This window comes from Haemorhous mexicanus, chromosome 17, assembly GCF_027477595.1.
Source record: "Haemorhous mexicanus isolate bHaeMex1 chromosome 17, bHaeMex1.pri, whole genome shotgun sequence".
Taxonomy (NCBI): Eukaryota; Metazoa; Chordata; class Aves; order Passeriformes; family Fringillidae; genus Haemorhous; species Haemorhous mexicanus.
Window position 1 is genome coordinate 1873810 of NC_082357.1, and position 278094 is coordinate 2151903.

At 52.2% G+C, this 278094-nt stretch overlaps 9 protein-coding genes across 16 annotated transcripts in view; 5 read left to right on the forward strand and 4 right to left on the reverse strand.

Moving 5' to 3' along the window:
- Positions 1-1316: 1316 nt before the first annotated feature.
- Positions 1317-17486, forward strand: SBK1 (SH3 domain binding kinase 1). 2 transcript variants are annotated; one of them, XM_059861831.1, is made up of 4 exons: positions 1317-1582; positions 13926-14128; positions 14216-14418; positions 14907-17486. In XM_059861831.1, exons 1-4 carry the CDS (start codon positions 1521-1523, stop codon positions 15687-15689), a joined length of 1251 nt encoding a protein of 416 aa, XP_059717814.1. In that variant the 5' UTR covers positions 1317-1520; the 3' UTR covers positions 15690-17486. The 2 variants fall into 2 exon arrangements, with proteins under 2 accessions (XP_059717814.1, XP_059717815.1); XM_059861832.1 differs by lacking the exon at positions 1317-1582 and adding an exon at positions 7175-7234.
- Positions 17487-30484: 12998 nt separating this feature from the next.
- DNAAF8 (dynein axonemal assembly factor 8) lies at positions 30485-123013 on the reverse strand. The gene is made up of 31 exons (XM_059862051.1): positions 122860-123013; positions 119614-119727; positions 118460-118933; positions 115719-115815; positions 115240-115378; positions 114211-114357; positions 113770-113844; positions 111362-111715; positions 109368-109527; positions 95390-95581; positions 92777-92932; positions 87542-87736; positions 79111-79227; positions 76641-76785; positions 73593-73812; positions 71652-71758; positions 68564-68694; positions 67133-67277; positions 64285-64413; positions 61583-61777; positions 60060-60386; positions 58334-58408; positions 56358-56411; positions 54302-54471; positions 47831-48026; positions 44405-44499; positions 43375-43495; positions 40820-41040; positions 38900-38985; positions 34710-34779; positions 30485-30659 (listed from the first exon to the last, which is right to left on the reverse strand). Exons 1-31 carry the CDS (start codon positions 123004-123006, stop codon positions 30582-30584), a joined length of 4932 nt encoding a protein of 1643 aa, XP_059718034.1. The 5' UTR covers positions 123007-123013; the 3' UTR covers positions 30485-30581.
- Positions 123014-125042: 2029 nt separating this feature from the next.
- Positions 125043-143474, forward strand: ANKS3 (ankyrin repeat and sterile alpha motif domain containing 3). 2 transcript variants are annotated; one of them, XM_059861464.1, is made up of 18 exons: positions 125043-125088; positions 129867-129967; positions 130094-130269; positions 131241-131439; positions 131651-131772; positions 132546-132627; positions 133310-133445; positions 133772-133930; positions 134992-135117; positions 135545-135663; positions 135956-136123; positions 136571-136695; positions 136953-137094; positions 137613-137785; positions 138945-139060; positions 139955-140038; positions 140474-140569; positions 140948-143474. In XM_059861464.1, exons 3-17 carry the CDS (start codon positions 130100-130102, stop codon positions 140554-140556), a joined length of 2004 nt encoding a protein of 667 aa, XP_059717447.1. In that variant the 5' UTR covers positions 125043-125088; positions 129867-129967; positions 130094-130099; the 3' UTR covers positions 140557-140569; positions 140948-143474. The 2 variants fall into 2 exon arrangements, with proteins under 2 accessions (XP_059717447.1, XP_059717446.1); XM_059861463.1 differs by lacking the exon at positions 125043-125088 and adding an exon at positions 125120-125372.
- Positions 143475-144170: 696 nt separating this feature from the next.
- LOC132335185 (glucagon receptor-like) lies at positions 144171-150439 on the reverse strand. The gene is made up of 13 exons (XM_059861465.1): positions 149964-150439; positions 149695-149791; positions 149259-149366; positions 148868-148989; positions 148666-148772; positions 148443-148599; positions 147766-147925; positions 147515-147575; positions 146734-146803; positions 146270-146358; positions 145986-146124; positions 145666-145707; positions 144171-145540 (listed from the first exon to the last, which is right to left on the reverse strand). The coding sequence occupies exons 1-13, from the start codon at positions 150039-150041 to the stop codon at positions 145469-145471; spliced, it is 1302 nt and encodes a 433-aa protein (XP_059717448.1). The 5' UTR covers positions 150042-150439; the 3' UTR covers positions 144171-145468.
- Positions 150440-165180: 14741 nt separating this feature from the next.
- Positions 165181-229913, forward strand: CLUAP1 (clusterin associated protein 1). Of its 3 annotated transcripts, XM_059862070.1 has the most exons (13): positions 165181-165279; positions 165743-165854; positions 167021-167105; positions 171945-172124; positions 173890-173985; positions 185190-185273; positions 186827-186960; positions 188322-188463; positions 204703-204780; positions 206896-206968; positions 219496-219600; positions 227329-227384; positions 229408-229913. In XM_059862070.1, exons 1-13 carry the CDS (start codon positions 165258-165260, stop codon positions 229561-229563), a joined length of 1323 nt encoding a protein of 440 aa, XP_059718053.1. In that variant the 5' UTR covers positions 165181-165257; the 3' UTR covers positions 229564-229913. The 3 variants fall into 3 exon arrangements, with proteins under 3 accessions (XP_059718053.1, XP_059718054.1, XP_059718055.1); XM_059862071.1 differs by lacking the exon at positions 204703-204780; XM_059862072.1 differs by lacking the exon at positions 227329-227384 and having other exon boundaries at positions 229408-229492.
- NLRC3 (NLR family CARD domain containing 3) lies at positions 226646-247174 on the reverse strand. Of its 4 annotated transcripts, none has more exons than XM_059862066.1 (18): positions 246840-247174; positions 241745-241884; positions 238807-240550; positions 238087-238173; positions 237332-237415; positions 237001-237084; positions 236479-236562; positions 236289-236372; positions 235796-235879; positions 234960-235043; positions 234478-234561; positions 234291-234374; positions 233960-234043; positions 233244-233327; positions 233052-233135; positions 232602-232685; positions 232346-232429; positions 226646-227322 (listed from the first exon to the last, which is right to left on the reverse strand). In XM_059862066.1, the coding sequence occupies exons 2-18, from the start codon at positions 241749-241751 to the stop codon at positions 227262-227264; spliced, it is 2991 nt and encodes a 996-aa protein (XP_059718049.1). In that variant the 5' UTR covers positions 241752-241884; positions 246840-247174; the 3' UTR covers positions 226646-227261. The 4 variants fall into 4 exon arrangements, with proteins under 4 accessions (XP_059718049.1, XP_059718048.1, XP_059718051.1 ...); XM_059862065.1 differs by lacking the exon at positions 226646-227322 and adding an exon at positions 230690-231882; XM_059862068.1 differs by lacking the exons at positions 226646-227322; positions 234478-234561 and adding an exon at positions 230690-231882.
- Positions 247175-247295: 121 nt separating this feature from the next.
- On the forward strand, positions 247296-253113 carry NMRAL1 (NmrA like redox sensor 1). The gene is given in 9 exon segments (XM_059862074.1): positions 247296-248919; positions 249064-249129; positions 249319-249519; positions 249522-249556; positions 250292-250373; positions 250376-250543; positions 250953-251143; positions 251712-251763; positions 251766-253113. Coding segments are annotated over 8 exon segments (858 nt in total). The 5' UTR covers positions 247296-248919; positions 249064-249089; the 3' UTR covers positions 251855-253113.
- DNAJA3 (DnaJ heat shock protein family (Hsp40) member A3) lies at positions 252757-262838 on the reverse strand. The gene is made up of 11 exons (XM_059862069.1): positions 262665-262838; positions 262402-262535; positions 261916-261999; positions 261165-261377; positions 260298-260450; positions 259302-259449; positions 258553-258617; positions 257566-257694; positions 257022-257137; positions 256632-256729; positions 252757-253809 (listed from the first exon to the last, which is right to left on the reverse strand). The coding sequence occupies exons 1-11, from the start codon at positions 262822-262824 to the stop codon at positions 253787-253789; spliced, it is 1323 nt and encodes a 440-aa protein (XP_059718052.1). The 5' UTR covers positions 262825-262838; the 3' UTR covers positions 252757-253786.
- Positions 262839-263975: 1137 nt separating this feature from the next.
- Positions 263976-278094, forward strand: part of CORO7 (coronin 7) — a 34779-nt gene continuing 20660 nt past the window's right edge. The window contains exons 1-7 of the mRNA XM_059862090.1: positions 263976-264099; positions 267053-267149; positions 267397-267471; positions 268869-268939; positions 269300-269483; positions 270084-270160; positions 271329-271379. Coding sequence (XP_059718073.1) covers positions 264040-264099; positions 267053-267149; positions 267397-267471; positions 268869-268939; positions 269300-269483; positions 270084-270160; positions 271329-271379 — 615 coding nt within the window. The 5' untranslated portion in view covers positions 263976-264039. The remainder of the gene's footprint in view (positions 264100-267052; positions 267150-267396; positions 267472-268868; positions 268940-269299; positions 269484-270083; positions 270161-271328; positions 271380-278094) is intronic.

The window sequence follows — 278094 nt, forward strand, 5'->3', positions numbered from 1 at the left end:
CCAACCCAAACCATTCTGAGATTCCAAGAGTCTGTGAGACAAAATTGGGATCATCAGAGTCTCCTGAGGAACAGGGCCCAGAGCAGCACAGGCAGGAGCTTTCTGGCCATGAGGAATTAAAAAGACATCGATTTCTGCCATTAGCAGGGGTGTGGCCGGAGCAGGCAGAGCCACTCACTGAATAATGCAGGGAGAGATGACGAAGCCCAGGGCCAGGCTGGGGAACCTCTCCCTGTTCTCCTGCTCACCTTCCCAAGGACGTGGCTTTTGCTCCTGGCCCAGGACACTGGGTGGGAACAGGATTTGGTACCAAGGACCTGTTTGTCCCTGAGCCAGTCCCAAAGGATGGGGAACAGTGACACGTCAGGGCCGTGTGGCTTTGGGGGCTCCTGACCCAGCCTGGCCTGGTATATCCCCGTGGAGCAGCTGGACACTGCCTGCAGCAATGTCCATTTTGGGACAGGGACACTCATCTAGGGACAAAGGGACACTGCAGTGGGGCAAGGACACCCCTCAGCAGGCACCGTGGGGCTCCTTGCTGTGCCCTGTCCCACCGTGCCCGTGCAAGGGGAACACCCAGGGGTGGCACCTCTGCCACCCCCAGCAGGCATGGGCCCCCTACGAGCACCCGGGCTAAGAGATTTCCCCCTGATTGTGCCACGTCCCCTGTGCCAAGGCTGCCCAGAGCCTGGGGGTGTCTGGGGGACACAGCGCGGGCTCTCGGTGCCTCGCGGTGCCCCGGGCTGGGTCTGCCTGCTCTCAGCCCGTGCTGGCGAGCCCGGAGGCAGCAGCGGGCACCGGGAGAGGGCGGCTGGAGCCCGGGCAGGCGGCATTCGAGGAGTTAATTTCCAGCCTCGCCGCGGGAGTCGGGAGCTATTAATACTCGCACGCTGCTTTAGCTGTCAGAGCGAGCGGCTGCTCTGCCGGTGAGACGGGCCCCGCGGAGCCGCCGCTCCACGACGGCACAACTTTCCCCCTCCGTCGGTGTGTCCGGCTGCCGGGCCCTGCCGGACCCTTCCAGACCGCGCTGGACCCTGTCAGAGCCCGCCGGACCCCACCTGCTGCAGGGGACCCTTCCCACCCCCGCCGCTGCCCGGTGCCAAGGGGCAGCCGCTTCCCGCGGCCTCTGAACCCGCAGGGCTTGGCCGGTGCCTCGGCCCACCCTGCCGGAGCCCCGGTGCCGCTGATGCCACCGCAGGTCCCTGCTGGCAGCCCCTGAGGGCTAGCAGTGCCCCGGCCGGGCAGCGCCATGGGTGCCGCGGTGGCGCTGGCCATCACCGGCCCCGGCCTGAGGGCGACGCGGGACGGGGCACGGCCCGGAGCCGCCTCCATGCCCGGGGAGCGGCGGATCCCGGCTCTCAGCCCGGCACTGTGACGGGCTCCCCGGCACCATGGCCCCGGGAGGGCCAGCGTGAGCCTCCGGCCAGCGCCGGCACCGGGAGGAAGATGCCAGCAGCCCTCCGGCACTGCCTGCCCTGCGGTCACCCTCGCCCGGGCGCGGTGGCCACCGGAGCTGAGCGATGGATTCCTTCTGCTTCGTCTGCTTCCAGAAAGAGGAGCTGCAGCCCCTGCACCTGCGCAGGTGAGTGCCCGGGACGGCCCCAGCGGGGTCACGGCGCTGCTGTGAACGCAGGGAGGGCACGGCACGGAGCGGGCACCGAGCCTGACCGGGGGGCAGCGCCCGGCGCGGGCCGTGCCAAAGTTTCCTCGGGACCGGGAGCATCCTCTCCCGAAAGAGGAGCCCGGAGCCGGTGCTGTGTGCACGTCTGTCCGCCCGGGATGTGCTTCCCTGGCAGCAGGGAACCGGTGGGCATCCCGTGCCGTGCCGTGCCGTGCCGTGCCGTGCCGTGCCAGCTCAGCGCTGCTGCAGTGCCCATGGGAGCAGTGGGGTTCTGGGCAGCAGCGTGTGCACCCAGGGCCTCCCGGAGCCATCCCAGAACCATCCCCAGTTCATCCTGGAGCCGTCCCAGCCATCCCCGCTCCCCCGGGCAGGGGCCCTGGGCAGTCTCTGCTCCTCCCTGCCTGGCTGGGCCGGGCCCAGGGCACTTGGGGGGCCCACAAGGAGAGCCACAGGCTCCCCGAGGCCCGTCCCTCTGTGCAGCAGCCCCGGCGCTCGCCTCCCCCTTTCCCGAAATCTCCTTTGCCATCGGCGCTGCTGAGCCACAGCCAAGGAGAGTGAGCGGAGCCGGAACGAGCCGGGCAGGCGGCAGGATGCGAGGGGCGAGTGCTGGCACACGTTGTGCCCAACTGCTCCTCGGTGGCACTGAGCCACTGCCAGCTCCTGTCCCACGCTGCCAGCCCCGAGCAGAGCCCCTGGCTGCTCCCTCCACGCACTGGCTGTCCCCAGCGAGGTCTGGGGGGCCTCAGAGCCACCAGCTGGATCAACCCAGGCAGTCTGGCCTTCCTCACGGGTAGCAGGAAGCTGTGGGGTTTGTTTTGGTGCAAATCATGAGGTTTTGGAGCCTCAGTTCCTGTGAGTCAGTGCCCAGGTGGGGAACAGGGGCACCAGGGACCGGGAGGGCCGCGCCGTGGGTGCTGCTGGCCGAGGGTGTGCACGGCGGTCCCAGGGCTCCTGTCCCACAGGCCAGCCCGGGCTCGGAGCTGACCAGGGGCACCCAGCCTGTGTCAGACCGCAGGTGGCATGAGCCCGGCACCCTCAGCCAGGCAGGGAGCAGCCGGGGGGACAGTGTGGTGGCCCAAGGTCCCCGGGGTGACAGTCCCTGCTTGGGGACGGCGAGGGACGGACACCCATGGCTTGTGCCCAGAGGCTTCTCCCTGTCCTGCCCTGCTTCAAGGTGTGCTGCACTGGGGGTGGGGGTGTGTCTGGTCCCTGAACCCCCCCACCCCGGCTGTCACCAGCTTGTCCCTGAGTCTGTCTCCATCCCGTGGGGTCACAGCAGCCATCGCCTGTCACCTCCAGCACAGCCCCGCCGGGGGGGCTCCCCGGGGTGACAGGAGGTGCTGCCAGAGGTGCTCCCCGCTCTGTCACCACCCCTGACCCTGTCACCACCACCCTCTGTCACCACCAGCACTGGCCCTGACCTTGTCCCCTGTGCCAGGGGCAGTGCGTGGGCCCTACGCGTGGGTGTTGTGGCAGTGTGTCTGTCCCCCATGTCTGTCCCCGCGTGTTTGCCGCGTCATGTTTGTCCCACCGTATCTGTCCCCCCGTATCTGTCCTCATGTCTTTTCACCTATGTCAGCCCGTGTCTGTCTCCCTGTTCCCGTCCCCCACCGTGTCCGTCCCCCCGTGTCTGTTCCCCATCCCCCGTGTGTCCGTCCCTCCGTGCCCGTTCCCGCAGCCTCTAGATGGTGCCAGGAGAACGGGCAGCGAGCGGAGGCGGCGGGCGGGCGGTGCCGGGTGCTCTGGGGGTAGCGAGGTACCACCGGGGTGCCAGGGCGGGCCCCGTGGCTCTTCCCGTGCCCCCAGTTCAGCCCCTCCTTCCCCTCGAAGAAACCCATTGTGCTTCTTTCCCCGGGCAGCCCATCCCAAAGAGCCCCTCCGGTCCCGTTCCGTCCCGGTGGCTGAGCAGCCGTCACCGTGCTCCGGGCTCAGCGGCATTCCCAAGGTCCCGACTGCGGCCGGTGCTACCCCGGCCCGGCCCGGGATCCATCCCCTGGGGCGCTGTGCCCGCCCCGTCCCGCTCGGTCCCTCGCAGCCCCGGGAGCACGGCACGGGCTCCGGACCGGGGCAGCCCCCCGAGGGTCGGACCCCCTGGCAGGAGCTCGGCGTGTGCCTGTCACCGGCGGGGCTGTCCCACGGCCCCTCCCTGGCCTCGAGAGCAGCCCCGGGAGTCCCCCTCGGCTGTCCCCGCCTGGGGTGGCAGCTCGCGCCCGGGGGGACGCCGAGCTGGGGGCTCCGAGCCCTCGCCCCGGCTGCGGGAACCAGCCCCACCGCCCCCTTCCCCTGGGAGTCCCCGAGGGTGGACTTTGTCCCCAGGGACAGAGGGGGCACAGAGGGGACACAGGTGGTGCCCCCGGGCTGGGGCGGGGGGTGCTGGCCCCGCGGGCGGGACACGCCGGAGCCCCCCGGGATGAGCGGGTCCCCCCGCCCGGGCTGCGGCTCCCGGCGTGCTCCGCTCCCGCCTTCCCTCCCTCCCTCCCTCCCTCTTTCCCTCCGCTGCTCCTTCCCAGCATCCCCGTAGCATCCCCGGCAGCTTTGGCTCCTGTCACCGGAGCGCGACAGGCGCGGGTGGCCGTGGGACCCCGGCCCGCGGCCGGTGGGGCTCAGCCCCTTGGCTCCCGCTGTGGCCGAGCGATGGCGAAGGGACAAGCGACCTTCTCCCTGAATTCCGAGGGGATTCGGCACGCTGGGAATATTTTGGGCTTTCTAGGTCATTTCCCACTGCCCACCCTGTCCAAGCGCATCCCACGATGTACACGAGCCGGATATTCCCTTTCCGAGCACAAATCCCAGGAGCACTCGTGGTCCCTCGGGGAGGCGGGGGCTCTTTGCACGGTTTGGGATTGCACGAGGTGATAAACATGTTTGATCTGGCTCCTTTCATCTCGTTAATCTTAATTAGTTATTAATATTCCGGGAGTGCTTTGAAGACCACGAGCTCAGTGCGGGCGCTCCCTGGTACAACTGGTGTTACTATGGCTCAGTGTGCGTGTCACTCACGTGCCACCGAGGGACAGAGACGCCCCAGAGGGACCTGGCGGCCCCCACGGAGCCCCGTGGAACCGCCTGGAGTCATATGGAGCCCTGCGGAGCCCCGCTGAACCCCATGGAGGCCACAGAGCTCCACAGAGCCCCATGGCATCCCAAAGAGCCCCGCTGAGCCCTACAAAGTCCCATGAGGACCTGCTGAACGCTGTGGGGTCCCACAGAGCCCCACAAAACCCTGCTAAGCCCCACAGAGCCCCACGGAATGCCACGAAGCCCTGCCAGGCCCAGCTGGTCCCGCTGCCAGCTCAGCCCCTGTGTACCCAGGGCACAGCACCAGGATGGTGACACTGGGAGCTGACATACGTGTGGGGCGTGTGACAGTGTCCCTGCAGCCCCGCCATGGTCCCTGGGCTGGCTCCCCGGGCACCGGCACCTCCCGCCTGACCTAGAAACAGCCCCGAGCTATAAATAGGGAGAGAGCTGACAGAGAGCTCGGAGGAGCCGCGAGCGGGAGGCTGCGGGAGCCAGGACAGCACCGCAAGGACAGGCAGGGGACACGGCGGGAGAGGGACCTCGGGAAGGGGCGAGCCTGGAGGCACCCCCTCCCTAGCGGCCCATGGAGCGGGCTGTGCCTTTCCCTGGCCCGTGTGCGCTGCTGCGGTGACACCGAGCGCAGCCCAGCCCTGCCCGTGTCCCCCGTTTTCCTCTTTCGCGCACCTCCACTGCTCAGAGGCCCTCCTGCCCCGTGCCAGCCCCATGCCAGCCCCCTGCCAGCCCCGCAGCCGCCGCCCCGGGAAGCGCCAGCCCCCACCCAGCCCAGCCCGGCTGGCCGGGGCACTGCGCTCCAGCATTTCTCCTCCCAGCGCCATTCCCATGCCTCCATCCCGCTGGGAATCGCCACCCTTGGAGCGTCCCAGCCGCAGGAGCCGGGAGCTGTGGCAGGACCCGAGCGGAGGGGATGGAGGGGCCGCAGCCGCCCCCCTGCCCGGGGCTGGCCGTGCCCCGTGCGCAGCTGCCGGGCGGGAAGAGGGTGACAGTGGCACAGCCGGCACAAATTAAAGCGGAGTGTCGGAGTGTGATTCAGCCTCTTGCCTTAAAGTCATTCATGAAAAGCCTTAATTGCTCTGCATCCTCAGCGCGAGCGGAGCGGAGCCATCCGTGAGTCAGAGCCGGTGGCTCCCGGCCCTCCCCGCGTTGTGCGGGCTCGGGGGCAGTGGCACGGCTCGGTCCAGCGGGGCGGGCACGGCCGGTGTGTGGGAACAGTCCGCAGTCCCCCTCGGAGGGTGGGGCAGCCCCACCACTGTGGGGCTTTAAAGCCTTTATAGTGACACCGCGGGAGCCAAGGGACCTGGCGCCCAGCTGAGAGACAAGGAAGTGCCAAAGCAAATCCTGGCCAGTGTTAAACCTCCCTGCTTGGCCTTGGTGGGCACAGAAGGAAACCTCGGAAGACGAGGTGTGTCCAGGGATGCTCCAAGAGGGAGCACAGTGCCACCCCCTCGCCTTCCTCCTGGAGAGCTGTCACTGTCCCCCAGGCTGGGGGTGCCTGGGAGCTCCTGGTGCCCAGCTCTGGCATCACTTGCTGAAAGTGTTGCCAAATTTAAGGCACCTGAAGGGAAGCCCCCGTGATGTCTTTGCCTCATCTGGCATTCCCTGGCTTAGCCTGAACGTTCCCACTATTCATGAGCCACAGGGGAAGCCATATGTCCTGCACACATTGAGGAACAGCATTTTGGGGGGCTGTCTGTGCCATGGTGGGCATCACCTGTGCCATGGTGGCTCAGGTTGCCCAGAGAAGCTGTGGCCACCCCATCCCTGGAACTGTCCAAGGCCGTGTTGGATGGGGCCTGGAGCAGCCTGGAAGGTGTCCCACGGCAGGGGTTGGAACGAGATGAACCTGAAGGTCCCTTCTAACCCAAACCATTCCCTGACCCAGGGTGGGCATCACCCACACCACGAGGGCATCACCTGTGCCAAAGGAGAGGGAACAGAGTCTGGGAGGGCTCAAGGACAGCAGGGCCCAGGACACGGTGCTGTGCTTGGGCACTCCGGCTGCACAGTGCTGGCGACCCCCGGATCAGCCTCGGGGGGGGGTCGGGTGTGAAGCCGCCCCCTGCGGAGCGCCGCTCCCATCCCTATTGTCCCCAGCGCCGTGCTCTGCTCCCATCCGAGCCCGCGGTAACGGAGCTCCGCGCCCGGCGGGGAGGGGGCGGCTCAGCCCCGACCCCCCTTTCCTGGGCTGCTCCCGCACCCACTCCCCCCGGCTACACCGGGAGGCGGGGACAAGCAGCGCCCCGCATCGCGCATCGCTCATTCCGCATCCCCCCATCCCCGCGGGGCCGGCGGCGGAGCCCCCCCGCGCCTCCCGCTCCTCCCGCTCCGCGCTCCCTCCCCGGGGCGGCGCCGGTGCCGGTGCGGGCGGAGCGCGGCGCGGGGCGGGCGCTGCCGGGGCTTGCGGGGGGCGCCGCGCTCCGCTCCCTCCGCTCCCTCGGCTCCGCTCCGCTCCTCCGGCGGCGGCGGGGCCGCGGCATGAGGAGCCCGGCGGGGCGGGCGGAGCGCGGCGGCGGCGGCGGCGGCGGCGGCTCCTCTCCCGCCGGGGAAGGGGCGCGGCGGCGGCTCGCCCCTCCGGTAAGGCGGCGGTGCGGGGATGGGGCACGGGCATGGGAGTGCGGGGATGAGGATACGGAGATGGGGGTGCGGGGGGCGCTGCCCGCCCGGTACCGAGGCCGCCCTTTGTTTGCCCGCACGGCGCGGGGAGGGGACAAAACCCCCATCCCGGTACAACCGGCGCTCCGGGATGAATGGAGCGGGGTGGGCACCGCGCGGTGCGGGCGCTGCCCCCGAGATCGGTCGCCCCCCCCGCCCCAGGTCCCTCCTGCGGCCGGTGGCACCTGCGCCCCGGGCGGCCCCAGTACGGCGGAGGGGGCGAGGGGGAGGGACGGGGACGGAGGGGCGTGAGTGACACCGAGCGGTGCTGGGGCCGCGGGGCTGGTCCCCGGGGGCTGCCGGCGGGTTTGGGGGTGTCTGGAAGGGTGCACTGAGCTGGAAGGGGGCTGGGAGCAGGGGAAGGGGAGAGCAGGGAGAGGCGGCCTCGGGGGCAGCTCAGGCCGTGTCCCCTCATGTCCCCTCATTGTGTCCCCTTGTGTCCCCTCACCACCTCCCCATCTCATCTCCCCTTGTTTCCCTTCATGCTCCCTCACCTCCCCTTGTCTTCCCTCACCAGCTTCCTGTCTTCCCTATTACCTCCCCTCATGTCCCCTCATGTCCTCTTGCCATCTCCCCTCATGCCCCGTCCATCATCTCCCCTCGTTTCCCCTCATTGTCTCTCCTCATTGTGTCCTCTTTTGTCCCCTCATCATCTCCCCGTGTCATCTCGTCATCTCTCCTTGTCTCCCCTCGCATCCCTTCACCACGTCCCCTGCTGTCTCCTTGTGTCCCCTCGCCACCTGCCCTAGCTCCCCTTTCACCTCCCCTGCTGTCCCCCGCTGTCCCCGCTGTCCCCGGGCCGCGGGGCCGGCCTCCGTCCCACCCCGGCGCTCCCCGGCCGCAGCGGGGAAGGGGGAGCGTGACCCACTTTCCTCCCGGTCCGGCCTCGCTGCCGCCGTGGCCGCGGGCAGGTGACGCCAGCCGGGAGCCCCAGCGCAGCTCGGGGACCGGGGACGGGGCGGCCCGGCCTCGGCACCCCTCTGTCCGGGACCCACGGGGCGGCAGAGGTCGGGGCTGGCTGTCCGTGTGCCGATCCCCCGACCTGCCCGGTGTCACCGTGTCACCGTGCCCTGCCCGGGCTGCTGCGGGAGGAGAGCCCGGCGGAGGTGGGAGCATCTCCTTCACGGGAGCATCCCAGCCGGCGGCAGGCTGAGCCGGGGGCACACAAAGCGCCTTGGAGCGGAGTCAGGCCGGGGTTTGTGGCAGAGGGACGTGTCCCTGTTGTCGCCAGAAGCGAGCGGGGCCGAGGGCCCGCTGGCCCTGCCGCGGGGTCGGGCAGGTGCCGCTCGGGGCGTTTGTCTTTGCAGATACCAACCGTGCGGTGCTGTCGGCGCTGGCGGAAGAGTTTTTGGGAGGGAGATGATGACAGGCTGATGAAACCAATCAAACAATGAAGTAATCATAAGTCCCCGGTGCTGGCGGCGAAGGCGGGAGGAGCTGCAGGCTGGAGGAGCTGAGGTCCTAAGGAAGCCATCCTGCTCGGCAGCAAAAACCCCGGGAGGCCAGAAGCGCTGAAAGGCAGCCAAGGTCCTGTCATCGGGGCCGATGGACAGAGACAGCCCCGTGTGCATGAGGGCAGGGAAAATCCTGCTGGCAGCTCCGGGAGAGCAGAGCGGAGGGCACAGGGGACGGTGGCAGGAAGGAGGAGCGGCGGCTCCCCGGGGAGCCGGCGGAGGAGAGAGTCCCGGCGCTGCTTTGTTTGCTCTTCCCGAATCGGTGTGTGAAACCTGAATCCTGGCACCAAAGGCTCAGGAAGCTTGTCACAGGCTGCTGGCCAGGACGGGAGATGGTTCCTGCAGCGGGGGACGCCACGGATGGGTGTGACAGGGCCTGACCCTGCCCTGCATCTGGAACATCTGCACTGGGAGAGCAGCTCCTGCCCGTGCCCGGCTGGGCGTTCATTGGCTTTGCCGAAGAGAATCCTGCTGCCAGGCAGGCTGCTCTGCTCTGGGCAAGGAGCTGGTATGAGAATTGCTGGATACCCTGGAGTTCAGTGCCAGCTCAGCCCTGCGCTGGGGGCACTAGGGAGTGCCAGGCGCTGCGGGTGCCTCGCTGGAGCTTTGGTGCTGGTTCTGGTGTGTCCGTGGTGCTCCAGCCTTTCCCGCTGCTCTGGAGTCAGCTGCACATGGAGAACTGCCCCACCCATGGCCTCTGCCCCTCCTGGGCTGCTGGATGCTGGCAGAAGGGCTGTCCCCAAACCACTGCCAGCAGCCAATGTCCCTGGGCCATGTGTGACCTCCCAGACATGCTCGCCTTGTCCTGAGAGGCTTTGGATGGCCCTGGGGTGGCACATGGATGCAGGAACCCTTTCCCTGTGCCCGTTTTGCTGCTCTGGGTGAGGTGGGAGGTGGTGGCCGGCCTGGCTGGAGGCTGCCTGGCCATGGTGGTGCCGGTGGCTCCAGGCCCCGGTGAGATTCCTGTCCTGCCCCCACAGCCACGCTGTCCCCGTTAGGCCAAGGTGCCTTTGTGAGCCCTCCCTGGGCTCCAGCGTGCCACAGCCCCGGGAAGCACAGCTCAAATCTGCTGTGCGGGTCCCAGGGGCACGGAGGAGAGGACAGGATGTCCCTGGAACGGGGTCAGGCAGGAATGGAGGTGGCAGGGGCTGGGAATGCAGTGGGGCACCGGGAGGCAGCAGCTCAGCGTGGGGCACGGCCAAAGCACCGCTGGCCCCTCGTTCCAGTGACACCAGAGTGGTGCTGGCATCTGGAGAACTGGGAGAGGGGATGGCTCTGGCAGGGCCCAGGGCATGACTTTGCTGGCTCAGTGTGTTGTTCAGGGGAAACAGGGCAGGTTTGGAAGCTGGTTGGGTGTGGAGGGAGGGAGGTCCCTCCTGAGGGATGCCCTGGCCTCCAGCCTGCTGGGCTTGGATGGGAATTGGTGTTACGTGCTCATAACTGAGGGTTTGGGAATGGGAAACGGGGAAATCAAATCTCTGCCAAGTGCAGAGACAGAGCAGCGTGGGCCTGTGCCCATCCCACTGCTGCATTTCACATTTCTCCCCTCTTCAAAGAGGAATCCGGGTTTTGCAGAACCCCTGCCCTGCATAGATTTTCCCTTCATCGAGTCCCAGCCCCCAGTGCTCAACCGTGCATCAGGCTCAGCCCAAACCCTTTTCCTGTAACCTCCCTCAATAACTGGGTTGTTTTTCTGTCAGTCTCTGATGTGGCCAGAGGGATTTTTTTCCCCCTTTCCCTCTTAATTTCCAAGCAGCCGCGGCTCCAGCAGCCTTCTCTGCGGGAGCCTGGGGCAACTCTCCCGGGCGGCCTCTGCTCCTCTCAATGAGCTCCTAATGAGTTTGCAATTAGTTATCGGCAGAGCCGATGTGCCCAGTGCTGGGCGTGCGGCGGAGCTGGATGCGGAGCGGGATCCAGAGCAGGGCAAAGCATCCCCCGGCAGGGACCAGCGCTGGGGCAGGGCTGTCGGTGCCAGCCTCGGCTGCTGGGCTGTGGCTATGGGATAATGTCCTTCCGGGATGTGCTCCACGGTGCTGGGGATGGAGCCGGGAGGTTGGGGAAGAGGAGCGGCAGCTGCCGACGGGAGACGAGTGGCTGCCTATAAATACCTGCCAGGGAGCAAGGAAGAGGTGGGTGGATTATCCTCCTCACTCAATGAGATAAACGGTTCTGAAGCTTAAACACAGAACAATTTTAGTCTGAATAGTAGGAGAAATGGTTCAGGATGCAGAGATGACGGCAGGAACCGCCTGTGGTGAGCGGCAGGTCCCGGGGCCACGCGGCAGCAGCTTCGCTGCCTTTGTCACTCTGGGACCGTGAGCGTGGGGAGCTCGGCCGCGATGCTCCTCCCTCCTCGGGCAAGCTCCTTCAGGAGCACCTGGAACTGAGCTGGAGAGGTGTGTTTGTCCTCCTTCGGACGTGGTGCTGCCTCCTCTTCCAGGGTTTTGGGGTGGGAGAGGAGCTGGGCTGCCGGGAAAGGCCCCGTTGTGGCTCTGGAGTGACCCGATCTGGTGTGTGGCCACATAGGTGCTCCTTGGTGGGACTGGCCTGGCTGCAGAAGGATATGCGACCTCAACCCCGGCATCTCCTGCCACACTGGCACTGCCATCCCTGTGTGCCCTGCTAGTCGCGCATCCCCGCTGCCCCTGGGAATGCACGGCGCTGGGACCGAGCCCTCTCTGCCTCCTGCTGCCGCCCCGCTTCGCTGCTCACATCAAACCCAACGTGTTTCCAAAAGCTTTCAATTTTTAATGGCAACTTCTGTGTTTGTGCTTTCCGAGGCCTCGGCGTGCCGGCGTTTTGGTCACCGCCGCTGTTTGGCTCCTCCTGGGGTCGGTGCTGGCCCCGGGTTCCCGTTAGCCCCGGCCAGGCGGGGTTGTTGTTCGGAGCTGGCCGTGCAGGATCCCGGCCCGTCCCCATCCCTGGCAGCACATCCCGGTGCCAGCTGTGCCAGCCCACGCCGCAGCACGGGACCAGACTCGGCGGGATCCCCGCTTCCCGTGGATGCTCCTCGGTTTCTGCCTGGGAAGGAGACACCTGGAAACCCCAACAGGCTGAGCCAAGGGGAAAAGCAAACAGCCCTTGACTTGGAGAGCACTTCCACAAGCTGCCAGCCCTCCCTCTCCTCTCTCCCATCCAACCAGCAGGGTTTTTTCCCAAACCCAACCTTCCCGACTTGAATAATTGCATTCCAATGCCGGTTAATTAAGGGACATTGATGAGAGCAGCCGTAAATCCGAGCGTAGCCGGAATTCTTCGTGCAGGATGCTGGGGGCTGTTCTCAGTCCTGCCTCCAGCGAGCTGCTGCTGATCCACCTCCACCTCCAGCACCCAGACGCTGAGATGGTGCTCCTCTGCCAGGGGGCCAATGAAACACTATGGAGATGAGCTGCTTCGGAGATCTTATGAGTCAAACTGTTACATTTTTGGAACATCATGATGTTGAAGTTCCTTTTCTATTTTTTCCCCAACTTCCCAGGGAAAAAATATAACTATAATAAGTGAAGAAGCTGAGCTTTGGTTTGGGATGACAGGCAGCACGGTGGGGGGAAGGAAGGAAGGAAGAAAGGAAGGAGGGAGAAGCTGGAGATCCGACTCAGCCTTTTTGGGAAAGGGCTGGGAGGATCCTTGTGTGTGAGCCCGACCGTGGGGTGCTGCAGGTGCTTTGTGGGGTGTCTGGCACAATTTGGGGTGGCTGTCACAGCCCCTGCATGGGGCTGAGCCCGTGAGCACCACCTGGGCTCCCTCTGCCCATCCTCACCCACCTGCAGCCACCGAGTGCCCTCCCCACATCCCTGGCTGCCTAGGGTTTGGGCTTGTGCAGTGATGGAGTGCCCTGAAGACATCAGAGGAGATGCTGGGGTGGTTTCACTGCTCTGGTGGTGTGGTGGGTGACTCTGAGCTTGGATCTTCTTGTGGGAATGGTCAGAGTGAGGAGAAAACCATTCCTGGTTTGTTGGGAGTGAGGGATGTTGGTTCTGTTGCCCATGTGCTGCTGGCTGGGCCGGCCTCTGCTCAGCTTTGGTGAGATCCCACTAGGAATGTGCATCCAGCTGTTGGTCCCCAGCACAGAAAAGATGTGGATATGTTGGAGCAGGTCCAGAGGAGCTACAATGATGATTATTGGGATGGAACACCTCCACTATGTATGAGGAAAAGCTGAGAGAATTTGGATTGTTCAGCCTGAAAAAGAGAAGACTCTGGGAAAACCTTAAAGCCCATTTCAGTGCCTCAAGGGACTTCAGGAGAGCTGCAGAGGGATTTGGGACAAGGGCCTGGAATGAGATGACAAGGGGAATGGTTTCCCACTGCCAGAGGGCTGGAATGAATGGGATATTGGGAAGGAATTTTTCCCTGGCAGGGGGGGCAGGCCCTGGCCCAGGGTGCCCAGAGCAGCTGTGGCTGCCCCTGGATCCCTGGCAGTGCCCAAGGCCAGGCTGGGCAGGGCTTGGAGAAAGGTCCCTTCCAACCCCAAAGCAGTCTGGGATTTTGGGATTCTCCACACCAGACACTCTGGCACCCTGGCCAGCGAAGGGCAGGAGTTGGTGCTGGTGGATGGTCAGAGAGATGTGAGGGAGGAATTTGCTGCAGAGCCATTGTGTCCCCTTGGTGCCAGGGCATGGCCCTGCTTCCAGCCTGGAGCTCCCCCAGCTGGGGTGAGGCTCAGCTCTGGAGGGGGCTCAGTGCTGGAGCACACAGGGCTGGCTCTTGGGGTCCCCGCTGGGGACACGGCAGGAGAGGGGACCCCCAAAGGGCGTTTGCTCCTGTCCTGCAGCAAGGCTAGGAACACACTAGGCCTGAGAAAATGTGTCCATGTGTGTGTCCCTGTTTGTACCCATGTGTGTCCTCGTCCCTGTCTCTGCCCTGCCTGGACCCCTCCCTTTGCCTTCAAACATCCACATGACTGCAGCCCCCATGGAGGTTGGAGCATCCCCTCCAGAGCCATTGGGTTGCTGGCCCCTGGGGACAGAGGGATGGCACCCAGTCGGGGCTGCTCAGCACCACCCTGGCATGGCTGGAGCCCTGGGGAAGGGACAGCATGGGACAGGATGGGGTGGGGTGGGATGGGATGGAGTAGGATGGAATGGGATGGGATGGGACGGGATGGGACACAATGGCCCTGCAGCCCCCACGGAAGCAGTGCCACCTGTGCCTTGCAGCGCAACCATGAGCGCGGGCTCGATTGAGCAGGAGCCGTCGCGCAAGCTGGGCTGCTGCGGGGTGCCCCTGATCACCGAGGACATGCAGTCCCTGGCCATCCGCACGCTCTCGGGCACCGACATCACCAAGCACTACGACCTCATCCGCGAGCTCGGCAAGGGCACCTATGGCAAGGTGGACCTGGTGTCCCACAAAAGCACAGGTGAGGGGAGCGGGGCGTCTGCTGGGAGCGGGGGCCCCGTCTGTCTGTCCCAGCCAAGGGCTCACTCCTGTCCCCTGCCCTCCACAGGCACCAAGATGGCCCTGAAGTTTGTCAACAAGAGCAAGACGAAGCTGAAGAACTTCCTGCGGGAATTCAGCATCACCAACACGCTCTCCTCCAGCCCCTTCATCATCAAGGTCTTCGACGTGGTCTTCGAGACCGAGGACTGCTACGTCTTTGCTCAGGAGTACGCCCCCGGCGGGGACCTCTTCGACATCATCCCGCCTCAGGTGGGACCCCAGCACCTCCCGTAGGAGCCTCTGTGGGATGTGGGGGCTCAGGGGGTGCTGAGCAAAGTTGCCCCTGTGCTTGACCTCAAGTACCTACAAACAAGTGTGGGACCCATCACCCATCCCTAGGATGGCCTGAGACCCATCACCGTTCTCCTGGGGAAGCTGTGGTTGCCCCATCCCCAGAAGTGTCCAGGGCCAGGTTGGATGGGGCTTGAAGCAACCTGGGACAGTGGAAACGGTCCCTGCCCAGGGGAGGGGGTGGAACTGGATGATCCTTAAGGTCCCTTCCAACCCAAACCATCCTATGGGGGGCCTGAGATCCACCACCCATCTCTTGGGTGGCCCATGACCCACCACCATCCCCTGCCGCAGAGCACCCAGATAAAAGTACCCACGACCATCAGACCACGCAGATGTGGGTGCCCAGGTTGGGTGGGTCCCCCTGGGGCTCGGTGGGGGTGGCTGACGCCGTGTCCCCCCCGCAGGTGGGGCTCCCCGAGGAGCTGGTGAAGCGCTGCGTGCAGCAGCTGGGCCTGGCCCTCGACTACATGCACAGCAAGAGCCTGGTGCACCGGGACATCAAACCGGAGAACGTGCTGCTCTTCGACCGCGACTGCCGCCGCGTCAAGCTGGCCGACTTCGGCATGACGCGCAAGGTGGGCTGCCGCGTCAAGCGCATCAGCGGCACCATCCCTTACACGGCGCCCGAGGTGTGCCAGGCCGGCCGGGCCGAGGGCTTCGCCGTGGACACCAGCATCGACGTCTGGGCTTTCGGGGTGCTCATCTTCTGCGTGCTCACCGGGAATTTCCCCTGGGAGGCGGCGGTGGCGTCCGACGCCTTCTTCGAGGAGTTTGTGCGGTGGCAGAAGGGGCGGCTGGCGGGGCTGCCCTCGCAGTGGCGGCGCTTCACGGACAGCGCCCTGCGCATGTTCCAGCGCCTGCTGGCCCTCGACCCCGAGAAGCGCTGCCCCGTCAAGGAGGTTTTCTACTTCATCAAGTGCGACCTCATGGCCGAGGTGCGGTGCCGGCCCTCGTACCGCTCTCGCAAGCACGCCAGGGACAAGCTCCCGGCCGGGCCCCACTGCCACGAGGCCGGCGGCTCCTGCACCCCCGCCCCGCTCAAGAGGACCGTCCTGACCGAGGGGAGCGGAGCGCCCCGCCCCGAGCCCGGCGCAGCCGCCCCGGGCACGGCGAGCAGGACAGACGGACGGCAGGACAAGGGCAAGGGGCAGATGGTCCTGGCCACAGCAATAGAGATCTGCGTGTGACGGCGGCGCCTGGCGGCTGCGCGACCCGCCCGTCCCCCCGCCCCGGGGACAGGGACGGGGGGAGCGCGTCGTGGTGGTGGCACGAGCCGGGACCGGGCTCTGGGTTTCCCAAAGGAAAAAAAAGAAAAAAAAAAAAAAAAAAGGAAAAGAAACACGATGGAACAGGAAAAGGACAGAACTGGTTGCGCTCTGTAGCGCCGAGGATGCCGATCCCCCCCGCCCCGCCTGGGCGAGGCCAGTGGCCGGAGCGCAGCCGAGGGCACCGCTCACTGCTGGGGAGGCTGGGGGCACCCACAGCCACGGCTGTGCTGCCCCCTCCAAGGCTCTCCCGTGCATGGGGAGGGGTCTCCCCGGGCGGGGAGGAAGAGTCGGGAGCAGCGGGCGGCGCGCTGGCTCTGCCCCACCCCTGCTCGACCCCGCCGGGGAGCGGGAAGGCCGATGACCCTGCACCGTGGAGGAGGCCTTTGGGGAGGTGTGGGTGGGTGGTGATTTGCCCTCTTCCACTGGTCCCTGCCGCACAGCTGGGGACCGGGAGGGGGTGGGGAGGTGGGTGATGGGGAGCCGGGGGGTTGCCAGCAGCCCCGGACTCCCGGCAGCCCCGGTTGCCTCCCTGCCGTGGGAGGTGCTGGCAGCCATTGATGTAGCAAGTGTCCCTGTCTGTGTGTCGTTGTGTGTCCCAGCCACTGCCACTGGCAGCCCGTGCCCCCTGCCCTGCCCCACTCGGCTCGGGCCCTGCCGGAGGGATGGGTCCCCTCTGGCTGGTGCCGGCCATCCAGCAGGTTGGATACTCGGGCCGGGCTGGCTCTGCCGTGCCGATGTCCCCGCGGCCCCTCTGCAGACCCTTTGTACCCAGGGACGGGGGGAGATGGCAGCGGTGCCCCCCAGGCTGGCCTGCACAGCCCGGGAGCAGGGCAAGGAGCTCCGAGCGGCCTCCCGTGGGCCCACCTGCTTCTCTGTGCTGTCCCCATCACCCCTCCTTGCTGTCACCCCTTCCCCAACCTGTCACCCTCCCCTGGGGCTGGCGGGGAAGCGGCAGCGGGATAGACCTGCCGTGGCTGGCTGCAGCGAGGCAGGGCGTGGTGGCAGCAGCCACTGGTGGCCCCTTAGTGACAAGGTCCTGGGGTGTGCGTGGAGGTCACACCTTCCCTCCTGGATTTGAGCACCCAGCAGAGCGGGGAGCTCACCCCACCGCCGCGGTGGGTAAGCTGTGGGGGCACCCCAAGGCGAGAGCACCCTGCTGTGGTTCGGGCTTCCCTCCCACGGGGTGGGTGCCGTGGGGCGGCCCCGGTGCCCCAATTCCCCACAAAGGGCTATAACGCTTTCCAGCAGCAGCAGCAGCAGTTTACAGAGCAGGGGCCGCCCCCGCCCCCGCCGTGCCCCGTCCCCGGCACCCCCCGGGCCCGGCGTTAGACGTAGCATTGCCCCACGTAGAGAGCTAGGCACCGGTTTTACTCCTCTTTGCCTTAGGTCCCTCGATGTCCTCGATCTTTCGTGCAATAATGTAGATAAGGGATCCCGGCCACCCCGGGAGGGCTCGGTGGCACCGCCCGGGTGTGCCCCAGGGGGTGCCCGGTGTGATTTCTGTCCCCGTCGAGGTCGCTGTGTCCGTAGGTTGTCAGGTTTTTATTTCCAGTTCCCTCAGCTGTCGGGTTTCGGACTTTCTTCCCGTAGGAGAGGCTGTAGTGTCACAGACGTTACCTCAGTTTGTCACTGTTGAAAAGGATTTAAAAAAACCACAACTGAAACCATAAAAAAAGACAAAATACATAGTTATAAAAGCAACAAACAATTTCTCAATGGCGGTGAAACTTCTTTTTTTACTAACTAAAGGAAAGGTGATGCAGCCTCTGCGGGGGTGGAGGGCACGGCCTCTGCCCTGCCGTGGCCTCAGCACTGGCTGTCCCTCCACTTCCACCCTGTCACCACCGGGAAGGGAGGGAAGGGATGTGGGGAGCAGCACCGTGGGGCACCTACGGATGGGGGGCACCTACGGGTGGGGGGCACCTACGGGTGGGGGGCACCCAGCAGCCCTCCGTGCAGCCCCCTCCAAACAGCCAGGGCTGCCAGATGCCAAATGTATTCCAGCCACGTCCGCAGGCTAATTTCAATTTCCTGGTAATTATGCAAATGATGTGGATTTAATTAAGGGCAGATTTCATTAAAGTCTTCTTGGGGAAATGAGAACAGGGTTGGGGAGAGCGAGGAGGAGGGGGCGGTGGCAGGGAAGCAGAGATGAAGGCAGCGCCTGCCCCGGAAGCTAAACGGCCACGGGGGATGCGGAGGGGACGGACGGGATGCCGTGGGAGTGGGGACCGCCCTGCAGGAGGCCAGAGCTGTGCGGGGCATGGCTGGGGCAGTGCCGGGGATGGATGCTCGGAGCATCCCCAGCCCCACTCCGGGGACCGGGCAGCGACTCCTGCCCATTCCCTGCTCCAGCAGCGACGGCTCCTGGCTCCTTCCCTCCCACCAGGGCACCGAAAGCAATGCTCTGACACGTGATTCGTATTTTTCTCTTCCCCGGCTAAAAATACAGATTTGGCCACGCTGAGAGGTCTAGGAAATCAATGCCATTGTCACCAGGCTGGCTGGCAGGACTCTCCCCTCCCCTATCCAGACAAAAAAGGGATCGCTGCCGTTTGACGTCTCGGAGCCCAAGCGCTCGGAGCGGAGCTGCCTTTAATCCAAAGGGGAACGGGGCTAATTTTATCCCGGCAAGGTCGGGGTGCTGCGAGCCCGGCAGCGCCCGCGGGGCAGGAGCTGCTCGTCTCCAGGCAAAAGCTCCAGCCACAAAAAACAGAGCTAAAGTTTGCCAAGGCACCGCCCGCGCGGCAGAGGTGTCGCCTGGCCGGCAGGGCCACAACCTTCCCGCGTCCCCTCCGGGTTTGCTGCCCGGGGGCACGGCCGCTGACCTTGGCCAGTCCCCGGGGGAAGGATGAGCAACACAATCACTGCTCTGAAAGGAAAACAGTCCTCGATTTGGGCAGGTCCTGGAGGAGCGGAGGGAAGGGGATGGGGTGCCAGGTGTGGAATGGTGTGGGTGTGGGTGCAGCATCCCGTAAAACCAGATCCTTCCGAGCTGGGAAGGCCAGGAGGGCCCGGCTGTGACATTCAGCTGCTGCTCCCGCCTCGGATTTCATCCACCCCTCGATTCCGGAGCTGGATTGTGCCCGGTTTTCCTCACAGACGCTTTGTGAGGTACTGCAGGCCCAGCTAAAACATTGGGGGTTGGGAGTAAAAATAACCGGGAGTGATCCGCTCCTTGGGAGCACGGCGATCAACGCCAAGCTGGCATCGCACGAAGTCCCACCCCAATCGCAAACAAGCCCTTTAAAAGGTAATATTTTGCCGCTAGGATGGTGCTTCAGCTCGCTGCTGACTCAGGAGGGGCCGTGGGATGAGGAGGGAGTTCCCACGCAGCCCGAGCAGGGAGCAGAGCGCAGGGTCCGGGCTGCCGGGGGCTTCCCCAGCGCGGCTCAGGGACACGGGGGGACGCCAGCCCGGCCTGGGGAGCATCCACGAGCTGCTCTTCTCGGGGCTGATCCGCTTTCAAAAACTTCCAAAAATAGCGGCGGCATCGCGCTGGAACGGGCGTAGGGAGGAAGTGTGACTCATGTGCCACCCGGTGCCCCGGCGGAACCGGGCGGGCGCCCGGGCAGGAATGCGGGAATGCGGGAATGCGGGAATGCGGCAGGAGGGGAGCGGGCACGGGGGCATCCCGATGCTCTTTCTGTGGCAGCAGACTGCCCACGGAGGGGACGCAGCTCGGGCTCGTCCCTGCCTGTCCTTCCCGCGGGGACCCGCTGCTGTCTGCGGTTCCAGCTGCCAGGGATGATGGACAGATGTCAGTCAAGGCCTGGCAGCGGCCGAGGGCCCCAGCGGGAATGAGCTGCCGGAGACAGACGGCAAAAACTGTCCCGAGGTGGGGAAAAAAGCAGCCTGCGCCGCCTGGCAAGGTCAGCAGGCTGGGAGGGAGAGGTGACCTTGTGTGACGAGCCAGCCACCTTTGGGAGGAGGGAGAGCAGAGCTGGCTGCACCTCCAGCCCCGTCCCAGCCCAGCTCCCAGCACAGCCCTGCCTGCTGGATAGCGCTGGAGCATCCCACGGGGAAGAGCTGCTGGCCAGACCCTGCCGGGGGCTGCCTGCCCTTGCTCCAGCCTCGGCCCCCGGCGGTCTCGGCTCGGGGCCGAGGGAAGCAGGAAAATGCGGCGGGAGTCTCCGCCGGCATCTCCCGCCCGGCGCTGGCTCCCCACAGCGGCTCTGGGCACGTTCCCCGCCCAAAGGTGTTTGTTTTCCCCGTGGAACCGGCAGGGTTTGCAGCGGGTGTTTTCCCTGTTTTCCCCGTGGAACCGGCAGGGTTTGCAGCGGGTGTTTTCCCTGTTTTCCCCATGGAACAGGCAGGGTTTGCAGCGGGTGTTTTCCCTGTTTTCCCCGTGGAACAGGCAGGGTTTGCAGCGGGTGCTTTTAGCTGAGGGATGGGTCGCGGTGCCAGCTTTGGGAGGAGGGGGTTTAGGGCAGTTTTGGGTGCAGGGAGGTGCCCGTGCTCAGAGTGGGGCCGGGAGCACCAGCCCTGAACACCCCCAGAGGGGTGGGCTGTGGGCTCCAGCTCGCAGGCCTCCCACGTTGCCATGGCAACTGCAGCATCCCAGCTTGGCAGGGATGGGAAATCTCCTCCATCCCCTCAGCGCCTCGCTCGGCCGTGGCTCTGGATCTGGCACAGGCAGCATCCCAAACCCACGGAGGAGCACGAGGTGCAATTCCTGCTGGCTCTGGGGGCTGGGCCACGCTCCTCCTTCCTGCACAGCCCTCCCCGAGCCACACGGTTGCCAGGGCAGGGGCAGGAGAGATTTCTGCTTTTCAGATGTGGATCTTCCCATTCCAAACCCTTCCACCTGCTCCGGATTTGTGGGGTCCTGGCAAGCAGAGCATCCATCCTCCAGGCTGCCCCCAAACCTTCCTGTCTTCTCTGGGGAGTGGGCTCCCAGATCACGGACCCTGTTCCCCCAGTTGATTTGGGGGCAGCAGAGCCAGGGGTGTCTCTGGGCTGGTATTAATCAGAGCATCCTCACGAGCATCCTCATCATTGCTCTCTGCAGCCTCCCAAACCCTCAGCTCCGAGCCTGGAGAGATCCCGAGCTAATTCCTCGCTGACAGCAGTGGCACAGGGCTGGAGAGAAGCTTAGCTCCTCTCAGAGGCTGCTGCACCTCCACAAAAGTCGCATTTGAAGAGCATTAATACAAGATTAATCGAGATTTTAATAAACAGCGAATCGAGCGCTAATGGAGCCCAACTTGTAAGCCATGTGTAACCCCCCTGGGGCTTAAAGGCATCCAGAACGTGGCTGGAACACGCTGAAAGGGGATGTTAATCACCCTGAAAGGGGATGTTAATCACCTTGTAGCCCTGAAGACACCGCAGGGGAAGGAAATCTTAGGGGGAAGGCTGCAGGTGAGCCTGGGTTACGACCTCACCCCTCCCACTGCTTCAGCACACGGGGATTTATTTACAAGCGTTTCCCTCAGCCCTGGCACGAAGGCAGGTGGAGGAATTTGGGACACCTGAGTACCCCCGGGGCCACAATGAAGCAAAGCCAGTTTGTAAGGGAAGGCCAGATGTGCCCCCCCAGGGCAGCTGTTCCCAGGCACGAAGTAGGGGGTGGTAACTGGGGACCATTTGGAGGGGGCAAACCCTGCAGCTGGCCTGGGGTCCCTCTGCTGGGGCTGCCCCACCCTCCTGGGCAGGAGCCCATCGGCACCTCCCTGGCTGAGGCTGCTCCCAGATCTGACAATCCCAGACAGGGATTTCCATTCCCTCCATCCCGAGGAAGCTCCAGCTCCCTCAGCCTCTGCTGGCCTCACTCCAGTTTGTGGCACCTCTGCAGCCACTCGAGGGCCAGGCCTGGCTGGAGGAGCAGTGCCAGGAGCCATTTCCAAGGACCAAGGTCCAAAGTCCCCCTGGACCCCATGAGCGTGGCTGGCTCTGCAGAGCTCCTGGGTCCCGTCTGCCCCACAAGGCTGGCCAGGAGAACTGGTGTGTGCCAGGCCTGGCTGGCTGCCCCCAGCCTGCCCAGACAGCTGCCTTGGCTTCAGGGCCAGGGGCACTCCCATGTTTGGAGGCTGCCAGCTGTGCTGGCCGTGGCTGTGGGCTGGACATGGACTCTGGCTGTGGCTGGGTGGGAGCTCAGCAGCTCAGGATGGATGGACTGTGGTGGTTTAGTGGTCAGGAGCTTCTCAGGGGTGTTCAGTTTTCTCCAGAGCACCCCAATCACTTCCATGTGTTTGGATAGCCCCTGTGGGGGAAGGAGCAGCTCTGCAGGACCCCAGGGCACCTGGCTGGCAGCAGGGTTGAATCCGCCCAGGATTCTCTGTCAGGAGCTGAACACCATCCAGGCTTCCCAAGGAGGCTGGATCCTGGGGAAGGACATGCCTGGGGACCAGCACCAATCCCATTTGTGTCACAGTGACCTCCCTGCAGGACGAGGGCTCCGGGTCACTGCCCAGCTGTCCCACCATTCCTGGGAGACACTTGCTCCTGCTGCTCCACAGCCCCAGGGGGGATTCACTGGCCAGTCTGCTGTGAGAGGGAATCAGGCACCACCAGCTCAAGATCTTGTGCCAGAGCTCAGGAGAGGATGAGCCCCACAGCCAGAGTCTGGGATTGCAGCTGTGGGACTTGCGGGCTCCAGAGCCCCACGAGTTCCTGTGAGCTCTGTGAGTTCCTGTGAGCCAAAAGCACTCTCCAGTCTCCCAGCAGTGGCTGCCAGCTGAGGGACCATGGCCAGGAGGAGCAGGGACATCCTATCCCACCCTGCTCCCTCCTTCCCTCTGTCACTTGAAGTGCCAGGCATGACAGCTGGTACATCACAGCATCCAGGTCACAGAATTCCAGGATAGTTCCTCTTGGAAGTGACCATTGGAGCTCACCTGGTCCCACCCTGCTCCAGCAGGGTACCTCAGAGCAAGTTGGTCAGGACTGTGGACAGATGGCTCTGGAATCTCTCCAGGGAAGGAGCCTCAAGAGCCCCTCTGGGCAGCCTGGGCCATGCTCAGTCACTGGAAGTTCTTCCTCGTGTTGGTGGTTTCTGGGAATGGTCAGAGCTTGGCCTCACTGATCTTGGAGGTCTTTTCCATCCCTAATGATTCCATGTCCAAACAGAACTTCTGGGATCAGTTCCTGCCGATGCCTGGGCCTTGCCCTGAGCCCTCACTGCACACAGGGACACCCAGGGACACCCAGGGCTGAGGTCCCTCTCAGCTGGAGTTCCTCTCTGGGCTGACCAGCCCCAGCTCCCTCAGCCTTTCCTCACAAGGAGATGCTCCAGGCCCTCACCACTGTCTTGGGCAAACCAGCCACAAACAGGCCCGTTGGAGCCTCCTGGGGGCCTTGAGCACCTGCAGCACCCTGGTGATCCTGCTGGACACGTTTTCATCTTCAGAATCATCTCTGAAAACTCACAAAGATGTCAGGGGGCTCCTGATGGCCAGGAAATGGCCAACATCCCACAGGCGTGCAAGGAGGAGACTCCAGGGGTCAGAACCATTGGGTCACCTGGCAGAGCAGCCAAGCACAGCCTCAGGACAGAGCTCAGCAAAGCCCCAGGTGAGGCTTAAACATCCCCACAGGGATGGATGGATGGATGGATGGATGGATGGATGGATGGATGGATGGATGGATGGATGGATGGATGACGGATGGATGATGGATGGATGGATGGATGGATGGATGGATGGATGATGGATGGATGGATGGATGGATGATGGATGGATGGATGGATGGATGGATGATGGATGGATGGATGGATGGATGGATGGATGGATGATGGATGGATGATGGATGGATGGATGGATGGATGATGGATGGATGGATGGACGGATGGATGATGGATGGATGGATGGATGGATGGATGGATGGATGGATGGATGGGGGATGGATGGATGATGGATGGATGATGGATGGATGGATGGATGATGGATGGATGGATGGATGGATGATGGATGGATGGATGATGGATGGATGATGGATGGATGGATGGATGGATGGATGATGGATGGATGATGGATGGATGGATGGATGATGGATGGATGGGTGGATGGATGGATGGATGATGGATGGATGGATGGATGATGGATGGATGGATGGATGGATGGATGGAGGGATGGATGGATAATGGATGGATGGATAGATGGATGGATGATGGATGGATGGATGGATGGATGGATGATGGATGGATGGATGGATGGATGGATGGATGGATGATGGATGGATGGATGATGGATGGATGATGGATGGATGGATGGATGATGGGTGGATGGATGATGGATGGATGGATGGATGGATGGATGATGGATGGATGGATGGATGGATGGATGAGGGATGGATGGATGGATGGATGAGGGATGGATGGATGGATGGATGATGGATGGATGGATGGATGGATGGATGGACGGATGGATGATGGATGGATGGATGGATGGATGGATGGATGGATGGGGGATGGATGGATGGATGGATGGATGGATGGATGGACGGATGGATGGATGGATGGATGGATGATGGATGGATGGATGGATGGATGATGGATGGATGGATGGATGGATGGATGGATGGATGATGGATGGATGATGGATGGATGGATGGATGGATGGATGGATGGATGGATGGATGATGGATGGAGGGATGGATGGATGGATGGATGGATGGATGGATGGATGGATGATGGATGGATGGATGGATGGATGGATGGATGATGGATGGATGGATGGATGGATGGATGATGGATGGATGGATGGATGATGGATGGATGATGGATGGATGGATGGATGATGGGTGGATGGATGATGGATGGATGGATGGATGGATGATGGATGGATGGATGGATGGATGGATGAGGGATGGATGGATGGATGGATGAGGGATGGATGGATGGATGGATGGATGGATGGATGGATGGATGATGGATGGATGGATGGATGGATGGATGGACGGATGGATGATGGATGGATGGATGGATGGATGGATGGATGGGGGATGGATGGATGGATGGATGGATGGATGGATGGATGGACGGATGGATGGATGGATGGATGGATGATGGATGGATGGATGGATGGATGGATGGATGATGGATGGATGATGGATGGATGGATGGATGGATGGATGGATGGATGATGGATGGAGGGATGGATGGATGGATGGATGGATGGATGATGGATGGATGGATGGATGGATGGATGGATGATGGATGGATGGATGGATGGATGATGGATGGATGATGGATGGATGGATGGATGGATGGATGGATGATGGATGGATGGATGGATGATGGATGGATGATGGATGGATGGATGGATGATGGGTGGATGGATGATGGATGGATGGATGGATGGATGATGGATGGATGGATGGATGGATGGATGAGGGATGGATGGATGGATGGATGAGGGATGGATGGATGGATGGATGATGGATGGATGGATGGATGGATGGATGGATGGATGGATGAGGGATGGATGGATGGATGGATGGATGGATGGATGGATGGATGGAGGGATAGATGATGGATGGATGATGGATGGATGGATGATGGATGGATGGATGGATGGATGGATGGATGGATGGATGGATGGATGGATGGATGGATGGATGGATGGAGACAGACCCTACAGCCCCTCAGCTGAGTTCCCCGGAGTTTCTGTAGGCCCAGCAGCCCCAGCTGACCCCACGCTGTGTGAAACTGTCCTGACAGAGCTTCTGCCTTGGTTTACTGGATCAAAGTGGTCACTTTTGGGGACAGGCAGTGGTGTTGCTGCTGAGCATGGCTGTGCCAGGGCCAGGAGGGCCCAGACAAGGCCTTGCCAGCCCTGGTCCCCCGTGTGACCCAGTGAGAGCCTGCAGGGAGCTCCTGTGCCTGTTCTGGCTGAGCATTCCCCATTCCCTGGGTTAATTCCCCCGAGTGACTCATCCCGGCCCCTTGAACACACAAAGAGCCCTTTGTGCTCCTCCAGCCCTGCCGGGGGAGTGCCAGGGACCAATTAATCACCAGCTCCTGCTGCCTGGAGATGGTGCCCTGGGAAGGGGGGGATCAGGGATTGGAGAAGGGCCACTGCCCTCATGGGACAGATCTGGGACTGGAGCCCAGTCCTGGTCCCACCCCGGGGAGGGAGTGGTGGGGCAAGGACCAGCTACCACCCTGTGGTATCACAGCCATGGAAGGAGAGTTGGGTTGGGTATGAAGGGACCTTAAAGATCACCCAAATCCCCTGCCATGGGCAGGGACACTCCCACTGTCCCAGGCTGCTCCAAGCCCCAGGGTCCAACCTGGCCTTGGGCACTGCCAGAGATGCAGGGGCAGCCACAGCTGCTCTGGGCACCCTGTGCCAGGGCCTGCCCACCCTCACAGGGAGCAATTCCTGCCCAATATCCCATCCAGCCCTGCCCTCTGGCAGTGGGAGCCATTCCTTGTGTCCTGTCCCTCCATGCCTTGTCCCCAGTCCCTCTGCAGCTCTCCTGGAGCCCCTTTAGGCCCTGGCAGGGGCTCTGAGCTCTCCCTGGAGATCAGCAGTGGCTCTTGGCCAAGAGAGGTGCTTTTGGCTCTGTCAGCCAGAGCAAGGCAGATATTTGTGGCCATGGGAGGTGCCTGGCACAGGATGATCGAGTTTGGTGAGTGTGGATGATCCAAGGACAGCTGCAGCAGTTCCATCAACTCCTCCTGCTCCTGAGCCAGCCATGGACCTCAGGAGATGAAACCCAAGTGCCCGATTTTGAGTTTGCTGTGAGGGCAGCAAATCCTGCTGGCTGTGCAGTCATTCCCAGGCTGGTGGCTCTGGGAAGTGACACGGGACAGTCCCAGGGCTCAGCGGGCTCCTGTGTGCAGGGCTGAAGCAGAACCTTTTTTGGGGTGAAAGAGTCAGTTTGGCCAGGCTGAGGGTGCTCAGCAGTCCATGTGGCTGCAGAGGGTCAGCAGAGCTGGCACCCAGCTCCCCCAGCACTGCCTGGGTGCTGGCCCTGGGTCACAGCCACCCAGAGAGGATGAGCTGCTCCTGCAGCTCCTGCCAGCTCAGCCCTGCTCTGCTCAGGCTGGCAAGGGCAGTGATCTGGTCCCCTCCATCACCTGTTGGGGTGTCAGTGTCCCACTGCTGCTGGGGACAGCCAGGCAGCAATTACCAGGGTGCTAATTAGCTAAATCTGTCCTCAGCACAGTGGAACTACAAAGCTACATCAGGAGTGAGGCTCTGCCTGTGCCCTGATGGGGGAGAGCATCCAGCACCTGCACATCCCTGGGGACACCAATCCTTCCTGGAGGGACAAAGGGCTCACCTGAGAGCTCCCAGAGTGTGAATGAACACAATGTGCCCACCCAGGGCACAGCAGGAGCTGCTCTGCCCCCAACACCCACCCCTAAAGGCAGCTGGGAGAATGGGATTTCAGCACCAGGCACTGTGTTCCCATTCCTGCCAGGGCAGGACCCTAAGGAGTTAACAGCAAATGCCACCTCCTGGATTTTATCTATCCTCCATTGAGGCAGCTCTGACAGTGGCAGCAGAACAATGCAAAATTCTGATTAGCCCTGGTTTTCCAGCAAGAGGGGAGGCACAAGAGGGTGGGGATTTAATACTATTCTGCATAATTTTTAATCTAAATTCCATTCCTTTTCTTTTCTTTCTCCAGGAAGCAAACAATCTAGGGGGTTTTATACTCAATTTCTTGCTTTCATAATCTAAATGAATTGTTTGCAAGTAGGAGCCAGCTGCAAAGCTGGCAATCTTGGATCAAATCTGCCTTTCTCCTCGTTCTTTCAATCATTAATTGGCTCCTCAGCTCTGATTAGCTAATCCTGGCTGCCTTGTGGCAGTTTCCAGGGAAAAACGGTGCAAGAGCTGCAGCTCCCATGGATGGAAGGATGGATTCCTGGTGGTGCTCCTGGATGTCACTTCTCCAGAGACAAGTGGGGTATTCTCTAGGAGAAAAGGCTGGCAGGGTTATTTCTGGCATGCTGGCATTTTGGAAATACCAGAGGATGATGCTTCCCCCTGCTCTGCACAGGGTGTGCGAGTTTGTTACGCCGAGATTAATTAGCTGGGCTTTAAAATAGGAACCCAAAGCACTGCAGCAGCTCCTTGCTTGGAGATATCTGGGTGCTGCCCCATTTTTGGGATGGTGCTGCTGTGCCTGGGGGATGTGGCAGAGCTGCCACCTTCATTTCCTAGATGGGAAACTGAGGCACAGGGCTTTGCCTGCTGGTGGATGGAGCTCACAGGGCTCAAGCCTCAACAGGGATGTCTGCAAGGGGATGGGAAATGGGATGTGCCAGGCCCTGGTTTGTGACACAGCGAATTGATCTCTGCTCAGAGGGTGGGCAGGCCCTGGCACAGGGTGCCCAGAGCAGCTGGGGCTGCCCCTGGATCCCTGGCAGTGCCCAAGGCCAGGCTGGACAGGGCTGGGAGCAGCCTGGGACAGTGGGAGGTGTCCCTGCCCATGGCTGGTGGGGGATGGGATGGGCTTTAAGATCCCTTCACACCCAAACCATTCATAATTCTCTGATTTTATTAATTAAATCTATGAATTAATGAATTAATTGGTCTCAGCTCCTGGGAGTGCTCCTGCCAAGCCCAGGTGGGCTGGGGGTGTCCCAGTGGGATGTCACTTCCCAGGCTGACAGCTGGCACTCACCAGACCTGTCACAATGCCCAGCTCCAGTCCCACAGGTCTGAGGGCCCAGGTGAGAGGGACAGGGCTCTGTGACCCTTGTGGCACCAGGCTGGCAGGGTCAGGGCTGTTGCTGGCCCCTCCTCACGTGCAGCTCCACAGGGCTGCTCCCTCAGCTGCTCTCTTTATTCCATTCCTTTTCCAGATAAATTCTCCGAGTGCTGGGGGTGGATCCTTTTCATTTCCATTTGTTTCAAAGCCATACAGGGCTCCCAAGCATGACAGAAATGTGCCTGGAGTGCAGGAAATGGCCTACTTAGCTGCAGGAGCAGAGCACACTCCTCCAGCACCATGACTCCAAGGACCTCGTCCTCCCCAGGGATCAGGGCAGCTGCCTGCTCCCCTCTCCAGCTTCTGTCTGAAGATGTTTGGTCCCACCACAGAGCCCAGAGAGCCCATCCAGGCAGAACAGGGCTGGGGAGCAGAGGTTGGGAGAAACTTCCAGGGTTGGACAGGGCTTGGGAGCAGCCTGGGATAGTGGAAGGTGTCTGTGCCCACAGCAGGGGGTGGGACTGAAGGAGTTTTAAGGTCTCTTCCAACACAAACCAGCCTGGGTTTCTGTGATTGTGGCACTGAAATGCTGTGTGAGGTCAGGCCAGGTCACTGTGTCCCCCTCACACCTGGCTGGCTGGGACAATCTCTGCTGGCTGTGACAATCCCTGTTGCTGTTCCGGGATTAGGGAAGGGCAGGGCTGTGTTAGGACTGGTACCTGCTGAGGAAGCAGAGTTTGCAGGGCCCCACCACTGACAGCTCTGGGACTCACTGGGCACTTCTGTCTCGTCTGCAAAGGGACAGATCTCAGAGGTGTCACCTTCTCACAGCTGGTGAGAGCTGGGAGGGAGGAGGGCTCACCCCAGGCCCAGCCCCAGCACCCAGAGCTGGGCTGGCCCCACTGCTCTGCCCTCTGTCCCTCTGGGACACTCACAGGGACTGTCCCTGCCACCTCTGCCATGGCTGGAACCAAAAGCAGGCACAGAATGACAGAATGTCCTGAGCTGGAAGGCTCCCCCAAGGATCAGGATCCAACTCCTGGCCCTGCCCAGACCCCCCCACAGCCCCACCCTGTGCCTGAGCATTCTCCAAGCACTCCTGGAGCTCTGGCAGCCTCGGGGCTGTGCCCATTCTCTGGGGAGCCTGGGCAGTGCCAGCACCCTCTGGGGGAAGAGCCTTTCCCAAAATCCAGCCTGAGCCTGCCCTGCCCAGCTCCAGCCATTCCCTGTCCCAGAGATCAGAGCTGCCCCTCGGGAGGAGCTGCAGCCCCCCCTGAGCTCTGCCCTCACTCTCCTTCTCCAGCTGAACAATCCAAGTGCTCTCAGCTGCTCCTCAGACCCCTCCCCATGCCCAGCTCCCTCCTCTGGACACTCCAATAGCTTTAGATCCTTCTGATATTGTGGCACCCACACCTGCCCCAGACCTGAGGTGAGGCTGCACCAGGGCAGAGTCTGTGCCTTAGCAGGGCAGGTGGGAACAGGAGGCTTCCTGGGCTGAGAAGAGTCTTTCCCAAAGGAAAAGGAGCCCAGAGTGTCCCAGGAAGGCTGTGGGTTTGTATCAACAGCAGCTGCCTTTCCTCTGGGCTCCTAGAAAGGATGACAGGACCAGCAGCTGCTGCAGGAGGAGGAAGAGGAGGCAGGGCTGTGTGCCCATGGCAGGGAGAAGGATGGGGCTGGCACAGCCCATGACAGGGCTGCTGGAGCAGCATCAGGTGAACATTGAGCTGTCCAGCCTTTCATCTTATCAAACAGCTCAGCCTGGTGTTCTGAACCTCCAGGGATGCAGCTTCCCCTCTATTTCCATTTCATTTGCTGGGGTTTTGTCTTTGGCTCAGAGGAACAGCAGCAGAGTCTCTCCATGAAGTCTCTGAGGCCTGGGGCAGGTGGAGTCCCCAGGCACCTGAGACACACAGCAGTGAGCACCTGGCCCTGTGTTTGCCTCCTGAGGTTTTCCCAGCCAGGGGAACGCTCCAAGCCTTGCTCCAGGCTCACAAGCAGATTGTCTCTGGATGGACTCCACTGGGAAGCACAGCCACAGTTCACAGGGGTTTGTTTTGGGGCACTGAGCCCTCCTCCACCACTCTCATTTCTCTGAGCCATGCTAACACCTCAGACTGTGTTTAATTCCAAACAAACAGTGCTCTTAGAGCTGCTAGTGCCATGTCCATCCAAGGCTGCCTGGGGCCTTGCCCCTCTCTGCTAGCAATCCTGGGCCTCAAGTCGGTGGATGCTCTCTGATGTCAGGGAGTCAAAAAAGCAGCAGAGCAGCTCCTGGGCCTGGGGAGAAACCAAGGAAAGGGTTGGAGGAGAGCTGTGAGTTCTGTGAGTGGCAAAAAAACTTTTTCCAGAGGCAGGTTTCCTGTGCAGAGGCTGTTTCTGGGCTGGGTTAATCCCAGCACAGAGTGGCTGTGAGTGTCCCCCAGCAGGGGACACTGCTCCTTGTGATGCCCAGGAGTTATGTTTGCAAGGAACTGAAGGCAAGCAACAACAAGCAAGATGCTAAGTGGGAAATCCCCTCCCTCCCTGGCTGCTCTGCCTGTCCTTCCCAAGCCCAGCCCTGGCACAGCTGTTTGTGAGCTGGAGAGGCTGATGGGGTGCCAGGGGCTGCAGCCCAGCCTGCAATCCTGGCTGTGCTGATGGGCCCCAAAGCACTGGGGATGCTGTGCTGCCACCCACCCCACACAGCCCTCGGGCCCTCCTGCCTCTCCTCACAGCTTTTGAGTCTCTTCCATGGGACTGCAGCCCCTCTGCCTGCTGCTCAGGGGAGAGGGTCACACCAGGAGGGGCTGGGAGGTTTTCCCTGTGTTGCTGTGCTCAGTTCCACATTTCAGGTGTCTGCAGGGAGGGTGGCTCCAGGCAGAATGGAGGGATTGCTGCTGCCAGGGGAGGCTGGGCTGCTTCCCTTGGGCTGTCACAGTGGGACAGAGCCTGTGTCACCCCACTGCTCTGATGGTGGCAGGTCAGTGATGTCACCAAGGGACAGCCACTCTGTCCCCACAGCCCCACCCCAGCCACAGTCACTGCTGCAGGGGAGGGGCAGTGTCCAGCCCCAGGACATCCCAGTGCCCAGGCTGGGCACAGCACTCCCTGACCACTCCCTCATCACTGGAGACATCCCAGTCTGGGCATGGACCAGCTGCAGGGACATCTGGGACAGCCCTGAGGAAGGTCACCGGCCCCTGACGGTGGCACCGCCAAGCCATGGCTCTGGCACTTCCAAATGGGAGCTGTGCTGAGTGTGCAGGGTCACTGGGGGGAACAAGGAACTCCCAAAGCCTGGATTTGTCTGCTCCTCAGGCAGGTGTTTCACCCAGGGCAGCTGGAGGTGCTCCAGGAATGCAGGAGAAGCAGGCACAGATGTCAGCACTGCACCAGGCCACGTTTGAAAGCTGATTTCTCATCCTGCTGCCTAATCCCAAATCACACTGGGAGCAAGGATGATATTCCATTTCACTTCCATGGCTTGACTCCACCAGCAAAGGCTGCAGCTCTGCTCAGACCATGAGGATTTGAAACCCATGTTCATTTAACCCTCCTGAACTTTGCCTGATACCGTCTTGTTGCTCATTAGCTTTGCCCTGCAAAGCCTGGCTGACATTTTGCAAACTCATTAGCAGGAGATCAGAGGCTCAAACATCATTCCTGGGGCCATCCTTTGAGGAACAGATTCCCCGGTGGATTTGCTCCTCAGATCTCACTGTGGTTCCTGAACCTGCCCCGAACTTGGGAGAAAAAAGCCCAGTGGAGACCCAGCAGGAGCTGCTGCTGTGCTGTTTGTGCCCCCAGGGGGATGTGCCGCTGCCTCGGGACCGCATTCCTGCTGGAAACTCTCAGCTCCCTGCTTCCAGGGGGATTAGACTGCACATCCCAGGCTGCCAGGAGCAGGGAGAAGGGCTGGGCACATTTGCTTTTCCTCCTCCCGAGCACAAAAAGCCCTCTAAGCCTCGCCCTGATAGGCGCGTTCCCCAGCGCCGGCAAGCAGAAGGGATTTTCTGTCAGGCACAGAGATGTAATGTCCTTTCAAAGCAAATCAGGAGACAGCCTGGACTCGCTGGCCTGTCACATTCCTTGGCAACAGCCTGGCACCCTGGCAGCAGCCAGGGCTGGGCTGGCAGAGCCCTGCAGAGGCGTGCCCCGGGCACTGCAGCGCCAGGATCTGCTCGGGAAAGGGCTGGGAACCCAGCTCAGGGATCCTCTGTGCCCTCGGGAACAGGGAACCCAGCTCAGGGATCCTCTGTGCCCTCGGGACTGGGAACCCAGCTCAGGGATCCTCTGTGCCCTTGGAACAGGGAACCCAGCTCAGGGATCCTCTGTGCCCTTGGAACAGGGAACCCAGCTCAGGGATCCTCTGTGCCCTTGGAACAGGGAACCCAGCTCAGGGATCCTCTGTGCCCTCGGGAACAGGGAACCCAGCTCAGGGATCCTCTGTGCCCTTGGAACAGGGAACCCAGCTCAGGGACCCTCTGTGCCCTTGGAACAGGGAACCCAGCTCAGGGACCCTCTGTGCCATTGGAACAGGGAACCCAGCTCAGGGATCCTCTGTGCCCTCGGGAACAGGGAACCCAGCTCAGGGATCCTCTGTGCCCTCGGGACAGGGAACCCAGCTCAGGGATCCTCTGTGCCATTGGAACAGGGAACCCAGCTCAGGGATCCTCTGTGCCCTCGGGAACAGGGAACCCAGCTCAGGGATCCTCTGTGCCCTTGGAACAGGGAACCCAGCTCAGGGATCCTCTGTGCCCTCAGGAACAGGGAACCCAGCTCAGGGACCCTCTGTGCCCTTGGGACAGGGAACCCAGCTCAGGGACCCTCTGTGCCCTCAGGAACAGGGAACCCAGCTCAGGGACCCTCTGTGCCATTGGAACAGGGAACCCAGCTCAGGGACCCTCTGTGCCCTCGGGACTGGGAACCCAGCTCAGGGACCCTCTGTGCCCTCGGGACAGGGCTGGGAGCTCAGCTCAGGGATCCTCTGTGCCCTCAGGAACAGGGAACCCAGCTCAGGGACCCTCTGTGCCCTTGGAACAGGGAGCCCAGCTCAGGGACCCTCTGTGCCCTCGGGACAGGTCTGAGAGCTCAGCTCAGGGACCCTCTGTGCCCTCGGGACAGGGCTGGGAGCTCAGCTCAGCCTCCTGGGGAACTCGGGGTGGTTCTGTCGGCGCTAAAAGCAGGAATGCACACTTCAAAGAGGGCTCGGTGTCTTTTAAGGCTCAGTCCTTAGAGCACTGGTGCTTGAAGGCAGCAGCTCTGATGTGTTAGATGAGGTTACAAACACATCTCACTCCCTGCTGGGCTTTTCTTGGGGGAAAAAAGGGATCCAGAGGAGAGGTTTGTCCACTTGCTATCGTTTCTCACTCTCCACAAGTCTTTTATCACAGAACCACAGAATGGTTGGGGCTGGAAGGGACCTTAAAGCTCGTGTCACTCCACCCCCCTGGCATGGGCAGGGACAGCTCCACCAGGACTTCCCATCCCCTGATCCCAAGTGCTCAGGCTCTGCCTCCTCTCTCCAAACCTCTCATTTGTTTGAGCTAAACTTTGATGGTTACAGCCCGAATTTTGAATGCATTTATGCAGTTTATTCCCATTAGCTGCCCACATGTCTGGAGCTCAGTGTTTCCTTTCTTGGGCTGAATTACTGAGAAAATATTCAGCTAGACCATCCCTGGAATGGCTAATGGCTTCACTCCTCCTCTTCCACTTGGATTTGGGCTTCTGAAATGCAACTTCCAGAACACAGGACTTGTGCCAGCTTGGCCATAGGGCTGAATGAACATTTCTTGTCACTGTTTTTGACAGATATCACAGACACTTGAAATTCTGCCCTGGCAGGGTGGGTAGGCCCTGGCACAGGGTGCCCAGAGCAGCTGGGGCTGCCCCTGGATCCCTGGCAGTGCCCAAGGCCAGGCTGGACAGGACTTGGAGCAGCCTGGGACAGTGGAAGGTGTCCCTGCCATGGCAGGGGTGGCACTGGATGGGCTTTAAGGTCCTTTCAACCCAAACCATTGCACAATTCTGTGATATTTTTCTCAGTGTTGATTTTTCACAAAAAGTAACAGAATTTCTATGGAAAATATAGAAGCTTTATCAATATCTCCAAATGTTTTGATTCAAAGTTGTGTCACCACTGTAATGTGGGAGACAGTTTGACAGGATTTTGGTCCCACCTTCCCCATGTTCTGGGCTCTCAGCCTAAGCCAAGGCTTGGGGCTGTCACCACCTCTGACTCACAAAAGTTATCATTTCCTTTGAAATTTCAACCAATATTAACAAGTTTCCTACATCACAGGAGCACAAAGAACACATCTCCATACCACAAACTTCTCTACTTGCCTGATTCTCATTCTGGGGATAAAGGAGATGCTCTGCAGTGTCCAGGACTGACTGGTTCTGCCAGCAGGCACTGGGGGCAAAGAGAAAGGGAAACAGGGTGAGTTTGCCATGTCAGCTGAGAGGGAGGGAGGGAGCTGACCCAGCCCTGGGGAGGTCTGAGCTCTGTGCCAGCAGCTCCAGCCACAGGCATCTGCTGCTGCTCCTCTTTACACAGCTAAATCCTGGCTTTTACAAAGCTTTGTGTAAATGGCTTTGCACTGTTTAAATACAAACCTTCGAACAAACTTCAAATACAAACTGGACAAGCCGTGTGCAGTTGTGTAAGGGTGGTTCTGGGGCAGTGGAGATGCACATCAACGTGGCTGCCTGGCCCTGGGCAAGGGCCTTTATCCCTGAGATCAGCTGGGTGTTTTCCCCCAGGGCCAGGGTGACTGAACTGCCTGGAGCAGCAGGCACTGCCTCACCAGCCCTGGCTCTGCTCTGGCCCTCCTCAAGCCACACACGACCTGACCTCAAAATGTATTCCAGGGAAATGGAAAGGCAAGGTACCAAGCTCAGAAGTGCCTTTTAAAGGGACTCTGTGCACACTCGGAGCCTCAGGCTTGAGAACTCCCCCGAGGCTTCGGAAACCACTCCCTGCTCCCTGCCCCCACAGCCAGGTATTGTGCTTGGCAACAGTTTTCCCTTCACTGCTTTTCAACAGCTCGGAGATTTTACAACCCATGTGTTCATTTTTTTTTTTCTTTTTCTTTTTTTTTTTTTTAATTTCTACACCTCCTTCCCCTCCAAAGCTCCCCGGGATGAGTTTCCTATAGGGATAACATTGCTCCCTGCTAGCAGCAATTAGCACTTGGTAAGAATCTTTCATCAGAGAGAAAAACATCCAGCTAGGTTCCTCAGCTCTTGGCTTCTGCTCTGATTGCAGTCCCTCGTTTCAAGGCTGGAAGGCACAAAGCCTGGCCTAAACTCTAATTTTTTCCCGTTGCAGCTCAGTTTTGGGGGTGCTTTAGCCAAACCTTGCCTCTTGAGCTGAGTTAACCAGGTGAGCTGCTAAGTCTGTGCACAACACGGGTCCTGACAATCTTAAAGTGCTTTTTAAATGCTTAAACCATAGAGGAGTAATCACTGTGGAACCAGCATCACCTCTTAAGGCAGCTAAATCTGGTTTGTCATGCATAAAAAGCAGAGCATGCCTTCCTTCCAGGAGTTGCTTTGAATCTATTGCTGTAAATTCTTGCCTCTGCCACCCTGCAGCCAGGAAATGTGGCTGTGAAAACAAGTTATGACAGGGAAAATTCAGATGCTTCATCCTGAGCCATCCAGATGCTGCCAGAACAAGAAAGGTGAGTCCCACATGGTTTTGCCTTGGCTGTGGATAGGATGGGGTCACTTCCCTCTCTGGGGTCCCCACTGCCCCCTCACCTGTTCCAAACACCCCTTGTGCCCTGGGAGCTGCCCTTGGCACACTCCCAGATTCCAGCCAAACTGCCAGGTGCTTTTGTGCCCACAGCTGCATTGCTCTGTCCCCTTCTGTGTGCTCAGTGGGTTTTGGTGCAGAAGTGATGCCCTGGATGTCCAGAGAGCAGCCAGAGTGGGCCCTGCTGCTGAACAAGCACAGCAAGGAGGGGCTGGGGCTGCCTCCAAACCCCCCAGATCTGGATGTCTGTCCTTGACAGAGCTGGCTCAGGAAAGCTTTAACAGGCTCAGGACTAGGAGCAGCTTCACTGGCAGAGCCCACATTGTTCCTCTCAACACCTGATTCCTCTTTATCCCAGCCCATCTCTGACATCACAGATGGGAACGTCCCTCCCTCCCAGTGGCACAAAGCCAGAGAAATGTGGCTCAGCTGGGACTCGAGGGCTGGAAAATAATCCCTTCTTACCGCGGAGAGGCTCCAGCAGTGCAGCTGGAGCCGGGCAGGTATTGCAACCCTGGGTCCTGGCAGAGACAGGAGATAAATATCCCGTGATTTATCCGGGACAGAAAGGGCTGACGGAGCTGTGAGAGTAATTAACCTCTGGTGTCATTTAAATGGAAGATGTCTTGGCATGAAGTGTCCTTGGGAGGCGCCAGTGAAGTCAGGCTCATTTGAAAAAGTTCGACAGCTTGACAGACAAAAAAGGTGTGAGCTCCTGATCTCCCTGAGGATCGGAGCCCTCCCTCCTCCCACCCCCGGGCACACCTTGCTGCCCCTCCCTTCCACAGGCATTTTCCATCATGAAGGCAAAAGTGATGGGTTTGTTTTTTTTTTCCTTTTTTTTGTGTGTGTGTTTTTTTTTGTAGAGCTGGTTTGAAAAGGCTCTGTGATCACTGGTTCTGGCACTGGGGGGAGAGGCAGAGTGAACCCTGCTGTTGGGGCTGGTCCTGCCCTTTGGAAGTGCCTCCTGACCCCCATGAGGTATTCTGGAGCTCAGCACAGAGGTTCATCCTCAGGACAGAGCAGGAGGGGGGTGAAGGTGCAGACGCTGGCAGCGATTCCTGCTCAGCCCCTGGGGGCTCTGCAAGCCAGGAGAAGCCACAGGAGGTGTCTCTGGAGGGGCTGCCTCGGGCCTGGCCCCTGCAATCCCAGCCAGCCTGAAGGACAGGGGACTGCTGGGCCCCCCAGCACCCAGTGGTGCTGGGGAAAATAGAGATATGGGGATCTTGAGTGACTCTCCCAAAACTACCTCCAGTAGTGACCTCCAGGCTACCAAAAGTTCACTTTTCTTTCATTGTAAAGCAGTGAAAGCTGGGAGAAATCTCACCACAAAGGCCTTGGCTAACTGGCTTTGTCTCCCCTTGCAGAGAGGAAGGGTTGGGATGTGGCTCCCGAGAGTGTGATTCTAAATGAATGGAAGCAAAGTCAAAATGGTGTCAGTAGCTTAAAAACATTTTTGAAAAGTTACCAATGGGATCTGTTCCAACCATCCCTCCCAGGTGTGGCCCTGGGAACATTTCTGCAGAGTGAGAACTCTGAGGTGCAGCCACGTGGATGCTCAGCTTTGATCCCCTGGAGCCTGCAAACTCCAGCAGCCCTGAATCCACTGACAGCACTTTCTGGAAGTGCTCCAGAGGGCACAGCCAAAGCCAGGATGGGGTTTTTGGCATGGCTGCTGGGCTGCTCCACATGGGATGTGGCACAGCCCTGACTCCTGGTTCCTGTGCCAGAGGAGCCATGTGTGAGAGCTGCACATGGCAGTGCCAAATACCAGCCCCGTGCAGGGAGCCCTTCCCTCTGGGGAACACAGGGTTAATTGCCCTGCTAATCACTCTGTTTCACTAATCAGTCCCTGCAGAGGGGTTCTGTTTGTTTTTCCAGGCTTATACATCCTCTACCCAGCGTTTCTGGTGATTTATTTAAGAGGCTAATTTTTGATTTTCCTTTCTGGTGTTTATTTTAAGGTTTGGTTTTCTGTTTGGTTTTTTTTTTCCCCTTTTCCTTCACAGCAAACATAAAATCTGCTAAGATATTTCTCCTAGGAATTTTATTGATTCAGCAGGTCTATTCCCAATGTGAGTCCTAATTCCAGAGAATTCCCTGTATTCATGGAACCATGCTGCTGAGCCTTATGCAGGTCCTTAAAAAAGGACACAACTTAGTTTTTAAAGGTCCTGAGTAGAGGACACATGACTTGGAAACGGGGGGACACTCTCAGGTATTGGGCCACTCATGGCAAGAGACACTCGGGGGGGCATGTGCAGGGAAGGGGACAGAGCTGGGAAGGGGCTGGAGCACCAGGAGGGGCTGAGGGAGCTGGGAAGGGGCTCAGCCTGGAGAAAAGGAGGTTCAGGGGGGACCTTGTGGCTCTGCACAACTCCTGACAGGAGGGGACAGCCGGGGGGGTCGGGCTCTGCTCCCAGGGAACAGGGACAGGACAAGGGGAAATGGCCTCAAGCTGTACCTGGGGAGGTTTAGGTTGGATATTGGGGAAATTCCTTCATGGAAGGATGGTCAGGCACTGGCACAGCTGCCCAGGGCAGTGGGGGGGTCCCCATCCCTGAAGAGTTCAAATGTGTGCATGTGGCACTTGAGGGCCTGGATGGATTAATGGTGAATGTGCTGGTTCCTGGCTGGACTTGGTCCTTCCCAACCTTAACAATTCCATGAGCAGTGACTGACCATGAACAGGGTGACTGTGCAGCACAGGCTGCCCTTGAGTGACAAGCACAGCAGAGAGGTGCCCTCCCTCAGGGCAGCAGCTCCTCCTTACCTGTCCAGCATGGAGCCCAGAGAGGTGACAGAGCTGTCCCACTGTGCTGCCAGCACCAGGCACAGGCCATCCTTCAGCAGGGAGCACTGCAAGAGAGGGAGGAACAGAGCTGTGGTGCTGCTCTGCACCTGAACAAGTGTCTAAGTGTGGCTGATGGGAGAGGAACAGGAGCCACAGGGCAAGGGATCCCCCCAGGCAGAGGCAGGGCCGTGTCTGAGGTGTCTGTGATCCCCACAGCCCTCTGAGTGAAAACCAGCAGAGTGTCTGGGTGTGTTATTCACCTCTGCTGGAAGCAGGAACACCAAGACAGGTAAACATTGAGATATTGTAGCAGAAACACTGATGACTGGAAGCAGCTCATCTCCCTCCTAGAGCGGGAGAGCAAAGGCTGTGACATTCACCTTTGGCTCAGCAGTGCCAGATCCTTCTGGAAACACACCAGCTCTGCCCAGGGCCATTTATCTCTGACAGGAGGAGGGAGGGATGGCTCTGCTCCCCCAGTGCTGATGTGTCCTTCCTAGAGAGCTGTGCACATTCCCTGTGCAGGGGGATGGATCCTCAGGGGACTCGGGGCACAGGCAAGCAGTGCTTACACTAATTGGCTGCTAGATGTAATTGCTGTTCCATACAGATGCACTTCAAAGGGATGCTGTCAGTTTTAAAAAGCACAACCTGAAAAGATCTTACATGCTCCTATTACAGATAACACCCAAGACTTAGACCTGAGAGCTGGAAGCTCAAATGTTTGTGTTTTGTGAAGGGGCTGCTGTGGTCTGAGAGCCCTTGGGTGATTGTTGGTTTGCTACTGGCACTGTCATTACTGTCCCCCCTTGCTTACTCTCTGCTGCTGACAGCACTTTCCTGCACATTCCACCTTCCAGCTCTGCCCAGGCAAGGTTCCTGACTGAGTGGGCTTCTCCTACACCAAGAGGAAAACAGCCTGGGCCTGGTATTCTGCTGCTGTGGAGCAATGTCAGCTCAGCCAGCAGCACATCCTGTGCCCAAACCCAGGGCTGCACCTACTGAGAGCCACAGAATGGCCTGGGCTGGAAGGGACCTCCAAGCCCATCCAGTCCCACCCCCTGCCATGGGCAGGGACACCTTCCACTGTCCCAGGTTCCCCATCCAACCTGGCCTTGGGCACTGCCAGGGATCCAGGAGCAGCCACAGCTGCTCTGGCACCCTGTGCCAGGGCCTGCCCACCCTGCCAGGGAACAATTCCTTCCCAGTCTCCCATCCAGCCCTGCCCTCTGGCAGTGGGAAGCCATTCCCTGTGTCCTGTCCCTCCAGGCCCTTGCAAATTGTCTCTCTCCATCTTTCCTGTAGCTCCTTCACACACTGGAAGGCCACAGTTAGGTCACCCCAAAGCCTTTTCTTCTCCAGGTGAACAATCCCAATTCCCTCAGCCTTTCCTCCCAGCAGAGCTGCTCCATCCCTCTGACCATCCTGGTGCCTCCCCTGCACTGGCTCCAGCAGCTCCAGGTCCTCTCTGTGCTGCAACACTCCAGGAGGGAAAACCTCTGGCTCAGGCTCCAGGGCACAGTCCAAGAAGAAAAAGGGGTTTTAGTATTGTAGAGGAGGATTAATGGGGTGTGATTAGAGAGAGGGAAATAGAAACTGTGTTTCTATGGAGAAACAAGAGAGGAGACAGCAGCAGAGCACACACAAGAGGGTGATGGCTGACTGGAAGGAAACATTCAGTAAATGACTGGTGGATGGGCCATTCCCATGAGGGCTCCCAGGGATGCAGGACCGTCAGGAAGTGCCCCCAGTGCCCACATTACTCACCAGAGGTGCCAGGGCTCAGAGGCAGTGCTGCAACAGTGCCACCAAAGCCTCGGGGCAGCACACCACAGCAAGGCATTACAAGGCTCTTCTTTAGTGCCAAGGAAGCAAAGCCCAGCTCCAGCTGTTCCATACCTTTGCTGCAACACTGCCCTTGGCCCTGCTGAGCATCTGGGAGATGCAGAGAGCCTGGGCTGAGTCCAGCACAGCCAGGCGAGCTGCAGTCACCACGAAGCCCCTGCCCACGAGCTCCTCCAGCAGCGCCACGTACGGGGGCGGCTCCGAGCCCCGCAGGATCAGCCCGGGCAGCAGCAGGCAGGTGCTGGGCCACAGCTGCTCCAGCAGAGCCTCACCTGCTGGGAGAAGAGCAGGACATTTGTTTGGTCTCTCCCCCCAGCACCTCTAAGCCCTCTCAGTGCCTCTGCCCTGGCACAGATGTGTCCGTGGCAGTCGGGGGCACCGCGGTGTTGGGATGTCCTGGGAGGTGCCCTGGGAGGTGCCCTGGGATGAGCCTGGGGATGTGCCTTGGGATGTGCCCTGGAATGAGCCCTGGGATATCCTGGGATGTGCCCTGGGAGGAGCACTGGGATGAGCCCAGGGAGTGCCCTGGGATGTGCCCAGGGATGTGACCTGAGATATCCTGGGATGTGCCAGAGGATGAGCCTGGGGATGTGCCCTGGGATATGCCCGGGGAGGTGCCCGGGGATGTGCCCAGGGATAAACCTAGGGATGTGCCCAGGGAGGTGCCCGGGGAGGTGCCCAGGGATAAACCTAGGGATGTGCCCAGGAAGGTGCCCTGGGATATGCCCAGGGAGGTGCCCGGGGAGGTGCCCAGGGATAAACCTAGGGATGTGCCCAGGGAGGTGCCCTGGGATGCCCATCCCGAGCTGCTGCACGCCTTTGTGTCCCTGTCTGGAGATCACAAGACAACAGGAGTGACCCCATTTCAGGAGTCAGACAAGGACAACTGCTGGTTTGCTACAGGAGCTACTCTTCCATTTCCATTTTTGCCAAGCAGAGAAAGCTGCTAATCCAGCTGCTTTTATAATCCCAAATGTAATTCTGCTCAGCATACGTGAGGCTTAATGTATTTAATATTTTCCTCCTGATAAATCTGGCTGTCCATTAGGCAGCAGCTTGGTGATAATTATTTGCTGGAAGGAGCTTTCCTTGTGTGCAAGAGCTTCCTCTAGTGTCCAAGATGAGCCCAGAACGTGAGTGATGCTTTGCTGGAGGCACTTATGAGATCGTGCCTGACAGTTCAGAGATCACGTGGACTTGCTTTTCCAGGGCAGTAACTCTTTGAAATACATTTTCTGAGACACAAACACATCAGAGCTGTACACTGCTTTCCTTTTTACTCTGCTTAGGCATCTTCAAAGCTGAGATATCCTCGTGTAGCAGGAAATTAGGGGCATGTATTTTGAGATTAGCTCCTGACACCGAGCTGTGCAAAGCCTGCAGAATACCTGTGCTCTCTCTACAACAAGCTGGTTTATTATTTTATTTTGTTTTATGGAATCTCTTCTACAAATCAAGTGATTTGGTCACAGCAAGCCTGCACTAAGATGATGTAAGATGATGGGCAAAACACTCTTCCCAAATACCTTGGGACAAATCCTCCTTCAGAGGCCCCTTGCACAAAAGTGACTTGGTGTTCACCCCAGGAGCAGAGGACTTGATTTACCTCCCCCCCTTGCACTTCTGCACCTGCTGCTAAGTAACCAATGCCCCCCAAAGTCCTGTGTCAGGCAGGGCTGGGCTGTGATTCTGTCCCTTTTTTCCCCTGCTCCTCTCCCATCCACAGCAATCCCGATGTTCCACTGCTGGGATTAAGGACTGCAGTGATCAGCAACATTTTCTGAACTGCCCACATCAGTCCTGAAGCTGCAGGAATGGGAATAATTGTTCTAAACAATTCTGTTCCCCAGGGACCACAGGGATGCTTTCACCTGGTCCCTGCTTGTTTATAAAGGCTTGGGATCAATCCACAGCAGCCCAAGGTGGGAGCATCCCCTCGTGCCAGAGCCATCTCCTGCCCTGCAGCACAGCTGTGTTTACACATGTCTATCAAATCAAATCAGCAGGAGAGGCCCTGAGGAGCTGCTGCATCCCAGGAAGTGTCAGCCTGGCTGAGGCTTCAGCTCCCAATCAAAGTCAGCCTGGCCATAGCTGGGAGTCATCTGGAGCTGGCAGCTGCTCAGCAGCAGTGGGAGCTGAATGAGCTCTCAGCTCAGCTCAGGAGAGGCCTCTGGCCACGCTGCCAGCAGCACTCCCTGCACCAACTGATATTTATCCACTCTCAGCACAGAACAGCTCACCCTGCCCAGCCCTGCTGCCTCTCCAGGGCAGGCTCTGAACGGACACAAACCACCAGGGTTGTGCTGAGACACCTGGGAAGGGCTCAGAGAGGAACAAGTGCTGCTCTGGCTCCAGCTGTGCTGTCAGTGCTTGTTCTGCTGCTGCTTTTAAGGTCAGCCCTCGTGGACAGCTCTGTCTGTAAACCCTGAAGTGCTGGCAGGTGAACAGTTAAAGGCTGGACTCCCCTGGAGCTGTTCTCTGCAGCTCAGAGCTGTCTCTCCCTTCTGAAAGCACATCAATAGCCAATCTTGCTGCCACCAGATGGTTTGTCTTGCTGTCCAACTAATCAATAGCAGTCCCAATCTATAAGAGGAGTTGCATTTCCTTACCAGGACTGCCTGGCTGCTCAGAGCCTAGGACACTGGGATGTCTTCCTGGGTCATGGGTTAGGCTCTTGTGCTGCTTCCTGATTCCCAGGCTGAGGATGGGGTCTTGTTTCAGGTTATGGATCTGCAGGAGGGAAGGCAGGCAGGGAGAGAGAAGCAAGTCATGTGAACACATTACCTAATGAGGAGGGATAACACTCCTCAAGTATTGATTCAGGCAAGCTGTGAAGCTTTTGTTGTTGTGGTGTACTTCTGTAATTGCCAGCCTAGAAAACACCTGCTTGTCTGGAAATACAACAACATTTTGCATGCATTCTTCTTTTTAATTGAGGTTTAATTCAGTGCAGCATCTCATCATCCTTTTCAAGGTCCCATATCCAGCCATCATTCTAAAGTCTCCACTCCCAGGTTTTCAAGGCCAAAAGCTCAAACAAAGCCTGGGAGAGTCTGACAGCTTTCCCCAGTGCCACTCTGGGGTGCAGCAGCTCCCTCTGTCCCTGAATGAACTGGCACAGGCAGGATGCCCTGCCCTGAGCTGCACACCCACACCAGTGAGGCTTGTTACAGATGTGGCCATTTCCAGAGGACCATCTCAGCTGGAATCACCTCTGAGCCACAGCAAAGCTCAAACCTTTCCATCCCTTGGCTGAGCACATCCCAATCATTTTCACATCATCAGCCATCCCATCTCTGAATGATCCAAAGCTGGTAAAAGACAGCTCCTGAGTCAAGTGTGCTCAGCACTCAGGGTGAGGCTGCTGTCCCTGCTTCCAAAGCAGTGTTGATCTGAGCCCTCCCAAATTCACAGCAGAGCTTGCTGAACAAACACATCTGCAGCAGCTCCTCCCCACCGAGGCTGCTGGGGTCAGTGCAGAGGCAGGAACATCCCTGGGACCAGGAGAGCCTGGCAGCTCAGGAAACACACCCAGAGCTGCATTATCTGCAGCCTAATGGCAGAGAGGGCAGGGGACAGCAGGGCCAGGGCTGCTGCTCTGGCATAGCAGGGTAAGCTCAGGAAGGGGCAGATTCCTACCTCTTGCTCCTGCACTGGCTGATCCTGGGCACAGCACAGCCCTTCTGGGAAAAACAGCTTCACATCCTGGACTGCCATTGCATAGGATCTGGAGCCTGAGAGAGAAATACAATGAGAAGATTCTCTCAGGCCATGAATTAAACATTCTCTAGACTCACACTCATCTTTTGGAGAGATTGATGATGTGCAACTCACTGCAGTAATTGCTTTAAAGGCCAGCTGTTCTGTACAGTAATAGCAAACATTTTAAACCATTATATTTAGAATAGTTCCATTGCCTCCTTGGTATTTTGATTGTGTCCTACTATCACTCAGCAGCTTCCTCGTGTAAACAAGACTCCTTCTATTTCCTAACACTGGAGCTGAGGGAATCATGTAAAGGAGGCTGTGAAACCTTTCAATTCCAGCTCTAATTCCTGTTGTTCCCTTCTTCTGGATCACACCAGGCTGCCCTTACTGAAGGGGAAGAGCTGCTGGTTAGTAACACAAATGTACTTAGTAACAATAATGGAGGCCCCAAATACACTGGCAGCTCTGACTGACCAAGGAAATCAGAATAAGCACGAGGCACTGCTGATGGAAGAACATTTTTCTGTTCACCTCTGGTCAAGAAAGGTAAACTGAGCCTGGAACAGTCAGAGGAATGACATGAGCATGACTGGGGAAATGGAGAATCCTCTCAAGAGTTAAACCAGACCTTGGCTCGTTTGACCCACCACGACCCAAAGCTGAGAAACAAATCTGATTTCTGATAAACACTTCAGGGTAGGAAAGGTCAGAGGTGTAAAAGAGCTACTTAAAATAAAATCCAGATAATGGCACAGGAACAAATGGGCACAAAGTGTATGTGGCTATATTTAAGCTTGAAAATGTAAGAAGATTTTTAGCTCTCAAGGCTCTGTGACATTCATCCAGTTGGGGTGGGTGCTCATGGAAGGGCAAACGTGATGGGGCTGTCTGTGAGGGAATTAACTGAACTCAGTGACTCGAGAGGTCCCTCCAGGCTTAGCAGCTGAATATTTCCCTATAAAGCAACAGAGTTATAAAGCATTACTCAGAATGTTTGGAGATTTGTGGATGGAAAATATTAGAGGGGGAAAAGCTATTTCTATTGGAGTTTAGCTAGATTGTCAACGTGCTGGCACAGATCCGTGCTCCTGGGATACAAATACCCTCTGAAATATTCCCACCTTGGAGGCTGCCCATTCAAGGATCCCATCTGAGAGCACTCAGCCCTGTTGGAGCACCATAATTCCAGGGTTTGTATAGCCAGAGCCCTGAGGTTGTGTTAAATCCCAGTGTATGAGCTGGGCTGGATCCTTTCCATAGCTCCACACCAAACCTCCTGTGCTGCCAGCATGGGTGGCATTACAGAGAACACAAATGCTCAAAATGAGCCTTTTACTCTCACTTTGCTCAAGGTACAAGACAGTGTAGGGTGCACATGTAAGAGCTCTTTGGATGCAAGCAAAAGCACAAAAAGCACAGTCCAATGACTTCCCAAGCCCAGAGGAGATGGGAGGGTGCAGGTTCACCTCTGCAGCTGAGCCCTGCAGGATTAAAGCTGCATTTCTTGGTTCACCAGTCTCCCTGGAACCCCCTCTTCATCTAAATTGCATTTCCTTTCTCACTTTGGGAGGAAAGAGTAGGAGTTTTCTCTGCTTCAGGCATTAACTGACGTTCTTCCTCAGCTGGAGCAAAACCAGGAAAGCCTAGTATTGCCTGCTAGGAAAGGAGGATGGGCTTGCACAGTGCCCCAGTTACTCACTGAAGGTTCTTCCAGCCTAACTGTGTTGGAGGAAAAGCTCTGGGAGATGCAGGGGGTTAGGAGCACTCCTTTGCTCATGGATGGATGGCTCCAGGGCAGAGCAGCTGGGCAGATCCATCAGAGTTAGCTCCAGCTGCATCCCTGTTCCTGGAATGAGTGCAGGGGGGGCTCTGTGGGCCAGCCCTGCAGCTGGGTCCTGCTCAGGGCACAGAGGGCAGGGCCAGCTCTGAGCTCAGCTCAAAGCAACTTCAGATCCCAGCCTAGGGGTGTGAAAGGGGTCAGAACACCCAAGGATCTCTCTCCCACAGGGAGCTCCCTGTAACTCCCAGCAGAAACGGGATGAGACTCAGCTCCCCTTGCTTGTTTGCACTGAGTTATGCTGGGGATGCTCCAGCTGTGCCAAACATCTGAAATTTGGGTTGTATATTACCCATTCTTAGCCATGCCTGAGGAGTTTCAGAGCAATTGGATACACAATCCATCCATTCATCTCAAGAGCAAGAGAAGCAGGGGCTGGTAATGGAAAATTGTTGGCTGGAGAGCCCTGATCACTTTTTTTTGCATAAGTAAATCCTGCTCTTCAATCATGCCCACAAATCCTGTGGGATCTCTCCTGAGATCCCAAGTCCTCAGGTTCTGCAGCAAGGGCTTGGCTCTCTTGCCCAAGCTGTGGCTCCTTCACTCCCTGCCAGGTCTCAGCAGCCCACCTGACATGGATGAGAAGAGGGAGTGACTTCACAGACCAGGCACAATGGGAAAAGCCAAACAATCCAATGGATCTTGTCAGGAAAGTTCCTCTGGGACTCCGGGCACACAGTGCCTGCCAGCTCACCTGAGTTTACAGAAATTGCTTTATTATTGCTTTATTAATTTTTTTATATTCCTTTAAGTATTAGAGCAAAATCAGTGCAGTACTGAGGAGAAACACAGGCAGGGAGCTAACCACCCCAAATTCCATGTGAATTTTGGAACGACATCCTTCCCTCCTTGTGGCAATGATGTTTGCCTCTCCACAGGCTGCTCTCTCCAGGGATATTTCCCATTTTCCCATCCTTTACCACCCCACACATCCCAGTGCCTCCCTGCTGGCAGAGGAGCTGGCATGGGGCAGCATTCCAAGGAGGCTGACTTGCCCTGTGCCTCTGCCCATGTGCCAGCTGGGAAGAGCCTTTCCAGATGAGAAGCAGCTGAGTTGCCCTGCTTGCCTCAGCAGCTTTGGGTCACCTCTCTCCTGCCAGCCATCAGCACTGTGAGATGTTACAGGGTGTCCTGGAGTCTTTGTGAAATCTTGGAGTTGGCCAATGGGTAATGGAGACATCAGGAAGGGACACACAGGCAGGGAAGACAGATGGGTTCTTGGGAATAATTCCAAAATAACCAGCTAAAAGTACAAAATGACCAAGCAAGGAAGAGATCAAAGGAAATCTGTTCTGATAAAGCCAGAGCTGGGGCTGCTCTGGGAGGAAGCCTTTTGGAATATATCTTCTGAGACACACTCAGCTCAGCCACCAAGAACACAGGGAAAGTTTCCTGGGGAATAATGTCCTGCAGTGCCTGCCAAGGCTGGATCTGTAGTGACAGATCTGGTGACAGGAAGGAACAGACATAACATTATCTATTTGTGTGTCTGAGCCTTTGTAGTTTTTACAAAAACCTACCATAAAATCCATTCTGGACTGTGCTGGTGCCATACTGAGCCCTCCAGAGGCATGGATCCAGTGCTTGGGCCAGCTGAGGATCCTCTGGTCCCAGGAGGTCCATCAGCTTCTTCACAGCATTGGGCCTCTGCAGGCACAGCACGAGGGCAGTGCCCGAGGTCAGGTAGGCACAGTGAGCTTCTACAGCAGCTGCATCCTGAGAAGAAATCAGAGATGAACAGATCATGAGGAGCTGGTGAGCACTGGGAACAGCCCAGCTTCCCTTTGGCTAGGAGGGAAAGTTGTGAGTAAGCAAATCTGCTGTTGCTCCTTGTTGTCTCTCCTCTTTAATACGCTGCTGGTGTATAAAGATTCCAAAATGCAGAGCTCAGACACCAAGCAGTGCCCATTTTGTGCCCATTTGTTCCTGTGCCATTATCTGGACTTTATTTTAAGTAGCTCTTTTACACCTCTGACCTTTCCTACCCTGAAGTGTTTATCAGAAATCAGATTTGTTTCTCAGCTTTGGGTCGTGGTGGGTCAAACGAGCCAAGGTCTGGTTTAACTCTTGAGAGGATTCTCCATTTCCCCAGTCATGCTCATGTCATTCCTCTGACTGTTCCAGGCTCAGTTTACCTTTCTTGACCAGAGGTGAACAGAAAAATGTTCTTCCATCAGCAGTGCCTTGTGCTTATTCTGATTTCCTTGGTCAGTCAGAGCTGCCAGTGTATTTGGGACCTCCATTATTGTTACTAAGTACATTTGTGTTACTAACCAGCAGCTCTTCCTGTGACATCCAGCAGGTCACAGGAGGGCTGTTCCTTCATGGAGACATCTGGATCAGGAGGAAACACAGGCACAAGTAAGAACATCAGGGTCATAAATACCCTGGGATGAGGAGCCACGTTTGAATTCTTCAGCTGATGTAAAGGGATGGATCACAAACACCAGAGCTTTGCTTTTTGAACTCACAAATGGCAAGACCTCCCCCCACCCCACCCTGCTTCTCCTGAAGAGTGAACTCCAGACACTAGTTGGGATTAGGACTGCAGAACTTAAAATAGGAGGGTCAGACCAGGGGCTGCAAGAAATCAGTTTGTTCTCCTGGCCTTGTCTGATGCCCTTTGCTCCACAGGAAATTCCTCCACCTTTGCTTCTTTCCTAAGCACAGTCAGTGCAGGCCATGCCCACCCTGAGCAGAGCTGCAGGGGTCACAACACCCTGGGACTCTACACTGAGGAAGGGTGAGAGGGAATGACAAGAAGCAACCTCTGCATGGGTGAGGAGAGGCTGCTCTGAGGGCTGGGGACAGACAGACTGACAGCTCTGGGACAGGCAGCAGAGCTGGCTGGGCCAGCTGGGTGGCAGAGCTCTCTGGCCTTGCTGCCTGCTTTAATCAAGGAAAACCTTGGGAAGGCAGGCTGGCTGCAGATGGCTGGGCTGGGCACAAGGTCAGGGTGCCCACAGCAGCTGCAGCTCTGCCTCCTCCTGCTCCTCCATCTGAATTACAGGGCAGGAGCATCCAGTTCTGCCTCTTCCTGCCCTTCCAGCTGAATAATGTGACAGGAACATCCAGCTGTGCCTCCTCCTGCTCCCCCATCCGAACAAGGTGGCAGGAACATCCAGCTGTGCCTCCCTGCACCCCACAGAGCAGCAGCCAGGGCTGGATGTTCTCTCCAGTTTAGAAAACAAGGGCATTTCCAGCTCCCTGCCAGAATCAACCCATGGCTATTTGGTTTTTTTTTTCCCAGTTTTTGAGGAAACAAAAACAAGAGGGGGGAAAAACACCATTTGATTCAGCTGAATCACGTCATTCACAGAGGTTTTAATTCCTCTATTTTTTAATCTTCTAAAAGCAGCAGAGGATAGCAATTCTCTACATAAAACATTTCCAAAAGCAAATCCTATCATTTCATTTAAAAATATGGAGATAAACCACTTCAAGGCCTCTCTGCTTTTCTATCACGTGAAACCATTCAGTGCCTTTGACCCAAATCTTCTCTCACTCCCTGCCTCCTAAATTGCATCTCTGAGAAGTAGGTTATGAATTGACAACCACGGGCTCAAGCCTGATATTCCCTCCTCCATTTGCAAAGGCAAAATATTTCATGATAAAATCCCTCTGTGCTTCAATTGGTGAGGTATTTAGGGGTTGGGTGTGTTTGCCAGTGCTCCTGCCCCCTGGCACAGGGTCACAGCTGTCACTCAGGAGCTCTCTGGTGACAGCAGCTCTGCTTGCAGGAGGATGAGGAATTTCAGCTTGTCACAGTGCACTGAGAAATGGTGACATTCATTCAATTCTGTATAATACAAAATAATCCCTTCCTGCTTGAAAATTTTTGTTAGTTAAAAAAATGGATTTAATCCACTTTTCTATGGGTTTTCTCTTTGGCAATGAAAAACTAGTGATATTTTTCATGACAACTTTCAAAAGGACTCATAAAACATATCAATATTCATCCAGGTTGGAAACAGCTGCAAAGAAAACATTCAGTTTCTGTCAAACAGACCAGAATAAATGAAAGTATTTTGTTCCAGAGCTTCTAACCAGTGATTTTAGATCTAAATAACAAAACTCTTTTGGTTGCTCCCCAGGAAATCCACGGACTTGTGGTTGAAGATGATGTTGTTTCTAATGGTCACTGATGGTGCCAGGGAGCTTCTGGCAGCTCCTCTCACTCCTCACACCGCTCCAGACTCTGCCAGCCCAGCACTGCCTTCACTCCCTCCATTCCCATCCTGCTCCACATCCCTGTGCAGCTGCCTGGAATTCAGGGAGCAGTTTCCTTGACAGGAGGAAGTTCCAGCTGTGCCCTGGCTCAGGAGGAGTGAGGGGATGAAAGTGCAGAGGAATTACCTGGCTGCATTTACTGCTGGAAGCACAGGGTGGGGCTGGAGGGAACCCTGGAGTTCCTGAGTCCAGTCCCTGCTGCTGCAGGCAAGCACACCAGGGAATCCCCTGGGGTTGCTGAAAGTCTGGTCAGAGAGAGAGTCAGATAAACTTGCAAGGCCTTGTCCTGGGGGAGCTTGAGAAAGCTCAGAGAAAGAATTAAAATAATCCTCAATCTTTGCAGCTGGTGTTTTGAACGTGTTGTTTCTTGTAAGATGTTTACAGGGAGGGTGCTGTTGCTAATTAGCCAATGATGCAGAGGTGTTGATTAGGACCAGTCAGGTCCAGCTGTATCCTAACTGTCTATAAAAATAATGTGGTGTATAATAAACTGGGCATTTGCCTTCTGAGACCTTGGAGTCTGTATGTTGCTTTATTCACCTGTCCTCAATACAACAGCAATGATCTCCCACAGCAAGATCAGGCCCCAGTGGGAAAATAAAGCCCAAACTGCCAATGTGCAGAGGCTGGATCTGCTGGATGAGCCCTGAAGGGAGGGAGATCCAGCAGAACCCCCTGGGAACAGGCACTCCTCACTGGCTGAGCACCACCAGGTCAAGCTGAGAGCTGGGGAGACAATGTCAGCTCTATTTACATGACCTTTATTTTCTATAATCATTATTCAACTGCAGATAAAACATCTTGTTGTGGCTCCTGTGACTTGATAACCTCAGCAAAGAGCAGAGCAGGTGTTTTCTCTCATGCTCCAAAGGCCACATGCCTCTCTGAGCTCAGGGGGACTGTTTCAGTTGGAAAAGCAATCACGGAGCTGAGCTGGTGCTGCCAAGGATATTTGTCAAGTGTATGTAAATAATACATTAGAAAGGAAAAGGAGATGTGAGGTTGTCTTGCTTGCAATGAATAAACCCAGATTTGCTCTCAAAACACAACAAACCAGCACTTGGGTGTTCTCTAGAGATGGATTTTGGAGCATGCTCCAGGGGAAGTGAGAACAAGCCCTGGACAGAACTTCTAGCAGGGACAGACACTGGCTCCATCTTCTTCAGCAGCACATTTCATCATTTCATCAGTCCATATCAAACTCTCCAAGGGTGTCAGGGGATAGTGCCAGGCTCTTTCCAGCAGTGCCCAGTGACAGGATGAGCAGTAATGGCCAGAAACTGAAAGAGGAGAAAATCCACCTCCACCTGAGGAAGAGCTTCCTTCCATGGAGGGTGGCAGAGCTGTGGACCAATCACCCAGGGAGGGCTTGGAGTCTCCCTCTCTGGAGACATCCCAAACCACTGGATATATCCCTGTGGATCCAGGGATCCTGTCCTGGCAGGGGGTGGGACTGGGTGATCTCCAGAGGTCACATCCAAACCCAGCTGGGATTATCCCACCTGGGATTCTGTGACCTGCTAAATGTCAGCAATTTGCCCCCATTTTAGGAGCCTCATTTGAAGCCCACCACTGCACCCCTCTGTGCCACAGGCTGAGGAGCAGATCCATCATGAACATTCCTCCCATCCAAAAGCTGCACATGGAATTTAGCTGAGAAAAACAGCCCTGCCCCCATGGCTGCCATTGAGCCACTTACCCACTGGATTTGCAAATAACCCAGTCCCTGGAGCCTGCTGAGACTTTTTCCAAATCTCCCTACTTATCCTGGGAGCTCAGCATTTCCCAGCCCTCCCCAGTGTGAGCCATTCCTGCTGCTCTGAAAAGGAGCAGGGGCCCCTGGACAGCAGAAAGCATTTCCCACTGTCTGCTCCCCTTCAGCAAAGGCAGACTGCTCTCTCTGCTTCCTCACTTTCAAACCCTGCTTTTGTCCTCATGAACAGTCTGTAATTTTTATCCTCATTAGTCACCAGCTCTTCAAGGCAACTGAATCAATGCTCAACAGCTGCTCTGGTGTGTTGGAGAAATCCAAAAACAAGGAAATTTTCAGGAAACAACCTCTCCTCACATTTACCCCTCAGGCATCTGCATTGCTTCCTGAGGATATTTGAGGTTTTTAAGATGTTTTCTGTTTCAGATGATCAAAAAGGCATTTTGTCTTTAGCTCTGTGATTAAATAACACTGGGAAGCACATGCCCATCAACCCTAATGGCCACTGTATCCCTCTTGCCAGTGCAAATATTTCAAACCCAGATGCCTGTGCTCACTGCTACCATGCAGAAGGTATTAATTGTTCCAGAGCACTGCCTTGGCATGTGCTTGTTTTCTTCTGGAAGTCTCTACCAGGAGTTTCTAGGAGACAATGTTATAAATTTTCCAAACTTAACCCAAGTGCAATATCAATTATAAATGTTTGTTTTTTATAAAGTCAAGTGGTTAAAGGTCTTCAGGAAAGCAATCAAATAACACAGATTGTTTTTCCCTAAGGGAAGTAAAAAAATAATAATCCAACTCCTCTTAAATGGCCGGAGTTCAGTTCCCTGGCTGTCACAGTATCCTTACAATCAGGACACATCAGGTTGAGGAAAGAGAAGATTTAATGCTATGAAAGAGCAGAAACAAACATCTATTTTTAGCTAATCAACCCCACAATGCCCTAAGATTTAAGAACCCTCTTTATTGCCTATTAGACACGAGCAAGGGCAATTTCCTCTCCTGGCAGGGGATTTTTACAGTCTGGCTCCCAGGTTCAGCTGTGTCTGCAATGCAATCTCAGGTAACAGCACCCCAGAGATGTGCATTCCCCGGCAGGCAGGAGGCTGTCCCAGCTTCAACCACATGGAATAAAGCCAGGCACACGTGCTCCCTGGATGTGCCCTACCTGCAATGACCTGGGGCAAGGAACAGAGTGTTGGGAAGGATAAAAGTTTGACAAGAAAGTCTCACAGATATGTATGCTTGGCAGAAAGATTTTTGAATGTAGAATCTGAAGAAGGAGTAGAGATGGAAGAGAGTTTTGATGTAGAAGAAAAGAATTGCTAAGCCAGTCTTACTGGATAACCAAAGAGGCAAAGGGTGTGTTAGTTAGAAGGGGTTCTTATGACTTAGAGCAAAGGATAAACCCTCCCCAAACAAGAAGATGTTTACCAAGCAGGAAGAGAGCACAGACAAACAAGGCAGCAAAGCTGCAAGTAGAAAAAAAATCTTAGAAATTTCGACTGTAAGAAAACTGAAAAACAACTTCTAGCTTAAACTGTAATGTACTGACTTTTAGTGATTGGAGAACAGTACCATGAATATGGTAATTACAGTAGTTATGATAGGCTAGAGATAATAGTTAAGGGATAGATTGGTTCTACTGTATGAAGATGCTCAGCAAAGAAAAGTAAATATTGCATTGTAACCAAAACCAAAGGGTCTCCAGGCCTGCCTGCAGCTGGAGCTGACATGGGCACAGCTCTGTCACCCACGGCCCTGGACTGCTGCAACATCTTGGATGCAATAAACTGCATTCTGGAGAGTCCTGCATCTCTCACTCAGGCTCTTACAACAGAGGACACCTGTTTGGCAGAGCTGAACAGACTCCTGAGAGGTCTGTACTGCCCACATCCTCCCCAAAGTTTCGTCTGGGAGAAACCAGGGCTGTCTTTATGGCCTGTGATAAAAGCAGCCCTCAGCTCTCTCTGTGCTGATGAGGTGCAGATCTGATTACAGCTCATCCCTTTCCTCCCCACGCAGAGGTGCCATTCCCTTCACCCACCTGCTGCAGCTCGCGGGGCAGGAGAGAGGCAGCAGCAGCCGCTCCCAGCTCCAGGTGCTTCATCCCGACCACGCAGAACTTCTCCAGGTGCAGATCCCGGAGGATCCCGGGCAGCCCCCGGCTCCACACCCCAGGTTTGATGAGCAGCACCGTGCAGAGAACCTGTGCCCCTGCAACAAACACAGAGGGGTTTGTTCATTGCCCTGGGCACGGGAAACCCGGCAGGAAGTTCACAAAAATGCCAAAAAACGAGTTCATAAAAACCCTGGGCATATAGGATCGTTTATTGATTTGAGTTCACTTTGTTGGGTTTTCAGATTAAAAATCTATCTGAAACACTCCAAGCTTGGAGGTTTCTCTGTCAAGGAAATCTGCTCCAGGTCCTAAAAGTTCTTGTGGCAGCTCTGTCGGATAAGACTCAAACCTTTATATTACAGATTAATGTTTTAAGAGAGATAAAATATTCGCTTTTGCATTTTTCATGTGAACTGTGGTGATTATGTGATGTGATCCTTGAGCAGCTCTTACATTCTTACTCTGGTGTTCTGTAGATTTTAGAGCTCTGTTTCAGAGAGGCACTGACAACCCTGACAGGTCCCAATTAATGTCATAAACCAATAATTAATTGAATTGTCTTTAAGAAAATTGACATTCCAGAAAAAACTTTCTGCTTCTAATGCAGCTCTCCCAGCAGAGCTGCCAGGAAGGTGCAGCACTACGAGGAGCAGAAAACAAACCAGACAAGGAAGCTTTGCTGTCTGATGAAAATGGATTTAAAGGCAGAAAATACATAAATTCCGTTTTTAAATGACAGCATTTTCAAATTTTTAGTCTTGCTAAAATACTTGCTACCAAGAGTATAGTTAATATTTTATCCTTATAACATCTTTTGGAGATTTATTGGCAAGTGCAGTGTCAGAACCAGCCTGTGAGGCCCAGGAACTGCTGGTGCTGAACCACATCAATCAGCACGAGCACAGGGGAACATCCTACAGGCTGCTAAAACTGATCCAAGCTGATCTGTTTGGGGACAAAACATGTCATTTTCTGTTTCTGTACACCCCAGTACTAATTACACAGCTGTCAATGCAGCAAAGCATCAACAAGGCTAGCTCCAACTCAATGCTGTTATTTCCAGGTGACAAGCAGGACATGGCACAGAAACACAGGATCAAAAATAAAAACCAAGGTGATTTCCTCCCGACTTGATACAGAAATTTAACCCTTGTGCTGCAGGGAGCCCTCCTGTTACAGATGTGCTGTTTTCCTCCCATCATTCCTGAACAGAAAGGTTCCATAGCAACAGCCCAGAAGTGCAGGGAGCTGCTGGGCTCCACCTCAGCAACCTCAGCCCTGTGTCTTATGTAAGCACTCAGTGGCCTCCAGATGTTTTTCTCACCATCTGCTCTGTTTTTGGGCAGATATTCTCATTCTTCTGCTGTGTGAGTCACTACCTGCTGCATATTTAGGGACTTTAGACACTTCAGGAGGATTGCCAGCTTGGTTTGGTCAGACACCTTGCCACCCAGAGCTGGCTTTCTCTCCTCAGCAATTACAAGTAACAAGAACTAGAGAAAATACCACTAATTACCAATGGAACAATCTCTGCTGATCATGAATTAGCAGAGGGACCTGTTTGGCAACGTTCAAACCTGCCTGATTTCCAGTTCTGGCTGGCAGAGCCTTTCCTGGTCTTTATTACATTTCTCTACTTTGTAATATTTTTAGATCCATTCCTCCCAATCCTTTCCTTTTTGCTTCCCCCCAAAAATTATTACATAGGTTTTGATTTCATAGTCTAACAGTGAAAATAGAGTTTAGTTAAATGCTGTTTATAGATAATAGTTCAGATAGGGGTGACTTCAAATAAGTAGGAACTCAAGACAAGCAGGTAGCACATCTCCTGGCATGCTCAGAGTGCATCAGGCTGGATTCCAGCCTAAGGAAAATGTTGGTATCATCCTTTTTTTTTTCTTATTTTGGGTTAGTACATCCAGATGATTTAGTTCCACCAAGTCCTTGTTAAAGAACATCTTTCCATTTGCTCTTCTCTCACCTGCTTGCAGGAAGGAAAACAGGGATTCTGCTCGGCACCTCCAGCTCTCACCCACTACAGGAGAGAAGCAGATTTGAGTGAGTTTGGTGTGTTCTGAGACAATCTGAGAATTGTTCTATCATTTCTACATAAAGCAGCCAATATCACACACTGATATTTCAGGGTGTTACACTGGGACATGGATGGATTGATTTCAGATGTCCTGGGACACCCTGGGAGGGGTCACACTTCCCCCTTCTCTGGTAATCCCAGGAGCACAGGCTGAGCAGGACTGCAGGTCCTAAATTGTTGAGCTTGCAGGGGTCCCTGGGATGAGGTGAGAGATGATGAATCTGACTCCATGTTCTCAGAAGGCTGATTTATTGTTTTATGTACTTATATTATAATAAAGAATGCTATACTAAAACTATACTAAAGAAAGAGGAAGGATACAGACAGAAAGTTAAACAAGAATGATCATGAAAAACCCATGACTGACTCCTCAGAGTCCAACACAGCTGGCTGTGATTGGTCATTAAGTAAAAACAATTCACATGAAACCAATCAAACAATGAAAAGTTGGTAAACAATGTCCAGGCCACATTCCAAAGCAGCAAACACAGGAGAAGCAATCAGATAATTATTGTTTTCATTTTTCTCTGAGGCTTCTCAGCTTCCCAGGAGAAGAAATCCTGGCCAAGGGGTGTTACAGAAAATATGACAGTGACACTAAATCATGTTGGCCCTTGGTTACCTTTTCTGGGATTTCAGGGAGTGGTTAACAGTGGTTTTAAACCTATCTGTGCTCCTAATATTCCACAGTCAGGTCAGATGCTGCCCTGTGCTCCTAATATTCCACAGTCAGGTCAGATGCTGTTTCTGTGTTTTGTTTATGTTCTCTCAGAAACAAAGAGGTGCTGTGGATCCTGAGTGCTGCTGATAAAACCTCCCTGGCACTTCCCCAGCCAGCCAGGAGTGGCTGCTCCAGGGGCTCTCCAGGAGAGCAGAGCAGGATGAAAGGAGTCTGGGGAATCAGAACTTAGGACAAAAGTCAGCAGAGAAATGTTCCCTTCAGTCTAATGGAAAACCTGCAGTGACCTGGAGATGAGCAAAATCAAGGCACTTCAGGCACATCAGAATTGAGAGGTTATCAAGATCTAGGGCACAGTGAGGGGAATCCTGCATCAGATTGATAAAAGGACTTTCTTCTCCAGTGACTGGCAAGTTCAGCCACTGTGACATGCAAGGTAGAGAAGAAAAAACTAAAATCTGTTTGTCAAAACAGAATTACCTTTTTTTTTTTCTTTTTTGGTATTACTGTCCAAAATCCATGTCTATCTGCTTTCCACAGTTATGTATCTGGAAGGTATTTAGCCAAAGAGGTTTTTTCTTTTTCTAATGAGCCCTCTTTCTCTTTCCACATGTTTGTTGCAATAACAAGAGCACAAATAACAGGTGGAGCCAGCCCTAGGGTCCTTGCCTTGTCTCATAACTTTTAAGTTTATCCTCCCAGCACCAGCTTTTTTCCTTAGTGCTGGGGTTATCTGAAAGGACTTTCAGGAACTGTGAATCCCATGGTGACCTGGGCAGCACTGGGATGTAAGTGACAGAGACATAGGAAATGCACCTTCTGCTCTGATTTCATCTCTCTAAAACATCATGAAAATCATCATTTCTGGGATCTACACCTGAAAAAGGCTACTAAAGAGCTGACATTAATTACTTTTCCAGCTGACTTCGCACACCATCCCTCAGCAGGTGGTTCTCAGGACTGTGGAGAGGAAATGATGTGACAACACTCACACCTTCCCCCAGCACCAGGGGGACCCAGCTGGCCTTTCCTCCCCAGCTGCCTGGGATTAGGATGTCTAACCAAAGGTTTACTAATCCCATTTCAATGGCTCTGACAGAGGACACACAGTTCTCTTCAATCTATTTAAGAGTCTAAAATAACTTGGTTTTTTTTTTTTTTTTTTGAAGAGGCAGCTGGTGCTTACCTGTGGTCTTCCCTTCAGTCCTGGAGCTCCTGCCAGGTGGTGGCAGAAATTTCCCAGCAGGGCGGTGTTCTGCATCTGGAGAAGGAAGGACTGGTATTTTTATGGATTCAGGAAGGGAAACCTTCAATGTCTGGGGCAGGAGGGTGACAAAAGTAATTTTATTTAGCAGGGCAGATATTCAACCTGCTACAAAATATTGAAGAGCTGTTCTTGAGCATGGAGGTCTCTCCATTTCTCCCACAACAATAAAAACACAAGGAAAAAATGGAATTACCTTATAAAAGACACAGTGCAGGATGCTGAAGTTTGGCCTCAGCTGTGCTCCTTTGTTCCTCACAGTGGCTTTGGTGCCAAAGGCTGGCACTGCCATTACAACCTCCCTCAATAAAGTGAGCTCACAGCTCTGCTTTCCTCTTGTCCTGCCTTTCCATCTCAAGATAACTTTAATTGAGGGCTGCAGTGCATGAACTCTTTAGAGTTTTAGACACCACTTTGGGATGTCTGATGCCTTCTCTTCTGAAGGCTCCTCTTCTTGCTCACCAGTCTCACAGAGGACACCCCCATAGTTCACTGACAAATCAAACTTGCTGTGAGCCTAAACCCAGGATCTTTTCCCAGACAAATCCTTCTTCATGGCATTCAGCAAAGCAAATTTGTTACTGCACACTACACAGGCACAGTGGGTTTGACACAAGTGGCTGAGTTTGTGTTGATGACAAAGGACTTTTCTTCCCCAAGGAAAGATAAAGGAAGGGCTGTAAATTCAAAGCACGAATGCACTTATGGGACTGCATCACTCCCCTTCAGCTGAAACATGGTGTTACCACAATCTTTGATTTCTATCTGCCTCTGAGTAATCATAAAATCCCACAATGGCTTGGGTTGGAAGGGACCATCTTGTTCCAGCTCTCTGCCAGAAACTGTCAGGGCTCAGAACTGTTTCTCTCTGGGTGAGAGGAGTCAGGCAACCCCAATTCTTCTCTGAATATTTCACATGAAAAGAAAACAGTGGGAGCTTGTAGTCTGCTGCTCTAAACCATCCAGTATCAATAACCCCACAGTCTGCACAGTGATTTAGTTTTAAGAGGCATGGCTATACATTTCCTGCTACAGGAGGAAACTATCAAATTTACTGTGCTGAAAGATCGATGCTGGCACACATCACTGAACTCTGAGAAGCTTTTGACAGCAAAGGTCTCCATTCCTCTCTTCATTCTCCTCCAGGATAAAAAGAAATTCTCAAGAAATCTGTTTTCTTACAGACTGGTCACACCTTCAATCTCCTTGAGCACAGGGCAAGGCTGAGGCATCAAGCTGAAAGTCTGGCACCACAATTAGGGACCCCCATTTGGGTGTGAGAGCTCTTGGGCTCTGTTCTTCAGTTTCTCTCACAGAAAGGGTTTAAAATGCATGGTATTATTTACTGATCTTGCCAATTGCTCTGATATCTTATTAGTACTTATGGAGTACCTCAAGATCATCAGAAAGGGCACCAGGCCAAGCACAGCCACATTAATTAAATAAGCCACCTTGTAGGTGACCTCGGCTGGCTCCTGCTGGGTTCATTGCCTCATCTTAATTCAGCCAAGCACAGAATTTACCCCCACATTATTACATTTTCCTGGGCCTGAGAAAACCCCCAGCACTGGATTCCTTTGTCCAAGCTCAATCAATTCCCACACCCCCTATAGCTGAGGAGAACACAACCACTAAAAACGTGCCTTACCAGTTACCAAATCTGCCTCTGTGAAGAAGAGGATGGCTTGTCTGAAGGTCACCTCTGGGGTCAGGGCCATGATTGCCTGTGGGAGGCTGTCACCCGTGCTGGGGCTGTCCCTGCCCCGTGTCCATCCCTGCAGGGCAGCTCCCAGGGCGTGGAAGGCGTCGATGCCGCGGAGCGCGCACACCAGGACGGGGCTGGACATCAGCGTGCCCAGGCTGCTGTGCCAGTGAGTGTCCCCAGCCTCAAAAGGGGTCATCTCCCTGGCCTGGCACCCACTCAGATGGGGCAGCCACTTCAGGCCCAGCAGCTCAAGTCCTGAATCAGGCTCTGCTGCAAGTCAAGAAAAATGTTTTTAGCACCAGGCGGCAGCTTGTGTTTTGTACAAGTTGTGCTTTTTTTCAGACACAAATGTTTTATTTCACATGGATTTTTTTTCCCTGCACAAGTTTCAATGCTGTTCTGACTTCTGTTTCATCCAGAATGGACTGTAATGCAAATATAGGAATATACTGGGAAAACCCACGAGATGCAAATTCTAAGAAATGCCATTACAGTGAAGAACAAAAAAAGGGCTATCTGGGAAATCAACAGGGAGCCACAGGGAGCAAGTGCCATGATTTGATTAGAGAGCACAGCTAATGGAGGAGAGTTGAAAGGGAATCACTGAGAGTACACTGATAACAATGTGGCTTGGCACAGCATAATCCATAATTATGGATCCTTTAGCACCTCTTATAAGACTTTAAGCAATGTTTAGCAGAATAACAAACTACAGCAGAATGCTGACTTGTCTCTAAAGTAGTTTCAAAGTTGTCAGGGTTGTAAAGTTGTCTTCTGACTATGTAGGAAGGTATTTAGGGCACAGTCCACAAGTGCTGGAAGTTTCTGTTGGCTCAGATCTCGGATACAGAACTTCACAGGATTTTAAGCAGTATTTCAACACAGTTTTGGGAGAGTCAGATACGACACAGTGTAAGACAGGCAGACTTGAGCCCTTTGTGCCTACAGCTCCTGTGTTATCACACTTCAGTGCAACCTGCACATGAAATTACATAAATCCCTGTCCTGCCTAGGGCCTGACAGCCCTTTTCATGCACATGTGAGCAGCCAGTGTGGGGACAGCCTCGCTGCTCCTCCCGCGGGGGAACCGGAGCGTGAGGCCAAGAGGGGCCTTGGTTCTGCTCACCAGGGCTGTCACTGCACAGAACAGAGCCTGGGACTGCCAAATTCCTGTCCCACTTCCAGCCCAGCCTTACCTCCCCGTGCTCAGGGAGGGACACAATGCTCTGTGTTACATAAAAGCTCTGCAAGCCCAAGCACTACTTGGAACTCATTTGATGCTCTCTGTAGCAAATTATGCCCACCTGAGCTGTTTGTGATTGCCCATAACAAACCAAGAGAAATTCTTCAGCTCTCTGGGGGGGGTAACAAAGAAACCCATTCTTCCTGAGGCCCCTTCACCACGTTTTCCTGCTGTGCTAAAAAGAGCTGCTCAGGATAGCCCAAGGTCTGCAGAGCTGGGTTACCTGCACTCTGAGACTGATCCCTGAGGGGGGGCAGCAGGATCTGCTGGAGGAGCTCTCCAGCACTCTTCAGAGCCTGCATCCCCACCAGTGTCAGCATCACCACTTGCTCCATGCCGGGCTCAGCAGCGAAAGCTCGGTGGCCCAGGAAATCCAGAGGGATGGGATGGGGCTCGGGCACCGCGCTGAGGTTTCCTCCTGCCCAGGGAGAGCACCAAAACAAAACTGTTACCCCGTGAAAACACAGCTCAGGCTTTCTGCTGTGGAGGAATTGTATAAATCCCAACCAGCATTTCACTGTCTCCTCACACTTCAGCTCAGGAAAATCCTCCTGAAGGAGGAATATTAACACAGCAAAGCCTCTCTAATTAGTCCCAGTCCTTCCCTGGAATTACATTTTGCCATGTAAAGCAAATCCATTCCTTGTAGTTTTGATATCCTTATTCACACCATTAGGCAGAGCTGATAGATCTATACCAAAATGATTTAAGGCACCAGTTTTGGGTTGATAACTAATGAGTGACTTCACATTAAATCAATAGCTCATTTTGCTTTCTGGGACATTGCAGGGCACACAATTGGGAGCTAATTTGGGGACTGCTGTAACTCTGTGCTTCTGTCCACAGTCCTGTTGGGAATAGCAGAGCCTGGAGAATCCCTGGCCCATCAGAAATCCCTTTTTGTTCCATACTGATTCACTACATGATTATGTAAGCAATTGTATCAATAAACATTTATTTACTTACTTATTCCTACATCATAACATTTCATAATGCTAGAGAATGGTGAATGACATGCATTTAATTTTCTTTTTTCCTTAGGATTTAGAGTCACTTTTGTTTTAGAGAGCAATATGTTTTAACTCAAAGTCCTGGCATCCATATTTTGAAATAATTAAATTAAATTAAATTAAATTAATTTTAACTTGCTGAACACATGAAAACCCCAACATGTAGTTAGTGAAATAAACATGGGATTATTTTTTTACTCCAAGTGTATAGAACTAGGAGATTTAAGACTCACCCATGTGAGTCATAGATTAAGAACAGAAAACCCATTTCCTTGCTGTTTGAAATCCTATCAATCTCCCAGCTTTGAATGAATGAGTTACCAAAGTGAATACAACTGTACAAACTGAAATTTAGAATATCTGAGTAAAATGAAATTGGAAAGTGCCTGTTCTGCACCCACAGAACTATAGCTGCCAGCATTTATCCCTTCAGCACATTCCAGTTCTACACACAACCAACAATTTATCTCATTTTAATATTTTGACTTGAAATGATGACAATAAAAACGTATTGATTGGCTATTAATCTTCTAATTATCTTAATTCAGGCTTAATTAAATGCTACCATGTCATGTTTCAATAACTTCTTTTTGCATGTATCTTTTAACTTACTTTGAAAAGGTATTTTCACTTTGATTTCCATTGATTCTTCCATGAGAGTTACTGTGATTGACTGGCAGCAGAACTGTCACTGTGATATTTTATGAAAATCCTTTTGCTAGGATTTTTCTCCTGAGAAGCCTCAGGAAGGAAATGTAAACAATAACTATCTGATGGCTGTGGAATGTGGTCTGGAGATGGTTTACCAACAGGTGCAACTTTGATTGGTCTCATGTGGATTGTTTTTACTTGATGACCAATCACAGGTCCAGCTGTGTCGAGGCTGTGAGCAGTCACAAGATTTTATAACCATTCTTTTCTAGCCTTCTGATGTCTCCTCTCTCTCTCTTTAGTATAGTTTTAATATAGCATTTTTAATATAATAGATATCATAAAATAATAAATCAGCCTTCTGAAACATGGAGTCAAGACTCTCAACACTTCCCTCATCTTGGGGACCCTCAAACACCACCACACAGAACAGTAAATGAGATCCTGCAGACAAACAGCATATTCCTAATGGTTTTATCCAGGAAAATCCCTTGCTAGTGTGGCTGCTCCATCCCTGCAAGTGTCCAAGGCCAGGCTGGACAGGGCTTGGAGCAACCTGGGGTAGTGGCAGGTGTCCCTGCCTGTGGACTGAAATCACACAATCATTGAATAATGAGGTTGGAAGAGACCTCTAAGATCATCGAGTCCAACCTGTGCCCTCACACCTCAGCCAGACTATAGCACCCAGGGCCATGTCCAGTCTTTTTTTAAACACATCCGGAGATGGTGATTCTACCACCTCCCTGGGAAGGGCATTCCAGTCCTTTATTATTCTTTCGGTGAAAAATTTCTTCCTAATATCCAACCTATCCCTTCCCTGCCATAGCTGGAGACTGTGTCCTCTGCTTCTGTCAGAGACCGACCCCACCTGGCTGCAGCCTCCCTTCCAGAAGGTGTAGAGAGCAATAAGGGCACCTCTGAGCCTCCTCTTCTCCAGGCTGAACACCCCAAGCTCCTTCAAACGTTCCTCTCAGGGTTTGTGTTCCCAGCCCCTCAGCAGCCTCGTTGCCCCCTCTGGATGTGCTCAAGCATCTCAACATCCTTCCCAAACTGAGGGGCCAGAACTGGGCACAGCACTCGAGGTGTGGCCTCACCAGTGCCGAGTACAGGGGCAGAATGACCTCCCTGCTCCTGCTGGCCACACCATTCCTAATGCAGGCCAGGATGCCCTTGGCCTTCTTGGCCACCAAGCAGATGAGGTGTGAGGTCCCTCCCAGCCCAGAGCAGTCCCAGTCCCTGAGTGCCCCTGGAGCCCCTGACGTACCCAGGCTGAGCAGCGCGGCCGCGGCGTACGGAGCCCCGTGGAAGCAGAGCGACGGCTCCTGTCCAGCAGCTGCAGGGGGGAGGCTGTGCCCGCTGCCAGGGCCTGCCTCTGCCAGCTCCTCCATCAGCCCTGTGCTCAGAACAGCAGCAAATGTGAGCAATGCTGAGCTCTGCTCAGCCTGACATGAAAACACTCTGCTGTCAAAGGTTTGAGTCACTGGTCACAGCTCCCCTACAGACTGAGCTTACCTGAGACACCAAACTCAACTGAACCACCCCCTCTCCCCAAAATCACATGGACCCCTTAAACAGGGGCAAGGAGCTCCTGAAAACAGAGGCTGGCCCACAGCTTTCTCTGGCTTTTTCAGCAGCACCCAGTTGTTTCTATCCCCTTCTAACTCTGCTGGGAACTGAAACGTGGAACAAGTGCACAGATGCTGCCACAGAGCTCCTGAATTTGAATAAATATCTTAAATAAGGTGGTGTCCACTGGGAAGAGTCCCAAATCTGAGCCCAGTGCTCCTGTGGAGGCCCTCAAGGTGTCTCACACTTCCAGGCATGAGGCCAAAGTCCTGCATCCCACAGGGCCCTCGTGGGCAGGCAGGTCTTGCTGGGGTGACAGACCTGAACAGAGACATCAAGTTCTGCTCCTGTGATTTCCAGCCTGGAAAATATCCCATTCCACACCACTTTTACAGACACTAAGTGCTTAAAGCCACAAACTCTCAACTCCCATTCTCCCTCTAAAGAGCTGGGCTGTGCACAGGCAGTGCATTAAGGTGTTGCATACAGTACATTTCCACAACAATTAGTTCAGCCTTCTGTAATAATGTTTCAGGCCACAGTTTTAAAGGCTTGTTATTTTTTAAATTACTTTGTACACATTTGATTGCTTCCTACCGCACAAGCCTGTCAAAAATTCACTGTAGTGGAGCATGGGAAATGGATTATTGGTGTTAGGGGCTGATGGCAAAGCTTGGATGTCAAATGTACCACTGACAATCACCTGCTCCTCAAAATTCAAAAGGCGTGAGGCACCAAAAATGGGTCATCACTGTCCCAGCAGTATTGCCTGTTGTTTATTTAAACTCAGAAAGTAAAGCTTGGACAAAAATGTCTGGTGTTTGGACCTCAGGACAGAGATCCCACCGATTTATCTGCTCTGTTTCAGGAGTATTTGTCAAATTTTAACTTGCTTTGAAAATTGAACAGCATTCGAGACCCTGAAGGGGAAACTGCTTTTCATATTGATTGCAAATGCAGAATTTCCTAGTGAGGTATTTACCCTACTCCAATCTCAGTGAAATTCTGCACTTCCCAGAGGCCAATCCAAAGCTTGTGGGGAAAGAATGTCAGCTTCCCCTCTCCAGGGCTCTGGAATATGGACTAAGGTGTCTTTCTGCAGTACAGGACTGATGAAAATAGCACAGAACACATGGAAAGAGGCATTTGCAAAATCTGTCACAAACAAAGGGAAAAACCCTGAGTTCTCAAGCATGAGGGAAAATATTTTACCTTTCCAGACTACTCTTCATTCCAGCCCCCCCATGTATTTCCAGTGGAAATTTCCCCGTGCAAAACATGAACACAAAACATCATCTGTGGCACTGAGGGAAGCTGCAGAAACTGCACTTTTTAATGAGCAACTTTCCCTGGGTGCAGAGGCAGCAGGTGACACGGGGCTGTAATTACTGTGCCATGATTAATCCTCTGTGTCTGCACATGTTTTCAGAACATTCTGTGATAGTCTCAAGAGAAAAAGCCCAGGACTATTTGAATTGTCATTGTTTCCCCCCCTCCCAAACCTCTAAATGTTCCTTCCTATTGTGGATAAATTAAAGGAAGCAATTGGGCTGGGGATGAATGTCTCCATCACGGGCTGTGGGGGATGGTATTAATGGAAGGGTCACCCACAGTGACCCCTTCTTGGGAAGGGGCAGGGCAGGATTTCTCTTCCCTCCTGACCACTGCTGTTGTCTCTGATCTTCCCCACTTGAGGTCCATGTCAATTGTTAAACAAACAGAAACTCAAGTAAGAAGATTTTAGGCAGCAACTTGGCTGGGTTTTGGCAGTCCCTCCATAGAAAAGGAGTTACTCTGGGGTGCTTGGAAACCACAAGGATGCAGGACTCGAAGCTGAGGCTGATAGGATCAGATGCTGCCCTCAGGCTCAGTGGCACAGCTGGATTTTGGCCACCCTACCTCTCTGGGCAAAAAGAATTTCTGAGAGGAGGTGACTGAGGCTATAAAATCCCAGCAAGAGCTGGGAGGGACCCACAAAGATCCTTGAAGTCCAACTGCTGGCCGTGAGCAGGACAGCCCCAACAACACCTCCACGTGTTGGGTGTGAGATGCCAAAGTCAGGCCCAGCTTTGAAGTGTCCAGGGACAAGGCTCACAAATCCAAACAGGAGGTTATAACTTCCCATAAAGGAAAAATATTTCCCATAATGATGGAACAAAGGCCCAGGGAGGCAGGAGAATCTCTGTCCTTGCAGATTTTCAAGACCTGACAGAAAAAAAGCCCTGAGCATCCTGAGGGAATTCATTGCTGATGCTCTTCTGAGCAGGATGTTGGATGAGAGACCTTCTGAGGCCCCTTCCACCAGGAAATACTCAGTGATTTTGAGTTCAAGAGGACTCCAGAGCTAAAGATCAAACAACTGGCAAAGGCCAGGCAGCTCTCTTGGGTGTGTGGTAGTGACTGATTCATACCTTGGTCTGGAGATTCCTACAGCAACATGAGGTCTTGATATTCCCAATAAATATTCCCTGCACTGTACAGCTGGGGTTGGACTGCTGATGTGGAACACCCTGCAATGCAAACCCTCCCTGGCAGGGCAGCATTACCTGCCAGCAGGGCAGGGATGTGATGTGTGGCATTCTCCTTCCTCAGCAGCAGCACCAGGCAGTGCCTGCGGGGCTCACCAGGGACTTCTCCTCCTGCAGCACCAGCAGGTGAGCCTGAACTCTTGCCAGGGCAAAAGACAGCAATCTGAAATCATGAAGGGCAGATTAGACTGCTAAATCCAGATGTAATTACTACAGGGCTCAAGCAAATAGATAAATTACAATGGCATAACAAGATCCAGCTCACCACTGAGCCAGAGGAACTCCAATATCTGGGTGCTCTGCGTCATCTTTTCCTGAGACAGAGAAACTTAATTTAAACTCAGGGAAGATGCTTAACACAAAATCATTCTGCCCTGCAGCTGGGCTGGGCTAAAACCACAGCAGTTGTAACTCAGCTGATAGGTGGTACCATCCACCCTAAGTGGATGTACCATAAGTCACTCTAAGATTATCTGGAGTCTCAAATGAAGGGATGATTTTCACATTGGAGCAGTGGTTGCTGCTGTTAACTCCTTAATGGTCACTTAGCAACATGCTCCAAATATCTGGCTATTTGGGCTGTAGTATTCCATAAATAGGTTTTATTCATTCTATAAAATATTATGGGCAGGGACGTTGTTATTTCTTAGGCTTGATCACAGAACAAGCAGAAAAGAGGGAATTTGTAGAGTTTGATTTGCAAAATTATGCATTTCCTGACTGACATAGCAAAGAACCCTCAGCATGATGATTTGAAGTGTGGGGTCCACTCCTTTGTGAGAGAAGGTGTCATATAATTCCTGTGGTATTTATAATAAAACAAGGGCAGCACTGGACTTCTTGCATATGTTAAGTTTGACTGCAACCTTGCATTTGTGATTATTGCTGTTTCCTCAGGCTGACTTGTCAAAATGCCAAGTGCACTTTACATCAAACCTATCACCATGTTAGGCAGAGCTTCAAAGAAAAAATAAAAGTTATTTTTGAAAGCTCTTTTTGAAACCCATCTGGAATGCACTGAAGTAGGGGACTTCATGCTGAAGGGCCCAGAGGGACTGTGAAGTACATCACCAAATATCAGTCTGTTAGTGAAGACTCTGCTCCTGAACCACCCTTGCCCATCAGTATTTTGGTTCATGGGGCTACTGCCAGCTCTTGCTTATTCTGACATCAATGGCAAAATTCACATTTGTTTTAGTAGGAGCAGGATGATGAATTTACACTCCTGTTCTCCATGAGAGGCCAAGGCTTTGTGGGGTTTTCCTGCTAGGGAAAAAGCCAGCACTGAAAGCAGCCAGAGCTCCACTCACAGGAACACGGAGAGCTGGGAAAGAGAGAGTGGCTGTCCTCCAGCACTCACTGGAGGAGTGCTGGCACCATCAGCTGCAGGGCAAGGGGTAAGGCAGGGCACAAAGGGCACAGTACCTGCCCTGCTGCCATGCCCAGCACAAGGCCCTGCTGTGCTGAGAGCTGCAGCTGCCGCAGTCCTTGCAGCACAAAGCCCCGGCGGGCACAGGCAGAAAGCACAGCCCCGTAGGCACGTGGAGACACCACCGGTGACACCAGCAGAATGATGTCCCCTAGATCAAAGAAAGGGCAAGAAAAACAGCATATTATTGTCACAGGAGCTGCGGTATCAGTGCAAGGCAGCTCTCAGAGCAGCTGCCTCCACCTTGAAGCAAACAGCTGCATCCCGAGCAGGGCCTTGTGTTTTATGGTTTGTTTGCTGCATCCAGCTCATCATGACTGCAATCTAAGGCCAGCCCAGAGTGGGAAAGCTTCTGGAATCATCAGTAATATCTTTGTGAATCACCAGATGAGACGAGCCAGGCTGTCTCCCCAGGTCTGGGAGCTGCTCACAGGCAGTGTGTTGGTGCTGGCTGGGCCGTGGGAGCTGTCCCCAGGCACCCCCAGCACTCAGGGCAGGACTGAGCCTTGCAGGCCTGACCACACTCTGAGTGACCAAACAGGGCAACAAGAACTACTTGTTCTTGCTCAGTTTGTCCACTCCAAAGAGCATGAAGCAGCTCTGGCCATTCCTCTCTGCTCTCATTGCTCTTTGCTTTACTGGTGGTCCCAGCAATCCTGCTCAGCACTTCCTTCTGCTCCCTGTTGTCCTCCTTTGTTCCTGCCTTTAACCTTCACCCCAGACCTCTACTGTGGCACAAGCTCCTGAAGCTCTGGACCACCTGTGAACTCACCTTTGGTTTGGCACCCTCTGAGGTTTGGCACCCTCTGAGGTTTGGCCTCACAGGTTCCTTGGACATCATGGTAATGGTACCAGTCTGCCCTGTCCTACCTGATCCTCTTCCAGCAGCTCTGGCTGCTCGAGCTCTCCTTGAGTCCCTCATCCCAGTACAAACAATTGTAGACACAACTGGAATTCACCTTGGCTTAGAACTTTGGGTTTTTAGACTCCTGTTCTCCAAGTTCAATCCCAGGCTCCCTGCCAACCTTGAAGCAAGCTCTGGAGGAGCCTCCAAGGCCTCCTGAGCAGCCCCCCACATCTTAAACAGTGTGAGAGAAACTCAAAACTTTTCCCTGAAGCCTCTGACCTGCCTGAGCTCCCTGTATTTACCATGACCTCCACTATTACACTTTCTCAGTTCTAACACAGCTTTTTTATCCCTCACAATGTATATTCAGGTCTCCATAAGCTGCCAAGAGTGAGCTCTGAAGACAAATTCTCAGTACCACTTCTACATGGGTTTCCTCTATGCCACCTCAGTAATTTCTTAGCTTTAACCAATAGATTTAATGAGATTGGAGGGTTTTTCATGGTGTCCCAGTTGATTCTGAAGGTAGGACAGTGAATATTTATTTTTATTCTAGACTTTGTGATATGGATAGCTGTCCTGCCAAGGCTCAGCCTGGTTGTTCAAGCAACAGCACCAAAACAAGGGAAACCTTGTATTTATCACTAAGGATGGGACAGGCAGGATGGTTCTTTGCTTAAAATCTCTGTTTGGTTTTATGGCTTTAACACTGGATTTTAGCCATATTCATGAAACAGGAACAGTCAAATCTAAGATTGTTGGTGGGAAGATTTTGATTCCACTCCAGTTGATAACACTTTAAAAACCATTTTTTTGCACACACATATCCCAAATCTACGAGAATATCTGCTTGGGTCACCAAAACTCTGATTACTGAGAAGGGGCAGGTCTACCTAGCTGCAGTTCCTCTGCTCTGCATGGGTAAATATTCCTGTCTCCAAAAGGAGCTGCTGGAGACCAGAGGGAAGGAGGCAGTGAATGTTTCTTTTCCTGAAAACCCCAAGGGTGTCTGCTCCCAGAGCAGAGTTTCAGCTCCTCTTGCCAGAGCAAAGTTATCTGAGGAGCAGAGCTTGACAGTGACTTCTGAGGCTCCATGCAGATGGAACGTGGTGTGGTGGAACTCAGCAGCCCACAGCAAATGTGAATCATTAAGGGCCATAAAAGGAAGGGGAGGCAGCAAATGTGACTCATTCCATCAGTAGCCACCAGCTGCCATCAATCCCAATCCCAAATAACAGAGCCAAGGGCTGCCTGCCAAACTACCTGAGTTAACACGAGCCAAAAGATGAAAAACTGTCTCAAAATTGGTTTTTTCCTTTCTCCCTTCTCTATTTTCCTTCCCTTCTACTCCTTTTTCATCTTTTTGCCTTATGCTTCCATCCTTTTCTCATGGATTCTTTTCTTTGGCAATGTAATTCCCCATGCCTTCTTTCTCTGTCACTCCAATCCTGCTTTCCTTCTGCCATCTCCTCCCTGACAGCTGCTGAACTTCTGCTCCCCTCTGCTCTCCCTTCATTCCTGTGAATGAAATTCCCACCTTCAACTGGGCCAGCAGAAACCAGCCAGGAGCATTGTCCAAAAGCCCCCTGCACCCCAGATGTGCTGTGCCAGTCCCACTCCAGGGGATGTTGGCCTTCACAGCAGGAGCCCAACACCTTTTAGCCAGGCAGAGCCTTGGCAGGTGTCCCCTGGGTATTGCTGGTTAGGTTTGCTGCTGGTTAGGTACAAACTCAGGGGCTGAACACTGCTCCTACAAAGGGAAAATGGGGATGTGAGTGATAACCCTTTGATATTAGTCCCATAAAATGCTCTCCTTTCTGACTGAGGTCAGTCCTGCCCTAAACAAAGCCTTAACCTTTTAATTCCCTTGATTATAATAATCACTCTCCAGCAGGAGAGGCAGATGATCTCTGATCAATGAACCAGCAGTTTAAGGACTCTGTTAGCTCTTCATGTGACTGTTTCTTTGTGCAGAGATTTCCTGTGAAGTGTTTTTGTTTCTCTTTCCCCCCTTCAGTGACATCCAAGCAGCCCCCAGGACTCCAGCAGCTGCTCCCATGAGGAGGATGAGGTGGTGCCACTTCTCTGCTGCTTCATTTCAGGCAACAGTGTCCCACTAGAAATTCATTCCTGCCTCCAGAACTGGCCAGGTCACAGCCCTGAGCAATCAGAGGCAGAATTGCCTATGCTGGGCTGGAGTAAAGTGATGTTATCAGTGAAGGAGAACTGTAAACCCTCAAATTTCATTTCCTAGCACTGACCTTTGGTAGTTGAGACAAGCATGGCTGGAGGTCGAGGCAGCATCAAGCCCTGGAAGTCAACTTTTTCTTCATCTGCTCCTGCCCCAGCTGATGAAGGTCTCTGAGAGCTGCAGAAAAATGATAAATATTAAATGAAAAATATTAAAAGGTTCTGACTCAAACCTACTTTCTATGACAAATCCAAGGCCACAGAAGCTTCTCTGGTAAAACTGCTTTACTGGAAAAGCCATTTCAATCCCTTGTCCGTGACATGAGCTGCATCAAGGTCTCTCTGACTGAACATCTTTTCATATTACTCCCCCTGAGGCTCTCTGTGTTCAATTAAAAGTAGCTAATGCAAAGTAGTCAGCTTGGCAAAGAAATCTGGGAATCAAGAAATATGTCAGGCTGCACTGGCAGAGCTTTTCCCACCCACAGACACATCCTAGTTGCTATTCACTTTGGGTTCTTTAGGCTGAGTTTAACCAGTTTGAAGGGTTCGTGTTAGGCAACAAGCACGACCCAGTCTGGCAGGGATGTTCCACAACATTCCTGCACATCCAAAAGGACCCAATCAGGGCAGGGTGAACAGAAGGTGTGCTTGAAAGCCAGGGACTGTCTGGGAACAGTTTTGGCTGGGACTGTGAGCTCAGGCTGCTCAGGCAAACCTGCCTCATCCCTTGCCACCACCACGGAGCTGGCTGGAACACATCCTGCTTGCTCACTCCCAGGAGCCTGTAGCATTTGCAAGTCTAATCTGCAAAGGGCAATCTGAGCTGCAGTTTGTATTCCTGTCTCCCAACAGACCAAATTACCAGCATTAGGAGAAAGACAAGTGCATTATTTAGGAGGTAGCACCGCTCCTCCTGACTTAGGAGTTATACCCGAGGAGCAGAATTTATCATCTTTGTAAGAGGAAAAATGCATCCCTGAGGAAAATAAACAAATAAAGTGAATGAAACTCGACCAAATTGATTTTTTTTCTGACATCTGAAACATAAAAATGGTGAGAGTCACTGGTTGTGGCTGCGAGCAGAGCTGAACTCTGACACATAATCCTGCACAGTTAATTCCACATGGCTCAGCTTTGCCACTCACAGAAAGCACTGACAGCAGTGCAGAGGATCTCACCTCCAGCCTGCTCCTCTAACTGTGCCACCCTGCCCCCAGAATCAGGCAGGATCCCTAAAAACCTCTTCAGAACCTGCAGGTCTGAGCCTTCTGCAGCAGTTTCTCATGCAGTTCAAGGTTTGTAAGCCACCCTTCATTTTCACACACTTCTCTCATCATCCTCCAAAGAACCTTTTCCTACTGAATCCCTTTATCAGTTGATAAACAGGGCAAAGCCAGAGGTGTCCTAGGAGAGGATCACTCACTGGCACACAGCCTTGCAGCTCTTCTCCTGCACCAGGTGTCCAAATCTTGCAGCAAGAGTATGAATTGGAGGTCTGGATACCAGGGAACAGGGAATGAATGGGAAGCAACTGCAACTGTCCCACACCTGACACATCCAGGAGCTGAGAGAACAGGAGCTGGACCTGTGCCAGGGCAGGTTTAGGTTGGATATCAGGAAAGGTTCATCCCCAAAAGTGCTGAGCACTGCCCAGGCTCCCTAGGGAATGGTCCCAGCCCTGAGGCTACCAGAGCTCCAGGAGAGCTTGGACAATGGTCTCAGGGAAGCCCAGGGTGGCATTGCTGGGTGAATGTGCAAGGCCAGGAGCCGCCCTGGACGATCCCTGTGGGACCCTCAGGATATTCCATGGTTCTATGATCTGCTGCAGAAGAGAGAAGGATTTCTGCAGACTGCACAAGTGGCTTGGAAATGCACAAGTAGAGGAATTGCCCTCCCTGCACTCCCGTTCTGCAGGACCCTTGGAGGGCTGACACAGAGATCTCCGAGTGCCTGCCTGCCTCCAGGGCTCACTGCCTGTGCAAGAGCTCCAAACCGTCCGGGGCCATCACCTGGAGGGCGGGGGCAGGATTCCAGCAGCTCTCCCTCCGAACCAGAGGCACAGCTCCCGGTGCACCCGGCTGGCCAGGGGCAGGGACACGACAGGCTCCGCCCTGCCCCAGCCTCGAGTGATGTCCTGCAGGATGCCACGGGCTCTGGGCCCTCTCACACCTAATGCCAGCACTGGGGGCACCCTGCCAGGCTCTGAAGTGTAGGTGGAAGGCAGCTTTTCTGTGGAAACAAACACATGTGTGAGAAAAACATGGAACAACCCACCCCAAAGTCATTCACTCCATTCAAGGGCTCTCTTCAGATCTGTCAGAGGCAGACTTCAACAGAGGAACCACCTGGTTACCTGCCCTGGGGATCCATCCCCTGGTCACCTGCCCTGGGGATCCATCCCCTGGTCACCTGCCCTGGGAATCCATCTCCTGGTCACCTGCTCTGGGAATCCATCCCCTGGTCACCTGCTCTGGGAATCCATCTCCTGGTCACCTGCTCTGGGAATCCATCTCCTGGTCACCTGCCCTGGGGATCCATCCCCTGGTGACCTGCCCTGGGGATCCATCTCCTGGTCACCTGCCCTGGGGATCCATCCCCTGGTGACCTGCCCTGGGGATCCATCTCCTGGTCACCTGCCCTGGGGATCCATCCCCTGGTCACCTGCCCTGGGGATCCATCTCCTGGTCACCTGCTCTGGGAATCCATCCCCTGGTCACCTGCTCTGGGAATCCATCCCCTGGTCACCTGCCCTGGGGATCCACCCCCTGGTTACCTGCCCTGGGGATCCATCCCCTGGTTACCTGCCCTGGGGATCCACCCCCTGGTCACCTGTCCTGGGGATCCATCCCCTGGTCACCTGCCCTGGGGATCCATCCCTTGGTTACCTGCCCTGGGGATCCATCTCCTGGTGACCTGCCCTGGGGATCCATCCCCTGGTCACCTGCCCTGGGGATCCATCTCCTGGTCACCTGTCCTGGGAATCCATCTCCTGGTTACCTGCCCTGGGGATCCATCTCTTGGTCACCTGCCCTGGGGATCCATTCCCTGGTCACCTGCCCTGGGAATCCATCCCCTGGTTACCTGTCCTGGGGGAGAGATGCTGGCAGCACCTGCACGTGTTTACCCAATAGCAAACCTGAGGTTATTCAAGGCAATCTCTTGGACAGAGGAATTGGTTGCCTCATATTTGCTGTGAAAAGTTATTACAGAGCAGGTGATGCACTGGAAGTGTCCCTGCCTGTGGCAGGAGCTGGAACTTGGTGGTCTTTAGGGTCTTTTCAGCCCAAACTGTGACTCTAAGGCAGCACTTCAAGTTCCTCTTGTTCATCACCACAAGCAAGGCTGGGGGACTGAAGTACAGGACAAGAACAGGGGCCTGAGGAAAGGGATGGTTTTGAAGGGCATCACAAAATGGAAATCTGGAGACTTCTTTTTTACCTTATTTCCTTCTGGATTAAATACAGATTTTGTACAATGCTCTAAGGTCCAGGCAAATATTTGATTTGCCACCTTTAATTTTCTGCCAGGATGTGAACCCTGACTTCCCTTATATCTTTCCACAGCTCTTCCCTATGACTCTGGCAAACCTTTCTCCAGCACAAGTGGGGCCCAGGAAGTAACCCCAGAAAAAGCAAATTGCCTCCTTTCCAATTCTCACTGCAGATGTCAGAAAATGCAGCAAAGTGTGTGATTTTCTTCCCTTAGGTTTAAAAACATATTCAAATGTATCATTTCTTGCATGAGAATCAGAAGGCAGAACACAAATCTCCAGAGCAGGTAGATAATGGAGCAACTGGCTGTAAATATTTAAAATAATAATTTTAGTGTTATCAAGCTAAGGGTAAAAATCTAATTTACAAACTTGCACAGCAGGTCTCAGCTCAAATGAATTGTCTCTTCATATGAAATGTTCTTAAATAATGGTGCATGGCACAGAGCATTGAAGCAGATCTGCTGCCTGTCAGCTCCTAATGACTGCAGGTTTTATGGTTTTCTTATTCATTTCTGGAGCCCTCTCCATTTCTCCAGCTCTCACAGGAATGTGTTCTGTGCACAGCACCCAGACAGCTGCAACTGCAATCCCATTCCTAGGGCAGCCTGCTCCTACTGCTTTCAAATGCAAAAAAGGAGTGAGGAGACTGGGGAATTTTCTCTGCTTAAGCTGGTCTTCATTCCCCCCCTGCCAGAGGAGAAGGAAGCCCATTTCTCTCCCTCTCAGCCTGCCTGTGCCTTTCCCAAGAGAAATGGATTGTCTGTGGCACATCTGAACCTTCCAGAAGAACTCTGTGGCGTAAAAAGATGCACAAGCCACAAGCAATCTCTAAACTCTGCAGCTAAGGGCACACCTGTTGCTCTGGAATATCTGAATATTGTTGTGCTGCAGCAGCAACCAATAATGTTCCATAATGCTTTAAGGCAGGCTTCATCATCTCTGTTTCTCAAAGGGGAGAAAATAAAGATTTGAGTGGTACATGCCAGTATTTGATACATTGGTGTCTGATGTTCAAGACTTTGTGATTTGAGTTCAGAGCCCTAGATTGTGTTTATTTACTTTATCCTGCTGGTTTGCCACCTCAGATGGGATTCTATTAAATAATGTGGTATTTTGGTGATGGTTGATCAGCCAATGCATCACAGGCCAGATAAATCAGTACTCCTGAAGTCCCACAGGCAATGAGATGGGGGAATTGTGGAAAAGGGAGGCTGGATTTTCTGCAGCTAAAACCTTCAGGAGTATTAATGGGAAATTAAATTATTTTATTTAATTCATATGAGCCTATCCCTGGAGCTCAAGGCACTGAAATGTGTGAAAGCTCACTGCAAAGGAACAACAGCTAAAGTTTGAGACCCAAAAATGTATGAAGAGTTAAAAATTCAGCTTGTGGATATTCAATACCAGGAACAGAAAGAAAGAAACAGACAAAGCTATTCTATCATTTCTTTTGGGAAAGATACAGGAACTGATAAAGCAACCCTCATGCAAATCTGACTCTGATCACCCTTCACCTCAGTGCAGTTACAGCTCTGGGAAGCTCTGGAGGAGAAGCAGAGCCCACCTGAGCTGGAGAGCAGCAGGTCCTGGCTGGGGTAGAGCAGGCGGAGGCCACAGACATCCAGCCCAGAGCCCAGCAGCAGCCTCAGAGTGTGATGGGTCTCCAGGGGGTTTTGGAAGAGAGCCTCAAACAGCAGCACCATGGCAACCTGGACAGCCAGAGAAAAACATGGAAAAAGCAGGGAAATGCTCCCAAGCCCAGCAGAAGCTCAGAGCTGCAGCCCTGCTGCTCACCTGTAGTTCCCAGGATGGATCTGCACTGCCAGAGCTACAGAGAGGCTTGGGTTTGGTTTGTGTTTATGTGCAGCTCACACACAAGGCTCTTGGCTTTGGGCTAAATCACAGCTATCAGTAATTATCATTTAATCTATTTCTGCTGATATAACTTTGCCTTTTGTCACATAAACTTACTAGTGGAAAACTGCAAGGCCTCTGGGGCAGAGCTCACAGTGCATCCCTTCTGCTGTTCACTTTGTGCAGCACCATTTGCCCAGCTTTGGATGATTAAATAATAATAGACCAACTGGTTGTGTCTCTACACCTTTAACAGCACCAAAATCAACACTAAAAAACATCAAAAGGCAAACACATCACTGGTGCTGTCCCAGATTTACATTTCTGAGTCTTCTGTACCATCCTAATCCACTTCAGCCCATCCTGGCATGTAGGAAGACTCACACCAATATGTTCTGAATGTTTATACCCAAAAGGGAAACAAATTATTATTATTTTCCCCATCAGAGAAACAAATTGTTTTAAAAAGCAAGTCCTTTACAACAGGGAGTTGTGCAGTTCTGTGGATAATAAATTGTCTAGCTGGGGATCAGACAAGGTGATTTTCTGGCCCAATTTTGGTCATGGTTCTCCTGGATGTTGAACAGCTCAAGGATTTCCCCAGCTCCAGGTTTATGGCTGCAGCAAACACCAAATGAATCCATCACTACTGGACACTTGAAATGAAATGCTACTGCCCCATAAAGACATTATGAGGCTTTACCATCATGATAAATGAAGACAGAAATTTACTCAAATCATATAAAAGTGGCCTAATTAGGAATAAAAGCTCCATTTCTTTATGTTTGTCTAGCTGAAGCTCTCCTGCTATTAACCCAGTACTCACAGCAGCCAGTAAGGAAGAATTTTCCTGTGGCTGCTCTGAGTCCCTGGTGCTGCCTGGGCTTGGGGCCAGCTGTGATAACAGAGCCATCTAGCACAGGGAAGCCTCAGCAAGTGCCAGTGTCCCCTTTCCTCAGGAGCCTGGCACTTGGCCTGGCTCTCCATTGCAGATTGGTTCAGTTGTGCCTGCCCTGGTCTCAGACATCACCAGTGCTGGCCACTGAACCCTGGGCTTCCTGCCTGGGCCTTGTCACTGGGGGCTCCCACCTGAGGGCTGTGCCCAGTTCTGGGGCCACCAACACAAGAGAGATGTTGGGCTCTTGGAGCAAGTCCAGGGCAGCCCATGGAGATGCCCCAAGGGCTGGAGCCCCTCTGCTCTGGAGCCAGGCTGGCAGAGCTGGGGGTGCTCACCTGGAGAGGAGAAGGCTCCAGGGACACCTCAGAGCCCCTGCCAGGGCCTAAAGGGGCTCCAGGAGAGCTGCAGAGGGACTGGGGACAAGGGATGGAGGGACAGGACACAGGGACTGGCTCTCACTGCCAGAGGGCAGGGCTGGATGGGATATTGGGAATTAGGAATTGTTCCCTGGCAGGGTGGGCAGGCCCTGGCACAGGGTGCCCAGAGAAGCTGTGGCTGCCCCTGGATCCCTGGCAGTGCCCAAGGCCAGGCTGGACGGGGCTTGGAGCAGCCTGGGACAGTGGGAGGTGTCCCTGCCATGGCAGGGGTGGCACTGGTGGCTTTGAGGTCCCTCCAACCCAAAGCAGTCCTTGGCTTTGTGACCCTGGGCTAATCCCTGTTTCTGCTGCTGGCCCTGCCCTGCTCTTCTCAATAACAACTCATTTCACAAGGGTGAGGTCCTGAACATTTTGTGCTGCACTCCTCACCAAGAGCTAATTGAAATCACTTTAACCTTCTCTTCTCCTGGGGCAGAGTCAGTACAAATACTCCCTACATGTTCATACAACACACAGTTACTCAAGGTCAGGCAGAACCAGAACCTTCAGAAATTTCTTGGAATGTTTCTGAGTTTAATCAAAGTTGTGCTGTTTACTGACTTCCACTCAAGTGGTTTCAGGTTATCAAAATTTTGTCTACTCTTACAAATTTGCACCTGGTTGGTAGCAATTTCTCCAACCCACACATTTCAAAGTTTAATCTTCTGTGGCTCAGAGCAATCAGCACATCAATACTGATGACATAAAATACTCAGCTGATATATTTAGGTTCTGAGTGAAAAATACTTCAACACCAGTATTTGTAACAAAGCTCTAGATTGAAATATTCCAGGGCACTTAATTGTCTCTCAGTGTCCCCCCTGACCCCCAGGGGAGGAAGGAGGGGGTTGTTTGTTGTTCTTTACCTCGATGTCTGTGTCTCTGCAAGCCTCCATGGCACTGCTGTCAGGGAAGTGTTTGTCATCACTCTCAACTGTCTGCCAGTAAAATCCATTTGGCACTGCAAACACTTTCTCCACATCCTGAAATGCACAAAGGACAGCTCTCACTTCCATGTTACCTTGGTCCCTTAAAATAAAGCAGGAAAAGCAGGATCTTGTGGCCACAGAGCACATGAGGATGCAGCTGGTGGATTAAACCCAGCCCAGTGTTGTTAATTTATGTAATTTGCTTTCTTCCAATATTCCACTAGCTCCATTTAATTGATATCCCAAGAATATGAATCTGCAACTGCTTCCCAAGAGCCTGAGCATTCCCAGGGTCCAACCCAGTGACTCCCCAACACACAGAGCACCCACAGACATCACCAGGAGCTGCATCCATCAGCTGAGACCTCAATTCTCCAGGACTGTGCAGAGCACTCAGCAGAAAAGACCTTTGTGAAAGCAATGCTCTAATTAACCAATCAAATGGAAGGGTAGAGAAGGGATTGCATGAATTTCTACATGCCTGTAGCCAAACTAGCACATTTCTCCTGTGCTCATGTCACCACAAGTGACACATATCTGTTAGCCTCATCGTGCCACATCCTCATGGATAGGCAAAAAACTGGCATTTGGGTCACAGCTCCACACAAGCACAGCATTTCCCAGCCTCAGCACCTTATTTTGTTTTTCATCCATTTTCTGGGCAGCCAAGCAAGCAACTTGTACAAGTGCAAGGGTAAGGATGTGTCACTCAGGAGAGGAGAATGTGCTGTGACTGCACGCTCTGTAAGCAAGGCCACAGTCCAGGGACAAAGGCAACCCTTGAAAGTCACATTTGTCAGCTTCTGGTTAGAACATTCCAGAAATACAGATGCATTTAGGCAGAGTTCACAGTGGGCAGCAACCATTCCAGGGATGAAGAAAAAAAAAATAGTCACTTTTAAAACACAGGCTCAGGTGTAACTCAAAGAAACTTCACTACTTTTAAAGGTTCTGCTTTGATTTACTGCAGGTATTAATTTGTCCTCAGCTTATGTGGACTGGCCTTTTCAAAAACAGAAAAAAGAAATTAATTTTCAACATGGTCTCATCAGGACTTTTATGATGGAGAGAAAAGGGGCTAACCCTGCATGAAGAAGCATCCACTCTGCATGATGAGCTCCATATAATGCTGTTTAATTGTGTCATCACCTGAGAGATTTCGGGTGAGCTGCTTGGCAAATGATAGGCACTTCAGAGCATTCCACAAATGTTTCAAAGTAACAACCAGAAAATGAAATTCATTTGAATATTAAAGCCCCTCTGACAACTGCCTTTCCACTTCAGTAACTTTTTGTGTTGTCTCCTTCCTCTGTTTTCTGTGCTTCATGAGGTATTTGCCTGAAATCAGAACTGGAGATTTCACTTTTCACCCTGTTTCAGTCAAATCAACTGCACCAAACCAAGGGCTTTGGTATCTCCCAGTGGATCTGTGCATTCTGTCCTGCAATCCGTCAATCCCCAGCCCCCACTGCTGATATTACACTTGGTTGTTGTGGAAAATATCATCAGAGGAAAAGGAGACTTAAGGAAAGGGATCTTCCCCATTCCCAGTGCATGATGCCAGCTCCTATCTGCAGCAGTGGCACAGTGCAGTGAGCTCAGACAAGCTCTACAGAGTGGGGATGCAGCAAAATCCCAGTTTCCTATTTCTTTCAGCTGTTCCTTGAGCAAACCTCCTGCCTGTGAATGTTCCAGAAGGAAAAGAAGGAACAAATGTGCTCAAACCAGCATCAGCTTCTATTTCCACAGAAACGTTCAGGATAATCATCCAGCTCCAGGGCACAGGGTGGAAAATCCAAGGGGGAAATCCAAGGGGATTCCAGGTGGAAATCCAGGCTGGAAAATCCAAGGGGAGCCCCTTGGTGTAAGCTGTGCATTCACGGGGATCCCAGGATCCTGTGGCCACACCTGGGAAGCCAGGCCTGTGGGAATTGTTCCTGCCATCTGTCAGATCTGTTTTCCAACAGCCAACCTGAATGGGAGTTCACAAACAAATAAAAAACAGAGCTTGAAAAGTCTTATTTCTCCCAGAAAATCCTTCTCCTTAGAATTAGAAAGCAGACAGGTGGCTGCAGGATGAGCACTCTGCTTTGTCCAGCCTGGCTGTAATGTCCAGTGGAGGGCTCCTGACACAGCCTTCCTGTGCCATCAACAGGAAAAAACAGGCAGAAAACCACTTTCCCTGTGATGTAGAAGAGAATTGCATGGAGCCATTTGTTCTAATACTGAGCTGAGCCCTCTTGGACACAAAAAGAGAAAGGGACCCTCTGCAGGCAGCTGCAGGAGCCTTCTGCTACTGCAAGAACTTGGACACTGCTTTCTGTTTATGGTACCTCAGTGCTACTTTTAATGTTCCGCAAGAGGGAGGGTGTGAGAATTGTGTTGGTTTCACCCTAGGGCTGGTTCCTGTCACTCCTCCAATGTCACAGGAGCTGTAAATCTTTTCCCAAGCCTGTGGAAGCATCAGCTCTGAGTGCTGACCTGTCCCCTGGTGGGAGGAGAGGAGACTCCCCAAACTCTCAGAATGGTGAAGAAGCAGCCCAGCCTTTGATCCCTACCTGAAAACACCTCTCCAGTGAGGCTCTGAGCTCTGTACCAACCTCCCATCTCCTGGGAAAAGCCTCCTCCCAGGGAGGAAGGCTCCCTGCACTCAGCAGCAGCTGCACAGCCCCAGGGATACTCTGACTTCTGCTGTGACAGGTTTCAAAGCCCAGACCCATGGACCCATACCCATCCCCATGTGTGTTTCCAGGGCTTCTTACAGCACTGACATCCTCTCCATCCACACTGCCATGATCAGGATGAGCAGGGAGGGAGGGCACATCCATAAACTCCTGCTTTTAGTTATTCCTTTTTGCCAATTTATCCTTATTTGGTTTGGGTGACAAATTCCAGCTTCTGCCACCTTAAGACACTGGGAAAGACCACTTTGTGCCACAGCTAGGATTGAACACACACCAGTTTTTCCAAAAGCATTTCAAAGAACGCCCAAGCTCCTGCTTTGGTTCAGATAATATTACCCAGATGAAGGCAGACAGTTCTGGGAAGGAAATTCACAGGAGAACAAAAACGTGCTATAAAATCCTCAGCAGAAAGAAGAATAAGCACATTTCAGAGGAGACTGGAGCTGCAGCAAAGCCATGAATATTTAACTGTCACACAGAAATATGACCAAGCCCATGATCCTCTCTTTGTACTTCCAGTGTTTTCTGTTCCCATCTCTGACAACAAAGGAAGAGCTTTTGCTGTCAGGTGATCTGAGAGAGTCTTCTGAGTTGCAAGGAGTCTTCCAAGCTGTTCCCAGTCCCAGCAGGAAAACAGAAACTGCAGGAAGCATCCCCATGTACTCCACAATCTCATCTCACACACAAGGCAAAGTTCTGCTCAGTCATTATCTCTGTGAGACAACAGCAAACCCCTCAGAGAAGGATGCTGCACTTGCAGTCCCTGCAGAGCCAGGGGGGTGTTCTGAGCTCAGGTAACCTCTCCCTGCCAGCCCTGCTGAGCACATCAGGGCCAGCAGAGAAAGCACTTCCCTCTCTCTCTCACTCAGCAAGGCTCATGTCTGATGGGATTCACCAAATCCTGCCCCTGAATGAGCACATCATCTCAAACTCTCTCCTCTCCCTGCTGCCCTGTGCAGGAGCAGAATTTTCCTGATAGAATCCAGATGAACACAATGCTGAGTGTGTCCCCTGCACATCTTCCCTCCCCACTGTGCATGTTCTCTTCAGATGGCTGCAGAATTTAGTACAGGAAAGTGGAGGCACCACAGGAAGGGCCCAGGCAGCAAAAAGTCTGGGATAGAGAAGGCTCAGCAAGGAAGACATGCAGTTCTGGTGACTGTAGTTCAGGCAGTTTGAAATGGAACTCACCTCCCCTTGTTCCCCTTCTGGATTGGGAAGGGGAGACAGAATGAGAGAGCAGCCTCCAGCCTTTGTGCCCAGCAGCACCAATGGCAAAGCACAGCAGCCTGAGAGTTCTTTAGAGCTGCTCTTTTCAGGAGTAATGAGTGATGGACACAATCTAAATGTGAGCTGTCAAATTTTAGGAAGACTGAAAACCTCTAATGTTTTATTCCTCTCCAAGCTGTGCCTTCATCTTTGTGCCAGCTCTGGTAGACATCAGTGTAGTCCTTCCTTCTTCTAAAGGTTAGGGGGTTTTATTTACAAATGCCAGTGGCTGCCTGAACTCCTGGCTCCATGAAAATAAATGCCAGACTCCAGAGGGATTCAGCCAGGGCCAGGATGTCACCTTCTGCCTCCTGAAGATACAGCCATGCAGCTATTCAGGGCTGCAGCTATGGATTGTTTTCTATAAATGAAAATAGATGAAGTCCCAGGACAAACATTTCTCCCCAGACAAGCCTTATCCATGTGGAATCTCCAGCCAGATGTGCTCTCACCCAAGCTGCTGGTACAATGTGAGCTGCCTGCACTGCACACTCAGGCTGCCAGTGCCTTTCCACTGATACAGAGAAGCCACAGGCAAGGTTTGAAAGCAAAGGCCAGGGTGAACCTGTCCTTTTGAAGCTCCTGCTTTACATCTTCAGCCTGGATGTCCCAGAGCTGAGTGCTGGCTCCATGGTTGGCACTGCCAGTGCTGCAGGACTCACCCTGTCACATCTGCTTTGGGTGAGCCCATGTGGAGGAGCTGTCCTGGGTGTTTTATCCCTCCCTAATGCCCAGTTCAGCTGCACAACAATCAGATCTTTCAAGCTTTGGAGGAGGAAAGCACAACCCTGGGCTGTGAACTGAAGCTGGGAGCTCACAGCAATGTGGGGAACTAAATCTGGGAGCTGAGCAAATTCTCCAGGGAGCTCAGGTAGCATTTCCATCCCCAAACATGGCCCAGCTTGGGTGCTGCTCACACAGCATGAAATGAGGGAGAACACATGGGGGCAATAACCCCAAATCAAACCATAACTGCCCCAGCACAGGCACTGAAGCACAGCAAAGCCCAGGTGCTGCAGCTGGGGATGTGTGAAAGGCAGTGCCCACACAGCCACTGCAGGGTTGGGTGAAAGGCTGGTGTGCTGATGAGCAGCAGCTCCCTGAGCATGCCTCCCTCAGCACTGGAATTAAAATTTGTTACAGCAAAAGACAGTGGAAGATGCTGAAGGCAACTCAGCAGGGCCAAGGCCATGGTGCTTGTCAATGAAATAATGTCACAGCACTCAGAGCCCAGAGAGCTCAGTGTTCTCACTGAGTTCATCTCAAACACAGACTCACAGAGCTGAAAGATCCTCTGCAAGTGCCTCCCACTGCCTCTTCAGAGGCTGCACACAGAGCTTGGGAATCTCAGCTCTAAATCTGTGCCTCAAGTGCACAGAGCAACAAGTGCTGCATCTGGGGCTGCTTTCTTTTCTTTGGGGATTTCAAACTCCAGCTCTTCATGTATCCAACATGGTTATTTCAGGATGTGAAATAAAGTATGCAACTTTCAAAGCTTCTGTGTGAGAGAGCTCCTATGGCAACACAGTTAACATCAACTCCAGCAGGGAAAGCCCAGAAATCTGAAATTCCACATGAAAGAACTGCTCTACTTTCTGCCAGCCCCCTGCCACACATCAGCCTTGCTGTTAGGTCAGTCTTGTGCTGCTGGGTATTTTCAGCAGGCCTAGGTTACAATACTGGGGCAAATTCAAACCCCCTGGATCCAGTTCTGGGATTCTTATCTACAATTAGCCAGAAAAAAATTAAAAAAAAAAATGAGCTTTGTCTAAGCAAAAAGTAAGGAGGAAACTTTGTGTAGACCTGCCCTTAATCACTGCTACTTGAAATACCAACACAAACTTTGTGTCAGAGCAGGGAAGCTACTAAAGGAACAGCACAAGGCAAACTCATCAACAGGAGGTACAACAAAATCAGTTTTCTGGGACTTAAAGTAAAAAATCTCCTTCACCTTGACTTAGGGATGTCTGTGGACAGAGGAGGAGGGATGGAGGTTCCCCTTCTTCCTTAAAAGCTCCCTGAAATGCTGCTGTGCCCTGACTCTGTCCTGGCAGGCACCTGCACAGGCTGGGAGTTCAAGGAGATGCTCTGGAAGATGACCATCAAACCTGAACCTTTTGGGCAAATGTCCCAATGTCCAGAAAAACTCAGGGAGAGGAAAAGAACTCCAGGATGGAGCAAAGAGGCTGGGGAAAAGCAGCATCAACGCTTGCTCTGTGTGTGCAGTCTGTATCCCTAAGTTGAATGTTTGCATCCTGAGGCTTAGCAACAGAAGTACTTTTATTTTATGCTAAAATGAAGAAATCCTCTTTCTGCTGACAGGGGACCTTGCAGTTAGCAGCTTCCACAGGGATGTTGTCACTCCCAGCCCAAGCTGGGCTTTAATGACTGCACTGTGAGCTGCTGCTCCTATCAGCAGTGAATTGCTGCAGGTTAATAGGCTCATTGCACAGCACTCATAAAAATGCCTCCAAAAACCAGCACAGGCAAAGCAATCTGTTTGAGGTCCAGAACAGGCAGAAAATCCAGCAGACAAATTGACTGAAAACAAGACATTGGCTCATGCACTAACAAACAAAAAGCATAAAGGTTATTACAATTACTGCTGGCAATTGCTCCCCAGATCACACACAGAGCTGCTCAGTACACAACAGCTTCCCTCTCCCTGCATTTCGACCCATTTTTTTTTTCCACCATCCTGCCAGGATTTCTCTCTCAGGCTCTGATCTACCTGGAGCAAAAGCAGGGATTCACTCACTGCATGCTCCTCCACCACGTGGGCAGAGCTTCTTTGGGCTGCTTAGTTTTGTACACACTGCCTCAAAACAAATACAAATGTACAAAAAGCAAAGCATGGATCACTGGCCTTGCACCAAACCTTCAGACCAAAGAAGTTAAAAGAAGATGATACTGAGTTTTCTATGCAGCACTTTTTGGTTGTATTTTAATGACACTTGGGAACATTCTCAGTTGGTGGCACTTTGCAAAGCTCCAGGGCAGACATCAGGGTGAGCTGCTGCCTGCTGAGAGAGTGGCTCATTGAGCCCAGCTTTGGAAATCAGCACTGCTGCCTAACCAGCCATGAGAATGTGACTGTTCCACCCTGGCAGTGTCCAAGGCTAGGCTGGACAGGGCTTGGAGCAGCCTGGGACAGTGGGAGGTGACCCTGCCCATGGCTGGGGTGGAACAGGATGGGCTTTAAGGTCCCTCCCAACCCAAGCCATGCTGTGATTCCATAGCTCTGTGAAAAAGCCACAACACACAGTGGTCTCAGCCTCACTCAGGCCTGGGGGGCACAGAGCACTTGAACTTGGGAAGAGAATGCAGTTTTTAAACTGACATCATGTTTTCCATGGCATGAAGGCAAAGATCCACCCCCAGAAAGTGCCTGCTATCTTGCTGTTCAATTCCTAATGATTTATAATTCCTCTAATATGGGATTTGCATAAAAGCCCTGGCTGTTTTAAATGCTGCCTTATTTTATGCCTTAAAAGCATAGAGCAGATTTATCTTTTACGAGTAGTCAGACTCTTTATGGCTCTTGCTTCTGCTTGAAAGCCACAGTGACTGCAAATCAACAACACTAAGCCTCCTTTTCCTGCACACAAGTGGGATAAACCTTTAGGCAAATTGCTAAGTGCACTGCTAAACCCCTAAGCTTTCATGGCATTGATTCTCACAGAGTCATAGTAATCCCCAAATCTGGTTGAAATGGCAGAAAAGTTCTCATGTTACATCATTTTTAAAATTAAAACTTCATTGTGAACAAGAATTGCAGGCTTTGCCATTCCCTGGAATTGTGTCTCAAGGGTTTTGTTCATCTACAAATATTGGGAAAAGACCACAATTGTCCAAAGGCTGGTGCTGCTGTGGGAAAGAAATAAACAAAAGATTCCCTCAAAAGGTACAGAAACCAGGTGATATTCAGTGCTGCTTTGAAAACCCACTCCAAGTATTTACACCGAGGTAGGAAAGGGTGATAAAGGCCTAGAAGCAGCATTGAGTGCCCTTAAGGAATTAATTCCTCCAATTAGAATAAGGAATTCTTGTAACATTTCATTGGTGGAATATTTGTAATGGAGCACTTGCTAATCTGACAGAAGTGAAAGGTTAATTATTATTCTGCTTCTGGACAGCAGTGAGTGCTCCTGCAGACATTTCAAGGCAGGCAAGAGATTGGAAGCACTTGGTTTGGAGAGGTGCTGTGTCCTTGGAGCTCACACTTCCCTGGAAATCCACAGATATTAAAATCACAGAACTGAATCACAGAATATTCTAATATTAGAAGCATTTGTTTTCAAACTCTGTTTAAATCCTTTGCTAAAGCAAATGAGAATATCTGTTAACACTGGAAAAACAACTTTTACTGGACCTGATAAAAAATTACCAGAAGTCCAAGCACCTGTGTACAGTACCTGAGGGTCAGGATTAACAGCAGTGATGTTACTGAGCAGGACAGAGGGAATTGCAGGAACAAGTGGGCAGAGCTGCTTTTGGAAGTGACTGGCCAGTTCATCTCTCCACCAGATAAGATCTGGAAGCCATGTAGAGGTCAGAAAAGCAGAAATCTTCTGGTAAAAGCTGGATGTTCCCTGGAGATGTTGTGCAGTCTGCAAAGAGCCAGTGGTTAAAAAGCTTTGGTGATGGTTTCAGAAACTCTGTCTGTACCTTGCACCTGCAGCAGCTCCTCCTCTGCCCACCCCAGACCCCAGTTCCACCCAGCTGCCCTCAGATGCTCCAAACCAACCCCTGGTGTGACACCCTGCACCTCCCAAACCACTGCACCCTTCATCCCATCTCATGCCATCCATCAGCTCACAAACCCTGCTCCAAAGCAGATCCCACCACCCTCAGATGGGGAGAAAAGTCCATAAACAGGACCATGAGCCAGCCCAACACAATGAGACATTAACTTCCAAAGACTTTCTCAGGGATATAAATGCAAACAGGGGTTAGTGCCCCATCCCTGGAAGTGCTCAGTGCCAGGGTGCAGAGAGCACTGAGCAGTCTGGTCCAGTTCAAGCTGTCTCTGCCCATGGCAGAGGCTTGGAATTAGATGACCTTTAAGGTCCCCTCCAACCCAAACCATTCTGGTTTTTTTAAATATCAAGGCTAATGTTAATACTGATACATTAATATTGAATACTGCACTGCTGAACTACAGTTTTCCATCATTTAACCTCCCCTCTAAGCCTCATTGTTCCTCAGGTTGATTCTTAATTAGCAGAACTTTCAGAGAATAAAACCAGTGACCTCAAGGAGACCCAATTAGAAATTAAAAGACTCAACAACTGTGCAGAACATCTTCTCTCCAGCAGTTACTCAGAGGGAAGGGAAGGAACTGGTGTGGCCTCACCTCAGGTCTGGGGCAGGTGTGGGTGCCACAATATCAGAAGGATCTAAAGCTGTTGGAGTGTCCAGAGGAGGGAGCTGGGCATGGGGACGGGTCTGAGGAGCAGCTGAGGCACTTGGATGGTTCAGCTGGAGAAGGAGACTGAGGGCAGAGCTCAGGGGGGGCTGCAGCTCCTCCCGAGGGGCAGCTCTGATCTCTGGGACAGGGAATGGCTGGAGCTGGGCAGGGCAGGCTCAGACTGGATTTTGGGAAAGGCTCTTCCCCCAGAGGGTGCTGGCACTGCCCAGGCTCCCCAGGGAATGGGCACAGCCCCGAGGCTGCCAGAGCTCCAGGAGTGCTTGGGCAGCACTGCCAGGGACGTCCGGGGGGGATTATTGGGGGTCTGTGCAGGGCCAGGAGCTGGGCTGGATGATCCCTGGGGGTTCTTCCCCACTCAGGATATTCCATCACTCTGTGATTATTGCACCTAAAAAGTGAGGCTCAAAGAGGAAACCCCCAAATCAAAGGACAGAGATTGGGAGCTCCTCTGAGCCACTGGAGAATGAAGTGATGGAGGGGCACAGAGAGGAGCCCCAGAGCTGCACACAGCTCTGCCAGTGGGATAACTGGGAATGCCTGGCAAAGAGCAGAGGCTGCACAAATCTAATTCCCATGTAAAAATCAAATTCCCATCAGACATGGAACTGCAGCCTGCCCATCAGCACACAGGGATTGCTGGAGGTGAGTGTTTTGACATTTCTTTTGACAACAAGAAACCAAGACCAGGCAGGGATGCTGAAATCTGCCTCACTTCTAGCAGCTGTTTGGAGGAGGACAGAAATAAAATCACCCCCAAAAAAGCTGATAAAAATGAGAGGAAACATAGCAGAACCACTGGATATAGGACTTGATGCCATCCCAGTTGAATAAGCCAAAAGACTTCTTGATGTGCAAAGACCAGGAGCTTTTGCCTGGAGAAGCCACTATTATAATTCTATTTATAACTATTAGACCTTGGGGCAGAGAACCAGAATGTGATAAATAATCAAAGATACACAGATGACAGTGAAGTGGCCAGTAATTAAGAAATTGATGGTTCAGAGCCCCTTTTTGGGGCTGGAAATGGACTCTGGGCTCTACACATTACTATTAAAATATCATTTGTCATCATGGTTAATATTTACAGATATTGGGTCTTTTTTGTATAATCCAAAAAAAGTAGCTTAAGGTCTCCCTAGATTCTTATAGCAAACAGATGCAACAAAGTACCTGGAAATGCAATCATATTTTAAAGGTGAGGCCTGAAAAGTGTTTTTTTGTGCCCACAGGAGACAAATGGAACAAGAACCAGTAAGTGCCCCAACAGGATATTGTTTTTCAATTCAGCCACTGAAACTTGCACATTGACAGGACAGTGAGAGACTGAGGGCTGCAGTGTGAAGAGTAAAGTCCACATTTCTCTCCACAGCAGCTGAAGCTGCCCAAGGGCAGGAACAGAGAGACTTGCTGTCATTTTCCTCGTCTCTGCTGGGGCTGACATCCCAACTTGTGTTGTTCCTCCCAGCTCTGATCTCTGCTGGGGAAAGCAGCAGCTCTACAAATGCCTCGGGAAAGAAAGATTGACACAAGTCAGTGCTACCACAAAGAGCCTCTAATGAGGCACAGGAAATCTAAGTCCTGCTTGGAAGAGCTGCCCAGCCCCTGAAATGTCACTGCTGTGCAACAGAGCTGAGCTCAGAAGTTTTTCATGATCAGGGTGGGCAGGCCCTGGCACAGGGTGCCCACAGCAGCTGTGGCTGCCCCTGGATCCCTGGAAGTGTCCAAGGCCAGGCTGGACAGAGCTTGGAGCAGCCTGGGATGGTGGAAGGTTGTTGTTCACAGTGTGAACTAGCAACTTCCAAATTAATACATTTTGTAAAAGACTTTTACCATGAATGCATTTCCACAAGAGTTACTAACACTTTACAACAAAGACAAGACTTTCTAAGTAGAGACCACGACAGTAAGAGAATTCTTACTTTCAGTTTTACCAACTATCATCTCAGCAAATTGTAATGAAGAGCTGATGATTTCAGCTCTTACTTACAATCCTCCAATGGTAATTCAACCAAAACCAACAAGGGCTATTGCTATTGCATTACCAATGAGTATAAATAAGCAAGTTGTATACTGAGAAATGCCTGTTAAGAGTTTTAGCCCAGTGCCTAATGTCCTTTAGATAAAACATGTCCTTTAGATAAAATATTCTTCAAGAATTCTTTACGAGTTCATTTCTCACATTAGGTGTCCCAGCTTCTTGCAGGGATTTGGAGTGGATGGCCTTGAATGGCTCCTTCCAATCCACACCATTCTGTGATTCCATGAGAAGGACTGGAAAAACTGCACAGTTTGTTCCACCAGGATGTGATTTAACCCTTCCCAGCCCCAACCAAACACTCAGGGCAGCCTGAGCCCAGAGCTCCAAAGTTCATTCTGTTCTGTAACCCTGGGGAAATATTTTGAGCATAATCAGTGCTCAATAATTTTGGTGCTTTGGCCAAGCCCTCAGCTGGAATCAGCAGAGAGCAGATCAGGCTCTGTCCCTCCATTCTCTTTGCTCCACAGAGGAAACACCTTGAATTCATATAAGAATTTAGGGAGAATATATAAGAATCTAGGGAGAACTTAAGCTACTTTTTTTGAATTATACAAAAAAGACCAAGCATCTGTAAATGTTAACCATGATGACAAATGGTATTTTAAGAGTAATGTGTAGAGCCCAGAGTCCATTTCCAGCCCCAAAAGGGGGCTCTGAACTATCAATTTCTTAATCACTGGCCACTTCACTGTCATCTGTGTATCTTTGATTATTTATCACATTCTGGTTGAATTCAGTTGCCAACACCAAGTCCTTGTCCAGCCCAGCAGAGCCTGGTCTCATCAGCCTCTGCCCAGGGCTGCTCAATCACTAGTGGAAAAGCTGCTCATTGTTTTGGGCTGGGCTTTTTTTAATCATGACATTTGCTGCCAGCATCCATTATTTATTTTCAGGAGCACTGGAACCACAGTTGTGAAACTCCAGGTTTTGTGATACAACCTGGGAAATTCAATTTTTGCTGCTCCCAGGCAGCAGCTGCAAGTAAAGGGGATGCTGAAGTGTGTTTTAAAACCATGTTCACACATCCTGATCCATTTAGGCTCCCCATGGTGTGGCCAGCAGGTATAATACAACCTGGGGATGAAGCAGGCAAAACCAGAGTAGAAAATCCACTACCAGCTCACTGAAGCCACAAAAGTTGCTTTGAGCCACCTGAGAGGAGCTCAGCAGTCTCAGCAGAGCACAGGGCAGCACCTCCAGGGTTCCTCAGCCACAGGACAGAAATTCAAGCAAGTGGCTCTCAGAAGGTCTGGGGGACACAGGGATTGCTGCTCCCCACATCCACCTGGCCACAGTGCTCAGGTAAATCAGGTATTTACACCAGGCAAGAGTGGCAATACTACCTAAAAAGCTGTCTCCAAAAAAGAAATAGGTACAAGATGCTTGAGCCTGTATCAAATCAGCTCTGTGAAAGACAGAACCAACACAGCAAAGCCCAGAGCTGCAGTTTCACAGCTCTGTGCTCAGGACAGGAGTTCATATCATGTCTTACATCACATGTGCCAACCCCAGCCTGTGTGCAGGACCTGCCAGCTTTATTGCACAGCTCAGGCTCTGGGGCCCACCAAAATTGAGGGCACAGGTTCCTGTCCTGCTTCCAGGCCTCAGCTCCTGGCACTCAAATAAAAATAATTCCTCCTCCTGTGCCACACTCTTCACATGGTTAAAATAAAGGAGGAAAAACCAGAATAGATGCCAAAAGACGTGTCTCCTCCAATGCAGATCAATATCTGCAGTGTGAAGTTACAGCTAATGAGCAATTGACAAAAAGTGATGCCACACAGAGCTGGTTTCTGGTCTGCACATAACCTAAATGCAGCATTGCTGGATGATGCTCTTTTCTGACTCAGAGATGGGGCAACTGAGAGGCATTTCAAAAACTTTGATTCTATTTTCAGTCTCATGTGAAGGGTGAGCCAATGCAGATGTGAACATTCCCTCCATCACAGTTAGATGCCATAACCTAACTGCAGCAGTGAGGACAGCTTGGCTTGGCAATCAGCTGGAAAAGCAATCCCTCAGTTCCACAGCACTGGGCTGCTCCCCCATCCCAGTCTGGGCAGCTCTTCCACTGCTCTGTCCTGCCCTGCTGGGATCTGAGCTTGAGCTGGCACATCCAGGCCTGGTGCTCAGTGCAGAGCAGTGCCTGCACAACTACCAGGTGTAAATGCTGCTACTCACTCCTGCCTCGTGGCTCTGGGGGCAGCTCTGGGCTGAAGGTTCCTCTGGTGCCACCAGGCAGGCGTAGAGGGCCAAGCCTTCCTCTCTCCAGGCCTGCTGCAGCCCCACCACCTCAAATGGAGCTTTGGGGCCATCCTTCCTCTTCACAGGAGGCACCTGGAAATCCATTGGAACACAATTCCATTTTTAGATGGACTGAAAAAAAAACCCCTTTATCTCGCTCTGTTGCTTTTGAGTAGAGCCCCACAACATCCCAGGGAGAACTCTGCTTTGATTAGTAGATTAGCTGTGGTTTAGCCAGTAGAAAAATCAATAAAGACCAAATTAAATTGGAATAACACATTGCTTTTGATAAGCCATAGGATTTATTTTCACAATGAGGACTTGCAAGCTCTGACTTCCACCAGTTTCACTGTGTGGAAGCAGGAATTCATATTATTTCCCTGCTCCAGCAGGGGTGGGCACAGAGCTCCTGCCAAGGCTGCTCAGAATGTTTCTGTCACAGCAGCACTGTGTGTGCCCTGATCAGTGACACTGAGATCAATCCAATCCCAGCTCCAAATCAATGCAAAGGGATGATGCCATGCCAAGGGGCTGCTGCAGGCTTCCCTAAGAACCCAAACTAAACCTCAGCAATCCCTAGACTGTGAATCTCCTTTTAGTCAGGCTGAGGTGATTTCTTTTTCATTGATTTTTTTTTTTTTTTTTTTTTTTTTTTTTTTTTTTTTTGGTGTGTACATGTATGTGGGAGGCAAACATTCTATTTTCCAGTTCATAGATCTGATTTAAACCAGAAAGGGTAAAAAGTGACTTCTGCAACCCCAAGACATAAATTATTATTGTGAATATAAGTTTAGATCCAGGGAGAAGGTTCCAGTAGGACAGACTGTGCCCTGGCTCTTTAGCTTGGTCAAAGTCATATAAAACATAATCCACTTTAACATGCAGAATACATGAAAATCTTGATCATAAGTTAGAAAAGAGAGAGAAGAGACACTTGAAACAACCTGGGAAGGCACTGGGATGCTGCAAACTGTCCAGGGCAGCTGGTGAAAAGGGGCAGAAAACTCTGGGAAAGCCAGACATAGGGAATCAGCAAAGCCAGGAGAAAGGAAAAGCAGAGGTTCCAGATCTGGAACATGCTCTGGATGGAGAGAAAGGCAAGTCTGAGCTACAGGACTGTAATGCCCTGCCAGGACTCTGGTGGATACAGAAGCTCCAAGTCTTGTTCTCCTGGTTTGTACCATCACCAGTCTCTAGGAGCACTATCAGCTCTATTTACTGCATTTACAGGGAGACAAAGGCCTTTAAAAACATGTTTTTAACACAGGGCCAGGCTGGATTTTCAAACTGCTGCACAGCTCAGCTGGATCACTCAAAACACCAGCACCAAGTCCTCCACTGGATTCCCATGGGGAATTCTGCACCATCCAGGGGACCACTGCTCCCAGCTGGCAGCATCCAGCACATCTCCAATGGAATCAGCAAGGAAATGCTGATTTACACAAGCCAGTCCATGGAATTGCATGGATTTCCAGATGAGAATTTGGTCTAAAATTACCTCAACATTTCCTCAGCTCTTTCAGTGAAAGAAATGCAAATTCCTTCATTGCTATCCAACAGCCATTTCAGAGCCTGTGTAGAATAAACTGGTGGATTTTACCCCAGTTTTCCTTGGGCATAAAATCCATCTGAACATCTGAGCCTATACCCAGCAGAGTGACACAGCCCTGGGAGCTGAGGAACCCTTTCAGGCTCAGAGAGAACTGCTACCAGTCAGAGCTCAGTTGGGTTTTTTTAAATGGTAATAACACAAGGGAAGAGAGCTCACAGTGCAGCTGGTCACAAGCTAACGAGTCTGAAAGGAAAATTCAGGATGCAGGGCTGTTCCAGTGGCAATTTTCATTAGCACTGAACTAACACTAAAGAATGTTAGCAATGTTTTAATGCAAGCATGAACATCATTAACAATTAATTGTGTTTAAGTGGAGTTTAAGTGATTTAAAAGCCTGGCTGCTCAGGGTGAAATCTACCTTGACTGTGTGGATCAGTATTGGTATCCCAGAGTCTTCCCCAGGGAAAGGAATAAGGCCACTGAGCAGGGTGGGAAGGAAAAATAAACATTGAGGAGGAAAAATACTCTCTTTACCCAAGAGAATAAAGGGTAATATGGATTGGAAGGAGGATGGGGTGGTTTCTTTAGAGGAAAACATGTGAACCAAAGGACAATTAAGGAGCCCCTCATTTGTTCACAGCACTCCTGACCATCAGGAAGGGTCTGTTCTTATCTAGAGCAGTGAAAACCAGGAACCTGTGTCCACTGCCAAGGACAAAGCCTAACAGCCAGCAGTCACTTTCAGCAACTGAAAATCTGGCTCAACAATCTTTCACTTCCTCAGAAACTCCAGACACAGCCCAGCTCCAACCACCTCCGGCGAGACTTTTATTTACGGAGTCTGAGGTGAATTAAAACATAATTTCCACTTTGTTCTGCCACTGTTTTGTAGCTTTTTTGGGGAAAAAAGGAGATTTCAAGAGTGATTATGTATTCACTGCAGGTCCAAACACAGCCCTCATCACCCAGAGTCTTTAGTGGCAGGTCACTGCACTCACCAGGGACAGCAGCCACGTCACGAGGGCCTGGTAGATGTTGGCTGCTCCCAGCACCTTGTCAGGCACCTGCCCCTCACACTGATCCATGGCCACTTGGCCACAACTTGCCAGCCAAATGGTCAGCAGCAGCACCTCCTTTTTCACACTGCAGTATCCAGGTAACGTGGCAATAGCTGGCAAAAAAGAGACTTCCTGTCCAAAAAAAAGATCATATGAAAATGAAAGTCCCTTGGATGACTGGAAGTGTATTCATCATCAGGAATTAATTACATTCATTGCCATCACAGGAGGGGCATTTAACACCCAGAGAGCATTTATCAAAGAGGGAGAATGAGCCATAAAAGCCAGGTTGCTCCATCAGTGACACCTGCCTGAGCACTGCAGGTTTGCTTGGACAGCTGTCACCTGGGTCCTCATTTAGTCACACACTGCCTGGTGAATGGAAGGTTACACAGTCACAGCTGGAAAAGTGGGATTGAATTTATTCTGTATTCAAGACTCAGCGTTTGGGTTTTTTTTTTTCAAATCACTGACAAGCCCTCAAACAAGCCTGATAGTGTGAAAACTCATTTATTTTCTGCTTCACCTAACATCCCTCATTTCAGAGATGAGGTCACAGTTAAGAGAACTCACCTCCTTTCTTTACCTCAGCATTGATTGTTGGTTATTTAGGATGCAAATTCCCTTTCCTTTAAGAGAACTGTTCAAGACACAACTTCAAGCTTGAACTGTGGACTTGCAGTTTTTTGTCCTTCCACAGATGCTGCAGCTGTAATTATTGGCTGTCTTCTTCTTCCTATCCAGATTCAACTTGCTGCCCCTGACATTTCTTTGGTAAATTAACCAGCCAGTCCCTAAAATCCCAAAGATTCTCCAGTACTGCTCCTCAATAGTTACCATCACAGAATCATGGAAGGGTTTGGCTTGGAAGGGGCCTTAAAACTCATCTTCTTCCACCCCTCCCACAGGCAGGGACAATTTCCACTGGACCAGGCTGTTCCAAGCCCAATCCAACCTGGCTTCATGGTTTCAGTTGCTCCGTGCAGCCCATAATGAGGATTTCTGCCCACACCTCTGCACTGAATGAACCTTAATTTGACTTACCTGAATTTACTCTGAAAGCAAAGTAAGCTAAATCCAATTACAGTCACTTTAATTCTGAATTAAAATGTCCAAAAGTGTGTTTTACAACTAATCCACTTGACAAGTTAATGTAGCTTGACTTTTGTGCTGGTCCTCAGAACAGACAACTTCTTAAAATGGTTTAATAAGGACTCAAACTAAAGCAGCTCTACTGTGTCACCCAGTGTTTTGTACCAAATAAACCTGGAAATTAGTAATAAAGGCAAATGTGGGTGATGCTGCAGATTTGTATTCATTCATGTCCTGGGGTGCCAACAGAATTCCTCAGGGCTTTGACCCCTCCACTGAAATGCCCTGAGGAGACCTTGGGAGAAACTCTGGGACCATGAGAGAAAAGTGACCTTCTGCTATACTTTGTGCTGGAGAAAGGATTCTTCCCTCCTCCCTCAGCAAGGGTGTGGGGATCAATTTAAGAGCTGATGACATAAACAGGATCTATAAGTAATGTTTCAGCAGGAAATCTCCAACTATTCCAAACTTCCTTGGCCCAGTGGGTTTTCTGACCAAAATCTGATAAATTTACTCACTAAGGTCCTTTCTGACTGTAGTTCTGGTGCAGGTTGGACCTTCCCTCTCCTCCCTCTGGCAGCCTCCTCACCCCAACAAGAATCTAAGTGTAGAGCTTGAATAACTTCTGAAATATTAAGACTAATGAACAAAAAATGAGCTAATCCAGTTTAATTCTGGGCAAGAACAATTGAAGAAAGATACAAGTGGTGCTTTCAGGGTATGGCTTCCCACAGCACTGCCCAGTTTACCCCAGTCTGCAGAGGAGAGTTCAATCTGCCCATGTTACACTGGCTTTTATTTGTGAAGTATTAGGTTATAAAAAGCCTAAAATTACTCAAATGCTGGGCTATTTTTGGTTGCTCTGGCTGGAATTGTGCTGTCACTCAGAGATAGGCTTGCAGCTGATTGCAGTCAAGTGCCAACAATTACCAAAGAGTAAATAAGATAAAATTTCCTATTCCCAAATTCTTGCTATTTTATTTTGCAATTACAGTTTATGTCATTACAAGTTCCAGCCCTTCAGCTCAGTTTCCCAACCCCCTCCATCCCCAGCTCTGGCCTTTTTAACTCCACTCTCACATAAGACCAGTGCAAGGAAGAGCAGCAACCACAGTCAAACATCCATGATAATCCCAAAGGAAGCTACTAGTCATTAAAAACTCATTTTAAAAAGTGGCAATTTACCTCCATATTATTATTATTTTAAACCAGAGCTGTTTATGATAACAGCAAGCCAAGGCCTGGTGGGCACAAGATTGCCAGCCAAGATTAAGATCATTTTATTTCTAATAAAACAGCTCAGAGTGGTTAAATGATGCTTTGTTGATGTTTTTTAAAAGAGTAGTTAACATTACTCTTCCTACACATCCATGTTAGATTGGACAAAGAGTTTCAAAGACTGGGAAACATTAATGCCAAAGCTGTGAGAGGCTGGAATGACCAAGTTTAGGAGAACTTCACAAAGATTTCCCAGCAGAATCAACACATCCAGTCCGAGGAGTTGCCCCAGTGGCAGGATAGGCCAAGGAAAACCCAATTTTTACTTTAATAGCCACAGTCTCTCCCTTGGAGGTAAATAAAAGTCAATATTTCCCTCCCAGCACCTTTTGCAACACTAGCATGTTCCATCCAAATACCCTCCCTGCTCCACTGGACAGACCCTGCAGCAGCAAAAGCTCCATCCAAACATCCCCTGCTTGGAAAAGAAGAGAGGTTAAACCCACCCAATCTCCTCCTTCACCACAGAGGGGTGAGTGAGGGGCAAGGGGAGGAATAGCAAGACTGTCACTCTCATTGGCTGGAGGCTTAAGCAAAATAATTGTTTTCAGCCCTGTCTAAATTTATCCCCCCTATGTCATCTGCACCCTAGCTTGGATCCCAGATTTAAGAGGCAATCCCTGATGAATGGCAAATTACTGACTGCAGAACTCTTTTGCCAAAGGATGCATCTGCTGTGGGTTTGTAAATGTGAGCTGATTTCTAAGTGCTGGAGCAGCTCAAGCTGATTTCTCTAATGAACCTTCCCCTCTCATTGCACAGCTGCTCTGGCATTCCATGTTCTGCTCTGCCCTGTTCAGAGCTCGTGGTACAGGACATAACCATGAGGACTGTCTGGTTATATCCCCATTTTCCACACAGTCACGTGGGAAGTGCAGGATTTTTAGGACACATTTAACAATTCTGGCCATCTAAAGCAAAGCAGATTATCCCTATTCCATGGCTTCTAAAAATTCTTGCATTAGATGAAGACATATTGGAAATGTCAAGTGTTTGTTCATTTTCATTCTGTGGGGAAGGAAAAATGATGACAATGCCATCTGTTAGATGATTTGAAACTCCACATTAAAGTGTGGAATAAACCCTGAAACCATTGAAAAAACTGCTTTATCACTGCAAAGTGGGAGCAAGGGGTGAGAATGAGGAGAGGATCTGCAGTTCCTGCATGCAACCAGCAGAACACTCTGGAATTCGGAAGTTGGCTTTTCCTGACAAAAAGGAGAGTACAACTGATGTTTAATGGTCTGAATGGTCTTTTTGTAAATGCATTTCTGTAGCAGAGTCACTCTGTGGCACCACTGCCTTTCTGAGCATCATGCTGAGGTTATGGATCTGAAAAACATGATGGGGGCAAGAAGGCATTGAAATTTCTGATGTGGATGAGGCTCAGATTGCTCAAATGGAGGAATTATGGTGCTCCAAAGCAGATAACTCTGCCAAGGGAGGCTGCAGGGATTCAGGGAGCTGTGTAATGGAGCATTATTTGCTCTGATCTCCATAGCTTTCAATTCACTTAGGGCACTCCAGATCATGAGAATTTAAGTTAAAAATATAATAATAAACAAAATGTCTTTGCTGACAGGTTTCTTGTGCTGGACAATTATTCTTTGTCTTGGATGTGAAGAGTAAAACCTCTAAACTGCACTAAGGGAATTCTCAGCTGCTTCACTGGAGTTAATGGCTCATCTATCAAAGATGTGGATAAATCTGGTCCATAGCATTTGTTAGAAGAGAGATGCTGTGGAATCACACAGGATCAAAATATTTTTGGTCCAAATTCAACAAATTAAAAAATCCATTTAAATAACCTGTAACCAACAGCTTTTTTTTTTACATATAATTTCTTCTTTATTTTTTAGAAGTAGGAAAATTTTCTTTAAAAGGCTCAGCTCAGGTAAACACTGACCTGAGAAATGCATTAAAATTTAAACCAAAGCAACACTGAGTCTTATTTGAGTTTGTTTGCTTTCCAAGCCATAATCATTAAAAATGAGAAGTGCCTTTTCCATGATTGGTGTTTACACTCCAGTAACACTTGGAGAGGCTCAGAAGGATTCCCAGCCTCATTGTGCTGGTGTTCTGAGCACATGTAACAAAAAGTTCCTCCTCTAATGAGTTTATACTCCTGGTTAATGAGAAGCAGCTGAAATGAGTAAAGGAAGTTTAATTACTTACAAATTTCATGTGAGCACAAGACTGGGAATGGGGAACTTGTGCCTCAGTCCTGGCTCTGGAATGAAGTATTTCTCTATGGAACTGTAAAGTGAGGATAATATTTCCTTATCCTGGTCCCTGTCTAGCTGGAGTAATTATCAAGACTCTGTAAAGTGCTCTGAAGAGGAAGAGTGTAAGATAATCAACAAACTTTCAAAGTTAACCTCTGTTCCCTTTCCTAATCCTCTTAGCCCCCTCAGTGTGATCCTATCTGCATCTTCCACTTGTTCTTCAAAGGATTCCAGCCTGCCTCACACATGAAATGTGCCAGCACTTCCAGACCCTCCCAGGGAAGGGAATTGCACCTGCTCATCTGCAAATGCTGGGACAGAGCATGGAATTGGTCCTCAGCCATCTGAAATCTAGGCTGGCCTTTGGCACCTGCTCCAAGCTGGGTTTAAATTCTATAGGAATGGCTCTGCTTGGATACTCCAGGAGATTCCCAGGGGGTTGGAATGAGAGAATCTTTAAGGTCCCTTCCAACCCAAACCATGTGGGATTGGTTCTATGATTCACCACATATTTATCAGCTTGGGGAAAGCCTCATTTTTTCTGCCCATCTATTTATCTTTTTAGTTATCATTTCCCCTGATAGTCTATGGAAATCCCCAAAGAAATAAAGGAAAATAAAGGGTCTGGGGGAGAAAACTCTGCTCAGCTGCTTTATCAGGAAGTTCTAGCAGAGTTAAAGTGGCTTGTTCTACAGACTGGCAGCTTCCAATTAAAATTGATTGTATCCAGTTTGTCACAGGCTCTGTTCTCTTCCCTCCAGCTATAAAACACCCTCCAGACAACCCTTCAGACCTGTGAGATTGGGGCTTTGTGATCCTGGGAACTGCTAAGTGCTTACAGTGCTCCCTGAAGCTGGTGGGAACTCCAGGTGCTTGGCACAGAGCTGGGCAGGGCTCCGTGTTTGCAAAATAAAAATAAGTGCACGATTCTTCCACTCCATAATCTCAGATAAAGCCCTGAATTCCATTCCCTGCCACTGAGAATAGTGCCCCATAATGAGTATTTGTGGAATGATGTGTTTACAAGTTGTGACCAAGCTTATCCCCCTGTGTGCTGAGATTTGGAACATGAGCCCAGCCTAAGTCAATGCCGAACAAGAAGGCACGAGGAAAACCAGGAGTGTAATTTAAATCCTGCAGTTCCTTTAACAGCCAAGCCTGTACATCTCCTTGGAACAACAGAGGGGCAGGTTCAGCCTGCTTTCATCCACAAATAGCATCAGTGATCACAGCCCTGAGGTAAGGCCAGGAGTTGGGAATTCTATTTTGATTCCAAAAGAGAGAATCACAGCAGAAAGTGTTTCTCTGTGTAATTAAACGTGACTGGCACTTGTTCAGAGCCACTGCAAACCCAGGGCAGCCTGGCACACTGCAGGACCTGAGGAGACAAAAAGCTCAGATATGGTTTTGTGTCCTTCTGCCCTCTCTGGGATAAGAAATAGAATTTGGCTCATGGACATTTTACATGATTGTCTTCAAGTTTAATGTGAACATCCCGCTAATGTGAATGGAGGAGTATTCAGGACCTCTACTGGCAGCAAGCTCATGCATGGAATCCTGGAAACTCTACTCCTTTTCCTTGTATTAACCTTTCCCTTAAGCAACAGCAACCAATGTTCCCATCTGTCAAACTCAGGCAGGAGTGTATTGAGGAATAAGCCTAAACTCATTTTAATCACTTCCAAGATATGCCGAGGACTATAAAGGATTAAATATCTCACATTATCCTGGGGCCTTTCCAAACTGCAGTCAGAGAAACAGCACTGCAAGATCTCACTGCTTTGTGACTCCCTGGCTCTTCAATTCCTCCCACAGCTGGAACAAGCACAAACCTGGGAGCCATCAGAGTGCCTCTCCAGGTTCACATGGAAGGGTCTCCACGGCTTTTTGGTGACCTTGTTACATTCAGCACAGGTGAATTTCCTGGTTCTGAGCATTTCTACAGGAATTTGGCTGAAAAACCTCTTAAAGCAGCCAAAGGTTATGAAAGCAGCTTTACTGTGTGGCTCTTGGACCTGTTCTGGTGGTGTGAGCTGAACTGGCGAGAGGAGCCACGAGGGTGGGAAGTACAACCTGCCCTAAGAGTGCCTGGGCACTTCCATAACATTCCTGACTCTGGGAGCACAGAATTCACAGAATGAATTCACAGAATGACCAGGTTGGAAGAGACCTGTAAGATCATCGAGTCCATGCCATTCCCTAACACCTCAATTAAACCATCAAGTGCCACATCCAGTCTCTTTTTAAATGCATCCACAGAGAGCAAACTCCTCCTGTGTGGAGGGAGGTGTTTGTAACACAGACAGGTCAGGCCTGGACCCTCTGCTTGCTTCTTAAGGCAGATCCTCAGGTCAGATCTGTGCCATGCTGAGCCTCAGCTCCTGGGATTTGTGCCCACAGCCAGGACAGCAGGAAGCAGCTACACCACCAAAGTGCTGTGCCAGCAATCCCCCCGTTTGCTTTCCCTGGCACCATGTGGGAAGATGAAGAGGAGGCCAGAAACACAGGCTCTGTGCCAGCTGCCAGCCACCCATGCTAGAAAAACATTTCCTTGGGATCTTCCATCTATTCCAAATGCTGGGCTGGTGGCACAAACAGGAATCTTGGCCTCCTGTCTCTGTGTGCTAAGTTTAACTCTATCTCTAATTGCCTTAGTTTATTTTTAAGCCTTTCTTGAGTCGAGGCAGAGGGTTCATTAAGTACAAGAGATTTTAATCTTGTTTCAGGAACTCATTAAAGGCCTGGCAGGAAAAAAAAAGGAGGAATTCAGGGGCCATCTGGTGGCTGTTGGGCACAGCACTGCTGGCCACAGCCTTGGCATCTGCCCAACAGGGAGAGCACCTGGAGCCAGGCAAACCCCAAACTCAGCTTTGGTGTCTGAAAAGCTTTACTGTAGGAAATATTTGGTGATTTTTAAACAAATGGAGATTTTAAAAGCTATATTAAGATAACAGTAAGGGCTAAATGCTGTTGTAATTATATTCACACAGATGCAGTTGCTTTGGCCTGGGATCAAGGAAAACATTTGATCACAGGTGATTTGTACTACCAGGATTACTCTGGAGTAATACAGATATAGAAAAATTCAACTACTGTGTAACAAAATCGTTATAATCATAAAAAGATTTTATAGGTTTCCTCAGCTTCTCCAAATATATGTACTGCACCACATTTTGGGGGATAAATTGGCATTTCTGTAAGGAAGTGGCACAAAACCTATTCCTTCATGAGCGGTTGATCAGGCCTTTGTCCATTCTCTAAGTGGAGACATTAATTTGACTTTCTTACAGTCCTTTTCCCTTATCCATTTTCCACCCAGCAGTAAAAGTGGTGTATTTTTAAATAGTGCTGAGGCCATCATCTCAGTGCAGTCATGTGGGCAGCTCCAGTGGAGCTGGGGAGGTGCCGAAGTGCCCTGGCCCAGCAGGTGAAGTGCTGGGTTGGGATCCCAGGATCCACAACGTCCTTGAACAACCAGAGCTGGAAGAAAAGGGCAATTTCCAATGCTGATGTCAGCACCATTGCCTCAAAAAGATCAAAACACCCATGGAACAGCAATGGCAATCACAGGCACCTATTTAAGGAAGACAGGTAAAGAATCAAAAGCATTTCACTGACAATTTGCAGATCAAGGCACCTCCTACTTAAAAATAACTTCTGGGGCCAGTAACTGAACTAAAAATACTTAACAAGTTTTGGAAATCAATCCCTACTTTCAGGCAGACTGTGCTGATGCAGGGTAACTGTCCCAGTAGCAGAATGTCCAGCAATTCAGCACCACTCTGGATGGTAAATATGGATTTTGTCAGGGATTTTCCCCTAAAGAAATATAGGATCAAAGAGAGAACAAAGCCATCAAAGGGCAAGGAAGGATTTGACCATGATATATTGGTAATTTTTTCTTCCAGTAATTTTATCCTCCAGTTTGTAAAAACACTGAGATTTTAAAACACTGAGACACAGAAGAAACCATTTTCCATCCCTTCTGGGAACACAACAAAAATAAGCTTAAATTGGAGAGGGACTAATTTAAATTAGACTTAATGAAAAGCTTTACAACTCTAAGGATAATTAAACAGCAACATGTACTACCTGGGAGTCAAAGAATCCTCACCATTGAAGATTTCAAGACCAAGTTCTATAAAGAATTAATTTTGTTGCAATACAAGTGGAACATCTTGTGGTTGAGAATTCTCCCTGACACCAGTGAGCTGAGTCAACGGGGTGTTAACATAAAGAACCTGATGATTTTGACAAAAAGGTGATGGAGCCTGTGTTTACAAGATGGAAAGGAAAGTACCCACATCATCTATTTGTTAAGGTAGAATGACTCTGTTGTGCCTGGATGTTTTTGTTGTGTAAGGCAGCTGTAAGGCTAAGCTGCAATGAGATGAGGATCATGGTAATATAATTACTAATACAAGGTTAGCCCAAGTGATTGTGAATGCCAAGAAAAATGAGATGCCTCAGTGTGAGTCAACACATTCATTTCCCAACCACCCTGGCTGTGTAAGGGAGATAAAACTGTGTTTATGAGGGGCTGGTTACAAGGTGGCTCCTAATAGCTCTCCAACAACATTATCCTGTTCTGCCATATCATGATAAAGCAATAAATGCAGAATCAAGCTGAAGCCCTGCTGAAAACACCTACTTTTTTCCAATAACAAAAGAGATGAGTACAAGCTAAATTCTAGTTGTTCTGTGTGAAATGAATCCCAGGGCTGGATGGGCCATGCAGGGGGGTTTGGCTGTTGTGTTCAAGGCCAGGTCTGGCACAAGCTCAGGTGTTTCACCTCACATGGAGCTGCTGGAAAAGGAGCTCTGGGAAGCTGCTCTTCAGCAGAGACATTTCCCTTGGTCCTGGACAAGCTGCAGAGCAGCTCTCCCTCTGCCTGGCCTCACCCCCTCATCTGCATTGCCCCTGCTCTGATTTTGTGGCTCCAGCTCAGCCCTGTTCCATCACTCCAGACCCCCTGGGTGATCACTGGGCTGCCCCTGGGTCCTGCCCCTGCGTCCTGCCCCTGCCTTGGCTTTCTGCCCTTCATCTTGCCCTTCCTCATTCCCACCCATTTGCCAACTGGCCACCCTCACTGGAGCTGCTCTGCTGCTCCTTTGGACTGTGGCACTGCCCTCCCTGCCCTGCCTGCCTTGCTCTCAGCTGCACATCCTGCTTTGTCTGCCCCAAAGGCTTCCCACTGCCAGAGGGCAGGTTAGATGGGATATTGGGCAGAAATTCTTCCTGTGAGGGTGGGGAGGCCCTGGCACAGGGTGCCCTTGGATCCCTGGCAGTGTCCAAGGCCAGCCTGGGATAGTGGAAGGTGTCCCTGCCATGGCAAGGGTGGGACAGGATGGGATTTAAGGTCCCTTCCCATTCCAGTCTGGGATCCTGTGATATCCTTAGAATAACCTGCTTGTGCTGCTCCTGACACAAAACTCAGCTCTGAGTGTGGCAAAAGTTACCACCATTATCTGGATCCCACCTAATGGGAATGGGACAGAAAACAACAGCAGCACCAAGTTACTGATCATAACAAGCAAGATGAATGAAGTGACAGAGCAAACCCATTTCATTTTACAACCTCCATTTAACTGCTTTACATCCTGTGAGCATTCCTTCTGTCTCCCTCATCAATAACAGTGCTCACATAATGAAACAAACCCTGTGCTGTTCCTCTAAACTCCTAATTCAGCCTGACCCTCCAGTGAGGATCACAGTAGCACTCTGCTGGCCCTCACAGAACTCCAGATGCTTGCAGCAGTTCTGAATCAGATTTAAAGGTTAGAATATGGTTGGGGCCCAATTTCAGAAGAGATCAACTCATACCAGTCTTAAATTTCACCAAAAGTTTGGGTGGGGAAGAGAAGGAAAATAAAAAAACAACCAAACAAATGAAGCCAAAGCACAGCATTAAAAAAACAGGTTCTTCCCTGCATTAATTTTAAAACCAAGAGGTGAGCCAGATTGCCCAAGTATTCACCCACCTCCAGACATGGACCTGACAGGCAGAATCCTTAGAAGGAACCCACTGATTTCCCAGGGATTTGGCACCTGCATGTCTTGAAAATCCACTGGATCTCAGCCCCTTCTCCAGCAGCTGAAGTGCCCCTGGAAGTGAATTCTCAGTCTCTCAAGTTACCTCTCCCCAACCCTGACTCTCAGAGTGAAGCTGAGGACAGAGTTTGACTGAACTGGGTTAAGAAAAAGGAGACAGCACATTAAATCTGCTTTTACATTTTAGAAAAGAACTCTAATGTAACCCTAATGCAGCTTTTTAAATTTCCTTTGCCAGTCCTTCCCAGCACCTCAGCTACAGTAATTGCAGAGTTTCTAAACTTTCCCCCTGATTATTATTCAATTCAATTATTTATGTACATTATAAATGGTCAGAAGAATTCTGGAAACTATGACAAGTGTTCCAGATCTGAACATCTATCACTGCCAAAACAAAGGACTTACCAAACAAATTTGCAAGTGTGCTACTCTGTCAAACACTGGGGCTTGTTCTTTGAATATATGTGTTTATATATAGATATTAGATATTTTCACTGAGACATAGCTGCCAAATTACAGGGGCTCTTAGTTTTAAATGTCAAAACAGTCAAAATTTTCTGTGTTCTTAAAAAAAGAAAGAAAATAAAACCCTATTCAAATTCAAAGGGAAAAAGTGTGTTATCAAAGCAGATTTCAAGTAATCTTATAAAGGACTGTTGTATTTGATAGATGATGTTGATACATTTTTAGTCTTAATTTTAATAATGAATATCTCTGAATAAGAACTAAGAGCAGAGTTGCCCAGACAACATGGTTATTATGGGTTGTGCTGATTTCCTTTTTCCATTGGTGCATTGGGAGGTCAGGCAGGTCCCCTGAAGCAGGCTGGCACTTAGTTTGGGATCATGGAATGGGTTGGGTGGGAAGGACCATAAAGATCCTCTCATCTTCCCCCCTGCCATGGGCAGGGACACCTTCCACCATCCCAGGCTGCTCCAGCCTGGCCTTGGGCACTGCCAGGGATCCAGGGGCAGCCACAGCTGCTCTGTGCCAGGGCCTCCCCACCCTCAAAGGGAAGAATTTGTTCCCAAAATCTCACCTTAACCCTGCCCTGTGTCCTCTCTTGTCTGTAACAAGTCCCTGTCCCTCTTTCTGGGCACTGGAGCAGTTTGCACAGGCAGCAGGAACCTGGGCAGGTGACAAATGCCCCTGTCCCTGCTGCCACAACTGGAACATCTTCCCATCCCTTAGGAGAACATTTACAGCTCCAGTTCCAGCACAGATCCACCCTGAGCTCTGCTCCAGACAAAGCACATCTCCAAGCCCATCCTCATTTTATTGGCATCAGCACAGCAGATATGGGAAATGACCAAACACAGGGTAATTCTGCATTGTCTGGTGCATTGTCAGGAAGGAGAGAGCAAGGCCCACGTGGATTTCTGAGGAGCAAGAGAGTGTCTGCATCTTACTAAGGGCTAACTGGAAGTGGGTGGTACCTGCCAAAGCCAGGGAGGAGCAAATCCAAAGGATCCACAACCTTTACACTCCAAAGCAAAGCTAAGGGTGCTGTGCTCTCCTTGTCAAAGCAGGCTGGCAGAGGGAAACTCAGCTGGGAGCTTTTTAGTCCTTTACTCCTCCTCACTGACTAATCCAGTACTAAATAAAATGAGCTTTCAAATCTCCACAACCACAGCAATCAATTTACAAAACAAACCTAAATGGTCCAGCCCCAAATCTAGGGCTGTGAAGTCTTTCAACTTTTGTACAAAAGAGCTTTGTTACTGGCATTAGCCCAGAGAAATCATTATGGCAGACTCATGGTGGTTCTGCAGTTTCTCACCTCCTCTGACCTTCTCACCTGGCCTTGTGCTCAGCAGAATCAGTGCATGGATGAAGCAGAACTGCTTGTCATAGAGTCATGGAATGGGTTGGGAGTGATCCTACAGCTCATCTCATTCCAAGCCCTCTGCTGAGGACAGGGACAGAGAGAAATCTTCTGAGGAGTAACAGGAGCCCTGTCCTCCAAGCCATAGTTATGCTTTGGCTAAAATCAGGATCATTTTATACCCCCTCCTATATCAGGAGTAAAACCTATTACTAAATCCACAATCCTCAAAACCCATCCACAAAAGCAAACTATAAAGCTGCTGGGGGCAGACAATGGGACTCAGCAGAAACAGTAAAAATATTGCACTTTTTAAGGAAAAGTTATTAAAAATCATGTGGGAGACTCTGGCTGCTGTGAAGTAGATGACACTGAGCACTGATTCCAGCAAGCCCTGACAGGTCAGAACTGGAGGGCAGCTGCTTGAGGAGCTCTCCCTGCACAGGAAGGTGGGGAATTCTTCTCCCTTAGTGTGAGAGAAGAGCTGTAGGGCTGCTCCTCTTCTCAGCTAATGGTGCTCCATAACAAACAGATTTGAAGCAATGCAACAAAAGTGACATTTTGCTCCCAGCTGCCCCTGGCAGGGAGCCCCTGTGTCTTAGGCTGGGGCTGTGTGTTCTGTCCCCATCTGTCAGAGCTGGGGCACTTATCTTCTGTCCATGGGGCAGTTTTCTTTATCTCTCCCACAGCCAATCCTCCCTCCAGGAGATCTCTGCTGTCCATGGCCACTGAGTGTCCCTGCAGGGCTGATCAAATTCCAGCATCCCATGGGGAGATGCTCTGCCCAGGGGAGGAGCCAAGCATTCCTACCTGGATCCAATCTGACCTGGGCACAGCCCAGCAGCCTTTGGCCACTGCATTCCCAGAGGAGCAGCTTTCTGCTCCCCTGCATTCCCAGAGGGAGAGCAGGCCCATCTCCAGCAGCCCTGGAGCTCCAGAGGAAAACTCCCCCCTTGTGCAGGATCCCTGCTCCAGCAGAACCACAGCTGGCACTGCAGGAGGGCTGAGCCCCCCTGGGATGGGACTGTGCCACCACCCTGAGCCCCCCTGGGATGGGACTGTGCCACCACCCTGAGCCCCCCTGGGATGGGACTGTGCCACCACCCTGAGCCCCCCTGGGATGGGACTGTGCCACCACCCTGAGCTCCCCTGGGATGGGGCTGTGCCACCACCCTGACCCACAGGGGATCAGGGCCTGCTCTGACTCTGGCAGGGCTGTTTTGTATTACTCCATCTTTATTTTATTTTTATTTTCTTCCCTAGTAGAGAACTGTTATTCCTGCTCCCATATTTTTGCCTGAGAGCCCCTTAATTTCAAAATTATGATAATTCAGAGGGAGGGGGTTTACATTTCCCATTTCAAGGGAGGCTCCTGCCTTCCTTGGCAGACACCTGCTTTCCAAACCAGGACACCCTGCCAGGCCCAGCCCACCCTGAGGCACTGACCCTGTGGAACAGGAGTGGGGTGTTCTCTGCCATGGGCTGCTTCCCCCACACCGAGCGCTGAGGCTGCCACTGCTCCAGCTGCTCCTGCAATCTGCATCTCCTCTGCCTCTCCTTCATCTCCTCTTCCTTTTGGGATACCTCTCTGTCACTTCCTTCTCTCCTGGAAAATACACAGATTAAGCTTTTCACTTGGGGGGAGAAAGCCTCTTGTTCATCTGGTTTGCACTTCTTTTTTTCTCGTATTTACACCACGCACTTGAGGGGGAATCATGACATGAAAGGCTAAAATAGATTTAGAGAGCAATTCTGCTGTTTGTGGGGGCACACAAGACCTTGTCAGTGGATGAAATCATCTCTCTAAGAAGAAAAACAAACACCTCAAAGAAAAGGAGCAGAGATCAAACTTCTGATAAGTGGAGATGATCTATGTGGAGATGCAAACTCCTCTAAGTACAGATGTGTTTGTGAGGTGTCACTCCCCATCTCCACACCAAGACTCTCAGTCCAGACCCATTTCCTTTCCTATCTGCTATAGGATACGACAGAGATAAAGTTCCCCTAACCCCACTACCTCCCATCTTTCTACACCTGGATGTCCACAGAGATATTTCATCTGCCATGGCAAACACAAAGTTCAATTCCTCCTGAATTCTTCCAGCCCCAGATCCCCAGCAATAATTAGAATAGCAAGAGAGAAAACTGAAATCAGTGAAAATCACTGAATTCTCACTCAGAGACAGTAAATAACCCACATTCTTGCCTGGCCATGGGCTGCCATCTCAGGCTAACAGGTAATCAAAATGGAGTTTAGTATTCCTGATGGAAGCAATGAGCTTAATGTCAGGAATTCCAGAGGGAAAAAACCCTGCAGCCAACCACCTGCCATTTAAAGCAGGTACACAGGAGCTGAGGTGTCTAAGTGGCAGGGCAGGCAAGTGTTTAACTCTGACACAGTGATAGTCTCCAGAGCAGGCAGATCCTGATTCTTTCCAGGGCTCATATGTCAAAGTCAGAATGTTAAATTTCACTCTGAAAATAGCAGGATATAACCTTTGAAAAGGCAGCATAATGGAGCTCTCCCAAACACTTGGGCAGGTGCACAAGGCAAGCACCTGATTTCACTTTGAAATTAGACCTTCTGCAGAATACACTACATTTAACTAAGCCCAGGGAGGCAGAGGCCCAAATAACTCTGCAATTTCCTCAATTATATCACTCTTATTTCTATTTTTTAAAGCTTTCCAAGATATTCCTGTGGCATTCCTCACGGGTGTATTTTGTAACTCCAAGATCTTGCAAAACTTTTCTTGTTGGCAAAGAGTCAGAATTCCTTTGTTTGGAAGAAAAAAAAAAATGACAAGGGGAGACTGATACATCTTCCAGTTTGTAAAAGGTATTTTAAACTAAGACACAGAATAAACAATTTTCCATCCCTTCTGGGAACACAACAAAAATAAGCTTAAATTGGAGAGGGAATACTTTAAATTAGACTTAATGAAAAGCTTTACAACTCTAGGGATAATTAGACAGTGAAATGTACTACCTGGGAGTCAAGGAATCCTCACCATTGAGGATTTCAAGACCAAGTTCTATAAAGATCTGCCAGGAGATATTAGATTTTACCTCACTCTTTATTGGCACAGGGAGACTGACCCTTCCAGACCTATTTTCTAGGAAGCTGTGCTTAGGAAACCTCAGTGGTGTTGTTCCTAAAGGAGATCAATACTGTATTATCCTCCTCTTCTGTAGAATAAAAGCTAAAGAAAAAGGCTCCATTTCCAATGTCAGAAGTGCCACAGCTCATCTAATGCCAGGCCCCACTGAGGCTGCCTCTAAACCTTCCAGCAGTAGCTGCCAGGACTGTTGCTCTTGCCAGGTTACAAATCCAGACACCCTCTTGCTCCAACTCACAGCCCAGGTAAGCAATTTTCTTTAATCCTGAACAATTAGAGAAGCCACATCCAAACCCTCTGATTAGTTTTCCTGGGGGATACCTTGGCAATTCTGCTGTAATTAGAGGACACTCTGGAGCATTTCCTGGATTTGGAATCTTCTCAGCTTCCATTTTGTTCTCCTTCTTTGTGTCAGCTCCATCGCCCCCACAGCTTGAAAAGGGGGGACTTTCCTTGCCTGGTTCCAATCTCAGCAGTTTCCTGGGAACCACCTCATTTCTCTCTTGCCTCACTTTACAAGATTGGTTTTGACTTTTATTAGAGGAACTTCTGTCTTCCAGCCTTTCTGGATGCAGTTTCTCAGCTGGAACAGACGTTTTATGAAGAAGCTCCAAGGCCTCCTTACGGGCTGCTCGGAGTTGTTGCAGTAACAGGCTCTTCCCTGAGCAATTCCTCCTGCAAAGGAAATAAAAACCTGATTTCATCAAGATAAAGCATTACAGGAATAAACTCAATCTCTGAGGAGCTTCACATAGAATGAGAGCTCAAAACAAGGACTGGGCATCTACAGGAACAATAACTGGGGGTGACAGTAGCACTGTCACTGTCAAATTTTCTGAAAAATCCCTTGGCCAGGATTTCTTCTCCTGGGAAGCTGAGGAGCCTCAGAGAAAAAGGAAAACAATATTATCTCATTTGCTTCTCCTGTGTTTTGCTGCTTTGGAATGGGCGTTGGAGATTGTTTATCAAACTTGTGAACTGTTTTAACTTAATGACCAATCATGGTCAGGCTGTGTTGGACTCTGAGGAGAGTCACAAGTTTTTAATTAGTATCTTGTTAAGCCTTCTGTCTGTATCCTTTCTCCATTCTTTAGTATAGTTTAGTGTAGCATTCTTTAATATAATATCATAAAATAATAAATTAGCCTTCTAAGAACATGGAGTCAGATTCATCATTCCTCCCCATGACAGGGGACCCCGAAAATACCACATAGCATCAGCACTCAGGTGAACAAGCAGAGCCAGAACACAAAATTGATCTTCCTGGCAATCTATTTACCTCTTCTGCATTCAGGCACAACACAAACACCTACCAGAACAGGCCTGAACAAATGTATGGTTGGCATGGGAATCAGATCCTATAGGTTTTTGTCCCCTTTGCATACAGGGGTTGGGGTTCAAATACATGCAGATGAAAAGTTTTTCTAATAATTATTACAGTTTTTGAATGCTTGGCTTAATTTTCTCAATGAGACTGCTAAACTGTCAGCAAGCACATTACTGTGGTAGTGGAATGTCCTGTCCTGAAATAATCTACATGCACAGAATAATAATTCCTGTTTAATAATTTGTTCCAGATAAAAATGAAACTGGATAGTCCCCTCACAAATGAGATCAGAATCCTGCCCTGCTGAGACCAAGAGGATTTCTTATTCACAACCAGAACTGAGCAGCATTTGCCAGGCATTACATTTGTGCATGTTCTTTTAGCAACATTAAGGTGAATCAAAATCCAAGCTCTGCTCTCCATCACTGCAGATTTACACTGGTGGAACAGCTGAAGTTGTGTCAGTGCCATGGAGAGTCCCTCAAGCATCCCCTTGTCCCTGCCTTTCACTGGTTTTGGGTTAGATGTTCTAAATTACATTGTTTGGCTTCTTGTTGGGCTCGTTGTTTGGGTTCCTTGTGAAATCACCTCTTCTTCCAAACCATTAAAAGAAGTGCAGGTGGCTGGCTCAACAAGACACGTGTTCTGCTTGTCCCCTGCCCTGCTGTGGCTTGAACTTGCAGGCTGCAGAATTCCAAATGGAGCCCAGAGCATGAGTGCAGGAGGATGGTTAAGTTTGACACCTCTGCTTCACATTAAAAAATGTCTAATACCCTATGGATATGAACCCAGGAGTTTAGCAGGAAAAGGCTGGCATCTGTGCATGTTGAGGAATTTACGTTTTAGGATTCCACCCATCCCACTCTCTCCCCTGTCCCTTCCAATTAAGGAGAATTGGGAGAGTCCCTGTCCATACAGTGTAGTCAATATTCTCTTTAAATCTCTATCCATTCTAGCCTATCTTATTATTTCTAAAAATAAAGGTTTGTCTGACTCAACTCCCTACAACATTTCCAAAGTTTGGTTCTGAGTCTTATCAAACACAGTTCTGGTGTCACTCACACAGGGCTGGAGAAAAACTCACATTTTCCAGCCCCCAGGGCAGCACTGCTAGCTGTGTTTTGAGCTGTCCCAAGCAGCTGGACAGGTGCAAATATTGCCTCAAGGATCAACAACTCTCTACCTTTGGTAGCTTTACCATGCAACAGGAGAAGAGTGACCTCCTGGGGCCACACTGCAGCACTTTCACTACTGGGCTTTTTTTTGTTTTACTGTGAAGACCAGGAATGGCAATATTTAAGTACACAAACTTTCACTCTGCTCATTGTTAGGGCAATTATCTTAGCTTCAGAAAAAATGAACATTATATCACTTGGAAAACAGTCCTGGTAAGGAATCTTACCTTATCCTTTCTGCTTCATCCTGAATTGTCACAGTCTCTTCTTCTTCTTCAGAGGAGGAGGAGCTGTCACTTGCACTGTGAAACAATCAGACCATATTAATTAACCCTGTTCTAGCTGAGTGTTGGCTCTTGGTCATTTCTAGGATGCAAATTTAGAAAATGAGGAAGAAGGGAGAGATACTTCCAGGGAAGATCTCTGGGTGTTATGGAGAGTCCTTCACACTATTGCTCTAGCAAAAAGAAAATTCAAATATTCAAGCAACTAGAACAAAATGTTTACCTGTTTATTACCTAGCTGTTATTAACTACAAGGTTTCTCCTTATGACAGAGGTGTGAAAGAACATTTTTAAAGTTACATTTCACAAGCATGAGATTCAGAAAGGTTTAAGTTTCTCACTTTTTATTACTTATTTCTCACTCCCAATAAAGCCAGGATTTACCTTTGCTCCTCTTCAGGGACTGTCACTGACTTTGGTGGCTCAGCATCTCTCAGATCTATGAACACAGTTGCAGGTTTTGGCAGGCCCTGGAAACTCATCCTGTCCATCCTCAGAGAACTTGGTGGGGATGACAGCAAGGCAACATCCCTACACACAGAAAACACATCTCAGCACATCCTCTGCCTTATCCACCCAAGGAAACCTGCAGGGAGTGCTTTAGGATCAAAACTGGACTGAGAAAGGAGCTCTGTGCTTGGCTACCACACAGATTCCAGCTCTGCTTCTGCCTGCAGTCAGAATTCAAGGATTCAGCTTCCCCCAGGAGCACAGATCACAGGCAGGATGGAGAGAGATATTTAGTTCTCAAAATGTGACACCACCAAATTGTTCTGGAGAACAAAGGCAGGCACCAGAGAAATCACAACTTTTAACATCTCAGTGTAAGAACAAGTTCCCCTTTCCTCTCTGCCTCTTCTGGTAATTCCATTTTATCTTCCCAGGCATACAAAGTGCAAATCATCCTAGTGGCTCTCCCTGCTCTGGTAGTGAGGATATTTCCCACCTTCCCCTCCACTCTTTCACTCATTATTTCTTCTGTGCTGCCACCATTGATGTTGCTCCCTCTGAACAGCCTGAAAATGCTCTTCCTTCACACAGAAACCTCCAAGAAGCACTGACATCTCCACTGACACCCCCAGAAAACCATCCTGTGTGTTTTTGCTCAATTGAGGTACCAGTAAGAGAAATGTGTACCCTAGATGACAAAAAAAGCTGGGCAGGATAATTGGCTTAGCCTCATTTTCCTGCCTTTCCCATTTATCCCAAGTACCTGGTAAGGTTTAGACAGAGGTTGATGGAGAATGCCAAAGTGTTTGTCATCAAAGGAAAATAAATCACTGACTGTTCCAACTCCAATATCCTTGTTTTTTGCAAGGCTACAGAGAAAAACCCCTGTGGAAGACCAGGAATTGCCCAGTATTCATTCTGGCAGCCAGGATGAGCTGGGATATGTGACAGAAAAGGACTCACTTATTGTCCTGCTGTCCCTGGAGGGAGCAGAGCTTGGCTGATGGCCTCCCACAGGGAGGGGACACTGCTCTGGACTGCCTTGCACACAGCTCTCCCAACCTTTCCATGAGCTCCTCTTCACACTTCCTCCTGAAGGACTCTGTAGAAGAGCAACAAAATAATCATCAGTTGTGGTCTTCTGCCATGAAATCCCCCAACATTCCCCATGTTCACATTGTTCCTTTCCCTACAGCCTGACAGCAGGGGAAGGATAAAGATAATATTGTAACTGGCTTGTCTGGCCCATGGCAGGCTGGGAAGAACAGGCTTCAGGCTAAGAAACCTAGATGAAATCTTGAGGCCAGCTAATTAAACATGTTTTAGAAGCATTTAAAAAACCCACTATGATTTCTGCATTCAAAATTATGCTGCAGGGAATAACTTAAATACAGGAACCCGAGTTTTATTTATTTTTATGCACTTTCAACTAGTGACATTACCATAATCTGTTGGGAAGAAAGCAACTTCTGCATGAGTTTTATCTCCCTGCTGCTCCAGCTCCTCAAGATTCTTGTCTCCATCCAATTTCTCAATATTCTGAAAGAAGACAAGAGAAATGTGATGGAAAGTTGACTCCCAAAAGACCACCCCTAATTTCAGTGCCAGCTTGCTTTCAGCAATTCCAGAGGAAGTGCTGTAAGGAAAGAAATGCATTTATTACATCCCTTCAGACACTGCATCCCTCCAGCTGCCTCAGCTACTTCTGCTGAGGCTCTTTCTCTGAGAATCATGAACCCTTTTGATAAGACTTCAAAAAATCACTGGAGACAGGGGAACAGATTAAAAAGTGGCCTGATACAAGGCCAAGCATGTGCATTCTGATCCTGAATAATGTGAGAACTTCTCACTGCCACCCACAGGAGAAGGACTTGTGGCTCTTCAGCTCTTTGAGATCAGCCCTTTCCTCCCCCTCCAGTTTCTGAGCAGGGTAAATTCCCATTGCTGTGGGTACAGTCAGAATCAGATGATATCTCACAGCTGCTCACCCACCCTGAAAAGAGGATCCTCCATTTCCTTGCTCTGAATCCCTGGCTGAGGACACACTCACCTGACTCAGGTACCAGAGGCTGCCATCAGAGTCCACATGCATTTAAACCACTCATTGCTTTCCCCTCTGACCATTATTTGAAGTTTTAATGAAAAGAATCCACACCCATGTGAAATATCATCACCAGAAATTCAAAGTGCTTATGAGTTTTATTGAAAGGAAGGGGGCTGTGAGTCGTGACAATGACACCACTGCCACAAGCATGCATTTAACACAACCACTCATGGCCTTTAAAAAAACAGAAGCAGCCTCCAAACCCAACATTTCACCTTGTAAAACCTCCAGCATCTGCCTTTCTTGTTGGACAGAAGGTTCTCCCTCCTTCCTGAGCAATAAATCTTCAGACATATCTGAACCTTGATTAGATCTATTCTAACACTGCAGCACTGGTTTAAGTTCCAGAAGGTTCAGAAGAAATAGGAGTGAAGGTTTACACAATTCTATTTCTAATACAGAAAGGAACTTAGGAAAAAAAAATCAAATTAACTGATAGGAATCAAGAAGAAACTGTATATTAGGTTTAGCAACTTGACACAAACTGAGGTGCCTGGCTGAGCTGGGGGCAACACCCCCCTTCAAATGAAAGTGAGAACACACTGAGCCTCTCAGAACTCAGCCCAAAGCACCAGACTTCAGCTCATTGAAGTCACTGACATCAAACAGGCTCTGAAAGGCAAGTAGTGCTTCCTGAATTAACAGAGACTGAATTCTATGAGGTGAGCTGGGAATTACACCCAGACCCACTTGAAAAAGATGTCCTTCAATGATGCAGCACAATTTAACTCACAGGCCAGCAGCTGCATGATTTGCCTGGACTGGAACTACTCTAACATCAAAAAGTTCATTTCTATGAATGCATGAAAGGGGAAGGGAAACATCTGTACTCTGACCTGTGGAAGGCATTGAACAGAAAGATCAGGACCTGCTCTCTGCTGATTAAGTTCTAATGAACTTAAAAATCAATACAGGCAGATCTGTAACTCAGTGCTGAAGAAAACCACCCTTGACTCTGAGCCACATTCTAGTTAACACTGAGCTGCTCATTCCACCTGCCTCGGGTGGGTGAGATTTAGGACTTCAGGAACAACCCTAAACACCTCCTCACCTCCAGCACCCCATTGGAGGGCCACAAAGCTCCCTGGTTTAAGGCAATTCTGCCTGGGAGCTGAAAAACTCCTTGCCTTCCCTGAGACAGATGCTATGGTTGGCCTCCCTAAGAGTTCATGGACCTTGCTGCAGATCCATTTGCATGGGGGTTTGTTTGTGTGTGTGTGTGTGTGTGTGTGTGTGTGTGTGTGTGTGTCAGCTCTTTTGGAAAACAGCCAAAATTTGACCTTCACTTCCATAGTTCCTAATGAAAGGCTTATTTATGCTCTGAGCACACTCAGATCTAAGTTGTATTTTGCAATTTCTTGTGGAATCTTTGGTAGTAAAGTTGTATTCTCTGTTTTGATTTGTTACACCCTCCTGAATTTCTGATGCTTAGCAGACAAACATCACCCAAATTAGCTGTGCTTTTTTTTGTCAATTACTTGAATCTAACAAAGTAGCCCAAATATCTGTGTCTTCTGACCTAAACCTCATGGGTCATGACCAGCTTGATCTCCTTGGTCATTCTTGAGTCTCTCCTGTGTTCCTCTATGTCATTAAGAAGGGACATGGAAGTTCTAGCAGGTTGAATGTGCATCTCCTTTGGACACAAGTAAAGATGGTATTAAACTGAAGTCCTTGAATTGGGAAACCCTGGGAAATCCAATGCTCTAGAGCATTTGGAGAGTATGTTACAAGATAAGTTTGGGCAGTATTTCACAAAAATAAAATTAAAAATAGCAGCTTTGTGCTTAGGTTAAGTCCTTTTGGAGTAGTTGTGGCCTTGACTACTAACTTAATTTCCTTGTACCTTTGTTTCTAGCAGTAATTTTTCATATGTCTAAGTTATCTGCAGCAGCTTTTGCCATGGTTTGGACTTGCACTGAGAGCTCTGGGGCAGCTTTTGGTAGTTGTGTAACACCCAGCCCTGTGGAGTGTCAAACTGGGACTCCAGCTCCTCGCTGCAGTGGGGTTATGCAGGCACTGCACTGTGCCCCAGCCCACCTGCAGCACCCCCCAAAGCTTTATTTCAGGGCCACTTGCCTGCAATGACAAATGGATCACTTCTCCAAGATGCTCAGCTGAGGAAGTTTCTTCCTTTGCAAGTCTTCCTAGGCTGTTGTTGATGCCATGGGAGGGAGGCTTGACATCCTGCTTTGGGGATGGCTCCACAAGGATCTTGGAGAGTATCTTTGTCTCTATCAGCTTTTTTCTCTCCTCTTTAGTGTACAGCTCTTGCACAGACACTGCTGGGTTAGGCCAGGGGTTTGCTCTTTCCTTGGCCTGTGTCCTGCCCATTTCTTTCTCCTCAAGGTGATCTGTGGAATCTGAGGGAGACTCTTCAAGAACAGCTCTCTTTTGGCTTGGCATTTCTTCAGTCTGGCTGGCAGGTTCAGGAGCCTCATCTTTAATCATTTGTACATCTTTTGCAATGATTTGGGCACCATCTGTTTCTTCCTGAAAGTCAAAACTTTCCAGGTCTTCGTTCCAGATCTCCCATGGAACTCTTTCTGTCTCCTGGATTTGCTACAGGTAGAGAAAGCACAAACACAGAGAAAGTCAATCTCCCTAAGCTTTGGAAGTGGATAAAAAACAAAACAGAGTGATTGGAAGGCAACAGCTCCAACTCAGACACCATATGGAAACAACCCACACCACATCCCTCATGCAAAACAGTGAGACTGTTTACTTTCCAAAAACTTTAATTTCAGGAACAGCTAAACATTCTTTCAATTACTTTTTCTTACATGTGCTCATTATTCCAACCAAACCATTCTGTGATTTCATGGATTTATCTTCACTGAAGGAACAATGTGATTCTTTTATCCCAGAAGGAGATAAAAGACTGTTCAAAGAGTAAACTTCATACTTTTCCTCTTTCCTGCACGGTCCTAATTCATTTTCTGGACACCTAAAATTATTGCACAGGAATTAATGCACAGGAAAAATTAGTGCACAGGAAAGAGAAACAGTAAAGGGACAATAAAAACTACCAAGAGATGGGACAAAAAAGGTCCAAAATCTCAAGAACAGAGAAAACTTTAAAGGGCCACTGCAAAAAGAGAAAAAAAGTTCTATTTTCAAGTGAGAGAAAATACTGAGGACGAAGCTTTTCCTGTTCAGACAAATAGGTCAGGCTTCATCAGCTGCCCACACCGGGGACAGCCAGAAGAGAGGGGTGACAGGACAGTCCCAACCTGCTCCTGGGAGTCTTCCAGGGAAAACATCATCAGTTCCTCCGACAGGTCCGGAATTAAGTTGGGCAGGTCCCGCTGGAAGATGAAAAGCTCCTCATCACTCTCACAGTCAGACTGCAAACAGGAAAAAACAGAGAAATTCAGCAGGAGACTGAAATACTCACTGATATTGGAATATCTGGTTTGCAGTGACAGCTCCCATGTTGGCACCTCTTGAAGAGTAGAGACAAGAAGTTTACTTGCAGTCAGACCTTTGCTAGACAGTCTGGAAGCCCAAGAGTCACCAACCCCACATTTCAGCAAGCTCCAAAAGTAAAAAACATGTAAAACATCAAATTCCCATGGAGGCTGATGACAAATATCCTGCTGAGAAAAGCAATGGAAAGTGAAGTTCTCTAACTCCCAAGTGATTCTCTGCACTACCTCATTCACCATCTGAGAGGCAGGAGCAGAGCTGCTCAATATTTACAAGGGATGGAGGGACAGGACACAGGGAATGGCTTCCCACTACCAGAGGGCAGGGCTGGATGGGATATTGGGCAGGAATTGTTCCCTGGCAGGGTGGGTAGGCCCTGGCACAGGGTGCCCAGAGCAGCTGTGGCTGCCCCTGGATCCCTGGCAGTGCCCAAGACCAGGCTGGACAGGGCATGGAGCAGCCTGGGACAGTGGGACGTGTCCCTGCCCATGGCAGAGGGGGAACTCAATGAGCTTTTAGATCCCTCCAGCCCAAATAATTCTGGGATTCTCAGGGACTGGAAAGGCAAGGCCTCACCAGACAAAGCCCAGTCCCACAGGACCCAAGAGGAACAAGCAGGACAGAGCAACCAGGCTGAGGCACAGCTCCAGATCCCTGGGCAATATTGGAGTGATGAGGCTGGGCAGAGATCAAGACTGAAAGCTTTCAATTCACAGGTGAAAATCTGGCTCAGGCAGAACCATAACTAGAAACCAAAACTCCCCTAACATAGCTAAGAGAGGGAGTGAGGGGCCAGAGCTGAGCCTAAATAGAGCTGCTGGAGCCCCAGGGGAGGCCAGGCAGGGCCATGAAGGCTTTTCACTGCCCTCAGGAGCCTGATTCCTGTTCAGACTGCAAACAGCACCTGGGTTTGGTTGGGCAGCATTTAGATAGCTCTGAAAATCCCTTTTTTTAAACATCAGATATGCATTGGAGATGAACCCTTATGCATGGACACCAAAAGGAGATTAAGCACCTCCTCAGCAGTCAGGACACAGCTTTCCTGCTGGTCCCTTTGTTTTGCAAGTGTGCATTTTTGGGAATTCACACTGCAGAGAATCCTCTCTGGTGTCATTAACACAAACACAACTGCAACAGAACATCTTTCCTCTTCATAAACTGCATTTCAGGGTAATGAAAGGGCTTCAGGGCATAAAATACATTAGGAAGAGCCATTTTTGGAGGTGGGAGCAGAGCATGTTCAGGTGACAGCTCTTGGATGCACAAATGGATCTTTCCCATGTGGAAATTCCTCGGACAAAGGTGCAGCCCTGGAACTGCAGCCTCAGCAGGACAGGGATTACACAACCAGATCTTTTGAATGCAAATGAAGTGCCAGACAGATTGCCTCAGTTCCTTCTGCAGGAAATCTTTTCCATGTGGGATAGAAACAGAGAATTTGGAGATTGTAAAGAGTGAAAAAAATGTTCAACATGATTTGGGGTTATTCAATGGTGTTTGGCACCAAAATCTGGAGCTGCTTCTCTGGCTTAGCCTGGTTGTAATTTACTCAACAAGAAAACCTACAAATAATTTCAGTGTTGGGCCTTCATCTGTACTACAGAGACACATGTTAACAGGCAAGGGTTGTTCTAAATAATTAAAACAGTGTAGGTAGAGGGAACTCAGAACAGTGAGGGAATGATGCTTGTCCAGCATGACAGTGACAGATCCAAGTGCAGAATCCAAGTCATGGAATCCCCATAAACATTTTATCCAGCAGATCACACTGCTTTGGCTCATTGATTATTAATATTTTTAAATTAAATAATACTAAATAATAAAAATAAAAAATAAATCATAAATACACACTGGAGGCATTTCTGGCTCTTTGACATCTCACAATCTCCCTCTGTACCATTAATGGCTACACTAAGTTGGGATAAAATATATTCTTTCTGTGTTCAAAACATTTTCTAAGTTTATACATGTTTGAAAATTAACACAATGTTCTGATTTGGACAAAATGCCACTAATAATCAAATCATGAGACACATTATCCCCTCAGAAAAGTCAATGCCAGAGCATCTTGGACGAGAGAGGAGCACCAGAGCAATGCTGTCCTGTGAGCAGAGATTTCAGCAGCCAAGAACAGCCTGGCCCAGACCCAGCAAGTGAAAAACCTGCACCAGTGAAGAACACTGCACAACACCTCTCAGTCTCACACCTCATATGAAAAGGTTTCTGCAATTATGCTTCTTTGGCAGGTAAAAAGCACAAAAAAGCAACATGTCTTGTGGAGAACCAGCCTCAAGTACATAATAATCCATAATAATCATGGAACCCCAGCATGGTGTGGGTTGGGAAGGGACCTCAAATCCCATCCAGTGCCACCCCTGCCATGGCAGGGACACCTCCCACTGTCCCAGGCTGCTCCAAACCCCATCCAGCCTGGCCTTGGGCACTGCCAGGGATCCAGGGGCAGCCACAGCTGCTCTGGGCACCCTGTGCCAGGGCCTGCCCACCCTGCCAGGGAACAATTCCTTCCCAATATCCCATCCAGCCCTGCCCTCTGGTAGTGGGAGCCATTCCCTGTGTCCCGTCCCTCCATGCCTTGTCCCCAGTCCCTCTGCAGCTCTCCTGAAGCCCCTTCAGACACTGGAAGGCCACAATGAGATCACCCCAAAGCTTCTCTCTTCCAGGCTGAACAACCCCAGTTGTCTCAGCCTGGCTCCCAGCAGAGCTGTTCCATCCCTCTGATCATCCTGGAGCCTCCTCTGGACTTGCTCCAGCAGCTCCAAGTCTGTGCTGGGCTCCAGGGCTGGAGGCAGCTCTGCAGGTGGGGCAGAATCCAAAGAATACAGGGAGAGGAGGTGGCAATGACACTCTGATAATTAAGGGAAATCCAGAAGACTGTGGAATAACACACAGTGTTCTATAGTCAGGACAGGCAGCCCAGCCAGGATGCCACACCAGCCACCCCAAAATGCCTGATAAGGTCACCTGCTCTTGCTTTTGAGAGTTTTTTCCTCATGATCCAAAGGGAAGAAAGGCAGAATTTCAGTGCTTACTGTGGAGGAGTCAGAGTCCAGGGATGGGAGCTGGTCTTTCACTGCAGCAAGGATGGCTCCCCACTGGAATGTCCTGTCCCCCTGCACAGGAGCTGCAGGAGGCTCAGCTGCATGTTCTGCATCCTCACTTGGTGCTTCTGAGGCCATTGGGACAGCTTCCCTTCAAGCAAACGAAAGATGAGCTTAAGGACACCTCTCCAAACATGAGATAACATCAGTCCAAAACAAGGACTAAGTGTGTATGGTGGAGCAGAGGCATCCCCAGCACTCCCAGCAGGGAATGTTAAAATCTGCTTTTTTGGAGCTATTCCTTTGCACCTGAGCTCACAAAGGGCTGAAAGCTGTCTGCCCTACTCACCACACACATCCCAGGCAGTTTAGCCCCTCATTTATAAAGAATTTTTTGGGATTCTTAGCCAGAGTGCTGTAACTGTGTCCTCTCCAAGCATGTTCCCGTGTTCTGCCTGCAGGGATGGGACAGGAACAGAGCAAAGGCAGCAAAGCTGTCACCTCTGCTCTCAGCTGGATTGACTCCTCTTCCCAATCTCCCTCATATTCCCCTCCCCCCTACCCAAAGGACAGATAAAATGATCACAAAGTCATAGAATCTCATCATGGTTTGGGCTGGAATGGAGCTTAAAGGCTCTCTCCTACCCACCTGCCATGGGCTGAGAACCTTCCACGTGGTTCATGTTTACTTTTGTTTTCAATGGATTTTTATGTTAAAAAATTAGTTAAGAATAGGCACATTCATGGATTTTGATCTCTCAAAGTGTTTCTAAAGTGGATTCTTTCCTCCTGTTCCTTGATGTCCATGAGAAGTTGAGACAGCACAGTAGGAATTGTAGCTTTGCTAAGAGCTCAGATCATTCACCCTCAGAGAAAACCTTCACATTTTATGCTACAATCACTGGTTTTCTGGGCAGTCAAACATGAGAGTAGATGACTTCTGGTTCAGAGGTTTCACAGAATACCCAGGGCTGGAAGAGACCCACAAGGACCATGGGAGGTTGGTGAGTGTGTGTTTCTTACATGTGCTCAATATTCCACCCTAAACCATTCTGTGATTCCATGGATTTATGTTCATCACTGAAGGAACAATGTGATTATTTTATCACATTTTTATTATTTTAAGTGTTGCTCATCTGCATTGGCCAGGACACTCCTCAGAACATGAAGTTAAACTCAATTATCTCCCTGGGAAGTTTATAATTTGCAAATTGCCTCTGTAGGTACTTTATAGGCCTGATCTGTGGTGGTTTTGTTGGTGTGAGACAATCCCTGAATTTCACCTAGATAAGAAAGAGGGAAATCCTCACGGCTGGAGCACTGTGCTCTGACACTGGGCAGAGCTTGCCAAGGGTCAGAGGAGCCCCATGGGGATAAAACAAAGTGCCTAGGATGGTTCCCTGTGCCAAATCCGAGATAAATATCCCAAGGTTATGGATGGACGCTGGATCTGACTTGTCAGTCAGCTAATGCAGCATCCTCTGTGGGAGCAAACAGTGCTCTGTGACCAAAACAAACATTTGTTAGCAGTGGCACAACAGGCACACTCTGGAGAGCTTGGGCACGGAGGTCGAAGGCTGGACTTGATGATCTTGGAGGTCTTTTCCAGCCTTAATGAGTCCATGAGTGATGGAGACTTGAAACCCTGAGCTTCTCCTTGTCACCAGAACTGACGTTTGCTGGGAAGGAGAGGCGTGAGGATACCCGTAACGGTGGGAGGCAGAGCTTGGCTCGTGGCCGAGCCCCCGCAGCCCCGGTGCGAGCCCCGGGCCAGGGTCGGGGCTCGCCTGAGGGGCCCCGCTCACAGCCCCGCAATGGCGGCCGCGGGCGCACGCGCACCATCCCCATGGCAACGCGGATCCCGCTCCCGGCCCCGCCCCGCCCCCCTGCCCTCACTCACGGCGCCCACCGCCCCGCTCAGCGCCGGGCCGGGCCGGGCCGGACAGCGGGCAAAGCGAACCGGCGGCACCGGGACGAGCGCAGGGCCGGGGACAGCGCTGCGGGGCCGCGTCCTCGGGGGCTGCTCGCTACAACCGCCCGCAGCCAGCCCCAACCCCATTGGCTGCTCTTCGCCCCGCCCTTCGCGCGGGCTCCTCCCATTGGCCCGGCGCCGCGGGGGCTCTTGGGTGTTGTAGTACGAGGCCCGTGAGGGCGGGGACGCTCCCGGCATGCCTTGCGCTGGCGGAACTAGTTCCGGCGGCGGCGCTCACCGGGGCGCAGGTGAGGGAGCGGCGGGGCTGGGACGGGACAGCGGCTGGGAGCGGCAGTAGCGGCGGCACTCACCTCTAGGGCCGGCCCCGGGCACTCCCCGTATTCGGTGTGCCCGTGGCCGCAGCGGTTCCTTCCCGCTCGCTGAAGTCTGCGATGCTGAGGCCGCGTTGCTAGCAGGGCCGCGAGGGAGGCAGGTGTGGGGATAACGGCCCCGGAGCTATTCCGCTGGGAGATGTCCGGTAACAGCCGTGTGGCGGCCGCTGTGGCGGCTCCAGCCGCTGGGTTCGCCTCAGGTGCGTTGTTGTGTGACCGGAGCGAGCCCGGGCCGAGCCCTGCGGGTGCCGTGTCCGGCTGCCTTGGCGGACACAGCCCCTGGCAGGGGCACTGTGCTCCCTAATGTGGCTGCTCAAGTGCTTTTGTGCTTCTTACTTCGTTTTCCTGAGGTTGTTTGATGTGCTTTAATGTGCCTGAGGGTGACAGGCTCGGGGTAGAATCACTCGGCTTGGAAAGGACCTTTAAGGTGATTGAGTCCAAGCATTAAAAGATGAAGAGCTTGGTGTATTTTGTGTATTTTCAACAGATGTGGGTAGGATTGAACTCGAGTGTTGTGGATGCAGGAATGTTTTCTCTCACCCACCTCAGGAACCTGGTGTGGTTCCTGCAGCTGTGATTTGTGCTAACCCAGTCAGTCAGTGAATGATACACTGCAAAAATGAGATGTTCTGGTTCCTGTTGTGCCTGAGCTGGTAACAATTGCACCTAAAAAGGGATGTAAGGAGGCTTTTTTTTCTCCCTCTGATAAGTTATTGCTGGTTTAGTGGAACTAGAGCAAAGTCAGGAGCAGAAGCGGAGTGTGTTCCTCCTCTGCTCTGGTTTGGCCTCACCTCGAGTCCTGGAGGCAACCACAATATCAGAAGGATCTAAAGCTGTTACAGAGTGTCCAGAGGAGGGACCTGGGCATGGGGAGGGGTCTGAGGAGCAGCTGAGGCACTTGGATGGTTCAGCTGGAGAAGGAGACTGAGGGCAGAGCTCAGGGGGGGCTGCAGCTCCTCCCGAGGGGCAGCTCTGATCTCTGGGACAGGGAATGGCTGGAGCTGGGCAGGGCAGGCTCAGGCTGGATTTTGGGAAAGGCTCTTCCCCCAGAGGGTGCTGGCACTGCCCAGGCTCCCCAGGGAATGGGCACAGCCCCGAGGCTGCCAGAGCTCCAGGAGTGCTTGGAGAATGCTCTCAGGGATGCCCAGGGTGGGGTTGCTGGGGTGTCTGTGCCAGGGCTTGGACTGGATGATCCTTGGGGGTCCCTTCCCACTCAGGACATTCCCTGACTCTCTCTTGTCAGTTTACTGGCTCAGTTGGAACCTCCAGCAACCTCCACAGTGGTGCCTTGGGTGTCCCTGTTTTGGGACAGAAGGACACGTGTGGATGTCACCTGTGCTTGTGGGAGGGGATGTGAGGGAGTGAATTGAGCAGAGCCTGGAGCTGAGCAGTGCCTGCTGAGGGTGACTAACAGGCAGTGTTGCATTTGTTCTGTGGTGGGGGCTGGTTGCTTCTCAAATCACCTCCCATTTATTGTAGTGTGGCTCTAGGGTGCTTTTTGTGTCAGTTTTCTTACTAAGTTTATTTTTTCTCTGCCTTCTGATTGGCTCAAACAGCAAACTCCAAATCCAGGGCAGTGTGGGGTTTGCTGCCTGCTCTGTGCCCCAGCACTGTAGAGCTCTGACCCTGATAAATAGCTGAGTGCTGATGGATTAAATTTAGTAATAATAATAACAACAGCAGCCTCACAGGTGTCATGGCTTGACCCCAGCTGGTCACCAAGTACCAGGCTGCTGCTCTTCCCTGCTCCATCCCAGTGGGATGGGGAGGAGAATCAGAAAAGAAAGTAGAAAACCTTACGGCTTGAGGTAAGAACAATTTAATTATTGAAGCAAAGTAAAACATAATGATAATAATAATTATAATGAGAAAAATAAACCCAAAAGAAACTCAAAAGCAACATGGTTGCTCAGTACCTGCTGATTCCCATCCCATGTCCAAGCTCTGATTGGCCCCTCCCAGCCATGCTCCCCAGTTCACATACTGGGAGTACATGAATTCCATACTCTGTGCAATGGAATATCCCTCTGGCCAGTTTGGGTCAGCTCCCCCCAGCTTCTTGGGCACCTCCTTGCTAGCAGAGCATGGGAAGCTGCAAAGTCCTTGGTTTAGGGTAAGCACTGGATAGCAGCAACCAAAGCATCAGTGTGTTATCAGCACTCTTCTCATCCTAAATCCAAAAGCAGCCTGTGCCAGCTGCTGGCAAGACAATGTCCCAGCTCTGTCCCAGCTGAGAGCAGGACAGCAGAGCTGAGCGAGGCCTCTAACAAATGTGAACTTGTCACTCTATCCCAACGCAGGGGAACAGCCTGTGAATGTTCAGGAGGTCTTGGTCAAACTTATTTTTAGTAACCCAGTGTCCCTCAGTACTCTCATGTTTACTTTTACAGGGATTTTTGTGGGCTTTATTTAAAATGTTCTCTGCAATCACTTGAGCTTCTTAGGTTCTGCTGTGGCTGCCTCTGGATCCCTGGAAGTGTCCAGGGCCAGGTTGGACAGGACTTGGAGCAACATGGGATTGTAGAAGGTGTCCCTGCCCATGGCAGGGGGTGGGACAGGATGGGCTTTGAGGTCCCTTCCAAACCATCCTGGTATTCCATGATATGAGGGATTATTATGTATTGGATTCTTGTGTCACATGTCCCCTCCAGACTCCTCCTCTTTGCACCAGACAACCCTGATTTTGTTTCATTCAGGTCTTTTCATTTCAGTCCTGAGGGTTCTGATCACTGTTGTTGTCCTGGAGATTGTGAGCAGCTGTCCTTAGGTGCTTGCAGAGCTGACAACCTGCTAAAGTTCAGTCTGAGGGGAAATCTCAGAGCTTTAAAAAGTAAAAAGCAAATATATAGGCAGAGCACAGGGGAGATGTAAGAGGCTGAAGGTCCTGGATGTTCTGTTCTGTCCTGTCATTATTGTCCTGCTGACTGTGGATCACCTCACCAAGGCTGCATTGGTAACTTGTACCTGAGAGTGGCTGATTCTGACAAAGACCAAACACCTGAGTGGTTTATAATTAATGTACCAAATTAACAAGTAGGGTAGAGAACAACAAGCTAGACTTGCACCTAAATGTGCTTCTACAAACTGCCCTGGATTCTACCTCCTTTCACTCACTGCATTTTGGCCTCCCTGGGGCAGCTTTAATCTGTTTTTTGAGAAACTCTGGCTTTGCCCCTTATGATCCATTTCAATCCTCCTAGCTCTCCTTGTGTTTTGATTGTGAGGTGTTCAGGCCCTTCCCTTATTCCTGTCTGAGGACTCTGGGCTGCTCAGTGCACTACAAATTGCTGCTGTCAGGTAAAGTAGGTGCTTTTGCAGATATTTTTTAAGGGAAATAATTTCTTACCAGCTGATGGACTAGAATAGATGGTGCTTTTGTAGTCTTAACAAGCTGAGAATGAAGGAGGGGAAGAAAAGGAGGGTGGGAGAGAAAGGATCTAGGTGGGGAGTGAAGAGACAGGAATGAAAGGTGTTTTCTCATAAGAAAAGGGACTAGTGCTTGCAAGGCAGACTCCCAGTTGCTCAGAAAACAGGAGAATGGTCTTGAAATGTTACAGCTGAGGGAATCTGAGGAGCAGCTGCTGCTGAAAAACCTGTTCTTGCTCTCTTTATTCCTCATTTTGCATTTGCCTGACCCCAGAATGAATCCAAGGAGTTAAATTGGTAAGCAGTTACCAGGAGGAAGAAGGACTTTATGTTGGCTTAGCTTATGTAGAGGGACCAGGCAAGCCCCAGGAGTGCTGTACGGTGGGCAGTGAGACTACAGGGAGGGGGAAGCAATTCCCATGGGATTGCCTGGAACAAGCTGCCCAGAGAGGCTGTGGATCTCCTTCCCTGGAGATATTCAGAGCCCACCTGGACACAGCCCTGGGTAATGTGCTCAGATGACCCTGCTTGAGCAGGGAGGTTGGGTGAGATGACACCCAGTGGTCGTTGCAACCTGAACCACTCTGGGATTCGGTGTCCTGCAGCTGCAGCTGAAGCCCTCAGCTGCTGGATGCAGCTGTGCTGAGCAGCTCTTCATGGAGTGTCAGACAGGAACACTCTCCTGTGGGAGGTTCAAATGAATAGTCTGCAGTTGCTCCCTAAGGCTGGGCCTGGGATAAACCTTTCAGGCAGTCCTGGAGCTGGAGGAGCTGTGTAATTAAGTTGTGTCTGCAGGAGGTGGGGTGTGCTTGGATAATGAATGGGTAGGTGTGCTGCTGCTCCCACTGTTTCAGCATTTTCCAGGATTCACTGAGATGGGGCTGGGCTGCCTCTGAAGGGCTGAAACAATAAATGATAGAAACAATCTGCTTACAACCTGATGACAGTGGAAGGTGCACCCTCTTCAGGTGACAGAGTGGTTTTGGGAGCAGTGGGCAGTTGTCATTATTAATGACTGTGTCTTAATTTAATCAGGACCATTCTGTAATGCAAGACAGATGGGCAAGACCAGGAATGTCTGAGACATGAATTCTTAATTCTCTCCCTGCATTATAAAACATGCAGAGCAAGAGTGACATCCTTTTGTAAAACACTCAGCCTACCTTCAGGTCTTAAATAGATGTTTAGTCTTCTCTTGTCGAGGTTATTCAAAGCTGCCTTAGGCATGTTTGGATTAGACAGGGAGGAAATAAAGCCACTGCTTCTGCAGTCTTAAAAGGAGATTTGAAAGATGTGGGCTTTAGCATTATTGCCTTTTATTTTTCCAGTGTATTGGAATCCCAGAGTTCTCTACAGCAAGAGAAAACTTCCAGCAAAATCTTCTCAGCAACAGTTATTGTTTTGGGCTGAGGAGTCAATCAAAATTGAGGTAAGAATTTGAAACCCCACACATCCGAGCTGGCCTCACCTTCCAAGCCTGTGGCAACATGGAGCTGTAATTGTATGGAAAACAGGGATCAGCAGCTGAGTGCTGTGCTCTGGTTTGGCTCCTCAGGGCAGGATGTCGGAGCTGAGCGACGAGGCCAGCGAGTCGGAGCTGCTGAGCCGCAGCCTCTCCATGTGGCACGGGGTGGGGCCCGTGCTGTGCCGCGAGGAGCTGGACGTGCCCCTGGACCTGCACACGGCCTCCTCCGTCGGGCAGTACCAAGTGGTGCAGGAGTGCATCCAGCGGTGAGAGGGGCTGGGCGGGCACGGCTGGGTGCCACCTGCTCCAGGTCCGCTTGTCACCGGTGGCACGGCTGGGTGCCACCTGCTCCAGGTCCGCTTGTCACCGGTGGCACGGCTGGGTGCCACCTGCTGCAGGTGTGCTTGTCACCGGTGGCACGGCTGGGTGCCACCTGCTGCAGGTCCGCTTGTCACCAGTGGCACGGCTGGGTGCCACCTGCTGCAGGTCCGCTTGTCACCGGTGGCACGGCTGGGTGCCACCTGCTGCAGGTGTGCTTGTCACCGGTGGCACGGCTGGGTGCCACCTGCTGCAGGTCCGCTTGTCACCGGTGGCACGGCTGGGTGCCACCTGCTGCAGGTCCGCTTGTCACCGGTGGCACGGCTGGGTGCCACCTGCTGCAGGTGTGCTTGTCACCGGTGGCACGGCTGGGTGCCACCTGCTGCAGGTCCGCTTGTCACCGGTGGCACGGCTGGGTGCCACCTGCTGCAGGTCCGCTTGTCACCGGTGGCACGGCTGGGTGCCACCTGCTGCAGGTGTGCTTGTCACCGGTGGCACGGCTGGGTGCCACCTGCTGCAGGTGTGCTTGTCACCGGTGGCACGGCTGGGTGCCACCTGCTGCAGGTCCGCTTGTCACTGGTGGCACACTGATCGGGGCAACAGGGACATGTCACTGGGACTCCCAAAGGGTTCTTGGCACAAAGTTTCCAGGGGCAAATGTGCTGATAAAATTGACCTCCTTAGTGTTTTAGTAGGAGGTGTGTTCCCCCCACGGCAGGGGGTGGAATGAGGTGGTCTTTAAGGTCCCTTCTACCCCAAAGCATTCTGTGATTCTGCAATCTGGGGGAGGTTGTGCTGGAGCTGGTGGAAATTCCCACGCAGACTTCAGTGCTAGATGATAACAAGAGTCTGCAGAAGCCAGCTGTGGTCCACAGCTCCAGCACAGTAGTTCATGTGATATCTTTCCTCTGTTCCTTAGTGGAGACCTGGATTTGAACCAGAGGAACTGTGGGGGCTGGACCCCACTCATGTACGCTTCCTACATCGGCCACGACAACATCGTGCACCTGCTGCTGGAAGCGGGAGTGAACGTGAACATCCCCACCCCAGAAGGCCAGACTCCCCTCATGCTGGCCTCCAGCTGTGGCAATGAGAGTGTGGCTTACTTCCTTCTACAGGTGTGTATCCCATGAAACACAGGAAAAGCCACAGCACGTGGTTGAAATGCTCAGGGAGGGATTATCCACAAGCTGCCACTTTGTGTTCTGTTGTGAGGTCTGCTTTGTGGTGGGATTTAATTTAAACTCCTGGTGTCCCAGTATAAAGGGGCAGTGGCTGAAAGCCTGAGCAGAGCAGATGCAGTAAAGAATATTGTCTGTTCTCTTGCAGCAAGGGGCAGAGCTGGAGATGAAGGACATCCATGGCTGGACTGCCTTGTTCCACTGCACCAGTGCCGGGCACCAGCAGATGGTCAAGTTCTTACTGGAGAATGGGGCAAATGCCAACTGCAAGTAAGGAGGAATCTGTCATTTCATGTGGGAATCCTTCAAATCAGAGGGTTTTGGGAAAGCTGTAAAAGGCAGGTCTCAGAAATAAAAAACTGTGATTAGAGTTCCATGTACAGAAACCCCCGGCCGGCAGTAATTTCATTATCATTTCATTGTCATTTGTCATTCATGAAAGCAACAGGTGGCAGATGAACACGCTCCAACAGACACCTGCTTTTGTCTTCCCCCTGTACCTCAAGATGTGGCACAGCTAATATAGGGACAGGTGACCTGCAAACTGAATTGAAGTCTGCCAAGCTGTCACTGTTTATTAAACTAAGATCAAGGGAAGTTAGATTTACTGCTTGTTTAATTATCAGCTAAACACTGACACCTTCTGAACTCAAGTGCACTTCATAAGTCTTTTTATTGATTTTTCAATATGCTCAGAGTTCAGGTTGGTTTTTGAAGTGTGCCCTGCATTCCCATGCCTTGGGGACCACCACACATTTATGCACATGGAATTGCCTGAGGGCAACAAGAGGTTCTTAACTTTATTAGCTCCTGCAAAAGTGATTTGGGCTCTTAAAGGCAGATCTGCAGCTGGAAGAGTAATCTGTTGCTATGTAGCCAGTTTAGGAACCCTGAGTCTCTACAGGGAATTAATTCTCCAACAGGACAGCCAGTACATCATAGAGTCTGTGATCAGCAAAGGTTGAGGGGTGCAAATGCTCTGTTAGGGAATGGCAGAACTTCAGCTGTGGTTATGCCTGTCCACGTGTGTGTTCTTTCTCCAGGGAGCCAGTGTATGGATACACACCTCTGATGGAAGCAGCTGCTTCTGGCCATGAGATAATTGTTCAATACCTCCTCAATCATGTAAGTGTCCTGACCGTTCTCTGTGTAGCTGAATGTCTGGTTCCAGCCCTCAGAGGAACTACCACAAATTTGACACCATGCTTTTTTTGGCAGTGTTATGTTTGCTCCTTGATGACAGTCACCTCTGAAGTCCCACACTTTCAGGACTGTTTTCAGAGTTTCTACTTTCTGCAGGCTGGTACCATGATTTTACACTGACCTTGCAGGAATAGGAGTGAGGTCTGACTGTCCAGATATAACTGAATAATGACTGAATTAGAAAACAACTGAAGCTGTAATTTTTCTATTGTGTTTACAGGCCTGCATGCTCAGGCTACTGGACATCTGCATCCAAAAGCTCATGAGCAATGCAGGGCTCTTACACAGTTTGGTTTAAATCCCCTTTGACTGGTCCAGCTTACTGCCAGAAGGAGGCAGCAATGCAAAACACTTCAGATCAAACAAACCTGTTCCCAGTGGCAGTGCACAAGAGCTCTGGGCTATTTGGCATTCAGGAATTGGAGAAACTGGAGATAGCTAGAAAGACATTCAGGGTATTAGTGCAGCTTGAACTCTCTGTCAAAGGTGAGCCTGTATTGCTGATGGAGGAGCTAAGACAATTTTGGGGGTTTTTTTTGAAATACATATGTATTTTTTACACTGCCCTCTGCCATGTGCACTTAACCAGGTATTTTTTCTGCAGGGAGTGAAGGCAGATGTCAGAGATAACACTGGAGCCACAGCACGGACCCTGGCCATGAAGTATGGCCATACCAAGATTGTGGGGCTGATAGATTTGCATGCAGCCCCAGTGCCCAAGGTCTTCTGCAGAGGTCCAGGTAACACATGTTTGTTCCATTTTAAGATGGAACCTGCAGTGAGGTGTGTGATAGTTTGAAAGTATGTTATACTGTGTAGATGGGGTAGTGCTACCTGGAAAATTTCTACCTGGAATTTCTATCCTGGAAATTCCAGCATTTCTAAGGATGAAAGAGGCATGAAGCCAACAACTCTTGTCTGCTGGCCCCTTTCTGACCTAGGTTAGCTGTTCCATCCTCACTCTTTAACATTTCTCTTTTTCTTTCTACTGCACTTATAGGACCAGTAGCAAGTAAAACAGGCAAATGACTTCTTGTGCTGCTAACAACCTGTGTTTGAACTGCAGGCAACTATGAGGAGCTGAGTTCTTCAGATGAATCATATTCTGCTCCCCAGAGACAAAGACCTGCTCGTAGGACCAAGGGTCCCAGCATCCATGAGGGGCCCCAGGCCTTGGCCAAGATCACTGCAATTGGCCTTGGGGGAAGGAAGCAGTCTTGCTATGGTGAGGAGAGTTGGGAGCTTGAGGGACAGTCCCCTGAGATCTCAAATGCACTGCAGCTGTTCCTGCTGGCCATTTTTGATTTGTTGGGGTTCATGTGTGGTTTGTACAGGACAAAGATAGCTTTGTATGAAGGTGTTCACTGTCCAGTGTCTGGGTTAGAAAGAAAACCCCCTGAACTCTTTTGTCAAGGCTGGATATTGATGAGTGGGATACTTTTCTGCTCTCACCTCAACTGCTGTTCCCCTGACTCTTGAGAACAGTTCAGTTTCCCTTTTTAGGCAGGCTCAAAAGTTTGAGAGCCCTTCTGAAGCTGATGACAGGGAGGTGCTCACAGCGGCCAAGAAATCTTTGATCGTAAGAGTGAACTTGTGAGTTTTGCCTTCCCTGATGCTTGAAATGCTTCTCAAAATGAAATTGCAAAACTTTTGCAAGAGACCGAGAGAAAGATGATCTCAGACATCCTGATGCAGTGCTAGGAGGTTTGTTTTGCTGTCTGTCACAGGTACTTCTCAGACTGGTTGCCTGGAATAACCAAGATTATGGACTTGAAAGCATGTTCAAAGCTCAGTTCATTCTCTTAAACACAGGTCTGTGAGTCTGTGTTATCCCCCAGGCTCTATTGGAATGATACTGTCAGCTTCTTAAATGCCAGTGGGATTCTCCTGGTGTTTTAGCACAGCTGCAGGAGGGTTGGTTCTGCAGGGTGTGTAGGGCTGCTCTCCTAAGCAGCTCTTTCTCCCCTTTCATAATTTGAGTATAACGAGGAGAGGGAGTGCTGGAAGCTGCTGTTTAAGGTACATCTCTGCTATAAGGTGTTTTCTTTGACTTTCTTTCAATGTAAGCATGTAAATGAAGTTCATGTGCTGTGGGGTCATGTGAGGGAACTGCAGGACCCTGCATTTCTCAGGTGCTTTCTGTGCTTTTTAGAATGAAACTTGTCAGTTGTGAGCACAGTCTCTCATTTCGGTTATTTTCACATCCAGAAGTAGTTACATTTCCTGCAGGAGCCTCCCTGATTAACTTGCATCCTAATCTCTGTTCTCCCTTCCTGTTGCACACAGAGCAGGTGCCCCCTCAGGGCTATGTCACCTTCAGCAATGATGGCAGCTGTGTGCCCGGTGTTATCCGGCACAGAGACGTCACCTCCCCGATCAACGAGCTGGACGTGGACAGCAGCAGCAGCAGGGGTAAGTCACTGTCTCAGAAATGCAGTGCCCACCTGGGTGTGAGTCCAGGCCTTGGCTTCCTTTCCCACTAAGACGCTGAGATTGGAATATTGGTCCTGAGGGAGGGCTGGGATGGTTGAGCTACAGAAGATAAAGCTCAATTTCATCAATTTGTACAAATAGTCTGAAGGAGGGTGGGATGAAGACAGAGCATGGCTGTTTCCAGAAGTGTCTCTGGTGGCAAACAGACTTGGGGAATGAAGAGTGCTGGGGATCTGATGTGAAATCTCTGCCTCGGGGTCTTCTGGTGTCCGGAGTGCTGCACACAAAGCCTTGCTTGGAATCTCACCTTCCTTTACACCTCCGGGAGGCTTTGCTGGTAATTGTGTAACAAAACCAGAATGTAACAAAGTTGTACTTCAATATATTTTTTCCTGTTCCTTTCCAGAGGATAGTGCTTTGTCCAGCAATAGCTTGGGAACCATCAGGAGCAGCAGCAGCAGCAGCAGTGAATGCCTAATTAGAATCCCGGGAGTTAGCAGTGAAGGCTCCTTGGAAAGCAATGAGGTGGGTTTTCTTTTCTTTGCCTTCAGCTTGGTCAGTGCCTTCACCCTTGGGAGACTCTACTACCATGGGACCCTGTAAGGCCAGGCTGGGTGAAGAAAGGCTCTTCCAGGGACAGTAAAACCAAGGAGGAGGAAGAGGTTGGAGGTTACTCACAGCTCACGTGGGTCAAGGCAGCTCTGGGGTACGAAAGGGCCTTAAGGATTTGGAGGAGCCTGCAATTGTTAGTCCCCCTAATCCTGACATCTCTGCACAATCATCCTTTCCATTCTGTGGGTGGTTTTTTCTTTTCCAGGACTCTGACCACACCAACAGCCCTCCAAGTCGGAAACAAGCCAAGAGCTTTAAGGGCAAGACCCGCTTCAGCAACAGTGACAGCCAGTGGAGCCACTGCCTGGGGAAGGCTGGGGGCTGCTGCCAGCACCTGGTCCTTCCTGAGCCCCCGGCCTACACAGGGCCCCAGGTAACCACAGACTTGTCCTCCAGGTTCTGCCACTGTGCCAGGTGTGGGAGGCTTTTCCAAGGTTACCAAAGCACCTTGTATTCCAAACTTAAACGCTTGTGAGACAGCAATTTCTTGAAGAGGAGCTGTTTGCTGAAATGTTGCTGTTGCTGGGAGGGGTTTCCTAGACCCTTCAGGCCTGTGGGTGGGCTATCAAACCTGGCAGTGGGGTGGGCTGGGGTAGCTGATTCTGTGTCATTCTGCTCTGCACTTGTTAGAAGAGGTGTGGCTGCAGCAGAGGCCAGCCCTGGTGTGTGACTGTGGACAAGGGCAGGGAACCACAAGACGTTGCTGCTGGAACCCAGAAAGGTGTTACAACAGCATAAGGAAGCAGATATTTATGATTAGGAGCAATGGTGGTGCTTTTGTTGAGAGGGTGTAACTAAGTTTCTTTTGTCTGGACTGCAGGACCTGGCAACATTCCTTGAGGAGATTGGGTGCCTGAAGTACCTGCAGGTGTTTGAGGAGCAAGACGTGGACCTCCGGATCTTCCTGACCCTCACAGAGAGTGACCTGAAGGAAATAGGCATCACGTGAGTGTCTGTCCTGTCCTGTCCGTCCCAGCTTCCCCCTACAAACCACGTGCAGCCTGGTCAAGAAGGTTTAGCTGGGGAGTGCTGCTCTCTTCTGGCTGCCACACAATTCGACCTCCCCTTGTCCTCAGCTGTAGCGCACTCCTGCTTCTGAAGGTACCTTGGAGAGACCAGACACTGCAGAGGTGCTCATGGCGTCCTGCTGTGCTCAGGGGCAGGTGGTGCAGGGCTTGACCCGTGTTGGTTCCATCCCCCAGGCTCTTTGGCCCCAAGAGGAAGATGACCTCGGCCATCGCGCGCTGGCACAGCAGCGCCCGCCCGCCCAGCGATGCGCTGGAGTTGGCCTACGCCGATCGGCTGGAGGCGGAGATGCAGGAATTGGCCATCCAGCTGCACAAGGTGAGGCTGCTGCCAGCTCCTCAGGGCCCTACGCCCTGCAGGAAGCGATCAGTGACGTGGTTTTGTTGTGCCTCTGATGGTTTTTCCTTCACCTCAAGCCATGGCTTACAGTGGACACGCTTGGTGTACAAACAGCACAAGTACAACTTACCCACTCCTCATCCTTGGTGCTCCTTTTTGTCTGGTTCCCATCCAGCTGGGAGCTATAGGAGCCAGGGCAGGAATCAAATCCCTACTCTTTCCCAGCAGTGTCATTTTTGTGGTGCAGTTTCGGTGAACAGACTTGTGTTGTTTTGGGAAATTTGGACTCATAAGTAACTTTGTAAACAGAGAGGAAGGGGGAATTGTAGCTGTGGAGCTGGGCTTAGTGTGGAGAGACCCTGTACTCAGTATACAAGCTTCATCCAGCTTCCTTTCCCACCGTAAAGGAACGTTCTGGCTGCCTCAGGCATTAAAATAGCAGGGACTCGAGAGATGTTCAGTGCTCCCAGCCTGATCCCCAGTGTGCTCTGCTGCAGAGGTGTGAAGAGGTGCAGGTGATGAAGGGCCAGGTGTGCCAGGAGCAGAAGCTGCGTGCAGTGGCTGAGAGCTGTTTGATGGAGCGGGATGAGACCTGGAATGCCATCCAGTGCCAGCTCAGAGAGGCTCAGGCCATCACCACGGATGCTGGAGTCCTGCTGGATCAGATCAAGTAAGTCATTCCCTGGAAGTGACACTGAGACTGCTGGGAAATAGGATTTGGGGTCATATTGGCAGCCTTACAGGTGATTCTCAGGGTAAGGCAGGAGAGCTCACCTGGCACCTGAACACATTTGGATCCTGCCTTTCCCTAGTGAAAAGCCACAGCCATGGGAGCACATGTGAAGCTTTGGTCAGATGCATGAGCTGGAAGTGGCCTTTATGGGGGTGCTGGGGTGCTCCTGCTTCAACTAGAAGCAACCAAAAGGCTTGAGGCTGTGCCTACCCAGGGTAAGACTTGGTGATCTTTTTGAATACGAGAAGGAGTTTTTAACCCATACCCTGGCAAAGGATGTGCAGTACCTCACAAGTGAAGAATATTTTTCTTGCAACTCTGTGACAGCTGGCAAAATAATCTAAATAACCTCCTGACACTCCTTTTACTACCTTTGTGGTGCTTTTCTCTGTGCCCCAGTTATACTCCTCTCATGGGCCTTGTTCTGTCCAGTGATACAATAGGAACATCCCTGAAAGTGGCATAAATCCTGCTGTTTATGGATCCTAGCCCAAGAGAGTGGGGTCTGCTGGCTTCCAAGCCAGGGTGAGCTGAAGTTGGATCCAGAAGCTCAGCAGAGCAATATTCCCACTGCAAGGGGCAGAGCCTGGCTTTTCCCCCTGACTGAGGAGCTGAGGCTGCTGTAGAAGGGCCCTGCCATGTTCTGAACCATACACTGCTTGAATTGGTGGGATGGTGATGACAGCCTGAGAACCTGGGTGCCCCTCATGCCTCTTCTGAAGTCGTTTCCTTTGCCCATTAGAAACCTTGGATTGGGCCTCATTCTCCCACAGACCAACACAGCCCCTGGCTTGGGCTTCCTGCTGCTCACCCCAGCCCCTCCTTGTCTTGTCCCCCCACAGCTCCTCTGTGCACAGGGCAGAGCTGGCTGTGGCTGCAGATGGGGAGCAGTGGCCGGGAGCTGAGCAGTGCCAGCACCCCAGGCTTGGGCTGAGGCGCCACTTCCTCCTCCCGGGAAGCAGCAAGGAGCAGGTTGTACCCCAGGGCCTTAGAGGTGCTGCCCGGGCACCCCACACAGGTACTGCAGGCTGTAGGATGTGCAGTGTCACTGCCAGCCTGTCCCTGTCCTGCTGATGGCTTGGGTGTGGTTTGGCAGGAGCTGCCAGGCAGAGCTGTCGTCCCGGCTGGCCCCGGAGCGCGTGGGCGAGGGAGCGCCGGACACGCAGGAGCAGCACAGCACCGGGGAGAGCGAGCGGCCCGGGGAGCGCCCAGGTGAGCACCAGGAGAGCCCAGGGCAAAGCCCTGCTTGTCTTTCCTTGCTGAAAGTCAGACCATTGGGAATGGATGAGCAGCCAGACTCTTAGAGGGAGTTGAATTCTTGCTCTCAGGGTATTTGGAGTGGAACTTGCGGAGTTTCTCAGCAAGTTTTGGGATCTGGCAGACGTTTGTGGCTCAAAATGCAGAGGTGTAGCACAGGCCCCAGTGGCAGCCCCGCTTTGGGGACCTGTGGCTGCACCTTGGGCTTGTTACCACCCTGTGCACTGGAGCAGGGTCTGAACCAGAAGGGGTGGTTGGTTCCCTAACCCAGTTGGGGAATTTGCTGTTAGATCCATGGGACAAACCTCTGTGGCTGAGCAGGCCTGACCCAGCAGTTCCTTATCCCTAGGAGTTGGTAAATGATCCCTGGAAGTGCTCAAGGCCAGGTTGAAGGGAACTTGGAGTAACCTGGTCTAGTGCAAGATGTCCCTATCCATGGCAGGGGGTGGAGTGGGATGGGCTTTAAGGTCCCTTCCAACCTAAATAATTCCATGATTCTGAGATTCTCTTATCTTGCTGCCTGTGACATGTTCTAGTGACCTGTTCTTTGCTGCCTGTGTCGTAGAAGTAACACAGCAGAGATCCTGTTGATTTCTGTCCACTACACTCAATCCATTTGAGATTCTCTTAATAAACAACCCAGCCAGTCTAAAAAATGTAAATTCCTAAGTGGTAGAATTGCCAGAAAACCCCTCAGTTTGGCACAGGCAGCTCCAGCTCTCTTCCTATGTGATTCAGAAGCCCTAACTGGAATCCCTTTGGCTGGGGATGCTTCCCAGCACCACCAGCCCCTTGTGTGCTCTGTCCCAGAGAGCTGCAGATGGATTAACTGTGTCCCTGTCCTTGCAGTGCTGGAAGGGTGGCCACCTTCCCTGAAGTCCCTGAGCTTGCCTGAGCTGTCAGCTGTGCTGGAGGAGTGTGTGGGAGAGATGGGTAAGCTGGGAAGGACTCTGGGCATCTGGAGGAACTGTTGTGATGGGGGAGGCATGGCTGGATGGGGTTTGGTGGTTTGGAGTTGTTGTTGGGAGAATCCTTGCTTGGTCAGGGAAGTCTCCAGACTCTGGAGTTGGTGCTGTTCTTGCTGCAGATCTTGGGCTCTGCATCATCCCCTGCTGGCAGATCCAGGCTGAGAGGTGGGGGGTGGTCCCTGCATCTCCTGCTCAGTGGTGAGATCTGCTGGGGAAGTGGTTCCCTAATCCTGTGTCCTGTTCTCCTGGTGACAGGAAATTGTCCCAGCTCCTTGCAGACAGTAGAGACATCCCTGTTCTCAGAGCAGGAAGGCAGCACAGCAGTGGCTGAGTGCAGCCTGTTCTTTCCTGCTTCCTGGCCCCTTCCTAATGCTGCTTTTTCCCTTTGGTTTGTCCTCAGGAAAAGCTCTGCAGACTGTAACTCAAAACCTCCAAAGGCTCCAAGCCCTGGGGCAGAGCGGGCAGAGCCGGCCAAAGCCATAACCAAGCCAGGAGGGTGAGTGGGAACAGCTGCCCTGCCCAGTCCCAGGCTGTGGCACTGAGGGGACACCATCCCTCACTGCCAGTCCCAGGCTGTGGCACTGAGGGGACACCATCCCTCACTGCCAGTCCCAGGCTGTGGCACTGAGGGGACACCATCCCTCACTGCCAGTCCCAGGCTGTGGCACTGAGGGGACACCATCCCTCACTGCCAGTCCCAGGCTGTGGCACTGAGGGGACACCATCCCTCACTTCCACATGCCCTGAGCTTGCTCGGAGCCCACACACCATCCTTTGTGTGCCCTCTGGTTGGTTCTCCCTTTGGAAAATCTGTAGCCTCCTTGTCCCTGTGTCCCAGCAGAGGGTGACTGTCCCTTTCTCCTGGTGGCTGCAGGAATTCTGACGTCGGGTGACTGTTCCACCCGGAAGCTGAGTGTGCCTGGGAGAGGGAGCACGGGGCCATGCCGGCAGCACCGCGGCTCTGCTGAGGGCCACCACAGCTGGCAGGGCACCGAGGAGGCTGTGGCCACCAGAGAAGACAGCTGGGAGGACAAGGGACAGCAGAGGACAACAACCAGCTGCTCTTGGGGGCCTGACTCAAGGCTCCCAGGATCTTTGTTCAAAAGGTTTAGGTTTGGAGGAGAAGCTCCAAGCATAGAAGTTTTGTCTGCCTTAAGCTTCTTGCATCCCTTGTTGTTCAGGTCTGGGTGGTGGTAGAAAGGTGACAGTTGCACACAGCAATCAATTCATTATCCTTTTCTGCATCCCAAGCTCCCCAGGGCCTCTGAAATGTGTCCCTGGCTCCTCCTGTGCCACGGGGATTGGCCCAGAGAATGGATCTGAGGCCATAAAAAAGGCAGTTTGTTGTGGAGGGGTGAAGGGAGTGGAGTTTGTGATGTTTGGCTCTTTGAGCTGCAGTGGAGCTCAAACTGCAGCCCTGTTCCTAGCTGGAATGTCTGCTCTACTGCCACCCCAGATCTGGGCTTCAAAGTCTGTTCATCCAACCATCCCACTCTGTTCACTTTGGGTTCTTGCTGTCCTCAGGGGCTGGGTGTGATCACGTTGGTGGTTTAGGAATGGCATTCACTGAAACACTCCCAACTCACCCACTCCCCCTCCTCACCTCCTCTCCCCTGGGGTGGGATGGAGAGGAGAACTGGAGGCACAAAAGGTGAAGATCACTGGTAGAAATAAAAGCATTTTACTGGAAACAGCAATGAGATTAGGAACAGTAACAGCAGCAGCAGTAATGACAGAAGTGTACAGGAGAAGTCCTGGTCCTGCAGAGATTAACCCTGTCCTGGCCAGAAGCAGGACATCACTGTTACTCCATCCTCAAGAACTTGGCTTTGTGGTCCGTGCTCTGTGGCAGAGGTCATTGGCCTGGTGTGCCAAGATCCCAGCAAGGCACGGATCCCCTGGAAAGACAGGAGAGAGAGAGAGAGAGAGAAGGAAGAGCTGGGACTGCTGAGCTTCCCCTGCCTTGGCAAGCAGGGGTGTGCCAAGGCAGCAGAGCAGGAGCAGGGATGGCTGTGTGCCCCATTGGAGGTGGGCAAAGGAACCACAGCCCAGACAGAGCTGTGGTGCCAGGCTTTGCTCCTCACCACTGCCTGCCTTTGATGTGCAGGCTTTAGTTCTGGGAAAGAGTTCTGCCAGGGTGTTCATGAGGGGGCATTGCCAAGGACAGGCCTGTCCCTGGGACTGGGTGAGGGTGCCAGGGACCTTGGTGTAGAGTGGTTTCCAGTGACTCTGTGTTCCCATTTATTCCTGAATCCTCTAAGGGGGAAAAACACAACAATCAAAATCTGAAGTCGATGACTGCTGACTTGGTGAATCAGGATAAGTCCCTTTGGGAAGAGGATGGAGCTGTGTGTTCCTTCTGCTATTTGGACTTTGGGCACAGATCCCAAATATAAAAACCCATCCAGCTCCATCTTTTCAGCTGGTCACCCCTTCTCACGAGCTGTCACCCCTGAGTCCCTTCAGGCAGGGGTGACGACTGGTGTGCCTGCAGTGTCTGTGCTTCCTGGCCCCAGGCAGGTGTGGCCCTCTCCTCTGTGCCCCCATGTGCCTGGCAGTGTCCCCCACTCTGGGGGCTGCTTCCTGCCTGTGCTTGCCTCCCACCCTCAGCACAGGGCACTGTTTTTTCATCTTGAGCAGATGCCATGGAGCACGTGGGCACCCAGTGCCAGCTGCAGGGTGAGGCTGCAGGAGCTTCACCCTGAAGAGTTTGGATGAGGTGGAAGGAATTGTCCTCATGCAGCACCCCTGGAAACTCCTCAGAGGGCTGAGGCTGTGCTGGGAGCAGTGTTCAGGGTTTGTCCCTCATTCCCTGTCACTGGGGAGTTCCAAGGTCTCTCCCTAGCCTTGGTGGGGCCTCTGGCTGCAGTAATATGGGGGTGTTAGTGCTGTTTCCCTTGAATGTGAGGCAAACCCCCCCAAAAAACTCCTAAGGGAAAAGCCCTGGCTCAGTAGTGGCCTCAGGGGGCTCTGCAGGGGGCTGTGCAGAGCAGTGGCTGGAAGGTGACTGCAGGGATTTGAGGCTTGCTTTGCTAAGTCTGAGCCTGGAATCAAAGAGGTCTGGAGGATTAACAGGATCTATCCAATACATTAGAATGCCTGGGAAAAGGGGGGAGGTGTGGCAGTGTGTGTGTGAAGGAAAAAGGCCCCAGTCAGGTGCTGCAGGTGTAAAGGCTTCAACAAGGGGTGTGAGAGCACCCAAGGGCCCAGCAGAGAGGGGATCTTTGACAACAGAGTAGCCCTGAGGGGCCAGATCCTTAACTGCAGGATGTGAAGCAGCATTCTTGCAGCTAGAGGGGCTGTGCAGGCACCAGGAGTCTGGTGCTACCCTAAGGTGAGCTGTCCATGGAAAAATAGCATTTGCTGATTTGGATAAATGAATAAAAGCTGAGAAGCCTGTGTGTGGTGTGTGGGTATCTCTGGAGGGAGCTGGGGAATCCTGAATAAGTTCCCTGATTTATTATTGCAGGGCAGGCAGGAGTGCACACAGGATTTTCCAGCCTACTCTGCCAGGAGGCTGCAGGCTCAGGGGCCTGGGACTGCCTGAGCCCTGAGCTCCCAGCACTGCCAGGCTCGGGGATGTGGGAGTCCAGTGGGAGCCACTGAGATACTCCAAGCCAAGGGCTGGAGCCAGGCGCAGAGAGCTGCCTCCTGTGTTCACCTGGGGAGGAGAAGGCTCCGGGGACACCTCAGAGCCCCTGCCAGGGCCTAAAGGGGCTCCAGGAGAGCTGGAGAGGGACTGGGGACAAGGCATGGAGGGACAGGACACAGGGAATGGCTTCCACTGCCAGAGGGCAGGGCTGGATGGGATATTGGGAATTAGGAATTGTTCCCTGGCAGGGTGGGCAGGCCCTGGCACAGGGTGCCCAGAGCAGCTGGGGCTGCCCCTGGATCCCTGGCAGTGCCCAAGGCCAGGCTGGAGAGGGCTTGGAGCAGTCTGGGACAGTGGGAGGTGTCCCTGCCATGGCAGGGATGAGATGGAATGGGCTTTGAAGTTTTTTTCCCCTTCCCCCTGCCCCAGTCCATTCTGAGATTCAGCTGTCTGTGCACACCAGCCCTTTCACTCCCCTGCAGCAGACAGAAGCAGCAGGCTCTGCTTGTTGAAAAATAAATATTTATTTACATCTGAGAAGAGAGTTAATGTGTAAATTGGTCTTGTGGGGATTCCATCGATCCAGGTCCAGGCTGGTGCAGCCTCTTTGCTTTGTGTGCTCGAGGCAGCTCCTCCCTGAGGCACTGGGAGAGGCTCCCCCAGCCCCTCGGGGAAGGACAGGGTCTGGAGAAGCTCCTGTGTCCATGGGCATCTCCTGGAGCCTCCCAGCTGCTTCCTCCAGCCTGGAGGGGACTCGAGAAAGGAAGGAATGTGGTGGGAACGAGCTCTGGCAGTGTCCGTGCTGCTCCCTTGGGCCAGAGCAAGGGGCTGGGGCTGGGGGTGTCTCCAGCTCCTCCAGGCCAGCACAGGACCAGGACAGGAGCAGCCGTGCTCAAACCACACCACCTCGGCTGCTTCCCTTGCTCCTGAGCTTCCCGGGATCCACAGCCTGCTTGGCTGGGGGGGATGATGCTTTGGCACCCCACTGGAAAGGAAACTCCCAGGATTTTAGCCTTTGGCCAGCCTTTGGTTCCTGAGCTCCTGCCAGGCTGGCAATGCAGCTTTCCCTCCGCAAAGCAGGGGAGGCTGGGCTGGATGCTGAACTGGCACGGGGGAGGTTGGGCTCTGCCCCAGTGAGTTGCTGCTCTCAAATCCTTCACTCCCAAGTGGTTTTGAGGCTCCATCCTTGGCTCTGCCCATGGCAGGGGCACCAGGGGTTTGTGCACCTGCAGAGCAGCGAGGAGAGGATGGGAGCTGCTGTTCTGTGTCAGTGATGAGGTTGGGAGCAGGAGCAGCCCCTCGCTGAGCCGAGCTTTACAGGGTGGCTGTGGACGCCTGGTGAGCTGGCCCTGGGCTGGGACACAGGGACAGGGAAGCCCCGGCTGTGGCGTGGCCCAGGGTACAGGGTGTGACAGCATCTCCCACTGCCACTGCCGAGGGCCAGGCTGCCCCTGCCTGCTGTGATCCCACAGGTGCCCAGGGGGGTGTGGGTGTCCCAGGGGTTCCCTGTGTGGGAGGTGTCCTGAGGGAGGCTGCCAGGCTCTGCAGGTGCTCAGGCACGGGGAGAAGCAGCAGGGCTGCACACACAGCAATGCCTGCAAGAGCCAGGGGTGCCACCTCCCACTCGGGTCACAGCAGGGATGTCCCTTCCAGCAGCTCCAGTGTGGCACAGCCAGACACTCATCCCAGCCTGGCCATCCCGGGTGGGCACTGCCCAGCACAGCTTCCTGCAGCCTCCTGCTCTCCAGCCAGGCCCTGTGGTCACTGTGGCCAGCAGCCCCTCTACCCTGGCTGGTCACCACCTCACTGGGCACAGCAGAGCACCGGGTGGTCGAGCTTCCAGAGCTGCCACTTCTTCTTCATCTCGGACTTCACCTGCCATGGAGGGGAGGGAGAAGGGGCTTATCCGTGGCTGTGCCCTCCCTGCAGGCAGGGGGTGGGGTGGGGAAGCCGGGCAGGAGGTGCCATGGCAGGGATACAGACAAGGACAGGGACGTTACCTCTTTGTTGGCAAAGCAGTACAGCACAGCCACCAGGAAGCCCTGCAGGGAGAGCCAGCAGTGAGCCCCTCGCTGCTGTCCCTCTCCTGGGGCTGGGATGGGCTTAGGCTCCCCCCAGGCCACTCCTGGGTGTTTTTAGGGCTGGGGTCCCCATGGCACCGCTGCCCAGAGAGCACAGGAGGCAGCAGCACGCTCTCAAGGGCAGAGGCGGCGCCGCCCTTCCCATGGAAGCACCACAGGAGAGCAAGCTCAGAGAGGGAGCCCCTGACCTCGGCTCCATGGTGTGCCCAGAGCAAGGATTTGTTCCACTCCCACCTCACCTGGAAGGAGTTGAGGAAGAGGGTGAAGAACACCTTGACGTAGCGCAGGATGCCCGTGGTTTGCTCGTCCGTGGCGAAGATGAAAACGACCTCGTGGATCCCGAAGAGAGGGATGAGGGTCAGGGTGGCTTTGGCCAGCCTGGGGGTCAGTAAAACTCCCAGTTAATCCCAGGGCGGTCGTTGAAGGATGTGCAAGGTGGAGGAGAGGCCCGAGGAGGGGTCGGGAGTGTGGAGGTGGCGTTATCCCGTTAGCCCAGACTGGCCCCGCCCCACTCCCAGCCCACCTCAGCTTGTAGTCGGCGTAGCCCTTCTGGTTGGCCCGGAGCTTGGCCAGGATCACCTTGAGGATCCGCATGAAGATGAGCAGGTTGATCTGGGAGGAGGAGACAGGGCAGGGGCACACAGAGCCCAGCACTCCCACCCTGGCTGTGACACTCACCCAGCAGGAGATGGCATCCCCTGTGCTGCCGAAGCTGCTGCCACCCTTCCTACCCTCCTGCCATCCCAAAATCCCGGCTACAAAGCAGCAGGAGCCACCCCCAGCCCCTTTCTCTGGGGTTCAGCACCCCAGCTTCCTTCATGAACCCCCAGAACCAGGGGTCAGCAAACTGCTGAACCCCCTGTGCATTTGGCTGGTCCTTGCAGGCCAGCTCTCCCTCCTGGCCACTGCTGGAAGCTTCCCAGGGCCAGGAGCCAGGGCTGAGCTGCTGCTGTCCAAACAGCCCCGGGGCTGGCAGCTGCTCCCTACCAGGGAGGCGAGCAGGATGGGGATGCGGATGATCCACCAGTAAGCCATGTTCTCGTTCAGTGCCCAGCACCTGCCGGGGAGGAGAGACAGCACCGTCACCCTGGGTGGGGGCAGCATCATCCAAGAGCTTTCCAGCCCCAGCCAGGAGGCTCAGGGACACTCAGCAGCCTCTGAGCATCCCAGCAGGACTCCCCTCCATCCATCCATCCATCCATCCATCCATCCATCCATCCATCCATCCATCCCTCCATCCATCCCTCCATCCATCCATCCATCCATCCATCCATCCATCCATCCATCCATCCATCCATCCATCCATCCGTCCCTGTCCATCCATCCCTGTCCATCCATCCATCCATCCATCCATCCATCCATCCATCCATCCATCCATCCATCCATCCATCCATCCCTCCATCCATCCATCCATCCATCCATCCATCCATCCATCCATCCATCCATCCATCCATCCATCCCCGTCCATCCATCCCTGTCCATCCATCCATCCATCCATCCATCCATCCATCCATCCATCCCTCCCTCCATCCATCCATCCATCCATCCATCCATCCATCCATCCATCCATCCATCCATCCATCCATCCGTCCCTGTCCATCCATCCATCCATCCGTCCCTGTCCATCCATCCATCCATCCATCCATCCATCCATCCATCCATCCCTGTCCGTCCATCCATCCATCCATCCATCCATCCATCCATCCATCCATCCCTCCATCCCTCCATCCATCCATCCCTGTCCATCCCTCCATCCATCCCCACTCACTCCGCATTCTCCTTCAGGTACTTGGCGGCCATCCAGGGCACCACGAACACCACGGGAGTCCCTGCAAGTCACACAGCAAACCCTGTAAAACCAAGTACCCTCCTGAGCTGAGAAACCACCCCCGTGCCCGGGGGGACCCCCGGGGTGGCAGAGCCCCCACCCCACACCCTCCTGGGACGGTCGGGACCGCGGTGCCCCCGGGTGACACCGGGCACTGTCCCCTCCCTGTGGGGCGCCCGGGTGGCCCCTACCCCAGCCCAGGTAGAGGTAGAGCCTGTAGTAATTCTTCTCGGAGAACACGGCCCCGATGAGCAGCTTGTAGAGGTAGACAGCTTCCACCAGGAACCAGTAGTGGTTGGCCAGGATGCAGTACTGCATCAGCACCTGCGCCGCGCGGCACCCCAGCGCTGCCTGCCACGGGAGAGCCAGCGTGGGGCTGCCTGTGCCCACGGGCACCCCACGGCTCACCACAGGCACCAGGCAGCCCAGGAGATCATCCACGGGGGCGTGGTGCTGCACAGGCACCCCAAGAACCCTGAGAGCTCCCCCACGGGGCCACAGGTGCCCTGAGGGCTCACCCAGAGCTGCACAGGCACCCCCAGAGCTCACCCATCAGGGGCATGGGTGGCACCGAGGGCTCATCCCTCAGGTGCCACACAGGCCCAGAGCTCACCCAGCAGGTGCACAGGTATCCCAAGAGTTCACCCGCTGGGTCATGGGCAGCACAGGCACCCCAAAAGCGTGTCCACCGTGTGGATGGGCACCCCAGGACCACACACAGGCACCCCTAGACCTCATCCACCAGGTTCATGGGAAACACTGGCACCCCAGAGCTCCCCCAGCAGGCGTCTGGGGCTGCAGGGGCACCGACCCCCCGCCAGCCCTGCCCTGGGCGAGGGTCCCACGCTGTCCCCAGCCCAGCGCTTGCCTCGTGGCTCAGCAGAGCCTCCCAGTCGGCCACCTGCACCAGCTCCACGCCCCAGCGCCGCTCCAGCAGCGCGTCCTTCACCATCACCGAGGTGGCGCGCAGCCCGAAGGAGGCGAACAGGTTGGCGTGGATGTAATTCCTGGTGCAGCGCAGGTTCCTGCAGGAGCGGGGTCAGGCGGGGCCGGCACAGCGGGGAGGGAGCAGGGGCGGGGCCGTGTCCTACCTGCAGGCGGTGAGGACGAGCAGGGCGGAGATGAGGGTGAGCAGTGACAGCGAGTACCCCACGGTGTAGAGCACCTTGAAGCTCACCATGAGCCGGCGGGCGCCTTCCTGCAGGGGAGCACAGCGCCAGGGAGCCCAGGTGGGTGCGGGCCCACCCCCGGCCAGGCTGCCTTGGCCATCCCTGCTGTCCCACCGGGTCCCACCTCCTCAGCAGTGACCTCCAGCTCATCCTCGCACTGGGAGTAGTCCCTCCAGGGCTGGCTGCCGTTCACTGTCACCCACTGGCCGTCGGTGCCACACCTGCGGCTCACCAGCCCGTGCTTCACTGCGGACACCAAGCACCGGCACAGTCCCCCAGGCTCCCCCAGCCCCTCTCCCGGGATGAGGGATCTGCCCCTGCTCAGTGCCCTGCTCCAGGGCAGGCATGAGCAGAGCTGGCTCTGCTCGGAGCCCCAGGCCTCCCCTCACCCCGGGTCTGCTCATGGGTCCCTCTGCCCCTGTCAGGCAAAGGGAGGGGAACCCTGAGAGCCTCTCCAGCCCCAGAACAGCTCAGCCTGAGCTTCCAGCCCGGGGATGGCAGGAGGGCATCCTCACCTTTCTCAAACCAGGGCAGGTAGAAGGGGCAGGAGACGTTGACAGCAGTGCCAGGGCTCCCATCGGGCCAGCAGGCGTACATGTCAAATGTCCTGTTACAGAACAGCCCTTCCAAGGGCAGGGGCAGGGACAGGGACAGGGAAAGCCATTGCTCAGATGCTGGTGGCACAGACACACCGAGCCTTGCTATCCCAGCACCTCTGAGGGGGCTGATGCCACCCTGAAATGGGCCCATGTGCCCCACACCAGCCTCAGCCCCCCAGGACATCCAGCCCTGGGTACCCATCTGACATGTGGAGGTCCTTGTCAGTCCCTTGGCTCACCCTCCGTGGGGAGAGGACGTGCAGTCCCCCTGCACCCTCCGGAGCAGAGGACGCTGCAGGGGGATAAGACCCAGCTCTGGCTCTGAGTGCCCCCGAGCTGGCACGGCCGGTACCTGCCGGGTAGGGCTCGCTCGCCATCCTCCTCAGGCACTCGTCACGGTACCGCAGCCACTCCTCGAAGGTCTTCTCCAGCACCTTGGCCCCTCCGTGCTGCAAGCCCAGAACCGGGTCAGAGCCTCCAGAGCTTTGACTGCCTCCGTGAAGCGCTGCCAGAGCCTGGGGCAGGGCAGGAGCCCGGCCCGGAGCCGGGACGGAGCCGCCCCGCGGAGGTCGGAGCCCGGCAGTGCCAACCCCGCTGCCCCGGCCCCAGCCCGGCCCTCACCGGCACGGAGGAGAGGAGGCACAGCCAGGCAAGCTGGACGAGGCTCCGCAGGGATCCAGCTCCAGGCGTGTCCCTCATGGCCGCTCCCAGCCTAACCAGTGCTCCCAGTGCCGGGGGGCGTCTCAAACTGGGCCGGGGACCCCGATCCTGGGGAGAGGGGGAGGAACGGGGGCAGCTCGGCTCTGCCAGCGACTCGCACCCGGTGAAGGCAGAGATGTGCTTCCCAAGCCAGCAGAGGAGAAGGTCCTGGGCATGGCCTGGGCTGCCACAGCCCCGGGTCAGCTCCTTGATGGAGCCAAAACCTCGGGGAGCGCCAGGCAGAGCAGCCAGGGTGTAAATGGATCTCACGTCTTGGATGAGCCTGCTCAGCTTCCACCCACCGCCGCCAGCCCCGAGGGGAGCAAACCCCACCGTGACAGCCGTGACAGCCCCAGTGCCGCCCCAGTGCCACCCCAGTGCCTGGCACCCCTGGGTGAGCCGGGAAGGGGCTGCAGGGACAGGAGGCAGCGAGACCTCTCTGGGGTCCCCTGGGCCCCCACCCCCAGCGGGGCTGGCACCCCCATTCCAGCTGTGCCCCACCACGTCCCGCCCGGTCCCGGTCTCGGCTGGCCCAGAGCCCTCCCAGCCCAGCCGGGGGCTCGGGGGCGGAGCAGCTCCGCCACCTCCGGGGCTCCCCGCCCCTCCCGGGGCTCCCCATCGCTCCGGGCTGGACGATCCCAGCCCGGCTCCCTCCTCCAGCACCGACCTCCCGGTTTGTCCCCCACGAGGGTCCCCAGGCGGTCCCGCTCGGTGCCTGCGGAGGTCCCGGGGCTCCGCCGTTTCCTCCGCCCGCTTACCCGGCTCCGCGGGACCGGCAGTCCCGGTGTCCCGCTGTTCCCGCTGTTCCCGGTGTCTTGCTTGTCCTGCTCTTCCCGGTGTTCCCGGTGTTCCCGGTGTTCCCGCTGTCACGGGCAGCCCCGGCTCCGCGAGGTGAACGCGGCGGTGACCGAGCGGCGTCTGCGGCAGAGCCGCCTCCTGCCAGCGCCGTGCCCCGACGGGAGGGGGCTTTGGGGGGGCTTCGGGGGGAGGTCGGGGGCGGCACCGCCTCCCGGGGCTCCGGGTGCCCGGTGGGACTCGGGGGGTCCCGGCGCCGCTGCCCCCACGCCCGTTGAGCTCCAGCACGGAGCCACGGAGCCCCCCGGGAATCCCACGGGGATCGGGGTCCAGCCCAGCCCTGCCGGGGGTCCCTGACTGAGTCACACGGGGATGGGGGAGCAGGTCCAGGTCCAGCCCCTTCGGGAGTCCCTGGTGGAATCACGCGGGGACAGGGATGGGGGTCCAGGTCCAGCCCCACTGAGGGTCCCCAGCTGCATCACACGGGGACAGGGATGGGGGTGCAGCCCCCAAACTGTGAGGCACTGGGAGCGGATCAAGGATCCAGCCCCCTTCAGTGTCCCCCAGAGCCACTGTCCCTCCATCACACAGCCCCAGGGAAAGTCCTTCACCTCCCAGGCTCGGTGTCACCCTGGCTGTCCCCTGGGCTGGGTGACAGCCCCTGTGCAGGCAGGGTGGGCTGTGGGGGCCACCCTCCCCCTGACCAGGAGGCCCTGGGGACAGTAGTGGATCCAGCACAGGACACAGCCCGTGACATCCACGGGCCCCATCAGCCAGCCAGGGGAACTCCAAGGGCAGGGACAAGCCATGGGACAAGCCTGGTGGCCCTGGTCATGCTGCCTCCCCAGCACACGTGCTGGCAGTGGGGAGGGAGGGTCTGTGCTGGGGAAGGTGACTATGCCACCAGGGAGCAGGAGATCCCCTGAGGTCCCCAAATCACCAGTGCAGCCCCTCCAGGCTCCCTCCCAGTGCAGCTGTGCCTCCCTCCTGCTGCAATGCTGGTGCCCACCCTGCCCTGCAGCAGGGGGTTCATCCCCCAAGCTGGCTGAATGCTCCAGAAAACACATTTGTTTTGCAAAAATAAGATGTTTGCCTCAAAGCTGCTGCAGTGGAGCAGACACAGGAGTCAGAGGGACGAGGAGCCACAGCTGTGGCTGCAGTGATGCGAGCAGAGTCTGTGCCTTCCCAGTGACAAATAACGCCCTGGGGGAGCAGCCCAGGGAAAGGATTTGCTGTTTGGGGGGAAAATGAGGCCTCAGGTGCCTCCACCAGCACCAGCCAACACCAGGGTGTTTGCTCATTGACAGATTATGAACTTTGGACAAGAGCCTGGAGGACACAGGGAACACTTCCCACTGCCAGAGGGCAGGGCTGGATGGGATATTGGGAATTAGGAATTGTTCCCTGGCAGAGTGGGCAGGCCCTGGCACAGGGTGCCCAGAGCAGCTGTGGCTGCCCCTGGATCCCTGGCAGTGCCCAAGGCCAGGCTGGGCAGGGCTTGGAGCAGCCTGGGACAGTGGGAGGTGTCCCTGCTCATGGCAGGGGTGGCACTGGATGGGCTTTAATGTCCCTTCAACCCAAACCATTCCATGATGCTACAGCCCCAGGGCATTCATGGGGGATGATTCCAGCCAGGTCCCCCTGCCCAGACTGACACTGCACACCTGCACCCCACAGATGCCCCTGTGTGAGCCCGTCCAAAGGCAGCAGGAGCATGGGCTGGGCTCATCCCACAAGGATGCTGGATTTGGGGGGAGCCCAGGGCTGCAGCACTGGATGCCATTCCCCAGAGAGGAATCACAAACTCTGGATGTTATTGTCCTGCTGAGGTCCATCTGGATGGGACTGTCTCCCATGTCCCTGGAATGGGGACATGAGGAACGAGCTGTTCCTCTCCATATGGATGCATTTCAGGTGGATCTCCATAATCCCATCTGTAGCTGCAGCACCCCAGGCTCTGCCAGGGCCAGATCCTGATCCATGGGGTGCTCAGAGCCATGGGAAGAGGGGCTGGGACAGCACCCCTCTCCCAACAGCTGCTGTCCTGCCAGGGTGGGCTTGGCACACAGCTGTCACCGAGGAGACACAAGTGGTAAATTGATTTAATGATTTATTAAAGGTGATGTTCACCATCAGAGCTGGGAAAACTGTCCTGGAGGGGTCTCAGGAATTGAAGCTGTTGGTGTTTCTTGGGCAGCCTGAGAGCTGCAGGGGTGCTCCAGGGCCCTGCATGGGAGAATCATGGAATTCTTTAGGTTGGAAAAGCCCTCTGAGATCATCGAGTCCAATGAGGCAGCACTGCCAGGTCCACCATTAACCCATATCCCTAAAGCACCACATCTACAAGTTTTTGGAACACTTCCATGGATGGTGACTCCAGCACTGCTCTCAGCAGCCTGTTCCAGTGCCTGATCTCTCTTTCAAAGAAGATATTTTCCCAATATCCAACCCAAACCTCCTCTGGTGCAGCTGGAGGCCGTTTCCTCTGGTCCTGTCCCTGTTCCCCGGGAGAAAAGCCAGGGTCACTAAGGGGTAAACACCCAGCGAGAGAAGCCCCGGGGCTAAATCCCTTCCCCCAGCGCTGTCACCAGCAGCACCTCCTGAAGGCAGCTGTCACTTTATCCATCCATTATTGATGGGGGAATCCACCCGTGAGCATTATTGCAGCATCTGCTAACCAAGGTGCTTTGCTCCCATCCAGAAGCAATTCGCAGAACAGAAGCACTCACCAACACATCCCGACCCCCACTTATGCAGCAAACTTCCCAGAAAAGGCAGTGGGAGAGAAATCCATCAGCATGTGAGTGGCCAGCGAGCAGCGTGGGGAGGGACGCGGCTCCCTGCGGCGGAGCCACCTCCAGTGCTGCCCCTGGGGCAGCTCTCGGGGTTTTGGTCAGCTTTGCAGAACGGGAGTATCTGTTTCCATCCCGTTTCCATCTCATTTCCACCCCATTTCCAGCTTGTTACCACCCCCTGTGGCGATGACAGCCAGGGACCCCACTCCATCACCCACAAAGGTCACTCCGAGCCGGTGTTCCCGCACGTCACCACATTCCCATCGGTGACAAATGAGTGTTCCCGAGCGTTCCCGGCTCACAGAGGCTCCGCTGGGCTTGGCACTGTCTCAGAGCCCTCGGCAGCTGCGCTCCCTGCAGCAGCCCCGGGCACTCGGGATGCAAACCGCGATTCAAAGCTGACCCGGCCTCCTCGCTTTCCGTGGGGATTCTCGCCTAATTCACGCCGGAAGGTTTAAACGATGATCAAGAACTTCTCTGAAATTCATCGCTATTCACATCCTGCCCCGGGGCCGGGCTCCTTGTCCCCTGCTCTGCCGAAGGGCCTTGCAGGCAGGGCAGCATCCACGTTCCAAGGGTTCCGATAGCGGGAATTCAAGGAGCAGACAATAGAATGCATCTTTTATTTCCTCCCTGCCTGCTAGGAGCCCGGCTGCAGCTTTTGCTGTTACCGACCCTGGGGCTGCAGCACAAGGAAAACCTGGCTGGAGCTGCTGGAGAGAGTCCAGGGGAGCCCACGGAGATGCTCCAAGGGCTGAAGCCAGGCTGGCAGAGCTGGGGGTGCTCACCTGGAGAGGAGAAGGCTCCAGGGACACCTCAGAGCCCCTGCCAGGGCCTAAAGGGGCTCCAGGAGAGCTGGAGAGGGACTGGGGACAAGGGATGGAGGAACAGGACACAGGGAATGGCTCTCACTGCCAGAGGGCAGGGCTGGAATTGTTCCCTGGCAGGGTGGGCAGGCCCTGGCACAGGGTGCCCAGAGCAGCTGGGGCTGCCCCTGGATCCCTGGCAGTGCCCAAGGCCAGGCTGGGCAGGGCATGGAGCAGCCTGGGACAGTGGGAGGTGTCCCTGCTGACCCCCTCCAGGTGAAAACACTGCTAATTGTCACTTAGCTTAATCCTCATTAAGCTGGGCAGGGTCAGGCTTAGCCCCAGGTGCAATCACTAAGGGACATCTTCATCAGAGCCCTTCACTGCTCCTCAGGGGGGTGGTAGAGCTTTGCCACCTCAGGGTGGTCCCCAAAACTCCCAGGGGAAGCTGGAGGATCTCCTTTGGTGTTTGCCAGAGCACATTTGCAGTCACTCTGAGGAATAAGAGGCTCTGTCCTGAGTGTGAGGGCTGAGCCCTCTCTCCACCCAGCCCAGGCAGGGAGGGTGAGCAGCCCCTGTGGGCCTGGGGTGCCCCTCAGCTGCTCTGAGAACAAAATGTGTTCTCCACACCTTTAATAGCCTGTTCTGTAAAACCAAGGGATTAAGAAATTGCTCTGGGTTCTGGGTCTTTCCCAGCCTTCCAGCTGTCCCAAGTGTTGGATGTTTGCCACCTTCTGGGATTGTGATGGATGAAAATGTATTTTCAGCCTGGACTGGAGCTGGCACTGCTCTGCTGTGCTCAGCAAAGCATTCAAGTCACTCAGACTTACCAGGTGAGAGCTGGGCTCTGCATTTCCCTCCAGCCAGAAGGTCTGAGAGGGCTCCAGAAAAACTCCCCCCTAGTCTGCCAATGCCTCATGATACGAAACCTGGCTTAGAGCTGGGATGGGGAGGGCCTGAGACTGGAGGTTCTGCGCTGTCACAAGGCAGGATGCTCCAGGTGGGACTGCTGGAAGCCCAGCGACCCCAGGAGATGTCAGGATGTGTCTCCTCCAGCATCATCTGGGTGATTTGGGAATCACTGAGAGCCCCCAGGCACAGTGCTGGTGGGAAAGCTCCCCCCCCCCACCGACTTTGGGCAAAATGAAGTGAAAAAGCAACTTGCCCAATTGTCACAGACATATTTTATGAAAAATTCTTTTGCCAGGATTTTTCTCCTGAGAAGCTGAGAGGTCTCAGAAAAGAAATGTAAACAATAATTATCTGCTGCTGTGGGATGCAACAGGAGCATCTTTGATTGGTCTCATGTGGCTGTTTTTAATTGATGGCCAATAACAGTCCAGCTGTCTCAGACTCTCTGGTCAGTCACAAGATTTTATTATCATTCCATTCCTTTCCTTTCAAGCCTTCTGATGAAATCCTTTCTTCTATTCTTTTAGTACAGTTTAATATATCATTTTCTTTTAATATAATATACATCATAAAATAATAAATCAGCTTTCTGAAACATGGAGTCAAGATTCTCATCTCTTCCCTTGTTGGGGTTGCCTGCAAATTCCACACCCAGTTCTTAGCAGCTCCTTGCACGTGTTCCTGCAGGAGCAGGGGGGTCTGAGGCTGGGCAGCACCCTGGTCTTGGTGCAGTTCCTGCTGTTCTCCTGTGCTTGCAGGGACGAGCTCCTCTGCTCAAACACAGCCCCCACAGGGGGTCCATGTGTCAATCACAGAATTATGGAATGGTTTGGGTGGGAAAGGACATTAAAGGTCACCCAGTGCCACCCCTGCCATGGCAGGGACACCTTCCACTGTCCCAGGCTGCTCCAAGCCCTGCCCAGCCTGGCCTTGGGCACTGCCAGGGATCCAGGGGCAGCCCCAGCTGCTCTGGGCACCCTGTGCCAGGGCCTGCCTACCTTGGGCTTTTTCTGGAATCAGATTTCTGCACATTTACAGGATCTTCACAAAAATGTGGGGGTTTGGGTTGTATCTAGATGTGTCAATACACACCACGAGGTGGGCTGAAAATCCTGATGGATTTTTGTGTCTGCCAGGGCTGGCTGTGTGTGATTCTCAGGGCCCATCCATCAGTATCAATTCAAAGCTGGCTAGTCTCTGGTAATTGCTCCTTCCACACCCACTCCTGTTCCTGCTGTTGCAGGGAAGCTCTGGGAGCAGCAGGATGGACCACACACCTCCTGCCTCAGCAGCTTCTGTCCTCCCCAGAGAACTGAGATGGTTTTAGCCTCATTTTGGGCTCCTTCTGCTGGGCACAGCCAGCTCCAGGGACCTGGCACAACTTCTTGGTCTGAGGGTGCTGCACACCATGGAGGGATGGGCTGTAATCAAACACATTTACTGATGAGCTGCAGCAGACATCACCCCAACTCCTGCTCTGCAGCCTCCCCATCCTGGAGACCAGCCCAAATGGGCTTTGGATGAGCTTTTGAGGATTACTCCCTTCTCTCTTAGTTAGTGAAACCTCAAGCTGGCTCCTGGGTTTGCTGGCAGTGTGATACATTTTCTGGAGGTCAAGTCAAGAGAGATTTCTGGCTGAACATGTCAGCTCTGCTCATAAAGATGCCCAGACATCCTCATCAGGGGTGTTCTTCTGCTGTGACCACACATTTTCCAGCAGCTTAACAACTGAGGAATTCACCCAGCCTGTAGAGAAAAATCTATCTCCTGGCCAGGGAGCCTGAGGTCCTCATTTCCTAACTGGGGTGGGATCATAATTCCTCCAATCCCATAAGAAGTGCAGTGCCCCAGGGCTGGCATTGAGGCTGTAAGGTCTCCCTCCAGCAGGTGACAAAGCTGAGGCACAGGGAGCTGCAGGGAGTGAGGCTGGGCTCATCCAGAAGGAATGGCTTCCCCAGGGCTCAGTTTCAGAGCTGAGAGCAGTTTTGCACTAGGAGAAGGAGGTTCCAGGGAGGGGGTTATTTCCAGGTCAGGAGTGGCCCTGCTGTCACCTCCCTCTCCCTGTCACTGTGCCTGGCTGCTCTGGCTGGGGCTCCTGCCAGGAGATGAAGGTGGATTCAGGGATGCCTTTGGCTTTGCTGGGAGCTGGGGTTCCACAGGGCTCAGCAGTGCCATCCTCTGCCTGGGCACTCACCCCACTGCCTGCAGGCCATGGTTTCACCATCTGCCAGCCCAGTGATCTCCCACTCTCTCTCACTCCCCATCCCCTGCCCAGAGCCCCTCCAGCACTTCCACTCCCAGCCTTTCCCTGTCACAATCCTATTTTCAGGAGTATTGAACACAAACCAGCTCCCCTCACCTTTGAACTGAGCAACACTTAATTCTGCTGCTGAGATCACAGGTTTCTGCCAGCATAGGAACACAAAATTCCCAGACTGGCCCAGCCCAAGGGCTGTTTATCCAAGATTCCAACTGCCCCTGAGAGCCCCCCTCAGAAAGGGGGAAAAACCAGCACCTCCACAGGGAAGGAGTATTTGGGATAATCCTGGAAGAGCTCTCATTTCCGCCCATTTGTGTCCCTAGTTTTGATGGCAGTGCCCAAATGCTGACTACACTAAATTATTGTGGATATAAAATACTTAACTTTGGGGGAAAATCCTCTGGAATTGTACTCAAGCCTAGACATTTTAATGTCATGGATGTTGCCCTTGGGGACATGGGTTAGTGGTGGCCTTGGCAGCACTGGGAATGGTTGGACTTATCACCAAAGGGGTCACCAATCATCACCAAAGGGGTATTGGGGACAGACAAAGGTGACACAGAGACTCCATCATCAGAAGGCATGAAAAAGCACTTTATTATTAGAAATCTACAGCTCTTACAGAAACAATGGTGGACCTAGGACCTGACTGGCCTCTAGGAATCTTCTCTCACCTATTGGTCAAGAAGGGACAACTCCTTCTTGTAAAAATCTCTGACAAACAGAGATTCCCTGCAAGGTGCAGAGATTGAGATAAGAATTGTTTTAATTCTTTCTCTGAGCTTTCTCCCTATGCTATGTCTCCCCTGTTCAGAGGGTTTGTGATTACCACAGGACTCAGTGATCTTGGAGGGCTTTTCCAGCCCTAATGATTGTGGCTGCAATGAGTTAAAGAAAGAGGTTGTGCCAAGTTTGGAGCCGGGGGAAGAGGAGGCCCAGGAGGGTTTGTGTCACCCTTCTGCTGAGCAGGGTTGTGTTTCCTCACCCATGGGCAGTGTTTTTCTGGGTGATCCTTATCAAAAAGGATAAAATTCTGTGACAGTGGCCTTCCAAACCTGTCTTTGTCCTGGCCACCCTGGCTGGTTGCTCTCTGTGCCTTTCCCTCCAGGTAGTCCAAAAAGGCAAAATGTTGGTCAACAACACACCAAAGCATTATGTGATCATTATGGGGCTCTTCCAAGTCGGGATATTTGACGAGAAAACAAGGATTTTTGGATCCCCTGTGCCTTGTGGTGAGGATGAGCAGGACTTGCAGCTCCCAGGCTCACTGGGAGGGCTGGGCTGGCTTCAAACCAAGCTGTGCTGTGCCATCTGAAATGGGACCCCAGCAATTAGGCAGACTTTGGGAAATCAGCACTTAGTGCTGGCTTTGAGTAGGTCAAATGGCACTTTGCTTTGGAGGCAGCTAATGGAGGGTGGGTGTATAATTTTTTTTCGTTTAATTTTGTTTTTCACTGAATATAAATGAAAAGTCAATCTCTTCTCCTGACCTGTCAGACACAGATGGAGATGGATTTGGAAATCTTGTTTGGGGGTGGTTTTTTCATCCTAAGCAGCTTCTCCTGCTCATCTGCTGAGCCATCAAAGGGCAGCTGTTGATTTATTACCCCTGGTGTTTGATCCATGGGCTTCAGCTTATCCTGGGCACCCAGCTCTCCTCTAATGCCAGCCCATTAACAGGGAGAGCTGCTCTGCACTGTAATTACAGGCAACGTGACATTCCTGCATATTTCCCTTCCCCAGACCTTCAGATGTCCCCAGGCTCCTCATCACAAAGAGCAGCTCGATTCCCCCAGCGATTCCCTGGCCAATTTCCCTCCTCCTGGGAGGGTTCTTTTCCCTTCCACACCGCTGGAGGGATGAGGTTCATGTTAAATAAAGAGGGAAGGAAGGAGTTAGCTCATGAAACTCTTCAAAGGCCAACAAGTCTGCAAGCTGAGCCAGCCCCCAGCAGCACACAGAAACCTCAGTTCCTGTGGATAAGGCAGCAGCCCAGGCATGAAAACAGAATTTAGGTGAAAATTAATGTCCCAGATGGGAAATAAAGGAGGCTCTGATTGGAGGAGCAAAAATTAGTGCCCAGCTTGGAAGTAAAAAGCAAAAGTGGAGGCAAAAAGTTCACATGAAGTGTCTGTACAATTCCATGAACCAGCCAAATGAAAACCTCATCACTTCTTACCCTGCCTGATTTGTTTTTTTTTTTTTTGCACCACCCCTTCTCTGAGCAAATGATCTGGGAGATTCCCTTCACAGTCTTTCAAGCAATTTGTAAAGCTAAAACCTTGTCTGACAGGTAGGCTGGGAAACAACCCAGCAGAAATGGGTTGGTTTTTCACCACCATCATAACCACGTTAATTTAATTTTTTAATCTGCAGTATGTGAAAGGTGACTTAGAGCATATTGAAGTGTACAGCAGCTTCACAGGAGGATTTTCCTGGGATGCAAAAGAAACCTGAGGACTTTTTACCCATTTTTCCCCAACTGGGCAGGCACAGATGAGTGTTTTCTGATTTTTGTACTTGAAGAATCTGAAGAATGTCTGTTCATTTATTTTTTATTTGTAATTTAAAAAACATTAGAGAAATGAGTTTAAAAATCACTTGTGTTCTCCCTGATCATGTTTTCAACAACCCATTTGTGCCCCAGCCCAGACAAATCAGAGAGGCTCCAGCCCTTGGTGTTTATGACAAACATAAACTTTCTGGGGAAAGCCAAAGCTGTAAAATAACACCTTGTCCAGGTGAGCCTGATCCCAAGTAACTGCTTGCCCCATGGGAATCTCATGGCCAGCAACTCCTCACAAAGCCTAATTATTTCTTAGCAGAGGGGGAAAAAATGATTTAGGTCCATCTGTCAGGTAGGGTAATACAAGGATGTGAGAATTTGAGTTTAAAATAGGTGATAGAAGCTTTAGTGCCAAGCTCTGCTAAAAAAACCCTCCAAACCTCAGGGGAAAGAACAGTAGAACATGAAGAATGAAAATACAAATATTGAAAAAAAACCCAAAAAACAAAAAACAAAAACCAAACCAAAAAAGCCAAAAGAAAAAAAATAGAAACACCCCAACACCCCCAACCACCATTTCATCTTCAACAAGATGTCTGATGGCTGAAAGGGCCAACAGAGGGAAAGATGAGTAGAGCTGATTGTTTATATGTTGAGAACCTGACAGAGTCTGCATTCAAAGCCTGCAGTCCCAGCTTATGGCTTGCCCATTGCCACCAAAACCTGCACCAAAATTGCCAATTTTACTTCCTTTCCAAGAAAATTTCCTCTTTTGTATTGATCAACAGGAGAAAAAAACCCAGTTCCTCAAGTGTGGGCTGTGGGATGGGGAGATGCTTCCATGGAGGTGAGTTCATGTGCTAGGGAATAACTACAGCTGCATTTTTCTTCAGGTGGGGGTTGCTAGAAATGGGAGTGAGCAGGGAGAAAAGTTTATCCTTTGTGGATAAATGGCTGAGATCCCACCAGAGAGGCTGCTCCTCGCTGGGTCCCTGCTCAGCTCAAAGCCACTCCACCTCCAGCAACACCTTTGTGCTGTCTAACATTAATATATAAATGTTAATGATATTAATATATAAATGTTAGTGATATTTACTTAGGGTCTCAGTGTAGTGTTTACCTCAGCTGTGGAATTTATTTTACTGATTTTACAGCTTTGGCTTCCCCCCATATTTCATCATCAGTGAGTGTAACTAAGAACAGAGCAGGGGAATGGTTCCTTCCTTCTCTAATCCCCCTGAAGAAGTGGGATTGCTGACATATTCTTGAACTGGTGAATTATTCAAGATTTGCTGTCTCCTGGCTTTCTGGCATAAGAAACCCAGTCTCTAAACACATCTCCTATTTTCTAATGTAACTATTTCATTTCATTATTTATTCTTTCAGGATTTATTGCTCTTCCCTTGCTTTTGATTACTTGTTCAATCATGTGCATGAGCATTGCTCACTACAGAGTCCAAATCTGTGTGTCTTCTAAGCTTGGGCAGTTTGAAGTTAAAAACTGAACTGCTCTGCAAAATGTCCTCAGACATGCACAGATGAGCCTGACATGTAGATGATTTTCACCCCAATCCACCCTGAGATACAGATGACCCAGTGAGGAAGAGCTGTGGCTGCTCCATCCAGCGTTAATGCAGAGATCTGTGGTCACAGCTGCCGTCCCTCGGTCCAGGGGACATCACCAGGGCCAGCACAGGAACCCTCACTGTTGTGCTGCTGTTCCTCCTTGATGCATCAACATGAAAACTGCTGTAGGCTACGTCTGTAGGGTCACACTCGGGACATCAGCACCCTTGAAGAAGTTTATTACGAAGCTGCTGCCAGGATCAGTCACCAGCAGATGCAGCTGGGAGCTCAGAGGCTGCAAAAGCCCTGTTGGTTGGCCTCGGCTGCCCTCTGAGGCAGCTTCTGCAGCCCAGCAACTCTGTGAGTCTGTCTGAGCCCCCCAGGGATGCTTCTGCCCCTTCCCTGCTGCCCCAAGGGCCTGCAAGAGCCTTCTGGGGCCACCCAGACACCTCCTGGGCCTTTGGGGGTCCCCTGTGTGAAAATCACTTGTTTTTTAAAATTTTAAAGATTTAATAGTAATAAAATAGTTATAAAAATAATAGTACAATTAGAGTAATAATAATTTAGACAATTTGAATTAAGACAATATGAGACAATAAAAACAAAGAGTTACGGACTTCCGGGTACCTTTTTCTGGGCAGCACAAGCCCAAAAAAGGACACCCATTAACAAAGGATTAACCCTTAAAAACAACAGCCTGTTGCATATTCATACACTTCATGCATGATGCATAAATTCCATTCGAACACAGGATTCGGCCTGGTCATGTCAACTTCTTCCTCCTAATCCTAACAGCGCCTTCGAGGCGGGAAGAAGTTCGTTTCTTCTGATAAGGGAGCAATAAATTCTTTTTCTCCGAAAGATTTAGGTGTCCTGTGGCTGCTATCTCGCTGCAAGTCCTTTCTTTAAAAAAAAGTATCCTACATAGCACAGTTTCTATTTTAACAATTTTTATAACCTAAAACTATATTTAACACACTACTGAAGAGAATTAGTACAGCATTACTTTCTAACACAACACATATAATATTCATTTTCATATTTGCAAAAAGCCAATCATAAAATATACATTTTTCACACCTGACACAGTGCAGACAGGGATCAAAGAAAAGCTTCTTTGGAAGACACAGGCACAGTGCGACTTCCAGCTGCCCTCAATACTCTTTAAATCCTGCTGGGACACTCAGGCTCAACTTTACTGCTGGGCTGCAGCCCATGTAAAAAACCATCAATTGCACTGTCCCTGACAGAGATGGAAGAGTAAAATAACACAGCAATGTACGGAAAACATGAGCTTTATTGGACTAGACTGCTCTTCCCAGCTTCAGCTAGGGGGTGAGAACATGACTGGGAAGCCTATGCCTTAAAAAAATAAACTTGAACATTTTGAAAAACTTCAGCTGGAGGTGGGGAAGACTTCTGGGAAACCTATTTTCCTAATAACAAAGGGGTTCCTAACACCTATGGCAGGAATGTCCCAGTGCCCAGGCTCAGCGCTGGTCATACATTCCCTGCCATGTCCAGCAAGCCCAGAGACGAGCTGGGGCTGGAGAGTCAGAGGAGAGGTGAGAAGTGGAGTCTCCTCCTCTCCTGAGTGCCAGGCTGCCTTCGCCTCCTCCTCCGGGCACTGGCCTGCAGGCAGCGCCTCACCAGGGCCCGGCTCTCCGGCAGCAGCTCCTGGCAGCACGGCCGGGCACAGGCCGAGGCGCTTGGGCTCTTCTCCTGCACCACGGTCCAGGAGCCACGGAAGGGGCACAGGGGCCTCAGGGGGCTGAGCCTTTGGCCTCTCCTGCACAGAGAGCCGCGGGCCCGGCCGGGCTGCCCCGGGCAGAGGCTGCAGCGAGCAGAGCTCCGGCCGCCGCTGCCGGGGCTCCCTGGGGCTCAGCCGGGCCCCGCTCCGGCCCGGCCCCGGGCTCGGCCCCGCTCTGCCTCCGCGCCGCGGCCGAAGGGCTGCCCCGAGCCCCAGCGCCCTCGGGCCCGCCCAGCTCTGCTCCCCCAGGGCTCTCAGCCCCGCAGCCTCCTGGCCCAAGGCCTCGGCGGCTCCCGGCCCCGCTGCCCCAGCCCCTCCCTCAGCTCTTCCCAGCGGCTCCCGAGCCCTTTGCCCAGGAGCAGCCCGGGCGAAGGCCCTTGAGAAGCAGGGCCAGGGCTGTGCACATCCACGGCAGCGCCTCCAGCAGCAGCACGGCGTCCCTCACTGGCGCCACGTCCTGCTCTTCCAGGAGCTCGGGAAGCGCTTCCCAGGTCCCCGAGTCCCGGCAGCGGGGCTGGAAGGCTCCAGTGGCTGCACCAAGAGCAGCAGCACCGAGAGCTGCAGCAGCCGGGAGAGCTGCTGGCTGCCCATGGTGCTGCTGAAGGCTGAGCTGCCACCCTCAACAGGCTCTGTCCGTCCTTCCCAGCCCACTTCTGCCTGGGCTCTGGGCACGGCGACAGGCTGGGGACTCATCAGTCACCATGCTGTCCTCAAAGGCTGTAATGTCACAGAATCACAGAATCGAGTGGGGTGGAAGAGCCCTGTGAGACCATTGAGCCCAACCTGGGACCCAGCTCCACTGTGGCAACCAGACCAGAGCCCTGAGTGTCACACTCAGCCTTAGCTTGAACACCTACTGCCACAGTGAATCCACCACACACATCCACACACTTGAGTATCTCATCACTCCTTCAGGGAAGAAATCCCTCCTTAAATATGTCCAAAACCTCTCCTGTCACATTTAAGACTATTGTCTTCTTGTCCTGCCTCTTGTTCCTGGAAGCAGAGCCCAACCCCCATCCAGCTCCATCTCCTGTCACACAGTTGAGGAGAGTGAGGACATCGCCTCTGAGCCTCTTCTTCTCCAGGCTGAGCCCCCCAGCTCCCTCAGCCCCTCCACACAGGACATGAGCTCCACACCCTTCCCCAGCTCCCCTCCTTTCCCTGCACCCGCTCCAGCTCCTCAATGTCCCCCCACAACTGAGGGGCCCACAGCTGGACACAGCACAGGCACTGTGGCCTCCCCAGCGCCCAGCACAGCCCCACAAGCCCTGCCCCGCTCCTGCCGGGCGCTCCCTGCGCCCCCGCCCCGGCTCTGCCCCGGCGGCCTCGCCATGTCCTGGGCAAGGGGCTGAGGGAGCCTGGGGGGCTCCGCCTGGAGGACATGGGGGAGACAGGGACACCTTCTGCCCCTCAGTACCTCCGTGCCAGGAGGGTACAGCCGGGGAGCTGGCTCTGCTACCAGCGAACAAGGAACAGGACAAGAAGACATAGTCTTAAGTGCGCCAGGCGAGGTTTAGATTGGACACTAGGAAGAATTTCTTCCTGAAAGGGTGATGAGATATTAGAATGCGCTGCCCATTCATGTAGCGTTTAAGGAAAGCCTGGACATGGCACTCAGTGCTCCGGTCTGGTTGCCACGGTGGCGACGGCTCGCAGGTTGCCTCGCTGATCTCAGCACTCTCTTGCCCCCCGTTTATCCTGCCATGCCGTGATTCAGTGTCCGGCGGCCGCGCACTTCGCTTCTCGCGGGCTTTGGCCCCGCCGCGCCGCCGTAGCGCCCGTAGCGCGTTGCCTCAGAGCGGCGGCGGCCGCGGCTCCCGGCGATGTCGTTCCGCGATCTCCGCAGTGAGCGCGGCCGGGGCGGCGGGGCCGGGCCGGGCGGGACGCGGCATCCCCGGCTGGGCCTCCCGGGGGGCCCCGCTCGGCCGCACACGGAGCTGCGGGCGGGCGGCGCCGCGGGGGATGCGGGGCTGAGCCCGCCGGTCCCTGCCGGGAGGGGTCCCTGCTGCCGGGGGTGGCACAGCCCTGCAGGGCGGGATTCCCCCCGCCCGTAGGGAGCAGATGGAATGCTGTGTCTGCGTTTTTCCAGCTCAGCGAATCTCCTTAAAAACGCCTCTTTTTCACTTGGGCGTGTTTTCTGTTGAAATGATAGGATTTATGTTAATTGTTGCGGTTTAATTTATTTGAACAGTGCTTTGCACTGCGTATATCGTATGGTAACTAAGCAGCACACTGGGGGAGATGGCAATCTTGGCAAAGCCCTTACTGGCTATAAAAGAAGAAATCCCTGCTCTTCCTCATTTTTCAGATTTTACTGAGATGATGAGGGCGCTGGGGTATCCTCGACTCATATCCATGGAGAATTTCCACACCCCAAACTTCATGCTTGTGTCTGAAGTGCTGCTGTGGCTGGTGAAAAGGTTGGTGATGAGGCCAACAAATGTTGGGCTGATGCTGAGATGTGGGGAGTGTGCTTGGGAGCTGATGGTGTGCTGTGAAATGAGGGAACTCAGTGATATTTAGTAATTCTTTGAGCTCTGCTATTCTAAATACCAGACAGAAATGTGGTAGTTTGCAGGTTTTTAGCTTAATGACACAGTCTGGAGTAGCACACCTAGTGGCTGCCAGGGGTTTCACCCTGACTGTGGGCACACTCATTCAAAAGTAGCCTTATTTCTCTCACATATTCTCCAAATTCCACAGCCACCCTGTCCATTTCTGACCTTTTATGCAAACAGGGTGATCTGTTGTGGGAACTTCACCAAAACCCACCCAGTTCTTGCCTTGTTGCTACAGTCTGGCATTGTCCTGCATCCACAACACGTTTAAAAGAAATTAAATGGTTTGGTTCTATTCTTCTACTGTCCAGTTGCAGTTTTACACCCACTTAAACCATTGACAGACTTTGGTTAAATGTTTCTGGATCCTTAAGTGTTATTTGAATTATACATTATCTTCTCTCTCCTGCTTAAAATTATGGGTTTTTTAAGATTATAGGGTAGGACATTATAATTGAAACCAGCATTGACCAGTTTTCCTGATTGCTGTTTTTTGGCCTAGATTAATAATTAATATTCATTAAGTTGTTAGAAAGTTGCTGAATACTCTTGCAGTTGAAATGAAATAGAGATATACTCACAACCATTCAGAATTACTTGGATTAAGTTGCCTAAATAGTCTTTCAAATGCTGCTGTTACACTGAGGGTCCAAATCACTGAATTTCCTTTTATTCTTCCCTGGTTCCTGCAGACTGGCCACTTCTAGAAGTTTCTGCATCTCACTGATGTTTTTTTCAAGCATTTCACAGATTTCAGTTTGCTTTTCCATAAGTTTCCTTTACTTATCAGAGGAGGGTGTTTGAAATGATGTCTGGGTATGGACTTGTGCAGTGTGTCAGCTTTTACAGCTCCTGCACTTTGTACAACCCCCTGTGTGCACTCCAGCTCTGGATGCCCCAGTCTGCAGCAGGGATTTATTTACAGTCTCATCCGTGCTTACTTTGAGCTTGATTTTTGCCTCACAGATGAAGCAGGCTCTTGGATGTTTCCAGAACCTTGTTCTGATCTCCAGCTGTTGTTTGCACAGGTATGAACCTCAGAGTGACATTCCTGGGGATGTGGAGACAGAGCAGGACCGGGTTTTCTTCATTAAGGCCGTGGCCCAGTTCATGGTGAGTCTGCCCAGGAGCTGTTCTTGGGCTGAAATCCTGAAGATCTGAAATCCTGTTTCCATGGCAGCTTTAGAGCTTTCTCTCTTAACCCCACAGAGCTTCCCTGCAAGGGGTGGCTGAGTTTGTGCTGCATTCTGCTGCTGCTTTATCCCTGCAAGTGTTCAAGGCCAGGCTGGACAGGGCTTGGAGCAGCCTGGGACGGGGGCAGCTGTCCCTGCCCATGGCAGGGGTGGCACTGGATGAGTTTTAAGGTCCCTTCCAACCCAAACCATTCCATGATTCTGTGATCCTCTGTCTTGTACTGCTGGAAATTTGAAGAGGCCAGGACATGCTGTTACTGACATTCTGTACTTCTCTCTGCAGAGCTGGGATCTAAACTTGATATTGGGATCTAAATACAATATTGGGATCTAAATTGGGATCTAAACCAATATTCATTCCAATATTCACTGGGATCTAAATACAATATTAGGATCTAAACCAATATTCATTCTAATATTCATTGGGATCTACATTGGGATCTAAACCAGTATTCATTCTAATATTCACTGGGATCTAAATATGATATTGGGATCTAAATTGGAATCTAAGCCAGTATTCATTCCAATATTCACTGGCATCTAAATATGATATTGGGATCTAAACCGATATTCATTCCAATATTCACTGGATCTACATATGATACTGGGATCTAAATACAATATTGGGATCTAAACTGGGATCTAAAAGAATCCTTATCTCTCCTTATTTATAAAAGGTAACAGTGGAAGACACAGCTGTAGATGGGAAAGGTTTTTAAACCATTTAAATTGTTTTAGAAGAGATCCCCCCATGGTTCTTGCTAACTTTGGATGCCTGATTCTTTTCTGTGCTTGAATTATCATAATTTCTGGTGTTTTCATGATGATATAGAATCATGTATTGGTGTATGAGATTTCCCATAGATTATTGCATGTGGTTTTTTTTCTCAGATCTCTTTTTTTATGTATGAGCAGATTTGGATTGGGTCATCAGATTTTTTAGTCTTTTGGAGTAAAATAACATTGTCCTTCATAAAATTCATGTTATTTGGAAGCATTGGGGGCCTTTTGTGTTATCACACACTTAGATTAACACTCTTCATTATGTGAAAAGAACTTTCTGAGGCTGCAGCTGGATCTGGAAGGAATGGAAATTTTTATCCTAATCCCAAAGATGAATTACAGTACTTTAAAAAAAAATCTTAGACTGATTAAAATGTCATTTAAATTCTCTTAATTCCTAATTTTGCCATGTTCAGAGCAGGGTACATTCCTGTACATATGAGAATGTACTTTTGAGCCTTGGAGCATCTTGAGATGGAGTGAACAGGTCTTTTTGTTTGGGAGGGTTTCCCCCTCCAAGCACAAGTCTGGAAGCAGAAATAATGTGATGCTTTTCAAGAGCTGATTTCATGCCAGAAATCCCGAGGGTTTTGGAGAATTGCATAATATGATTCAGAAAATGAAATTAATGGAAATTGGTCATCCTGTACTTAGTCTCAGTTAATATTACAAGTTAATGTGGGGATTATTGTAGGTTTTCAGCATTTTCAGGATGAGAGGAGCTTGGAGACATTTCCTTAATAATTCACTGTCCATGCAATCCACAATTATCTTCCCCAGGAGTTAATGGCTTTATGCATCCGTGGGCAGATGGGAGATGTGATGGAGTCAGAGTTGTCTCAGAAGAGAATGGCAGGACAGATCCATCACCAGGGAATGTAGCTGGAGCTTTGCTCTGCTTTACTGAACAAGGACTGAGGGGGTGTTAATATTCCACCCAAATTAACTACTGCTCTGTGTTCCTGGCAGTTGGAGAGCTTACCAAAAGTCTCCTTCCCAGACCCCAAGGTTCTGGAGTGCCTGCAAGGTTGCCTTAGGTGGGTTTTTAATCAACTCCCCACCTAGAGCTGCCCTGATCAGTGGGGCTCAGTACCTGGCTCCTGCCTAAGCCCACTTGGATCCAAATCTGAATGGATCCAGTGAGTTCATCTCATAGAAATTCATTCCTGAAAACAAACTCAGTAACCCAAGGGCAAAAAACCTTTTACAAGAGTCAGACATCACAGAAAATTTTGCTTCATGATATTAATAAAGCAGATTGTGAAGTTAAGCAAGTATTCTGGCTGTGGCTGCTGTTCCTGCTGAATATTTATAATTTTTGTTGCATTTTAAACATCTGATCTTCAGAATAAATAGCTGTGGTTTTTAATGGTTCTGTAGAACTAAAATGTTATATAATAAAAGAGCAAATCAGATAGGTGTTATCAGAGATGAAGTGATGGAGGTGACTTTCCAAACATGAAGTTGTCTTCTTGACTCCACAGTGCCATTGTGCCAGTCTGAAATATATATATACTTCTCTGTGGTTTTTTTCTCTTTTTAAGCAGCCTTTGAATGAAAAACATTTTTTTTCCTCCTACTAGACATTGATTTTTCTCTCTTGAGGGTGAATGAAGCTGAAATTGGAACTTCTGTCTCTAACAACATCCTTTATAATTTAGAGCATCAGTCCCCTTTGGATAGGGGATATTAAACAGAGTCTGTCAATTTAATGACCACTTCTATAATGGAATACTTGCTGTTTCTGCAATTAATTTTTTAGATTGCTTCTGCTGCAAGGAAGGGAGGTGAACATACCTGGCTTTTCACTTTGTGTCTTGACTCATTTGAGGTCATTCTGAGACCAACATTTCAAAAGCAGTTTGGGATTTTTTGTACTGTGAGTCTTGTGTTCCCCTGGCTCAGGTGCACAACACCAGGAGCCTGTTCTGGAAGTTTGGGCTTCAATTTTCAGGAGCCACAGAAGATCCTGAGTTGGGACCTTGAGCCCTGGCAGCCTTGGGGCTGTGCCCATTCTCTGGGGAGCCTGTTCAGTGCCCCACCACCCTCTGGGGGAAGGAGCTCTTCTGAGATCCAGCCTGACCCTCTCCCAACACAGCTCCAGCCATTCCCTGGGTCCTATCTCTGCAGACAGACACAAAGAGTCATTTTCCTCTGCTGGGTTGAGATTTTGGGATGAGAGAGGCAAGAGGAAAATATTTATTGGAAATTAAAATCTGATTTTAAAGTCACGAAGTCATGACAAAATACACCTGAATAAGCATGGGCCAGCATCCATTTGCTTTGTTTCTGTGGAAAAGCTGGAGCCAAATCCATGGTTTGAATTGTGGTGCTTTCTCTCTTTAGTTTCACAGGATTTTTTCCTTCAGTCCATTCTTCATTGAAGCTCATTGCAGAGTTTATAATTGTATTGTACCAAATATTGTAATGTCTGAGTGTCTTCCCCCAGCTTAAAGATCCTGCTCTGTCAGAGCCTGAGAGAATGTGAATTCCTTCCAGGAGCCCTGTAAAACCAAAGCTGTGTAATACCACCAGTGACTCATGGATAGGCTCTATCTGCTGCAGCATTCCCAAAGGAGAAACATTTCAGCAGAAGTTTCACCTTAAAAATATAAAAAGCAGATGTTAAGTCACTTTTGTCCTTCATGTGCCATTTTTAAGCTTGGCTTTTGGATCTATAGATTTTTTTTTTTGCCTCCTTGTTTAGTTATGCCACCACAAAGACTCCCTCAAAGCTTAATGTGAAATTTGTGGTTGGCTCCTTGAGGCTATTCATTTATAATATAAACTTACCAGGAATTTCAAGAGCAACATTTGTGTCTTTTCTGTGACAGATAGTAATTTTCCCCCTTTATTATTTTGAAGCACAAAAAGATAATATTAGAATTTTTAGTATTTTTTTTCCTTATTGTTCTGTCTGTACTTTTCAGAGATGGAAGGCAAGGGAATAAAATCACTAATATCATAGCAGGGGAAAAATTGAGAGAAGCAATAAAACATTTGGAAGGTGTGCTGGAAGAGAAGACAGTTAAATTAGGATAACTGATCTCATTCTTGCAACTCATTAAGGGTGAAATTTACCTCTCTGCAGCATCATCACAAGACCTGGGCAGCACTTACTTTCCACTTAAACTTAATTTGAATTTAAATGGTGCATAGGGTTTTTGCTGATCTTTATTCAGGGAAGAAATAACGATAGTTTGAGGGTTTTTCTGCAGATGTTCTGACATGCAGAAAGCGCACAGCTTTCAGAAAAATTTCTTCTAGAAATATCACTATGGTGATGAGGCAAACTGGGGGTCCAAACAGGAGGAATTATTCTGTACAGCAGAATAACTGGTGCCCCCAAAAAGAGCTTTGAGTGCAGATAACTGGGGGGGGGGCTCTGTACAAATCACCAACGGGACAGGACTGCTGTGGAACATGCCTTGGGCTGTTTGATTTTCCAGCATCACTCTCATTACATGGTTATGACAGTGGGAAGATGCCACAGCTCTCATCCCAGGCAGCAGCCCAAGAACTTAATGTTACAACTCACTTTAAAAGTTTTTTGACCAATCACACAAAGCAGAAGCACATTGTGGTTCCATCCAACCACTATAAGCACAGGTACCTTTGGTTAAAGCAATGTCTGCTTATTTTGGATGCAATACCTGCTTGCAAGCCTTAAAACACAATGCACAGAGCTCCATTATTAAGCTTAGAACTTTCTAATATCTCTAGATGTATTTTTCTGCAGGTTAGGGAGTTATTCTAGACAAGCATTAATACACAGACCATTGTTCTATTTGTCCTTACTTTTCTACTTTTTACATAATTTTTCTGCTGACCTATCTTATGTCTGCTGCTTAGCTCTGATCACAGTTCTGCTGTCTCTGAGGCCTGCCTTTTGCAGCTTTCCCAAAACCCTCTGATTTTATGGATTCCCACAGATTTTGTTCTTTGTGACTGCTGAATTGTTTGTTTCTTGCCCAAGGCTACCAAAGCTCACATCAAGCTGAACACCAAGAAGCTGTACCAGGCTGATGGCCACGCTGTGAAGGAGCTGCTCAAGGTCACCTCGGTGCTCTACGGGGCCATGAACACCCAGGGAGGGGAGCGTGCTCCCCTCCCCGAGGAGGACAGCACCAAGTTCAAGTTTGATCTGGGCTCCAAAGTAAGCAAAAGTGCCACTCTTGTGTTCACTTGGGAAAACTCATCTGTTTGCTAGCTGGCATTTAAGTGGAGAGTGTTCTGGCAAGGCAGTAGACAGGGTTTTAAGTCAGACTTTCAGGAGGTGGGGTTATGTGTGTCTGTGATTTGTTTTAATCTCTGAATTCTCAACCAGAAGCATAATACAGGGTGTCTTGGTTTGGAAAGCCAGGTGTCTCCTAAGGAAGGCAGGAGCCTCCCCTGAACTGGAAAATGTAAACCCCTCCCTCCCAATTGTTATAAATTTGAAATTAAAGGGGGCTCTCAGGCAAAGATATGGGAGAAGGAATAACAGTTTTTTTATTAGGCAAGAAAATAAAAGGATAAAATAAACAATGCAGTAAATCAAAACAACACTGACAAAGTCATAACACAGCCTGACACCCTGTGGGTCAGGGTGCTGGCAGCAGTCCCATTGGAATTGTGGCTGCAGCCCTCCTGCAGTGTTGAGGTGGTTCTGTTAGAGCAGGGATCCTGTAGAAAGGTGCAGTCTTCCTCTGAAGATCCAGTGGAAGAGGCAGCTGTTCCTCTGGGAATGCAGTGGAAATGCTGTTGTGGTGTCCCAGGATCTCAGATTATATCCAGTTGGGAATGCTTGGCTCTCCCCTCTGGTGGAGCATCTCACAGTGGGATGCTCTAATTCTTATCAGCCATGCAGTGACATTCAATGGCCCATTTACAGCAGGTGTCTCCCCAGAGGGAGGAGTGGTTGTGGAAGAGATAAGGAAAGCTGCCCACTTAAGAGAAGACAACTGCCCTACCTCTAACAGATGGTAAATAGAACACATATTGCTGGGCAATCTAGGACACAAGGCAACAGTGGCACAAAACTGGTTCTCTTTGTATTGCAAACTTGTTGACACCACAGAAATATTGGAGTAGACTGGAATAAAGATTATTTTCTACCTACTGAACTTTTGCAAATGGAGGAGCTTGCAAAATACTGACTGAAAGTTGATTTTCAGCCTGTTTGCATTGAAAGAAGGGGAAATCTTCCTGTGATCCTAACAGACATCAAAGCTGTTCAAGTCCTTAAAATGGAAGCCATCTCTAGATGTTTTAAAAGCACCTTCTCTAAATACAAAAAAAAGCCAAACCAAGACAAAAACCCCAGCACTTTGCTAAATAAGAGGAATTTCTGTTACAACTTCCGTGGAGGATGTCCCTGCCCATGGCAGGAGTGGGACTGGATGGGCTTTAGGGTCTCTTCCCACACAAACCATTGTATGATCCTCTGTTCCTGTGATTCTTGAGAAAATGGCAGACTCAGTAGTGATTCTCCTCTCTGTAAGTCTGATGTGTCTCTCTGAAAAAATAACAAAAAACCACTTGGTAGATGCTCTAAAGTTCATTACTTCCATTGCAGGCTGGTCCCATTCCTTTTGGTATATGAAGTTTTTATTTCTGCTCATGAAAAAGGTGATGTTTCCCTTGGTCCTGGGCAGCACATGAACCAACAGCTGGCTGAGCCACAGTTCTGAGGAGATTTGTGGGGTTGTTTCTCTTGGCCTAAAGTATTTGGAGTTTCCCTCAGAAACCTGTACCTGACAGAGGCTCACCTGGACTGTTTCAAAGCCAAGGGAGACTCTGTCCAGTCTGATTCTGGTGCACAACCTCTGACAGAGTTTAGACCTCCAGTGCAATTTTGACATCAGAGTGAGAGATACCACAGATATTCTTTGTGATGTTGGGGATTCTCCTGCTACTCACTGCTGTTGCTGTGTTCCCAGATTGCTGACTTGAAGGCAGCCAGACAGCTTGCTTCTGAAATCACCTCCAAAGGAGCAGTCCTGTATGACTTACTTGGCAAAGAGGTCGAGCTGAGGGTAAGTACACACTGGAGAGGGTAGAAAAATCTGTGTTCATTGGGTGCCTCAAAGGAAAAAGGGGAGAAAAGTCTCAGTTCTTATTAATGTCTGCATCTGACATGAATATCCTGTGAGTTTGGATATGGGCCTGACAGTTTGCATTTCCTTCCTAATCCTGTTCATGGCTGGACTGCAGGCAGCCTGAGAGAGCAGCCTGGCATTTTCTCTTCAGCAGAAAACTGAAATACTCCCTGTTTGGAAATCCATGTGCAGGCTGTGGTGCTGGGGATGGATATTCCATCATAAATGATGAGTGCTGTTAGTTTTCCAAGGGCAAGGCTCATTATTTCTGTGGCAGGAGCTGGAGGCATCACAGCCTGCAGGGTACATGTTCTTCAGCTTAGCTGGAGAAGAAGGGAAATCAAAAGCTGTTGTGTGAAGTCAGTGCACACTGCCAGGAAGTCTTGCCATTATTTTCTTCAGTGCCTTTATCTGCAATGCTGGAGGTTCTTCATTTTCTGAAAAGGGACTTTAAAGGAGGGAGACCCTGCATGGTGTTGGAAATGTTCAGATGTCTGAGCTGGAGGGGGTGCACCCTTCAGAGCTGTAAACTCTGAGCCTCCACAATTAATGCTCCCAGATCCCTGTTTGATGGAGTACAGGTGTTTCAAAGGGTGGCTGATAGCCTGGGAGTTCCTCCATGGAACACTGCCTTTCCTGCTGGATCCATACATCACTGTGGTGTGCAGGGTGTTAATACTTCAAAAGAGAGGGAGAAGTGATAATCCACTTTAACTCAACATGCAGCACTGTCCCAGAACTGTTAACCAGTTACTTCTCCTCTTGCACTCTGCCTCATTTCTTGGCTTTGAAGGAATTTTCACACAGCTGCTGTGTGATGTGTTAATGTTTGCTTTAGTGGAGCATTGGACCCTTTTGCTCTGAGTACAGGATCCCAGTAACTCTGCTAAAAGTCAAATATAGATCAGTTTAGGCATTTTTAAAAGTATTCAAGCATTGGTTTGAATTGGGTGTTGTTTAGTCACTTGAAATCAAGGCTTTGAGGACACTGAGTTTAGGACTGGGTCCTGGAAAAGGGCCAGGCACAAGTGGAGTGTGCTGAAAGCAGGAGCTGAAAAATGAGGAGATGAGGAAGTGCTTCAGTGCAGGCACTTCTCAGGGGGGCCATTAAGAGCCCTGGAGTGGGAGCCTGCTTAGAGGTGCCATTTCTGAAAGGACTGGATTTCCTAGCGAGAGCAGGGAGCTCGTGTTCCTGGTGGCTGAGCACACAGGTGGGGCCAGCTGATCCTACCCAGGTGCACAGGTTGTGTTTTGCAGAAAGGTTTGGCAGATGGAACTTGCTGTCTTTAGGAAATGCTGTCCTGGGAAAGGGCACCTTCTGTGCCATTAGCTCTGAGTGCATGGCCTGAAGGCAGCAGGTGACAGTGACAGCACAGGGAGAGCCTCCAGAGAGCTGCAGAAGATGCTTTTGGACTCTGCTCCTTATGATCTGGGGCTGGTTCCAAGGTTTTTCAGTGATTTGTTAAACCTGAAGGACCCATTTTTGGCTGGCAATGTTAAATGTAGAGTTTGGGACGTGTAACAAACTTGAGACTTGAGCGTGTACACAGCAAACAGGTTTCATATTACAGGTCAGGAGGTTGCAGGAACCAGTTTGGCAGTGGAATTTGTAATCTTTAATTATCAGCCCCCAGCTCTGCCTTTCAGTTGAAGTATGAAATTTGCCCATCCCAGGAGAGGCTTAGAGCCAAACACTGCTGAGTTTTTCCATCACTCTTGGGTCTGAGCTTCCTGTCAGTGCTGAGGGCAGTCAGGAATTGCCCTTCCTCATCTGCCACACCCTCCCTGGACCCTTCTCAGGGAGGTGCTCAGGAGACCTCAGCAATGGCATCCTCTGCCTGCCCTTCCCACCCCTTCCCAGGTGGGGAAGAATTGAAGCTCATTCTTTCTTTGGGTGGGGAGTAGAGCTTTGCTGGTAGACACCAAATTAATTGCCATCAAACCAAGATTACTTTTACTGCTTTTTAATGTGCAGGTTACTGATTTCCATTGGTTATTTTTTTCTGGCAGTGCCTGGCTAATTAATGCTCACACGAATTGGCACTTCCAGAGGGTTTGTGCTGCTGAAGGGCAGGGGAGCAGTGGTTTAGTTTTTTATTCCATTTTATCTCCTGAAACCTGTTGCCAAAATCTATCAACAGCTGTCATAGTGTTTAAAGGAATTTGAAAACATGGGAGTTTTATGTTCCCTGAACCTCTTTTCTCTTTCTTTTTCCAATCCATTCATTTCCAGATGTTTAAATAAAAGCTCTTCCTATGTAAGCTTCAACAGGCTGATGGTAAATCTTATTTCTATCCTAAATGAAGATGGCTTCATTTTCCAGGAACTATAAAGGAAATGCCAGCATTTGGCACTAATGGGTTGACTCCATCTGTTTTCACAGTCTGAGCAGCTTTTGGGGAAAGATCATTGGGGAAAAATGAAGTAAAACTCATTATTTTCTTTGGAAATGTTGACTCTAATTTGCTCCACAACCTCTACCTTCTATGTTGGAGTCTTTTTGTACATAATTTGTATAGAAACTGTGTAGAAAAACTTCATACATTAGATAAATTTCATTGCTCCTAGTCATGAAACACTTTTTTTAATAAATTACTTTCTAAATGAAAACAAATTTCAGCTAGAGAAGAATTTAGGGGAATGGTTCTGTTAGATTTATTGGAGGTAGAGAGTGCTGTAAATGTATGTACATATTTTTGGGGAAGAGTTGAGGTCTGATTTCTTGGAAGTGTGCTTCTGTGCCTTTCTGAAGCCTTTGCAAATATCTTATTCCCTGACTGAATATACAGTTTTTCTGTATATTTAAACTGCTTCCCAAGTTAATCTGTAAAGCTAAAAAATAATCTTTCATTAACATCAGAGGAAGAAACAAAACCTACAGGGTTTGCTGAATTCAGACTGTGGTGTTGTTAAGTTCTGTGGGAGAAAAAAATCCCAAACAGCCCCCAAAGCTGAATTGTCAGATGAAAATCCCAGATATAATTACTGAGTCCTGTGGGAGCTGTGTTGTTTCTAGCCCAGCTGTGGGGGAGCACAGTGCAGGTTATTGGTGTCCTGTGGCAGTGCTGGAGACACTGAATTTTTATTTTAAAACACATTTAAGAATTTTTATTTTAAACACAGAATTTTTATTTTAAACACATTACATTTGGAAGGTAATTTGCAGCTTCCAGTCTTGCTGGTGCAATCCTGGAGCACAGGAATTGCAGCTGGGATTTGTAGAGTTTAGTGGAGCTGATGAATGAGCTTGGTACCACACAGTGAGATCCCTAAATGAAAATCCAATTCCATTGGATACATCTTCATCTTTATTGTTTCCTTTCCTGCCAGGGGCACTTTCTCTGCATTTCATTGCTGTGTAACTTTAATTTTCAGAATATTTACAGTTACCTTGGCAAGAACAACCAGGCATCTTGAGTTTTTGCATGGGGAAGGTGGGGTTGATTTGGATTTGAGATGGGGATGAGAGATTTTGTTTGGATTTCTTTCTCTGTCTTCCTACACGGTACTAAATGAATGGAGAAAAGATGTTGTTGAAAATACCAGGCTGTGATTAAGGTTGTCAAACCCCAAATCAAGAAAGTAGCAAAGGGAATTAATGTCAGCACTCAGGCAAAATGCAGCACTGCTTCCCTCTGCACTCCCTTTTCTGGGATCTACACAGCTGCCATTCTGTACCTGGAAAAAGATGTTGGAGAAGCCAGTGGTGCTCTGTATCCTAAAAACATGGCAAGGTGGGGGAAATGGCCACATTAACCTCTGGGGGAAGGGAGGGGTGATGAGCTGGTGCAAATCATTCTTCAGCTCAAAATAAAGCAGTAGTGAGGCTTTCAAGGGCAGCTGTCCCCAGCTGAGGAAGGGTTCTCAAATCATCCTACAATGGAAATCCAAAAGGAAAAATTTCTGGCTGTTTTTAACTCTGAGTGCCTCCCACTCTGCTTCTGCCAAAGGTCCTGGGTCACACTAGCAGGAGCCTGTCAGGAAGCTGCCCTGCTCAGACTTGCTGAATTATTGGACATGGGAAGATAATGGAGAAAAAATATTCCAGAGGAAAACTGCCTCTGTGCTGCTGGCAGGCAGAAAGATTTCTGACCTTCCCTGGCTTGTTTTCATTTTATTTACCTTTTAATTAGCTGGAAGCCCTGCAAAACTGAAGAAAAATGAAAATAATATTTTCTTTTAAGGCTTTTAGCTTGTGCTGAAGATGGAAAATGCAGCGGGTTTGTGTTCTAATGCTCCTCTTGGCACTTAGCCCATCTGTGCCCTTTAACAAAGTGTTTATTCCCTGTATCCACTCCTGTAAATACAGAAAATGCTGAATTTGGTAGATTAAAGCTTTTAACAGCCACATGAAGTGTTTGCCACTCTGTGCAGGATCTATTCTGGGCACTGCTCCCTGTTTTTGTTATGGATGCCCACAGCACCAACTTGTTCCCAAACTGATGGGAGGCACTGAGAATCTTGTTACCAGCTCAGCTGGGAAAGGCTGGAATTAAGCTCTTCAGAGAGCCCAAGGCATTTAGAGCCAGCTGTGGAACTGAGGCAGTGTTAGCTCAGCACCAGGCCTTGCCACTAAGGTCATTACACTTGGATCTCTTTATTCCCACCTTTTGGATTAAAGAGCTTTTCCTTTTTCCTCTCTTTTCTTTTCTTTCTTTTCTTTTCTTTTCTTTTCTTTTCTTTTCTTTTCTTTTCTTTTCTTTTCTTTTCTTTTCTTTTCTTTTCTTTTCTTTTCTTTTCTTTTCTTTTCTTTTCTTTTCTTTTCTTTTCTTTTCTTTTCTTTTTTTTCCTTTTTCCTTTTTCCTTTTTCCTTTTTCCTTTTTCCTTTTTCCTTTTTCCTTTTTCCTTTTTCCTTTTTCCTTTTTCCTTTTTTTTCCTTTCCTTTCCTTTCCTTTCTCCTTTCCTTTCCTTTCCCCTTTCCTTTCTCCTTTCCCCTTTCCTTTCCTTTCCTTTCCTTTCCTTTCCTTTCCTTTCCTTTCCTTTCCTTTCCTTTCCTTTCCTTTCCTTTCCTTTCCTTTCCTTTCCTTTCCTTTCCTTTCCTTTCCTTTCCTTTCCTTTCCTTTCCTTTCCTTTCCTTTCCTTTCCTTTCCTTTCCTTTCCTTTCCTTTCCTTTCCTTTCCTTTCCTTTCCTTTCCTTTCCTTTCCTTTCCTTTCCTTTCCTTTCCTTTCCTTTCCTTTCCTTCCTTTCCTTTCCTTCCTTTCCTCTCCTTTCCTCTCCTCTCCTCTCCTCTCCTCTCCTCTCCTCTCCTCTCCTCTCCTCTCCTCTCCTCTCCTCTCCTCTCCTCTCCTCTCCTCTCCTCTCCTCTCCTCTCCTCTCCTCTCCTCTCCTCTCCTCTCCTCTCCTCTCCTCTCCTCTCCTCTCCTCTCCTCTCCTCTCCTCTCCTCTCCTCTCCTCTCCTCTCCTCTCCTCTCCTCTCCTCTCCTCTCCTCTCCTCTCCTCTCCTCTCCTCTCCTCTCCTCTCCTCTCCTCTCCTCTCCTCTCCTCTCCTCTCCTCTCCTCTCCTCTCCTCTCCTCTCCTCTCCTCTCCTCTCCTCTCCTCTCCTCTCCTCTCCTCTCCTCTCCTCTCCTCTCCTCTCCTCTCCTCTCCTCTCCTCTCCTCTCCTCTCCTCTCCTCTCCTCTCCTCTCCTCTCCTCTCCTCTCCTCTCCTCTCCTCTCCTCTCCTCTCCTCTCCTCTCCTCTCCTCTCCTCTCCTCTCCTCTCCTCTCCTCTCCTCTCCTCTCCTCTCCTCTCCTCTCCTCTCCTCTCCTCTCCTCTCCTCTCCTCTCCTCTCCTCTCTCCTCTCCTCTCCTCTCCTCTCCTCTCCTCTCTCTCCTCTCTCTCCTCTCCTCTCCTCTCCTCTCCTCTCCTCTCCTCTCCTCTCTCCTCTCCTCTCCTCTCCTCTCCTCTCCTCTCCTCTCCTCTCCTCTCCTCTCCTCTCCTCTCCTCTCCTCTCCTCTCCTCTCCTCTCCTCTCCTCTCCTCTCCTCTCCTCTCCTCTCCTCTCCTCTCCTCTCCTCTCCTCTCCTCTCCTCTCCTCTCCTCTCCTCTCCTCTCCTCTCTCCTCTCCTCTCCTCTCCTCTCCTCTCCTCTCCTCTCCTCTCCTCTCCTCTCCTCTCCTCTCCTCTCCTCTCCTCTCCTCTCCTCTCCTCTCCTCTCCTCTCTTTCCTTTCCTTTCCCCTCTTTCCTTTCCCCTTTTTTTTTTCCTTTCCTTTCCTCTTTTCCTCCTTCCCCCTCCCAGCCCAGCTGCTGGGGGAGAGGGAGATGTGATTTCAGAGGTGGCTGCATCACTCCCTGCTCTTTGGAACTTAACTGCAAAAAGTCATTTTATTGGGAATGTTGGAAGCATTTTTCTGCCTGCCAAATGTTCCTTCTGGATACGAGGCACTGCCTGAGGGAGGCTGATAAATTAATTTCTCTCATTTCCTGGGCTTTGGTTACAGAGCTGCCTCACACAGAACTTGTAGTGGAAATATGTAACTCGAAATTGCCACAGCTCTGGAGAATTACTTGGTTTGCTTCAGTTTTTTTGAACAGTCCTGCTTCTAACCCAAGCCTAACCTATCACTCTGAGGAAGAGGGCTTACTGCAAATTGGGAAGCCAAAATGAACCCTTGCACCTCTGGTCCAGTGCTGAATCAATATAGCTTTAACCAGAACTGCAGTTGTGTGTGTGTCTTCAAAGTCAGAAATCATTTTCTGTGACTACCCAGGAGTATTTAGCTTGAAGAAATGGCATCAGCTGTAAAGTAGTGGTTGGCACATTTCTCCTGGCATTTTGGGGACTGGTTATGTCCAGTGGAAGGTGTCCCTGCCCCTGGCAGGCAGTTGGAATCAGGTGAACTCTCAGGTCTCTTCCAACCCTGCCTTTTTTTCCTTTGTGAACCAACCAGCAATGCCTAAGCAAGGCCATTTCTAGCTGATTGCAATTTGGAATTTGGAATTTGTTTGGAACTTGGTATTTGGAATTTGTTTGGAATTTCACTCACATGCTTAGCTTCTGCTCTGGAACAAGAAGTTCCTTGTCATGTTCCCACAGTCTGGAGGAGACATCCCAGGCCACCTCCTGGCCAAGGAGCCATGAAGTGACCCCCTGTAGTGCTGAGGACTGATCCAAGCTCTGCCAGTGCAGTCTGTCCTCAAGCTTTGCACAGAGTAAATGAAAGGTGAGGATTCTGAGGGTGTGGAAAGATCACAGGAGGCACATCCTGGGCTTTGTCAGCTGAGGGTGAACTCCAGAGCCAGAAGGTGGGTGGAGCTGGTGAAGGAGGGAGCAGAGCAGTATGAATTCAGCCCTGTCAGAAAGCTTTAAAGTTCCCTTTCCTGCCTCAGCAGATCCACATGCAGGTTACTTCTGATTCCTTCTTATCCATTGAAAAATTAAGTTTTCCACTTGTTTCTCTCTCCCAGACCTCCTTGTGGCATGGGGTTTACCTGCTGGGATGGCTGAGGGTTTGGGGCACTGATTGAGGCCCTGCATTGCTGAGTAGGGAAATGTCTTTGTGGACACCCTTTGCAGACTGCTGAGATGAGCATGAAACCAAGCAGCATAGTCTGGGAGCAGCAGAATTCTCATTTGCCATGGCTTTAATGTCTTGAGGGGGCAGATGGGCTGTTGGGAAGGGTCAGATTCCTTCAGAAGGATGAATGTCCCTCATGAGCCTCCCTGTTCTGATATAACAGTGCCAAATCATTCCTGGTTTGGCCAGATGTGATCCCAGCATGGGTGAGTGAACTCCCTGAGTAACAAACTCCTCTAGGAGAGCTTTGTGGCCTGCAGGGACAGCTGGAATTGCCAGGGAGCAGGGGATGTGGGGCTGCTTGATTGAGGCTGAAGTGGCAGTGAGGAGTGCACAAACTTCTGTGTGCATCAGGCTTAGAACTCCTGGGAAAAAAAAATATTTAACCTCTGGTCAAAAACTTAGAAAAAGAATCGTGGAATGGACCTTAAAGATCACCCAGTTCCACCCCTGCCATGGGCAGGGCCACCTTCCACTATCCCAGGTGGCTCCAAGCCCCATCCAGCCTGGCCTTGGCACTTCCAGGGATGGGGCAGCCACAGCAAGACCAGTGTGCTAGGAAAAAAGTTTTTATTTCTGTTCCTTACCACAAAAAAAGGTGTTTAGAAACCTCTGCTAGACCTTGAGCACATCAGAACATGTTATTACACCACATTTATCATCAGTGACTTGCATGCTGGTCATGCCTAATTACTTCTCTTGGTTCCTTCCTGCAATTTAGAGGAAGAGTACATCCATTTTTCCATACATAGGCACACTGAAGCTGCTTTATCAGCTTCTGCTCCATAAAAATGGGAATCCATTACCAGCTGAAAATGCCTCCCTGGGCATATTTGCAGAACAGGTTTTGCCATAGTGGCTCTTCATTGTTAACTGGGAATGAAGCTCCTGGGGAGGGATTCCCAGTAAGGGAAGTGGTGGGTGCATTTGCAAAGGGTCCTTCTTGAAAAGAGATGTTAAAGATAAAACTTTCCTCTCTGACAGTGTTCATAGGGTTACAGGAAATGGCCCAGTGACTGTTACCCAGGGAAGCTGTGACAGACATCCACAAAAAAATACCAGTGGTTTTGATGGACTCAACATATATTTATGTCTCCATTATATTTCCACTAAATATTACTGGTTTTCCATAATATTTAATATATTTTCCACTTAGACTTGTTAGTCCAGAGAGTCAAAGTTAGGTTAAAGGCTGTGTTGTAACAGTGAAGTTGCCCATTCCAAGGCAAAGTTTTAGGGATGAGCTGTGTGCATAGAGGATTCTCCTCTCCATCTCTTGGGGTGTGAGGGGTTAATTGCCCTGAAATTCTCCTTTTCCAGGCTAACCCTGATTCCACAGTCTGGAAATACAAATTCCAGTGTTTCCACTGCTCTGCATTTCCCTGACAGATTTTTGCAGACAGGTGTGGCTGCAGGACTGAACCTTGTAGAAAACAAGGTGGATTTCTGTGCAAGGCTGGGGTGTGTACATGGAACTTCAGGGCTCTTAGAGGGAAGACAGAAGAAGGAAAGACATTAAACTTGCATCAGTTATTCCACCTCAAAGGGCACATCCTCAAAGTTCCTCCAAAGCCATCAGCTCCCTGCCCTGCCCCCCCCTGCAGTGCCCTGTGCATGTTCTGGGGTGTTTCACCAGGCTGCTGGAGGGGAGCTGGTCAGGGAGCTCAGTGATTACACACTGCAGTCCTTGCTGTTCCTTTGACCTCCTTGCAAGTGGAAAGGACAATAATTCCCATTCCTCTGCTGTTTTGTTTGAAGTGTGTTGGCTCTGTGGCACAGACCCTCTGAGCCCAGTTGGCAGGGCAGTGTGTGCACCAGGCTGGGCCTGGCAGAGGCCTCACAAATAAACAGGGATTGTGCTGGTCCTGGCAAAGGCCTCACAAATAAACAGGGATTTTGCTGGTCCTGGCAAAAGCCTCACAAATAAACAGGGATTGTGCTGGTCCTGGCAAAGGCCTCACAAATAAACAGGGATTGTGCTGGTCCTGGCAAAGGCCTCACAAATAAACAGGGATTGTGCTGGTCCTGGCAAAGGCCTCACAAATAAACAGGGATTTTGCTGGTCCTGGCAAAAGCCTCACAAATAAACAGGGATTTTGCTGGTCCTGGCAAAGGCCTCACAAATAAACAGGGATTTTCCTGGTCCTGGCAAAGGCCTCACAAATAAACAGGGATTTTGCTGAGCTTCTGAAATGGTAAATGTTCCCAGACAACTGAGCTACATTATTCTTCCCCACCCTCCTCCAAAAGCATTTATGTATGAAATTATTTGGGAATCTGTATTGCACAGATATTTTTAAATCTTATTTCTGCCCAAATAAACTTTCTGCTTTGGAGTTTGTTTTTCTCTGCACTTCACGAGCTCTTCAGGCAGTGTGAGCAGTCACTGCCACCAGCAGATGTAACTGCTGTCACTCTCCCCAGCAGAATGTTTGTTCTCCTTCTTTTCTCATGCCAGGAAAATGAGCCTTTGTGCAGCAATTGCTGGGATTGCTCAGCTACCTGATCCAGCAGAGGAACAAGCTCAGCACAAAAAGCTGCTTTTATTGTTTTGCTGGATGTGCTCCCAGGTTGGGTTCACCCTGCAATTCCCTGGAGTTGGTGGGAAGGGATCAGGCTCTGCTGGAGCTGAGCTGTGCGATCTGGAGAGTCTGGCATGGCATCTTAGCAAAGTTACTGAATCTGCTTCCAGAATTCCTCCTGTGGTGGGCTGGGTACAGCTTGTGGCAAAGTGTACAAAGCATTTTTAGGTTCTTAATCAGATATTTTCTAGAGAGATGCGTTCTCCATCTTTATCCACCTGTTACCAAGTGTTTTGCCAATGTAAGATTGTTTTAGGGATTGTCTTATGGAGCTGCAAAATTCCCTCTTCCCTTCCAGTGCCAAGCAAGTAATCAGAAGTTTTTATGTAATGACCAGGTCAGTGTTCGAGGCATCACTTAGACAAGTGCACAGCCAAGCCCATGTGTCCCCAAATCTGCTGAGAGGGATTTTTTTTAATCCTTTGGGATCTAAACAAGGATCACTGAGGGGGTGTTTGAGTAGTCTGACTCACTCACTTACCAGAAGCAGAGTTGCCCAAACATCTGCACATGGGAGGCAGATGGAATCATGGGTGGGATGCACCCACAGGGATCATTCAGTACAGGACACCCCACAATGGCAGCCTGTGCCTGGGAGCATTCTCCAAAGGCTCCTGGAGCTCAGTGCCAGTGCTCAGTGTCCACCTGCCTGGCACAGTTGGGTGGCTTTGTAGTCCTCCACACTTTTGGAGCACTGTGCTCCTCCACCTGCACTGGTGTTTTCATGGGTTGTGTTGTACAGGTGATGGAATTTTCTGTGCCCTGCTCCACATGTGAAATTAGAGCAGTTGCCAAAAATCTGCCTTCAAGAATAGCTGCAGTCAGACACAGCACTCACCTCATTTGGAAAAGATGCCTTGATTGCTCCCTTCTGCTCATCTCAACTCACTTTTTCATCATCTCCTGGTCTCTAAATCATCTCAGCCTTGGTGAATAAACACTAAATCCTACCCCATTTATTATGCAGATGATCCTATCATTGTTGCTTGATCACCCTCAGTTCTGCATAAATTAGTTCCTTTGTGTAGTGTTTAAATATATTGGTTCATTTTATTTCATAGGAAGCAAGGACAGAATCTCTTGGTAGACCTTTGGAGATAAATGAGGCTGAGAAGGTGATGAAAATTGCCATTAGCAGCATTCTGGTAAGCAAAATATCATTTATTTGATTGCAAAATTATAATTTTACTGCTGCAAGAAGAAATTAGCTCTTTTTATCAACAGCCTGGGGTAAAAAGTGCCAAAGCCATCACCTGCAGCTGCAGTTGATGCATCTAAGAGCTGCTCTTAGCCCCTGTCATGGGGGAAAACACACTGTAGTCATATTCCCTGCCTCTGTTAGGAGCTTCACCCCAAAAGCTCTGCAGGAGGGATAAAAATTACCCAAATCAGCACAGAAATCTACACCCTGTACCTTGTGTGAGCCCTGTGACCTCTGCAGAGTCAGGGCTGCAAGGAGGGACCTGGGTGACTCCAGGAGTGCTGGTCCCTCTGGAGCTGGGGGCTTTGGAAGCAGGGCAGCTGAGCTGGCCAGGGGGTGAGGGAGAGCTGGCACTGAGGATCCTGCCAGGGCATCCCTGAGCTGCTTGCTGGGAAGGGCTTTGTGTCTGTCCATGCTCCAGTGCCTGGCTTCCTGAATTTCTGAGCCTTCAGCTGCCCTGTGTGAGGAGGGATTCATTAACTCCCAGTTCATTCACTCCCTATCAATTATTTCCCTGCAAACTGTATCCAGTCCAAGTGTTTGACTACAAGAATGGAGTTCCAGGTTTAAACAACCAATGGATAACCAAGAGAGATTCCAGGCAATCTTCCCTCATGTTTTGCTCCTGCGTGAGCAAATTCACCTGTGTGAATTACTAAATGTTGTTAATGTTCAGTTTTTACTCCTCTTCTCCATGAGAGAGGGACTGGATTCCTGGCAAGCTACAGTGGCACACACTCAGCTCATTAATCCTGGCCCAGTTCATGGAATGACCTGTTGGAGCTGAGCAGCACCAACACTCTCAGCTGGAATTCCAGCAGTGGAATCCTCCCTCTCCCTCAAAAGATGCTCATGGTTTCTTTTTCTTGAGCCTGAGCACACTGGATGCAGTCAGCTCATTTGAATCAATTGGGATATTCCCACTTCCCCTCCTGCTCCCTGTAGCACATGTTGAAATGTTCAAGATGCTTCCCAGATTTTGGAAAAAAATTGATAAAACAAAACTTAGGAAAGGATGAAAATATTCAGATACAGGACATTCTTTATAAAACTGACTTGTATCTTGAAGAGAAAAAAAAAAACTATGGAAACTTAAAATTCCCTAAAATAGTACCAAGAAACAAATGCATTTCTCATTTGTTTATTCAGAGAGAATCATGGATCATTAAGGTTGGAAATGACCTGAATGATTCCATTAAGATAAAATCCAAAAATACCTTAATGATGCCAAAAGATAGGCTTCTTCCTGCCTTCTACTGCTTCTTCAGTGAGAAGGGAAATTAAAGCTACAGCTGTGGGGTTTTTCCTTCTTTAAGAATGTTGGCCAAAAAATCAGGTATTTTACATTTGCAAATTATTCTAGCCACAAAGAACTTTTGAATTTCCACTGCCTACTTGAGTAAACACAGATGAGATTATCCAGAACAACGTTCAGCATCTGAAAGATAAATGTAATTATCCCAGTGCCAGCCATGGTTCACCATCCTTCTCTTTCAGGAAGAAGTCCAAAAGACCAAAGACATGTTGAATAATGTGGCTTTGGATGAGGCCAATTTGGAAGCCAAGATTGAAAAACGAAAATTGGAGCTGGAGAGAAGCCAGAAGAGGCTGCAGACTCTGCAGAGTGTTCGGTAAGGATCATGAACTGGCTGTCTGCTGCAGGAAGGAGTGGGAACAGAAAGGGTGGAACTGGTGCAAACAGCCCCTCTGTTCCCACAGGCTTCTGGTGTTCACCACCAGTTTGAAAAATTCCTTCTGCAGCCCTTGTTAGGATCAGATCCTCTGGGCACTGTTACAGTCTGCCAGAAGACTCACAGAATCACAGAATCCCAGACTGGTTTGGGTGGGAAAGGACCTTAAATTAAGCCCATCCCATTCCAGCCCCTGCCATGGCAGGGACATCTCCCACTGTCCCAGGCTGCTCCTAGCCCTGCCCAGCCTGGCCTTGGGCACTGCCAGGGATCCGGGGGCAGCCACAGCTGCTCTGGGCACCCTGTGCCAGGGCCTGCCCTCCCTCCCAGGAAACAATTCCTGCCCAATATCCTCTCTAAACCTCCTCCTTCACTTTGAACCCATTGCTCCTTGTCCTATCACTGCAGTTCCTGATGATGAGTCCCTCTCCCTCCCTGTAAGCCCCACTGGATACTGGAGTGTTCAGGTTCACAGTTTGGGTTGATTTCTGGCCCTTAATTAACTTGCAGGTTTATACAATCTCCAATCTGACCTAATAGTTTAAAAAAAAAAAAATAATGATAAAGACCTATTAGACAAGGGAGTGGTGGAAGGAAGGACCTGGACTCACATCCCTGTTTTATCAGCAGCACTCTGCAGGGTGTGGATTGGGTGGGTGTGAAGCTCTGAGCAGCAGCAGTGGTTTTTGGGCTGCATCACTCAGCTCTCAGGTATAATGACATCATCACTTCCTCATACTGTCTAATTAAACCTGTAATGACCCAGGACACTTTTGTAGCAAGGAAGTCCCCAGCAAAGCAGATGATTTGCCAGCCATGCTCCACACTACTTAGTGCAGTTATGGAACAGCAGGATAAATAAGCTAACATTGCCTTCTGAGGGGGCCAAAATGCTGCCTTTGTGCCTGTGTGAAAGGCAAAGGGAGTTGTACACAAAACCTGCTCTTTGCTTTATGTAATTCCCAGGATTGTTTGGTGAGGGGCTTTGTCTTGAGCTTTTGTTCTGTGAAGCAGTGTGAAACCTTAAGAACAAGAGGATTTTTGGTTTAGTGGGTATGGAAGGGCAGCTGCAAATCCAAAATTGCATTTCAGAATTCTGTATTTCAGAGCAATATTTATAGACCCGTAGAAACACAGAATGGCTGGGGTTGGAAGAGACCTTAAAGCTCATCTCATCCCAAGTCCCTGCCATGGCTCATCTCCCACTGTCCCAGGTTGCTGCAAGCCCCATAACAGCTGGCCTTGAGCTCTTCCAGGGATGGGGCAGATTTCACTGAGTTCCCTGAGCTTGCTCTCCCCAGCCCTGCTTTCATGGATGAGTATGAGAAGATTGAGGAGCAGCTGCAGAAGCAGTACAGCACTTACCTGGAGAAGTTCCGAAATCTGACCTACCTGGAGCAGCTCCTGGACGATCATCGGCGGACAGAGCAGGAGATGTTTGAGGTAGGAAGGACACTTTGGAAATGCTCAGCAGGACTGTAGAGCCTGCAGAGCAACAGAAAATGGTTTCATTCCCTTTTCCAAAGCAGCACATCAGGAGTTGGTTGAGTCACTGGTAGGTGTGGGACAGTCCTGTGACTGAGGCTGCTCCTGGCCAAGCACAACAGCACAGCTGCTAAAGTTAAACCAGTTAAACCAGTGCAGTGATGGCTCTTGCCAGTCTCTGCCCCCCTGACTCATTTTCAGCTGCTGGGTTTTGTTCTTGAAGGATGTTTTCAGAATTTCTGATCTTCCTTTTGTTCCATACAATGGATGTTTACTTCTATTGTCTGCTGATGTACAAGGGTGTCTCAGCACAAGGCTCTTCAGTCTCCTCAAAGTATCAAGAGAAACAGCCAAGAGCAGCAGTGAGGAGATCAGATGTGCTGGGATCTTCCCCCTCACAGACTTCAGTCTTGTTTGGCAGAATTCTGCCTTCTCTTGACTTGCTGAGTTGTGTCAGTTCAGTGTGATTCTCCTCATGGATAATCTGCATCTGTATCCTGTTTTGTTCCAGACTTTTCTTTGGGGTTTACTGGACTGCAGTGCTTTCAGCTGGCCTTTCCTTCAGCTTCCAGCAGCTTCTTGTTTTATTGTCATCCTTCTCACAGTCATTACCCACTCTGTCTTCTGTTCTTCATTAAAAACACGTTTGAGTGAACCCTCTCCCCTGGGATCTTAGTGCTGCTGGGAGTGCTGCAGCTGGAATTACAGAATTACAGCATCCATGGGGTTGGAAAAGACTTCTGAGACCATCGAGTCCTACCTGGGACCCACCCCCAGCCCAGAGCCCTGAGTGCCACATCTAGGCTTTCCCCAGGAATGGGGACTCTACCACTCCCTGGGCAGCTCCTTCCAGTGCTGAACAGCCCTTTCCATGAGGAAATTCCTCCTGATGTCCAACGTGGACCTCCCCTGGCACAGCCTGAGGCCATTCCCTTTTGTCCTGTCCCTGTTCCCTGGGAACAGGCAGACACCCCCTCCTGGCTGTCCCCTCCTGTCAGGAGTTGTGCAGAGCCACAAGGTCCCCCCTGAGCCTCCTTTTGTCCAGGCTGAGCCCCCCAGCTCCCTCAGGAATTCTCCAGACCCTTCTCCTTGTGCTCCAGACCCTTCCCCAGCACCCACTCCCACTCCAGCCCCTCAATGTCCTTTCTGTTGTGAGGGGCCCACAACTGGACACAGCACTCCAGCTGTGGCCTCATCAGTGCAGCCAATTAACCCATTGTTAATTAATGCTTCCTCATTCCACCACCTCCTTTTGGACACAGGGAAAGCCATGCTCTTGAGAAGTCTTAAATATTTTGCTGCATTATTTGCCTGAGGGATAAAATGTCTTTTCGAAGCTGATGTGGGCATTTGGCACCTTGTTAATCCCTGTGAATCAGTTTCCCATCAAGCCTTCCTTCACAAGCACTGTCTCTGTCTAGGTTTTTTTACGTCCTATCTGAAGTCAGTTCTAGCTCTCTGTTCCAGTTCTTCACCATATCCTTGCCCCCCACTCAAAAAAAGTCTTCAATTAAATCATAATCTTGAAGTGAAGCCTAAAATCTGATTTATCCCTTCTGTTCAAATGCCTCTGAGACTTCACAGCCAGAGGAGAAATGCTTTGAACTGAGCTACCTGAAAGTGTTTATGAATTCGAGTGCAGAACTTTGTTAATGAGTTGGTGCTCAGCTCTTTGGGGGATTTTTGTTAAAAGATAATAAGACAAAGAAAAAGTCTTTGTCATTCACAGCTGTGCCGTGATTTGAATGTGGAGAGCACACTTTATTTTCCTTTTTCCTCCTTTCTCTGAGACTCCTGGGACCCTACCCATATGGTTTGGCTTGTGGTTGCCTAGGATAAGTAGGGAACAATGCTTCAGTCTAGTGCAGAATTAAAAAGTATAAAAGCTGATGACAAAAAAACATTCTTTTGCTTTGCACATTTCTATCAGTTGTACCTAAAAATACTTGGAACATATAAAGGATGAGACTGTGACCATCTCTTTGTGGGCAGGAGCACAGTGACTCAGGTAGCCATGAGTGCTTTGCTGCAGAAGCTTTGGTAGAAGAGGGCTGGGAGTGGGTGTGGGTTGGGGGGGATCCCTCTTCCAGCCAAATATTCAGAAGTGCTGGAGTCCAAGCTGGGATTTGAAGTCATTGTGAGATGTCAGTCCTCAAAATCAAACTCCAGGACTTGGGGACTGAAAGAGGGTGAAGAATTTTATCTGGAGAAGAGGAAGCACTGGGGAAACTTTAGAGCAGCCTCCAGGGCCTAGAGGGGCTCTAGGAGAGCTGCAGAGGGACTGGGGACAAGGGATGGAGGGACAGGACACAGGGAATGGCTCCACTGCCAGAAGGCAGGGCTGGATGGGATATTGGGAAGGAATTGTTCCCTGGCAGGGTGGGGAGGCCCTGGCACAGGGTGCCCAGAGCAGCTGGGGCTGCCCCTGGATCCCTGGCAGTGCCCAAGGCCAGGCTGGATGCAGCTTGGAGCCACCTGGGACAGTGGGAGGTGTCCCTGCCATGGCAGGGGGTGGAATGGAATGAGCTTTAAGTTCCCTTCCAACCCAACCCATTCCATGATTCCAATCTGGGTCCCACCTAAACCAAAAGACTTGCTGGGGCACTTCCAAACCAGTAAGGGGATGCACTGTTTAATCCATTTTGGGTTAACCTCTGGCCACCCTGGAACACGAGGATGTGTCTGTCACTTCTTTCAGTCTGGATCTGCTTTTCAGGTGGTACTTCCACACTCTGGCTGCTTTATGGTGAAGAAGGACTGTGGGTTATTACATCCTTAAAAAAAAAATAGAACATTTTGCTCCAAAGCAATGCTTTGCTTGTTGTCCTCCAGTTTATAATCTTGTGTCATTTTCAGCATCAACAGAGGAAAAAATAACAAGGATAATTACATTTAATCTATTTTAAAACATACTCACTCCAGCTGTCAGAAACACTGAAAATTATGTTGATTTTTTTCCCCCAACCCTGATTTGTCTTTTGTTCCACCAAACAAATCTTAATTAACTTCTGCAGTAGCAGCATGAGGCAATTCTTTTATCATTGCTTTGTATTTGCTAAAGAGCTTGCCAGCAAAAAGCATCAGCAGAGTAATTAGATTAATCCAGCACTCCCTGTGCTGTTCTGAGCTCTGGTTCCTGGGCCCCTCTCCTTGATTTAATCCACATTTTTAGGAGTTTTTGTTCTGATTGAGAGCCTGATGCTGTTGCTGAATAATGAGCCTGATCTGTGCTGCAGTTGGACTCAGAGTGGTTGGGCATCCACAGCCACCAACCTGGGCCAGAGTGTAGCTCCTAATTAGCAAAGTGATTTAAAGATTTTAATTAAGTGTCACTAAGCAGTTGAGGCATTCCAGCCCCTCCAGAGCTGCTGGTTGTGTACATTTTCAAGGTGTTTTCTCCTTGCTGTGGTTGTCCAGCCCCATGTGGCTGCTGGTGTTGTCCTGAGCCTCCTGATGCTTTGCCTGCTGTGGCAGTCCCAGGGAGCAGTGCTGGGGGGTGTGATCAGTGGGAGGCTCCTGCTGACAAATCTGTGTTCAAAGAACTGCCAGGCTCGTGTTGAGGCTGAGCCCAACAGTTCATTGGTAGTGAAGCACCTGCCTGATGTGGGTCCTGCTGACATGCATGACAAATACACAATTACTTGGTCATTAACACCTGGAGAAGGCAGAAGTCCACACATGACTTGTCTTTCCAGTGAGTTTCTCACACTTACTGACAGCTGTCATGCACAACTTACTCCTGGATCCAAGGAACTGAAACAAGGGCCTTTTGTCTTTGCAGTTTCCTTTGCTTCCTTTACCTCTTTTATTCTCCTCCTGTTTCTTGGTGCTGTTCATGGAATTAATCCATCTTCCTGCAGTTCTGTGCCAAGGTATGGATTTATGAGCTATGTCTCCTCAAAGATTGGGTCTTATTTTTCTGCTTTGTAAAAAGATTCAGCCCAGTTAATTCACTTTTACCTTGTTTGTAAGATGGAATAGTTTCGGGTGTTTCGACACAAAAGCTATTAGAACTTTGGCTGCTCTAAAAAACCCAATTTTCAGAGGTTTTTCAGATTTGGGGGTTGAAATTCTCTCTGGATTATAAATGAATGCCTCTCTTTTAAAGGACAGCACGGGCTAATTCAGTTCTAAAAGGTGGTTTTGGAATTAGCTTATGTAATGCCAGAATAACTTTGGCAATTTCCTTCAGCACTTGCCTTTTCCCTGGAGAGAAGGTGCTTATTCTTTCTTGTGCTTCTCAGAGGACACCCCAGAAGTACTTTCCTCTTCAGCTGCTTTCTCCTAAGGTATTTCAGACTGTTTTTATGCTGCTTATGTGTAATCTCAGCTGAGGAGTGCCATGAAGTGCTGGACACGGGGATGAGGATGTTCTTAGCCACTCAGTCTTTTATCTTTGGTTTGGGATTGCTTAAACTGCTTTTCTTTTCATCATTATGGAGTTTCCAAGGGCATGTAGAGAGGGGAATGGGTTCAAACTGAAGGAGGAGAGGTTTAGATGGGATATTGGGAAGGACTCCTTCCCTGTGAGGGTGGGCAGACCCTGGCACAGGGTGCCCAGAGAAGCTGTGGCTGCCCCTGCATCCCTGGCAGTGTCCAAGGCCAGGGCTTGGAGCAGCCTGGGAGAGTGGAAGGTGTCCCTGCCATGGCAGGGGGTGGGAATGGGATGAGCTTTGAGATCCCTTCCAAGCCAAACCACTCCATGGTTGATTCTGTGGATTATCAATAAACAGCCCTTCATGGCTAATCATGCAATTCCAGATAAACAGACTGTTGTGACTTAGCCTTTGCAGCCTGCCCTCGCCACATAAAATCCCCTTTTCATTAAACTCTTTTTAGCAGAGCTTCTGAATGTGCACATAATGATAAATAGGGATATCAGTTCTGCTCCACTCTGAGTCTGTGCTTTTTGCACTGAGCTAAATTCACCATTCCCACTGTGACAGCTGTTTGCTGCAATAGCCAGCACAAGGTTAACATGAAAAGCAGCTGGTTACAGTCTTTAATCTTCTAACTAATGTGCATTTGAATTATGACTGCTTTAAACATTTTCCAGGTGCCAGGAGAGCACTCCTGGTGCAGCATTGCTGGACTGTGTGCAATATCAGATATAAAAGTAAGCACAGGCTGCTCAGTTGTTGGTTGCTTCTATTTTGGCATTTAGTTCAGTGTGCAAGGGTGACAGCATTGGTGCACTGAGACCCAGAAAGCAGTGGGGAAATATGGAAAAAAGGAGAGCAGGGGGAAGGGAATGCACAGGACGAGAAGGGGCAGTGGAGCGTAGGAGGAAAGGACAAAAGAAATTATTGCCTGAGAAATGATGATCACAGAAAGAAGCTGGAGATGGAAGGTGGGAGGGTGTGTGGAACGTGCATTAGGGAAGATAAAAAGGTTCTGTGTGCATTTATTCCACTGAAATAAAATTCTGCAGTCCCCTGCCAATACCATGGCAACAGCCCTGAGGCAGGTCATGCCTGCCTGCTCCTGGGGCTCTGTTGATACTCTCTGCCATTAAAGCTGTGGGAGAACTTTTTGGGAAGTGCAAACAATTGAGATCAGTTCAATTATCTCAGTCAGATCAACTCAGTGCTCAAAGATCTGTGTTTTCATAGGGATTATCTGGATATCTGATGTGCCAGGTGGGTGACAAACTTGCCTTAGGATCCCAGATTTGGGGCTGTTTGACTCACAGCTTCAAGTTCTTAATGTCTGACACACTACAGAGCTCATTTTATCACAGAGCTAGAGATGAAACGAGAGATTATTGAATCCCAAATCACTCACAGGCTTTTCTGAGCAGTGGAAAAATTCAGATTCTGCTTCCAGCAGCCCCTGAAGGGTAAAGAGGTTCCTTGTGCCTCAGGGCTTGGTCTGTGGTTGGCTATGAACCCCTTGTAAAGGTTTCTCAGGCTGGTTCTTTCTTGCTGCTGTTATAAATCCGTGCTAATTCTTTTATGAATTAAATACTCTGCACTTGGGGAAGGAGCACAGAGAGGATGGGCTGAGTTTTGCAAGGTGAGTTTGTCATGAGAGCAGCTGTTTCTGTGAAGGGTGAGATGTAACAGCTCTCACTGACAGCATGGCTTGGAAATCCATGGATGACTGTCACAAAGAGAAATCAGAACTTTCTGATCTCTAATAAATTCAGTTCTTAACTTGTCTCACTGAATTATTTGTGCAGTGACTCCAGTGGAGAAGCAATGCATGAGAACAGTCTCCAGTGCATTCCAAAGTGCTGCCTTGTAGCTTTTAAATCTTCTCTTTATCCAGCTTCATTTGGGAAGGAGATGAAGAAGTGTGTGGTTCATATTGTGGTCTTCCTTCCTTCCTTCCCTGCATTATCCTTTTGAATATTCACAAAGACTTCAGATGACTGAATTATGTAACAAAAATCGCTTGAAATTCACTCAGAATAGGAGACAATCAGTTTACTTGAAACAACACTGATCAAGGAGATCAATTTCTATTTTTCCCCAGACATCAACATTTAAATCATTGAGAAACATTTAAACAGGTTGAAAGAAAAAAGCTAAAATAACTCTTAATTTAGGACTGATGTTTAGTGCTTTGCACCAAATGACATAAGTAGGTGGTGTTAAAATGATGTACAGGAAATTGAGGAGGTTTATGCTCTGCTGCAGGTACTTAGTGAGGAAAAGGAGCTGTGAGAGTGGCATTTTGATTTGCATAAACATGCATAATCTGATCAGGTGCATAACAGTGAGGTCTGAGCCTTTCAATAGGAAAATAATTCTGAGTTTTCTGGCTGTGTGAGAGCAATTCCTCACTGAGTTCTGTGAGATGTGGAACACTGTGCACGTGTGAAAGGTGCCCCTCTGAGATAAATCTCCTGGCAGGGGCTGGCAGGGGCAGTCACTGCCCTGTGCAGTCCCTGCCCTCTCCTCCCAGAGCTCTGGGATTCTTTGGAGAGGATTCTGATGTTGGGATAACCCACGGGCCCAGCTCTGCATTGCAGCAGCTTTGCAGCAGGGTCACACATCAGGACCAAGGAAAAATAAGAAATCCCAGGACAAACTTCACCCCTTTCTCCCTGGGGGCTGGGATCATATTTATTCTCCTGAAAATCCAGTTTAATTCCCATTTGCACTTCCCTTGAGCATGATGTAGTTCCAAAATCAATGGAAACCTCTATTGTAGGACACCACGTTGTGAGACTCTCCTAGTTTTTTAACATTTGCTCAGACCTGTGAGTCTGAGTCTCCTCCTCAGGCTTTTTTTTCCATCTGTGAGAGAACTGAGGAGGAACCTGCCCCATAAAGCAGGGTCTGAGTGCTCCTGGCAGTGTCACATTCCCTGGAAATCCCTGCTGGTGGCCACCTTCTACTGGGAAACTCCAGAGAGTGCATCCTGCATCTCAGTTCCTGCTCAGCCAGCAGAGTGTTTAAACCAGCAGCTCCAGTTTCTTAATCCCTGGAATAACCTGGAGTGGAGCTCTCCTGTCCCTGCTGTTCCATGGAGGAGAGCAGAGCTGTGGAAACCAGAGTTGCAGGAGGTGGGAGGTGAAACTGCTGGTGTTGTCCATTGCCCAGAAATTATTTACTTGCTCTTTTGTGTTAAAGAACTCAAGCCTGATAGATGAACAGTCCTAGAAGCAGTGCTTGTCACCTCCTTGCTAAAGAGGTTTGTGTGCATCATTACTCACCTGCACTTCCTTCTCTAACCCACCCCAAGAGATGTTTGAAAATAGTTTTATTCCAGTCATTTTAGGAGTAGGTGCAGCATTGTTCTGGGGAGCAGGAAGTAGGAGGGCAGATGTTTTCAAGCTGAAGGAATGGTAAAAAACAGGTCTGTGATTCCTGTGCTTGGGCTCTGCCAAGAGTTAGAGAGAGGCTGGATGGTGCTGCCACTTCATTTGGGTGGGAGATCAGGAATAAACTGAAGTGTGTGTCAGCCCCCTCTTGAAGATGCTCTTGCTGTGAGAAATGGGGGCTGTACTGAGCTAATTACCTCAAGACAGAAGGTAGCAGAGTCCATTATCAGTTCCTGGAACCCTCAAGTTCACCAACAACAGCTGCCCTTTAATGTGGTAAACACTCTCCTTGAAAAGGCACAGCAGTCCTGACCCCCTTGAACACTTGAGCTTTGTGCCACAGGCAGAGATCATTCAGGAGCTGGAGTCTGGCAGGGGTCAGGCAGTGGCTGCTCTGTGCTGCTGAACAAGACACTGCTGTGCCTCCCAACTTCCAATCAGTGTTAATTTGGATGATGATTTCTTCAGGCACTGCAAAGTGACCCCAGAATTGTACATTAATTCAAATAAATTACACATGCAAACAGGATCACTTGTAAGCTCACCACAATAAAGATGTAATCCATGAAGGGAATGTTCAATGAGCTGTTATTGAGCCATTAGAATTCATCCCTTCCACAAAAGCAAATAGGAGAAATGAAGAGTTGGCATTAGGGGAAATGTGCATTGGATGTGATGCTGAATCCAGAACACATCTGATACACAGCATAAAGTCCAGCTTCTGCCACGTTATTTCAGGTAGTCATTGCTGACTGGATTGCTGTGTTATTCCTGACTTGAAGCTTCTTGTGTGAAAGGATTTTGAGTGGAAAATTCTGGGCAGAAAATGTTAGTCTGGATCTCTTTTTTAACTTTTTTCCTTCTGTTTAGATTTCTCTCAGTGCTGGCAGATGATTTAAAGGCCTGTGCCCTGCCCTGGTCTCATGCAGCCTCTCCCAGTGCCTTCCCAATCCTTCTGCTCCTGTGTCTGCACAGTCCTGCCAAGGGCACTCACACAAATCCTCAGCAGGGAGCTCAGTGCTGTTTCCTTGGATGTTCTCTCTGACCTGTGATTCCTGGATGGATCAGGAGGATTTCTGACACCACAGAATGGTTTGGGTTGGGAGGGACCTTAGAGCTCATCCAGGGCCTTGAGCAAGGACACCTTCACCAGCCCAGGGTGCTCCACCCTGGCCTTGTGTCATAGTTTGAGAAGAAGTGAGGTTTTTTTTGAGATAGTGTGGTAAAGCTAATGAGTGTTTAGATTTTAATATTGGCACCTGGTTTGTCTACTGAGGGCATGGATATGCCTCTGAGAACACAGGGAGTTAAAAGCTGTGAACTCTCAGGAGAAACTCTCTTTGGGTTCCAGTCTTGGAAGAGAGCAGACCTTCCCCTGTCCAGCTCCGAGCTGGGCGGGGAGGGGAGCCATGCGGCCAGAGAGAGGTAAGGCAAGGCTGGGCCGAAGGGGGGAGGAGCTCTGCGAGGTTTTGGGCAGCCATCCCCCATTTCCCCACCCCCCCTCGGAGGGAGAGAGAGGAGAGCAGCCTGTGCCTGTGATAGCGCGGCTGGAGTGAAGGAGAAGGGAGGGGGGGGTGCCCGGCAGGGCAGCCAGCCCTGGGAGTTCATGAACTGAACTGGCAGAGCCTGGGACTTTTAACCCTTCTTGGGACGATGGAAACTTTGTAAATGCTGATTCTTCTTGGAGTTGATGAGATAGAGTGGGATAGCAGGAAATGGGCAGGTGAAAGATATTGAGAGAAGTTGAGAAGAATCCTAGGTGGGAGGAGATGATGGAGTGGCTTTTGACTGGACTTTTCTTGGATAGCCATGACAGAACCCTTGAGTTCCTGTGACACAGAGACTGCATCTAGGGGGAGGCAATGGCTCAGAGCCAGGAGAGTGTGGTGATGTGAAAGTGTGTGAACAGAGACCACGGGTGAGGAGGGTGGTGGTGGTGCTCTCTGTCTTCAGAGAAGAAGAGGAAGATGATCTCTGTTCAAGAGACCCCTCAGCCCCAGGGGGTGAAACATGGAGGGGACAGGTGTCCCAAAAGGAGAGAGACTGTGCTCTTTTTGGAACTGGACAAAGCATCCTTAAAGGGAAAAACCCCAGAAGCAGCTCTGGTCCATGTGCAGTGGTGAGAGCACTGGACATGGAAGGAAGAGGTCACCATGGCAAATGTTCTCCAGGCTGTGCCACACGTGACACGGAAACACGAGAAGTTTCAACTGTTTCCTGGGGAAGTCTGTGGTGCAAGAGGGACTCCTCTCTTCTCGAGGAATTGAGAATTGATTATCTAAAAGGTGGTGATGCACTGAGAGTGAGTAATCTAAGAGGTAGTAACAGAATTAGAAATTTGGTGGGGGGAGGAGGAGGAAATTTAGAAGGTTTTCATCCTGTGTTCTGTGTGTTTCTCTTGTAGTTTTAAGTTAATAAAGTTTTTTTTTCTTTCATTCTTAAGTTAGAGCCTGCTGTGCTCTGTCTCTAATCACATCTCACAGTAAATACCAGAGAAGAAGTATTTTCATGGGGGCACTGGCATTGTGCCAAGTTCAAACCATGACACCTTGAAACCAGCACAGCAGTGCAGAGAAGTATTTGAGGTGGAAAGTTTTGTTCTGGGCTTTGTTTGTTGTCTTTAAACCTGCTTTCTTAGTCACTGACTGACTCATTCATTCTGTCCCAAGCAAGGTCAGCTGTGGCATCAGGCTTTATCCAGTCCAGACCCCAGGGCCTCCAAGGACAGACTGCAGCTCTTGGGGCCAGCTGTGCTCTGTTAGATCATTCCAATAGAAAACATGTACTGTGCACAGTAAAATGGGCAGAAAGGTTTTATAATGCATCAAAAGTCACTCCAGAATCGTGCCAGGAGGAGAGCTACTGGATTAAATGAGTAAATTACTCATTTACTGTGTGAGGACACAAGGGGAGAGCTTAGAGAGAGGCAAAGAGAGTTCACACAGAGCATGAGCTGGCCCAGGTCAGCAAACACATCCCACAGGGTGAGAACAAACAATGAGCAGCTGCCATTCCTCACCCTGAGTGATCTCCTGTTGGCTTCCCAGAGGGAAGGTGTTGATGTCCAGGTTATGGAGTGTGCTGTTCCCTTCCCACTGCACTTCATCCATGGGTACTGCAGGGCTGGAGCTGGATGAAGTCAGGACTTGCCAAGTAATTCTGGGAGCTTTAGGAAGAAGTGTGTGAGAAATGTTCAGCCAATCTGATTTTAAAACAGTTGCTGTGGGCTGGTTTTGAATGCACTTCACTGTCTGGCTCTGTGCAGCCTCAGCTGCTGTCTCTGAGAGCTGCATTTGTGTAATTCAGCCAAAAATCCCATTTTTTCCTGGCTCTGCCTTCTGCTACTCTTGTGACCCCATGTGAAGGCTCTGCTGGACACCTTTCCCACACATCCCTGATGGAATTTTTCCTTCTTAAAGACTTTCCCCCAAAACCAAGTCATCGTAGCTGGCAATAGGACATAGGGAAATGGCCTCAAGCTGTGCCAGGGGAGGTTCAGGTTGGATATCAGGGAAAATCTCTTCACAGAGAGGCATGGGGACATGCAGTGGTGGGGTCACCATCCTTGGAGGCATTCAAAAAAGAACTGGATGTGGCACCTGGCTCATGGTTGACAAAAAACCCCCTTGATCTCAGAAGTATTTTCTAATCTTAATGATTTTGTGATTCTATGAAAACCTATGCTGGTTGTTTTTTTTTTTTTTTTTACTCTGATAGCTTTCCTTGATGAAACATTGGCCTCACATCAGAAAGCATTTGTGCTTTCCCCCTAATTTTCTTGATGGCATGAAAAATGCTCCATTAATTAACACATTTTTCCTTGAAAAAAGGAACTTTTCAAGGAACTTCTGAGGCGTTTTGATGACTCCTCTTGATGAAAGTGCCCTTTAGCAGTGATCTAACAGGTCTCATTGATTATTCTGATAAATGTGAGTGCTGGAGCTGGTGTGCCACAATTTATTAGGAGACCCCATATTTCTGTAACCCCTGTGGGATCACAGCTGATTCCTCCTTGTGTGTTCCCTACACTTGTGTTCTGGCACATGAGTTGGGATCCAACTTGTTTTGCCTTCACAAGGAACATTCCAGAGCCTGTCCAGAGTGCCCTGTTTCTTGTCAGCATCATCATCACCATCATTCCCTGCCAGACCTTGTTCAAAGCCCTGCTCACAGCTGAGCAAGCCTGATGGTGAAGGTTCTCCTGCCCCACTGTTTCAGGTGGATCTTGTCTCTCTCCCACCATTCCTGAGCAGAATAAAAAGGAACAAATCCTGCAGCACTGCAGCCAGATCTGGTCAAACATAATGAGAGCCATTCAGAGCAGGAATTTTGGGGGAGGTGTTTAACAGTAGTGCAGCATCCAGGAAATATCATCTCTGCTCTTAGAGAGCAGCTCCAGCTGGGTTGGTACCTCCTTTTCCAGGAGCTTCAGTCCCTTTCCTGTTGGCCTTGGCAGATTTCCCGTCACTGACAGCTGTCACATTCTCATCAGGCTCCTCATGATTTCTCCTCATCCTTTATCTCCCTCCTGCTGAAAGAGTGGCCACTCTCTTCCCAAAAGCAGCTGCAGGAGCTGATCTCAGGTGCTTTGTTCAGTCACAAAGCAGGGAGCAGCTGCCCAGATGAAGTCAAGGTGAGCTGAGCCTTTCAATCCAGCAGCAAACTGGTTTCCTTCCTCCAAGGGTACTCCAGAGCAATGTAAGTCACTCCAGAAAAAAGCAGAAGGAAACATTGTTTTCCTTTGCTAAGATGAAAACATTAGACAGTGAGAGATTTCTGGGACTGGGAGAGTGTCTGAGAAGAAAAGGAATAGCTAAGGCAGAAACTGAAATGCTTGATCCAAATGCAGAAAGTCAGTGAGCTCCAGTTGTTGTTCTGTGCTTTTGTACTTACTCCCTCCCTATTTCACCCCCTCCTTTCCCCTTCCTTTCTGTTTAGTGGTAATTGTGTCTGCCAGCTGGCTGCAGGGCACAAATTCTTTATATTAAAAATCCTGCTGGTGTTTTAAAAAAAAAAAAAAAAACAACAAAAACTTTGAGGTTAGCTAGAATGTAAAAAGTAAAAGAGAAAGCTGAGCTATTTTAAATGGTCAAATACTGCATCATTTTTATTCTTCCTGCTTTTGAGCTGTCAGAGTTGCTGCTTTGCCATCTGCAGGGGCAGAATTGTCTTCAGTCTCATGATTTCTCATGAATTCCAGCTTGATGTTATGGCTTAACCCAAAACTCAGGAACATCAGGAGCACCATAGAGGACAGGGATGAGGGGCTGGCACTCATGAGGCTTATCTAAATCCTGCTCACTGGCCTTGAGTCAGTGGCAGAGCAAGTTGTCTGTGGGTCTCCTGCTGGATGTTCTCCATGGCCTCTGTTTAAAAACAAAATCACCCCAACCACCCCTCCCAGCCCAGAGCCAGCACACTGGAACCCAAAACTGTTTTACTTGTGCAGAGAGCAATAGTTCAGAGCATATGAAAACATTCTGACACAATTTATTGCAAAAACTTTCAGAGTCAGGTGGAAAATCATCTGCTTTGCCAGTTGGAGAAGACTTGAGATGCAGAGTATCTGAATTGTCCCATTCCAACTCCAATCTACAAAAAACATTTACCTTGTGTTCCGGGCAGGTAACATTTCCATAACAACAGAAAATGGGCATGAAAAAAGCCCAGTTGACTGTAAACATAGGTGAAACTTATTTGCTTTAGATTCTTTGTGTGTCACAGGAGGGCTCTGCATTTCCTGCTGCTCTTGTCTGTGTGGGCTCTGTGTCACCAAGGGGCTGCAGGGAGGGTGGGGACATCACTGGTGACTAAGGACACCCTTGTGCTGAGAGCAGGGACAGGTCATTAGCAGTGAAAAGTCATTCTGAGCTGCTGGGAGGAAACTTCTGCACATTTTGACCTCTCAGCCAGTGGGACAGGTTGCCTGGGCACATTGATCAGTCTCTCCCTTGGAGATCTTGAGGAGCCAATAAGCTCCAGCCCCGAGTGCTGGGGTCTGATCCCATTGCTGGTCCTGCTTGGAGAAGGAGGCTGGGCTGGGGCTTTGGAAGGTCCCTTGGAGCCAAGGTTATTCAGGAGGTCTCAGTGTCAGCCCTGCCTTGCTGCAAAAATTGGCAAAAATTACTCCTTTGGGCAGATTTACACCCAGGAGAAGCTGCTTAATGTATGGAGGAGAATTTCCATCTGGCTGTCCCTAAAGCAGGATTTTCAGTCCCAGTGATCCCTGGTACCCTGAAAGCCCTGGGAGTCTCTGAAGGGGCAGGTTTGTTTGGATTTTGTGTTAATTGGTACTTAAATTGTGTTGAGCTGACACTGTGATTCCCAGTGGGAGCTGCCACTTCATTTGATGAAATTCCCTAGCAGAGGATGATGCAGAGAGGGTTTGCCTGCTGCAGCTCCTGCTCTTTGGTTACTGCAGAGACTCAACAGGGGCTTAAACAGTACCTGCTTCCCATCCAGCATCCCAAGGCACTCAGGCTGTCCCTGCATGAGCACAGGGACACATCTGTGTTTTCCTGGAGCTGTCAGCCTGTCACTGCAGGGAGATGTGACACTTGAGCAGCCCTGGTACAACCCTGTGTGTTCCAGGAGTGCCTGCAGTGTTCCAGTCCATCACCCCCAGCTCCTGTGCCTGCCACAGCTCAAGCTGGAACAGCTCTGATCAGCACAGGCTGAGCTGCCATAAATCACATCTGCTAAGGTGCTGTCACCAAGGAAGGTGGGAGCTGCTCAGGCCCAAAAATGCAGCTTTGACGATTGCAGGCACTCAAAACCTTTAAAACATCAAGTGATAAATTTTGGTTACTCTCTAGACTTTTGAATTGCCATCCTTTCTGCCCCCTCTTTGAAGATGTCACTTGCTAAGGACAGTAACCAGCAGTTCACTGATGCTCTCCTGGTTCTGGCTGGTTTGGAGCTGACTGGTTTTCTGTTGCTGCAGTTTTGGATGAGCTTCTGCAGGATGTGGCAGGGATGGAGCCAGGGGCTGCTTTGGAAGGGAGGATGCACAAGCTCAGCAGGTCCCTTGGGCTGACAGTGGCATTTGACCAGCTGTGCATCAAGTTATTCAGAAACCTAAACCAGCAGAAAAACAACATTTTCCCTGCCAGTTAAGTGTCTGGGCTGCCTTGCAATGAGATCAGCTGAGCTGCTGGCAGCAGGAAAGGCTGGAGGAAGGGGAAGAATGGCTCATTTGTATGGGTAAACACTCTTTAACCTTCATTTCTCTCATAGTTTATGTTCATAAACCCCATCTTCTTCACCCTGCTGTTTCCCCACAGGTGCAGCATCCATCCCATCCTCCAGTCAGGACCTCGGGTAGGCACACGCTGAGCTGCACTGGAGAATTTACCTGCCTTAATTTTGTTTTGCTGGGTTAGTTTGCAGCAGGTTCCTTTTGTGTCACTGCACAAGTGCTTTCCTCAGAGCTGGAGAGTGGGAGAAGGGAAGAAGCAGGGCAGGGGAGCTCTCATTTGTCTAAATTGGAATTGCCAGCTTCAGCTGTCGTGGTGTGTGCCTGGAATTGCAGTGCCAGGCAGTGATTATGTCTGTGCTGATTATTCCACTGCTCTGTGAACATTCTAAATGTGCTTCCTGGCTTATGAATTTGTCCCCATGACATTTGGGAAATGTCCTTTTCTTTTTATCCTGGTTTTTCCTTTATTTGCCATATGCACTGTGAGGGCTGCAGCAGCCACTGGGGTTGGGATCTAGGTGGGGGATGGTCCCTCAGGTCCTAGGGACAGAGCAGGGGGGAGGCTGCCTTGGGAATGGGGGCAGGGGATTATTTAAATCTCTGACCGTATTTAAACCTTAGGGCTGGCTGGGAGGAAGAGGTAAAGAAAAAGATGACTGCAGTGAGGCTCAGTGAGGCAATACTGGGACTTTCTGATGCAGAGGGAGGCCTTGGAATGACCAAAGGAAACACTGTTGGCTAGAGAACTCTGAACATTTTGCCAATTGAATTTTCATCATTTTTGAAGAGGCTTTGCTGGCCCTGAGGGGGTGGAGAGTGTTAATCAAGAAGGAAATCCTAAAGGAGAGCAGTTTCCTCTACAGAGTATTTCAAATGTTCTGAGTCTCCATGAAATGAGTTACATGCTTGTGTCTTTCCCTGGCTTGTTTCTGCAGGAATTAGCTTCTCCCTGCAGAACACTGCCATCAGTTTGGAGATTGCAGCAGTCCTCTTGATGCCACTTGCTGCTCCTTGGGATTTGGCATCCTGACTTTTGTGCTTTATCCCCCTGGACACTGTCACACCTGCTTCAGTTTCTCAGGATTCTTCCTTTGGTCCCAAGGATCCTTTGGCAACATTCCTGTCTCTGCTGGCACTGAGTTTGTAGAGCAGACAGTTTGTGTCACTGTCCAAAGCAGATTTTTGGATTTATTCCTTGAGAGAAGCATTGAGCTGTGTTTCTCACCAGCTACAGGTGACACATCACTTCCACTTGGAGACATCTTCCTGCAAGCTTTTCCAGCATGAATTTCAATTCCCAGGACAGGTATTTCTGCCAAGTTGTGTTGGACCATTCCAGTCTGTCCCCAGGTCTCTTTTTCCAGCAACTTCCTCCTGTGCTGGGTGGGCCTTGTGGCTTTTTTGGGGTCCCCTGTTGTGGGGAGGTCTCAGGTTTCTGTGGTTGAGATGACCCCAAGGTATTAGAAAGTCTCTTTTTTCCAGCCCTGCTACCAAAGAAGAAGTTGAGATTCCTCAGTTCTGCTTTCCAAGGTTGTTTATTTTCTCTTATCTGTTACATTCTCTCTCTGCCCTGCTGAGGTCTGTCCAGCAGGTCGGGTTGTGGCACAGTCCCTGCCCTTGGGGTGGTGTTGGCTTTTTATACTAAGAACTACTTGTACTTTATTACAATCATTTTCCAATACCTATCACCTATGTTAGCCAGTCTGTCTCTGCTCTAAAGCAATCCAGAAGTGCCACCATCACAGCAGAAGATGGAGGCCAAGAAGAAGGAGAAGGACAGGACACGCAGATTCCCCATCTTGCCTCTTGAACCCCCATTCCAAATCCCCAAAATTCTACTTTTCACCCTGTGACAAATTAACTATTGCTCTACTCAAACTCTTGTGGCTTGTAACTCCTCACACAGAGTTGGGAATTGTTTCCATGGCTAAAATCCAAGGCACAGGTGTCTTTGACTCTGTGCCAAGGTCTCTGAGCCCCCTGCCAGGGTCTCGAGTCCTCCAGGGCAGTCAGAGCAATGTCCTGGGTTCTGACAGGGGGGAATGATGAATCTGACTCCATGTTCTTAGCAGGCTAATTTATTATTTTATGATCTGGATTATATTAAAGAATGCTATACTAAACTATACTAAAGAATAGAGAAAGGATAGTCACAAAAGGTTTAAAAAGATCCTCATGAAAAACTCGTGACTCGCCAGGGTCCCGACACAGCTGGCTGTGATTGGTCATTAAGTTAAAACAATTCACATGAAACCAATCAAACAATGACCACTTGGTAAACAATGTCCAGGCCACATTCCAAAGCAGCAAACACAGGAGAAGCAATCAGATAATTATTGTTTTCATTTTTCTCTGAGGCTTCTCAGCTTCCCAGGAGGAGAAATCCTGGCCAAGGGGTGTTACAGAAAATCTGACAGTACCAGGCCTTGGAGGTTCCTTTCTCAGCTTCCATACTTATGGAAACACATTTCCACAGGAAAGTGTCAAGAGCTTGTGCTCCATTCCACATTTCATGCTCTTCTTGCTTTCTTCCCTCTGTCCCATGGATATTCCAGCTGAGTCCACAATTCCTTCCCACAAGTGCAGTGTAAGTGTGGAGGTCTGATCACATCAGAGCAACTTTTAATTAGAATCAAATTTTGCATAGAAAAATCAAAGGCTCAGAAAAATCTTATTTCAGCCTACAATTAATTAACTTTCCTCTGCCTGACTGGAATTGAAGAGACTAAAATTAGCAAATTTCGTGGCTAAATCTTCTATCAGCTGTTGCCACCTGTTCTTGTTGTGGGTTCTGGCTGTGCCTGAATCTGTGCACTCATATCTTACCTACTCTATCATGTTTAATTTCCTCTTCACCATTAACATTACCCAAATTTAGGCTAAATGTCATTAAAAATGGGCTAGAAAGGTCCCATTCTGTCACTGACTTTCATTTGGTTGGTTCTCTTTGCACCAGAGTGGTTTAATAAATAATAAATTTAATTTAATAAATAATGGTTTAATAAATAATAACTTTCCCAGCTCATTGATAGGGTTGTTTGCTCCAGTTTGGTTTGGAGCTTGGGAAGGTGTGGATTTTCTGGTTTGGATGTGTGTCAGGATTTCACAAACCATCCTGGTGTTTAATGGACTGTTGGCTGAAAACAACTGCCAAAGTTTGCTTTTCAAAGCATCAGCAGGGTTGCAGACAAATAAATTAATTTTCCACGGGATAAGTGATGTTTTACTCAGTGGGGATGTAAGGTTGAATTTCAGTGCACTGCTCGACCTGGCCTTTATATCCTGCCCCTCACAAAATAGGCAGGAGCTCCATATTCCAAATCAGAGCTGGTTTTCCATACAACAGGACATTTTAGGACATTTTTTAGTCCCATTCTCCCTGTGGCAGCTTTCCCAAGGCAGCTCTTTCCTCCTCTTGCAGGAAGCAGCCAACATGCTACGTCTGATCCAGAACAGGCTGAAGGAGGAGGAGCAGCACCTGCTCAAGAGTGGAGGTGAGTGGCATTTCCTTCACCCCTTGTAGTAGCAGAGGAGTTGCTAAGTGCTGCCTACTCCAGGTGGAAGTGTCCACTTCCAAGGGCATGTGGGCTGATGACAGTCAGCAGGCAGGGGCAGAACAAGTGGATTCATGACATCTTTAAAGGACAGCTGTGGAATGTTCCTCTGGGAAATGTTCTGTGGAAAGTTCCTCTGGGGAATGTTCCTCTATGGGATGTTCCTCTGGGAAATGTTCTTCTGGGAAATGTTCCTCTGTGAGAGTTCCTCAGGGAAATGTTCTGGGAATGTTCCCCTGGGAAATGTTCCTCTGGGAATGTTCCTGTGGGAAATGGTCCCATGGGAATGTTCCTCTGTGGAATGTTCTTCTGGGAAGTGTTCCTCTGGGAATGTTCATACAGGAATGTTCCACTGTGGAATGTTCTTTTGTGAAGTGTTCCTCTGGGAAATGTTCCCCATGGAATGTTCCTCTGGGAAATGTTCCTCTGGGAAATGTTCCACTGTGGAATGTTCCTGTGGGAAATGGTCCCATGGGAATGTTCCTCTGTGGAATGTTCTTCTGGGAATGTTCCTGTGGGAAGTGTTCCTCTAGGAATGTTCCTCTGGGAATGTTCTTCTGGGAATGTTCCTGTGGGAAGTGTTCCTCTGGGAATGTTCATACAGGAATGTTCCACTGTGGAATGTTCTTTTGTGAAGTGTTCCTCTGTGCAATGTTCCCCATGGAATGTTCCTCTGGGAAATGTTCCTCTGGGGAAATGTTCCCCATGGAATGTTCCTCTGGGGAAATGTTCCTCTGGGAAATGTTCCACTGTGGAATGTTCCTGTGGGAAATGGTCCCATGGGAATGTTCCTCTGTGGAATGTTCTTCTGGGAATGTTCCTGTGGGAAGTGTTCCTCTGGGAATGTTCCTCTGGGAATGTTCATACAGGAATGTTCCACTGTGGAATGTTCTTTTGTGAAGTGTTCCTCTGGGAAATGTTCCTCTGGGAAATGTTCCACTGTGGAATGTTCCTGTGGGAAATGGTCCCATGGGAATGTTCCTCTCTCGGGGAAAGTTCCTCTGTGGTATGTTCCTCTGGGAATGTTCCTTTGTGGAGTGTTCCTCTGTGGAATGTTCCTCTGGGGAAATGTTCCCCTGGGGAAATGTTCCTCTGGGAAGTGTTGCTGTGGAATGTTCTTCTGGGAATGTTCCTCTGGAAACATTCCCCTGTAAAATGTTCCCCTGGGAATGTTCCTCTGGGAAATGTTCTGTGGAAAGTTCCTCTGGGAAATGTTCCTCTATGGGATGTTCCTCTGTGGAATGTTCTTCTGGGAAATGTTCCTCTGTGAAAGTTCCTCAGGGAAATGTTCTGGGAATGTTCCTGTGGGAAATGTTCTGTGGAATGTTCCCCTGGGAAATGTTCCTCTGGGAATGTTCCTGTGGGAAATGGTCCCATGGGAATGTTCCTGTGGGAAATGGTCCCATGGGAATGTTCCTCTGTGGAATGTTCTTCTGGGAAGTGTTCCTCTGGGAATGTTCATACAGGAATGTTCCACTGTGGAATGTTCTTTTGTGAAGTGTTCCTCTGTGAAATGTTCCCCATGGAATGTTCCCCTGGGGAAATGTTCCTCTGGGAAATGTTCCTCTGGGAAATGTTCCACTGTGGAATGTTCCTGTGGGAAATGGTCCCATGGTAATGTTCCTCTGTGGAATGTTCTTCTGGGAATGTTCCTGTGGGAAGTGTTCCTCTGGGAATGTTCCTCTGGGAATGTTCATACAGGAATGTTCCACTGTGGAATGTTCTTTTGTGAAGTGTTCCTCTGGGGAAATGTTCCTCTGGGAAATGTTCCACTGTGGAATGTTCCTGTGGGAAATGGTCCCATGGGAATGTTCCTCTGTGGAATGTTCTTCTGGGAATGTTCCTGTGGGAAGTGTTCCTCTGGGAATGTTCCTGTGGGAATGTTCATACAGGAATGTTCCACTGTGGAATGTTCTTTTGTGAAGTGTTCCTCTGGGAAATGTTCCTCTGGGAAATGTTCCACTGTGGAATGTTCCTGTGGGAAATGGTCCCATGGTAATGTTCCTCTCTCGGGGAAAGTTCCTCTGTGGAATGTTCCTCTGTGGAGTGTTCCTCTGTGGAATGTTCCTCTGGGGAAATGTTCCCCTGGGGAAATGTTCCTCTGGGAAATGTTGCTGTGGAATGTTCCTCTGTGGAATGTTCCTCTGGAAACATTCCCCTGTAAAATGTTCCCCTGGGAATGTTCCTCTGGGAAATGTTCTGTGGAAAGTTCCTCTGGGGAATGTTCCTCTATGGGATGTTCCTCTGTGGAATGTTCTTCTGGGAAATGTTCCTCTGTGAAAGTTCCTCAGGGAAATGTTCTGGGAATGTTCCTGTGGGAAATGTTCCTCTGAGAATGTTCCTGTGGGAAATGTTCTGTGGAATGTTCCCCTGGGAAATGTTCCTCTGGGAATGTTCCTGTGGGAAATGGTCCCATGGGAATGTTCCTCTGTGGAATGTTCTTCTGGGAATGTTCCTGTGGGAAGTGTTCCTCTGGGAATGTTCATACAGGAATGTTCCACCATGGAATGTTCTTTTGTGAAGTGTTCCTCTGGGGAAATGTTCCCCGTGGAATGTTCCTCTGGGGAAATGTTCCCCTGGGGAAATGTTCCTCTGGGAGATGTTGCTGTGGAATGTTCTTCTGGGAATGTTCCTCTGGAAACATTCCCCTGTAAAATGTTCCCCTGGGAAGGTTCCTCTGGGAAATGTTCCCCTGGGAAATGTTCTTGGGACTGTTCTTCTGGGAATGTTCCTCTGTGGAATGTTCCCCCTGCAGAGCTGAGGATTGGCCCCAGCCAGCCCCTGAGTGCTGGGCAATCCAGAGCAGGTTTAGGCTTCCTTTTCCTGCTGCCAGCCCTGCCTGGGCACACAGATTTGTCCCAGCACCAGGGCAGTGCTGGCTGAGAGCAGACCTGGCCAGAGGGTTCCTCTCAGCCAGTCCTCATGGAGGTGAGTGTTCCTGCTGGCTGTGCCCCCTCACACTCGTGGGGTGTCCTGCCAAACCAGAGGATCCTGTCTGGCCTGGTCTGGTTCTGTGTTCAGAGAGATTCTTTTTGACACATCACAACTCTCCCAGATGAAAACTCACAGCTTAAAATCCTCTCTGCTGTCATCAAGCTTCGCTGTAGGAACCACATCTGCCTCCCTGCATTTGTTGGATTTAATGTACCTGAAAAATGGGAATGCAATTAAAATTTGGGGTTTTTTTTGTTTTCTTTTTTCCTGAACTACTTCTTAATTAGGATCAGAAAGGAATTAATGACCTCTTGAGACTGTAGAAAGCTCACAACCCAGATACTGCTGTTTTTGAGCCAAACACCAGCCATAACTTCATCATGAACTACCCCTGGGAATTTAATATTGCAGTCTGAGCATTTTTATTTGATACTTGGAGGAAAGTTAATTATCAGGGTCAGAGGGAAAGTTCCTGAAAGTTAACTTGAGTAAAGACATAAAAGTTGCACTTCACAATTTGTTTGGTGGCTGAGATTTTCAGAGCAAACTCATGAAAGAGGAAATTCACTGATTTCTGCCCATCTTTGATCTCATATCAATGAGGTAAAGAGTGAAGAGGTTTCAGCTGAAATATAGGATTTGTAACATAAGTTACAAGAATGTGGAATTATTCCAAGGATTTATTTGCATGAAAAAGTCCAAGTCCTGCTGTCTTTAGAATTTTTGGGGTAAAAAAGTTCAACAGGAGGTGGACATCAGTCCCCAGTAATTGGCAGTGTGAGGTATAACATGAAAATTTGCTGCCCTGCTTTGTCCTTGTCTGTGGAATTTCAGCTGGTATACTGTTCTGTCATTTTCCATCTCTTAAATAAAAGGAACTTTACTTTTTAGTGACTGATTTAACTGCCACCTAAGAATGTGATTATTACTTTTAATGACCTCAAATATTACCATAATACATCTTAATTCAAGTACCAAAGTGTCATAATTAGCATTTCTTCTAGTGAGAAGAGCACCAGGATCCTGCTTCCCAGAGCTGCCTCATTTATTGCCTGTCCCATCACCTTGGCAAATCCTCTCATCTCTGTCAGCTCCACCCTGCCTTTGTCTGTGAAACTCTGCAGGGATGCAGCTGACTGGAAATTTGCCTCTCCAGGGCTGTTTTCCAGTCAGGAGCACAGAAGTTCATTAATGGAATGTTTAAAGCTCCCCAAGACCTCAGTCTGCTCACACTTTACAACCTGGGCTCTCTCCTTAGAGCAAACCTCCCCTCCCTCTTGTAATTAATTAAATGCTGCCCTTTAAACAGTTCAAACCCAAGAGATTTGCTGTGCTGAGAGAATGCAGGAGTTGGTGTCTTCCATATCACAGTTTGTTTGCAGAGCAGCTCTGTTACCCCAAAAATTCTCAAGGCAGCAGGACAGGACTTGGACTTTTTCATGCAAATAAATCCTTGAAATAATTCCACATTCTTGTAATTTACATTACAAATCCTGTGTTTCAGCTGAAACTTCTTCACTCTTCCTCATCACAGGGAAAGTGCACATTTGGCACAAGAGGAAGCACAGACAGAGCAGCAGGATGGGCTCAGCACCTCTGAGCAGCTTTGCCCAGCCTCCCCCAGGGTTAATCCTGCAGCTCACACCAGGAACAGGCATCACCCGAGGGATGAGAGCATTGCCAGGGACCTGAGCTGGACCTGGCAGGGATTTTCTCAGGCCAGCTGTGAGGAAATGGTGAGAGGTGCTGCAGCCTGAGCCCTGCAGCCTTTCAGCTCTTTGGATTCTGGTGCTGCATGCTCCTGAGAGGATGTGCCCTGGAAGGAGCCAGGGAGGGAAGAGTAGAGAAGGACTTCACCATCACAAGCATCTTTGTGAAGCAGGTTTTTGGAGGAAAGAATATTTCGTAGAATCCCAGACTGCTTTGGGTGGGAAGGGAGCTTAAAGCTCATCCCACCCCACCCCTGCCATGGCAGGGACACCTCCCACTGTCCCAGGCTGCTCCAAGCCCTGCCCAGCCTGGCCTTGGGCACTGCCAGGGATCCAGGGGCAGCCACAGCTGCTCTGGGCACCCTGTGCCAGGTCCTGCCCACCCTGCCAGGGAACAATTCCCTCCCAATTTCTTGTCCAAATTGACCTTCCTTCAGTTTAAAACCATCACTCCTTGTCCTGTCACCACAGATCCTGCTGAATACTTTATTATTCCACTTAACAGTTTTCAGTAATGCCCCTCACACAAGGCAAGGTGTTTTTATCCAAAGTTTTATTGCATCTTTAGTTTGTTTGGAAACTTTGGACTTTGTGGTCTGGGCCTTCCACCCAGCAGACACCAGGATGGTTGAAGTGGGCCCTGCTCTGCCTTGGCTTTGCTCACACAGCAGCTTCTGGAGGTGGAGGGATGAGCTCCTTCTGTGCTCAGGGCAAGCTGGGCAGGCTGGCCTGGCTCTCCCACTCTGCCAGGGCTCCCTGGCTGCTCCTGGAATGTTGGGATGGGGCAGTGAGCTGCCTTGGAACTGGTTCATTGCTTCCCTCCTCAGAGGGGCTGCAGGGCAGCTTCTCTCCTAAGAGCTGAAATGAGAGGTGCAGGGCTCCAGGGGCTCTCCAGAATGCAGTTTATTGTATCCAAGATGTTACAGCAGTCCAGGGCCGTGGGTGACAGAGCTGTGCCCACAGCTGTCAGCTCCAGCTGCAGGCAGGCCTGGACACCCTGAGTTTTGGTTACAATGCAATATTTACTTTTCTTTGCTGAGCATCTTCATACAGTAGAACCAATCTATCCCTTAACTATTATCTCTAGCCTGTCATAACTACTGTAATTACCATATTCATGGTACTGTTCTCCAATCACTAAAAGTCAGTACATTACAGTTTAAGCTAGAAGTTGTTTTTCAGTTTTCTTACAGTAGAAATTTCTAAGACTTTTTTTCTACTTGCAGCTTTGCTGCCTTGTTTGTCTGTGCTCTCTTCCTGCTTGGTAAAAACATCTTCTTGTTTGGGGAGGGTTTATCCTTTGCTCTAAGTCATAAAAAACCCCTTCTAACAAACATACTCTTTGCTTTCTTAGTTATCTAGTAAGACTGGCTCAGCAATTCTTTTCTTGTATACCAAAACTTGCTTCCATCTCTATTTCTTCTTCAGACTCTACATTTAAAAATCTTTCTGCCAAGCATATCTGTGAGACTTTCTTGTCAAACTTTCATCCTTCCCAACACTCTCCCTCTGGTAACACTGCCCCTGGGAGCTGGACAGCACTTAGTGAGCCTTTCCCAACGGTGTGGGCTGTGGGTGGTGATAAATTTGTTACCATTAATTGATGATAAAAGTCAGCATCCTCCCTGCCCTGTGAGCTCTGTTACTCTCACCTACCCACAGCATTGATCAGCTCTCTCATTGTCTGGGTCCCCTGACCTTATCTCCTGCTAATTTGGAAGAAGGGTTCCAAATTAACATTTCATTTCTCTCTGCAATGAAGCTGCAGGGGTTTTGGAGAGCTCTCAGTTGAGTTTCAGGCTGAGAAGCCTAAATTCTGTTTCTCATAAAGGAGAGCTGTGGGATGGAGGTTGAGTTGTGCAGGTCTGTGTTAAGAATAAAAAAAAAGTCCATGGATATGGTAGTCACATAAAACTGGCAAAATTGTTTAGTGTTATTGGTCAAAAATCTGGTGGGGTTGTGGGTTTTTTTGTGGGTTATTTTTCTTTTTTGTGTGGTTTTTGGGGAGGGGGTTTGGGGATTTTTTGGGAGTTTTTTTGTTTGTTTGTTTGTTTTGAATTTTTTTTTTCCTTTCGCACATGTCAAGTCAGCTTTTATCTCTGACAGAGCAGCTCCATAAAACCACTGCACCAAAAAAAAAAAAAAGGAAAAAAACCCCAAAAAACCAACACTAAATTGTCTGAAATACTGTTCTTAAACAACATAAAGATTTTGAACTCTTGCTACAGATCAGGCTCTGAGAATTATCTGCCTGATGAAATTACACATAATTAAGTATTTGCAGCAGTACAAAAATGTCTTTTGTGCTGAGCAGGGAGGAAGTTGTTATTTTTCTAAACTTTGCTTGGCAGAAGATGCTCTTGGAGAGGCTGATGCAGGCAGTGATGTCTCACACATCTGCTGCCCCTGTGCCACATCCAGGACTTCTGCCATGTAACAAATCCAATTGCCTGAAACTTGTTAATGTCAAAGTGACACTTGGAACAGTGTCTCAGACTCTGCTTGAAGAAGGCTGGAGATGGCTCTGCTGTCAGGTGTGGGTACTGGATGCTCTGGTGCTGGATTGTGGGAGAGGAGAGGCCAGGGAAAGTCACTGACCTCAGCAGAAATTCAATTTATTCTTCAAGTTTATCCAAAATTGCAAAAACTTTGTTGAGCTGAAAGGAGCAACCTGGAATGTTTCTAGACTGAAATATTTTTTCAGACTCTTCAGCTTATTGCATTTACAGATCTTTCTTTTTCACTTTTTTACACACTTTTCCTAATGCATTTTCTCACATTCTTTAAGAGCTTTTTATCAATTTAAAACAAGACAATGCAGAATTCCAGAATCCCAGAGTGGTTTGGGCTGGAAGGGACCTTAAGGCTCATCCCATCCCACCCCCTGCCATGGCAGGGACACCTCCCACTGTCCCAGGTGCTCCAAGCCCTGTCCAGCCTGGCCCTGGGCACTGCCAGGGATCCAGGGGCAGCCCCAGCTGCTCTGGGCACCCTGTGCCAGGGCCTGCCCACCCTGCCAGGGAACAATTCCTAATTCCCAATCTCCCATCCAGCCCTGCCCTCTGGCACTGGGAGCCATTCCCTGTGTCCTGTCCCTCCATGCCTTGTCCCAAGTCTCTCTTCACCTTTCTTGTAGAAATATATATGAACTATATTTTTTAAAAAGTAAAATATTTTGTTTTGAAAGTATAAAAACAAAAACACTTTGATTTTTTCAAGATATTTCCTTTCTTTCTTTTGGCCACTGCTGTGCCCAGGATTAATTTAAATATGGGAAAGAATTTGCTGTAAAACTGAAATTTTCAGTGACTCTGCCACTTTCTGTTGTGCTGCTCCAGTCAGCCCACCCTGCATCCTCCTGCTTGGTCTGTGCAGTGAATAAACATTGATTTCCCCAGCATTTGGAAATCTGCACTACTGGAATCTTGTTCAGCAATAACCACAGGATTTAACTGATGCTCCTGGGTGCACCCTTTCTGCTCCACAGCTGATGCTTTAGAATCTGCCAGCAGACCAACAAAAAGCCCCATTCAGCAGCTGTGGAGTTGGAGGGGTGACTCCTGGATGGTTCCTGGGTGATATTGCTGGTGCCTGGGCCATCCATCTTCTTGTGAGAGACACTTGGAACTGGTCCACAGGAGCTTTGTGTGGTGCTTGGTGGGTAATTGCAAATTCATGACCTAATTTAATAGTGCTTGGATGGAATTTTGACTTGTAAGACTGTTAGAAATAATTCTGGTCACCAGATATGACCTCTTGATCAAATGGGCCCAAAAATAACCTAACTACTCACTCCTGCTAGGACTCCAAATCCCAGTTTAAGTGGAGCTTGTCATCCTGAGTTAATTTCAATTGTTTCAAGTGGCTGACACCTATTGGTTCCCCAGGCAGTGGTTAATCATCCTCACTGATAAATTGGGAGTTTGGATTCTGTAGCTGGACCAGGCTGGATGAACTTGGAGCAGCCTGGGTTAGGGGGAGGTGTCAACAAAGTCCCTTGCAACCCAAATTATTCCATAATTCTGTGACCTTCAAATGACCATGCAAGGTAAATAAGTGCACTTAGAGCTGCCTCTCCAGCCTTGTTCTGAATGTTGCTGTTGCTGCCCTGTTTTTGGCTGCACAGCTCTGAACATCCCAAGTTTTCATGGAATTCCTAGCAGTTACATCTCAGTACCTGGCTGAATTCTTCTCAGAGATGGCTGAGTTTTGTGCTAAGGACAAAGGACCTTCCCTCCAGGTATTTTTCTGTCCAAGCTTTTCTGTCCAAGCCTTTCTTTCCCTTCAGCCTGCAGAGCTGTGGGTTTAGGAGTGTGGTGGCTGATCCAGAGCCTGGTGCTGTGGGTTTGGTGTGACAACAGAGTGGGTTTGGCAGAGCTGAGGCTTTCAGTGGGCACTGGGCTTCACTCTCCTTCAAAACACATCAAAATCCCCAATCCCACCCCCTTTGGGTTTTGCTGTTCCCTTATTTCATGCTGTTTATTCACTGGATTTCACTTGGGATCAAGTGGCTGTCAGTTGCCCATTTGATTGTTCTCATGATGTGTTCTCACCCAAAGCAGCATCCTGCTGGGTGCAGTAATTGCTGTGGAGCAGTGCCTGTGTTTGCCAGGCAGTGATTTTCTGAAATTGGACACACTGCACAGCACCTACAGCTAATTCCAGAGCATATCAATAAACAATGGCCACTGTGCTCATTATCCTCACCACAGTAACTTCTTATTTTACAGCTGGATACCTTTGCTTGAATATTGATGCAAACTACCAAATCTGCACTGAAATCACTGCTAAGTTATTAAATCATGGTGCTTTGCCTTCAAGCATTGCAAATTACCAGAAATTAAATCATTTCAATGTAGTATTATCTGTCTGGGTATCAGCTCTGGCTTTTTTTCTGGGAGCAGTGGGGGCAGGAACAAAAATCCCACCTTTGGAGATCAGTGGAACCAGGATGTATTTTTTGTAGCTGGACAGCTTTAAAGGAAACTAATTTAGTTGACTGAAACCCATCTTTATGAAATAGAAATGTTGAAATGAAAGGCAAGTGAGGTTTAAAATTCCAATATATCTTCTCTCAGGCTGATATTTGGAGTGTTTTCTGTGCAGCAGAGGCAATCACAGCAGTGGGGAGATGGGCCCAGCACAATTTACAGACTTGTTCTGCTGATTACCTTTTCATAATAAAAATACAAGAGCTGCTTAAAACCTCAGTCTGGAGCTTCTGCAAGCTGCCAGCTTGGCCTCAATTGGGGCACATGGATTGCTGAATAATAATAAATAAGTCTGTTGTGAGAATTCCAATAATCCTCATGTAAACCCATATAAATCTCATAAGCCAGCTCCATTCAGTGGGTTCTGTACTCCGTGTACAAGCACATGGCAAGTTGTGGTTGATTATCTTCATTGCTTTATGCTGATCCTGAGAAAAATCTGGGTTTTTTTCTTAAGGAATGTTCCTTGTCTCTTCAAAATTGATTGTAGTTGGCTGTGCAGTGGTACACAAATGAGATTGTGGCTTCTTTTAGGGCAATAAGTCTTTTTGCATGTTGTTAAATGAAACTTTCTGAGCTGTCACTTTTTATGAATACCAAGAATATTTTGGTGAGAGCTGGGCACACTGGGTGTAGAGTGAGGGGTTGATGTGGAACACTGCCTAGGACAGGTCACACTGGGCTGGTGTTTAATTTAATCCTGATAAAAAGCCTGTACTCAGCTTCTCTTTCTCTTGTATATTTGAATAATTTCTTAGCACTGTGCTCTGGTTCTGTGTCCTTGGGATTTAGGCTCAGCACAATTCAGCTCAGCTGATAATTCAGATTGTACATGGGCAGAGCTGGGCTTGGTGATAGCAGCCTTGGGCTGGACTGGAGCAGTATATTTGGTTTTGGGGAGTGAAAAAGCTGCTTGATGACTTTTCAAGAGGGAGCAGGAGGCTTGGAGGCAGGAGTTTGGATATTGCTGAATTTGCAGCTGTCACTTCTCTGAGCCTCTGGCAGGAGTTCAGTGCAGTGGTGCTCTGAGCTGGGCTCTGTGCTCCAGGATTGCAGCCAGGCTGGTCAAGGGAAACCCAAACTCTTGCCATGGATCCATAACAGGATTTATTTAAAAGTCACAACTCAGCAGGAAAAGTGCTCAACTGTGGTTATTGGGAAGAAACTCTTCCCTGGCAGGGTGGGCAGGCCCTGGCACAGGGTGCCCAGAGCAGCTGTGGCTGTCCCTGGAAGTGTCCAGTGGCAGGTTGGACAGGGCTTGGAGCAGCCTGGGACAGTGGAAGGTGTCCCTGGACATAACAGGGGTGGAACAAAGTGGGCTTTGAGGTCTCCTCCAAGCCAGGCCATTCCATGACATGCAGGGAGTTCAGGTGATGAATTGATATTTTCATTTGGCTGGAAAGGCAATCCAGGCTTTTTCAAGGCACAGGGAAGAATTTCTTCCCCCTGTCCCATCCCACCTTGCTCTCTGGCAGTGGGAAGCTGTAGCTCCCTGCTCAGCTGGCAGCTCATGCTCAGGAGATCCCAGACTGGAGCAGGGCATGGAATGGGAAAGTAATCCCTGCAGCATCCTCAGCTCTGGGCAGTGCTGCTGCCTAACAGGAATGACAAAGCCTGAAAGGGAGAAATTGCTGCTAAAAATAAAATAAATAACCAAGAAGGAGGGAAGAAAACCCCACAAAATAAGAATGAGGGCATTTTAGTAGCAGTAAGAGCCATCACAGATATGATAAATTCATTCTTTAATATACTGAGCACAAACTTGGATCCTTTCTGGAAGCTCCACATGGCTCCTCCCAAGGAGTTTGCTCATTCAAGGCTGAACAAAACTTCAGTTTCCTAAAGGCCAGGCAAACAGAAGCAGCATCCACGTCACACAGCAGTGAGTGATTCCCTCACTTGCCAAGGAAGAAAGTGCAAATAGAAATTGTAGCTCACTCTGCTGGAGCCTTGTAATCATACCAGGCTGGCAGATACTTCCCTTGCCATTATTATTTTCTCATTAACTTAATATTGCAGTGAGAAAGAGGATGGGAAAATGTCAAATATTTGTATATTGTCTGATAATTAAATACTGCAAAGATGTGTCAGCTCATTACTAATCCTAATTAAAGTAGTTATTTCCATTTTCAGCTTGGACATGTGTGTAATTAAATGTACCTGGGAAAGAATTGCCTATTTTCTCTAAATAATCAGCAGCAAATGTTGCTGTGCTGGGTCCTCCCATGGGGTCCTGTTGGGTTTGTCCTGGCACTGGACTGGGAACTCTGCTTTGGATGGGGAGAAGGAAACAAAGGCAGATGATGAAAATATCTGAAGAAGTTCCTGGTCTTTGGAAGCTTCCCTGTCTTTCCAGCATCTTGGCTTTGGCTGGAGCTGCATTCCTTTATCTGGAGATGTAGGACTGGGCTTATCTGGAATTAAATGAAAGGCAAGTAGTCCAAGGAGATGGGTTTTGACATTGCTGGTGTCAGGGTAAAACCTGGATGATAAACACACATTTCCCAAATGCTTTTCAAAGAGTTTTATCTTTAAATCACTCGCTGAAGTAGCAGCTGCTCTTCATGCCCAGAGGGGATGTTTTAGCAGCACCTTTATGGTACAGCCTGGGATTGTCCCAGGGCTCTTGTTTCCAGCGGGGGCTGCCTTGGCTCTCCCTTGCTGAAGGATTTCTCCTTGGGATGTGGAGATTGGCCATTTCCCTGAGCTGGAATTCTCCATTTCTCTTGGGCTGGAGCAAAGGTAGAAGTGCTGCTGTCTCCTGTACCCACCTGCTGCTGTGGGCTGGGGCTGCTCTGGGTGATGTTAACCAGCTGCCTTTGTGTTTCACCAGGTAATGATGACTCTGACATAGAAATCCAGGAGGATGAAGGCTCTGACAGCGAGGGGGATTTGCAGATCACGAGGCACCACATCAGCACAGAAACTCTCCTGCCAGGTATCCTCACCCCTCCTGAGCTGCCCTGAGCCACAAGGATGTGCTGGAATTACCTGAGTAGCTGCAAATGTGAGCAGCCCCTGTCACCCTTCAGGATCTTGGCACTGCTCAGCTCTCAGGAGCTGCAGGAGGATTAAAGCCCTGTGGAAACAACAGTGCTTCCAGGGGAGCAAATGCAGGATTATTTACTGGGAAAAACAATGACTGTGTGGGGAAAATCCTGCCTTGCTATTGCCTTCCACATTCCTAAAGCAGTTCTGTAGAAAGCCTTAGGGAGGCAATCCCATTTCTTTTTGCAAAACATTCATTTCCCTGTAGCTCTTGCACCTGTTTCAGTTGGGAAACCTTCAGTGAGTCAGTAAAGCCACCTGCTCTGCCTTGGCACAGGTGGAGCACACCTGAGCTGCTGCTCCCAGGGAGGGATGTGAGCCTTCTGTCCTTCTGTCCTTCTGTCCTTCTGTCCTGCTTCCTGGGGAGTGCAACTGCAGCCTCTGCTCCCACTGCTCACAAGCAGCTCAGAGGAATTGCTGGGTGAGGGTCTGTGCTTCACCCAGGTGGGAAAAGAAATGTTGGGCTTAGTCTGGAGTGGAACAAAACACAGCCAGGAAATCAGGGCAGTTCTTGTTAGAGATTCAGTGAGGGATTGTGAGCTGTGAGCACAAAGCTCTCTGGGCTCTGGAGGAAGTGCCTGTGGGGAGTTTCGTGTGCCACCACTGCTGCTGGAAGCTGTTCCTTACATAAACTGCAAACATGTGGGGTTTTGTGAGTGCAATTCTGCTTTCCCCTCTCTGACTGACACCGGGGAGAGAAGCTGATATTCTCAACTCAGTGTAATTTAAGCATTTTTATCCTCCCTTCCTCTGTTTCTCTTGAAAATTGAAAAGTCTTGTTAAATGCTAGAAACACTGATACTCTCTAAGGAATATTTTACATTGGCATTTCTCAAGGAAAGGTTTGTACACAGGTTTTAGAGCTTTGGAAGGGACCCTGTAGCTGTCTGTGGTGCTCCATCTCAGAGAACACCATAACCTGAGTCCCTGATGCTCTTAATAGCAGTTTTAGAGTTTAAAGTTGTAGATTTTGCTGCCAGGAGATTCTTTTTTTCTAGCAAGAGCTTTTTTATCAATAATTACTCTTAATGGAAACTCAATTCATCAGACTTTAAGACCTGAGATAAATGTCAGAAGCAGCAGCTTCTTTAAAAAACCAGGGCTGAATGTTTGCTATTAAACACACCACAGATCTGCTGGTATTCCTCAGCAATTTGCATTTAAGATGCACTTAATGATCAAGGCAGCATAACAAGAACATTATTTGTATTAATTACTGCTTTTTTCCTTGACTCATTTTAAGATATTTCAATCACTTTCTTTTGAAGCTTTGGGTTTTCTTACATGGTGATGCTGCTGAGCCACGTTTGCTCTCAAGCTGAGGAGAAAGAGCCCACTGTGCTCAGTCCCTGTGCCTGCTGGGATGCACTTTTCTATCTTTTTTTACATTCTAATTTCCATCTTTTACATCTCTAATTCCCAGGTTATCAGTGCTGGGAGATAAGGCTTCCTCCCTCTCTCTGTGGTGGGCAGATATTCCAGTGTGTTTTGCCATTATAGAGGCAAGATTCTCAAGGAGAGATAATCCCTGGTTTTAGGCCACTTGGTATAATTGAGAAAAATCAGCACACTCACCCTCAAGAGCCCTTTCATCAGCTCTGTCTAGATGCAGCAAAACTCAAACTAAATGCAGGTTTGAAAATATTGCTCCTGGTTTTATTCTTTCAGCCAGTTAAAACACATGAGCAGCAAAGAGGGAGCTGGGGGAGATTTGTGTGGTGCAGAGAGAAAATCAACCCCTTCTCCACGTGCAGAGAGGGACAGGCAGGAGCAGCTGGAGAAGGAACTGGAAATGGGCTCTGGAGCTTTGACCTCCGTGCTGCTGGGTCAGCAAACATGGCACAACCTGCAGCAGGGAAGCAGGAAGGGCTCTGGTCCAGGAGGGAGCAGGGAGGGGAGAGCTCCTGGCTGGAGAGCAGGGGCCAAGCTGCAGGTGCTGCCTGAGGGCCTGGGAAAGTGCAGCTGCTTTATTGTCACAGTGTCACACTGACAGGACAGGCCCCTCCCTAAGAGGGGTGTTGTAAACCCACGGGTCACTGAGCATTTGCTTTTGTAGATCAGAGATTACACTGATTTATCACAGAATCACACACTGCTTTGGGTGAGAAGGGACTTAAAGTTCATCCCACCCCCTGCCATGGGCAGGGACACCTCCCACTGTCCCAGGCTGCTCCAAGCCCTGCCCAGCCTGGCCTTGGGCACTGCCAGGGATCCAGGGGCAGCCACAGCTGCTCTGGGCACCCTGTGCCAGGGCCTGCCCACCCTGCCAGGGAACAATTCCTAATTCCCAGTATCCCATCCAGCCCTGCCCTCTGGCAGTGGGAGCCATTCCCTGTGTCCTGTCCTTCTATCCCTTGTCCCCAGTCCCTCTCCAGCTCTCCTGGAGCCCCTTTAGGCCCTGGCAGGGGCTCTGAGGTGTCCCTGGAGCCTTCTCCTGTCCAGGTGAGCACCCCCAGCTCTGCCAGCCTGGCTCCAGCCCTTGGGGCATCTCTGTGTCTCTTCTGGACTCTTTCCAACAGCTCCACATCCTTCCTGTGCTGAGGATGCCAGAGCTGGAGGCACTCTGGTCTCTACATTTTAATTTTAGCAGTCAATGTGAATCAAATTTCACATCCATTTTTATTCTGTCTGGCAATAGATCTTTGAGGCTGTGACAAATACAATGGACTTCCCTGCATTTGTGGTGCCACTTGCAGTAAGATTCTTGTTTTGTCAGAGTGCCAAAGGAAAAGAAATTCTTACAGCACTGAAAATCTTATCCATTTGCAGTGTAGAGAACCCTCTTGCCTGAACCAGAATTGTTTGCAGCAGGATGGTAGTTCATGTGCAGCTGGGCTGGACTCTGGGGTAAAGGATGCACAGCCTTGTCCTGGGGATGCAGCATCACCTGGGGGTGCTGGGTCAGCCACAGCATCCAGCCAGCTTAGTCTGTCCCAGCCCTGGCTGAAAGAAAATGTCTGGGGAAGCACCTAGGAGCTTCCCTCAGGTTCCCTGGGGCTCTCAGGCTGTTCCAGCCCCATCACTTGTGGCTTGCACAGATGTAAGCTAACCCTCAGTACATTTATTTTCTCCTAAGAACCTGTCCAGTCTCTCCTTGAACTAAATAGATTTTTGTCACCCACATCATCAGAAGTGGCAGATTTGGAGGTGATGTTAAGATTCCATGTGCAGATCCATCTTTTCAAGTCACTTGGAGCAGAGTCCTGAAATGCATTGTGGCATCATGAGCACCTTTCCCCTCCCAGAGGTGGCAGCCTGGGACACACCGTGCTGGTGACAAGGCAGTGCTGCTGAAAGAAGCTGAAATAGTGCATCCCTGTGGAGCTGTGCCTGGAAATCACCTTTTATTCCACACTGCCAGGGTGTTTCAGCAATTCCTCCCCATGCTGTAGCTCATTTCCTTTTATAACATTGGTGTTGAGGGCTGGCTTTGTCCTGGCCAGACCTCAGAGACCATTTCACTACTGAGACAGGAGCAACTCCAGCCCCATTTGATCTTTACTGTGAGAAGCCAGCTTTATAAAACCCTGGTTTTTAGCAGACAATCAGTCCAGAGTCACACAGAGAGCAGCTCTCCTGGAGCCTCTTTCCTGGGCAGAGCTGGCCCAGAGAATCAGGCTGTTAGTGATGATGGCAGAGGGCACTTGCTGCTGAGTGCCTGTGGCACCCTGCATGCTGGGGGAAGGCTGCAGAGCCTGGATTATCCCTAATTTTATTCAGTCCTGTAGGGAAAAGGAGAGTTTGGACATGCAAATCTTCTCAGGTGAGCCTCCACAGTCCTGATTCCAATCCTTCCTTACCACAGGCAGGCTGGAAAGCAGGAGAGTCCTGTTCTCAGTGGGAATTGTCACTCTGCTTGTGGAATTTCTCTCTCCAGCTTGTGGCCATGTTCAGATTTCTGCTGTGGAATTTCTAGAACATTTTCCTTCCCTCTCAACCTCCCCCAGGTGTGCCCCATCCCAATATCAGACCTAGTGAAGAAGGAGAAGCTGTAGGTCTGAAATGTGGGAACAGCTCCCTCACCTCCAGGCAGGTTTCCTTTTCATGGAGGTGTAAGAAATAAACTGAAGTGTGCTCCCCATGCAGCAGCTGTGCTTCATGAGTCCCTGGATTTTGGCAATGCCTGGAAGATGCTGCTGGGATCAGGGTCTTGCTCTAAGGGAGGGATTGCTCTGCTCTGCTCTGGTGTGGCCTCACCTCAGGTCTGGGGCAGGTGTGGGTGCCACAATATCAGAGGGATCTAAAGCTGTTGGAGTGTCCAGAGGAGGGAGCTGGGCATGGGGAGGGGTCTGAGGAGCAGCTGAGGCACTTGGATTGTTCAGCTGGAGAAGGAGAGTGAGGGCAGAGCTCAGGGGGGGCTGCAGCTCCTCCCGAGGGGCAGCTCTGATCTCTGGGACAGGGAATGGCTGGAGCTGGGCAGGGCAGGCTCAGGCTGGATTTTGGGAAAGGCTCTTCCCCCAGAGGGTGCTGGCACTGCCCAGGCTCCCCAGGGAATGGGCACGGCCCCGAGGCTGCCAGAGCTCCAGGAGTGCTTGGAGAATGCTCAGGGACAGGGTGGGGCTGTGGGGGGTCTGTGCAGGGCCAGGGGTGGGACTCCTGATGATGATCCCTGGGAATCCCTCCCCACTCAGGAAATTCCATCACTCTGGCATTGAGAACACAGTGCCCAAAGGGCCACAGTTCAGAAGGATCAGGCAGAAGGTTCATCCCATTTTTCTGTGTGGAGGGGAATGTGATCCAGTGGGAAGAGAGGTGTCTTCTGCAAGCTCATGCTATGAATCCACATTAAGCACTGGAGACTGACTGCAGATCTCCAGACTGGGAGCAAAATGTGTCCAAATCCACCTGCCCCCCTCCCAGGCTGTCCACACTCTCAGCTTGTGTGTCACTCCTTGCTGTGAGGCACAGGGTTAACCTGTAGCCACTGCTGGGTGAGGAGCTGGAAATCATCCCAGCCCTGTGGCTCCATCCTGGGCAGCTGCACAGCTTGGTGCAAAATGGGGAGCATCACACAGAGGGAAAATGGCAACAGCTCACAGCTCCAAATCAGGGATGCACATTGCTTCTGCTCTCTGAGGTGCCTACAAACCATGGCCATGCACAGGGAGGGAGAAGATTTGACTCCAAAGGTGCAGTGAATCACAGCCTGTTCATTACCAGCATCTTCCCTAATTACTGCTCTGTGCAGCCTGTCCCAGCTGGAGTCACATTGTCTGGAAGGAACTGAACCCAGGAAAACAAGTGACAACATCCCAGCTCTCCCTGTGCCATGCAGGGCACTCCTCTGTTTCCTGCCTGCCCCCAGCACACACAGGAACACACCAGGGCCATTCCCACACAGGGAGACGTGGGCTTTATGGGCTGGGGGGGAAAATAATGCTCCATGGAAAATCTGATTTATCTCCTCTGTACAGTTTAGTGCTCTGGTGAAGTCCCAGCCTCTCTGCATCCTGGAGAGTCCCAGGGTTTGCTGCAGCCCCTCTGCATCCTGGAGAGTCCCAGGGTTTGCTGCAGCCCCTCTGCATCCTGGAGAGTCCCAGGGTTTGCTGCAGCCCCTCTGCATCCTGGAGAGTCCCAGGGTTTGCTGCAGCCCCTCTGCATGCTGGGGTCTGCCCTGGGAGTCTCCCAGGGTTTGCTGCAGGAGCTGACCCTGCTGATCCCACAGTTGCTGGTTCAGAGAGGAGCTCCTGGCTTAGGCAGTGCAGGATCCAGGTCCAGGCAGTAGCAGGTGCTGGAGTTGCTCCAGGTGTGAGCAGGTTTGTGTCCATGGGATGTCTGCACTGCTCCCACTGAGGGAGGAGCAGCATCCTGCACACCTCCTGGGAGCATTCTCTGAGCTCTTCTCATGGCATTTTGAACTGTCCTATTCCATCAGCTCTCCTTATCTGATATCTTGAGTCTCTTTTCTATTCAGAATCTCTCTCAGTTTTGTCTTCTTTTAGGAGCTCCCTCAGCTTTCTCCTTTTTGAGGTAGTAATTCCCAATTTTACACTTTATGTTGAGCCTTCTACAGAGTAAAATTGGAGCTAAACTCAGGAGTCATTTGTAGGCTGGGAAAAAGGGGGTTCTGTTGTCATCTAAGGATGTCAGGTGTAATCACCCCCAAATTTATATCATTTAGTGTTGCTTAAATGAGAGCAAAAGTCACCAAAGCCTGAGGACAGATCTATCCAGAAATCTTTTAATTCCTTCTCCACTTCCTGTGTTATCAGCAACTGCTGCATAGAGGCCACTGCTTTTTATATGAAGACATAAAAATCCTTTTAGTGATCTGCCTTGATACAACAGGGGTTTTTTGGTGAGCTGTGGATGAGTTAGGCAGCTTTTTCCTACCACTAACTCAGCTCAAACTGCGTGGGACAAAGGGGACCTGTCATCTTTTGTGCTTTGGGAAGTAGGAAAAAAAGAGGTTTGCCAGGGTATATTTTTAAGCTGCCTTGTTTCCATGCTAAAAACAGCACAGATTGGATTGTTCTAGATTGGAACAATCCATATTTGGCATGGAGGAAGCTGGTGATGGCAGGAAATGAGCAGTTGGTGAGATGGGATGGACACAGCAGGGCTGGAAATAGGATCCAGTGTTGAGTGGGTTCTGTGGCTGCAGCAGCAGGGCTGAGTCACCCAGGCAGCCCCAGGAGCTTTTCTCTGCTCTCAGCTCTGCTCTCCCCATTCCCAACCCTTCCAGGCTCCCTCCCCAGCAAAGGACACCTGCCAACATCTTCCCATGGCCTGGGGGTAGCCAAAGCCAGGCAAGCAGGGACACTGTGTGCTCCCCTCAGTGAGCTCCCTCCAGAGCCCCACCTCCCTCTTCAGCCTCATCAAACTCCCATCAGGAAATTCTTGAGGTTTGCCTGGGTTTCCTGTGAGATTCAATTCATTCTGGAATATCAGAAATGGTCTGAGCTCTCTAAAGGAAAAAGGGTTCATTCACCACATGGGAAAAACAGGCTTTTGTTCTCTGTGTACCAAAGCAGAGGAAGAAATGTGTCAGTTCATGGGTTTTTTGGGTTGGAAGGACCTCTCAAGATGATCTAGAGCAGCCTCTCTGCTCTAACAGGAGTTCGGAGCTGCTTGTCCAGGACCACATCCAGTTTGGGTTTGAGTATCTCCGTGGATGGAGACTCCTAAACTTCTCTTAGCAGCCTTGTTCCAGTGTTTGACTGCCCCCACATAATAAAAGGTTTCTTGGTTCAGATAGAATTTCCTGTTTCTTAATGTGTCCATTGCCTCTTGTCCTGCCAGAACCATCATGCTGGAATAAGGGAGCTCTGGAAATAGCAGAAATAGACCCTGACTGGAACTAGAATCACAGAATCAGTAATGTTGGAGAAAAACTCCAAGATCATTGAGTCCAGTGTTAGTTACTGTCAGCCTTACCCCCTCCTACCCTCTCCTGAGCAATGAGGCTTAACAAGGGGGGTGACTGCATGGATTGGGATCTCATCCTCTCACTGAGGGATGCACCCTGAGCTTTACCCTTCCTCCTCCCTCCCTGTTCCACCTGCCAGGTCTGATGGGGCTTCTCTTTGCTCCTGTGACACCAGCCAGGTCTCATGGGGCTTCTCTTTGCTCCTGTGACACCAGCCAGGTCTGATGGGGCTTCTCTTTGCTCCTGCAGGAAGAGTTGGCACACGGATCGTGGGATCAATGCAAGGTGGAGACACGGAGGAGGATGTGAGTAACCATCTCGTGTGTCTGCAGAGCTTCTCTGACAGGGCTTTAGATGCCAGCCCTCTCCTCAGCTGGAGAGACACCTTTTTACCTGCTGAATCCTCACACCCCAGGCCTGCTTTTCCCCTCCTTTCCCATGGCTGACACCTTTCCTTGGCATAGATTTGTATTTCCTTATTTTTCCTTTGTTCTTGAAGTCTGTGTGCTCCACATGCTGTCACCCCATCCTGCAGTGCAGAACTAGTGGCACACAGGCTGCAGGAATGCTCTTGTGAGCTGGGGGGCAGATTTCTGGGAAAAGGGTCCAGTACAGTGCAACTGGAGTTAAATACATGGGCCTAAATTCCCTCCCTGCTGTGAAGTCACTCCTTGGAGCCCTGTCCATGGCCTGTGCTGGCAGCATCAGTGCCCTGGAGGATGGGGCAGGGATGAGAGCAGGACTGTGAGCTGTGCCCTTGGGATTTCCTGCTGCCCCAGGGCTCCTGGCCTTGCTCTTGGTTGTGGTTTCCATGTGAGTGGGCAGTGTGAAAGGCACACACAGCTTTGCACAGGAGGCACTTGCTCTGTGTCTGTGCTCAGCCTTTGGCATCCATGGGCAGCCTTTCTCTGCCTCTGGGCACACCTGAGCAGCCACATCTGCACCAGGAAGCTGAAGCCAGCTGGTGTGGTTGGCATTTGCAGTTAGCTCTCCCCACCATCCCAAAAAGCTGCTGCCATGCCAGGAGCAGTGGGGCTGTTCTCTCCAGTGATGCTGGGACACTGTTTTGGAGATGGCTAGGAACCAGTACAGCCATTAAACAGTGGTGACTGTGGGATTGTGTTTGAGCCTGTGCTGCTGTTAATTCCCAGTGTGGGTGGAACTTGTCTCAATCCAGCAGACACCCCTCAAGGAGGGGAGTTCAGACATTTCTGGGAATCCCAGAACAGTTTGAGGTGGAAGGGACCTTTAAACCCATCTAGTTCCACCCAGAGACACATGCCACTAGAACAGGTTGCTCCAAGCCCCATCCAGCCTGACTTGAAACAATTTCGGGGATGGGGCAGCTACAGCTTTTGGATCTTGGAGAGAACTTGCAGCCCTTGCTCTGCTCTTTGGTCCTGCCAGAATGGGTTGTTGCCTCCTGGACATCCAGACCCATTTCTGGGAAGGGCAGAGTGCTGTGCTATGGGTGAAGATGTTGTCACTTTAGTCCCAGTGCTGCCTGATTGTCCTTGGCCACGTTAGTGACAGATTTGGATGGTCACCCTCTGTGATTTCTGTTCCCTTTAGACTTCCCTGCTGGCAGCCCTCTCCCTGCTGGCACAGCCCCAGCACATCCAGGGATGGAAAGCCAAGGCCTTCAGCCTGTGACTTCCCTCAGCTGCAGCCACTGCAGTTATCCCAAGGCTCTGCCCTCTGACTGCAGCTCCTCAGAGCTCAGGGATCTTTGCAGGCCTCTGCTGGTGTGTCCCAGCCCAGGGAATGAAGCCAGTGAGGCTGCCTTGAGCCCCTCCAGGAACTCATGGAGTCAGGAAGAGCCAGCGGTGTGTGCCCAGCCTCTGTCACCTGCTGGTGTGGCACAGGACACCTGAGCTGTGCCTGCCTTTGCTGCCTTCTCCCCTGCTCCAGCCTGGGTACTTTCTGTTCTCTTTTATGTTCTTGTACTTTTTTTTCCTGCTCTGCCTCTTGTGCTCCTCCACTCTGGCTCTCCAGGTGACCCCAGCCCCGGCACGGCCAGGCCGGCGCAAGGCTCAGGTGGGTTCCTCTCCTCTCCTGGGCTTCCTTCATTCTCTTCCACTTCTCTCCATTCTGTGGGCTCACAGTAGCTGTCACCTCAATGTTAAACACCCTGACATGCTTTTAATAGAGCCAGCAGAAGTCAGGGAATTTGTGTTCCTCAGCCCCGTGGGGGGGGAAGGAGGTTTGCAATCCATTGGGAGTGCAGGGGAAGCCAGCACTGCCATCCCATCCCTCACCTGGGGCTGGCAGAGAGGCCTGGCCAGGGAGAGCTGAGCTGGTCATGGACTCCTCTTCCCTGCCCTGCAGGACGACTCAGGGGATAGTGAGATTGACCTGGATGAAGATGAAGATGAGGAGGAGGAGGATGATCTGGAAGATGACAGCATGGAAATCGCCCCAGGCAAATCCAGTCTCCGAGGCAGGAAGCCAGAGCCACTGGAGCAAAGTGATAATGACTTCTGACCCTTCAGGAGCAGGAGACCTCTTGAAGCACAAACTTTGGAGAGGCCAGGAGCTAATACCCTGCTGTCTGAAAAGTGTGTGTCAGTGTGAACTCAGGAGTTGGTAAATAATGTTCATTAAACCTGAAAATTAAACTTGGATTGCCAGGTTTGTGAATCTCAAAGCATGAGCAGTTTATCCATAATGAGAATCACAGTAATGTGCACTTATTTCCATAATTGCACTAAACTGGCTCTTGTGCACTGCAGTGCCAGAAGCCTCATTCCAGTGAGCATCGAATGCCTGATTTCCCTGCATTTTATTATGTCCAAATAGATTTCTTTGGCTTAATAAAACTGGATGAAAAGCTGCTCTGGGAATGCATCTCAATTGGTTTTAAATCTGGCTTAAATCTATTTACCCTAAACATATCCTTTACTTAATCAAGGGCTTGTGTGCACGAAGAGCAGCCCCAGGCAGACTAAAGGAGTGGAGTTAAAACCAGAGAAGTCTCCAAGGAGACCTTCCAGGGCCTAAAGGGGCTCCAGGAGAGCTGCAGAGGGACTGGGGACAAGGGATGCAGGGACAGGACACAGGGAATGGCTTCCCACTGCCAGAGGGCAGGGCTGGATGGGATATTGGGCAGGAATTGTTCCCTGGCAGAGTGGGCAGGCCCTGGCACAGGGTGCCCAAAGCAGCTGGGGCTGCCCCTGGATCCCTGGCAGTGCCCAAAGCCAGGCTGGGCAGGGTTTGGAGGAATAGTGGAAGGTGTCCCTGCCCATGGCAGGAGTGGGAATGGATGAGCTTTGAGATTCCTTCCAACCCAAACCAGCCTGTGATGATCTGACCCCACAGACCAGGGCTGCAGTTTGAGTCACAATTTTCTATTTCCTCTACTGTAGGCCCAGATGGAAAAGTGACTCCACACGTGGTGTGCACAGAGCCAGAGCCTCTCTCCAGGCAGCAGTGCCACCTAGCCTGCAGCACAGCCAGCAGGCCTGTGGCAAAGCCACTGCTGGTGTTGCAGCTGCTCATGCCAGACAGCAGCAGTAGCCCCTGTGCTGGTGAACTGAGCTCTCAGCCAGGGCAGGGGAGCACAGCTCATCCCAAATGTCCTGCAGTGCAAGAGCAAGGCTGCACAGGCATCTTCTCATCCAGGAACGAATTTATTCCCAAGCATTTACATCTCCAGAGCTCAGCCCAGTGTCTGTGGATCAGCCCCCAGGTCCCTGCAGCAGCCACTGGCTGCCCTGAGGGTGGCAGCCTGTCCTGGCCAGGCTGGGGACAGGGGACAGTGGCTTCAGGGGGCTCTGAGGGTTCACAGTTTGGCTGCTGGGTCACCTGCAAACCTGGCACCTCTGGGGAGTCACTGGGTCCCTGCCACACACACAGAGGCAGCACCTTTGCTCTCCTAGTCAAAAAGTGACCTGCTGGGGACAGACCCTGCAGCTGGGACATTGGGAAGATGTATCCAAGGTCACAGAACACCGTGACAGCAGCAGGAGATCCAGGAGCTCCAGCCTGAAGCTGAGAGGCAGAAGTTTGAGCTGAGGCAGATCCTGGTGTAGCACCAAGATGTACTGGAGACATCCCACCCTCAGGCAGTGCAGTTCCTCTTACATTCCCCTTCTTACACCTCCATTTTCCTGAGGACTCTTTATTTTCCAAGGTCTTTCTAGATGGTTCCACTCCTGTGCCTTTGGTTACCTCTCTCTTGTTAGAGAACAGCTCTGCCAAACACTCCAGGTGTGTCTGGCCAGCACCAGCCTGTTACTGAGGGCACAGCACCAGCCAGGACCTGCTGGAGGTGCCAGGTCCACAGCATCACTCCCATCTGAGCAAGGCAGCAGCACATCTGTGTCCAGCTGGGATTTCAGGGCAGCCTGCGGGACTGGGCTGGTTTTAGCCAGGGGTGACAAAGCACAGGAGGAGTTGCTGCCACCAGCAGATAAATCCCCCACAAAAACAAGGTCTGGCTGTGGCATCTGCCCCTCCTCACTCCTTTCTGCATTTCCCCCATTCCCTGAAGCTCCCCCAGGGCCTGGATGAACACAGACATGGGCACACACACCCTTCAGCTTTCAATGCGTGCCTTGACCCTCCTGCGCTCCTGCTCCGACGCCCTCGGTCCTCCCGGGCCGTGCCAGGAGCTCAGGAGCTGTCCTTGCTCCAGTTCTCACCCCTGAGATGGGCACCAAGGAGCTCCCTGCAGTCACCCAGGCCAGGGGGACCCCAGGTCCCAGGTCCCCTCACACGTCCACGACGCAGTCGGGCGCGTTGGTGCGGATGGCGTCCGCGATCAGCCTGGCTCCCGAGTGCCCGATGAGGTTCCCCTGCAGGCTGGGGGGGAGAGAGAGCCCAGGCTGGGGCACGAGGCACAGCAGGATCCTTGGTGGGGACAGCAGATGCTGCCTAGCTTTGCACAGCATCTGGCATCACCTGTGCCCGCCCCACTCCGTGCAGGACCCTGCTCAAGGGCACTCTGGGTTTGAGTGGCCCTGAGGCAGCCAAGCGAGGAGCTGGAGCCAGTCCTGGACAGCTGGAGGGGCTGAGCCACTTCTCCCCTGGTTTTGGAGAGGATTTGTCTTTTGAGGTGGTTCTTTGGCCCAGAGCCATCCCTGGAGGGGAGCTGAGGGGTCTGGAGCTGTGTGGGGGTGGTGGCTGTCACGCTGGGAGGAGCACGGGATGCCCCTGCCCTGTGGGGCAGCCAGGAGTGGGCAGGGCTGGCAGGGAGAAGGTCCCTGGACAGTTCCCATGGTCTCCCCCATCCCTGCCTTTCCCACCCCCTGCAGCAGCCACTTACTTGACGTAGGTGAGGCCGTGGTTGCCCTGCAGGGCCGTGGCGATGCAGATGGCGCCGTCCATGCCCAGGGAGTTTTCCTGCAGGCTGCGGGAGGCAGGAGGGTCAGACAGCCCCAGCACGTGTGGCCACCAGGAGGGAATGCAGGCGCTGAGCCACCTGCTCAGGGTTTGCCCTTCTGAGAGCCGCTGGCTTGGCCATCCCCCGCTGCTCCTAAGGGAATGCCTGCCCAGGCTGCTCCTGGGGCTGCCATACTCACTTGAGCCAGCGAAGGCTGCGGTTCACCTTGAGCGCCTTGGCCACGGCCTTGGCCCCCGCCGGGCCCAGGGAGTTTCCCCGCAGGCTGCAAACAAAGGAGCGGTGAGGAAGGACAGACAGCCCGGGGGCACAGACGGGAGGAGGGGGAGAAGTGACCGGTGAGGAAGGACAGACAGCCCGGGGGCACAGACGGGAGGAGGGGGAGAAGTGACCGGTGAGGAAGGACAGACAGCCGGGGGGCACAGACAGGAGGAGGGGGAGAAGTGACCGGTGAGGAAGGACAGACAGCCGGGGGGCACAGACCGGAGGAGGAGGAGAAGTGACCGCACCCAGGGACAGCTCTGGGAGATCACGGAGGGCAGGAGCAGTGCTGAGCCAAGGGCTCTCAGACACCCCAGGGACCAGTGGCACAGCCCTGGGCACTTGGTGGCCCTGCAGAGCCACCACTTACTCCAGGATCTGCAGGCTCTTGTTGACCATCAAGGCTTCTGCCAGGGCTTGGGCACCGGCCGCGCCAACTGAAGCCACTTGCAGGCTGCAAGGGAATGGGGACCCTTCAGCACTTGTCCTGAGGTGGCCATGGTGTGTTAATGAGGGTAATTGGGCTGTGACACCAGGGCCCTGCTGCAGCCTGGATACTCACTGGAGATCTGCCAGGGTGGTGTTGACCTTCAGTGCAGCGGAGAGCGCGGCCATCCCCTCGTCTCCGATGGCGTTCTCCTGCAGGCTGTGACAGAAGGGCTGTGTGTGCCCCTGGCCAGGGAACCAGGGCAGGGACAGGGACAGGGACAGGGACAGGGCCCAGCATCCCCAAATGGCTTGGGAGAGCTCCTGGAGCACAAGGCATTCAGAGCATCCCCAGCCAGGGACACGCCATGGGGACACAGCAGATTTGCAGGGCCTAAAGGGACTCCAGGAGAGCTGCAGAGGGACTTGGGACAAGGGTTTGCAGAGATTCATTCCAAGATGTGGCTGAATGAATATTGATCCAAAGGGAGAAGGATAAAGACAGAAGTTCCTCACAGCTGGAGGAGGGACCAAAGCTGCTTTCAGCATCTCAGAGCACTTGTGGAAACCACCAGGCACAAGGACAAGGGTTTGCAGCACAAGAGGGAATGGCTTCCCACTGCCAGAGGGCAGGGATGGATGGGATATTGGGAGGAATGAGGTGGGCAGGCCCTGGCACAGGGTGCCCAGAGCAGCTGTGGCTGCCCCTGCATCCCTGGCAGTGCCCAAGGCCAGGCTGGACAGGGCTTGGAGCAGCCTGGGACAGTGGCAGGTGTCCCTGCCATGGCAGGGGGTGGGACTGGATGAGCTATCAGTAGGGCCCAGGACCCACCCAGCCGTGTCCCCACTTACTCGAGGCTGGCCAGGCTGCTGTTGGACTGTAGTGCTTGTGCCAGGGCCGTGGCTGTTTTGACCTGGATGAAGTTCCACTGCAAGCTGCAAACAGGAGAAAATGAGAGGTGAAGCCTTGGGCTGTGAGTGTGCCCTGCCCCAGCCAGGCTCCACACCCATCCAGGGATGTGCAAGGCCCCGTGGCTCCATCCAGGATGTCACAGCACACCTCTCCTGGAGAGTGGCCCAGGGGAGCTGTGTCCCAGCCTGGAGGGACTGAGGGCCAGGAGCAGTGTCCCTGCCCATGTCCATGCCAGGGGCCTGAAACCCAGGAGGGCCCAGGGACACTCACTGGAGGGAGCTGAGTGCTCGGTTCTCCCTGATGGCCAAGGCGATGGCCTGGCCCCCGTCGTCATGCAGCAGGTTGGCCGCCAGGCTGCAGGGACAGAGGACTCAGGTCACACAGGAGAAGTTGAGGACAGCTCCAGGGACAGCACAGGGGGCTCTGGGTGCCCTCCTGGGGTCCCCATGGGACTTACTCCAGCTTCCTGAGGGTGCTGTTGCTGCGCAGGGCACGGGCGATGGCAGGGCCCCCCTCCCTGCTGATGGAGTTCTCCCTGAGGCTGGGGAAAGACACGGGGCTGGGGAGGGGCAGCCAAGGCAGGGCTGGGGCAGCTGCTCCCCCAGAGCCCTTCATCGACTGAGTGGAGCAGTTTGTCTGAGACCAGCCCCATCAGCTCCTGCAGCTCCATTCCCTGTGCTCCCTGTGGGCACTGGTGGCCCCTCGGGGCTTTCTGCCAGCCTCCTGTCCCCACTACCATCTGTCATTCCAAGATGTGGCTGAATGAATATTGTCCCAAAGGGAGAAAGATAAAGACAGAGAGAAGCTCCTCACAGCTGGAGGAGGGACCAAAGCTGCTTTCAGCATCTCAGAGCTGGAAACCACCAGGTGCAAGCCCAGAGAGGCTCCCAGGTCCCAGCCCAGCCTTTGGCCGGGGTGGCTGCAGGGACTGTCACTCACTTGAGGCTGAGGAGTCCCTGGTTGGAGCAGAGAGCTGCTGTCAGCGCCGTGACCCCTGCACTGCTGATGGAGTTGCTCTGGAGACTGAGACAAACAGGGAAGGTGTGAGGCTGGGCCAGCCTTGGCACCACAGCTGGGCTGCAGGGCCATGTCTGGGGTGGACAATGCCCTTCTCACCGAGAAAAGGGCACCTCCCAGCCACAGGGAACAGAGCAGCCCAGGCAGAAGGACCAGCCCTGGGAGCACCCAGGGTGGGAGCAGCCATTCCTGCTGGCCACAGCAGCACCAGCCCCAGCAAGCAGAGGGGACAGGGCTTGCCAGCATTTTGGGGCAGCCTTGTCCCCACCTGTCACCGTGGCTGCTGGCTCAGCTGGGCACATGGCTCCCATGGGTTTGGGATCCTGGTCACAGGGACAGAACCAGGGCATAGGCACTCATCAGCAGGAGCCACCAGCCCTCCTCTCCAGGGGCTGTTCCCATGGGGAGTGAAGGTGGCACCATTCCAGCCTGACTCTGCCAGGCCCCATTCCCTCCCTCCTCTGCCAATTCCCATCACTTTTGAGAGAGAGAACACCCAAAGCTACGGATTTCCTCCAAGCCAGAATAAAAAGTCATCAGTGGGCTTTAGGACTGATTCTGTGAGGGCCCCTTGGTGCAGGCAGGGCCAGCCTGGCTGCTGCTGGAGCTGCCACATGGTGTTCCAGCCTGCACATCCCGGGAATGTGCAGTGGGACAGACATGGGGAGGGGGTGAGGGCTTGAGGGGTGGCAGGTTTTGCTGGAAGGAGGAGGCTGGGCTCTGTTGTCAAGGAGTCCAGGCAGGGAGGAGGAACTTACTCGAGGCTTTGCAGGCTGTGGTTCACCCTCAGAGCTTCAGCCAAGGCAATGGAGCCACTGTCTCCCACCGAGTTGCTTGAGAGCCTGAGACAGAAGAGGAAGCTTGGAGCTGCCAGCAAGGAATTCATCTCCCCCAGGCCCTTCCTGCTGCAGCAACGAGCATGAACTCGCTGCCACCTCATTCCCCACCAACACACATCTGTGTTCTCGGGGCTGGTTTGAGCTGGAATAGCTTTTAATGTTTCCTCAGGGCCTGGAGCCCTGCTGCTTCCCTCTGCCAGAGGGGAGAGAGCTTCTCCTTTCTTCATGTGGCTCCTGCATGCCTGGAGGTGCAGAGAGCATCCCCACAGGGCTGCTGCAAAGGCTCTGCTCTCTCTCTCCCCACCAGCCCCTCTAGGCAGAGCCAGCAGTGTCACACCTGCCCCTTTCCTGCCCACATCTCCCAGGGGATGTGGCCCTGGCAGTGCCATCCCTCCCCTCGTGCCCTGCTCACATCAGCTCCCTCAGGCTGCGGTTCTGCTTCAGCGCCTCCGCGATTTTCCGGGCGCCCTGGGCTCCCACGGCGTTCTTCTGCAGGCTGCAAAGGCAGGGAGGCTCCTGTGAATGGCAGGAGCCACGTCCCCACGGGTGGCACCCACCCTGCTGGGTGGCTGGAGGGGGGGACACACGTCTGGGTCACTCACTGCAGGGTCAGCAGCCCGTGGTTGGTCAGCAGGGCCTCGGCCAGGAAGGCGGCCCCGTCCTCCTTGATGGAGTTGTGCTGGAGGCTGTGGGACACGGCAGGGAAGCCAGGCATGGATGCTCCCGCAGCAGGGCCAGGGGCTGTGGCCATCTGCCCTGGAGTTTACTTGCCCTTGAGAAAGGGGTCTGGCCCCCAGGCATCCCTGACCAGGAGTCTCCTTCCCTCCTCTCCCACGGGATATTCCTTCTTCCACCAAACAGCACCCATGCACAGAAAGGACCTGGACCTGGGCTGCAGCCCCAGCCCCGCCCTTCACTGCCCCAAGAGGTAGGAGAATCCCAAATTTCTGCCCCAGGGCTGCCCCAGGCCCTGGGTCTGTGCCAGCTGCACTCGTGTATGCCCAGGCTGTCCCCATGTGCTTCCCCTTGGAGCTTGGGAAATCCCCAGGAGGACAGGAGAGGGCTGGAAGGGGGGGTCTGCTCTGGGGATCTGCTCAGGAGATGCTCCAGAGGCTGAGACTTACTTCAGGGAGAGCAGGATTTGGTTTTTTTTCAGGGCATCAGCCAAGGCTTTGGCTCCAGTGGGGCCGATGGAGTTGCTCCGCAGGCTGGGGCAGGACAGCAGAAAAGCCAAGCTTAGCAAAGCCAGACTGGCACAGGCCCAGTTTAAGCCAGATGCCTCCACATGGCACTGCTGAGGTGGGACATCAGGCCAGCAGCTCGTGGTGGTGGCTTTAGGGGCTGCAGACCCTGCCCAGCTCGGTGAGGCCGGGGGGGATCCAGCCCCTCTGGGGGCAGGGAATGGTTCCCAGAGGGAATGGGGGCACCACAGGGGCTGGGCAGGGGGACACTTACTCCAGCACCATCAGGCTCCTGTTCACCAGCAGCGACCTGGCCAGAGCTTTGGCTCCCTTGTTGCTGATCTGATTTTCTGCCAAGCTGCCCAGAAAAAGGAAAATTGGGTGTTTTTCCAGAGGAGAAAGAGACTGGCACAGGCCCTGGCATGTCCCAGGACGCAGCTGGGATGGGTGAGCGGGGAAGAGCCATGGGGAGCATTTGGTCCATGGTACAAGCAAAGTGATGGATGTTCTCCTGGTGTGGACACCAGGCAGGGACTGCAAGAACACCATTTCTGGACATCAAATTCATTTGTGTCCCATAAAGGAGCTCAGATGGCAGCATGGGGAACTCTGTGCAGCCTTGAGGAAGAGCAGGAGGTGGGGAAAGTGGGAGCCCATCTGTCTGGGATGAGGCCCCTCCCTGCACAGAGCTCAGGAGCCTGTCCCCTCCCTGCAGCAAGTGTTCCATGCAGAGCCTCAAGTGCCCAGAGATCTGCTGTGACATTGGGAGGTGGTTTGTTAGGATTACTCATGGATTTATGGACATTTTTTAGCAACAGTGAGGAGGCAGCAGCTCCAGGAAGACTGGTCAAGACAGCCTTGGGGTAAGGTCACTGTGCCTGGGTGCAGGGCATCGTGTCGGGCTGTCCTTGCCATTAGGCACCCTGGGGAGCCAGTGGGAGACACATTCCTGGGGGACCCTCACCCTGGTGTTGCGGTGCCCTCAGCTCCACGTTGCATCCCCAGGACATCCCCTGGGCCAGGTCCTACCTGAGCCTCTGGATCTGGCAGTCCTTCCCACTCAGCACACTGCCCAGCAGCTCCATCACATCGTCCTTAAACTGGTTATTGTCCAGCCTGCAGGAGACACAAGGAAAGAGCAAGAGCAAGGGTTTGGAGAACCAAGTGGAGAAAGGATCATCCTCCCATGACATCTGCCTGTCCCAGGTGGAGAAGCTCAAGGACAGAAGTGGAGCTGGCCCAGTGCCACCCCTTCTGCAGGTGGGCAACAGTCGGTGGACCCAAGTCTCCAATGACACCTGGGGTTGTGAGTCACAGGAGAGAGAGAACTCATTGCAGCCTCCCATACTTAAGAGGGGACTTATAACAGGGAACAAGTTTAAACTAAAAGAGGAGAGATTTAAATTAGGATTTAGGATGAAATTCTTCACTGTGAGGGTGGGGAGGCCCTGGCACAGAGAAGCTGGGGCTGCCCCTGGATCCCTGGCAGTGTCCAAGGCCAGGCTGGACGGGGCTTGGAGCAGCCTGGGAGAGTGGAAGGTGTCCCTGCCATGGCACGGGTGGGACTGATGGGTTGTAAATTCCCTTCCAGCCCAAACTGATCTATGATTCCACTGTCACAGCCTGGCTCTCATTGGAGACAGGTCCACCAACTGTTGCCCACCTGCAGAAGGGATGGCACTGGGTCAGCTCCACTTCTGTCCTTGAGCTTCTCCTCGCTCCTCCCGGTGCAATCCCAGCAGGACTCACCTGAGGCTGTGGCAGAAGAGGAGCTGGGAGAGCAGGCTCTTACACACGTTGTAGGTGAGGCAGTTGGAGAGGTTCGTCTCCTCCAGGCACACGTCAGACACCTGCAGGAGATAAGCCAGGGCCGAGCAGTTCACGGGGGTGAGCATCCCGGCCAGGCTGCCGCTCCTCATGGCCTCCTCCACGGCCTGGGCGGTGTCGGCGTGCTGCAGCTCGTGCAGGCAGCGCATGGCGTTGACGGCGCGCCAGGTCACGGCGTGCTCGGCGCCCAGGCAGCCCCGCAGGGCGCCCACGGCCTGCTCCCGGAAGGCGCCGTGCTCGCCCTTCAGCAGCAGCCACCCCGAGAGCAGGCGGTTCACCCGTGGGGACAGCAGGCCCGAGAGGAAGCGGATGAAGATGTCCAGCTGGCCGTGCTCAGCCTGCAGCGCCCTCTGCACGGCGCTCCTGAAGTGGCTGAGGAAGCCCAGCTTGGGCCAGGACATGCCGCTCTCCGCGAAGAGGTCAAAGATGGCCCGCTTGGCCGCCGTGTAGTAATAGAGAGCTGCCAGGAACTCCTGGATGGTTAGGTGGGAGAAGTAGTAGGCTGTGGAGGCCGGCATGTCCTCCTTGAGCAGGAGGCGGGTGGAGAGGCAGCTGTGCAGCAGGGAGAGGTCGATGCCGTGGGCCTTCATGTCCTGCTCGTAGAACACGTGCTTCCTGCGCAGCAGCCCGTAGAAGGCCAGCCTGCCCAGGCTGCCCACCAGCTTCTTGCTGGTGTTCACAGCCTGCTCGATCCTGAGGGCTTCTCTCGGCTTTTCCAGCCAGTCACCGCTCAGAGCCATTTTAAAATAATAGGAGTAGATTTCTGACAGGGTCCTGGGGACCACGGTCGCTTCTCGGGATCGATCGCCGCCGTGTTTCAGGAAATAAGCGATCGAGGAGCCAGAAATCCTGCAAAACCCAGGAATGGTGCACAGGACGTGGAGCGACCTGTTAGCCCTGATGTGCTGCAGGACTTGGCCAGACAGGTCTCCGTTGTCCGGGAACATCTGGTCCAAGAAGTCCTTCATCTCTGCAGCCCCGAGCCCTCGGATTTCCGTCATGCGGTCCACCAGCCCGCTGGGGATCTGCCCGGCCGCCACCGGCCGCGACGTGACCCACACGGAGGCCTCCTGCAGCAGGTTCCCCCTGATGATGTTGGTGATCAGGTTGTCCACTTGGATCTCCTTCTTGGGATCGGTGCAAACCGCAGCGTTGGAGAAATCCAAGGGGGTCTTGAACTCATCCAGGCCGTCGAGGATGAGCAGGGTGCGGGCGGCCCCGGCCGAGAGGGAGCCGGGCTCGGCGGTGCGGGGGCAGGCGGAGCACAGGAGGCGCTCAGCAGAGAGCTTCTCGTAGGTGTTGAGCTCCCGGAAGGTGAGGGGCAGCACGAACAGGATGTCCCTGCTGATCTCCCCCTTTGCCCAGCTGCACACAAACAGCTTCACCAGAGTGCTCTTGCCGATGCCGGCCACGCCGACGGTGACAGAGATCCGAGGGGGGATGCTGACTTTGGAGAGAGGCAGGAACAGCTTCTCCAGGGGGATGCTCTTGGCTGCTCTTGGCAGGCCTTTGGTGGTTTCCACCTGCAGGATGTCGTGCTCCTTCTGCTGGATGTCGCTCAGGCCTTCCACCAGCAGCAGGTTGGTGAGGCGCTGCGGGGCTCCTGTCTCCAGGCCATTCTCACACGAGCTCTGGAGGCTCTCCAGGTGCTTCTGCACCAGGGGTTCTGCACAGAGGAATGAGACAGGGGTGAGGAGGAAGAGGAGGAACCACAAAGGCAAATGACAGAAGCTGCTTCATTTTCTGCCATGCCCATGCAGAGAGAAACCTCATGGAGCCCTTACATGCTGGTAGGAAGGATGGCAGGGCTCAGAGGGCACCAATAGCCCTGATCAGCCTCACAGTCAGTCCAGGAGCCCATTTGAGCTCAGCCCTGGGCCTTCAGCCTCAGCTAAAGCTATGTTGTAGGAGTTAGATCTTGGTCTTGGACCTCATTGCTCTGCCCTTGCCTGGTGGCCACTGGGCTGTGTCTGAACCTGGTTGCCCTTGCTGGGCCTGATCCTGACCTCTCAACTGACTTCCCGCCTTGACTTCATCCCTGCCTCATTGCCATGGACTCTCTGCTGAACTGGACCCTTGGCTGAACCTGGTGGCCACCTCTGGCCCTGTCCTGCTCACCTGGCTCAGGTATCACAGTGAAATTGACCCCCCCAGTAAAGGCTGGACAAGCAGGGGATGATGGTGTGAGAGATTCAGGGCAGACACCAGCTGAGGTTGGAGCCTTCCAGGCAGGAGGGAAACCAGGGAAAGCTCTCCTGGCAAGGGCTGCAGAGAGAGCCCAAAGCTGGGGCAGCCACCAGCGCATGGGGTCAGGGGCAGCCATCCTTTTCCTGTTCCCAGCCTGGGGCTGGGACTGGCTGGTGGCATCTGGACATTGAGGACATTAATTGATGCACCTCACCGGCTGCCCATGGTACTGCTTGATCCAGGCCCCTGGGACAGGACAGAGGGACAGGTGGGACCTGGGCCAGCCCTGGGAATGTGGGTGACAGGAAAATGCAGCGGTGCAGAATTGCCTCTGACTCTGAAGGGAGCAGGGGTGAGCTGGAGCCCTCCAGAGTGCCCTGCCCAAGCCCTCCTTGCAATGATGCCATCCCAAAGCCCTAGGAGCTCCTAGGTGAGGGCAGCAACTACTGAAACTGGAGCCAGAGAGACTGAAGAGCACAATCATGAAATGGTGTTTTCTCCTGGGATCCAAAGCCATGCAGAGAAGAAAGCCTGAGCAGAATCCTTTCTCTCCAGAGGCTCCCGGTGCCAGTGCAGCGCTGCCCTGGATCTGCTCACACCTTGGTGCCCCCCTCACCCCACTGCTGTCCCCAGCACTCCCCCAGGGTGACAGACCTGCCCAAGCACCACTCACCTTCCATCAGAGGCCTCCTGTGACATGGGTGGTCCCTGGGCTGGGAGCGCTGTGGTGGCAGCAGTGTCCCATGGGCCACCCCGTGTCCCCCTGGCCAGCTCACAGCCCCACCCGGGGCTCCTCAGCCCCTGTCCATGGCCCTGGGGGAGGAAGAGGAGAAGCATCAGGAGCAGTGTGGGAGGGAGCCTGCTCTGAGCTGGCTGTGGATGAGCCAGGGGGTCACTCATCAGCTTTTGGCTGAGACAGAGTCCCCTCCGGTGGCAGGGGCACAGCTGAGCCCTCCCAGACCTCCAGTGCCACACACGTGGTGCCTTCACCAGCAGCACTTCCAGCAGGACCTTCCTCAAGCACAGAGGTGCTCGAATTGCCCTGGCAGTGCCCCGTGCCCTCTGAGGGTCACCTGAGTGTCACCACTGCCACCGGGGCTGGGAGCTGCTTGCACATTCTCCTCTGCCTTGTGAAGGAAGTTGTGGGGCAGCAGGCAGAGTGCTGAAGGGCCTGGTTTGGTTTCAAACCCACCTTGGCCCCATCCAGAGCCTCTGTCAGGGCTTGCTGAGCGGGGCCAGCACCACATCCTGTTCAGAGCTCTGAGGATGCTCTGAATCATCCCCACAGAAGGAGCAGCTACCTGCTCCCTCCCCCTCTGCTGCTGCCAAACCACACTCGGGGGTTGGTGGTTATTTTTAAGAATTGTGTCTGCTCAGAGTCCTGTTGCTCTTCAAGCAGAGGCAGAGAGGGGAAATCTCCATGCCTGAGAGTGCTCCCAGCTCCAGCTGTGCTGGGGGCACTGTGCTGTGGCCTCTCCACCAGCCCTGAAGTCATCTCCAGGCACTGGCCACGTGCAGGTGGGAACCCCTGAGCCCCAGGGGATGTCTGATCACAGGAGCAATGCACACACAGGGTCTCAAGGCCTGTGTCTGGCATCTCTCCTCCCCTCACCTGGCCTACAGGGTGTTCTGGATCCATGTGAGCATGGATCCCTGCTGGTCAGAGGCTCTGCAATGGGTCCCTGCCCACAGACAGCCTTGCCTTTGTCAAGCCCACCCCGAGGGGGACGTGGGCGCTGTGGGGGCTCTGATGCAGCCACACCAACAGGTAACACTCCTTTCCTTGCTCAGACCTCTCCTAGGGACAGAGCACAGATGCAGCTGGACCAGCCAAACCTGGCAGAGTTTCTGGTCCATGGTGCAAGGCCAAGGGGCTTGGAACTACTTCTGTTCCTCCTCCCTCCCAGAGGTCCATGCTGGGGTTTGTTTCTCCCACCAGAAGCACAAGACTGCAGGAGGGGCCTGGCAGTGTCCCCAGGGCTGGGTCCCTCACACACCTGGATCTCCCCCAGAGACAAGTGGCATGTCCCACAGAGTGGGGGAAGTGGCAGAAGGTGACAAAGCACCAGCCCAGCCCCGCCTGCCCTGGTGGCTCCTGACAAGCCCTTGCAGGGGTTGGAGCAGGGTCTGAGCCCACTGCAATTCCCTTCAGGATGGAAGCCTGGCTGAGCCCCTGGAGCCCCGGGCAGTGGTGGTGATCCCACAGATCCCAAAGCCCTTTCCTCCACCCTGGGAGCAGCAGCACCCCCCAGGCAGTGGCCTGGTCAATGCAGACACCATCAATTAAAGGAGCTCAGTGAGCAATTCACAGCCAAATGTTCACCCTCTGATGTGGTCCTGTGGTCCTCACTGGCCTGGAAGGGTCCATTAACCCTTTGCAGGCCCCGGGTCTGTCTCTGATCCTTGCTGCACAGCCAGGATGAAAGGGGCTTTTGCTGCAGGTGTTCCTGCAGGGATGAAAGGGGCTTTTGCTGCAGGTGTTCCTGCAGGAATGAAAGGGGCTTTTGCTGCAGGTGTTCCTGCAGGAATGAAAGGGGCTTTTGCTGCAGGTGTTCCTGCAGGGATGAAAGGGGCTTTTGCTGCAGGTGTTCCTGCAGCCCTGCCTCTGAAACGGGGCCCTTTAATGGGGGAAACCTGCTCCAACACCAGAGAGGGTTTGATGCTGTCCTCTGCTGCTCCTTCACAAAGCAGCAGCTTGTGCAGAGGCATCTCACCAGGAGAATAAAGCAGCAGAAGGGATAATGCAGGGGAGGCTGTGAGTTTTTCTGGTTCCAGTAGCTTCAGGTGCAGCTCTGGGAGCACAGAGGCTGCTGGAGGCTGTGTCCTGGGGCTGGAGGAGTCCCCAGCTCTCACAAGAGCTGTCTGAAGGGAAAGGGCTGGCCAAAGCCAAGCTCCACAGCCCCTACAGACACCCAGGTGTGTCCAGGATGGGAGCCAGCTCATTCCAGGGCTGCTGGCCATGAACCCTGCCCGAGGTGTCCATCCTGCACACCCCAGGTGTGCAGCTTTGCCTGGCCAGGACCCAGCAGGGACAATGTCCCACTGGCAGCCAGAGGAGCAGGGATGCAGCTTTGTGTCTGCCCTGCTTTGCCTGTGTCCCCAGGGAAATGGGAATAAGGGGCTGCAGGGCAGGAGGCTGCCCAGCCAAACTGTGAATGGCACCTGCAAGCCCCAGGGAGGGAAATGGGGATTGTGTTGGCAAGAATTTGGCATTAACACTTTGGTTAATGTCAAAGGTCCAGCCCAGGAGAAAATCCTTTCCTCTAAGGATGTTTAGACAGCACTGATGTGTTCTTCCAGCAGCTCCAATCCCACTATTCCCATGAACCACCATCCCCACATCCCACCTGAGTGTCCCTGCCCAAAGCCCAGCAGTGCTGGGAGCCACCAGGGCTGTGCTGGCAGGTCCCCCCCACGGTCACAGCCAGTCCTCTCCCACACAGCTGCTGTGCTTTCACTGTGTCTGTCCCAGGATTCCTGACACCAAGGCCAGAGAACACAGGCCTGGATGTAGCTCATCTCTGCCTCTAATTATGTACAGCCTCTAATTAGGAGCAGGGTCACCCCTGGCAGAGCAGCATCCAGGGGGTCTGGGATGGAGGGACACTCCTGAGGTGGCCACAGCAGGAAGCTGTCTGCATTCAACAGGCATTTACTGCCTCCCACACCTTCCTGCTGCCCCAGACAGACCCACCATGCTGTGCCTCAGGACTCTGCTGAGCACCTGGGACCAGGCCAGGAGCTGTCCCAGCAGCACCAGGACTGCAGCAGGTGACACCCAGCAGCTGGAATCTGTGTTTGTCCCCCTGCAGGGCTCGTGGGCAGACTCAGCAGCAGTGTGGAGGGAGGGGGTGGTTGGCACCTCGAGTGGGATTTCCCAGCTCCCAGCAGAGCCCGGGGGACCTGACCTGCTGCCAGGGCTGGGCTGAGGGTGCTGAGCTTACACAGGCACCAAAGGGCTGGGCAAGAGCTCCTGCATGGCTGCAGGCACCCACAGATGGAAAGCAAGGCAAACAGACTGATCTACAGCCTGTAGATAAGGTTAAAAGCTTTTTAGATGAGCTAAAAATTGCATGGTCCCAGAGCCCCTGCAGGAGGTGGGAGGTGCCCACTCCAGCTCCCTCCGTGCCCCAAGCACACCAAATCCTCAGCCTGGCCACCTCCTTGTCCATGTGCCACCATGGCAATGAAAGCATTTCCCAGGCCAGCAGCTCCCGCTGTTCCCGGAGCTGAGCGAATCCCGAAGCCAGGATGCAGGCTGCCACCTTTTGGCGGAACGGAAGAGACTTCACATCGTTAATTTCTGTTAATTGAACGAGGCAATAAAACACCTTCTGCATTATTACTTAATTATGAGGCTGGCAGACTGGCAAGTAACTTGGTTATCTAAGTTTACATATGGCTTAAATTTTTTGGTCTGGGTTTAATGCCAGCAAAATTGGTTGCCAAATTAAATGTATTTTATGTCAAATTTAATCTCTTCCAGGTTTGAGTTTTGGCTTTTTGTTTCCTTGAGCCCCAACCCCTGTAATAGGGCCCAGACACAGAAAGGGTTAAATACGAGGTGAGGGAACATGAAGGGCCCCTGGGCTGGATGCCAGCAGTGCCAATCCCAAATCTCACCAGGAAAAAAGGAAAATCGATCTAGGGGTGATTCCAAACAGCTAAAAATGGAGCTAATTTTGGAGAGGAGTTTCCTTGCAAGGCACTGCTGCACCTCACAGGCTGCAGAGTGAAGGCTGGTGCATTTCCTCAGCTGGCCATGCCCTGAGGATGCTTTAACAGAGCTGTGCAAACAGCTGATTGAACAGCAGATCCTCCCAGCAAACACCTCCTGCCCTTCCCACCCAAGGGATCTGAGGATTTCATCAGAAAAACTGGGCAGGAGCTGCTGCCAGCCCGTCCCTGTGGCACCCACAGCCCCAGCTGCAGGGATGCTGACAGATGTGGTACCCACCCAGCCTTTCTGGGCTTGCAGAGCACCCCAAAGAGCAGCTGCAAGCTCTGCAGGAAGAAATTTTTGTGCAACATGAACATCCCAGGTGGTGCCTGTCTGGCTTTGGATAACTCTTCCATGTGGTGGCCAAGCCCTGAGTGAGGGTGACACCCCAGGGGTGACAGCAGCCAGCCTGTCCCCAGCAGTCCCTCCTTTATGGCTACACAGTGCCCCTAAGTGCCTAAATAGCAGCAGGATTGAGTCTGATGCCCTGAGGCAGCGCAGGGTGCCCAGGCTCTGTGCCCACCTGGGTGCAGGGCTGAGCTCCAGCCCCCCAAACCTGCTCCTGGGACACCCCAGGGCCCTGCCCCACTCTTTGGTGCAGTTTTGCACCGTGCCACAGGTGAGTGTGACACTGATCTCTTCCTTTTCTATTGGTGGTATTTCTGTTTTGGATGGTTTGGAAGTTAATTGGTCCAGCAGATGACATTAAGGGGGGGACAGCTGCTGCACAAGGCTCTGGGCAGGCAGGACAGCCTGGCTGAGGCTGCCTTCGTGCCCTGGCAGGCAGAGCAGGCAGGGGGACAGGATTTGTGACATGTGCCAGCTTCCCTGTGGGGTGCCACGCTCATCTCCATCACTCTGGGCTGCACCCCCTCCTGCCAGCCTGATGCCGTGCCGTGCCGTGCCAGGGACCTCTGCCCATCTCTTGTCTTGGCCCAGCGACTCCATTTCACGTGGCCATCACAGCACGAGCTCTGCAGCAGCTTGTCCCCACTCGGGAGAGCCAAGTGACAACTCGCCCTCTCCCCACACCCCTCCAAGCCCTTACCTCGGCCTCGGGCCCCTTCCCCAGGTCGCTGTGTCAGCAGGGCAGTGGCGAGGGCATCCTCGTGGCCCGGGAGGATGCAGCCCCTCCGTGTCCCGCTCAGCTCCTTATCCCCAGGGCTTTCTCCTCCTGGGCGATGCTCCAGTTGAAGGCAGCAGCCACCCTCCCCGCTGGTGTCCCCTGATGGCACCTGGGCCGGGGCGATGCTCGGGCAGCACCTGGGCAGGGTGAGTCCGGCTTCCCCCGGTGGCTTCTGTCTCTTTCCGTTCTCTCCGCGCCCCTTCCTGCCCTGGGTCTCGCAGATCTTCCTTCCTGTCCCCGTGGGGCTGGTGGCTATGCAAATCGGGCTGAGCGATGCGCCAAAACCCGTCCGAGCCCCGCAGCCACAGCCGGGGCTGCCCCGCGGGGATGCTCCGGGCGCGGACACTTCCCCCGCTGCGGACTCCTTCTCCCAAACCCGCCCCCAGCAACACCCAGACTGCTGCGAATTCACTTGGAGCAAAACCGTGAGTTCAGCCCGGCCTGGGAGAGCCGAGGGGTTCCGCTGCGCACCCCCCGCCCTGCCCGGAGCGCTGGGAATGCCCCAGGGGAGAGGCTGGACTTGCAGAGGCTCTGCCCTTCGAAATAATTCCAGGAGTAAATGAAAGCCGTGTTTTGAAAAAGGGGGATAAAAGGGTAGGAGTAGCCTCCCTTCCCACCAAAGCCGTTCTCCTGCCCTTGCCGAATGCTTCCTGGATTAGGATTTGTCTCCAAAGAGCTGGATCCCATCCCAGCAAGGAGCCAGCGCTGCCAGAGCAGCGGCACCGGCGGGATCTCCCCTCCCCAGCTCCACACACGCCGGTGGGCTCGGTCATTATTTTCCAGTTTTGCTCGACAAAACCCTCTATTTGTAAATCCTATAAAAATTTCACTGGCATTCAGGGAAGCGGTGGCCAGTGGAGCTGGCGGGGGTCAGGAGGTGTGTTTGGGGAGGAGAGGTGGGGCCAAGCAGGAATTGGGAGCTCCAGCCGCCGCTCTGGGCCGTGTCTCCCCCAGCCTCGCTCTCTGCCCGCCCCAGGCTGTGCCCAGTAAGGGGTTAAAACCTTTTCTCTGGTCTGTTGGTAATTTCCCCTTCTGGAGGGGGGTTTCAAGAGGAGCTGGCACCTGGTAATTCCCAGCAGCCAATCTGTAGCTGAAATCCCTCACATCCAAAATGACTGTGCAGAAACCCCGGTCAGGGCTGTACCTCCTCCTGCTTTCACAACTCATCATTGATCTGAATGAGCATATCGGAAATATTTCTTTGCCACTGTGTGTTACACATGCTCCACGCATTTTCTGGGTCATTTACCAGATTCAGCCCCAAATTTCTCAATGTATTTATTTATTAAACCCAACATACGGAGTTCCCAGCAGGGTGGGTTTGCTCGCAGCCCCTCCGGAGCTGTCAGGAGAGGTGAGAAAAGGTCCAGGGTGACTCTGTTTGTTGACTCGAGCGGTTGCTTGGCAGAAGGGGGCTCGGGGACAGCTCCTCGGCTCACACCTGCACACAGTCACCTGCCTGGGGACAACGAACCTGGGGATAACGAACGCTCCCAGCTCCAGAGAGAGCAGCAGGACCAGCCTGGGGAACAGCCCGGCTTCCACACCAAGGAAACCTTACTAGTCTGGGATGCTCGGGGGGTCCCCGGGGAGGAAGGGACACAACCCCCGGCCACCTCCCAGGGGTGACGCTGTGGCTTTTGGGTTTTAAGCGGGTTTCCTGAGCAAGGAGCAGGCGGCTGGGCCAAGGGAGGGGATGGGATAGGAGATGGAATAGGATTGGGGATGGGATGGGGGATGGGGGCGGAGCCTCATGCCGGCGGCGGGCGTGGCTGGACGCTGGTGGGCGGGGGCTGATTGGGATTGACATCTGAGCCCCGCCCGGGTGGGCGTGGCCGAGCGCAATCGGGTGAAGCCGAACACAATCGGGTGAAGCCGAACACAATCGGGTCGCGCCGAACAGACGAACGCCGCAGCTCCAGCCCAGCCGTCTAGAGCCGAACGCAGCCAGGCAGAGCCGATTGAACCCGAACCGAACCGGGCATAGCCGATTGGAGCCGAGGTGAGGAGCCGTGTGGGAAGACACGCCCAGTGCCCCGGGACGGGCGATGGCCCCGCAGCCGCCCCGCTCCATGCCCTCCTCCCTCCCTCCCTCCCTCCCTCCCTCCCGGGACCGGTGCGACCTCGCTGCTTCTCGCCCTGCCAGAGCCCCGGGACCGCCCGCGCTGCTGCATGGCCGGGAAGAAGCTGATCGTGGTGTTCGGGGCCACCGGTGAGTGCCCGGGGGCCGGCGGGGAGGGCCAGGGGCGGAGGCGTGGGTGATGCCCGAGCGGCCGGGGGGTGAGGACGGGGAGCAGTGCGGGCAGCGAGCGGGGCTCGGTGCTTGTGGCGGTCGGGCCGCTCCGTGCCGCGGCCCCAGCGCATCCCGGGGACGCGGGGCCCTGACCGGCTGCTCCCGCAGGGGCCCAGGGGGGCGGCGTGGCCCGGGCGCTGCTGGACGATGGGAGCTTCAAGGTGCGCGCCGGGACCCGGAGCCCCAGGAAGAAGGAGGCGGAGGAGCTGAGGCGCAGGGGAGCCGAGGTGGTGAAGGCAGATCAGGACGATGAGGCATCGCTGGAGCGGGCCTTGGCGGGTGCCTACGGAGCCTTTATTGTCACCAACTTCGGGAACACTGCAGCAAGGAGAAGGAAATCGAGCAGGTACCTGTCCTGACATTAACTGGGACCACGTGTGGAATGATCTGGCAGTGGGGACAAAGTGGGGACTGCTCTTGGAGCATCCGTGGCAGCCCTGATGGTTTGAGTAGCCAGTCCAGAAGACCCCAAGGCCTCACAAACAGGTCCCAGTTCTTGCAAAGCCAGGACTTGTTCTTTGTTCCCTCACAGCTGCATGGCTCCAGGGTCTGGTGCCTTCAGGAGTTGTTAAATTTGTTATGGGGAGCACTTCCCAGGAGCTGGAGTAGCAGGAGTGGGAACACTTGGCTCCTCAGAGCCTTCCTGGGGCAGAGCTGGGACAGTCACTGCCTGCAGACCTGTAGCTCTCTGTGCTTGCAGCTTTGGGGCCAAAATTCTGCAGTATCAGAGATCCCAAGGGTGGTGCTCACAGCAGTACAGATACTGCAAGGTGGCAGAGTTGCCGCTCCTGGATGGCAACAAACAAAAGATAAGATAGTTTAGGGCAGGTATGTTGGCCAGGCAGATTCTTTATGCTGGTGCTTGTGTGTTTGGTGGAGCAGTGAGCTCCAAAGCTGGAGGGTGTGTGGCCTTTCTGAAGCAGGATGGGGTAAGGAGAGAATTCAGCTCCACCTGGACAACTCACTGTGCTCTCAGCTGAGGGCTGGTGGGAATTGGCTCCTCCCCAGAGGGAAGAGGGGGTGTGGGGATGATGGGGGTGTCCCATTCCCCTCTTCATGGCTGGTTTCCCCCTTGGTCCAGGGGCGGTGTCTGGCTGAGCTGTCCAAGCGCCAGGGCCTGCAGCACATCGTGTTCAGCGGCCTGGAGAACGTGCACCAGCTGACGGGGGCCGGCTGGAGGTGCTGCACTTTGATGGCAAGGGCGTGGTGGAGGAGCACTTCCAGAAAATCGGGGTTCCCACCACCATCATCCGCCTGCCCTTCCACTTTGAGAATTTCCTCTCCATCTTCAAGCCGCAGAAGGCCCCGCAGGGAGGAGACGCCTTTGTCCTGGGTAAGGAGCTCTGCTCTGTGGGTCACTGTCCTGTGACTGTCCCACTGTGCCAGGGAGAGACTGTGGGCTGGTAGGGTGAAGAGGCCTCTACCAGCTTGACCACAGCAAGCTGCATTATGGTCTTCAGACCTGTTTGGTGGCCTGCAGGAAATCACCAGGATCCTGGGCCTGTTTGTGGTGCTGAGGGCCGTTCTGCAGATCCCAGAGCAGCTCTGGACACCCCAAATACCTGCATTTGGAATGGTGGAGGCTGTGGGGCTGCAGGCGACTCACGGTGCTGCTCTGGTGTCACGGTCTTAGCTCAGCCCTGCTCTCATCCCTCCCTCATCTCATGTTCAGAGACTGAAAACTCTGCTGTACCTGCTCAGAGCTGGGCTGCACTGCAGCTGGGATCAATCTCTCCATACAGAGCTGCCCATGGGGGACACCCCCATGGATGGGATGGCTGTGGAGGACCTTGGGCCCGTTGTACTTTGCCTGCTGAAGTCCCCAGGGGAGTACATTGGCCAAGTGATTGGACTCAGCACGGGCAAGCTCACCGAGGCAGAGTACGCTGCCATCCTCTCCCAGCAGACGGGCAAGACTGTGACAGCCAGCAAGGCAGAAGTGTCCCTTGGTGCAGGTGATGTTCCTGAGGGACTCACAGCTCGTTTGGTACAGCTCAGCAGGGACACTGCCCTGTTGGTATTGTCAGTGTTTGAGGGGTATGGGGGTTCCCTGAGAACAAAGTGTGTTTCATTAGAAACAAAGCCCCTCCATGCTCTCTGCCGGTTCTGCCCTCCCAAAAGTGCAGTGAACCAAACCCTTTGATTCAGGCAGGGAAGGATGTTTTGGGGTGCCAGGTGCCAACCTGAGTTGCCTCCTGGACCACCCAGTTTCTAGAACCCCTCAGCCATAGCTCTGGTGTGAGGAAGGGCTCCCTCATAGCTGCTCCAGCCCCTGGCAGCTGTGTGCCAGGCCTGGGGGGAGGGTCCTAGGCTGGCTGGGCTGTTTCTGCTGGGGAGGCTGCATCCTTTGCCCAACCCCACAAGTGCCTTGCAGAGCCCTCCGCACCAGTGGCCATGCTGTGACAGGCTGTTGTAACAGAGCCCTCATCACATTCCCTCAGAGGCTGAGGGGGAAGCCCCAGCAGCCTCTGAAACAGTTTTTTCCCCAATTCTGTTGGCAGATCTCCCCTGAGGAGTACGAGAAGCGGGACTTCCCTGGGGCCACGGAGTTGGCTGCGACCGCAACGTGGCCCTGACCATGAAGCTCAACCCCAAGGCCCACACCTTCCAGCAGTGGGTGGGGGACAACAAGAATGCCTTCTGAGCCTCCCCTCCCTCCTCTGCCTCCCTGGTTTCTGCAGCAGGTATGGGGACCTGGCTGAGGAGGTGAGGTACCCTGAGCCGTGCTGCCTTCCCAGCAGTGCCTCAGAGAGAGGCTGATCCTGCCACAGCTGGGGAGAGCTCAGCCCCCTTGCTGGTCCCTGTGTGTGCTCCTGCAGGGTGGTTGAGACTATTTAGGCAGCTAGAACAAGAGGAAGGGCTGGACAGCACAGGCAGAGGGGTGGCAGAAGCGCTGCCTTTGCACTCTGTCCTCAGGGAGTGTTGCTTTAGTCGTTGTGGGTGTTTTAGGGTGGTAGGGGCTTGTTTTCCCAGGATCACCTCCTTTCCCAGGCAGCTCTGAGCATATGGCACCACGAGGTAGGCTGAAGGTGTGTTCCCCAAAGGCAGTGCCTTTGGGGCAGGTATCCATGGCCAGGGCTGCTGCAGGCTCCTAAGCAAACAGAAGCCAGGGATTTCTCCATGGATCTGGTTTGGGCCCTGCAGGTGAGCCACTGCAGAGATGGAGGCTTAGTGTCACCCCAGCAAGCAGGGACTGCAGTGACTTCCTGTAACACAAAAGCTGAGCCTGGTTCCTCATCATACAGCTCTGGCCCTGGTCCTTGGGCTCCTGGGCTAATTTCAGTCACTGTCCCAAGGAGCTGAGATAAAACTCAACTTCTTCTAGACTGTCCCAAGGTTCAGTGGAAAAGCCCCTTCCCCCTCACGTGCCTAAAGTACTGCTCAGATAGGGCAGCTTTGTGTTTAAAGTCAATCCCAGCCTCTTGCAATGCTTGAGCCATCCAACCCTGTCCCCTCATTGTCCCAGAGACCTTGATTCCTGTTAAAAGGGAAGGGAAAGGGGGTGACAGAGCAGGTGGAAGAGTAGACAAGGCAGCAAGGCACAGCACGTGTTAAATATCTTTATGAAGTCCATCTTATTTACATGGGTACAGAATCACTTTACAGAAGTTTAATCAGGAGGCAACACGTGCTTTATTTCAGCAAATTAAGAAGGGCAAGACTACAGCATGTCCCTGTTTAACTGGTGTTGAACTGATTAGTATGTGGGCTGATGGTACCTGCACAGTATCACAAACACAGCAGGCTACAGTAACCATGGAATACTCACTGCAAGAGCTCAGCTCCATCTGGAAGGAGTGATCCACCTCACTTGCACTCTCACACAAGTAAAACAACAATGCTTTGACCAATCCTTTACGCTACGGGTGTTGCACTAAAGTAATAAAAGATTTTTGTCCCCAACTGGCAAAGGGCTCAGTGATCGACTTGTACCAGTCCAGAAGCAACAGCAGTTGTGTGGTAACTTTAGTTATTTGGGGGATAAACTTGAGACAAAGTGCAGATTCCATCACTGCTCTGTGCAGGCAATCAGCAGGATAGAGAAAGCCCAGGGCTGTGAGGGAGCCAGGCCAGCTGGGCTCAGACAACTCCCAGCTACTTGGAGCTGTGCAGGGCAGCAGGGCTGTCGTGAAGACAAGGTTAGACCTTCCTGATCCACCAAGTCTCCTGGAGAGTTCACCAAGCACACCTGGCATTCCAAAGGGCACCTGAGTGAGGAGCTGGTGGGCTTGGCCTCCATACAGCAAACTGCTGCTCTGTGCTGGACTATTTATTTCACATTTCCTCTAGTTTGGATTCTAAATAATACTTCACCTTTAGCTTTTACCAAATAAGCTTCCAGCAGCAGTAGGGTTGTGGAGCAGCCTCCAGAGAGCCACACTTCTGCTAAGCTGGTGTTTTCCTTCACTGCCATTTATTAGGACAGTGGGTGGGGTTTGTGTTGGTGCCTTGGTGGTCCATGGCCTCTCCAGCTGGGATTCTTGCTGTGCTGCTGACTGACATCCTGTGTTCTCCAGAGCCTGGCTGCCAGAAAGATTCACCCCCAACTGCCCGGATGACCTGCTGCTGCTGGCTCCTAGTTCCCAGTAGAACGCTTTCCTGCAGTTGAAGTAAGAGGAAGGTTACAATTTCCTGGCTGTATCAGCACACAGCCCACTCTGGGAGCACCTCCCCTCCTGACCTGCTGTCACACTGTCAGCCCTACAGCACAGCCAGATTTGAAGCCTACAAAGATGCAAAGCTGAGCCCCTGGAATCCCAGACTCTAGCTGCCATAGATGATTCCAAGTCTTGGTGCTCCCTCATAACAGGTCAGCACCAACTGAAGCACCTGAGTTACACTGCAGTGATGCACGGTGGGGTTTGCTGTGCTCTGTGACAAAGGCTGGCTCCTCCCTGGTGCTGTAAGCCCATGGCAGGGGTGAATGCAGCCCGAGTGTGCCAGCACCAGTGGCTCTGCAGGCCAGGATTTGTGTGGCAGAACCCGGTCCCAGTGGGACCAGTTCATGGGAACAAGCTCAGTGCTTGGAACTGGGCACAGCTCCAGCAGCAGAGCTGCAGGGGAGGCCAGCCACCTCCCCAGGGGTGCACCCAGCATCTGTGTTGCTCTTTGCTGCAGCAACAATGCATTTTAATCCCTGGCTTGTTGCTCCAGGTCCCAGGGGACAGCTAGGGCTGTGCACACTCCTGGCTGGAAGGCCTGAGGCTAAGTGAGAAGCAACTGCTGTGCTATTGTGCTTCCACCTCCCAAGAAGTGCTCAGTGTGGGGGAAAGACAACAGTGAAACACAAGAGACCTCCTACCTCGGATGGGGTGTCAGGAGGTAAACATTTTCTTAAGTTTGGAAAGGAATCCCTCCTTGTTCTCCTGAGCCTCAGGCCTATCCCCGCCTGCGTCAGCGCTAGCCGTGGCCCTGCCACCTGGACACAAACAGCAAAGGGCTGCAGTCAGAGACATCTCCCACCAGGACCAGAGGGCTGTTTTAGACAGGGAATGGCCAAGAGAAAGCAGCTGGTTGTGCTGCTCCCTCACATCCAGGGCTGCACCTGGCAGAGAGCCACAGGACCCCTTGCAGTGGAAGCACTGGAGAGCCTGGATCCCAGAAGTGGAAAAGCCAACCATGAGTTCAGGTGCTGAGCTGTTCCCTTCCCCTCTCCCCAGCCCTCCAACTGGCAAGGAAATTCTCATGCTGCACAATTGAGTCAGGGAACCCACAGGCTTTGGAAACAAGTACTTGGAACTGAGAGTCTGCCACTAAAAAGAAGTGGTGAAGTCATCACAACCAGCCAGGACTTTACAGGGTTAAAAGATCTATACTGATGGTCCCTAAAACAGGTTCTGCCTTGTTTCAAGGTTATGTCCTTGCAAAGCACTGCAAAACCACACCAAGAGCCTGATTTGTATCATTGCAAGCAATGCTCAGACAGTATCAAGCAGAAAATTAATTCATGCAGAATGAAAAAGCTGCAAGTATTTCAGACTGACTGTCCAGATAAGGAATGTTAAAATTGTCCTGTATTAACAGGTCCTGAGAATTTGTTTGTCCCTCTGAAGTGGCTATAAAATGAGAACAAAGGAGACCTGTTTGCTAATCTGCTTTTTTCTACAGTAAAACCATCAACAAGAAGATCCCAAACACCCCCTCGAGCTTTCTTTGTTCACAGAGAACACGGAGCCTGGTGCTCCCCGGCCTCCCCGGGCTCGGACTGATGCAATGGGATGAAATCCCGAGGCAGGACACGCCTCCCTCAGCACAGCCTGTCTCTACACTGGCACCTACTGGCGTTGTTTTAACTCACCTTGCTGCTTCATCATGGTAAAAACTGGCATGTTTGCTATTTAAAAAAATAGTTTGAAGAGGTTATTTTTCCTCTTTGGCACACAAATGCCTTTAAAAAGCTGAAATGGAAATTCAGTGCTCAGAGCTCTCTGCCCTTCCCCCAAGGCTGACTGTAAAATAGGAAAGACTTATGTTCTGTATGTATAATTACTATAAAACAGAACACTGGGAAGTATTTGGCAGACCCTGCACTTAAGCCTTTATTCCTCACACTCTGGCATGTAGTAGAGCAGATCCTGGGATCAATAAGCAGCTCCAAAAGGCTCTCACCTTTGCTTAGTCATAAATGCCCTGCTGGGTTTCAAACCAAAACCAAAATCCAATGGGCTTTAAGAAGTTCATTGTTTCAATTAAGCAAAGAAAAAATTGCTTTCCAGTAGCGAGAGACAAAGCTCCTTCCTTTCTCTGTTCCCATGTGTTGTGCCTTTAGCTGCTGCCTCTTCCAAGCACCTCATCTCTGAAACTTAGAACACACTTGCTGAATCTCAATTTTCCATCTGGAGCTGGAGAGCAGCTCCACAAAGCTCCCAGCTGCCTTCACTTCTCCATCATGCTGGACACTGTCCACTGACCAGAGCTGACACTGCCAGCAGTGGACACTCCCAGCCCAGGTTTCCCCCCCCCCACACAGAGCTCAACCCCAACAGAAACCCCTGTCAGATTCCAGGAGAAGCAGCCCTGCTGTGCTCAGAAGCACACTGGATTGGGATCCAGCACACAGGAAACTGGCCTGAAGCACATTTGCTTTCCTGCCTCAAGGCAAGTTCTGGCACAGGGAAAGCGGGGAGCAGGAGGCATTCATCAGCACAGCTTGTCTGGACCCTGGAGTACTCAGTGCCTGCTCTCTGTTCACACATGGATTTGCCCAGTAAGTACTGGAATGGAGCTTCCTGGGAAGAGGCTGCCTCCCTGCTGAGTGCTTCAGCCTGTTAATATCACAGCAGAACTACTTCTGTTAACCAGGTTGTGCTGCCACAGGCCTGATGGTGCCCCTGGCTCACCTTGCTGCCCAGGAGTGCTCAAGGAACACTGTGCACTCCCAAGCAGCTGCCCAGGGAAGGGGCAGAAGTGTCCCCACTCACCTGAGGCTGTGTTGGTGACCCCGTTCACGGTGCCCTCCACGTCGGTCTCGTCCTCAGCGTAGCTCATCATTAAGGCTCGCTGGCGATCCGTCAGCCTCCTGTGGCACCAGGACATGGGGTCAGGGATGGCCTGGGGTCCCACAGCCTCCCCAGCCTCCCCCAGCAGCACCCACAGGGGCAGGGACTGGAGTACATTGTGTACGAACACACCAGGAATCCATGTGCTCTTTAAATGAGCCATCTATAAGGAATGATCTCTAAAGAATTCTCAGTGGAAGAAGAGACATAGGACCCACTGCATTGCACCTCATGGAATCTTCACAACTTTTAAACAACGTTTTTTGTGAAAAGTCCTTAAGATTTTACAGGAATTTTTTTAGCTCTACTTACTGAGGAACTTTTATCTTTATGTGGATGTAGTGGTCTCCATAGCCATAGCTGTTGACCTTGGGAATGCCTTTCCCACTCATTCGAATTCTCTGGTCTGGCTGAATACCAGGGGGTATCTATAAACACAAAGGTGTCACATTTATTACTCTAATTAAACATTTAGATAATAATAACACATCAATAAAAATTATCTGCTTCTCCAACAAGCCCTGAAGTAGGATGGGAGAGCTCTCATATGCTCATGCATTGGGACACAACCCAAAGCTAAGCCAATAAGGATGGAAAAGCTTTTGAAGGAATAAGAACCTGACACAGCCTGTAGCCCTGTAGTTTGGGGATTGTCCAGCAATCCCTTTCTCTCCCTGTCCCTACACAGCAACAGGAAAGAAGCTGTGACCAGGCAGCTCATAAATGACCCAAGGTTCAATCCTGAAGGAGTCTGAAATGGAATACTGGCAGACTTGGGAGATTTTGCCCACCTTTGCAGCAAAGGAGAAGCCTTTGCTGTGCCTCACTGATTCATGCCCAGAATAGTGGCACTCACCGTGATGTTGATTGTCTCATACAAGCCTTGACACCGGGCAGTGCCTCCCAGCACGGCCTGAGCTATTGAGATCGGGAGATCCGAGTGGATATCGGCTCCGTTTCGTCGGAACACAGAGCTCTTCTGAACCTGCAGGGCAGCAGAGTTCCAAAGAGCAGTGAGCACACACTGGTCTCCTGCTAAACTGCTCCCAAGGGTCTCAGGAAAAAATATACCATCCCCAAACTGTGTGGCTATGAATTGTGAGTTAATATTTGGTGTTCTAGTAAAACAAAGATCTCAACATAACTGAATTAGCCAAAGGATTGGAAGGATCCCTTCTTCCTGCCTCAGGAACTCCCTCCCCTAATCCTGCTGTTAGTTTATCCATGTCACTATGGTTCTGCAGAGACAGACACTGCCTTGTCCACCACTCTGAACGGGGAAAGCCAAAAGTGAGAAGGAAATGAAGCACCTTTCCAGTGGCCTCACAAGCTGGAACAGAATTAAACCCTCCTGCACCATGAAAGTGGTGCTGAGAAAAGTTTTCTCCTCAGCAGGGATGTGTGTGGCAGGAAAAGACACCCAGCTACAGCACAGGTGCACAGCAGCCCTGAAGGTGGATCTGCAGAAGGACACTTCACCAGGCAGCCTCCTGCAGCACCTCCCACAGCTCTCCTCAGCTCTGCCATCCCTGCCAGCAGGAAGCTTCCTCACATTTCCAAGTCAAAAATTTGAGGCATGAAGAACCTACTCTGCATTTTGATTCACACTACCCTAAGGGCCTGGTCCTGGAACAAGCAGCGATTCTTCATGAACAGATTCAAAGTTACCCTCCTTGCTACAATGCAGATCTCCTGCTGTCTCAGAAAGTTCACAGGGATCATGTTACCTCAGCTGTTCCAAAGGATCACAGGCTCTTCCTCCTCTGCCCATTCTGCAGTCCTTTCCCAGGCAGTTGAGAAGGGAACAACCAACTTACATCATAAACCACCTTGGGATACATACCCTGAACGTAATGAAAATTTCTTTCTTCCCCACAGGCATCCGAACTGTCTGCCCGTCCTCAACACCTGCAAGCAGAACAGGAAGGAATGTGACCTTGGGTTATAACCCACGTCTGACATGGATACCTACAACTCTTGCCAATCCCAAGAGCTGGCCACCACAGCCCAAAGGAGGAGGGGTCAGCACATGTTTATACCTCTGAGGTGATCCCTATGCCCCCAACATGTTTGTTACTTCAGTATCTACAGAATTCTTTGCAGACATGCTTGGATTAAGGAACACTGCAGCCTCCACAAACTGCAGGAAAATTACAGGCTGCTCACCCAGGGTGGTCTCAAAGAAGCAAGTCTTACTCCCACCACTTAATTCTCCCCTCTGGTGAGGAAGGCAATCAGCACACCCCTCTGAGCCAAGCCAAGGATTCCCACCCTCTTCCCAAGCTTCATCAAGGACAAATGAAAGACCCATGGCAACAAAACCTTTGGAGATTCACTCTTCAAAACCTGCCTAGGATTACCCAGGCAAGAACCAAAGCTCAGGAAGGGCAGAGCAAACACTTATATCCATGGCCAGAAGGTCCATCTCATCACTAGCCCGTTTCATTGCCGAGCTCTCAACCTGCTTTGCTTTAAAGACCATTTCTCTGTAACAAAAGGTCTTACACTGCTCCCCCATTTGTACCAACAGAGGCCTCAGCCTCAGGACCCACAACTCTTTAGGAGAGAGCAGCAGACAGGTACAACACTGACCAGCTGGCACAGGAACCATCACTGTCTTCTTCTGCTTGGTCTGCCCTGTGCCCCGGCAGACTACGCAGGGCGTGGTGATGATGGAGCCGCGGCCGCCGCAGCGCCGGCACGTGGAGCGCATCACGAAGGGGCCCGTGTTCATCGTCTCCTGGGGAGGAACAAACACACCTTGGGAAATTATGAGAACTGAGATGGGGCTTCTCACACAGCACCTTTGAGCTCTGCTCACACCCTGTCAGGACACAGATACCCTTCAGCAAGGGCTGGAGCAGAGAGCTGGCTCTGAAATACACTGCCCATCACGTGCCGATTTCCAGTGAACACCACCACTACTACAAGTGTCAGGTGGTGAGGGCAAGGGAAACACACCACCCTCAAAGTCCAGGCTTTAATGTACAGGAAGGAACAAAGCTCCTTACAGTGCTACAAACGTCTGTGTTCTGATGAATCCAAGGACAATCCATTTACATGGATTACTGCCAGTGTCCAAGGAAACCTTATGGTGACTAAGCCCTGGACTGAACCACTGAAGCACACAAAGAATCAGATGCATGGAAACCCAAAGCCTGCAGCTCCATCATTACCTGCATCTTCTTATTTTATGAGTGCCCTTAGGTTTTCACCACCTTCCTCCACCCCTCAAGTCAAAAGATACCCATTTATTGCCTGAAGAATTTCAGAGCTTCATTATATTCATTCATTCATATACATTGCATTCAGAACACATACATACACATTACATTCAGAGTTACATTATATTCACATGGTTTGTGGGATGTGCAAGGATCAGGATTCAGCCTGAAGGCTCATGCTTTCAGCTGGGCACAGCACTTTAACACAAAGAAAATCTTCCTAGTGCCTATTAGCATCAAGCTGACATTAACTCAGCTTGGCCTGAGATAAGCTGATGAGTGTGGTGAGAATTTTTCACCATGGAATGAAGTGACTCTGCCCAAGAAGGGAAAGCACAGACCCGGTGTCCTGCTCAGCACTTACCATGCCCGTGCCATTGCAGTAGTGGCAGCGCTGAGCTTTGGTGCCAGGTTCGTGTCCCTTGCCATCACAGCGCACACAGGAGTCCTGGATGTTCACCACAATCTCTTTGTTGACACCTTTTGCAGCTTGGTTGAATGTCAGTTCCATGATATACTGCACAGGAAACATGGATATAGAGCCATGACTGAGGTGTGACAGGGTCTTAAGGAGACTAAGAAGAGCTCAGGCTAAATAACAACAATGCTTAAAACAGAAATTCTCAGTAAAGATGATTGATCAAAAGAGGAAATTCTCCTTATATGAAAAATGTAATTTTTAGTAAAAACAGAAGTACCAAACACTTCTGAAGGGAACACATGAACCCTCAACATTTAAAGGAGCATTTAGCTGCAACACAAAGAACAAGACAGATTTTATTATGGGCCTCACTGCAACATGAAGCTAATTAAGTTGCAAAATTAAGCCAATTAAGCAGCCAAACATATTGCTGGAAGGCCTGGTTTATAGTTACAAGGTATTCTGTGGGTTTTAGCATTACAGATCAAAGCAGGCATAGGTAAATCAAGCTGCAGCAGAAACAATGCATCTCCAGCAATGGAACTGCTCGGCAGTACTGGGTGGTGTCAGCCAACACCAGAGAAGTAGCTCAAGCCTAGAAAAAATATCCTGTCTGGAGGTGAGTGGTGTGTTCCTGCACAGGTGAGCAAAACTGTGAGACTCTGCCCATGCCATGGGACATCCCCATGACACACTGACATCCCCAGAAATAACTCCTTGCTGAAGCTCCCTCAGCACTCTGTGACAGAAGCTGCGGAGAGACACTGCTTTGAGTTTCCCATTTCATTCCTAAATAAAGGCACCTCCTACCTCCTGTGGCTGGTCAAAGACAGTCTGAAAATCGCCGAAAGGGGATCCTGAGAACTCCCCAAAGATCTTCCTGAAGAGCTCCTCGGGGTCGATGGAGGGGCCGCTGCTCCAGTACTGCCGCCCCGCGCCGGCCCCAGCCCCCGCCGCACCGGCCTCGAAGCTGGCCGTGCCGTAGGCATCGTACTGCTTCCTCTTCACCTCGTCACTCAGCACCTGGGGACGAGGAACAGGGCACTGCAGGATCCAGGAGAATCCCTGGCTCTGGGCTCACACCTTCCATCAAGGTTTCACCCAGCTCTCAGCACCAGGGAGTCAGGGACAAGCTGCTGCTTCCCTGGTGATTCTTGGCTCATTGCCCGAAAAATGGCAAGATCTTGCTAATGTATAAAAAGCAGAAATAACTTATATTAAGTAGCTGATCATTAGTATATCATCTGAAGAGGGCTGGAATCAAAAAACAGGGCTGGGGGAGCACAGTGAAAGTCCCTCTGCCTCAAAAACCTGCTGACAGATTTTTTGTTTGATTATTTAAACTGACAATAACTCCATGGAAGTGACATCCATGCCAGTCACTGCTAAGGAAGGGGAAAACTGAAAAAGCCCAAAGCAGCTAAATCAGATACTTGGACCAAGGAATTTCTTGGGACAGATGTGCCCCAGATTGAAGTGCATCAAAAACCAGCCCTGGTTTCACAGGAAATGTTCACCCTTGTCTACCCTCTAGATCATCACAACAGAATCTTGCTATTACCTCGTAGGCTTCTGCCAGCTGAGAGAACTTCTCCTTCGCTTTCGGGTCGTCCTTGTTTGTGTCAGGGTGGTATTTCTTTGCCAACTAAAAAACAAAAACCAACTCTTAGGGACAGGCAGGAGTTATTTACTTAAGCATATCTCACATGCCAGGAAAAACACATCAGGCAGAGCCTGGAATTCACTAGATGCACTCCCGGGAATTAAAACCCTTTATTTTCATTTATCAGCCCAAAACAAGGAGCTACAGGAGCTGCTCCTGATCTTCTGAGCAATCCCAGATCCTTCTGGAAGGAGACAAGCGATGACAGCACAGGCAGACCATGCTTTGGAAGCGATCCCCAAGACCATGTGTTGAGCTTTCCCACTGCCTCCTCCCCTTGTCTCCAACGGCTCCAACCACGGGGATGGATTTGTTCCCTGCCCCAGCGAAGGGGCAGCGCTGGCTCCTCTGGCAGCCCACGGGGCCCGGCGGGTCCCGCCGCACCTGGTAATAGGCCTTCTTGATCTCCTTCTGCGTGGCGGTGCGGGGCACCCCCAGCACCTGGTAATAGTCCTCCTTGGCGCGGGCCGCGCTGCTGTGGAAGGCAGCGGAGGCGACGGCGGCAGCGTGTTTCGTCCCTGCGGGAGAGGAGGGAGAGGGGCCGCGTGAGGGGAGGGCCGGGCCAGCTGCAAGAAGGGACACGGCCGGGGGAAAAAGACTCGCGCCCCGCCGTCCCGTCCCGGCCCGCCCGGCCCCGGCGCGCTCACCGGCGGCACAGAGCCCGGCACGGAGCAGCAGGAGGCGGCGCGGGGCGCGGGCGGGCGGGGCGCGGAGCCCGCGGAGCAGCAGCAGCAGCGGCGGCCGCGCGTTCCCCGCCCCGCGCCCCGCGGCCGCCACGACCCAGCGCGACGCGCTCCCGGCCGCCATCTTGGCCCGCGCGCGGCGCTGCGCCTGCGCACCCTTCGGCGGGGACGGGCCGCGCATGCGCACGGCGCCGCGGCCGTGTCTGCGCGATGCTTACGCATGCGCGGGGCTCGGGAGGGCCGCGGGGACGGCGGCGGCGAGGGGGAGAGCGGAGCGGGGCCCCGGGGCACCGGGCAGGGAGCGCGCGGTGACACGGCTGGGACAGCCGGGCACTGCCCCCGTGATAGCCTCGTGCGGCGGGGTGCCAACCCTGCCCTCTGCTCAGCCCTTCCAGGGCTGCTCTTCTTCCTCTCCCCTAGCAGATAACATATCTCACAGGAGTGGAATAAGGGCTCTGCAAGCGCAGCGGGTGCAGTGCCACACGCCCACGCTCCCACGGCACAGCAGCTTGGCACGCACCCACAGCCAGGCAGCCGCTTTCCTCTGCAGAGAGGGAGCGTGATTCATGCCAAGCGTGTCTCTCTCCCGCCCTCGGCACCGGGGCTGGCGCCTCCGAGCGCTCCTCAGCTCAGGCTCGGGCCCGCGGCGCGGGGGAGGCTCCGCCGGGCTGAGCGGCGACAGGGCCGTGCCAGCTCCCGCTGCGCGCACGCCGCTGTCCCAGCCCGAGTGAAAGCAGGGCAGGAGGCCTGGCCTCCAGCGGCGTGGGTGACACCAGGGCTCTACCGCGCCCAGAGGGCTCAGTGGGCTCAGATCCAGCGCTCCCTCCTGCTCCTCCCTTCCCGCAGCCGTGAGTACGCGAAGGTCTCTGTTCACCGCCGGCTGCCGGGCGAGGAAAAAGCGAGCATGCTGAGCCCACGGCACTGCAAACCTCCCGCTGGCCCTGTCCTCTGGCCAGAGCCCGACGGAACCGCTGCCCTTGTGCGGGAGGAGAGCTTTGTGCCAGCCGGGGGTCACAGTACCGGGTGACCACGAGCCTCGGGGGAAGGCCGGCAAGGAGCCAGGATCCCCGGCACCGCCGGTCAGTCACCCCAGGGGTGGCTCCGACGCCGGGGTTGGAGGCTCTGGCGGGGATCCGAGGAGCCGGGGCTGGGGGAGTCTGTGCCCCGCTCACGGTGACAGCGGGGACGGCGAACGCACGGGACACACGTGAGGGGGTCCGGCGGGGCCGGCCCAGGGGCGGGGCTCGGCCCGGGGCGGGGCTCGGGGCGGGCGGAGCGGCGGGGCCGGGTCGGGCAGGGCTGGGCTGGGCACGGCTCGGAGCGGTACAGCCGGAGCACCATGAACCGCTTCAAGGCGTCCAAGTTCCGGCACACCGAGGCCCGGCTGCCCCGCAGGGAGGTGAGCGCTGCGGGACCCGCCAGTACCGGCGGATCGCGGGGGCGGCGGGGCTGGGGATGCCGGCGGGCAGGGACAGGGACGGGCACGGGGACAGGGCAGGGCCGGCCCCGCCCCGCGGCACTGGCAGGGCTCGGCTCCGGGCCCCGCGGCATCGCCGGTGTGGCGGGGCCGTGCCCCGGTCTCCCGGCCGCGGTGCGGGTGCGTCTCCCGGGCGGCCCCTCCTTGGCACCCGCTGCTGCCCATCCCGGGGTCCGCGGAGGACCCCGGCCCCGGGGCGCTCCGCAGGTGGGGCTGCCGGGGAAGCCCAACCCTCCTCCTGGGCCGATGCAGCCCCCCTGGCCGGCATGGGGTACCTGTCCCGTGGTGCCTGCTCCCCTCCTGCCGCTGGGCACGGCTGGCACACGCGGTGCATCCCCGGTTCTTGCTGCCCGCCGCCGTTTGCTATCTCGCCCTTCTGGCCTGTGCCAGCCAGGGAACCGCGCACCGAGTGTGAAACGCTGGGCCTCGCTCCTGTCACCCTGCTCTGCCACCCCGCTTCCGCAGGCACGGAGGAAGGGCTGGGCCCCACGGGTGCTGCTGAGCCCCATCACCCTGGCCATGAGCTGTGGAGCTCGGCACTGCTGGGGTCAGGCAGCTCTGGGAGTCTCGTTGGCAGCACAGAGCCATGTGGTGCCCAGCTCTGGCCTCTGCTCCGTGAATAACCAGCCCCAGTCATGCCAAGTGTCACAATCCATCCCAGCACGGTGTTGGCAGTGGGTAGCCCTGCCCTGCTGTCCCCCAAAAACACAGAGCTGGGCCGGAGTAATCTCCCAGGTCCCTGTCCCTACAGATTTGGCAGAGCAGGGGCAGAGATGCAGGGGCAGGGCTGGGTGAGTCACATTCGGGGGGGGGGGGGTTACAGGACCCACAGCCCTTTTGGGGTCTCCCTGAGCTGGGTACCCTTCAGCCAGCACCTCCTCAGCACTGTGGCCATGAGTGAGGCTGCTGCTGCTGCTCCCGGCCCTTGGGTGTGCACTCACTCCCTCTCTGTAACTTCCCAGCCAAGCTGTCCTTGCATCCACCCGTGGCCTGTGCTCACACGCCTCTGCAAATCCAGCAAGCACCCAAAACATCCTCTGAGCTTCAGCTGTGGGAGGGGACATGGTGCCCCCATGCCCATGGCATGCCAGCCTCGGTGTCTCAGGTCGCCGAAGTCCCTGTTGGATGAAAGTTTGGCTGTGGATCCCAGGGTTCAGATGAGTCACTGGCAGCCAGGAGTGTGCGTGCCTGTGGGGTGTGGGTGCTGGGACACCTGGCTGTGCAGGACATGGCATCCTGCAGGCAGGGACATCCCATCACTGCTGTCCTGGTGCTGGTTCTGTTGTGGGGGAGCTCCGAGGGGCAGCGAGCCCTCGCTGTGTGCAGGATCTGCTATGCAAGGCCTTTCCAAAAGGCTTTTCCCATTCAGGCACGAAACATATCCTTGGAAGTGAGGCCACGCACTCCCCATAGGGCAGCAGGTGGAGAAGTCTTGTCACCAAGCCCATCTCAGGTGTCACAGCAGGAAGCTCTGTTGTGTCCCTGGCCGAGCACCTGTTTATGGAGGCACAAGCAGACACCTGACCTGGCTGGATCAGGAAGAGCAGTGTAAACATCAGGGATCACATCTGATGTTGCTCTTCAGGCAGCATCTGCAGAGCTCTGATGCCAGATGGCCCTTGAGAGCTCACAGTTTGTTCTAGGGATGTAGCCAGGATGGTTGCATGTGCTTTCCTGGCCGTGCTGCCACGCTGCAGGAAGGATCACTGCCTTGAGGGCTGCTGCCTGTGCATGGGGAAACTGTGGGGTCAGGATGGACCAGCTCTGTGAAACCTCACTGCAGGGGTCCTGCTGGCACCCCTGGCTGCTGGGGGCCAGATGTGGCTGGTGTCACCCTCCCTGGGGGCCCAGTGCAGGGTGATGGGATGCAGATAGTGGTGCCCTTATTCCAGGGTCCTGTTCATGCTCCTGACCTCTTCCCCATCCCCAGTGCAGCCCCCTGCCCACATGCTGGGTATGGGGACAGAAACTTGCCTTTGGCAGGAGAAGGGTTAACAGGTCTGCACTGAGCTGTGAAGGGAGGAAGTGCTGCAGGAACCAGTGCTCCCTGTCAGGCCTCAAACGGAAGTTGTGCAAGGAGAGGAAACCTGGGGCTCGGGGTTTCCCTTCCCTACCCAGGTATCTGCTCAGTTTGTGGGGTATCCACTGCTCTGGACACTCACTGCAGCTCCGGGGGCTGCTGTGGGCACACAGGTCTGGTGCCAGCCATAAAACACCTGTCATTGCCACTGTCAAGGGTTGGACTTGGCCCTGGGAGTGCCAGGGAGCTCGTGGCCCTGGTGGCCACTTGAGGTGGGGTGTCTGTGTCGCCTGGAGTGGGGCTGGCTGATGGAGGCTGTCCCAGGGCCCCACAAGTGCAGTGCTCAGCCCTGGGAAACACTGCAGAGCGGGACTTTGGTTTTGGGGCTGTAAGGCAGCTCCTTGGCTGTGTGTCCGTGTGGGAAGTGTGCTGCTGGAGGTGTTCATTTGCCTCAGTCAGCCACAGCTTGACCCTGTGGTGCTTCACAGCCCAAGAGCTTTTGTCCCATCCAGATTCTCTGGCACCAGTTTATTGCAAAGACCTCTGAGCACTTCCCACAGTGGGACAGCCCAGAGATGGCACAGTCTGGGAGCTGGGATGCTCCTGTGTCCCACTCTTCAGCCCCAGGGGAGGGGCTGTGCTTTGTGGCAGGAGCAGGAGCAGCCGCATTGCCCCGGGACACCCCAGAGGTCGGGATAATCCCACTGGCATCGCCAGTCTCCAGTGCTCCGTGGGCATGGCAGCTCCTCTGGGGCTGAGGTCTCTGGCCATGCTCTGCCAATGGTCCTGCAGCCGTGCTCCAGGCCCTGCCAGAACAAGGCAGCTCCTGAGAAGGTTTTTCCCTCTGCATGCCAGGCCTGGATCAGCGGTGTCCGAGCAGGCTCTGTCCCCTCCTGTGGCAGCCACGTGAAGGCCAGCTGCCGCTGGATCGCCTTCAGCGCCGAGGCCGCCGGTGAGCACAGGGGTCCCAGCACTGCTTGGGGAGTGGGATGGCTTTGTCCCAGGGGTCCCTGTGGGGCTGGGTGGTGGGTCAGTCCCCCCAACCCCAGGGGCACCAGGGTGAGTGGAGGAGGCTTTCCCTGAGATGCCCCAGAGTGCTGGCAGTCTCACACCTCTTGGCTTGCACTGCAGAGCTGGGTGCCCCTCGTGTGTCCCAGGCTTGGGAGATTCTTGACCTGCTGCTGTGCCCTCTCCTGCAGGTGTGCTGGGCATTGTGCCCCTGGAGTGCGAGGAGGGGGGCAAGAGGACTATATCTCAGCTCTGCTGCCACTCAGGTGGGTGTCAGTGCCACCTCCCATTTCCACAGGACGTGTTTGGCCCTGCGTGGGCTGTGGGGGGAGGGGGGGGCGCAGGGGCTGAGTCCAAGCCAGGCAGGCTGTGGTGGGCTGTCTGCCAGGCAGGGGACATGGGGACCTGCCAGGGACCATCACCTGAGGGCAGGGTGACACCAGGAGGGGCTCTGCGAGGCTGGAATCAATCCATGTTCCTTCATCTCTCAGGCTGCAGTGAGGCCTGAGCACATAGCTCTTCTGCTCACCCTTCTAGCTCAGCCTTTCCACATTACTCATAGCATGCCCTGAAATTCCCAGTACACCCAGTGCCAGGCTGGAGTTGGCATCACTGAAGCATCACTGCCTCCAGTGGCAGGAGGAACAGGCTGGACCAGCAGCTCTGATGTGGGCAGTGAGTGTGGCAGGGGAGAGGCAGTGGCAGTATCACTGTGGCAGAGAAGCAGAGCTCTGCCCTGCCCAGGCTCAGGGAGAGGTGGTGCCCACCTCAGGGTGCCCCTCTCCTGGTGTTGGAGCAGCAGTGACAGCCTGAAGAGCACTGACCTCCCATTTCCCCCAAATTACACCCGAGCAGCAAGATGGGAGCTGGTTCCAGCACCGCCTCCCTGCGTTTGTGCCCTGGCAGGGCTGCGCAGGGTGCCCAGCCTGTGCCACCTCAGCCCCTGGCACCAGGAGCTTCCTCGGGTTGGAAAAGCAGGCAGTGAGTTCTTCTGCTCCCTGGGAGCGCCAGAGGGGTGCACGGGAGCCAGCGCCATCCCACGGCTTCCTAATGGGATCAGCAGGAGTCCTTTGAAGCCGGCTGTGCCTGAGCAACGCCTCCGTGGCAGGGAATGGATTTTCTCTCCTCCCGGGTGGATGCAGCCGAGCGAGCTGCCTGCTCTTCATGCCTCCGAGGCCTGTCTCCTGGAAGCAGAAAAGTACACAGTGACCTACTTTTCCGAGCGTGCCAAATGCATCCGAGGGGCTGCTGCTGCTGGTGCCAGCCTTCCTCCCGCCGGGCCCTGCCGCCGGCAGCATCCCTGCCGCTGGCATGCCAGCCCGGGGTGTTACAAAGGAGCCTTGTCACCAGGGTGGCTCCAGCAGGACATGGTGCAGACACCCTGGTGCTGTCCCTGCTGTTCCCTGCACCTTGTGGGGGTGTCAGACCGGGGGATGCCCCCTCCAGGGTTCCTACCCCTGCCAAAGGGGTGCAAGTCCCTGAGGACAGAGTGGAGGGGCTCAGGTACTCGCAGCAAAGCTGAGCTGCTCCAAAACACCTTGATGGGGCTGAAACTGCCCCCCACTGCTGAGTGTGTAGGGAAGGAATCAGGCTGGGAAGAACAGGGGCAGACACACTGTCTGCAGGGGAAGGTGGGGACAAACTTCTGCCCTTCTCCTTTCAGATGTGGTCACAGACTTTGACTTCTCACCCTTTGATCAGCTCCTGCTGGCCACAGGTTCTGCTGATGAGACGGTGAGTGCTCAGTGACAGGGGTCCCAAGGGGACACCTCGTGACCCCCAGGGTGTCTCTGGAGTCACAGCAGAGCTGGAGTGATGGGAGTAAGAGGAGCATGGGCTGGAGGGTGCCAGCTTGGGAGAGCGGAGTGGGACATCCCCAGGGAGGGGGACAGAGTAGATGGTCAAGGATCAGCCTCCTACCAATTAGGACCTGACCCCCTGAGCTGCAATGAGAGATCACCTGGGAATGCTCAGGAGCCTTAGGCACCAAACCTGGGAAAGCAGCGAGTCCAGGTGGGTGGGGCACTGCCAGCACCCAGCTGGGTCCTGCTCACCTGCCCTGGCACTGACCCCCCTCCTCTCTTGGGGCTGCAGGTGAAGGTGTGGCGCCTGCCCGAGGGTGGCCAGGACATTCCTGGTGGTGCAGGGCTGACCCTCGGGCCCGGGGGGGCCACGGTGGACGTGCTGCAGTTCCACCCCACAGCAGATGCTGTCCTGGCCAGCGCTGCGGGGAAGAGAGTCACTGTGTGGGACCTGGGCCAGCAGCAGCCCCTGACAGGTAGGCAGGGCTGTGACTGCCCATGACACGTGTCCTTCTGTGTGTCTCTCCACTTGTCCTCTCCATGTGTCTGCCCCCTGTGTCCTCCCCGTGTGTCCTCCTTGTGTGCCTGTTCCACGTGTCCTCACCATGCCACTGCCTGGGCTCGAGGCCTAACCTGGGTGTCACCAAACAGGCAGCTCAGTAGGGTTTTTTTGGGCAGGGCACCACAGCCCCTTGTGCCTGTGCTGGCCTGCACTCTGATGCAGAGGTGTGAAACACTCTGGTAGTGCCCAAGTGTCAGCAGGAGCTCTGCTGGGGATCCCCTGGGAGACAGGTCCCTCTCTCTGCATGTCCCAGGGCGTAGGTAGATGTGGGTGCTTGCTGACCAGCCTTGCCCAGACCTCAGCCACCCTGAGGGGGAGAGGAGATGGGTGGCAGCCTAGGCCTGTGGCTTTCCCAGGGCTCCTGCTCTTTGTATCCAGCTGTTGCCAGCAGCCCTTCGGAAAGGCCAGATCATTTCTCCTGGGAAATATTCTGGGTAGGAGAGTGAGGGCTCCTGCCCTGTCTGCAGGAGATACCCTGCTTGATCCTGGCCCTGACCGTGCTTTATCCCCACAGTCCTGGATTCCCACGGGGACCAGCTGCAGAGCCTGACCTGGAAGCGAGATGGGCGCCTCCTGGGCACCTCCTGCAAGGTGAGCAGTGCCAGGGGGGACCTGCTGTGGCACGGCAGGGATGGGCTGTCTGCCAGCTGCTGGATGAACCCTGATCCTGGGGGGCACCCGTTTCTCAGAATCCCAGAATGGTTTGGGTTGGAAGGGACCTTAAACTCGTCTCGTTCCACGCCCTGCCATGGGCAGGAACACCTTACCTTAGCCCGGGGTGCTCAGAGCTCCATCCAGTCTGGCCTGGAACACTTCCAGGCATGGGGAGCGTGGAGGGACGGGAAGTTTTGGGGTGGAAAAGGGCAGGAGCGGGGTCAGCGAGCCCGTGGGGAGGCGAGCAAGGAGCAGCACTAGATGGCGCCGGCCGCTCGCTGCGGGACGCGCCGGGAACGCGCGGGGGCCGCGCCCGGCGGGCGGGCGAGCGGGGCGAGCGTGCGAAGGAGTGTGCAAGGGGAGTGTGCAAGCCACGAGCCCCCCAGGCCGTGCCCAGAGGCTCGGCAGGCAGCTCTGAGCCACACACAGCCCCAGCCCCAGGCTGGGAGCGCAGCCCGCGACGGGTCGAGGGAGAGCGAAGGGTTTGCGGGAGGAGCCCCGGGGGGAGCCCGGAGGCGGAGCCCGGCCCGGCGTGCAGAGCCGGGCTGCGGGATGAGCCGGAGTCCCAGCGCTTGGATGGAGCCCCGTGCCCAGCGTGCGAGCTGGCCTCGGGGGGTACAAGCCGTGCTGGCTGGGGTGTGGATCTGCCCCCGTGCCCTGTGGCTCTGCCTGGCAAAATGCGTGCTCCCCACACAGCACCCTGGCAGCAGGGCTGGCACCCGGGCACCCCCTTGCTGCCTCTGTGCCCTGCCAGCCATGCCCCATTTGGCAGAGGGGTGCCAGGCAGGAGTGGGCTCGTTCTCCTTCGGCACTGTCAGGATGGCATCTGAGGGTCAGGCTCCAGCCATGGCCCTACTTGGGAGGCTCCCTCCTTTTCTGGGAGCAGTTTTGAGTGTGTCAGGGTCCTGGTGGGGTGCTGAGGGTATCCTCTGCCCACAGTGTGGGAGGACACAGTGCAAGCCATTCACAGGGATAGGCACTGCAGGCAGGAGAGTGATGGGCAGGAAGGGGAGGGCTGCTCACTCCAGCCTTCTGCCTTTTGCATCCTGACATCCCGTTGGCCCCAAGGTCCTTAACCCTCCTCCGTTTTCTTTTATCTCACCAGGACAAGAAACTGCGGATCTTTGACCCCCGAGCAGGCCCAGCTGCCTCCCAGGTATGTCCCCTCTGGAAATGCTGCAGGCAACCCTGCCCAACCTGTTCCCTGCAGGGGGGTGAGCTTTGGTCCCCCAGACCATCCCTGCCCTGGCTGGGAGATGCCAGGAGCTGAGGGCAGGGGGAATAGGGCTGTCCCCTTAACCCTGGTGGAGTTTAGCAGGGGGGCCCTGCCCTCCCACCAGGCCAGCGAGCACCCCCAGTGCAGTGGCACATGCCCTCTGTGCTTGTGAGGGCTCTGGGCTCCTGGGCTCTGCAGGCTCCTGGGCTCTGCCCTGCCCTGTGGGAGCTGGACCAAAGGCTCTTGGGCATGAGGACTCACCGAGGGCAAGGGCTGGGCAGCTGGATCTGCACAACTCAGCAAATAACAGTGATTAGGAAATAAGGAGAGAATTTAAGCCTTGACGTCAAGTTCAAACAGCCTCTTATTAGAGGTTTCCTGTGGCTTGGGGGCTCTGGCTGCAGAAGGGGCTGGAAGCCCTTGGGAAGGGAGAGATGCAGTGGAGGGCAGGGTGAGATGGCTGCAGTGGACTCTGTCATTCGTGGTGCATCTCCTGCTGCCTGTGGGCTCGGGGAGCCGATGGCCTCTGGTGACAGTGCCCAGGCACAGTGATGGAAGGGAGCCAGAGCTCCAGTGCTGCACCAGGACTTTCTACCTGCTCCTGCACATAATCCAGGTGCTGAGCTCCCCAAAGGCCCCTGGGTGCTTCCTGCAGTACAAATGATGCCCTGACCCTTCAGACAGCCTTATAAACACCCCACCACAAAAAATAAGCACAAACCCAGTGGTGACACGTGTGGACTAGCCGTGGCAAAGTGCTCCCAGCACTGCGGCGGCCACCACAATCCCGTCCCGCTCCAGTTGCCTCAGCATGGCTGGAAGATCCCATACTCTACTCCAGAATTTATCCACTGCTGGCCTCAGTGCTCCCCTCCCCTCCTGGCCCCCCTTCTCCCCCTGCCAGACCTGTCGGCTTGTCTGATGGCGGAGCTGTGAGTGCGATGGGCTCGAGCCAAGTCTCCTGGGGAGGGTGGACTCTGTCTCGCTGAGCTATTAAAAATAACGTGTGAATGATGGTGGCTGTTCAAAGCAGGCAATTCACTTCCCTCCGCTGCTGTCTGATCCAGCCCGGGACCGGCACTCTGTGTTTGCCAAGAGAAATATGCACCTTCACTGCCGCGGCCCTGCCCGGCCGGCTCGCAGTGGATGGAGATGTTTAGTCTTGGAGAAGTGCTCTGCTGAAGGGGAAAACTTTGCCATAAATCCTCTGGAAGTTTGCACAGGGCTTGCTTAGCCAAGAAGAATAACGCTCCTGGGTTTTGTTCTTTTCTTTTTTCCCCATTGCTGGAGGGCTGGGTTGGTTGGAAAGTCTCCTTCTCCCCCTGGGCCAGCGCGATTACAGACCCGGGTGATGCCGGGGCCGCCTGCAGTGCCAGCACCTCGCAGGCTCCTGGCTTTGAAGTTGCCTGTTTTTTTGCAGAGGTGAGCTGCAGGATGGGTTTCCCAGCTGTGCTGGCCCCTGCAGCACCGTGGGCTGGGTTTCCTCACAGCCAGCACAGGGTCCTGCTGCCGGCTCACCCTGGGCCCTCTGTGGAGCTGAGAGTCAGCCCCAGGCTGCTCCTCAGGCTGGATTTCTTAATTTGCCAAGCCTGCCTCATTAAACATTCCTTTGTTTAGAGCAAGGGAAAAGAATGAGAAGGAGCTAAAATAAGAAGCTCAAGGAGGAGGGTTTGCTCCTCCTAATACCTAGTGGTGATGTCAGGTACCACGGATGGGGCACACATGGGGTTGGGGACCAAGGGTGGGTGACAAGGAGGGTGACTGGCAGGCTGCCCACACCCTGTGGCTGTATCCCCGCCAGGTCCTGACCCCCCATTCCCGGCTACGCCCGTGGCAGCTATTTTGAGCATATCCCAGCAGCGGGCAGACGTGTGTGACGCAGCATGGCCAGGGTCTGGCTGACCCCGTGGGGTGCCTGGTATGTACCCGGGGCCGTGATTTCCCTTGGGAGAGCAGTGGCCTCATCCTTCTGGATCCCCATCCTTTGTTGCAGCCCCTTTGTGAGTGTCAGGGCTGTGCTCACACCCTATTGCTGCTCTCAGTGCTCTAAACTGGCAGTGGAGATGCCTGGGCTGCCCTGGGTCCTGCCTTGCCACCCCGTGGGGCCACGCTCCTGCTGCTGGCTGGGTCCAGGTCCAAGCACCACTGTCCTTCCAGAGAGTTCTGTGAGTTCTGTGCTCTGCCTTATCCCCTCCCAAGGCCACGCTGCCCCGCAGCCTGTCCTCCCCTCCCACTGGGTGGTGGTCGCCCTTCTCGCCTTGACCCTCCCCCTGGAAGCGAGTCACATTCTCTCCCTTGGGGCTGCGACCCTGCCGGGGATCAGTGTTGCTGGTCCTGCCCTCACCCTCCTGCAATCCCCGTGCAAACCCCACCAAAGGTCCCTCCCGTGTCCCCCCGGGTCCTGCCCTTGGTGGGACAGGGGACACAAGGCTGAGCAGGGAGCTGGAGCACCGGGAAGCTCCATACCCATATCTACCCAGCTCATGCCTCAGGTGGTTTCCAGCAGTGTAGGGCAGTGATTCAGATATGCCTTGGGCTACTAAGTCGGCATCTCTGCTTGCCCACTGCTCTGGCTACCTTCCCCTGGGTACAGAGCCCATGGGCCACATCCTGCTCCCCACAGGCTGCTGCGAGGGGCTGTGTGTGCCTCTGGCCAGCACCTGGGACAGGCCTGGGACAGGCGCTGTCCGTGTGGAGCTGCGGGGCAGCCGCTGAGCGCGGCCAGTGTGGGATGGAGAGGAGCCGGCTCCGTTCTCACGAGAAACTTCCTCCGCCGGCGTTTGGGCAGGGCCGGGGGCGGGGGAACGGCCCCGCGCACCGGGCCAGCGCACGCCCCGCTCGCCTCGTAATGAGCTGTGCTAATGAGCGGGGCCGGGGCTGAGGGCGCCCGGGGACAGCTGGGACAGTGTCCCTGGGGGTTGTCCCCGCCGGGGGTTTGTCCCCCCGGCTCGCAGGCTGTGCCGGGGACAGAGTTCAGTGATGGGCAGCAGCCGGGGCTGTCCCAGCCCTGCTCAAGGTTCTGGGGCAAGGGGGACTCCAGCCCCTGTCCCAAACCATGGCCACCATCCCATGGACCACATCAGCTGTGCCACAGTGGGAGATGTGCCATAGAGAGGGTCCCTGGGAGCAGCATGGCGTGGTGGCAGGGTGATGCTGTGGCGGGGTGGAGATCCAGGTTTGGGGTGATCTGGCTCACAGCCGGAACTCTAAGGACCCTGACATGTCACCTCTGCCCAGGATCCAGCTGTCAGCCCAGGGCTGGCTAGGGACCCCTTGTCATCACCGGGGAGGCGCATCAGGACATAGAGAGACTCCAGCCTTCCTCCCACTGCCCCATCATCACGGTATCCCACGCTGGGGTCACCCCGGGGGTACCTGACTCCCAGCCTCGGCAGCAGCTTCCTCCAGGCTGGGGGAAGGTCCACAGCATCCCACATTCCCAAGGAGACCGTGGGAAGCTATGAAAAAGTTGGCCTGACTCTGGGCAGCCTATTTATAGCAGCGCACGCTCGGCGCTCTCATGCTTCTGTTCCCCAGCGTAGCTGCACGGGACTGTTTACATTTCCTCTGCTCCGCTTCCCCCTCGGCCGTTCTTCCCAGGAATGCCGCTTGGTATGGCAGACATGGGGAAGTCGAGGAGGATCTGGAACGAGCCAGAGGCATCTCAGGGGGTGTGGGTGTGTGGTGGCACTGGCTCACCCTTGCCTGGGTGCCCGTCCCTCCCACTGGGAATGGCCTCAGCAGCTGAGGCCCACACAGGTTGGCAGCTCCATTACTGGGGCTGGGGCTCCTCACGGTATTTCAGGAGCCTCAGCCTGTGCCTGACCTGGGTCTCCTGGCAGGCTCCTCTCCGAGGGCAAAGGTGTTTTGGGATTTGATGGCGTCATAGCAGGATCTATGGGGCTGATGGCTGCTGGAAGAGGGGAGAGGCAGCAGAGGAGGGGTGGCTGCTGGCTGCTGCAGCCTGCCCATCCCCCCGGCCAGTGAGTTTCCCTCTCCTGCCCAGGAGGGAGGTCCTGCTCCCATCCCAGCCTTGTGGTGTCTGTGCCCACTGGGAGCCCACGCACCTTCCTGCCCTTGCTGGGCCCACAGCATCCTCTGGGACATGGCCTTGGTCTCACCAGGGGCAGGAGGGTTGGGTGGAACAGGGGGGCTGTGCTGGTGGTGCAGGGAGAAGCCGAGCCTGGTCGTGCCCAGTTGCCCAGGGCACGGGGGCCTCACAGCAATGCTGCCCTGGCCAGTGGGACTGCGGAGGTGGCGTGGGCAGCGGGGGACTTGTCCTGGTCCCTGCCCAGTGTGACAGACACATACCACACACCTGGCAGAGGGCAGGGCCAGTGCTGGCAGTGTGATGGCTGCTGGAGCAACCCCACAGCTCTGTGGGATCCCTGCACTCCCCTGGGGCAGTGACAGCTCCTGGTCTCCTTGAGCTCCGGGCAGGGACCAGGAGTGGGGCTGGCCTGGGGGAGGCTGCTCTGTTCTCCTGGTTACCTCTGGAGTAACTGGGATTTGGCAAGGGAAGGAGATCACTCACATTCTTGTTCGGAGAGGAGGATTCGGTGCATGGTTAACCCTCTGAGCTCCCGGGAAGCCATTCCTCCTGCTGCCTACAGCCTCGTGGGGTGTGCAAGGAGCAGCAGCTTCCCCATGTGCATGGACCCGGGGTGGGTGTCTGTCCCCAGAGTCCCCCACAGTGTCCTGGCTAGGGGAGACCCCTCCTGCCCTGGCACCCCCTGGCAAAAGGGTAGCTCAGCCTGGCACTGCTGCCTCCTGTGCCCATGCAGATCCCGCTGCTGGGCTTGCTTCCCACGGGGATCAGATGTCCGTGGGCTGTTAGCCATGCTCATGGGCTGTTAGCCACCTGAGCTGTCCCAGCCCTGCCAGCCATGGGGGCTCTGCCAAGAGCAGAGCTTTGCCCCCCCCACCCCGGCCACCTCCCGCCCGTCCAGCCCCAGGGCTCTGCCCTGGGCTCCCACCTCCGGCTCTTCCTGCCCTGCATCCGGCTTAGGGTGACGGCTCCCGGGGAAACAGGGATCGCCTGGGAGCCGAAGCAGCTTTGGCTTTGTGTGCGGCTCTCGCAGGCAGCCGCGGAGCCGTAGCGGCCGCTCCCTGCGGGCAGCTGTTCCCAGCTCCTCGACCCCGCGCATCGCTTCCAACAGCTGCGTCCGACACGGCGGCCCTGGGCCCCCCGCAGCCCCTGGGGCTGCACCGGGAGAAGGGCTGGGGACCCCCACGGAAACCAGCACCTCACCCCAGCCTGCCTAGGAGGGATTGGTTGAAATTGGGAGAGGGACGCTGCTGAAAACTCCCCATGCAGCCGATCTGGCTCCGAGGAGGGGGCACAGGCTCCCCCCAGCCTGAACTGCCCAAAACAGGCAGGGCTGGATCCATGCAATGGGCGGGAGGAGTCTGGGCTGCCTGGGCACGGGCAGGGAGCTGGAAGGCTTCCTTGGATCCCCGCGTGCTGGCCCAGAGCTGGTGGGCTCCTTGCAGCCTGCCAGGGGTACAAGGCACAGGAGGGACACCCGTCCCTTGGGCTATGGCTGGTTCCCTGCTCCAGGGGTTCCAGCCTCACTCTGGGAAGGGTGCCAAGGTCTCTGCCCAGCTCTGCCAGCCCCAGGGGTCTGCAGCAGCCCCACGGGTGCCCCAGGGCTGAGCCACACCAGGGTCCACCCTCAGTGCCAGGCCACACAGCTCCATCCCTGCCAAGACCCTCTGCACCAGGGGAGCTGCTGTCCGCACGCTCACCTCTGGCAACATCTGCACGGGCTGAGCACGGAGCAGCCCAGCCTCCCGCATACTTGCTGCCATACGTACAGCTCAACCGGGATGGAACTAATGCAGAAAACATGGCCCTGCGCCGCAGCCGGCACGCCGGGGGCTGGGAGCGCCGCGGCAGCACCCTGCCCTCCGCCGGCCCTGCCACCGCCCCGGGGCTGCCACCACCGCCAGGGGCTCCGGGGCACCCGCGGGACCCAGGGCCGCGGAGCCGGCGCCGTCGGTTATGGGATCTGCAGATGTTGAGCTGCGGCTGCTGCGGCGACACAGCTCAGGTGCAGAAGTGCTCTCCTGGCTGATGCGCGGGCTGGCCCCAGCTCCTGGAGTTTCCATCCCTCTTGGCACCGATCCTGGGACACGTTCCCTTCTCCAGGTCCTTTCCCTGCTGAGTCCACTGCCAGTGTGCTGGTGCTGGGGGCCAGGCCCCTCCTGCCCCACATCCTGGCCCTGCAGCTGGGAGCTCCGGGCTGGGCTGCCTCTTCCAAGTGAGCCGTGTTTGTGCTGGCAGGGCAGCTGGCGTGACGGAGCCAGGGCACGACAGGCTTGGCATCGTGCGCCTGCTCCCACCCTGCCTCTCTCCAGAGAGTGGCATCTCTCTGGGGCTGGAGGCTGCTCCAGCAGAGCTTCTCCAGTGAGGTGTGACCCCTCCATGCCCCTCTCTGGCTGCTGCAGTGTCAGAGCCTCACTGGTGGTCATAGTGCGGTCGTGGCCGCTGGTCACAGTGCTCACACCAAGAGGGACTCAGCTCATGGCACCTCCCCACTCCTCCTGCCCTCAGGCCTGGTGCCCCTGCCCTGCGCAGAGGTCCTGGAAGTGCCGTGCCAGGTTTGGCTCTGACAGAGCCCTCTGCTTTCCCTGCCAGCTCTGAACTTGTTAG

Coding starts and splice junctions, on each gene's coding strand:
- DNAAF8 (XM_059862051.1), bottom strand. CDS start 123,006: ATGGCCTCAGAAGCACCAAGTGAGGATGCAGAACATGCAGCTGAGCCT. Junction 111,716..113,769: donor GATGAAGCAGAAAGGATAAG/GTAAGATTCCTT, acceptor TTTCCTTTGCAG/GAGGAATTGCTCAGGGAAGA. Junction 61,778..64,284: donor GGCCGCGCTGCTCAGCCTGG/GTACGTCAGGGG, acceptor CTCCCTGGGCAG/GAGGAAACCTCAGCGCGGTG.
- LOC132335185 (XM_059861465.1), bottom strand. CDS start 150,041: ATGAGGGACACGCCTGGAGCTGGATCCCTGCGGAGCCTCGTCCAGCTT. Junction 147,926..148,442: donor AGGCTCTGCTGAGCCACGAG/GCAAGCGCTGGG, acceptor CTCCCGTGGCAG/GCAGCGCTGGGGTGCCGCGC. Junction 145,708..145,985: donor TCTTCCTCAACTCCTTCCAG/GTGAGGTGGGAG, acceptor CTCTCCCTGCAG/GGCTTCCTGGTGGCTGTGCT.
- DNAJA3 (XM_059862069.1), bottom strand. CDS start 262,824: ATGGCGGCCGGGAGCGCGTCGCGCTGGGTCGTGGCGGCCGCGGGGCGC. Junction 261,378..261,915: donor AGCTGGCAGAAGCCTACGAG/GTAATAGCAAGA, acceptor CCTCGTCCCCAG/GTGCTGAGTGACGAGGTGAA. Junction 256,730..257,021: donor ATAAAGATAAAAGTTCCTCA/GTAAGTAGAGCT, acceptor CTGGTGCCACAG/GAGGCTGACGGATCGCCAGC.
- NLRC3 (XM_059862065.1), bottom strand. Junction 233,328..233,959: donor AGCAGCCTGGCCAGCCTCGA/GTAAGTGGGGAC, acceptor CTTCTGTCACAG/CCTGCAGGAGAACGCCATCG. Junction 232,686..233,051: donor AAGAGCCTGCAGATCCTGGA/GTAAGTGGTGGC, acceptor CTTTGTTTGCAG/CCTGCGGGGAAACTCCCTGG.
- SBK1 (XM_059861831.1), top strand. CDS start 1,521: ATGGATTCCTTCTGCTTCGTCTGCTTCCAGAAAGAGGAGCTGCAGCCC. Junction 14,129..14,215: donor GGTGTCCCACAAAAGCACAG/GTGAGGGGAGCG, acceptor TGCCCTCCACAG/GCACCAAGATGGCCCTGAAG. Junction 14,419..14,906: donor TCGACATCATCCCGCCTCAG/GTGGGACCCCAG, acceptor TCCCCCCCGCAG/GTGGGGCTCCCCGAGGAGCT.
- CLUAP1 (XM_059862070.1), top strand. CDS start 165,258: ATGTCGTTCCGCGATCTCCGCA. Junction 165,855..167,020: donor CTGCTGTGGCTGGTGAAAAG/GTTGGTGATGAG, acceptor TTGTTTGCACAG/GTATGAACCTCAGAGTGACA. Junction 173,986..185,189: donor GCAAAGAGGTCGAGCTGAGG/GTAAGTACACAC, acceptor TTTATTTCATAG/GAAGCAAGGACAGAATCTCT.
- ANKS3 (XM_059861463.1), top strand. CDS start 125,312: ATGTCCGGTAACAGCCGTGTGGCGGCCGCTGTGGCGGCTCCAGCCGCT. Junction 125,373..129,866: donor AGCCGCTGGGTTCGCCTCAG/GTGCGTTGTTGT, acceptor TTATTTTTCCAG/TGTATTGGAATCCCAGAGTT. Junction 133,446..133,771: donor GGTCTTCTGCAGAGGTCCAG/GTAACACATGTT, acceptor TTTGAACTGCAG/GCAACTATGAGGAGCTGAGT.